At 44.8% G+C, this 288358-nt stretch overlaps 5 protein-coding genes across 27 annotated transcripts; 1 reads left to right on the top strand and 4 right to left on the bottom strand.

Moving 5' to 3' along the window:
* Nucleotides 1–7296: 7296 nt before the first annotated feature.
* TNK2 (tyrosine kinase non receptor 2) lies at nt 7297–46829 on the bottom strand. Of its 15 annotated transcripts, XM_086400927.1 has the most exons (17): nt 46689–46829; nt 34310–34448; nt 25823–26003; nt 24755–24825; nt 22539–22760; nt 21467–21619; nt 20740–21017; nt 19173–19299; nt 18624–18770; nt 18448–18542; nt 13507–13701; nt 12189–12280; nt 11516–11635; nt 9531–10876; nt 9334–9429; nt 9044–9171; nt 7297–8046 (listed from the first exon to the last, which is right to left on the bottom strand). In XM_086400927.1, exons 2-17 carry the CDS (start codon nt 34370–34372, stop codon nt 8040–8042), a joined length of 3321 nt encoding a protein of 1106 aa, XP_086257053.1. In that variant the 5' UTR covers nt 34373–34448; nt 46689–46829; the 3' UTR covers nt 7297–8039. The 15 variants fall into 15 exon arrangements, 12 of the variants coding, with proteins under 12 accessions (XP_086257053.1, XP_086257084.1, XP_086257064.1 ...); XM_086400958.1 differs by lacking the exon at nt 34310–34448 and having other exon boundaries at nt 46689–46828; XM_086400938.1 differs by lacking the exons at nt 34310–34448; nt 46689–46829 and adding an exon at nt 45893–46051.
* A 9994-nt stretch (nt 46830–56823) lies between these two features.
* TFRC (transferrin receptor) lies at nt 56824–205992 on the bottom strand. 7 transcript variants are annotated; one of them, XM_086401078.1, is made up of 20 exons: nt 86629–86788; nt 86150–86297; nt 80142–80200; nt 79392–79602; nt 78693–78900; nt 77255–77404; nt 76765–76873; nt 74170–74283; nt 70681–70779; nt 70172–70311; nt 68365–68522; nt 67539–67658; nt 65904–65989; nt 65494–65557; nt 64469–64536; nt 63645–63703; nt 63341–63422; nt 61590–61811; nt 60366–60506; nt 56824–59858 (listed from the first exon to the last, which is right to left on the bottom strand). In XM_086401078.1, the coding sequence occupies exons 3-20, from the start codon at nt 80175–80177 to the stop codon at nt 59616–59618; spliced, it is 2310 nt and encodes a 769-aa protein (XP_086257204.1). In that variant the 5' UTR covers nt 80178–80200; nt 86150–86297; nt 86629–86788; the 3' UTR covers nt 56824–59615. The 7 variants fall into 7 exon arrangements, with proteins under 7 accessions (XP_086257204.1, XP_086257187.1, XP_086257213.1 ...); XM_086401061.1 differs by having other exon boundaries at nt 86727–86788; XM_086401087.1 differs by lacking the exons at nt 65494–65557; nt 86150–86297; nt 86629–86788 and adding exons at nt 65618–65681; nt 205861–205992.
* ZDHHC19 (zDHHC palmitoyltransferase 19) lies at nt 195901–208552 on the bottom strand. The gene is made up of 8 exons (XM_086401105.1): nt 208407–208552; nt 207971–208092; nt 207285–207424; nt 206330–206502; nt 205861–205966; nt 197223–197308; nt 196675–196879; nt 195901–196122 (listed from the first exon to the last, which is right to left on the bottom strand). The coding sequence occupies exons 1-8, from the start codon at nt 208550–208552 to the stop codon at nt 196003–196005; spliced, it is 1098 nt and encodes a 365-aa protein (XP_086257231.1). The 3' UTR covers nt 195901–196002.
* A 7595-nt stretch (nt 208553–216147) lies between these two features.
* On the top strand, nt 216148–234130 carry SLC51A (solute carrier family 51 member A). 2 transcript variants are annotated; one of them, XM_086400894.1, is made up of 9 exons: nt 216148–216394; nt 216944–217038; nt 228409–228563; nt 229601–229674; nt 230087–230245; nt 230797–230908; nt 231171–231317; nt 233107–233212; nt 233755–234130. In XM_086400894.1, exons 1-9 carry the CDS (start codon nt 216357–216359, stop codon nt 233889–233891), a joined length of 1023 nt encoding a protein of 340 aa, XP_086257020.1. In that variant the 5' UTR covers nt 216148–216356; the 3' UTR covers nt 233892–234130. The 2 variants fall into 2 exon arrangements, with proteins under 2 accessions (XP_086257020.1, XP_086257029.1); XM_086400903.1 differs by lacking the exons at nt 216148–216394; nt 216944–217038 and adding an exon at nt 224325–224464.
* Nucleotides 231069–284642, bottom strand: PCYT1A (phosphate cytidylyltransferase 1A, choline). 2 transcript variants are annotated; one of them, XM_086400879.1, is made up of 9 exons: nt 284265–284642; nt 264321–264447; nt 255841–255940; nt 245556–245672; nt 244239–244390; nt 241788–241866; nt 241219–241361; nt 239588–239776; nt 231069–238708 (listed from the first exon to the last, which is right to left on the bottom strand). In XM_086400879.1, exons 2-9 carry the CDS (start codon nt 264435–264437, stop codon nt 238502–238504), a joined length of 1104 nt encoding a protein of 367 aa, XP_086257005.1. In that variant the 5' UTR covers nt 264438–264447; nt 284265–284642; the 3' UTR covers nt 231069–238501. The 2 variants fall into 2 exon arrangements, with proteins under 2 accessions (XP_086257005.1, XP_086256997.1); XM_086400871.1 differs by lacking the exon at nt 284265–284642 and adding an exon at nt 283972–284103.
* Nucleotides 284643–288358: the final 3716 nt, after the last annotated feature.

The following is a 288358-nucleotide window of genomic DNA, read 5'->3' as shown; positions in this document are numbered from 1 at the left end:
CATTTCCTCCAACCATCTGGACCATTCTCAACAGATTACCTCATTCAAAAGTATTTTAAAACAAAGCTCCAAAATAGAAATCCTTTCTTTTAAAGCATATAGGCTTTATTTCTATAATTCAAAAAGATATATGCACTCCTCTGTTCATAGCAGCACTATTAGCCATAGCTAAGACATGGAAACAAACTAAATGTCCATTTACAGATGAATGGATAAAGATGTGATATATACACACACAGTGGAATAAGAAAGGACACACAGCAAAGAATGAAATAATGCCATTTGTAGAAACGTGGAGGCAAGTAGAGGTTATCATACTAAGTAAGTCAGAAAAAGAGAGACAACCATATGATATCACTTATGTGTGGAATCTAAAATCGGACACAAATGAACCTCTCTATGAAACAGAAATAGACTCACAGACTCAGAGAACAGACTTGGGGGAGAGGGTCGGGGGAGGAATCAAATGGGTGTTTGAGGTTAGCAGATGCAAACTATTGTGTATAAAATGGATAAACAGCAAGGTTCTACTGAACAGTGCAGGAAACTATGTTCAATATCCTGGGATAAACCATACTGAAAATAATAGGAAAAAGAATGTATGTGTATATATATATAGATAGATAGATACACATATACATATAGCTGAATCACTTTGCTGTACAGCAGAAATTAAGACAACATTGTAAATCAACTATACTTCAATTTAAAAAGAAATGAAAAAACATACATTTTGTTTTAATAAGGGGAACAAATCTTTCTGAAAAGCCATTTAACAATATCAGTTAAAATAATTTGTTACAAAATAAAAATGTTGGCAAAATAATGTGTTAATAGAGAACGTCTATTTTCCACTTTCACAGAATGCAAAATATGCAGTGTTTAAATATCCTGTGAGAAGATGCATTTAAAGATACAGAAAACTGGTGGTGTCAAATGGCAGGTAAAAAACGTCAGGTACATAAGAATATAAGCCAGATAACCTTATTTTTATAAAACCACAATACAGACATATATGTGCACAGGAAAAAATATATCAAAATTTCAAGTGGTTCTGGGTAATTTTAATTTTTAAATTGTGCTTTTCTGAATGTTTCAATTCAACCGTAAGTACATATGACAATCATAAAAACAGTGTTAAAAAATACAATGATGGAAGAGATCATAGGCAAAATATTCTCTGATATAAATCATACCAATGTTTTCTTAGGTCACTCTTCCCAGGCAATAGAAGTAAAAACAAAAATAAACAAATGGGACCTAATCAAATCTTCAAGCTTTTGCGAAGGAAAAAGGAAATCATAAACAAACAAAAGGACAACCTACAGAATGGAAGAAAACATTTGCTATCTAACAAGGGCTTAATTTCCAAAATATACAAGCAACTCATTTAACTCAACAACAACAAAAAAACCCAGTTGAAAAATGGGCAGCAGATCTAAATAGACATTTCTCCAAAGAAAATATACAGATCCCCAATAGGCACGTGAAAAGATGCTCATAATCACTATTATTAGGGAAATGCAAATCAAAACTACAATGAGGTATCACCTCACATCCATCGGAATGGTCATCATTAAGAAGTTTACATATAACTAAATGCAAGAGAGGGTGTGAAGAAAAGGGAACCTTCTTACATCGTTGGTGGGAACCTAAGTTGGTATAGTCTCTATGGAGAACAGAATGGAGGTTCCTTAGAAAACTAAAAATAGAATTACCATATGATCCAACAGTACCACTCCTGGGCATATATCTGAGCAAAATTATAATTCAAAAAGATACTTGTACCCTTATGTTCATAGCAACACTATTCTCAATAGCCAAGACATGGAAACAAGCTAAATGTCCATCGACAGAAGACTGGATAAAGAAGATGTGGTACATATATACAATGGAATATTGCTCAGCCACAAAAATAGAATGAAATAATGCCATTTGCAGCAACATGGATGCAACTAGAGATTACCATACTAAATGGAGTATGTCAGAAAGAGAAAGACAAATACCGTATGATATCACTTACGTGTGGAATCTAAAATATGGCACAAATGAACTCTCTCTACAAAACAGAAACAGATTCACAGACATAGAGAAGAGACCTGTGGCTGCCAAGGGGGAGTGGCGGATGCGGGAAGGATGAACTGGGAGTTTGGGGTTGGCAGGTACACACTATTATGAATAAACAACAAGGTCCTACTTCACATAGGGAACTCTATTCAATATCCTGGGATAAATCATAATGGAAAAAATATTTTAAAATATAAATAAAAAAGAATGGATGTATATGTAAAACTGAGACGCTTTGCTGTACAGCAGAAATTAATACATTGTAAATCAACTATACTTCAATAAAAAATAAATAATACAGTGCTGGTATGGCTTCCCAAAGGGCACCTGTGTCCTCCCAGGACTTTTTCCTCAGCCCACAGCTTCCTCCCAGTTAGTCCAGTTTTCTGGGTTAGGGGTGGGCTCCTTCAAAGCCTCCCACTCAGTTCCTCTGCTTGGCATTAAATCCTAGCCGGCCCCGTTTGGCTCCAGATGATTGGCGAACCTGTTTCTTCCCCAGTAGCTTCCCTGGAATGTCCTTTTAAGCACCCATGGGGCTGGGCCTGGAGTTTCTGGACTTGATTTATTGGACAACGACCTCACACAATCTTAACCCTTCATCTTACATTTGGCCCAAGAGACTGCAGTGTCACATGTTGCCAATAGGTGGTGCTGCCTAACACAAAAGCACTCTTGTCCAGGCGTTCTGAAGATGGATTTCAGAGATCATGATGTAAAACTAACTGCTTGCGAGGTTGTGCATACATAGCATTGCTATGTAAAGGCACGAGGACAAATCTACCACCTACCACGACAACTACCATCACTGCACAAGAACAGCCACTTCAATACCAATGCAGGAAGACAAAAATCTCAGGATAAAGACAATCATTGTAATGGAGTACATTTTGAGAAAAAGTTGTTTGGTTCTTATTCTTAACATTGCACCTCAGGCCAGTGAAAACTTGGCCCTAGACCAGCACAGGCCCTGGACTGGGCTTTAGAACCCCTGTTCTAGCCAAGGATTTAAGGAATTGGTGGCCTCTTCATTTTCCAAGTTCAAATTTCTGTAAAAATCAATTTGCTTTAAGGACACCTTTATTCTCCTAGTGTGCAGTGAGACACCATGCATAGACCTGTGCTCCACTCATGGCCGCAGTGACGCGGCAAGTCACTTTAAAGCAGAGCCATCTCTCTCTTTTTAAAAAATTGTATTGAAATAAAGTACATTTACAGTGTTGTATTTAATTTCTGCTGTAGAGCAAAATGACTCAATTATACATACATATATACATAATTTTTAAGCATTTTTGAAGTGGACTATTTTTAAAGTTTTTATTGAATTTGTTGCAATATTGTTTCTATTGTCTATGTTTTGGTTTTATTTCATTTTATTTTTTGGCTTTGAGGCATGTGGGATCTTAGTTCCCCGGACAGGAATCGAGTCCATACCCTCTGCATGGGAAGGTGACGTCCTAACCACTGGACCAGCAGAGAAGTCCCCATATACATATTCTTTTTCATATTCTTTTCCATTATGGTTTATCATAGGTTATTAGATACAGTTCCCTGTGCTATACAGTAGGACCTTGTTGGTTATCCCATCTCTCTTAAAGACACAGGCCTGACCACATTATTCCTCTGCCACCTCCCTTTGTCTGTTAAGTTAGAGGACTCAGCATTTCACACCAGTGTCTTCATGTTCCAGCCCTAGGATCCACTCACTAGGATGACACAATGAAAGTCACTTCCAACTCACCCCAGAAACCTAACAAGAGGAGGAGTACTAGCCTCGCCACCTGTTGTCCTCAGGACAAGCCAGTTTGCATCCCCATAGGGTGTGCGTGCAGTTTCCCACACCTACAATGCTGTCACGTCCCTTCGCCTTCCTGGCATTTGTCTGTTCTTCCCTATCAAGTCAGCACAATGTCTCTTCCTCCAGGGAGCCACCTCCTCTCTCATTCCAAGGCATCAAGCATGTAAGAGTACGCATCATCTTGCTGCAATGTCACAGTCCCCCTGGGCACAGACTATGTCTCTTCAACTTGTATCCCCTCTTCAAGGCTTGACACAAAGAAGGTATCCAGTGAATCCTCACTGATTTGCTGATGCTCCGTATTGGCAAAAAAACTTGGGTCAGCTCTTTCAGTATCTTTCCTTAAGATCTTTTCAATAAACCCAAGAGATGCCGGCAGAAGCTGGCAGCCTGACCTGAAACAAGAAAAATGGCAGGAAAACCTAGAATTCAGGGAGCTGTGTCTCTGGCAAGAAAAGTACATTGGTTCTCCTGACCCCCTGAGGAAACTCCAGATGCTTTGGTATCCCCCTTATAAAATATAATTCTGAAATGTATTAGCTCTGCCATCATTCACCAAAAAACATTTTTTTTTTTAGAAGTTGCTCAGTTGCGTGTAACTCTTTGCAATCCCATGGACTGTAGTTTACCAGGCTCCTCCGTCCATGCAATTTTCCAGGGAAGACTTACTGGAGTGGGTTGCCATTTCCTTCTCCAAAAAATGATGTTTTTTAATGGAGCTAAAAGTGCCCATGATCTGTAACTAGAAGTGACTTGCTAACAAAAAACAAATTGTTTCCAAATAAGAGGGTAGGTGAAAGAAGAGATTTGTACACTTAAGAGTTGTTCAGTGTATAATGCAAGCTATCAATAGGCGGGAACATGAAGAAACAAAATGTGTTATGATTATGGTTTACTGGGTACTTCGCATGGCCAGTCACCTAGCAAAATGTTTCACCTACATGACCTCATTTAATCCTCACAACTGTTCTATAAAGTGGGAATTACACTCTTCCCCAGTTTACAGACTCAGAAAAGTTGTCATTTTTCCAAGATTCAACAACTGAGAATGAAATCCAGGTCTAGCAGCAAGGCCCAAATACTTTTTCCTTTCCTATGACAACATGCTTTTTCCTGGTGTGCTACAGTCCGTGGGGTCACAGAGTGGGACATGACTGAGCAACTGAACTGACCTGATAATATATTTGATTAATTTCTTTAAATTGCAGCTAAATATAATTTAATTCCTGCCTTTGTGAATCGCATACTCAGAATATATTTGCATCCGAAAGATGCAATATATATATATATATGCAATATATAAAGATCTCCTAGGGGGCCTACCCCACAGCCAACCTGGAGCCCCAGACACTAAGGAGAACAACTCAGGCACATCTTGAATTGCCTTTGTTTTTAATAAACCCAAGCCATCAGCTTACTTTATGACTTACCTCTTTTCCTTAAGTTCAGATGATAATATGATAAAGCTCAAAAGGCTAAATTTCTTCTTTCACTAAATTCCTTAAAACCAGTAAGAGATTAATAATCTAATTTTTAATGGGTCAAAGCTATTAATAAGTAGCTCATAGAAAAGAGATATAAATGGCCCAACTTAGAGGAGTGCATTTTAAAACACACCATTTTCCATGTGTCAGACCGTCTAAAGGTCAGAAAGCTCTGATACCACAAGGAAAGCTCTCACACACCGGTGACTGTGACACTGGGAAGACCCTCCTCTGTGGGGAGAAAGCTGGCAGGATCCCTCAGGAGCTGCATACACGCTAGCTCAGGAACACCGCTTCTGGGAACTCATCCTTCAGATTGCCTTTCAAGTGACGAATAACCCACATTCGCCATTTATTGCTGCAATGGCTGTAACTGAAGAGGACTGGTAACAACCAAATAACTCACCATCCAAAGGGGCCTGGTTAAACAGAGAATGGTTCAGCCATATCCACGCAACCCTAGACAAGACTGGGGAAGCTCTTTCAGTATGGCTAGGGAGCTCTTCAGAACACTTGAAGTGAAAAAAACAAGAAACACACAGAAAACTGAGGATAAAGGCAGCCTCTGAAGAGGGGAGGTGGCAGCTGGGGTGGGAAATCTCACTGTATACTCCTGAGTATCTTCTGAATTTTGAACCAAGTGATTATTAGCTATCCAGAAAAAGAAAATTAAAATGCTTACACATATTGAGGCCTTCCATGTTACAACAAACAAAAGGGCTTCCCAGATAGTGCTGGTGGTAAAGAACCCGCCTGCCAATGTAGGAGATACAAGAGACAAGAATTTGATCCCTGGATTGGGAAGATCCCCTGGAGAAAAGGACATGGCAACCCACTCCAATATTCTTTTTTTTTTTTTTTTTCAGTATTCTTGTCCAGAGAATCCCATGGATAGAGGACTTTGGTGGGCTATAGTCCATAGGTTTGCAAAGAGTCAGACATGACTGAAGTGACTTCAGTCAGTTCAGTTGCTCAGTTGTGTCCGACTCTTTGCAACCCCATGAATCACAGCACACCAGGCCTCCCTGTCCATCACCATCTCCCGGAGTTCGCTCAGACTCACGTCCATAGAGTCGGTGATGCCATCCAGCGGTCTCATCCTCTGTCATCCCCTTCTCCTCTTGCCCCCAATCCCTCCCAGCATCAGAGTCTTTTCCAATGAGTCAACTCTTCGCATGAGGTGGCCAAAGTACTGGAGTTTCAGCTTTAGCATCATTCCTTCCAAAGAAATCCCAGGGCTGATCTCCTTTAGAATGGACTGGTTGGATCTCCTTGCAGTCCAAGGAACTCTCAAGAGTCTTCTCCAACACCACAGTTCAAAAGCATCAACTCTTCGGCGCTCAGCTTTCTTCACAGTCCAACTCTCACATCCATACATGACCACAGGAAAAACCATAGCCTTGACTAGACGGACCTCTGTTGGCAAAGTAATGTCTCTGATTTTGAATATGCTATCTAGGTTGGTCATAATTTTTCTTCCAAGGAGTAAGCGTCTTTTAATTTTATGGCTGCAGTCACCATCTGCAGTGATTTTGGAGCCCCCCAAAAAAAGTCTGACACTGTTTCCACTGTTTCCCCATCTATTTGCCATGAAGTGATGGGACCAGATGCCATGATCTTAGTTTTCTGAATGTTGAGCTTAGCACGTGCTAAAAAAATTTCTGGCTTAAGTCCAGCTAATTGAGTTACTGTACTCTGTCCTACTGTCCTACAGTATATCCTGCCTCACAGAACTCCAGAGATAAAACTTAAGAGACACTGAATTAGGTGGGTTCTGTCCTCAGCCAGCTCAGGAAAGGGAGAGACTCCTTAGGGTCAAAGAGGCCTGTACTTCCTCTTTATCATCAACAGATGGCGCTACAGGGCCTGCTGCCTGGGATAGATGGCAGTGGCTTGGGGAGCCCTGGAACCTCAGGCAGCTGACAAAAGAAACAGGCAGACACAAATAAGTAACATAAAATAGAAACTAACTTTATTTCTCTGGAAGAAGCAGATATTCATAGCTGGGGCAGCAACTTTGGCAACAGAGACTGGTGGGAAAACACGGAACAGCACAGGGGAAGAGCTGGGTCAAAGAGGAAGCACTGGTGTCCCTCCAGGGCTGCTGCCCCCTTGGTCTCCTTCCAATCCTGGGCCCTAGGGCCCTGGTCCCTGCCAGAGAACGAACTGGCACCCTAGCTCTGCTACCTGAGCCACCTCAGGCTATTTTCAGGCACAAGATCCTAAGACCGGCCAAGTCCCATAATACGACCATGGTGAGGCCACATTCTGTTCGACAGGGCTCCCTGGAAAGGGCCTAGCCCTGTGAAGGGCCCCCACCCACTCCCTGGTCCACTTCTCTGTATGGCCAACACATCCTCCCTGCCCAAGGTCAAGTCTGGCTTTCCCGCAAGGCCTGGCCACACCCTTTAGCCACAGGCTCCACCAGGGACTGAAGCCCAGAGGCAGGTCCCTCCTGCACCTTGGCTGGGGCAGCACAGGCTCTGGAGCTGCAGGGTCAGCACTGGGGGAGCGAGGGACAGGCGGGGTGGGGGTCCCAGCGTCCCAGCTTCCTGCTGCCATGGCCTCGCTCTGCCACTGGGAGCCGTGGATGCAGCAGGTCCTCCAGGCCTGGCAGGGAGTCTCCCCGCCCTCCTCAGATGGACAAGCTTAAGTGATTCCTTCAGGGCAGATCCTCTGGCTCTTCAGGCATCTCAACGCCTAAAGGATGGGAAACAATCAGAAAGCCCTCCGTCAGCAGGGGTCAGTGCAAGAGGATGGAAGGTCCAGGCTAAGCAGGTACGAGAAGGCCTCTTGGTGCAGGCCAAAGGGGTTGAAAATGGGTGGTTCTAGGCAATAATTTTGGAATTTATCATCCTGGATGCCTTCTTTAACCGTGTATCAATAACTGATGCAAATGAGTAAGAATGACCACAAGGTAACGGTTAACATTCAGGGACAGCGTCCTGTGGGCCAGACACCTGCTGTGTGGTATGACAGAGGCATCCCTCATTAATTCTTCTAACCATTTCTATGAGGTTGGAACTAACACTGATACACATGTTACAGATGAGCACCCTGAGAGATCAGGAAAGGAGCATAAGCTGACACCATATGTGAGCAGGGCGTTGGGCTCCAATCAGGCTGTCCTGCCAGGGGACTCTTGACACCCCACACCCTGCCAGCACCTCCCAGGGAAGAAGTTCACTTTTGACTCAATAAAACTTTCATTGGTATTTATACTCTACATCAAGTTTGCTATTAATATACATCTATATATTTTGTCAGATTACATATAAATTTTTTACAGGAAAAGTAATGGATTTTTTTTTATTAGACATTCCTTTAAAAAGGCATTAAAACTTTAGGTGTTATTTTAAACACAAATAGGAAATGAGAAGGTGAGAAGTATTTGTCTAAATTATTGGATCCTAAACTGCTGCTCGCTAGAGCCTGCTTAGGAAGCAAGCTCCCTGCAACCAGAGTGGCTCTGATTCCTCTTACTCATTAGTTCATCTGAACAAAGAAGCTATGAAGTCAAGACAAACGTGCTTAGGAGAAACTGTTTTCCTTGAGAACTGCCTGTCTTGTGGGATTGGGACCCCCTCCCTCCTCCTGCCTGGAGCCCTGCGTCTGGCCGTGCAATGTTGGCTACTCCCAGGGGGGCTGCTCCAGGAAGCCCGGGGACAGGAAGACGGCAGATGCAGGGTTTGCTCACTTGTGGTGGGCAGGGCCGCAGGAGCCCAGCAGGTGGCAGCCGGCCTGTTCCAGGTTCCAGTCGAACATCTCCAGCACATTGTGGCACTCGCCTCGTGGCCGCAGACCCAGACCAAAGAGCTGCTCCACCTGGGGAGCAGAGGGCGGTGCCATGGGACACACTGGGGTGGGGTGCTGGACCAGGGCAGGGCAGAGGAGGGGGGTGGGGGGAGGGAGGGAGAGAGTGGGAGGAGAGCCGCAGAACAGTCTTCAGGGTCCCTGAAAGCCAGAGTGGGCAGGAGGTGGTGGTACCTTCAGATACTGGGCAGCCCTCTGCACGCTCCAGCTGTGGCTCTGCAGGGCCGCCTGGCACTCCTCTGTGGTCACCCCATGCACCATGGCCTGCAGCTGGGCACACCACCCCCACCCGTCAGCACCACTCAGGCCCCTTCCTCTGGGTCCCTTGGGCCCCCGCCCCTTCTCACCCTGCAGCCAGGCCCACTACTCACCATCTGGATCTTGTCTGCAGGCCGCCCAGCCTCTGGCCCGTCCCCGGGGTAGCCCCTCTGTGGCAGCCGAGCAGTGGCCCTCAGGGAGGATGGCCGGGCCCCTGGGTTGCTGTTGTTGCTGGAGAAGTTGGCCTTGGGGTCTGGGGCAGCCTGGGGCATTGGTCGAACAGTGGCAGTGGGGGCGGCTGGGGCTGGGGTGCTGGGAGGGGGCAGCAGCAGGGGTATGGGCATGGGGTCTGGCTCTTTGGGGCTCTGGGCCTCATGCAGGAAGCGCTGGTAGCGCTCCAGGTAGGGCGGGCGCTCGGGCAGCAGGTAGTAGTGGGTGCTGCTGACCTTCTTCCCATCTCGGACGATGGGCAAGATGCAGGGGCCGGCCCGCGGGCCAGGCGCCTGGATCACCTGGGGTGTGGCATACTTGGGGTCTGAGGCAAAGCTCTGGGTGGTGGGCATGGTCTTCCCAGGTGAGCTGGAGAGCCGGGGAGGCAGCGGGGAGCTGCCAGGTGGCACCAGGGGGCTGGGAGTCCTGGAGCCTTGTGGAGACAGGGGCTCCCGGGGAGGCACCCGGGGAGGGGAGGCAGGTCCGGGCCACCGGCCCATCTCCTCCTCACCTGGGGGGACTGGAGACAGCTCACCACGCGAGCGCGTGGGCCTCGGGGGGATGGGCACCCGGGGGGGCACCTGGGGCTTGTCGTCACCCCCAGGGCTGGGTGAGGGGACCAGAGAGCCAGGCGGGACCTGTAGCTGCCGCATGCATTCCTGCTGCAGCGCCTGGAAGATCTCTGCGGTTTGGGCCGAGTTGGGTGGCTTGCCCCCACTCTGGGGTGGGAGGAACAGGTTGTCCTCCAGCGGGGGGAGGAGCCTCGCCGGCTCAGGCACAAAGGCATAGTTGGTCTCGCCCTGGCTGGGCTCAGCAGAGACCCCGGCGCCCACGAGGGTGCTGTTGATGGAGCAGACCTCGAAGTCATCCTCATCCTGGGCCACGTCATCGTAGGCGGGAGGTGGGGGCAGCGGGCGTGCATCCCAGTCCACCACAGGCGTGGGATGCAGGGGCCGGGGCAGGGCCCGTGTAGGGCTCTGTGGCGGGGTCTTGTCCAGCAAGGAACAGGCGTCCATGGCCAGCTGCGCCAGTGATGGGGCACAGGGCCGTGGGGCCGGCACAACAGGCTCCTCGCCGAAATCAATGAGCGTGACCTCGCCACCACCGCGGCCGGCCTTGGTGCCTGGCACCCGGGCTGAGGGCTTCGCGAGCCACAGCCCACGGGGCAGTCCTGGCTTTCGCAGGCCCAGCCTCTTGAAGTCGCTGGACAGGGGGTCTTGGTCCTCACTCACGGGGTCGTAGGTTGGTTCTGTGATGGAAGGGAGAACCCCAACAGGGAGGCAGCGTCAGGCAGGTGGATGGGGAAGACAGTCAAGTATCTCTACCAGCTCCCAATTCCCCGGAAGGGCAGCCCTCAGCCACCAGAATTATCCGTGCACACAGACCCTTTCCAAACAGGAGGGGAGAACCTGCTCTGGGGGCTAGCAGCCCTCCACAGGGGCCAGTGAGCCCCTGCCTCCATTGCAGCTAGAGCAAGCAATACCCCACATCCGCCCGCTTCAATACCCTCTCTATTGACACAAGACCCCAAATCCCTGTGGGCCCTGGTTAGCAATCCCTACTCCGTTACAGCACACCATTAGTGCAGGCAGGGGCTATGGGCCATCTCCCACCGTCAAGGGCAACAGGAGCCATCCTTAGAGAGGACAGGGCTCCCGACAAACTGGCATGAAAGCCCAGACACAGCTTCTGCAGGTCCAGCAGGAAGTGAGGCAGGGCTGCACAATGGTGGGCAGAGGTGGCGGTGGGCACCAGGACCACACTCTTATTCCAGAAGCCCAGGCTTTGGGGGGTTGGGGGGAACGGCAGGCATGCTGGGCCAGGTCAGCCGCAGAAGCTCACAGCACACGCCCACCTCCCCTCCCCCCGGCCGGCCAGGGCTCTGTACCTTCCAGAAGGAGAGGAGTGAGAGGAGAGAGGGGGCGGGGGCGGGGGCCAAGGCACCGGGAGCAGCCCCACTTACTCTGAGTGAAGATGGCAGGCTGAGGAGGGCGAGGTGGAGGCTCCCCTGCAAGAAAGGCCATGCGGAGAGTAGAGGGGCAGAGCAGGAGAGGACAAGGGAGGGGAGACAGAGCCGGAGAGAAGGGCAGAGTGCGGGGGGGAGAGAGAGAGAGAGAAAGTGAATAGGGGGAGTGAACGCACACACCCAGCAGCGATGGGAAGCAATGGGGCGGCAGGATGGGAAAACTGTGTTCCAGACCCACGGGCCCAGGATCCGGGAGATGGATGAGGCTCCCAGCCAAGATGGAGCCTGGGGGGTGGCTTTGGCTCAGGAAAGGAGAGCAGGATTAGGGGGCAGTGAGGAGAGCCAGGATCTGAGCATGGAGGGGAGGAGGAGGGGGAGGAGGAAAGCAGAGAGGGCAGGCCAGCGCTGGCCAGACTGACGATGCCCACCTCGGCGGATACCACTGCCTCTCACCGCCCGCCCCACTCCCCGCCGGAGCCAGGGACACAGCTGTCCCCTGTGGCCCTGACCCAACCGGCTCAGGGTAGCCCGAGGAGGCAGCACCTCTTGCTCGGTAGCTGATGAGCTAGGGGACTGAGGGTTTGGGGACCCTTACTTTTCACCCTGCCCAGATGCTGGGTGGGCCTGGATGTGCTCAGTTCCACGCTCAGCAGGTCAGGAGGGTCCATGGGGTTTCCCAGATACAGTCTGTGGGGAGAAAAGCGGGTCAGAGATGGGTGCAGGTAGGATGGTGGCAGAGAGGGCACCCTGGGGGAGTTGCTGGGCCTGTGCCCAGGCCTCAGGCAGAGGACAGAAGAGTCCTGTCCAAGCCCCTGACGGACGTGGGTCTGGAGCACAGGACTTCTGGCTCCCAGGCGCTCCCTTCCAAAGATCCAGCAGTGACCAGGGGAGGGTGCCACGGAGAGGGGGCAGAGGAAGAACTCCTGAGTGTAGGCTGAAAAGCCTAGGATTGTATGGGCTCCAAGTACTCCCTGAAAGGGTAGAGCTGGCCCTCTGCAACCCCCGCGGCACCCCCACCCCCACCCCCACTCAGCAGCCACCTGCTGCCACTCTCTTCTCTGCTGCCAGGCCACACTGCCACGGCCGCCTCCTGCAGGGGGTCTGCAACCCCAGCTCTCTCAGGCCCTCCCCGGCTCTGGTGAGGCGAAAGCCCTGGCACCCTCCCTGGGCTCAGTGTCCTGGTGTGCAGAGCAGGGGGTGAAGGGCAGGCTGAACCTCGCCCCTTGGGACAAGGCCTGTCAGAAGATGGAGAAGAAAGCACTGCTCAGAAGCCCAGTGGGGTTGGCACAGAGGCTTGGAGTCCCAGTAGGAGGAGCTCCAGGTGGCTCCCTGGGGCAGGGCCCTCAGGAAGTGACTAATCCTCCTGTGTGTCTTCCCCAGATGCCCCTAGATGACCTCATCCTTTCGCTTAAAGGAAGCTGAACCCCCTCCCAGGTAGAGTAAGCAGGGTGGGGTGGGGTGGGGAGGGGCAGAGGGCTCCGAGCTGCTGCCTAAATGCCCTCTGGAGTGTCCCTGCAGGGAGTTTTTCTGCACCTTGCCTCTCAGGCCTGAGCCAGCAGCTTCCGTCTCTAGGACATGGGTGCTTCCAGCAGAAGAAGGGAAACTGCCACCAAGTACTGGGGATCAGGAGATGCTTCCTACTAACTGCTTCCAAAGGCTACTTCCAAGTCCATTTTCCTAAGGTCAGTTTTCAGGGAGAACTTAGAGGTGCAGGCCCTAGAGGCCCTTCCACAAAGGAAGACTTGGTCCAACCTTTGAAGCTGCAACCTCAGGCCTGCCTGCAAGGAAAGGCCTAGGACAGGAGACCCTTGGCCCAGGGCTGTAATGGGGACCTTGGAGGCCTGGAGAGCCTGAGTGCCCAGAGAAGGGCTGCTGGCCCTGGAGCCCCCATGTGGGACCCCACCAGTACTCACTCGTCAATCTTGTCAGGGAAGCCCCAGCAGTGGCGGGGGTCACTGTCGCCATGCCCCGTGTGGATGAAGCTATTCTGCAGCGGCTGGCTGATGTCCTGGGCCGACAGACCAGCCACGGAGGTCACCACGTTGCGAGGGAAGGGCCCCACGCACAGCGTCCGCGTGTTCTGCCCACGCCACCAGTAATTCTCAGCCCTGCCCAACAGAGGTGATGTGGTAAATGCCAGGGTGTGGTGGAAGGTCCCAAGGACGGGACCCTTTTCATACCAAACTCTCTGCACCATGGTATCTGACCACCTCAGCGGAAAAGAACATCAGGGTGAGGGCCCCAGGATCAGAGCAGCCCACCAGCAGCCCCCCAGGATCTGCCACTCACCCAGTACAGGGCCTGGCGTTAGCACAGAGCCTTACCCTAAGCGACTCAGATGGGCCAGACAGCTTTTCCTCCAGTTTAGAAATAAAGAAACACGTTCAAACAAGTAACACAACTTGCCTACAGTTACCAGAGTGCAGCAGATCCAGGATTCAAACCCAGCTGTCAGTCTGTGAAGCCAGCACTCTTCTCACCGTACCACCTCACCTCCCTTCTCCCCTGGCAAGGCCTAAGCCCCTGTCCTCCCCTGGCCACCCAATTTCACTCTTCAACCTGGTTCCAGGAGCTCTAAGCTGCAGGGGCCCAAAGGAGCACCACGGCCTTAGCGTTGGGCTTGGGGCCAAGCCCTCCAACCACATCCCTCCTGCAGGCAGGTAGTCCTTCAGAAGCTTGGAAGCACCTGGGGCAACCCAAGGTTTACGTATCTCCAGCGCCTTCCACCACCTCCTGCCAGGACTGTGGGACCCTCGCTCTCACTCCCACCCACCTCCTTGCCTTAAACAAGGGGTCCAGGAGGGACCCCAGCCTCCTAGTGTGGCTGGACTGTGGGACCACCAGCCCCTCACTCTGACTTCAGACAGACTCTGTTGGCACAGCCTAGGTCCGGGCCTGGGGTCGGCGGTGGAAGCCGGGCCAGGTGGGCAGGAAAGAACAAAATGCCCTCTTGGATGCTTCGAAAGCCAAAGAGTCAACAGCCCCGAGGCTCCTGCACCTGCTGCTGAGATCGCTCACACTGGGAACAGGCCCAGATTTTGGGCAACGGCAGAGGTGGGGAGGGCCTCCTGCAGCTGTAGGGGGGGTCCATGTGGCACCAAGCTGTGTCCCTTCACTGTCAGCCCCCAACCCGTACACTACCTGTCCACACCAGGGGCATAGAGCAAGGTTTCCTCCCATCTGCAGCCAGATCGGAGGGTTGGGGGAGGTGGAAGCAGGACGGAGGCAGTGAGGCCCATGAGCACAGTGATTCTGGGGGAGCTAGGAGGTGCAAGGGGAGGGCTGAGGGCCCAGCCTCCTTGCCAACAAGGCTGCTTGCCCAGCCGCCACAGACACAGCAACCCTGTGATTACCGCCGTGCCTCTCGGGGGTGAGGGCAGGAAGGGAAGGAAGAAGAGAGGACAACACCCGGGAAGGGACAAAGCCCATCCAAAAATAGCAGGGCCATTCCAAGGAGAGGAGCACATCCCCTCCCCACCCCACCTCCAGGCTGGCTGAGGCCAAAGAGGCATAGAGGGGAGGGCCTGGCACCCAGCCCCCGATGCTGCCCTCCCCCCAACACCCACAGGCCCCCGGGTCTCATGGGCCCCTCCGCGGAACAGCCTCAGACACCAAACCCAGCAGCTGGATGCTGGATTCTGCTCTGCACACCTCTCCAGAGATGCTCACTAACTGAGCTGGAGAAGCAGTGCAGAGTGGAACAGACTCACACCGGAATCACGACCACCCAGGGGGGCAGGTGGTCACTCCCTCCACTCCTTCCCTTTTGCTAACACAGCCCCTCACCTGGAAGCCTCCTCTGGACCCACTTCTGAGAGGGGAGAGCAGAACTAAGCCTACCTTCCTTGTTACCTGTATGGCCAAGACAAGAGCCAGGCCTAGAAGGAAGGGATCCTTTGTCACTGCTGGGAGTCCTGACACCAAGTCTCAAAAAAGGCTTTGCTACAGGTGGGGGCTGTGGGGAGTGCAGAGTATGTGTAGGAAACATACTTGGGAACCACATCCTAAGCACGGAAGCAGCATCCTCCCAGGGAGAGTCAAATATAACTCCCGAGGTGGCCAATGCTACGTTCCACTGCTCCCAGTCCCCTCCCCCGCCCTCCAAGGCTCTGTGGGATGGAGACACCATCAGCCCAGGAGAAGCAGGTCAGCCTTTCCCACCCAGATTGCTCTGGCCACACCTCCCTTCAGCCCAGAGTCTCCATGGCAACGGGAGGGCACAGTCCCTGAAGCAAACCAGCATCTCCAGCAGGATGGCCTCACAGCATCCTGGGACAGGCGAGATATGAAGCAGCAGCCAGGAACCGGGGCCTGGATTAGGAACCACTGAAGGCTGCCCCAGTCCTACTGGGGACCAGTCCCTGGAAACCTCAGTCCCAGCCTAGGTAGCCTAGAAATGGCTGACAAACGTGGCTTAAACAGTGCTCTAAACACCACCTGAGCGCTTCTCTCCGGGTGTCCCCAGCAGCCCCTGGCCTTGAGGGACAACACAGCCTTCGCTTCCTCCTCCCTCGCCTACCAGAGGAAGCAGAGGCTCCAGGCACCAGCCAGGCCAAGGACCAGCACAATGGATTTCAAAACCTCTGTTTCCCTTCTCTGGCTGGTGGAGACAGAACATCAGAGTTCTGTCAGCCATCCTAGCCTCCAAAGACGCACTGGAGAAGAGCGGTCTTCACCCATCCCTCTCAGTCTAGACAGAGCCTCGCGAGCTGGGCTCACAGAACATCTGGTGTCCTCTCTCGGTCCACTGCCTGATACCTCGAGAAGCACTGAGTCTAAAGAACTGGTCAGAGTCAGGGGCAAGGGTGCTCCCAGACTGTGGCTAAGAGACAGTTTCGGCAAGAAGGAATCCAAGTCTAACAGAAGAGCACAGATGTGAGAGAGCTGAGAGCCAGGCTGCTGGAGGATGGAGAAACAGACTGAGACCCACATGCACAAACCCAGACCCAAAGGGACACCCACAGACAGAGAGCCCATCCACCCGGAGACATGGAGACAGAGCCAGGCAAACACACACACTCGGGACCCAAGGACCCAAAGGGACACCCACAAACAGACAGCCCATCCACCCAGAGACATGGAGACAGAGCCAGGCAAACCAACGCACTTGGGACCCGAGGACCCAAAGGGACACCCACAGACAGCCCATCCACCCGAAGACATGGAGACAGAGCCAGGCAAACACGCACTTGGGACCCAAGGAAATGAGGCGGCAGCTCAAGCCCTGGCGCTACTGACACACGGCCCACTCCCCAAGCCTTGCCGGCTGCCATGCCTCCTGCCCTCACCTCCCACCTCCTGAGCGGCTCCAGGGACCCACGGCAGGCGCTGTGGTCCAAGTCGGACTGCTGGCCCCAGAGGAAGAGCCCAATGAGCCCACACTGGCAGGCGGCGGCAGCGGAGCCAGCAGCCCGGGACGGAAGGGCGGGGTGGGGGCGGGGCCCGCCCACTGGGGCCTCCCAGGAGGAGCGGCTCCCCTGAGCCTCCTGTCCCCCGCCTCGCTCCAGGGGTGACCCTGGGTGCCAGCTCCAGAGACACACGCCCCAGAGACACACCAAGCCCCTGAGTCACCTCCTGGGGAACACTGGGCCCTGGCACATGGGCCCTCACTGAGAGCAAGGGCCTAGGGGCCCTTTACTGAGAGTAAAGGCCTGGGATCTACAGGGCAGAGGAGAGTGCAGGCCCAGGGTTCTGGCATCTGGAGGAGGGAACGGCTGCAGGCTCAGGCTCTGGCCCAAGGTCCTGCCTGCACCTCCAGGAGGGCCCTCATCCTCATCTTCCTATTTCCAGAACCTTCCCCAGACTGCCAAGCCGGAATGCTGGCCTGGAGAGAAGATGCTGGGGGCCACAGGGGTGCAGGTCCCGCTCCTCCACAGACAGCCTGGGCTCTGGGGCCTGTGTCATCAGTCTGACTCAGACCCAGAAGCTCTCCCTTCTCAACAAACACCCATGAGGAACAAAGTTTCTCCAAAGGCCCCAAACCCCAAACCTGAAGTCCAGGTAGAAAGGGCTCCGTGGGAAGCCCCTGCCCCCATCCCTGCCCAGCTCTGAGTCAGAGGAGCTGGGGACTGGGGTGTGGGGTCCAGGGGATTTCCTCCCCTGCTCCTCCATACTCAGCCCCCACCCCAAAGGCACCTCTAGCCGGCCCCACCTCAATCAGTTCCTCAGACATCCCAGGGATCAGATAACAAAGGGTGGGGTGAGCGGTGGGTGGGGACTCCTCCAAGGCAGGCCCACTTGAACTGCGGGGGCTGCAAGTAGAAGATGTGACTCAGGGGATGCTGCCTGTGGGCAGACACGTGCTGCCAGGTGTGAGGGGGAGGGAGGAAAGAGACCCTGCGAGGGCAGCTAGGGACAAAAGGCCCAGCAGAGGATGGAGAGGAGCCCTCGGAGGGAGCTACGGGCTCAGTGGAGGGCAGAGGCTGCCAGGAAAAGGCGGGGCTGCTCTGGGCTACTGCAGGGTGCCCAGGTGAGAGTCCAGAGTCCTTATCCTGACAGGAGGGGAAGAGGAGGGTGGGGGAGGGTAAAAGGAGCCCCCGAGTCCCCAGTTGGGCCCCAGGCCCTGATGCTCCTTCCTACCCACAGTGGTAGCATGGCCCTGACTCACAGAGCCGCAGCTGAAGCCTAGTGGGCAAAGGGTGGAGGAGACTCCAGGAAGGGAAAGCCCTTTGTATGCCTTGGCACCTGCATACTTCACTCCTCACACTCAGGAGGGGACCCAAGCCTGCCCTCCATCTCGCTGCAGGAGCCAGGGTGTTGCCACAACAGCCTGAGGGGCAGAGGAGCTCTCGGGCCCCAGACGCCTCCTGGCTGAGTCCTTCAAGGCAGTGGGACGCAGACCCCAGGCTCCCTACCTCCCCTCGATGACGGTGATGACGTCATTCATCTGGATGTGCAGCTTGTCAGGTTCTTCGAAGTCCTGAAGGGCCCGCATGTCGGTGGGCTGAGCCTGGGGGAGACACCAGTCACTGCCCGCCCCAGGCTGATCTCTGCTTAGATACCCCTGCCCTTGTGGGCACACCTGCCTCACCTCCAGCAGGAAGTCCCGCAGGGCCACAAAGGTGGGTCTGTCCTCAGGCTTGTGAGCCCAGCACTGGACCATGACATTGTAGATGTCCTGGGGGCAGTCCTCCGGCCGGGGTAGACGCTCCCCCTCCTTGTCAATCTTATGCAGGATCTGGGGGTGGAGGGGCAGTTTAAGGACAAGCAGAGCACCTGGCTCTTCACCCCCATCTTCCATGTCCCCCAGTCATGGAACCACTGGAACCACAGTCTGCCATGCCTGCACCGCAAAGAAGACCTGTGCCTGATCCCCAGGCCTCAGACCCTGACCCCCAGGTCTGCGGCCTCCAAAGAGAGGGCCATGGCAGAGGAGGACCGCGAGCAAGCCAGGCTGGTCTGTTCCTCACCACTGGGGCCATGCTCCCCGCTCAGCTCTCTGAGGGGTTCGAGCAGACACAGGGCACTGGACACAGCGATTCCAACAGGTGAGAGCCAGTTCCAACTGGGCCAGGCAGAGAGCCAGGGATCAAATCAACCCCCGGCCACCCGGTGGGGAGCACCACCCCAGCCCCCTCACCTGACTGCCATTGAGGCCAATCCAGGGCTCCTGGCCATAGGTGAACATCTCCCACAGCGTGACCCCAAACATCCAGGTGTCGCTGGCGTGGGAGAAGGTGCGTGTCTTCAGGCTCTCTGGGGCACACCTGGCAGAGGCAGGGGTCAAACAGGTCTCTCAGAGAACCCTTGCCCCTGCAGCAGCCCCAGTGGACCCCAAATGCTCCTGCACAAGCCTGCTGTTGCTCTGAGAGCCCAGGCACACAGCAGGCACTGGGGGCACAGTGTGAAGTGGACAGGGCAGGCCTTCTAGACTACGGGGTGCACAGTCGTGGACCCAACCGTCTCTGCTCAGGTCTTTCGTCCACACGCAGCCTGGAGCAGGAAGAGGGGGGGCATTCCCACAGGGAAGCAGGGCAAGGAGGAGGGTCAGAGGCTCCAGGAGGGGCAAAAGGGGGCGGGGATAAGATCCCAGGCTGTTTTCTAATTGTGGTGGGAGGATGACAATTTCCAGATTTGGGGCAGGATCCTAGGATTTAGGCCATTTCAGCAGGAAGGTGTGGGTGGGAAATCTGGACAGGGCCTGAAGAAGAACCAAAAAGGGTGGGAAGAGGCACAGTGGTGTCCCCAGACGTCCCCACATGCCCTCCGGGGCGAGGAAGAAACATACCACTGCAGTGAAGCCAGCAAGGGGCAAGCACTCCAGGGTGGACTGCAGTGCCAGAAGTGAGGAGGAAGTGCCCTCGGGGGAGAATCATAGATGTCTTGTGGGACTCGAGAGCTGGCCCAGCCATTCAAAGACGGGGTAGAGGGTTGGGGGTGGGAGGGAGGGACACAGGTAAAATCATGTTCCTTAAGACCCACATTCCTCATCTATGAAATGGTAATAACAATAGTCTGCTCGCTTCATAGGGTTGTTTTAAGAGGGCTGCATAACAAAGTGACCTTATAATTTACCAGGGTGCCTGACTATGAAAAGAGGTGTTATTAATCACTGGAGGACATTAGGCAGGATCCAGGATGTGTGATCATCCTCGATATAAGGTCAGTAATTAATTAGGGTGATCGTATATCCTGGATTAGAAGGGTTTTCTGGCAAGCAGAACTGGACCGACTCCTCCCACCCCAAAGCTAGGAGACCACGCTCCTCCAGGTGCCTCTGATATCAGAGGCCCGTGACGGTCTCAGCGCAGGATAAGCTCACACAGGGGCCAGGGCAGGGCCAGATACCAGCCCAGTGTGCAGGTGAACATTTCTCATCAGTCTACAAGGCCCTGCCTGGAACACACCAGCCAGTCTCTGCCTGGCTGACTTCTGCTGTTTTAGGAGCTTAATACTGGGTCTTCCCCAAAGCCTTCCCGCATCCCCACAGCACTTAGCCCTGTGTGTTCCAGCACCCGCTACGAGGGCCCACAAGCATTTCTGGATGGATAAGTGAATGGATGGGCACACGAGAAAGGAAGCCAGGCTCAGAAGACACAATGCCTAGTGGAGGTGCAGAAGGCCCTGGAAGCGCCAAGGCCTGGGTGTGTAGGGACTAGGGCGGGGCTGGGTCCAGGGCCTGGGAGCCAGCAGCGCCTGCCCCTCACCAGGCAAAGGGCACCTTGCGATGTTCCTGCATGACGTAGTGGTCGTCATTCTGGGGCAGTGCTCGCATCAGCCCGAAGTCCCCTATCTTGACCAGGTCGCGGGTGGCCAACAGCAGATTTCGGGCGGCCAGGTCCCGGTGGATGAAGCGCTTGGCCTCCAGGTAGCCCATGCCCTCAGCCACCTGCACAGCGTAGCGGCTCAGGGTGCCCAGCAGGAAGTGGCCCTGGTGCTTGCGCAGCCGGTCCAACAATGATCCCAGAGGTGCCAGCTCTGTCACCTGAGGCCACGGGGGAGGAGGGAAGGAGGCATAAGCATGGCTGAGCCCTGCCCCTCCCCTCAAGGCCTGCCACTGCCATGCTCCTTCCTGACCTGTCCTCTGGGGCCCTCGCCCTCCAGGGAACATGGGAAACTGAGGCCCAGAGAAGCCACCCAAAGGGGCCCAGTTTTTAGCAATGCCAAAAACTAAACTCTGGGGCCAGGCCCGCCCATAGGTGCAACTCTTTGCCAGAGAACACAAGCACAATCCGGAGAGGGAAGAGAGGTCTGGCTGCACAGTCAGCAGGGCAGGCCTGGGAACCCCCCTGCCACTTGTGGGTGGAGGGACCAAAAGCAGGACCTTTGTCAGGAAGGAGTGACCGCAGCACTAGCAGGAGGTGAGGGGGGCCTGGGGGCCCAAGACCACAGGCCCCTCCCTGTCCCCAGCCCCCTTCTGCCCACGGTGTGCACCATCTTCATGGGCGGTGTGAGCACCACCCCGTAGAGGCGAATGAGGTTTCGGTGGTCAAGTGAGTGCATGGCGTTGACCTCCCGGATGAAGTCGTCCATGGCCTCCGGCTGGCTCAGCACGTCGGGCTTCAGGCACTTCACAGCCACGCTCACCTAGCCAGAGCAAGGGATTGCAGGGAGTCAGGACAGACCCCAGTCCCAACCCACTGGGCCAGCTTGCTCCTCCTCCTGCCTCAGGTCTGCTCATCTGGGTGAGCCTGTCCCAGGCGCCCGTGGCCTGGCATGGGGAGGGCAGCTGGCTGACGTCCAAAGGCCATGAGCTGGGCCTCCCCTTCGTGAGGGCATGCCCAGGTTAAGTGGCAATGATAAGGAAAGAGATGACTGGTATGATGATAGAATATTAAAATATTATAATAAAAAGATGTTTTTGGTGTGGAAAGTAAATGCTTTAAATATAATGCCATAAAACTAAGCTATGGTGACAGGAGTCAGACCAGTGGCTTTCTCTTGAAGGAAGAGGACGCCCAGTGGAAGAGGTGCAGGAGCCTCCTGGGGCAAGAGAGATGTCCCATACTATGATCTGGGCAATGGTCACACAGGCCCGTGCGTATGTGAAAATTCACTGAGCTGTACGCTCGAAAACTGTGTGCTTTACTGCACACGTACTATCTATCCCTCTGGGGAAATTTTTAAAGATACAATACTAAGACAAAAGGGCAAGAGTTAAAAAGCTGTGTTTGAAAGCTGTATCTTGAAGAAATTCAATAAAATGCCTGAGGGGGGGGGAAACAGGTGGAAACACTAACTCGGCTTCCTCTGAGTGGTGGGAAACAGATATTTTTTAATTTTAATTTTTAAAAGAGTTTTCAAACTTTTATGATAAGTAAAACAGTTTTATAACTGAAAAAGAAACCCTTGTGTCGAGTTAACCCTGAGCATGGACTCCAGGGTGAGCCACTCTGGATCTGTGCCCAGCCCCCTTCACATCCGAATGGAGGGGACCGATCCACCTTGGAGGGCAGAGCAGGGCCTCTGCCCCTCCACCACACCCCCAAGGACCCAGGGAGCTCACCGTCTTCCCCGAGGGGGCGTCCCACTCGCCCCTGCGCACCACACCAAAGGAGCCATCTCCCAGCTTCTCGAAGAGATGCAGGTCCTTCTCCCCAATGAGGCAGGTGAGGCTCTGCAGGGACCCCTCCCCAGCAGAGCCCCCTGGGGTGGGCGAGGTCTTCCGGAAGGTGCTCTGAGAGTGATGAGGGGGGAACTCAGCCTCCAGCCGCTTTCCACTGAACACCTGTTTGAAGGCAGTCGGGGGCCAGATGGAACCCTGAGGTCCCAGGGCCAGTCATTCCGTCCTGCCCCACTTGGTCCTCGGTGAGGCCTCCACACAGGTACTGGCTTTGCCAAACTTCCAGGAGACAGCCTGGCTGGAGGCCCATGTCCCCTCCTGACCACACCACCAAATGGGAGCCCACGGTCTCAGTGTGGCCTCAGGATATGTGCCAGAAATGGACTACAGGAGTGTAGCCCGTGGCTGCTGTGGCCCCACACCCAGCTGTGGGGTCAGGGACAGCTCAAAGGCAGCCCCCTCCACCCCACCTGTCCCTCTCTGCACCCCTGCCCAGCACAGACTCCAGCCCCTCACCCAAGCAGATGGGCTTTAGCCTCAGGGGCCCTCACAAACACCTCCCGTCCATTTTTAGCCCTGGCCCCTTCTCTGGGTTGCCCATTTGGCGCTGTCTGTCTCCACCCTCCCCAGGGAGTCGGCTGCCCTTCATCCTGCCAGGAGAGAGGATAATTTGAGCCTGAGGTTGGACCGTGAGAGAGAGAGAGAGAGAGAGAGAGAGAGAGAGAGAGAGAAGAGAGAGAGAGAGAGAGAGAGAGAGAGAGAGAGAGTGTGTGTGTGTGTGTGTAATGGGGTGGGGGTGGGGGAATGGGGAGAGGGGGTGAAGATGAAGCAAGGCCTTGCTGGGGAAGGGCCTGGGAAGACAGCTGGGCTTCTGGAGAGAGGCCCAGAGCTGAGAGCTCAGAAAGAAGGAAGGTTGGGGGACTCTGTAGCCTGAGCTTGGGAGGGAAGGGGCCAAAGGTCAGGGAACAAGAGGGAAGCCCTGAGAGTCAGAGCAGCTCTGACAGTTTAACATGGCCACCCTACCAGGGCATGCAAAGCCCTTGAGGTAGCACACTCTGCTCAGCTGGGCACCTGCCCCCAAGGCTGGCAGAGTCTCGTCTGTACAGGGTGAAGGGGTCTCCAATCTGAGGGCCTCTTCTCACCACTGCTCCATCTTTCCTCCCAGCAACTGGAATCTCTTCCATATCCAAGCCACGTTCAGCTGACAAGGCCCTTCACAGCCTTTTTCTCAAGGGGTCCTCCCTAAGGCTCTGAGGTGAGCTGGGCAGTGTGGCTGGCACTGTTTTACCGACCACATATCTCAAATCTGGAGAGGTCAACTGACTGGCCCAGAGACCTCCAGTCAGTCGGAGGTAGATCCAAGACCCCTGAGTCCTGCACACTGCACAACTCTTCTCTCCTGCCTTCACCCACCCCAACACACTCATCCTTCCTGAAAACCTGGGCAAGGGACCAGGACGGTGTCCCCAGAAAAGGCTACAAGATCCCAAGAGACAGCCCCTTTGCCAGATCACAGCCAGGAAATCTCTGCAGCCCAATCCCAGGTCCAGCTGCTTGGTACTGCCCACCCCCCACCCAACCCTGAGGCCAGAAGTGGGGCGGGAAGGCCGGCTGGTTCATTTCCTCTCGCATTGTCTTCCAGACAATGGGCAAAGTTCCACTGAGTCAGACCTGGGACTCACCACTCCACAGACCCAAATTAGAGAAAGGGGGGTGGGGGAGGCCTTGGGGAAGGAAGCTGTCAGGGAGGCCAGTAGACCAGAGAAACCCTCCACGGACTAGGAAGGTGGGGGAGGAGGGAAGCAAAGCCATCCTGGGTCCAGACAGTCCCACCGCCCCATACTGGACAGCGGCCCCAACACTCAGCGCAAGGGCTCAAGTTACAGAGCACTTGTCAACAAGCGCCTGCTCCATGCCCGGCACCACCACCCAGCAGGAGGGGACGTGAAGCCAAGGCTGCATACAGGCCACTCAGCACCGTCTCCAGCGGAGACAGACACTTAGCCAGGCAGCTCTACAAGTACCCTGCCTGATAAGACCCCAGAGGAGGAGGTCTGTACAAAGTGTGAGATTACACCGCGGGGAGAGGGAAGGCTCCCAGGTGACGTCAGAGGGGCCCCGATGAAACCCCACTCCCACCTCCTTCCCAGTCCACCCACCTTGCTCATCCAGGACTTGCGTTTGCACATGGCCTTCCTCCTCTTCACGGCCTCCCACAGCCGCCGCTGGCCTGCGGGGCAGGGGGGAAGGGGAACCCATGCTGTTAAAGCGCTCATCCCCCCACAGAGGCTGCTTCCTCGTCCTCCTGGGGGGAGGCCACCACTAGACAGTGCGCAGCGCAGCAACGCCAAGGAACAAGCCGTCCCCACCACCAGGGCCCGGCCGCCATTAACCAGATGGGCGCTGTGTCCCACTTCCAGGCAATTCTTCTCCAAGTGGACGGAGGTGTTTAACCACCAAAACTGAACAGCAGTACTCTTATGTCAACTCTCAAGAAAAAATAGTTAAGTCAAGGTGATGGATAGAATTTCTTCAATTTTGAGTTTTTCTCCCATAAGGCTGTATTATGTTCCTGGCATTAACTGTCAGTTCTCTAGGCTACAAGCAGCGTAAATCAGTATCTAAATTCTCACATTATCACTTATTTAGCTATTTTAGGCTGAATGCAGTAAAAAGTTGCTAACGTTCTACAAGGAACACCATGACTTCTAGAAGCTACAGTCAGTACTTTTAGGATAAACACATGGGGGGAGGGGAAGTTAGCCTATAGAACAGATCTTTGTAGGAGAGAGGAGAGAAAGGGACAAATCAGGAGAAAGGCAGCAACCCATCTGAGGGTTTTTATCTTTCCTTCTCCACAGACCTCCAGACACTAGCCCTCCGGGTGTTTGGCACAGGCTCAATTTACAAACGAGGAGGAGATGGAAGAAATACAGCCTACGTATGTCTGCACAAACAAAACTCAGTGTGTCGTTAATCCTGAGTAGCTAGAAATTTAAGTCAGACTCCTCCAACTGCAATTCACCTTCACCACTGCACACTCATTGTGCACAGCTTTAAGCCCCACCTGGGGAGATGGGGGGCGGATCTTGGACAGGCAGTGAGAGCTCTCAGCTCTGCCACTCAGAACAAAGCAAGGAGGGCTCTCCCACGAGGCCGGCAGTTCTGAGGACAGACAAGGTAACTGGTCTGTGGGTGACGATGGGCAAGGCCACACCCCCACCTACCGGGCCGGCCCATGCCGATCTTCTCCAGGTCCTCGTTCTTGACATACTCAAAGTGGGACAGGCGGGTGACGTTGAGGTCGTCGCGGAGGCGCAGGAAATACTGCTGGAGCTGCACCTCGGACAGCAGCTCTAGCAGCCAGCCCGTGCCCTCCTCTGGCTGCATGCTGCTGCTCCCCAGCCTCTGTGGGAACAGAAGAGCCGCTCAGGGACTGCAGAAGGAAGGGAGGTAACACGCGGCCCTGCTACTGGCCTGGGCTCACCCACATCCTACTGTGTGCTGCAGGGAAGGACTCAAACCCCCGTCCTGCTCCCCCAAACAGCTGCACGTCGTAAGAGCCTGCAGCCATGTCCTGCTTCCTATGGCAACAGGGGTAGAATCAGGGTACCTGGGACATGGCCCAGGCCCTGGAGTCAGGGTCTTACTCCCTAAATCTGTCACCTGTGGTCGAGTGACCTGAGATCAAACTCTGTCCTCTGGTTCCCCACTGGCTCTTCGACTCTCCTGGCATCACAAACTCTATAAAAATCTGATGAAAATATCGATTGGATCTCCAGGAAAATACATACATTCTTATTCATAATGTTACTTAAAAAAGTTGGGGGGGTGCAGTGTCCCTTGAGACCCATCCAAGAGCTCTGCAGATCTGAGGGACCCCACAGGGACTAGATGAGCTCCAGCATGTTCCTCCCAATGCCTGACACTGTAGGAGCTTCTCCTCTGGTCCAAAAACCACTCCCCAGGCACCACACAGAACCACAGGAGCTTGGAGGGAAAGAGGGGTGGAGGCCAGGGCGGGCTTGCAGCCGCAGCCCAGGGAGGCAGTGTGGCTCAGCTACAGTCAACAGTTGTCACAACAGGCTGTGGCCTAGTGGTGTCAAAGATTTTCAATTTTTAAAAGAAATACCAGAAATCGGAATCTGTGTGTAAAATCTCACCATTAAAGAAAGTTTGAGGGACTCTGCCAGTGGTCCAGTGGTTAAGAATCCACCTTCCAAGGCAGGGGACTCGGGGTCGAACCCTGATCAGGGAACTAAGATCCCACATGCCACGGGGCAGCTAAGTCATAACTAGAGAGAACCCTGTGCACTGCAACAAAAACCCCACATGCAGCAACTAACACTCGACACAGCCAAATAAATATCTTTAAAAAAATTTTTGAAAAGGTAATATAGGCACATGTAAAATACCAAAAGGCACAATGAAGCCATAATAAAGTCTCATCCCTGCCTGCTGCACGGCCCGTCCCCAAAGTCAGCTGCGTTAATGACTTTTACCCATTCTTCCAGACTTGTTTTCCCCCCACACACATACTCACCCATTACCCACACCATTCTGTTCCTTGTTTACACTTGACATTAGATCTTTCTCCTGACTTTTGAACTATGTCAACTAATTCAAGTTTGAAATATACACACGCAAGCACGTGTGTACACTGTGCTGGCCAAACAAAACTCCGTGCAGGTCACAGTCAGGCACGGGGCCACCAGGGAGTGGGCTCCTACCGACACTCCCTGGGGCCCAGAGAATGAGGCCAGTGGCACCCTCAAAGCTAGGCAGCTTGGCTCATCCGACACCAAACCCATCCTGGTCTGAGTAAGACCCCCTCGGAGCTGAGGGCTTGGCCTAGCCCTGACCTGTGTTCAATCCCCGCTGAAGACAGGGACCAGGGAAAAGGCCAGCTGCTCCGAGAACCCCTCCTCCCCACTGGGAGGCAGGCTTGTCCCCCCAGCTTTCCTCCCAGGTCGCTCTGGGAGAGCAGGCGCTCACAGCTTGGGCCCAGGGCGAGCCTCCTGCCCCCACAGTTCCCAGCGGAGCTGCCAGCCCAGTGCCAGAAGCTCAGACTTTCCCAGGCAGCCCTGGGCAGTACAAAGAGCCACGGACAGAAACGAGACACCCTCAGTTCAAACCCTGGCTCCTCCACTGAGGCGGCGGCCCAGAAGGGGGTTTCCAAACTTTAAGCCCTAACCGTTCACCCGCATGGTTCTCAGGAGGCCTGGGTAGCCCCCTAGAGAACATGTCTGGCTGTCAATATGTTGGGGACCGCTAGTGGCAGTGAGTGAGTGCTGGGATTCTCATACTGTCACAAATCCCATACAACTGAATTTATGCAGGTGAAAAATTTACTTATAGTCATCTGAACAGAGAATCAGATTCCATTTTATACACAAACAAGAAAGTATTTTTGCAATTTTAATATAGACTGAATTTTCCTAGAATGGAACTGCTGTGTAAACTGAGGAGAAACTGGCCTTTTGCTTTGTTCGGAGATGAGAAGTTGTCCACCATTCAGAAAGAGGTCACTGCAGACAGCCCACCCTTACTATTTCAAATGTCTCCTCTCAGTCAGCACTTGCCTGACAACATCTTTGCCTCCACGCTGGTTCTACCTGAGGTCTTAGGATCTGACTGCTTCATAACTGAAGCAGTAACTGATTTCCTTTCCATTTTCCTTTATATTACAGGAGGCATTATGTTAACTGACTACACACATAGGCACATGTGCATACACACAGAATAAACAGGTTGTATTTCTATTAACTTTATTTAAGAAAAATAAAAATAACTAACACTTCAACTACAGTTAACCAGATGCTGGGGACAGTTCTAAGCACTTGGCTGATTAACTCACTTATCCTCATACAAAGTCATCCATTACAAACAAGGGGGTATGGACTGAAGAGAGCAGGGCACCACCTCTTTCCAGAAGAAAGCCCCAAAGGACCCCTGTGAAAATCACTAACCCAGGCAGTGTCTCTCTATGGAGTGACCAGACGGGGCCAGCTCGCACCTCCATCATCACTACCTGGTCCCTGGAGCAGAGTGATCCCACCCCCTACACGGCTCAGCCTAAGATGAGGCTGGCCACCAGAGCAGGTGGTCTGAAGACCCCCACTGCGTCCTCCCCAGTCCTCAAGTCCCAGTGCTCCAGGCCCCTCAACCCTACGCTCCTGGGGGCAGGAGGCAGCCACTCCTGAGAACAGCTCAAAGAACTGCCCTGTGTGGTCAGGGCTGGGGGAGACCCAGGGGCCCCTCCCCTGAAGAAGTCTCTGAGAAAGCACAGTCTGGCCTGTTCCTTTTTCCTGAAACACCAGCTAACAAATCTCCCTGCTCCCCAACCCTGGGAACAGGCTGCTCTGCGTGGGGGGGGCATGTGTGGGAAGACGGGAGAGAACACTGGGATCCCGGGGAAAAGAAGGCGGCAGCCAGGGTCCCAGCCCTGTCTCTACCACCCAGCCCAGGGTGACCCTGGACAAGTCCGCTCCCCCACACCCCACCACCAGCCCGTGTCTTTGCTTCCCCCAGCACAGCCCAGTCTACACACCTGTGTCTGACACGTGTAGCTCTCGTGGCTGGCACACACACTTCCCACACAACACTTTGCCGACACACTCGTCACCAAGAACACAGCCACCAGGGCAGAGAGGCCCTGAGCCCCTGTCGAGCCCGCCCCGTCCTTCTCGCTGGCCCTCAGCGCAGGGCTGGCTCTGAAGAGCTGATTCAGGCCCGGCTGTCCACTCCCGCCCCCAGCCCCCCACTCACTGTGTACAGTCTCCGCCGGAGTCTGGCTAGAAGAGGGAACGAGAGCTCGAGGCCCGGGAACCGACGAGCTGCTGGCATCTCCACGGAGAAGGACCCACCCTGACCAGGTCACCGGGGCTCTGGCCCGAGAAGTGGGGGGGATGGGGGACAGTGGTCTCAGCTCCTGAACTGCAGGTACGGCCCAGAAGGGAGGTTAGCCAGAGGTCTGCCCCAGAGGCCCCCAGAGTCCACACCAGGAGCGGTGAATACAGTAGAAAAATAGGGTGGTTCCCTTTGCTCTACTCTACAGCTGTTTCCACAGCTGGCCAGCCTGGCAGGAACGAGCTAGTTCTTCTCTGGGGTGGCTGTAGCCTGGGTCCTCTGTCCTGTCTCTCTGTCTTCTCTTCAGTGCAGTGGTCACAGCTCAGCCCTACTCCCGGGCTCCCCCACCCGACTGCCCGCCCTCCCTCCGCCTCCCTCCCTCCCCAGCTGAGCAGCTCTGACACTGGCTGAAAAAGGACCTTTCTGAATCACTGCCAAGAAGGCGGCGGGAATGGGGGGACTCTTCCTCCCAGCCACCCGCGCTGCCCCCCCCACCTCCACATACACAAGGCCCCCTGTCTCTGGCTTCCACCCCAGCCCCCATAGTCGCAGACAACTCCTGGGATTTTAGGGTGGGGGCCATGTCAATCAAGCAGCAATATACAAAGAGGCCCCCATATGTGCTTGTGTGGGGGCTCTGAGGGCTAGTGAGGGGGCCTGGACACCAGAAAGTCAATCCTGGACCTTGCATGCAGACCCTTCAGAGACCCTCCCCCATCTCCCAGCCCCAGCCTTGGCTGGGCGTCTCCTGGCTCAGGCCCTAATGTGGCCCTGTTACCCTGGTGCCCGACGGAAATAAGAGTCTGGCAGCCTGCCCGAGTGGGGCAGTCCAGCCAAGGGTGGGTGGGGGTGAGGGGGACGGTGAGGAATCTCCACCCCCTCCCCTGGGGTTCCCTTGTCTGCTACGCACATCACCCAGGATGCCTCCTCCCCAGACCAGCTGGCCAAGATCCAAAGCCCCCTCAAAACAAACAAATAAGCCCCTAAACCCTGTGATGGCTCCACCCCAAAACTATAGGATTCCAGGCTATAAGATGTCTCCTGAACAGTACCTACATACAGGGACAACAGCCCCAGCTAGAGGGAACTGCATCACTCCATCAACCCCCCTGGGCCCCCCATGTTCCTAGAGCTGACAATTGATCCCTCTGGCCCTCCTCAAGGGTGCCAGCTGCTCTTACACCCCCCTCACTACAGCCCCCAGACACACCTGACAGCTGCAGGAAGTTCTCTCAGGCTCCCTCAGCCCCCACCCTCAGCCATGCCCAGGGAGCCCCTGTTTCTTGCACACTGCTCTCTTGTCCCTCTCCAGCTGGCTACCAGCTCTGGGAGCCCCAGCTGGCTGGTGGAATAGGCAGCTGGGGTGAGAGTTTTGGGGAGTCAGCATCCCAGGCTCTTTCTAGGGCCTCTCTCTCAGTGATTGACCTTCCTGGCAAGGAGGTGCTTGAAGGGACAGACATTTCCCGATCTGACCCAAGGTGGGAGGGGGGGGCATGGGACACCCCCAGGCAATCAGTCCCTCTTTCCCAGCCCCCTCTCATCCCCCACTACCCAATACTTATGATGCCAGCCAGGTGCAGCCTCTCCTGGGTCCCAGTGAATCACCAGTCTTAGAATGGAACCACAGCTAACGGACAAGAGGAGGTCAGGTCGCAGTCACACTAGAGCTAACTTTCCCCTAAACTCTGGCACACAATGCCCACAGCACAGAGAAACCTATTACCTACCTCCCACCAAGCACCACTCTGAAGGAAACCCAGGCACCTGACTTAAAGGGGACAATTTAAGCAGGATCACTCCCTCTGTCGAAAGTTGGGGGAACTACTGGATTGGAAGGGCCGAATTGAAAATTACAACCGCCCAGAAAGATGTGTCCCAAACTCACTGGAACCCCAGACCTGATTCTCCCCTTGCACGTCAGGTAAGAACAAGCCTCAACAGCTTGCTCAGCAATCCAGCTGTAGGAGGCTGTGAAGAAAAGTAAAGCGTGGTCAGGGGTCAGAGCTCCGACTAGCTCTGGACCCCTTTCTCCCAGCCTTGGAAAATAGCACCCTTCTTCCCCAGCTTTGTCCTGTCAGTGACTGCCCTCTATTGGCCAAGAGAGAAAGTGCTTGATCTCCAAGGGTAAGGGAGGCAGACCCGTAAACACCCTGATCATATTTTCCAAAGCAAACAAGGACATTTGGCTTAATATGCAGATTCATAAAGCCAGTAAGAGGGAATGTCCAGGCACACGGACTCTGTGTCCGTGAAAGACTAAATCCATATCCTGGCAGTGCTTCCAGTGCTCCCATGCAGCACTAAGGCAAGCCCAAAGGGCAGCTTAATTGGGTCCTAAGGACTCAGAGACACTGAAGCAGATGTCAGCAACAGAAATTCATCACCACTGACTTTCCCCATCCTAACCCACACACAAACACACCACCATTCTTCACCCAGCCTCCTAGCCCCCAGGATCTGTCCTGGGGCCCAGAAGCATAGATACCCCTCACTCCTGACAGGCTGTCCTCAGCTCACCAGCAGACCTCGGGGTCCAGGCTATCTGGCTGCCCCTTTACCTGCGATTCCTCCTCAGCCCCAGTCAGGCGCTGATATGCAGATCTCTCCCCCATGAAATCCAAACTCCCGGCTTTAGGGCCAGAGAGGGGAGCAGAGCCCTCCCGCAGCCCCCCACCGCTCCAGCGCACCGGCAGCGTCACTGCCCTGCGTCCTGAGGGGCCGGGCCTCTGACATCCTTCAGAAGGAGGGCAGGGGCTGTTATAGCGCCTCGGCCAGAGGAAGGCCAGGTCCTCTGCCCCACATGCACCCCACATCTGCCACCTGCAGCCCGACCAGAGCGGGTTGGTTAGCGGCCTCTCCCGCTGTGCCTGCGGCTGCCCTTCCCCCAATCCCATGCCCAGCCTCCATTCCAAGGAGCCACCTCTCCGCAGAGCAGCGCCACCAGCTGCCCTCCCGCCCCGACCCAGAGAGCCAGGTGTGGGTCCGCACCTTTACTGACCACAGACCCACAGCTCCCCTCAGCCCCTGGCCGCCTCCAGGACCTCAGAGCCACCGATCAGGTCCTGGGAATTCAAGAGCCCCCATACTCCATGATAAGGAGGGGGATCCATCCAAGAGCCCCTATTCTGACTCAACCCGAGACCCCTCCCTCTAGACCTTGGGGCCTGAAACCTCTCCTTCCAGCCCAGCTTCTACCTGGCTGCAAGAATGCGCCCACCTGGCAGGCTCCGCAGTGCACCGCCGTGGCTCCGCACTGCCGCTCCGCACTCCGAGCTAACCTGCCCAGCCCACTCCTCGCCGGCTATGGAAGCCACGCCCCCGGCATCCACACAGGGAAGGAGACCGCAGGCCACCGCAGCCCCCGCCTCCGTCTCTTGGCCTTGACTTCTCCCTGCCGCCGTCCCTCCCCCATCCCACCCCAAGACTGTGCTGGCCCAGTGCCAGGGAGCTCAGAGCCTTCAGGGCCGGGGAGAGTACTGGGGCTGACCTCTCTGGCCTCAGAAGAGTGCAAGTACCCACACTCCCTGCTGGAGGAGCTGCTCCAACATGAGTCCAACGAGCAGTCTCCCCAGTGCCGCGATGAGGACACTGCCAATGGAAGAAAGCCCACTGCAGAGGCTCTTCCTCTCCCTCTAGCCCGGAGGGCCCCAAGGTGCCACACGCACACCCTCTCATTACGATGGCATGTGAAGCATCCACTGACTCCTCAGCACCAGCTATTTAGGGCTGAGCTCAAGGCACCCTCACCCCTTTGGGGTTTGGGGCAGAGGAGGAGGGAAACGCTGAGACATCAACACACACCACTTCAAGACTGAGGAAGGAGACCCCAAGTGGGCACCAAGTGAGTTCCCATAAGGCTCACTGTCTTCAAAAGCTCCTTCTCCACCTTGAAGCACGCTGGTACAGGGGATGACCTTGCCAGGGTATGTGTTGTTACTCAGTCACGTCCAACTCTTTACGACCCCATGGATGGTAGCCCACCAGGCTCCTCTGTCCATGAGATTCTCCAAGCAAGAATACTGGAGTGGGTTGCCATTCCCTTCTCCAGGGGATCTTTCTGACCCAGAGATCGAACGGGAGTCTCCTGCATTGCAGGCAGATTCGTTACTGCTAAGCCACCAGGGAAGAGACCCTACCAGGCAGGGTGCTTATTCTAGGCAGAAGCTCCTCTGCTCCTACTGCAGGTCTCCAGAGCTCCAGAAGGCAGAAACTGGTTTTGGGAACAGCAGCAGGAACCCAAACTCAGGAGACTGTAGAGATAGAGAGGTTGAAAAAGATGCCCACACATCCTTTCTCCAGGTTGGATAAAGGGTTCGATCTAAACCATTCCCCCTTCCTGCTTTCTTCCTGCCTCCTCCCTTCCTAAATCTCTTGCCTCCTACTGCCATCCTGTTACAAGACATCCACAAGATCCAAACTGCCTCTCGGGTTTAGGGAATCTACCCCACAGGTACACCCCATGATCAACAACTTGGCCCCTTATCTCCAAAGGCAGCCGATAATGGCCAGGAACCAGCCTGCCTCTGCTGTCCCCTCCCCTCCCCCAGGCTCTCCTACAGCATCAGTGGAGTGACAAATCTACACTGAGGAGCAGACGTGACATGTAATTTCCGGCCAGAGGATTTTTCCAAAACAATCTACCGTATTCTCGAGAATATATGCCAACCCCACCTCCAGGCCAGCCCTCTCCCACCTCTGCCTTCCCTCTTCTCCAGGCCCTGGAGGGAAGATAACATATAGGAGAGGAGAAAGAGTGTGTGTTTGGGGAGAGGGGGGCGGGGGGTAGGTTATGGCTCTTCTTCCGACCTGAGGATTATCTTGCCTCCACATGCTAGCCCCACCAAACCCAGTCAACTTCAACTCACCCCTCTGTGTGCAGGGCCTAAGCTTCTGGACCAGGGCCAGGCTGGTTCCCCGTGGGACTTCATCCCAGAGGAACTGCATCAGGAAACCTCACTCCTTCAGGTCATCCCAGGTCTGAAATCACACTGGTCTGGGAGGAGGCTGGCCACAGGCCAAGGGAGAGAAGAGGGTGATTCAGACACACACCATGGCTGTCCACACCCTCTCCATCTCCAGGACACAGTGACCCACTCCCTTCCAGGGGAGCTTGGCAGCTGAGGTCCTGGGATAGACAGTCAAGGCTGAGGCATATTTGCCAGCACTGGGGGGCGCACAGGCCTTGAGTCTAACTAACCCTGAAGGTTCTTCACCCTTCTCCTTAACTGCTGGTATTTCTTAAGACTTTGAAACTCTCCCTTCCTTCTCTCTGTACCTGGGGGGTGGCAGTGGGGGGTCACCTCCTCTCCTCCTAGGGTTCCGATTAGCCCCATGTGCATTCCTGAGCTCCTGAAGCTCTAGACCTGTGTTTCCAGACATGTCCAGCTGGCTCCGCCAGGGGGATACAGGGGTACCACACGCGTCCACACTGAGCTCAGCCTCCCCGACCTTAAACCAAGCGTGTGCTCCTGTCTCCGGACTGAAAATGTCATAAGCCAATGCCAGCCACCTAGGCTGGAAACCTCACCCTGGGCTCCCCGACCATAACTCCCTACTCACTCCCCCATGGGGCAGACCATAAAATCTGCTCTCTGCCTCCTCATTCTCCCTCCCATCAATCTCACTGCGACGAGAGTCAGAAAGAACCTGAACTGAAATCTTGGTTGTATCACTCTCTAATCATTTGGGCAACTGACAACCTCTAAGCCTCAATTTCCTTATCTGTAAAATGGAGATAAACAATGCCTCCTGCATCAAGTGCAAACTCAGTGAGGTCACGAGTAGCACACCTGGCACAGCATCCGGTACACAGTCCCTACTGTTACACTCATCTGAACACAAGTCTCAAGTTCCTTTCCTGCTTGCATCCTTCTGTAACTCCTCACTGAGCCAATTACAAGGCCCTTCACAATCCACCTCTCGTATATTTGTCCACCTCCACCTCTTTTATCATTTCCTTCAAATGTCTCCATGTTCCAACCAAATCAAATAGCCTTTCCTGGAGCTTAATGTCTTTGTGCTATGCTTTGCGATTTACTGTCTACATCATGAACTCCTACACATCCCTCAAGACCCAGCTAAAACATCACTTCCTTTATGAATTCCTATTTCCTATTCCCAAATGGTTAATTTTTTTTTTTACAATGCTTCCTATGTTATCTTGTTAAAGTATATTTGAAACCAAAGTGGCATATCACATAATAGCACATGTGGAAAATAGTCAAGAGAATGAAAAAAAATGTTTAATTATCCATCATGTTCTGCTCCTTTAAGGGTCACTGTTTCTGTACCACTCTGTATTAATATAAAATTCTATTGAGGGAGCCCTACATACGTACCTCTCTTGTGGTTTATACATTGTAAAATAACCATCTGTTTATATCTGTCACCCTGAAGAAGAATCTGGCAAGGCACAGGTGGTCAACAGAGTTCGCTGAAAAGGACCTCAAGCCTTTGTGATGGACCTGTCTATATTCCAGTGAGCTGTGCCACCTACGTCCAGTGAATATCAGGAATAAACCTGGTTGCCCTCGTTGGCTCTGGCTTTGCTCCGCTTCCCCCACCAACCCCTACCCTCTGTCATTATTTCTAATCCAGAAAAGCAAGTACCTTTGTGTGGGCTACCAATCTCATTACAGTTACCCCTGTCCCAGAACTACTAAGCTACTTTGCTCCCACAAAGCTATTTCAGCCCCGGGGGACAGCAGAGCAGTCCCTCAAGACAGAGGGGGAGTTTTGACTGAAGGCTGCCTTCTCATCAGACTGGATGGAGATGCTGAGAGAGGGAGAGCTGGGGTACAAGACGCCACAGGGTTGACTGATGGGAAGGAGGTCTGGTTTGTCAGGCATCCCAGCCGCAAAGAGAGAGAAAGGACAGGGACAAGGCAGTGAGAGGGTGGGAAGGCAGGGCGTGGAAGCCGGCACAGACACACCAGGTCAGGGACCCTCCTATACCTCATCTCCTTTGACTCTAACAGAGAAGGAAGTGTAACTTTCAGAAAGCAAAGGGAAGAAGCTGACTAAACAGCACAACACAGACCCAGGCTGAGCCCAACACCTCACCATATCTATCAATTTGCTCTTGAACGTATTTTGTAGCTGTTTCACGCTCCACCAGTTGAAGACTGGTGTGCCAACCCTGACACCCAGAGAGAGGACACAGAGAGTCCTGACACATTCCTGAGGCATCCCTCCCCCGCATAGAAACACCACCCGCGTGTGTCAGTGGGTAAATTCCAGCAGCTGTCTGGGTCTCTTGCACACACGTACCACACACGCCTGAGTGCCAGGGCTGGGATGCAGGGCACTGCAGCAAGCTGCCTCTCGGCACCCTCTGGCCCAAGCATCATCACGGCACCAAGGCCCAGAAGTACAGGCTCCTGGGAAGAGATGAAGGATGGAGTCCGGCTTGCAGCAGCCAGCCACTCCCAGAGCTCTTCAGGGCTGGTCCCGCTCAGGCCTCACCCCACCCCCACCCCCTCAGCAAGAGCCTAGAGCTGAAGGGGCCTATTGTTGGGGCCTGGAGGTGGGGTGGGGAATGAAGCCAGAGCTGTGAACTGGAGAGCATTTACTCTGAGAGCGGGACTGCTCATCCCCCTGGGACCATGTCCACACCAGAATCCCAGGAGCTAGGAATATCCAGCGCAGGGTGGACTGCTGAACTGGGAGAGGAGGAGTCCGAAGGTGGGAGTGAGAGAAATGTCAGGGACTACAAAATATTTTAAGTTACCTTACATCCCACCCATTTTAGCCATAAAGAAACTGAGACCCTGAAAGGGAAGGACCACGCCAGGTCTCAGGCGCCTTAGAAGCTGTCACAAGGAATGGATGCCTACGAGTCAGGGGAGATCAACAGTTCAGAGCAACGGTGATTCCCTTCTAGCCATGAAGGGGCAGCCTTGCCAAGGTCAGGGGCCTGGGAAGAGAACTTGCCTCAGTGGGAGTCACAGCATCCAGGCGACAGGCAGAGACAGGAAGAACCCGGAGTTCTCACCTCCAACAGAAGCCTGTGGCTCCCAGAACCTAGAGGTGCTGAAGGAGGGCCCAGACCAAACTTCTCAACACCCGCCTCCTTCAGTCACTCACCACATACCCACTATGTGCTCACCCTGTGCTAGGTTTGGGGGAGTATGACAGAGAAGTCACAACCTGGGTTCTCAAAAAGACACTGTGTGCAAGTTCTTCACTAAAAGCTTTTATTTTTTTATTGCCTGAATAACCTTCCCCCTTACTACCCTACGTTATCCCAGTTTTACAGATGAGGAAACTGAGGCTCTGGAGACATGACCAGGGTCATGCAGGGAGTAACAGCTGAACCAGAATTCAGTCCATATACAACCGGACACGAAACAGCTTGGTTGGAGGGTTGGGGCTCATGGAGGGCAGGACTGGAATCCTATTTGTTTATATTTAACTGAATGAATTCATGGATCCTGGGAGGAAGTTTAAAGAGGGGACAGAGGTTTCAGGAAAAGACACATGCACATAATTCCACTTCTTCCCAAAACCCTCCTGAGGTGGCAACTGTCAAAAGAGGAACTTTCTGAATGGCACAAGTCCCTAAGGACAGGAAGAAGAGCAGAGGAGAAAAACCACAACAAAGCTTTAGAAGCCAGAAAGCAGATGGGCCAGTGGCTACGGAGAGCAGACCTGAGAAAATCCCCAGTCTCAGGGTGAAAAGTCCTTGACTGCCCCCCACAGAATCCTCAGAAGACCTGGGAACTAGCAGCCCCAGAAACCTCTAGAAGAAGAACAGGAGACAGAGAGAAGTGCTAAAAATACACAGGATTAGTTAAAAGCTGTTTAAGAAGCAGTAAGACCCCTCTGGACTCCCTCCCCAATACAAAGCCACTGGGTGGCTGCCCTGGTACCACCCAGCAAAGTCGGGACTTTCCTTCAGAGGTAAACTGCCGGTCTCTGACTGGCACAGCAGGCTTGGCTGAGAACCGGATGCCATGGCCCTAAAAAGGAAGGCACACATAGACATGGCGATTCTAGTTCCCCTTCTGCATTCCCTCCAGCAACGTGGAGCCAGGCCTCCATCTCCTAGCAGAAGACAGGGGTATCCTTTCGGAGGACTCTGAACAGGCAAGAAAGATACAAAGAAACCAACCCTGGGAGTCCCCCTCAAACCGTCCAGCCAGGTCACCATATGAAGAGGCTCAGTCAACAAGACCACCCAGTGCTTGCAGTCAAGAGCAGATGACAAAAAAATTTTCAGACACCCAAGCAAAGCCTCTAACATGGAAGAAAGTAAAACACAGAAAAAAAGAACTGAGAATAAACAAGACTACACAAGAGAAGAAACTTTCTGACAGAAAATGCTCATTAATATCCTGAGAGAGACAAGATGTTTCATCTTGTCTTATACAAAACAAGAAGAGGATATATATATATATATATATATATATATATTTTTTTTTTTTTTTAAACAAGGGGAATAAAAAATTACAAACAGGCAGAAGACATAAAAAATTCAATAGACCCATCACCACCTCTCCCAGCAGTCTTGCCCTGGCAGTAGGTGCTTATAAATTTGTTCAACAGATATATTTGCAAATCTATTTGCTGAATAAATAATGAGGTACTATTTCAAACTTTAATGCAGATCACCTGAGGATTCTTGTTAAAATGCAGATTTAGATTCCACACATATGGGGTAGGGCCTAAGTTCTGCATTTCTAACAAGCTCCTGTCCTTAGCCTACACTCTGAGAAGCAAGGGTCTCTGCTAAACTCTGGAGCAGTGGTTCTCTGCACTAGCTGTGTATTAAAAAATCACCTGGTGGGTAGGAATGTGTCAATGTATGGGTCCCACCCACTGAGATTCTAAACTTGGTCTAAGTGAGATTTAGGCACCATATCGTTAAGTCTCTTCAGATGAATCCAGACTGGGGTTAAGAACTGCTGCTCTAGAGAGAAAGCCTGTAATTGTGCTAATCATTGGTCCTGGCCAGAACAGTCGTGTTTTCAAATATTCTCCGCCACTGACCCTGACCACTCTCAGAAGGCTCTTCTCATCATGGCCATGAGCACCAGTTTACGGGACTACTTACTATACAGATGATAATTCTTAACACTAAATCCTATTAATGTCAGTGGATGGAAAAATCATTCTACTAAATTTCTAAGAAATTCATTCTGAAAATTTCTTCTTCAGATTCACACACTTCTCTTAATTTTTCTAATTTAAAAAAATCTGAGTCTTAGAATGTTAGAAATTAAGTCCTTAAAAAAAAAAAAAGGTGTTTTTTGTTTTTTAGTGAAATATGGATACTTCCCTAGCCAAAAATCCTAACCCATTCTTCCAATATGTCTATTAAAACTTAAGGTGAATTTAGTAGTTTTCTGTCTATTTCATCCATGCCATGGGATAAAAGAACATCAACAGACATTTTCTGCTATCAAAATTGCTAAAATCACAACAGAAGGGATGGAGGGAAAAGTACAGGGAATTGCCACAATGGAGAGCAAAAGTCCACACCAAAGCTACATAATTAAAGAATATTGGAGATGAAGAAAAGACGCTATAAACTTCTGGGCAAGGGGACAAAACAAGGATTGGGAATGACTATAGACATTAATGTTAACTCTGGAACTTAACAGCAATGTTTTTTAGATTCCAGAGCAACTGCCAGCCTGAAAGTGAAAACTGCTCAGTCGTGTCCAACTCTTTGCGACCCCATGGACTGTATGCGACCCCATGGACTATACAGTCCATGGAATTCTTCAGGCCAGAATACTGGAGTGGGTAGCCTTTCCGTTCTCCAGGGGATCTTCCCAACCCAGGGATCGAACCCAGGTCTCCCAAATTGCAGGCAGATTCTTTACCAGCTGAGCACAGGGGAAGCCCAAGAATACTGGAGTGGGTAGCCTATCCCTTCTTCAGCAGATCTTCCCAACCCAGGAATCGAACCAGGGTCTCCTGCACTGCAGGCAGATTCTTTACCAACTGAGCTATCAGGGAAGCCCATTTCCAGCCTAGATCTCTATATTCAGTAATTAAGTGACTTGATTATCAGACTGGCAAGGTCTCAGAATAATCTACCATTCTTTCACCCTCCTCTTGGGAAGCTATTGAACGATGTGCTATCCCAAACTAGAGAATAAACGGAACAAAGGGGAAGATAGGAAATGGGAAATGCAACACGGGAAGGCAGTGATGGAAATGCCCAGGATACTGAAAGGGAGAGCCCAGGAGGACAGCTAAGCATCAGTGATAGAGAGCAATTAATCCATGCCATCAGAGCACAAGGTCTGAAAGAGCCTTCTTCAGAAAGGTGAATCTGATAGAATTCTTAACAGAATTGACATCCTGAGAAATTCAGACAGCTAGTGTGGGGTCTAACTGAAAGGTACATAGAAAACTAAGCAAACAAGAAAAGTCAACTCCAGAAAAAACAAAAAAGTGTGCAGGAAAGGAGAAGTCATGGTTTACTACATCATACCATAAACAATGAATAGCAGACTGATGAAAAAATGAGATACATCCAGAGTGGATGGACTGGAAGATGGGAAGAGTAAAGGTGGTAGTGAGAGAATTAAAGTAAAATCCCCAGCTCTGGCCAAGACAGAACAATATAGATCAGACTTATCCTCCTGACAGAAACAACAGAAACATGGACAAAATACACAAAATGGTTTTGAAGACACCGTATATCAAGATACAAAGACCAGTGATACCTAGGAGACAGGAAATAGAGGAAGTCAGCCCTATAGTTGAGTTTCCAGGCTACAGAACAGGGAACTAAAAGCCCACAGATTCAAGAAGCTCAATGACTCAAACACAAGACACAAGAAGAAAAGTATATCATTGCACATCATAACCCAATTGCTCAAAGTCAGTGATAACATCTCAAGAAGTAGTTGGGAAAGGCAAGGGAGACATGCTACATACAGGGAACAAAGATGACAACAAATTTCTTGCAGAAAACAATGGAAATGAGAGGACAGAGGCACTGTATCATTAAAACTAGTGATTTACAATTCTATTCCACTGAAAATATCTTTTTAAAATAAAGACTAAATAAACCGTTTAAACATATAAAAGCTGAAAGAATTCAATACCAGCAGACCTGCACTATAATAAATGTTAAAAGAAATCCTTCAGACAGAAGAAAAATAATACCATATAGAAATGTGTGTGTGAGTGAAAGTTGCTCAGTCGTGTCCAACTCTGTGCAACCCTATGGACTGTTGCCCACCAGGCTCCTCTATCCACGGGATTTCCCAGGCAAGAATACTAGATTGGGTTGCCACTTCCTTCTCCAGTATAGAAACATAGATTTATGCAAAGAAATGAATAGCACTGGAAATGGCAACTACATGGTTAAATAGTTAACATATTTTTCTTACTGTTCAAAATACTTTAAAAGATAAATTAACTGTTTAAATAAAAATCTTACCATTGCTGCATGGGGGTTGTCATGTACATAAATAAAATTTCTGATAATGATTGCATAAAGGAAAGAAAAGATGAAAATGTACTATTTTACGGTTCTTACATCACTTGAAGGCAGACTATAATACATTAAAGATGTATATCATGAATCCTGCAGACATTACAAGGAAAGAAAACTATCCTCATAAAAATAGATGCAAAAAATCTTAACAAATTTTTTAGAAAACAGCATTCAACAATAGAAAGAATAATCATCATGACCCAATGGAGCTTGTCTCAGGAATGCAAGGTTGATCTAGCATTTGAAAAAAATTAATGCATGACAATTCCACACATTAACTAAAAAAGAAAATCCTATGATCATTTTGAGAAACACAGAAAAAGACATTTGACAAAATCCAACATCCATTTCTATAGATTTTCTATTAAAAATCCCAGTAAAATAAGAATAGAAGGGAGCTTATTCAAACTGATAAAGATCATACATGAAAAAAAATTATTCATAATGGTGAAATACTGAAGACTTTCCCCTGAAGATCAGGAACAATATATCTAATCTTCCACTTAATATTATGCCAGAGGATTAGCCAGTGCAATCAGGCAAGAAAAAGAAATAACAGATATAAAGATCAGAAAGGAAGAAGTAAAACTGCCTGTGCTAGCAGATGACATGACAGTCTATGTATAAAACCCAATGGAAGCCACAGAAAAGCTACTAGAACAAGTCTGTTCAGCAAGGTGGGAGGATATGAGTATATAATACTCAGAAGTAAAAAATTGGAAATTGAAATTTAACAAACAACACCATCTTACACCAACATTGTTGGCAATAGCAAAAGGTCATAGCAATCATTGATGAATAAATGAAATGTAATATAGTCATACGATGGATGACTATTCAGCCTTAAAAGAAAAAAATTCTGACACATGCTACAACATGGATTAACCTTGAATACATTATGATAAGTCAAAAAAGCCAGTCACAAAAGGACAAACACTGTATGATGTCAAATTCATAGAGACAGAAAGTAGAATGCGACTGCCAGGGGCTGAGGTAGAAGGAGGAATACAGAGGTTGATTAATAGGTACAGAGTTTCAGTTCTGCAAGATAAAAAAAAGTTCTGGAGATGGATGACAGCAATGGTTGCACAACATAAATACACCTAACCTGGAGAATCCCAGGGACAGAGAAGCCTGGTGGGCTGCAGTCCATGGGGTCGAAGAGTCGGACATGACTGAAGCGACTTAGCAGCAGCAGCAACCCTACTGAACTACACACTTAAAAATGGTTAACATGGTAAGTTTTCTGTTGTGTATATTTTACCACAGTTAAGGTAGATAAATTTTTAAACAAAATGCTGAATTCCATTAAAAATGCCATTTATAACAACACCAAAAATTTGCAATACTTAAGGATACATCTGACGAAAGATTTAAAAGGTTTGTACACTGTAAACTACAAAACATTGGTGAAACTCATAAATATAAATAAATACAGAGGTGCACATTGTGCATGGGTCAGGTTCAATATTCTAAGATATCAATTCTCCCCAAATTGGTCTATAGAGTCAATGCAATTCCAGCAGGCTATTTTGTAGAAATTAACAAATGGCTCTAAAATACAAATGTGCAACAAACCCAGAATAACTACAGCAATTCTGAAAAGGAAGAACAAAGTTCAAGATCTTTCCGTGATTTCAAGACTTACAATAAAATCTAGTGATCAAGATAATGTGGTCCTGGGATAAAGATAGAAAAGTTAGACCAATGGAACAAAACAAAATTCACAATCAGATCTACACATATACAACTGATTTTCAATAAAGGTACAAAGACAACTCCATGGAGAAACAAGTCTATTCAAAAAATTCTGGTGAACAACTGGACCTCCACATGCAAAAAACTGAACACCCTGCACCATATACTAACCCAAGAATTAAACCCAAATAGACCATAGACCTAAATGTAAAATCCATAACTATAAAAGTTATAGGAGGAAACCATCGTGCTTTCAGTCAGGCAGAGAGTTCTTAAGACACCAAAAGCGAAATCCATAAGAGAACACATTGGTAAATTGAAGTTCATTAAAATCTAAAACTTTGGCTCTTTGAAAGACACAGTTAGGAGAATCAAAATGCAAACCAAAGCCTGGAAGAAAATATTTTCAAATCACATATCCCATAAAAGGCTTGAATCCAGAATACAAAAGAACGCCCAAAACTTAGAATGGAAAAAAAAAACCCACACAATTAAAAAATGGGTAAACAATTTGAACAGACACATCACCAAAGATAAACAGATGGCAAATAAGCACATGAAAAGATGCTCAACATTAGTCATTACATAAACGCAAATTAAAACCAAAATGAGATAGCATTACAGACCTATTAGGGTGTCTAAATTTAAAGAGACTGACAAATGCTGACAAAGTAGCAAACTAGAACTTTCATACACAGTTGGTGGGGATGTAAATTGGTACAACCACTGTGGAAAGCAGTCTGGCACTTTGTTAAAAAATGAAATGTACATCTACCATATGCTCCAACTATTCCAGTCCTAAGGATCTCTCCAAGAGAAATAAAAGTATATGTCCATACAAATAATTATACAAATGTTCTTAATAGTTTTACTGTAATAACCAAAAACTGAAAACAACCCATCAGGAGGTTAATGGATAAAGAGACTGTGGTATGCACATACAAAGGAATACTACTCAGCAATAAAAAGGAATAAGCAATTGATACACACAAGAACATGGATGCATCTCAAAATAATTATGCTGACTTAAAGAAAGCCAAGCCAAAACAAACAAACAAAAATACTGTATGATTCCATTTCCTTAAATATAGGTAATGTGAACTAATGTGTAGTGACAGAAAGCAGACCACTGTTACCTAGGGAAGGGGGATGGCAAAGGAGGGACAGGACGAATGAATTACAAAAGGGCACAAAAGAACTTTTATGGGGGAGTCTGAAAATAATGGGTGTGTTCATTATCTTGATTGTGGTGGTAGTTTTCCAGGTATATACAAATGTTAAAACTTATTAAATTATGTTTTAAATATGTTCCAATAAATATATTCCAATATGTTCCTCAATAAAGCTGTTAATAAAAACAAAAAAAGCACTTCATCTTCCAGAATAAAACACAGGGCAGGGTAATAATCATGGACTTCGGGGACACAGGAAAAGGTCTGGGAGCACCAACCCCTCCTACCTAATGTCCACTCCCATGGCTCCTAGGAAGGTGGATGCTAGGCTGGTAAAGGGTCTGAGCCCTCTGCACTGAGGACACTGTCGGGAAAACAGCAGCCCACCTCATAGAGGAGGAAACTGAAGCCCAGAGACATTATCTTGCCTCAGAGGGTTACACAGCTAGTAAATGGTTTAAACCCAGACCTGCCAAAGTCCTTTCTCTTCATCTACCACAAATTCAAGAATCAACCTGAAAAAGGGTAAAGGTGTGCGCTTGTGTGTCTGTATTCAGAACAATTCTCTCCACTGAAACCAGAGAGCCAGAACCAGTCTGGCCATCCCAAGAGCCAGACTCCTTGGACACAGAAGCTGAACTTCCGGTGCCTGAGTGTTTGTGGTGGCAGGATGACAGGCAGGCGTGGGATGAAGCTGACAGTCAAGTCTGGGTTTGCATGGGGAGCAGGCTAACCGGCTCCTCCAGCGGAGTCCCAGCAGCTGCCTGCCGAGGATGCCACCACCACTCTCCATGCCTGACAGAAAAGGACCATCTCCACCCAGTCCGGTTGGGACAGGGGTTCTGGGGGCCATCTGACTCAGAGCCACTCCCTGGGCTGGGGCAGAGATGGGTCTTGGCGACGGTCCTGAGACAGGCAGCAATTTGCACCCACCTCCACCTGAGGGCTAGAGAAGCAAGAACCCACACAGTGCCAGGTAAGAGATGAACATCCCTAAGAGGACGAGGCCCATAGATGAACCACCAAGTCCCTATGGGGCAGGAATGAACAGCCTGGCACCCAGACCATGAGGGAGTCAAAAGGAAGCCATATTTAGCCCCCACCTCTGCAAGCCCTACCTCCAAGCTGGGCTGGAAGCTGGCCCTGGCTGGTACAGAACTCATGATGCCGCAGCTCAGCTGCTCATCTGTCCACCTCCTTGGGGTGGGGCAGAGGTCTGGGCCACACAGGATGCCCCGAGTCCAGCGATGCAGATACACCTCCTCTCCCTCATTTTCAGACTGGGGTCCTGAGAGCCCACACGGAGACAAGGCCTCACCAGTGGCTCTCCACCCTCCTGCCCACTATTTATCCTTGGCTCTGGGCCCTCACTATTAATCAAATGTGACAAGAAGGTGTGGCGGGAGCAGGTCAGGCTCGTGCCCAAGTCACTGATTGCCACACTCATCTCAGCTCATGTGGCTACAGTTACAAGATAAGGTCCTGTCCTTGCAATGTTGCCCCTTCCCTTTTTTGGAATGTGATTTGAGGACGTGAGGCAGCCTGTGCTGACTGCACCACCCCAGCTAGGGCATGAAGCACCTCCACTGGTAGTTGGCTGGGGGGTGGGGGGGAGGCGATTACTTCCTCTGCAACCTCACCCTAGGGCTACCCCTCTCTTCCTTCTGCCTAGGCCTGGCAGTCACCCAGACAGTCTCACCGCCAGTCTAGACTCTAAGGAAATGTCCCATCACTCCAGTTGGCACAAACAGTGCTGGGGGGAGGGGCCCTGCCTTGCCGTTGAAAACTGCACTGCTTGGGTCCTCTCCAGGTTTAAACACGGGGAAGGAAAAAAAAGGCAGTTCGGAGACCACGCTCTCCTGAGGTAACTACAGCCCCCTCCTTCCAATTGAGAACAGAACTGGCCTTCCTTACCTGCTGCCTTCCACTGGCTCACTGCAGACACTGCTTCTATGATGTCCCAGCCGAGGTGGCAGAAAAGGACCCAGCAGGGCACTGCTTGCTACCGGGCAGTGGTTTCCAACGCCCCCAGGTTCGCGGTGCTCTTCTGCTCCCCTCTCCCCAAACCCCTACATTCTGCGCTCACCTCGACCCCGGCCCGGCCCCGCCCGGCCCTGGTGCCGAGCAGCCGGCCCGTGGGTTACCACCTCCTCCTCCGCCTGCGCCTCCGGATCCTGTGCCCCTCAGGGGGACCCTCCGCCTCCTGGGACCCCTTCCCGTCCAGGTATGTTTCCTGGACAGCCCGCACCACCTGTCCCTCCTGTACCCCAGGCAGCCAATTCGCTTCCTGCACCCCCAGACGTCCCTCTCCCTCAGGCCCCCGGGGCCCCACTGGCCGGGCCCTCCCCAGCAGTTCGAGTCTCTTGCGACGGGCCGGGACCTCTCCCAGGACCACCGCCTCCCGTCTGAGGTGCCCGCAGCTCTCCCAGTACTGCTCCCCGGAACTTTCGAGCTCGTCTCTGCGCTCCCAAGAGCCCTCCCCGAACTCGGACAGCTGCTCGGGCTGCTGCAGCAGCCGACGTGGGCTCCCCTCCCCCCGTTCCTGCACCCCGGTGCGGGCCTCCCCCCGCTCCTGCACTGCGGGGCTGCTTTCCCCTTTCTCCTGGTGCTGCTTGCGGGGCCCCAGCCCCTCCTCCTGCACCACCGGCCAGCCCGCGGAGCCAGTCCACGGCGGCGGGCGCCTCCAGTCCGCGCCGTCCGGCGGCCCCCACACCACCCCCAGACTGGGCTCGTGGCCTCGGCCGCCCCGCTCCTGCACCCCCGGGCCCACCCCGCCCTCCTCCTGCACCGCCGGACCCACGCCCCCCTGCTCCTCCACGCCGAGCTTCAGCCCGCGGAGCTGCTGCGGGCCCCAGCTGAGAACCCCGACCAGCTGCGGCTGCTGCTCCGGCAGCCCTGGGCTGAGCCCGCCGCGCTCTTCCTGCACAACTCCCCGCCTGGGGCCCCCAGCCGGCACTGCCCAACGCACTCGCCTGCCCCCCAGAGGCCGCGCGGTCCCGCCCCTCCAGATGGTGCTGTCCTCGGCGTCCGCTCACACCTCCCCGCGCCCGACTGCTTCCGCCCCGTCCCCCGGGGGAGGGGGCTGCGGGGTAGCGTCCCCTCCCGCTCCGCCCCCCGTCCCGGTCCCGGCTCCCTGCCCTCGCTCCTGGGCGTCGAGGTCCGCCCGCCGGGCGCCGCGCCCTGCGCCGGCCCCCGCAGGTGCTGCGGCCCAGCGCGCCGGCCCAAGAGCCAGGAGCGCCCGCCCTCCCGCCGGAGTTCCTGGAGCCCGCCTGCGCCTGCGCCGCCCCAGGGGGCGGGGCCCGGCGGGATTGACCCGCCCCTTTAAGGGGCCCTGTCCTACTTACTCCTCCCTCTCCCCCTTCCTTCAAACCGGCTACCACTCCCCCTTCTTCATCCCGCCAGAGGAGCTGCTTGCGCCTTCTGGTGGAGCCAAAGGGAGAAGACGTGAAGCAGAAGGTAGAGAGTTCACATTGAGCCGGTGTAGTCAATAGGGCCCAGTGGAGGAGCATTGAAATAGGAGCCTCGAATTCTAAGCAGCAGTTCAGCCGCTCCCCCTACTTACCATGTAGCGTTGAAAAAAAAAAAAATCATCACTTCCCCCTGGCCTCAGTTCCTTCGTTTCTAAAATGAAGAGACTGAATTGGGAAGTTTCCAAGGTCCCAATCCAGTGAGTGAGTGACTGCAGAGAAGGAGTCTAATCCTAATCTCTCAGCAGCAGCCCAGAGGCCAAACTGGACCGCCTTGACCCTTTCCCTGGGTCTAAGGGGGAGCTGGGCTCAGGCCTGTGACACTTCTTGCTAGGGGAGTACAAGCAGAAAGAGCTCCAGGCAAAGAGGGCCTTCCTCCCTCCTCCACTGCTCCCTCTTGGGCCTGCACCTCGGAAGAAGGAGAAAATTCAGAGCTCTTCTCCCAGTGTCGGTGCAGCCTGCCTAACCCAGCCCCAGGCAGCCTTGTGTGTGTGTGGGGGGGGGGGGGGGGGGAGGGGGCGGCTTATAACCCGAAGACTTAGGGCAATTGGCCCTGTTACTGACTGTACTTCATCTGTAAAATGTGTATAGTAATCAAACAACTCCAGACAGAACTGTCCCAAGGATCAGACAGCAGAGAACTCTGTAAAGGTGTCTTCTCTGCGCGCCTATTCTCCCGCGTTGGGCCCAAGGGCTCTGGTCTGAGGACAGTGGGGCAATGAGAAGGGGTGGGTTCTAGACGGCTATGGGGGGCTGGACTGGGTGGATTTGGGTCATGGCGTCTTGCCCTGTGAGGTGAGCAGGACAACTTCCTACTAAATCATTCGCTACCAGTGTCTGTAAGGTTTGCCCTTTGTCATGGAGCAGGGGCCACAGAGCAGGAAGGTGAATGCACCCAACCTGGGCCGAGACAGGGTGTAGGGCGCCACAGGTGATAGAAATGAGGCTGTACACAATTAAGCAACAGCTGGTAGAGTGAAGCCAGGATTCAAATCCAGTTTTCTGACTCCCAAGTCTGCTCTGAACCACTAAGACACAACAAAGCAACACCAAACCCAGGAACTTTGGGAAGCATCAGGTCTGCCTAGGTTTTGGGGATCAGTAGATGCAAACAACAATTTGGAGCAAGTTTTTCTGCTAATAAATCAAGCTCAAAATTAAACAAGGCAAGAGGTCAAAGCACCTACGTGCTGGATGGTCCTGCTGATTCTCTTAGGGGAGCCCGACTCCCCATCCTCCCATCTCCCCTCCAGTTGCTCTCAGGGGCCAGACCCATGCCTCTGGTCCCTAGTGCAGGGTTACCTGGACCGTTAGGCTCACAGAAAAGAGGCCTCCTGCTCCCCACACCCATCCTGCCCAGTCCCAACTCCTGGACTGTCCCCACCACCACGTTGAGCAGTGGGAGCTGTGATGGGAATTGTCTCAGAGGATGGCTCCTTCTCTGCATTGTCTGATGACTCTGGTACTAGTAGCCAGGGAGTCTCATCTCCCCCAAGGGGACTGACACCATAATGGAGTAAATGAGACAGGCTAGAAGCACAAGGTTCAGGAGATTCAGGAGGTGGCTGCAGAAATAACCCCAGCCCTCCTGTATGCCTGTGCCAGTCTCTTCCCAGAACTGGAACCTGAAGAGAGCTGCCCACAGCAGAGTGACTCTGCAGGGAGAAGGGCTTGTCGGGTCTAGTTCTAAGTAGAGGTGGCCCGAGCTGCTTGAGGGAGGCTTGTGGCGCTGCCCTTAAGAAGGCTTGAGACGGTTGCACGCAGGGTAAGCAGGAGGGCAAGGAAGGCAGCCTGTCTCATACCTGTAAGCAGGTGTTCAGCCAAGAGTGGTGGATGCTGCGGAGTTATTGGGCTGAAGGTTTTTCTTTGGTTCTGTTTTGTTTTTAAAAAGAGAGAAATGTTTTTAAACTCCTGTTACAACCTAATAGTAGCTGAACTGAATTTAGTGTTTTAATTGGCTTTTTTTTTAATGAAAAGACAATAATAGAAAATATCAGAATATAATCTTTTTGAACTTTTCACTGAGTCATAACATGCATCCAGAGAAATGCAAAGACTTGGGTTTTACAAAGTGTGTATACCCAGGACTGAAATCAAGAAACACCACAATCAGGATTCATATATAAGTTTTAAAAGAAACTTTATTATATTAATCTTCAAGCATGCCCTTCATATTCATGATTTACTTTTAACTTTCTGACAACCCCATCCTGCCACCACCCCCAACATAAACTCCATAATAACAGGAAGTTTTGCCTGGGAACAGACTGGCACAGGCACCTAGAACAATGCCAGGTATACAGTAGGTGCCAGGAATACTTATTGAACGGATTAGAGTCCATCACAGATAGTGTAACCAACCAGATAATGTAACTCTATGGGGCCTTCCCAGGATAGACCGCCCCCCTACCCACCCCACCATGTCTTCCACCTGCCTCTTTTCTGTAGAAAAACTTTAGCCTCTTAGGCCTTCCCCAAGTTCCAATAAAAAATAAATTTAATCAGAGAGGTAAGAAAATGCAGAAATAAAGCATAACAGCCAAGCAAGACGAAACAATAATACTTTAGCCGTTAAACAAAGTCAAGAACCTTTAGTTCCTCCTCAAGGGCTATAGATAATATCCTAAGCCATGTCCTTTGAGCTGTTTGGCAGGTACTGAAACCCCCGCCAGGTGGAATAAGTTAACTGTGTGCCGCCCACAAGCATGTAGACCCCGGACCAATTGGAACCAGCAGGTTGGTGATGTTGACTCCCAGTTACATCACCACCAGCCAATCAGAAGGAGATCCATGAGCTGATTATGCATCCTTCAATCTCCCCTCCCTCACTCTGTCCTTAAAAGTTTTTCCTGGACCCATCAGGGAATTGGGTCTTTGGAACTCTAGCTGCCTGGACTCATTGCAATGAATGGTGCACTTTTCTTGATCACAAGAAAGTGGATTAGCTGTGCACAAGTGAACGAATCCAAGTTTGCTTCAGTAAGAATAATAGAAGTATTTTTATGATATTTTAATTTCATTATTTACAAATGTATGTGCTGTACATCCTGCTATAAAATGTGTTTCCCTCTGTAGGTCAGAGGCAAAAACTTCTGAAGGCAAGTGCTCTAACTTGAGAAAGTTGGGGAGGCTGTGGTTCTGGCCAGGGCGATGAGTATGGATGAAGTGGAACAGTATGCTGGCTTGACCAGTGCTTCTCAATCAGGTTCGTATTCAGCAAGCTGGGAAGGGGATGCTGAGATTCTGTATTTCTTTCAGGCTCCTACACTTGAGTAGTGCCTTGAACCCAGAGATTCTCCATAAGGCTGCACATAAGAATCACGTGGGAAGGGCTTTTAAAAACTCTGCTGCCTAAGTTCCACCCCAGAACAATTAAATTTGAATTTCTAGGATGGGGCTCAGCAGCCATTGGTTTTAAAAGTTCACCATGTGCAAACAGAAACAGTGGGTGCTGGTTCCCTGGAGTACCTCCAGTGCCTGAGCTGAGGTGGGAGGAAAGTGAGGTGTGGGGTTAGGACAGATATCTGAGCAAACGATGCAGTATGACAAAGGACCATCTGCCCCTTAGTGGAGCTTTTAGAGAGGGATTTCGAAAGGAATTATTTGGCATGGGGCTATCTGTTAACCCAGGTCACGTCTTCCCAGGACCGAGAACGGACAGTGCCTTCATCCTATCGAGCAAGTCGGAGCTCCCCAGAGCTGCTCGGGCAGCTGGGCTCACACGCTTCCAAACAGTTCAGACAGTTACTAGAGCAGTGGGAGGAGATTCTGCCAGCTGCTCCCACGTGCCTGCGCCTTCTGCCGTGCTAGAGAAAAAGCCAGATGAACCCAGAGTTTACAAGCCCTGGATCAACATAGACTATTCAGAATGAAGCGCCATAGTCCTGGGTTCTGACGCCCCCTGGTGGACACTTTGAGTTGAAGTTGGTAACCGACAAACGGACTAAGGTACTCTTTTACTTATAATTTAACTTTTAATATAATTTTTAAAGGTTACTTTTCACTTAAAATTAAATTACAAAATATTGGCTGTATTCCCCATGTTGTACAATACATCCTTGAGCCTGTCTTTACACCCAATACTTGCTACCTCCCACTCCACCACCCCTATATTGCCCCCCCATAACAACTACTTTGTTCTTTGTATCTGAGTCTGCTTTTTTGTTTTATTCACGTTTGTTGTTTTTATTTTAGATTCCACATATAAACAATATCATACAGTATTTCTCTTTTAATTAATTTATTTTAATTGAAGGATAATTACAATATTGTGATGGCTTTTGCCATATATCAACCAACATGTATCAACCACAGGTATACATGTGTTCCCTCATCCTGAACACCCCCTCCCACCTCCCTTCCCACCCTATCCCTCTGGGTTGTCCCAGAGCACTGGCTTTGGGTGCCCTGCTTCATGCATCAAACTTACACTGGTTATCTGTTTTACACATGGTAATATACATGTTTCAATGCTATTCTCTCAAATCCTCCCACCCTTGCCTTCTCCTACTGGGTCCAAAAGTCTGTTCTTTACACCTGTGTCCCCTTTGCTGCCCTGCATGTAGGATTGTCATTACTGTATTTCTAAATTCCATATATCTATGCATTAATATATGGTATTTGTCTTCCTCTTTCTTATTTCACTCTGTATAATAGGATCCAGTTTCATCCACCTCATTAGGACTGACTCAAATACGTTCCTTTTTATAGCTAAGTAATATTCCATTGTGCATATGTACCACAACTTCCTTACCCATTTGTCTGCCGATGGACATCTAGGTTGCTCCCATGTCCTAGCTATTGCAACAATGAACATTGGGTACACGTGTCTCTTTCAGTTCTGGTTTCCTCAGTGTGTATGCCCAGCAGTGGGATTGTTGGGTCATATGACAGTTCTATTCCCAGTTTTTTAAGGAATCTCCACATTGTTCTCCATAGTGGCTGTAACCAATTTGCATTCCCACCAACAGTGTAAGAGGGTTTTCTTTTCTCCACATCCTCTCCAGCATTTGTTTATAGACTTTTGATAATAACCATTCTGACCAATGTGAGATGATACTATTTATTATGGTTTTGATTTGCATTTCTCTAATAATGAGTGATGTTGAGCATCTTTTCATGTGTTTATTAGCCATTCTTATGTCTTCTTTGAAGAAATGTCTGTTTAGTTCTTTTGCCCACTTTTTGATTGGGTTTATTTTACTTCACATAATGCCTTTAAGTCCATCTATGTGGCACAAATGGCAAAATTTCATTCTTTTTGTGGCTGAGTAGTACTCCATTGTGTGTATGTACCACATCTTTACCCATTCGTCTGCTGATGAACATTTAGATTGTTTTGCTGTATTGGCAATTGTAACTTGTGTTGCTGTGAACATTGGAGTGCATGTATCTTTCAAATAAGTGTTTTGGGTTATTTTCATGCATACCCAGGAGTGGAACTGCTGGGGCATATAGCAGTTCCATTTTTTGTTTTTTGGAGAAACCTCCAGTTGTCCACAGTGTTGACATCAATTTACATTCCCATCAGCAGTGTACAGGTTCCCTTCTCTCTACATCTTTGCCAACATTTCTTATTTGTGTTCTTTTTAATGATGGCCATTCTGACAGGTGTGAGGTGGTATTTCATTGTGGTTTTGATTTGCATTTCCCTGATGATTAGCAACAATGATTATTGCCAATTACCTTATAATTTGGTTATGCTTTTTTTGCTATGCAACAATTGGTATGAAATCAGGTTTTTTTTTTCCATGTAACAATTCATATGAAATCATTTTATCAATCTTTTCCCACATGGCACCTCTAATTTTCATTTCACATTATAGTTTATTTACTGTGTTGCTAGTTTCAGGTATATAACAAAGTGATTGTTGTACATTAAATCCACTCTTTCAAAGCTTGACTGCAGAAATAAACTTATCAGTCCTTGCAAAAAAAAAAATCCACTCTTTCTCAGATTCTTTTCCCTTATAGGTTATTATAGAGTGGACTTCCCTGTGCTCTACAGTAGGTCTCTGTTGATTATCTATTTTATATATAGTTGTGTGTATTAATTCCAAACTCCTGATTTATCCCTCCCCCATCTTTCCCCCATGGATACTGTAAATTTGTTTTCTATGTCTGTGAGTCTATTTGTTCTGTAAATAAGTTCATTTGTATCCTTTTTTTGATTCCATGTATAAGTGATATCATATATTTGTCTTTCTGATTTACTTCACTTAGTATGATAATCTCCAGGTTCATCCATGTTGCTGGCATTCTTTTTAATGGGTGAATAATATTCCATTGTATGTATGTGTGTGTGTGTGTGTGTGTATATGCACACACATACCACATCTTTATCCATTCATGTTGATGGACATGTAGGTTGCTTCCATGTCTTGGCTACTGTAATTAGTGTGGCTATGAACATTGGGGTGCATATATCATTTTGAATTGTATTTTTTTTCTGGATATATGACCAGGAGTGGAATTGCTGGATCATATGGTAGCTGTTTTTAGTTTTTAAAAGAACCTCGGTAGTAGTCTCCACAGTGGCTGCACCAACTTACATTCCCACCAACAGTCTAAGAGGGTTCCCTTTTCTTCATACCCTCTCCAGTATTTATTATTTGTAGACTTTTTGATGATGACCATTCTGACTGATGTGAGGTGATACCCCATTGTAGTTTTGATTTGCATTTCTCTAATAATCAGCGACGTTGACCATCATTTCATGTGCCTTTTGGCCATCTGTATGTCTTATTCAGAGAAATGTCTATTTAGATCTTCTGTGCATTTTTTTGATTGGGTTGTTTGTTTGATTTTGATTTGTATGAGTTGTTTGTATATATTTGAAAATTAATCTAAAACAAAAAGACAACCTACAGAATGGGAAAAAATACTTGCAAATGATGTGACCTGTTAGAGTGTTCTTAATGAAAACCAATGACCAAATGGACATCCACATGCATCCACATGCAAAAAAATGAATAAACCATATATTCTTTACAAAAATCCTTTATATGGAAAACTATAAAACTCCTAGAAGATAACATAGGGGAAAATCTAGATGGGTTTGGTGATACATGAAAGAAATAATTGATAAGCTGGATGTCATTAAAATTAAAAACTTTTGCTCTGCAAAGATAAAAAAGACAACCACAAACTGGGGGGAAAATATTTGTAGAACTCATATCTAATAAAGGACTGTTATCTAAAATACACCAAAAGAAAAAAAATCTTAAAACTCAACAATAAGAGAATAAACAACCTGCTTAAATCAGGAGCAAAAGATCTGAACAGACACTTCACCGAAGATATACACTTGGTAAATAAAAACATGAAAAGATGCCCAACATCTTGTCATTAGGGAAATACAAATTAAAATGAAACACCACTACAAACCTACTAGAATGGCCAAAATCCAAAACACTTGACACCACCAAATGCTGCCTAGGATGTGGCGTAACAGGAGCTCTCATTCTCTGCTAGTGGGAATGCAAAATGGCACAGTAACTTTGGAAGACATTTTAGAAGTTTCTTACAAAAAGATAACTCTTAACATATGATCCAACAATTGCATTCCTTGGTATTTACCCAAATGAACTGAAAACCCAACGTCCACATAAACACCTGTACATGTCTTTATTCATAATTGCCAAAATTTAGAAGCAACAAAGATGTTCTTTGATAGGTGAATGGAGAAATAAACTGTTACATCAGATAATGGAATATTATTCAGCACTAAAAATAAACAAGCTATCAATCTATGAAAAGACATAGAGGAAACTTAAATGCATATTACTAACTGAAATAAGCCAATCTGAAAAAGTTACATTGAATGACCTGTATGATTCCCTAAGATGTAATGGAAAAACCTGAATGAACTTTTTGGCCAACCCAATACACGCCATTCTGGAAGAGGCAAAACTATGGAAACACTAAAAATTATCAGTGGTTGCCAGAGGTTACTGGGAAGGGAAGCTGAAGAGGCAGAACAGGATATTAAGGGCAGTAACATTACCCTGTCGGAGAAGGCAGTGGCACCCCACTCCAGTACTCTTGCCTGGAAAATCTCATGGGAGGAGGAGCCTGGTGGGCTGCAGTCCATGGGGTCGATAAGAGTCAGACATGACTGAGTGACTTCACTTTCACTTTTCACTTTCATGCATTGCAGAAGGAAATGTCAACCCACTCCAGTGTTCTTGCCTGGAGAATCCCAGGGACGGGGGAGCCTGGTGGGCTGCCGTCTATGGGGTCGCACAGAGTCGGACACGACTGAAGCAACTTAGCAGCAGCAGCAGCAACGTTATCCTGTATTGTACTATAATGGTAAATACATCATTATACATTTGTCCAAACCCATAGAATGTAAACCACCAAGAGTGAATCTTAATGTAAACTATGGACTTTGGAGGATAATGATGTGTCAAGATAGAGTCACTGATTGTAACAAATGTACTTGGGGGTGGGGCACTCTCAGGATATTGATGGTCAAAGAAACTGGGATGGGGGTGGTGTGCAGGCAGGGAGTATATGGGAACTATACTTTCCGCTCAGTTTTACTGGGAACCTAAGTGAAATCTATTAACAATGACAACTCAGTGTTCAAGCATTTTATTAAATCATTTGAGGAATCTCCACATTGTTGCACATACCAGATTGTATACAATGTAAGGGCATATCACTTGTTCACAAACACAGCTGAGCAGTAAGTTGGCAAGTCTAATACGCTATCTTTAGTAAACTAAAATTTCAAGAACATTCCAGAGGAAACACAATAAAGGTCATGCAAGTTCTAGATAGTGAATCATGACAAAGCTCACTCATTTTATCCTTTTACTTTCAAAATACATGTGACATCTAAAACCAGAAAAAATCTGACCAGCTGGTTGACATTAGTCAGATATCCATTTCCTTCAGGAATATTAAGCCCCTTACCACATAATGACTTGTTTGATTGTAAATAACTTAATCCTAACTACAGAAATATTTTCTGAAGAAATTTACTGCTGTAAAATGTATACCCGTTATTCATAAAATGCCTTGAAGTCACTGTACTTTCATTAAAATGACAAAGCATGATACTCAAACCAGGAATCCCAACTCTGACCTTTTCACTTACACTAAGTATCAGTTCAAGATAAAACACTAGAAGACTGAAACAGACTGAACAGTCAAACAAATCAGTGAGGCTGTATTCATCTACATCTATTTTAATTTACATAAATGACACTAAGTTTAAGAATCTTAAGATTACCCTATGAACTTTTTTTTTGGTGACAGTATTGAACTGCCTTAGAACAAACAACTGATTATCAGGTTTATAATAAAAATGGGTGAGTAGAAAATAAAGTCCTAACTGATGTGGTCTCAAACTTACTTGTTCATGTCTACATTTAACTTATAACCACCACATACTAATGGTTGGGGAGACATGATCAAAGACCCTTTAGCAAACTTTACCTCCCCCCACCCTACAGTTGCCCCTCCCCCTAAACTCTGGTACAAGTTTCTACTGCTTTAAGCTAAAAGGTTAATTCTGGATTCAAACTTGTGTGAACTAAGTTTATAGGAGATAACATGCAAATAAGGGGATAAAGTTAAATTTACTTGACAACAGCAAACATTATAAATGTATGCCACTATCCTGCCTAACAGAAGACCCGGAGAAACCACAAATAACACAGCATTAGGTTTAAAAACAAAGAACCTTGAAGGAAGTAATTTTATTTTACAGTGGTTGAAGTTATCCACCAAATGCTTAATGACCACGAAATGTTTCTGCAACTAAAACTAAAAGATAGAGAATTATAGGGAGCTGGGAATACATGTTAGATACTAACGATCTTCAAGCTTTGCAGATGTCATTGCATGAAGAAAATTATGGGAAACACTGTTCCCGATAATTACGTACACCCTTAGTGTAACATATGGAGATCACTGTCTCCGATATAGACACTGTGGTAGGCAAAAACTACCATGTTCTTTATACATTATGGAAGACACTGCTCCCGATAATGTGAGTTACGTTTGTGACAAAGGTACTGGAAATTTTGCAAAATTCAAATTGAAGTTACATCTTGGATAAATTGAACTGTAAAATTTTGCATGTATGAATACAATCACAGCTTTTAAGTGACATTAATTTATAACTTGGTCACAATTCACTGCATTTAGAAGAACTGCCATTTTTATCTGGTTAGCTAAATAGAAGTTTAACTTGATTAGCAACCACTAATTAAATTTAATTCTCAAGACTGAGCTTTATAATTTTATTTGGCTTGTGGTTGTTTTCTAACACCCTTAAGTGTTGACCACAAGTGCAAAACTTCCAGTATCTGTTGGGTTTTATTAGCAGATGCTGCTTTTATTTAAAAAAAAACCAAAACGACAGTATAACTGTCATAATTATGGAAGGCACTGCTTCCGATAATTATCTTCTATTAAAAAAAAACAAACCACCATTTATAGTGAACTCTGTCACTGATAAATAAACAATAAATATCTCAGTGCCAAAATGACAGGAAGCTTTTCCAAAAAATTAACACTTTGGCCAAAATTTGGCACTGTGTTCTCTAAAGTCTGACAAACTGAGTTTGAAATTAAACACCTAAAACCTGGTTCTCTTTCAAAATACCTTGGAATAAGTGAAAACAAAAAACTAACAAAGGTTTATGGGACAAGAGATAGAGGAAAAGAAAATATACTAGGTCTTTGGCTTTCTGGTCTCCTCTTTTCATAGACAATCTTGAGGTTGCCACATTAAGGCCTTACTCCTGTGAACCTCATTTTATGCAGCTGAAGTTCTTCTATTTCAGACCTCAATGGCAAGAAAACATGTCCCATCTCTTCTGAAAGTGAACTGTTCCACTTTCAGAGGTAGAAACCAGCTAAATCCTTACAGAAGGCAGAGACCCCATGTGGAGAGTAAAGCCTTACAGTCTGGTGTCTGTCTAGCATCAGATGAAGATGGAAGACCACTCTAAGCCACCACCTTCCACCTTCAGCAGGTATCACCTTCCTCCTCCAGCTCAAAAGATAACCAGCTCATGTCCTTAGGATTTAGACCAATAGTTCACATAACTGGTTCTGACTTTTTCAGAACTATGACAGGAAAGAGGCAGTTACCATTACAAAGCACTAAAAATTCTAGAGATAATCACAGAAAATATTCTATTGTGAACATTTTAAAAAATTATTTAATTTAACTAGAAATGCAAGTACCTACCCTGTATTAAAAGCTGCTGTCTAAAGACCAACATCTAGTAGTACCAAGATTGGGTAGAATTTTAATATTAGTTTTTTAGCCCTACTGAAAATTTAGCATAACCAATACAAGTCTAGAAACCACACTACCCTGATGTTTTAGCATAAGTTATGGGTGTCACATTTAAAATTCGTTGTCAATGTCCCAAATGTCCCCAGAGAGGGCATTTGCGGCTCCCTGAATAGTCCAAGTTGCCAGAGCCAACTGGTTTTCCAACAGTGTTTGATTAAAAGCACCATTATTTTTCTTACGCAGCTTCAAGTGCTCCAGTAAAGCTGACAGAGTGTGAGAGCCAGAGCCCCAGAAGATGTGTCGGAAAGGAGACTCTCTTGGAGATACATAGGGTGAGAGGAGGTGATATTCCACCTGCAAAAATAAAACACAGACCTTACACAATGCTCAGCTTTTGTCGTGAGAAAATGACCTGATATAGTAAAACAACCATCATTCTCTCGCTTCAATGTTTAAATTTCCCTGAATTTTAAGAATGTTGAGAACCGAGCTACTAATCTTCTAATGTTAAAACTGTAAGGAAAGCTGTCAATCCCTTTGTAAACTCTAACTGCACTGGGTTGTTTTTTGTTTCTTTTTTGGTTGGCGTCTACATACGGAAGTTTTACAAGTTTCCACTATAATAAAACAGCTAAGGGCTGACTTAAACAGAAATACAGAGAAAATGACAGATGAAAATCATTACTGATCCTTTCTTTAAAATGATTTCAGAGCCTAAAAAAACTAATACTAGGTCAAATGTCTTCTGTATTTTCAGTTTAGATATACTAGCTTTAGATCTTTTTTAAAATTTGTGCTGAATTCTAAAGCGGGAAAGGATTCCAGGCTCCTAGAATTCCTCCTTTTCTAAGGATTACGTACTTTCATGATACGGTCATTGATTTCCCTCATCACAGATCTGTCTGTTTTCTCAGCATTCTTATAATCCGTAGTTAGTCTAGACGTAGCACGGAAGAAGTCTCCACGAGCAGAATACAGCCACTGCATATTCAGACCCATATCCTGAAACAGAAAGACATGAAAGTCACTATTAGACGTTATATTTCTAAGGGTGTTATTCCACATACCTTTCTAAATTTAGGTGTAGTAACTGAAACGATCCTGATAAAAGGGGGTGAGACTCACAAACAAGCTCAAGTCAGCAAAAGCTGCTGCTGCTGCTGCTGCTAAGTCGCTTCAGTCGTGTCCAACTCTGTGCGACCCCATAGACAGCAGCCCACCAGGCTCTGCCATCCCTGGGATTCTCCAGGCAAGAACACTGGAGTGGGTTGCCATTTCCTTCTCCATTGCGTGAAAGTGAAGTCACTCAGTCGCTACCGACTCGTAGCGACCCCATGAAATGCAGCCTCCATCCATGGGATTTTCTAGGCAAGAGTACTGGAGTAGCTTGCCATTGCCTTCTCCGCAGCAAAAGCTAGATATAAGCATATTGTACACAAGGTTCCAGGCTCTATATGCTAAGTAACGTACTCATATTTAAGCTCAGCAAATAGTACTATTATCCATTCTTACGTCCCAGTTTCTGATCAGTTACAATTAGTTTCAAGAAAGCCAATCCTTATAATTAAGATTAGGTTATCGGTGATTTACTTTATTTAAGGGATCTGTTGAATTGACTTCTGGTACTATAAAAGCCACTCATTAATATTAATTTGGTTTTATCAAAACTTTGAATATTTGACACAAAGGATCAACACTAAATAAACCCACTGGCTAAGTGCCTCTCTCCACCCATGTGATCTCTGAAAAGTATTTGTGGCACAAACTCAAAAGTTCATAGTTGAGATCTTCATATGGTTTACATCCAGCCTCTTTATGGGGTGCTAGGAATACATGAATGAGAGAACTGTCTCAGATGAATGAGGTAACACTGTTGTAGATTCTGAAACACTGCTGTGGTCTGTCCTATGTACTGCAGTCTCTGGGCTTCCTCTCAAGTGAGTTGTGGATTCTATGCAAAATTATACTTCAGTGCACTTTAAAACATACTTTGTCTACCTGTCCTGCTCCCCAGGAATAGCTAAACAGTATTCTTCAAACTGTTTGATACTTTACCAGTAGGAACCTGATTTAATTAGTGCTTACCCTTATGTCTGCTCTGAATAGGTTCATTTCCTTCACAAACCGAAGTATTTCATCATTATACATCTCGTAGTTCAGGTTCAGCTCAACCCCATGGGTAAGTTTAATCACAAGCTGACCGGCCACTTCTGCTGCTGCACGTGCCACTCTGTTCAACTGAGGAACTTCTCTGTTCAGTGTCTCATAGGTGTCCATGGGAGTGCCTAAATAAGGGTAATCTGTGTCCTGGGAAACAAAGGTGGGTTATAAGACTAGGAGTTTCACATTCTAGTTTCCCCCATCAAGGTAACAGTAACTATAATTCTTCCTTTGCTTCTAATATATTCCTACTCCAACTTTATCTCCTACCCACTACTTTAAGAAGATACTGCTTTTGCTTGTTCCTCTGAACCTTACCTACTCCTGGAATGATTTTACTTTCTTCTAAGCTGTACTGAATCCCTGTTCTATCACATCACAGACCCTGAACGGATTTGTAGCCAGAGCAGGTTGTATCCTTGTTCTTGTCTCCCTGTGAAGTTTGGCATGAGGGAAGAGGAGAACATGCCTGAAATGTACTTTCAATATAAAGTGTTACTTTTAGCCAAAAATTTACCTTCTTTCTCATCATGCAGCTTTCATCCATTCATGCTACCTTTCTGACGAGACAGTCACAAGAACTCTCTCCTTTCACTGGACAACTTTAGTAACTATTTCTTCAACACTACCACTGTCCTTGGTGACAGTCTCATTGGCAATCCTTTGGTTTGACCTCAGTCCTTAACTTTCAGACTGTACATGCTTATCTGTATGTGTCACACACATATCTGTATAGGTATGTATGTTATTTGTATAGGTATTACCTATACCTCTGAACAGCTTTTAAAAAAAAGACTCCTGAAGGTCAACAGAAATCATCCATAAATTTCCTCAACCCTAGGACCTGATACTCAGTTCTTCCTAGGGTACTAAATAGACATCATGACCTAATATTTCAATACCATTCATACTGCTGATCTAGCAGAAAGTTAGGGGAATTCCAGCTATGTTAATCTCTAAATCCACATCTTTCATCACTTCCTCACTTTTTCTGTCCTAATCCCAGGCTAAAACACCCAGTGGGAAGAAGTCTAGTAAGGACCTGGCCTCTACTGGGTCAACAATTTGATGCCAAAGTTTCTACCCTGAACCCCTGTACGAACTCTGGGATCTCTTCACACCTTGGAAGAGCCTGCTACAGAGCTGGTTTTTCAACTCCAACACAGAGGCCTTCATCATTTTCAGTCTGCCTGGATTTCAGTGTCTTCTAATTGGCTCTTGTACCAAGCCAATCTTGGTTTTCCAACAACTTGGTCAGTTCAAAGTTCTGTCCCTTAAAAAGCTTGCCTTTTTTGTGTGTGTGCTTTTATCTATAATCCCTGCCTAAAAAACTAACTAACATCTTGGGATAAACATCTACAATCATATTTCAACAGGCATCAAGATCAGCATTATCCAGTAGAACTTTGTTTGAAGGAAATATTCTATACTTGCACTCTCCAATAGACAGCCTTGTTACTGAAAGTCATCATATATAACTGAAGAAGTTTTAGCAAATAAACTCAAACGCTAACTAAGCTGAGATTAAAATTCTATGTTAAGACTGACAATAAGAAAGATTACAGTAACTGCACATGTATAATTTCTCAATACATACTAAGCATTCTAGGAAACTTGGTCTCAAAACTGACCAAAGAAGATCTAAGATACAGTGCTGTAGCATTCTTCAGACTTACCTCACAAAAACAGAAAGAGACCGCTGGGATTCCAGAATATGCAAGGAAAGGGAAAGCAGCATTATCCAAAGAAAGTTTTTGCCTACAAGAAGAGCCAAAAAGCATCTTTAGAAAGTTTTCCAAAGAACAGACTATGCTACATGCACCCCTATCCTACCCTCAGGTAAATTCTTAAACTGAATCTTTCCAGGTACAGGTAAACTCAATGCTAGGTTATTTTTAAACCTCTAATGGACATAGTAGGTGCTATTTATTGAGTGACCCTGCTTTCCTGTTAGCTATTCATTGACCTTTCTCAACTTACACTTTGCTGATCCAGTTGCTGTCCCGATACAGAGACAGCCCATTAAGTGGATGCTTCACCTGTAAAATAAATTATGATTAAAATGAATTTTAATCATAAAATTCTGGATTTTAATAAAATATTAAATTTATTTAATATAAATAAATATAATATAAATTTATTTATTCTGGATTTATTCATTCAGACTAGTCACTAACATTTTTCTCTATAAACATTTATTTAAAACATTACATTTTTTATTATATCATCTTGAAAAAAATTTCTTTAAACAGTTACAATCCATAATTTCTGAAGTTATTCCTTCTAGGCTTGTGCTGTTAGTTCTTTTAGTTATGAGAAAGAAAGTTTTCATTTTTAACATTTTAAAGGGGGCTTCACCCAGTTTTAGCAGTGCTTTCTAGACTTTATGTTCTGCCTACTATCTTCTTTCTAGTTTCTTCCTTCCAGCACATTTTATACTACTGCAACCTAACCTGCAAACACATTACTGCCCTGTTGGGAGACCCTACAGTAACTCCCCAGTTTCCCATGGGATCGAGGTCAAGTTCCCTGACCCTTTTTCATCTCCAGCTTTAATCACTCCAATATGTTTTTTCCCTGCTCATTCAAAACTATAGTCATTCATATGTCTGTTTTTATTCAGTGAGTATTTCATCTGGCTTTCTTATTTAAGTCTCAGGTATGGTTTAAGTTCATTTAACCCTTCCTTAACATTCTGCGGCAGACAACCCTCATAGACACCTACAGTAGTTCAATATAAATGTCTGTCATCCTAATATTTTGTCCAACTTTCATTACACTTTGATGATTAAGGATATACTCACATCTTTCATGATTTTCTCAATAAGTGAATACAACAGTGGGCTGGCAGAAACTTTGAAATTGGTAGTACCTGCAAAGAGATTAACATTGCTCCTCCTTTAGTCAAGCAGTTTGCACGCTACTACTTCTACAGCTATAACTACTTGGCAAACAGGAGGACAATAACCTAATCGATGGCATATACAACAACTCTCCCTCTTTACGAAGTAGACAAAAAAGTGGTTGAGGAGTCAAGCTCTTTAGTGACTGCTAAACACCAAATTTTACTCAACTGAAGCTCTTAGTCCTTGAGTTTGCATATTTAATGTTAACGACTTGTATTTTTGTAACTTTTTGGTTCACCCATGTTAGGGCAGTCATCTATTAGCAATAGCAAGCTTGTTATATTCAATACATTTTGTGGCAAAGGTAAAATAGCAATAATGACTAATAAAATTTAGTTTAATTGTAACTCCTTCCTTTTTCTTCCCCAAATAGACATGTCATTACTCTCCACTTCATCCACTGGCTACATCTGTATTTTTACTAACACCAGACTCTTTTAGAAGTTTGATTATCTTATATTTCTATCCATGAAGCCACAATCTAGCAAGTTGTGAATTAGTCTCCAGAAGTACCATTCTATTGGCATGGTTTATTTCCTCCTGGTCCAGAGTAGATAACTAGTGGTTCTCAAACTTTAGTGCATCATAAGCACTGGTTACAACAGTTTGCTAGATGGTACGGTCCAGATTCTGGTTCAAAAGGTCTAGGGTAGGGCCTGAAATTTTGCATTTCTCACAGTTCCCAGGTGATCCTGATGGTGCTGATCTGGGACCACGTAAAGAACCACTGCTCTAGGCAAGGCAATCCACACCCATATAAATTTATGCATTATTTAAGAGAAAACTATGTCAATCTTTTGATCTGGCTATGTCCAGTGTAGACTGTAAAAAATAACAAGTGCTGCTTTAGAAAGCTTTCTTCTTCTTTTTTATAAGTAGTTTATAAATTTATCATGAAAAGATACTAAAGAAAAGACACTTACCAACAACAGCTTTATCCAGATTAATGTAAGTGAAAGCCTTTAAATGCAATGAGGAAAGGTATCCCTGGAAATAAGTAGTTTATAAATTTATCATGAAAAAAGATACTAAAGAAAAGACACTTACCAACAACAGCTTTATCCAGATTAATGTAAGTGAAAGCCTTTAAATGCAATGAGGAAAGGTATCCCTGGAAAAGGAAAAATATGAATGTACTAGAATGTATTAATCCAATTATCACCTACAGAGCTATTATTAGGGATTTCTGTTTAAGTTTGGATTTTATTGAAACTAAATATACAAAGTTAAAAAATCATATAAACAAATCTAAAAGAGCATGGTGTTTGGAAGACAGCTTAAGCAATTACAAGTGGGAGGCCCATTCTGGGTATGGATGAGATATAGATAATACCTCTAGCCATTCAGTGGCACCAACAGCTCCAAAGTCTCCACCACTCCAGCTGGCAAAGACAATGCTTCTGCTGGGTTTAAACTGACCTAAGAGACAACAAACAGTTAGTTCTATCTTGGAAAAGGTTACAGGTTGGTAACTGACTTAAGATGCATCAGAAATTTCAGATTACAGACTACAGATTCAAAACTATTTCTTTTCCTTTTGAGGCCCCAAGTGAAAAGAACCAAAAGAAATAGAAATAAATTTTAAAAGTAATAGGAGATCATTTGCAAATAAGACCTGAAGTACACAGTAAGGACCAGCTTACTAGACCTCACTCCTACATTCCATTCTTTGAGTCCCATAACTTCCAGACCAAGAGCTATTTGAAATCACAACCGAAGTATATTCTTTGAAAACGATTTGCCTAGAAGTCACTTAAAATACCAGATTACTTTAAAAACAAATGTTTGAGATAGAATTAAAACTCACAAATTTAAGTTTAGGAAAGAGTGAGTTTTCAGAGAAATTAATGATAGTTCCTTTGGGGCTTTTATGGGCCACTACCCTCCACTCCACTCCTCCCCCTCCCCTGGGTACATCCTTTTCTGCATTAATTTACTTTTGTTTATGACTTAAGCACTGCAACTTGCCCTAGGACCCAAAGATTCAAGATTTGTGATGGGGGTTTGCATGTGCGGGTGGATCGATATAAAAGAGTGGCAAGTACCATGTGACAGTCTTGAAAGTGAGCCTTTCTTACATAAACATATTATATACTATATAATATACTTATAAACCAAATAGTCTATATTTTACTTATAAAGTTCTATATTATCATTCTATAATCAAACTATAGAACATAGTGCAGAGGTATGACACTGCTTGCTTTCACACAGATTCCTTAGGGACCATGTTAGATTTGCTGTATCATTCTGGTTATGTCAAAGAGAATTTAGGGCCCAAGACAATGCTTTTCAGTGTCTCAAAGAAACTCATGATTCCCAGCACGATGAAGACACTGCACAGAAAACTGTTTCAAAGTCAAAGGCAAATACAACAAAAGACAACGTACTTTGTACTTAAGAATTCAGGGTCTAGGGATTCCCTGGTGGTCAGTGGTAAAGAATCCGCCTAACAATGCAGGAGATTCGGGTTCAATCTCTGGTCTAGGAAGCTCCCACATGCTGCAGAGCAGCTAAGCTCGTGTGCCACAACTATTGAGCCCGCAATCTAGAGCCCAGGAGCCGCAACTACTGAGCTCATGTGCTGTGGCTACTGAAGCCCCAGGTCCTAGGGCCTGTGCTTTCCAACAAGAGAAGCCACGGCAATAAGAAGCCTACACACCTCAACTTGTCTCAAATAGAGAAAGCCTGTGCAGCAATGAAGACCCAGCACAGCCAAAAATAAATAAATAAACTTTAAGGAATGTTTATGTAACAAAGGCTTACTTTTAAGCCTTTCTCCCGTGGTACTTGCCACTCTTATACCCACCCACCCACACATACAAACCCCCATCACATTCTTGAATCTTTGGGTCCGAGGGCCCAGCACAAGCAAACCATAAGAACATAGGCAAAAGTGAGCAAAGCATATTATAACATTTAGAAGCACAGTACATAGATGCTCAAGTTCTCAAAATTTGTACTCTACCTTTTAAGACCATATCGGAAAGTATCCGGGCAAGTGTCAATAGCAGACTTGTTCCTACACTGGACTTTGCAGCTCCAGGACCCCAGGCATCCCTCTGGGCCCCTACTATAACATAGCGATCTTAAAAAAAAAAAAAAAAAAAGATAAATTATTCAAACAGCTTTTAAACTGTTTTCTAATAGTGAAGTCTAGAATAAGCACATTAGTAGAAGGGTAAAAAATGTAGTATATGTAGTAAGGGTAAGAGATACTTACTTCAGACCTGACTTAGGACTCCAGGGATTAAACATTCATACGACAATACTAATCTCTTTTTTCTACATTACTAATTAAGGTTACTCACTGCCTACTTATTTGTGCTCGCTAATTGTCTAGTAAGCACTGAAGTCCAAGGGCTTTCCTTACCAAATGGTATGACTATTTGATAGCAAACAGATATAGTGGCAAACTCCAGCCTGCGTGCCCATTCATTAATATTGTCCATGGCTGTGTTCATGCTGCAGTGGCAGAGTTGAAGAGTTGCAATGGAGACTATTTGGCCTACAACATGTTTATTATTTGCCCCCTTAAGAAGAAATTTGCTTACCTCTGGTCTACTTAATAACTTAAAAAGAGATTTCCTAGGCACAATGGTCAGTTCAACAAGTTAACTTTCTAGGTTGTTATTACCTCCTACTAAAGCTGACACTTGAACAGTTAGTTCACTTTAGGACAGATATGGTTTAGCATTTCAAGAAACCAAGCCCAGTCAGTGCTCCTGCCCTCTCTCCCTCTAGCCACTTCTTTAGTGAGGAAAACCAAACAAAAAGTCCCCAAGGATCTTTACCTGGTTCTTCAAAGCCCTTAATAACTCCAAAGACGTTAAGAATTCTTATCTCCTTCAGCACATTGTTCACGCTAAGTTTCACATTCTTATCCTGTGAGGATACCAGCTTACATGAAGAGTCTGTTCCCCAAATACGAGGACAGTCTCCTTCCATATTTCTAGAAGCAGAAAGTAGAGATCAGAGTTCTGAGTTACTGTTAACTTCCTCACGGTTTACAAAATCAGTGACTTTCGAGGTCAAGAGGACAAATAGAACACACAAAATTACTCACTAGTGACCAAATACTTGTGTTTTACTCTGATCTGTAGGCAGTCATTTGAAAAGTATGAGTTGCTTCCTAGTTTAATGAATTTTTTAAAAAATTACCTATCCCACCTGATGTATGTGTTTCTGCCAGAGAATAGCTATAATTTACATTTTAAATAGACTCCAAGATGGATTAAAAATGAAGTCCGTATCTATAAAGGTGCATCAATACATTCTCATGTTTCCTAACTCTCCACTAACAAGGCAAGTGAAAGTGAGAGCCGCTCAGTCGTGTCCAAGTCTTTGAGACCCCATGGACTATATATATACAGTCCATAGAACTCTCTAGGACAGAACACTGGAGTGGGTAGCCTTTCCCTTTCCAGGGGATCTTCCCAACCCAGGGATCAAACCCAGGTCTCCCGCATTGCAGGCAGATTCTTTACCAGCTGAGTCACAAGGAAAGCCCAACAAGGCAAGTATGCATTCTTATTTCAGTTACGAAAAAATACTCTCATGCTGCTATAGTTAGGTTAGATAGCTTCCCCCTTCTGATTCCGCATGTGTTATCCAAATGACTGCTCAAAAGGGCTTACTTACATAAATAAGTCAAAACATTATTAACCCCCCAGTATGCAAGAACAAGATAAGGGGCTGGCTTCACAGATTAGGAAAGGCTTGTAGGTAGTAGGAAGAAGTAGCTGATTCTAAGTCTGATTTTAGTCAAAAAGAATCACCTATTAAAAAAACCTATTAGACACATTATTAATAGTCATATATTAAGTCCTTGCATGTAGATGGCTCTTCATTTGATATCAGTAATCCTGCTAAGTAGAATACACTTCAGCTATACAATTATGTCAAACATCACCAGTGTGGTTAGAGTAACTTATTCTATGTCACATAGCAAATAAATACTCACGTGAATGTTTGAAAATAGACTAACATCCCCTGCCAATACGAAGGGATATATCCAGATCAAGATAAAAATTAACGACATGTACTCTAAGCAGCCTGGTTTCTATTTTTAAACAGAAATACTAGTACACTAGGGAGGATATCCAGAAGGGCTAATTATGACTATAAAGCATCTGGGAAGCTCATGAGAACTGAGGATATTCAATCTATAGACAAAGAAACAAATCATTCTGCTGCTAAAAAAGAAAGTCCAGAACTAATGGATATTCCAGGGAATAAGATTTCAGCCCAATACAAATTCTAACAGATCTTCTCCAATAACTGAATGTTGCCGTAGGTAACAAAATGCTTTAACCACAGGAAGTACTCAAGCAGAAGGTACGCCAACAATATTACACAAGAAATTCACTGGGTGGACTGAACAAGGTCTCTTCAAGTTTAACGAATCGAATGTCTATTAAGATCAGTTTATAGAGGAAAAATTTCATTTTTATATACATCAAGTTAACAGCTAACCATCCCCCAAACACCCAACATGTGTTTTAAGCCAATTGTTTTAAGATTTTATCAAATCAACAGATTATTATTTCTCCCTAATCATAAAACTTGACCCTGCAAGATGGCTTTCAAATAAGAACTTACTGAAATAGCTTTTCTGCACCGGCTCTGGTAATTGTTTGGACAGGTATGTTGGGCAATCCTGATGACTGAGATGGTGGAAATTGAGTGTGATTAAAAGAAGGGAATCCAGGTGTGTAAGGGTCACCTGTTCCCAGATGAGCCTAGTGAAACAAAAGAGTAATTAGCTCACACATTTATTCAGGAAATCCCTATAAGATTCAAATTCTGTATGAGGTTATAACCTACATTTATAGTCTGAAAGTCTCAGTGGCTCTATAATATATGACTTTTGTTTTTATATGGCATATGTCAAATTCTTAATTCAAGGTACTATTGGTAAAGTATTTTTAGCAATAAGTAATAATTAGGTTTCAAAGTCATGTAATTCATCTTCTCACTTATTGCTAAAATTCTCCAAGGGCAAAAAAAGTATTTGAGGAAGGCATAGTTCTATTGCTATTAATGTAGATGGAACCCAGCATCAATTTGTAGAACCCAGTAACTTATTTAGTCAAGAAATAAAAACTCACATGTCCAAAAACTGGAAGATTTGCATTAACAATGGGATATTTACTGTAGTCCATGTATATCAAGACACCAATTGCATTTAAACTTTCAGCATTTGCCACCTAAAGAAAAACACATAAAGCTCAGAAAATGAAGATCTAATCAACAAAAATTAAAAGAATACATACTGAACATATACTGAAAGACAAAGGGCTACAGCAGACTACACCAATACTTCCAACATTTCAATAGCTAACATGGATAGGAAAAAATACTTGCCTTAAAATTTAACTTTTTTAAAGAAATTAACTGAAAATTTTACAAGATAATTGTAGATTCATTTGTAGCTTTAAGAAATAAGAGATCCACTGTAAACTTTGCCCAGTTTTCTTTCAAAGTCTGCAGAACTAACAGCCTGAATACTAACATTGATACAATACAATCTACATATATTATTCAGACTTCTCCAGTTTTACTTGCACTCATTCATGTGTTTGTACATATTAAGTTCTAAACAATCAATCAAAATACCAAACAATTAGTTTTAACACCACAAAGATTCTTCAGTTGCCATTTGTTTTCACCCTCAACTTTTGGCAACCACTAATCTCTCTTCCATTTCTAAAACGTTGTCATTTCAAAAATGTTATATACTCCGAAAGCTAAACATAGAGTTACCATATGACCCAGCAATCTCACTCCTAGGTAGACACACAAGATAATCAGAAATATCTATTCACCTAAAATATATAAATGAATGTTTATTGTAGCACTCTTCATAAAACCAGAAAGTAGACACAGCCTAAATGTCTGTCAACTGACAAGTAAACAAGCAAAATGTGGTATATCCTTACATCAAATACTATTCAGTCAGAAAAAGAAATGAAGCACTGATTAATGGTACAGCGTGGATGAACCTTGAAAACATTATGCACGTGAAAAGAAGCCAGTCAAAAGAGGCAGAATATTGTATGATTCTGGTCATATAAAATGTCCAGAAGAGGCAAATCCATAGCAACAGAGTAGATTAGTGATTGCCAGGGACTAGAAGGAGGGAAGAATGGGGAGTAACTGAAAATGGTATAGGGTTATCTTTAGGATATAATGAAAATATTCTGGAATTAGATCATGATGGTAGTTGCACAACCTGTGTATATACTAAAAACTGAATAGTATACTTTAAAGAGTGAATTTTATGGTATATTGATTATATATCAATTTAAAAAGTAAAAAACACTTCCACTCCAATGTGGTTGCACAATAAAGCTTAACTAACTCTTAAAGACTAGAGATCTCTTCAAGAAAATTAGAGATACCAAGGGAACATTTCATGCAAAGATGGGCTCGATAAAGGACAGAAATGGTATGGACCTAACAGAAGCAGAAGATATTAAGAAGAGGTGGCAAGAATACACAGAAGAACTGTACAAAAAATATCTTCATGACCCAGATAATCACGATGGTGTGATCACTGACCTAGAGCCAGACATCCTGGAGTGTGAAGTCAAGTGGGCCTTAGAAAGCATCACTACGAACAAAGCTAGTGGAGGTGATGGAATTCCAGTGGAGCTATTTCAAATCCTCAAAGATGATGCTGTGAAAGTGCTGCACTCAATATGCTAGCAAATTTGAAAAACTCAGCAGTGGCCACAGGACTGGAAAAGGTCAGTTTTCATTCCAATCCCAAAGAAAGGCAATGCCAAAGAATGCTCAAACTACCGCACAATTGCACTCATCTCACACGCTAGTAAAGTAATGCTCAAAATTCTCCAAGCCAGGCTTCAGCAATACGTGAACCGTGAACTTCCTGATGTTCAAGCTGGTTTTAGAAAAGGCAGAGGAACCAGAGATCAAATTGCCAACATTCGCTGGATCATGGGAAAAGCAAGAGAGTTCCAGAAAAACATCTATTTCTGCTTTATTGACTATGCCAAAGCCTTTGACTGTGTGGATCACAATAGACTATGGAAAATTCTAAAAGAGATGGGAATACCAGACCACCTGACCTGCCTCTTGAGAAACCTATATGCAGGTCAGGAAGCAACAGTTAGAACTGGACATGGAACAACGACTGGTTCCAAATAGGAAAAGGAGTACGTCAAGGCTGTATATTGTCACACTGCTTATTTAACTTCTATGCAGAGTATATCAGGAGAAACGCTGGGCTGGAAGAAGCACAAGCTGGAATCAAGATTTCCAGGAGAAATATCAATAACCTCAGATATGCAGATGACACCACCCTTATGGCAGAAAGTGAAGAGGAACTAAAAAGCCTCTTGATGAAAGTGAAAGAGGAGAGTGAAAAAGTTGGCTTAAAGCTCAACATTCAGAAAACCAAGATCATGGCATGGCATCTGGTCCCATCACTTCATGGGAAATAGATGGGGAAACAGTGGAAACAGGGTCAGATTTTACTTTTTTGGGCTCCAAAATCACTGTAGATGGTGATTGCAGCCATGAAATTAAAAGACGCTTACTCCTTGGAAGAAAACTTATGACCAACCTAGATAGCATATTGAAAAGCAGAGACATTACTTTGCCAACAAAGGTCCATCTAGTCAAAGCTATGGTTTTTCCAGTGGTCATGTATGGATATAAGAGTTGGACTGTGAAGAAAGCTGAGCGCCGAAAAATTGATGCTTTTGAAATGTGGTATTGGAGAAGACTCTTGAGAGTCCCTTGGACTGCAAGGAGATCCAACCAGTCCATTCTAAAGGAGATCAGTCCTGGTGCTCTTTGGAAGGAATGATGCTAAAGCTGAAAGTCCAGTACTTTGGCCACCTGATACGAAGAGTTGACTCACTGGAAAAGACTCTGATGCTGGGAGGGATTGGGGGCAGGAGGAGAAGGGGACGACAGAGGATGAGATGGCTGGATGGCATCACTGACTTGATGGACGTGAGTCTCAGTGAACTCCAGGAGTTGGTGATGGACAGGGAGGCCTGGCGTGCTGTGATTCATGGGGTCGCAAAGAGTCAGACACGACTGAGCGACTGAACTGACTGAACTGAACTCTTACAGAGAATTCAAAATATAAATAATAAAAACCCTTCCAAGACAACCACTGTCTTTCCATTCTAAGCCCTTGTATAGGTGACTTTTTATTTTCCTTTTTATAAAACACAGTTTTAACTGAATCATATACATTAATATATATATATATAGAGAGAAAGAATGTATGTGTGTGTGTGTATATATACACATAAACCTTGGTTTTATATATATATATAACTTGGTTACACAAACACAATTTAAATGTCTTTCACTTAAGCATTTCTCATAACTCCTTTTTTACTGGAGAACAATTATTGCAAAGTACTCCAAGTAGATATGCCAGTTTCAGAAGTATCCTATAACTTTAGATAACAGGAACTTATTTGATTTGTAGAGTACTTTAATAAATTATATTATCAGGTATGAGAGTTTAACACTGATGGTTTTCAGAATGTAAGAAAATTAACAATACCATTTAGCTATAGAATGATTTTATATATTTAATAACTCATACTCACCTTTTCAGCAAAACTGATTTTTCCAGCTCTTACAATCACTAAAGATCCATTCACAGGCATATTTAAATCCTCAAAGTCTTGTTTAGTGCCAAAATTAGCATGGACCAGTTTGCCCTAGGATAAGACATTAGATTCAATGAGCATTATGGTATTAGAACAATGACAGAGTCTGCTGAAAACTGAGCGCCGAAGAATTGATGCTTTTGAACTGTGGTGTTGGAGAAGACTCTTGAGAGTCCCTTAGACTGCAAGGAGATCCAACCAGTCCATCCTGAAGGAGATCAGTCCTGGGTGTTCTTTGGAAGGAATGATGCTAAAGCTGAAACTCTAATACTTTGGCCACCTGATGTGAAGAGCTGACTCATCTGAAAAGACCCTGATGCTGGGAGAGATTGAGGGCAGGAAGAGAAGGGGACGACAGAGGATGAGACGGTTGGATGGCATCACCGACTCAATGGCCATGGGTTTGGGTGAACTCCGGGATTTGGTGATGGACAGGGAGGCCTGGCATGCTGTGGTTCACGGGGTCGCAAAGAGTCAGACACAACTGACCGACTGAACTGAACTAAATATTCATATCTTTCATTACCTTACGATACCTTTCATTTAATTAACATTGACTATTTATGTTAATTTACATTGCTTCAGATATTTGGGGGAAAGAGAAAGGATAATTAAAATATGCTTAAGCAAAGAGGTATCTGTCATTAAAAACACTGTAGACTAGCCAAGGCAGAACCAATTACATAATGTTCCTATACTTGAACTGCAGATAACCAAGGACATAAGAATTAACTGAAAGCTGTGATAATAAATCCATCCAAAAGTTGTTTTAGAATAAACTAAACTTGCAGAGATCAACTTTTAGATGTTTATGTAAGTTGTCATCATAATGCTCCTAAACTCTATCAGAGTTCAGATGAATGGCTATAAACTGACATTAGCAACTAAATATCTAAACACAGATAGCATTCAGGTGAACTAATCCTCTCCACATTCTTTAACAGAACAACCTACTGAGAGAGTTAATTCTTAGGTAGGTTGATAAGACGTCCAGGGCCCCCAAGGAGGAGAAAGGGGTCTCTTGAGGAGGAGAAAAGGACAAACATTTTTTTCTACATTCCTTAGTCTTAGTCACAGAAAATGTTTTTCCCAGAACTAATGATTACACGTTAGGGGACGACAGAGGATGAGATGGCTGGATGGCATCACTGACTCGATGGTGATGGACAGGGAGGCCTGGCGTGCTGTGATTCATGGGGTCGCAAAGAGTTGGACAGGACTGAGCGACTGAACTGAATGATTACACAACAAAGCTCATCTTGCTCAAGGGTATATTTTTCCTTAAGCTCTGTACCTTGGTTATCTTGTTATATTAAGACTTATGTTATGGGAATGGGTCTGGTAAGACCTTTCTATTGTTCGTTCTAACTTTGTTAATTTAAGATGTATGTTGTGGGAGTGGGTCAGGCAAACACATATAAGGCCTTGATACACTAGTGAGTGGGGGCGCTCTGTCCTCTTCTGATGTCTATGTCAGTAGCTTTGTCTGTCCTTTTTCACTGTCATAAAACTTCTGCCACACAAAAGGTCTTGAGTGATCAAGCCTGGTCCCTGGTCCCGAAGCTAAATCTTCTTCAGAGATCACGAATCCAAAATTGTTGACTATAAACTATTACTACCTACCTCCAAAACACTGGCTTGTGGGTGGCCAGTGAAAGTGATACAGCACAGGCAACCAGGAAGACAGAGAAGAACCATAAAACTTCATTTGGCTCAGAAGACAATCTTCAGATAAGACTCTGGCATATAAATATGTGGATTTTAATCTAAAAAACCTAGATAGATCTAGCTAGCTATTTTTCAACTTCTATAGTAGTTTGGCCAAAGTTGCCTAAATTTTAAAAGATCAAGCAGTAAAGCATCAAATTAACATTAGACTCTAGCCAAGATGGTTATTTACATCTGCCTCCACATAAGGGTGAATCTGATACATGAATTCATTCAGTAAATCCTAGCATGTGTCAGGCACTGTCCGAGGCTCTGTGACATAGCAGAAAATGAAACTAACTCCTAGCCCTTTGTGTAGCTTACATGCTAGTGTGGAAACAAGTGAATAATGTCAGGCTCTGTACTTACAGGGTAAGGAGAAGGGACTGGAGGAAGGCCATTTTTGATAAGATAATCAAAGAAGACTTCCCTAGGGAGGTAATGCTGGAGAAGAGACTCCAGTGCAATGGGAGGGAAGAAGCCATGCTGATATTTAAGGGAGGAGTGGGACAGACAAAGAGAAAGGCGATCTAGAAAGGCCTTGAGGTGGGAGCATGTTTGAGTTAGAGTGTTTGAGGAACAGCAGGGAGGCGAGAGTGGCCACAGCAGAGTGAGTGAAGAGCAGAGCAGCAGAATCACTTAGGGCCTTGCCAACCAAGCTGAGGACTCGGGATTTTAACTGTGGCATAGGAGGGATGAGAACAAAAATATCCCATGACCAGCTACATTTTACAAGTAAACTTATACTAAGAACAGGAAAAGACAATGAGTTTTCGAGCTATTCAACAGGGGAATAAGAATCATGCATGGCTTTGCCTTACTCACAGTAACAGTCGCAGCCTTACTATATGCCACGTAACCCTCAGGACTCTCCACTGGGTATGCCTGACTGCCGTTACCGCTTGTACTCACTATAGACACCGAGTTTTGAGAACTGTGGGGGGAAAAAAAAAGGTTAAGGGAAAATGAAGTGAAGGCATCTTTGAGAAAAAAATTAAATGGATTTAATACATTTAGCATTTGACATACATTATTTATTTTGAAGGTCTTTGCTATAATTAGGGCTTCCCTGGTGGCTCAGATGGTAAAGAGTCCACCTGGAATGCAGGGACCCAGGTTCGATCCCTAGGTCAGGAAGATCCTATCAGGCAAGATGGTAGGAGTGAGGTTACCCATTCCAGTAATCTTGCCTGGAGAATTCCATGGACAGAGGAACCTGGTGGGCTACAATCCATGGGGTCACAGAGTCAGACAATAATTAGCACACCTGAGAATAGCTAATTCTATAAAATGAGGTTACCATCTTTCAACATACCTGCCTTTGACCTGAATCTTAATAAAATGTTCATCATGCCAGACTTTGCTGAGTTTACAGTCCTGTAATTGATTTTCAATGAAAAAAGCCAAACTGGTATCTTTTTCAGATCCAGCTTCACGTGGGACATAAGAATTTTCATTCAGCATCCTGGAGGGGAAAAAACTCACTGTTAAATGAACTAAAGTTTAACTTAAACACTGAACTCAAATATCAAGCAAGTTGTCTTAAAAGCATAACTCAATAAAATAACTGTAACCCAAAATTCTGGATTAACCAGAAAGAGACAAGCTTAGAAGGAAAAGGAAAAAAAAAGCATCTATATTTGCAGGAATTAAACCTCTTTATCTACTGTAAAGCCTCATCCCTATATATCTGCTTAGGGTAATTTTAGGGGAAAAGAGTATCCATAAGATCTGCTCTAAGCGAAATGAAAGACAGTGTTACTGTTGGTGTATTCAAGACATACAGCTTCAATTTCACTTCTTGAAGCATTCTGAATATCCCAGAAGCAAAACTCCTCTTCGTTTTGATATCTCATGACTCTTTGTAAATATACACATCACATGAGTTATATAATCTTTTTTGAGACTATAGCCTCACCCTCACTTTATCCATAATGCCTAGTGTACAGTACACACAAAAATATTCACCAGAAGAAGTAAAAATGCCAAGATTTCTCATTTAAGACCAAAAGAATTATTGTCCCATTGAAACTATTCGGGGTTAACAAAAGGTAAAAGATGAGCACCCCATGCTTACTGCAACTAAACAAAGCCCGTGCACGCAGCAATGAAGACCCAGTGCAGCCAAAAAAAGAAAAGTCTAAAGACAGAAACCTGAAGGATACTTCTTAGGGTATGGGTTGAGTAAGAACCAGAAGAAATCAAGAAATACTTGAGACTTGGGCTGTTGGTTAGTCCTGAGCTAGAGGATGAAAAAAGCTGCTGATTCCTTTATGGATAGTAGCAGGGCTCAGCATGACTTACAGGGGAATGAGATGGAAAATCAGAGAAGAACAAAGTCTGACAGCAAGCAACAGGCTACAAAGAACCATATGACAAAAGACCAAAAGCCTATGAATTTTCTTTAAAAAAAAGGGGGTGGGGTGGGGAGAGAATCTGCCTGCAATGCGGGAGACCCGAGTTCGATCCCTGGGTTGGAAAGATCCCCTGGAGAAGGGAATGGCTACCCACTCTAGTATTCTTGCCTCGAGAACTCCACGGACAGAGAAGCCTGGTGGGCTACAATCCCTGAGGTCGCAAAGAGTGGACACAACTGAGCAACTGACGCTTTCACTTTCACTACCCTTGACTGAAAATGTCTCGCCTGTTCTAACCAGCTTTTCCTCCAGACTGTCACCCTTGTTTTATTCCATTGCACCTAATAGTATTTGTTTAGGCACTGAGGTTGGACTTGTGAAGCAGCTCAGGCTTACTTGATGGCCCTGGCAAAGTCTACGGCATCCAGTTTTCCTGACAACGTTGATTTGAGGTCTGCCCAGAATATGCGAGGTACTCCAGGGAGTTGCTCTTCTGATTCGAAAGTTTCTGTCTCCTCTGGGCACGAAGGCTGTGTTCCTGCCTCTTTCCCACAATCTTGTGATTCCACACGTCTACAATAGCCCAAGTAGCCAATCATAAATCCTAAGGATAAAGAGTTTCAGAGGTGAATTCAAAGAATTTCATTTATACTCCGTTCCTGTAAGAATTGTTAATATTTTCAAATGCTGGCATTAAATTAAACTGTAAGGCATCTGAAAGTAAATGACACATCTCAGCTTTGTCTATTTAAACCATTCAATCTATTATATAATAATTTCATTTTAAACAGTTAGCTTTTCAAAGCAAAGGTAACTTTTCTTCCCAGAAGCCTTCTGTGAGTCCTCAGGGCCAGCATCTATGCTACAAATACCCTGTGCAAATTTCTAGTGTAACATTTGCACATTACACTGAAATGATCCCTGCGTTGCTCTTCTCCCACCAGGCTAACCTCAAAGGCAGGTGTAAAATCTTAGGCATCACTGTATTCCTGGTATCTTGCACAATGCACTACATAAATGTTTGCTGAGCTGGATGAACAAACTTCCTAGAGTTGACAACAAGGAATTTTTAAAGTTTTGAATGGCTGTTCTTACCAATCAAGAAAAAGACGATTACAGCAATGATCCCGTAGCAGACATATCCATTTAACCTTTTCGGTTTTGCGATACTGGTTTGGTTGCCCCTCATGTTACTGTCAACATTTTCCTCTTCATCTGCAGCTAATTTCATCTCCACATGACTGTTATCACCATCTACTTGCCGAGCCAGACTAAACCTGGTATATGACAATGGTTCTCCACCAAACTGAGATTTAAAAAAAAAAAGAAAAGAAAGCATTATGAAGGAGAAGAAAGGGAACTGGGACATTTAAAGGAAGCTTGATCAGGTGCTACTGGGCTATTACTATGACTTGCTGTACATTCTCAAGGAAAAAGTTCCCTTTTCAAGCTAGCACACTTCCTTGTGCCCAGTTCTGTCAATAGCATAAGAGGGCTGGTTCATACACTGGCCTTTATCTCATTCAGCCTTTTCATTCAGTTTCTGTTATCATGTCTACTGATAGACATTTTGACCAGTGCTTTCTTTAGTTTATCTGAACTATCTGACTATCTCTTCACTATGCCCTGAAACTTCTTACATGATTTTCCATAATTAACTCTACTCAAGACTGAATATAACCTTCCTTTGTGAGATCTAGTACACCTCAAGACCACCACTTCAAACATAAATGAGTAACTGATGATAGCTTTGGTTATTTTTTCTTGCTTACTGGGTGAAAAGCATCTTCATATGCTTCAGACTCTTGCAAACTGGTGACAGAGAAATACATCTTAAAATCATACCAAGTTAGAGAATGCTGATCTGGCTTGATCCATCATTCTGAGCTGCCACACAGAAGAGCCTAGACACAAAACAGAGAATTAGCATAATGAGATATCTAAGAGTCAGATGCGATTGAGTGACTTCACTATCACTTTTCACTTTCATGCACTGGAGAAGGAAATGGCAACCCACTCTGGTGTTCTTGCCTGGAGAATCCCAGGGACGGCGGAGCCTGGTGGCTGCTGTCTATGGGGTTGCACAGAGTTGGACACGACTGAAGCGACTTAGCAGCAGCAGCAGCAGCAACACAGATACCACTGTATTAGACTAGTGAGGACTTTCCATTAAGTATTATATATCGTTTACTTTTAAATATATTATCACCTTTCTAGAAAGGATCTTTAACCAAGATAGTTTAACATGACAACTAAATTTAGGGTGACCCTTGACTAGCTACTGAATTGAGGGGGGGATGAGGTGAGTTGAGGACAGCCTGAAGGATATTATTGGGAGAAGTAAGAAATTTGAATACAGACTATATCCTAGACAACAGTATTGTATCAATATTAGATTTAGAATTGTGATATGGTACTGCATTTTCTGGAGGACTATGTCCTTGTTAGGAGATTAATGCCAATGGTTTTAAGCATGAAGTATCGTGATGTCTGTCACTTACTTTCAAATAGTTCACTTTAACTGAATTTACTAGACAAAGAAAAGGGACAAATACAAAAGACAATAGACTGGCACCTGAAAAAAAAAAAAAACTAACAAAAGTAAAATTAAGCCAAAGACTGGTTATGCTACACAAATCGGTAACAAATCAAGCCAACAGAAAAGGAGAGAAAACCCGATCTTTCTGATTAAATGAACAATTTCTAACAAATGATTTGATAGATCTTTGATGCAAAAAGAATAGATAAAAGAAAAGCATAGAGTATGCTATTTTACAGATGAAAAGGCCAATTATTTGAGACCTTAAGTGACTTGTTCAAGGTTGAAAACTGATCACCTAAAAATGAGGTCCAACAGCTTTCTATGAAACTGGTTTTACAGAGAGCATGTTCTCATCTCCAGAAATTTAAGAAATTACTTTTAACTTTTTTCAAAGCAAACTATGCCTCTGTAACTAAGAGTCTTAAAAGTTAAAGCACAGGTATTAATTGAAATCTAGATTTTTCTAGTTAATTTGGTTTGAGTGCATCTAGATGCTTGAAAGTATGTTGAGATGTATATAAAAAGACATTTATTTCACACTGTTTTAAAGCTTTTCCTCTAAAAGTATACTCATAGCACATTTAACACCCACACAGCAAAAAGCAAGATGTGATATATATGTAGATTGTAAAACAAAGAAACTATACAAACTGGCATTAGAAAAGTCTCCTATCAAACTCTATTAACAAAAGAAAAAAAAAAATTTTTTTTTAATCCTCAAGCTTTAAAGACCAGAGCCAACAAGCAAAAGTTCATACTCTTAGAAGCACAATCTCACCCCATCTGGTACAAAAAGCTTATCACTATCACTGCACTCAACTGTATAAACCCAATCACTAGAGCCAGAACTGGAAGGCCCCACCCTGAACCAATTTTAATCACCCTTTTCTAGGAAAAAAGGGCTTACCAGCTTAATATGCATCTGACTCAGCCACTCCTCAAGGTTTCTAGTTTTAAATGAATTTTAAGACTAAAGTGACAATACATTCAAATAAGTGATCTAAATAAAAGGTATAAATAAACAATGAGGAGATTGAGTGCACGTCTAAAGAAACAGATATTAATAGCACGTCATGATTTTGCATAGTTAAAATATATTTTTTACTGAGCAAACAGACACACTATTTCTATTTCAATCCCCAGACACAAAATTAAGACTGTAACATAAAAGAAATCAAGTCAGAGGAGGAAAAAAAGTGTGACCTAGGTAATTCTCATTTTTTTAAATTAACTTATTTTTTATTGAAGGATAATTGCTGTACAGAATTTTGCTGTTTTCTGTCAAACCTCAACATCAATCAGCCATAGGTATACATATACCCCCTCCCTTTTGAAACTCCCTCCCATCTCCCTCCCCATCCCACCCTTCTAGGTTGATACAGAGCCCCTGTTTGAGTTTCCTGAGCCATACAGCAAATTCCGGTTGCCTATCTATTTTACATATTACCATATGTAAGTTTCCATGGTACTCTTTCCATACATCTCACCCTCTCCTCCCCTCTCCCCATGTCCATAAGTCTGTTCTCTATGTCTGTTTCTCCATCATTGCCCTGTAAATAAATTCTTCAGTACCATTCTTCTAGATTCCATATATATGTGTTAGAATACGATATTTATCTTTCTCTTTCTGATTCACTTCACTCTATATAATAGGTTCTAGGTTCATCCACCTCATTAGAACTGACTCAAATGCATTCCTTTTTATGGCTGAGTAATATTCCATCATGTGTGTGTACTACAACTTTTTTATCCATTCATCTATCCATGGACCTCTAGGTTGCTTCCATGTTCTAGCTACTGTAAAGAGTGCTGCAATGAACAATGGGACACTTGTGTCTTTTTCAATTTTAGGGGTGGAACTGCTGGGTCACATGGTGGTTTTATTCCTAATTTTTTAAGGAATATCCATACTGTCTTCCATAGTGGCTGTATCAATTTACATTCTCACCAACAGTGCAAGAGTGTTCCCTTTTCTCCACACCCTCGGTAATTCTCATTTTAACTCCATCATTTAAGCCCACATCTGTGAAGAACACAATTCTATCCACATTTTCATTCTATCTAAAATGATATCCACAAAGGCTCTTCCTAAAGTTTTACCCATAACAAAATTGAGTCATTTTTTCAAAATAATTTCACCCATTAGTAAAGCTTTCTATTTAAAAGAATCCCTTAATGTTTTTTCTAACTGAAATGTGCTCTAAAAGCATGGGAGAAAAACTTTTCATACCAACCTATAAACAAGTAGTTCACAAGACTACATATATAAGCCAAACAACTCTTACTTAGCTTATTTCAAGATGTCACCATCAGTGCTAACAATCTATTACAAAAGACAACCCAAAATCACCTTGATTTTTATTTATATTAGCTTCTTGTGTATCCTTGGTGTTCTCAATGATAACTGGGAAAAATATTCAGTTTCTCACACTAATGAAAATTCAGGTAAGCAAAATCAGAGCCCCACATGTTTTGAACATGAAATGGAAGAAATGTTTTAAACTGAGCCATGGGATGGAAGACAGAAGGCAGACAAAGGTAATAGCTAGACAACAGTCCCAAGCTTCTTTCAAATTCAAATCATCTTATTCCTACTTTCTTGATATGTGGCATTAATTTTCTATTTAATTTTTTAATATGGTAATTATCTTGAGGTCTTATGCTACTTTGGGATGTCTTAAAAATCATAGGTCTGTACAAAATATATATAGCTAATGAGATTAGGTACCAAAATACACTTTCACCTACATAGAAAACATATTCAAAGCCACTACTCCACTTTACCTGAAATAAAAATAGGACACATGTTTTTTAATACAACCCCATTTCAATTTAGAAAACAAGCCACAGTTTCAAGTCCTTGGAGCTCACATAAATGAAGTTTCTCTGTCTGCTTCTCTGTTCTAGAGACCTTCACCACCTAATAACTTCACTGCCCTCTACCTTCTCCAGAATGAGACAAAATCCAGCCCCGACCTCTACCCACTAACATTCTTCCTTTGTTCTTAAAGTCCTACCCATTTCTTCCCGGATCAGCTCAAGGGCCATCTCTATGAAGCCTTCTCTGACTGATTTCTCTATCCCACAAAATTTGATGTGGAATTATGTGGTAATCAACAAAGTAAAGACAACTTTATTTTTTAACAGTACCAAGGCATGCTAAATGTACATGAGGTTCACATTTCATATAATTTAGAAATTATATGAAAAGGAGTATAATGAAAACCTTGGATGTAGACTCTTCCCATCCTTGCTACTCACTGGGCAAAGCTTGGGTAGGTAAGAAATTTTTAAAAGTAGAAAAACCTTAACCTTTACCTGGCAGAGCTCCAAGATGTCAAGTAATTGGTTACAGAAACCCATTTTGTAAACAGTTTCCCAAGACACTTATGCATTTGCAGGTGAAAATGAAAAGATTACAGGGACTTACAAAACTGCATGGCCCTTAGAACACATAGCTTGGGTATACCCAGAATGACTTATAAAGAGACGGCTGGTCAAGGTTTTTACTAGCTTTAAGAGTCTAACTTTATGAGCCTAAAATGAAAAAGTAGTGGAAGGAATCAAAGAAAACAAAGCAAAATGTTCATTCTTATTTAGCTTTCTGAGAAAATGATTGCTCAAGTTGAAGGTCAGGACCACTTGAAGTCCCTGCAGTCTATCTGTGTAGTGGTCATCTGAGAGAGCAGACAGAGGGGGCACACACACAAGAGTTCTAAAAGACCTCAGAGAGTCATTTTTAAGAGCTTTCAATTGTTGTCGGATTCAAGGTGAACTGGGAGCTTTCTTCATTACAAATAGCTACGTAATCAAAGGCAAGTAAATACCACTCCTTAGGGCAGAGTTAGCTGAGTTGTTTGCTATCCAACAGTCTTCCGCACAGGCTAGGTTCACCACCACCATTCCTTAACAAGAACATTCCATCAAAGACAAGTTGAAGGGTACTATGCTACATACAGACTTTTGGAAAACATTTCCTATCAATGACAAAATTTTTAATTCTGGATTTTGTGTAACATATTGAGTCTATTACAGTCCCAAATTGAGAAAAACAACAACAAAAACAGTCAATCCTAAAGGAAGTCAATCCTGAACGTTCATTGGAAAGACTGACGCTGAAGCTTCAATACTTTGGCCACCCAATGCGAAGAGCCAACTTGGAAAAGACCCTGATGCTGGGAAAGACTGAGGGCAGGAGAAGGGGGTGACAGAGGATGAGATGGTTGGGTGGCATCACCGACTCAATGGACATGGGTTTGCGTAAACTCCAGGAGATGGTGAAGGAAGGACAGGGAAGCCTGGGGTCCTGCAGTCCATGGAGTGGCAAAGAGTCAGACATGACTTAGCAACTGTCTGAACAACAATAATCCAAAACTGAGGAAAAAACCAAAGCAAAACAAAAAACCTCACAGGACCAGTCAGTATTTTAGGGAGCCTAACCTTAATTTTCAAAGCAGAAAAAATCAGGGAGGGAATTCCCTGGCAGTCCAGTGGTTAAGATTCTGGACTCCCACCGCAAGGGGCACAGGTTTCAGCCCTGGCCTGGGGAACTAAGATCCCAACCACTTCTGGAAATCACCTTAAATGTCTTGGTCAATAAGGTCAAATTCCCCAGCTCAGCAATGGAATCAGCATCTAGTATTCCAAACTCCTATCTAAGCCTCGAATAAAGGTTATCAGGTGTCCAAATACTTCTGTAACAGGATAACTATCTCCTCGTTCAACCTTCTTAGCAGAAAAAGCACTAGCAATCAATTTCCTTGGCATACCCAGTCACCACAATCTGGCCTATGGCAAAATGTTAACCTGGGTCAAGTCACAACTGGCCCACCCGCCCCATTACTAGCTTACAAAGCTGTCCACTACCAACAGTGATACAATGGGCTTCCAAGGCGTTTTATATCGTCAAGCACAGCCCTTTGATACCACATCGCTAATTTCCTGATGGCAAAAGCAGATTCCAATCCAAATAGCTTTTACTTGGCCCCTAGACCATAGCTTTCACAAAATAGAAGTCTTATTCCTACGGTCTCCCATCTGTTAGTGAGAAGAGTCTAGCAATCCAAATACCTGCGGGATTCAGTCGGCTTAGAAAAACTGAGAACCCACACACAAGGCCAACAGGCAGCGCCGAAAGATCAGGTTGTACTAGAGTTCAGATATACAGCTTACAGAAACCCTTGTCTACATGCCCAGGACACAGTCGTAATGCAGTCTACTGAGGACAGCTTTGTCCCTTTCAACAATGAGACCACGGCCCCGGCAGGCCCCGAGGAATCCAAGGGCTACGAGCTCAAGGTCATCCACGCACCCCGACCGCCGTTCGCTGGGAATACTTCCTGAAAGGGCCACGTGCTCCCCGCAGAGTGGCTCAGCGCTGCGGCAGCGTGGCTGACGCCTCGCTCCCGGGCCTGCAGCCTACGGCTGTCCCAAGAGTGCCTGCATCTTCTCAGGGCGAGCTAGTGAGGAAAAGGGATCCGGGTGACCTGGGAAGCCGGGAGCAAAATAGCAGGGCGTAGAACGACAGTGGAACACCCCTCATATCGCCCTCAGGACCCTAACAGAACCTATTCGCAGGATTGGGGGCCGAGGGGCGGAGGGCACCGGTAAGGGAAAGGTCGGGCAGCCCGCCCCGCAGCGCCGCTGCACCCCGCTTGCACCTGCAGCCTGGCTCCGCTCCCCGCCACAGCCCCTTTCCCGCCGCCACGCGGGCTACGTTCCCGCCCGCCAACCCGGAGGCGCTGCAGCCTCCGGGCGCCCCTCGCGGCTCCCCAGGCTGCTGGACCGCACCGAGGAGGGTCGCACCCAAGCCCGCTCCGAGCAGCCCCCCGCAAGCTGAGGGGAGGGTAGGAGAGTCGGCGGGATTCTAGCAGCCGCGTGTCACTCACAGAAGGACCTCCCCGTCCGCTGCTTCCCGGCCCGCCACCAGTCTTTGCCGACACCCTCTGGTGGGATAACCACCCCCAACCTGCAGTTTATAGTTTGGTCCCGCCCTCTCCCTTGCGTCACTTCCTATATCACGTACACCTTCAGAGGCGCTCGGGAAAAAGACAGCCTGGGGCTAGGAGTGGACAGGCAGTCGGATGGAGTCCCTCCGCTGGAGCGCGGGACCGAGGTCGGAGGGAAAAGGCGCGAGACTGCAAGTGCAGGAGGGGTTGGGCGAGCGGTGTACTAACTTCCTCCTCGCGTCCTTAGCTGGCGCGCAGCCGCAGCCCTGCCTCCCGGAGCCCTCAGTCTAACCTTGACCGATCTTCTGGCTGTGCAGTGCAAGGTCAAATGGTGTTAGCGTTTACTCGTAAATGCTGGATACTTAAACTGAAATATTTATTTTAAAGTGTCTGTCGTTGATGGAATATTAAGTAGGCACTAAAGCCATGTTGTGAATATATGTTTTGCAGCTTCAGAAATAGGATAAGCAAAGCAGAATTAAAAGCAAAATGTAATTGTATAGCACAGGGAACTATATTCAATATTTTGTAATAATATTTAATGGAAAAGAATCGAAAAATAGAGATATGTATTTGTATAACCAAATCACTTCGCTGTACATCTGAAACTCACAATATTGTAAAGCAACTATAATTTTTTTAAAAGGGAAAATGCAAATTTGTATTTCGGATGTATAAAACCCGCCCTTGAATCACTAAGACTGGCATAGAACTTGGCAGAATATTTTAATGCATGAGGGAATGGAAGAGAAAATAGAAACAAGCGATTTATTAGGGTGATAGAATTGTAGAACTTTGATGTTCCTTGCCATTGTTGTTATTATAGGATTGTGCAATGCGTAATAAATAAATAAAATGGACTGTTAATCACTTTCTAAACTCTGCTAGCAAACTTCTCACCGTTTCCCTCCCTTTGGTCGGTAATATACAGTGAGCGAGATTAGACACGTTTACAAATAGCCCCTAAGCGAGAATATTCTTGGGCCATAAAAAGGGTTACAGATAAAGCGCTCTCCAGGTCAGAGCCTAGAGGGAAACAACAACAGTCCTCTGAAATGCAAATCTCTTTCCCGACCTTGAGATTCTGCTCTTCCCCTTACTACCCGCAGGGATGTCTGTCCACCGCCCTTCTCTATACTCCGGTTACCTAAAGTCTCTCGCTAAGGAGAAGTATTTTAAAATCTCGTATGTAGTAATATCGCTGCACCTTAGTGGATCTACACAGAAAAAAAGCAGGGAATGGAACAGATTCGTTTTGATGGGGCCAACTTGAAATTCTGACAGCAGGTCGACTGAGTCCCTTCTCCTTCCCAGGCCGGTGGGACTTTAAAAGAAAAGAAACAGTGCTGATATCCAGGTGAAAATCTTATAACCACGTGGAGAAAATTTAATTAGGAGATTGCAGGTCAGGATATAATCTATAAAAATCCAAATTAAAATGTTTACATTGACTAGAATGAAACCACAAAGAAGACACTAAATAGCATGTCAATTATATGTTTATTTTCATGCTTTTATTAGTAACAAGGGATACAATGCAATTACATTCCTTTCACTATCCCTTTCTCCCTAGAAGCTCTGCGGGATCTCCCTCCTCTGTTATTTCAAGTAGATCAAAATTAATTTGTCATGCTTTGTTGTGGAACCTATACGGAGAGGCAACTCTGCTTTATCTGATATTGCATACATATGTTCAAAGATTTTACTTTTTTAAATCAGAGTTTCGTTGTTGTTGCCATTATTGCATAGCATTAGCTCCCACTTCTGGAGACCAATAACTTGGATGTTTGCAATGAAATAAATTTTTGGCAACTTTATTTAAATTATTCATCATAACTGAAATGGATATTATTCAGTTTCCAGCCTTCCATGGACTTGCATAAGACTTACCTAAAATCCATGCAGTTCTTCCAAAAGGCACACAAAAATTGTTTTAAAATCATGTATACTAGAAGTTTGCATAAGGGAAATTGGAGACTAGAGAGGGGTGTACAATGTGCTTAAATAATAAACAAGCAAGTAAATAAATAAAAGCCCTGGAGATCTGGGGAAAGAGCACAAAAACTGAAGTTAAGCAACTAGAGTTCTCAACTTTCTTGAGCCTGGGTTGTATCAGCTCTTAAATGAGAATAAAAAATACTTGCTTCACAGATTTTCTGTGTGTTTAAATGAGATAAGGCAGGTGCAGTCTCCTAAAACCACAGTCTACTCTGGCACAGAGAAGATGCTTGGTTGAGTCTGTCTGGGTGGAATAGAGCGGGATCAGGCAGGAAAAGTAACATGGAAGATGTCTTCAGGCCAGACTTAGACTGATGAGGAGACCGGCTTCCTGTGGTGTGTATTAAAAATCCTACTCTATGTAAATACCTCAGGGAAACCAGTGGTGGAAGAGAGTTACAGGAATCATAAGCTGCAAAATTCTCCCTCCCTCCCTTTTCTTCACCTTGAGATGAAAGCAGGAATCTTCCTATTTTCAGTGAGAGAGGAATAACAGGAAAAAGTAAAGCAGAGAAGTCACTGATGAAGTGAAAAGGGCCCCAGCCTCAAAGTTACCAACTAATCCAGAGCTGTCCCAACTGTGCTGCAGAACGATGGGTTTAATGGCGCTCTATGCCTCAGTTTTCCCATTGGCCACATAGAGATAACATGCTTTTATTTCCTTCACCAGGAAAATAACTTTTTCCCCCCTAAAAAGTAGGAAAGCTCCTTAAACTACACAGTTATACAAATACAAGGTCCTGCTAGTTCAGAGCCCAAGCCAAATGAGTAAATGTGGCCTGGAAACTGAAAAGTTCTAAGCAACTAGCAATGAGGCTATTTGTCCAGAAAAGGAAAGTTGTCTTTGATAGCTTCTGGTGAATAGTGTCAGATTCTTGATCTCTGAAGAAGCAGATTTAGCTTTGGGACCAGGGACCAGGCTTGATCACTCAAGAGCTTTTGTGTAGCAGTTTTATAAAAGTATGAAAAGGGACTGAGAAAGCTTCTGACATAGACATCAGAAGGGAGACGGAGGGTGCCCCCTTTGCTAGTCTTAGTAAGGGAATTAAATACTTTTTCATTAGTTACTACAATAAATCAAAAGAATATCTCAAGATTGTAAAAATTTTCCCAGACCCACTCCCACAATCTATAAAGACCCACTCCCACAATCTATCAAAAAAGCTGAGTGCCGAAGAATTGATGCTTTTAAACTGTGGTGTTGGAAAAGACTCTTGAGAGTCCCTTGGACTGCAAGGAGATCCAACCTGTCCATCCTAAAGGAAATCAGTCCTGAATATTCATTGGAAGGACTGATGCTGAAGCTGAAACTCCAATACTTTGGCCACCTGGTAGAAAGAACTGACTCACTGGAAAAGACCCTGATGCTGGGAAAGATTGAAGGCGGGAGGAGAAAGGGTCAACAGAGGATGAGATAGTTGGATGGCATCACTGACTCAATGGACATGAGTTTGAGTAAACTCCAGGAATTGGTGATGGACAGGGAGGCCTGGCGTGCTGCAGTCCATGGGGTCACAAAGAGTCTGACAGGCTGAGCGATTGAACTGAACTCCCACAATTTACATTTTAAGATGACAGGATTATAGTTAACAATAGAAAGATCTTACCAGACCCACTCCCATAATATACATTCTAAAATACCAGGATTAGTCAGGAAGGAGAAACAAGCAAGATACATTGTTGTTATATAATCCTTACTAAGGAATGTAGGGGGAAAAGTTTGTCCTTTCCTTCTCTTTGAGAATTCCAGACCCCTATCTCCTCTTCCAGAGCCTCAGACCCCTTTCTCCTCCTCAGGGACCCCAGACTTCTTATCAACCTGCCTAGGAATTGACTCTCTCATCTTCAGTGGCACTTGACTGCCCTGATTCCAGTAAAAATGACTCCGTTATTGATAATGGCTAAGAGGAAAAGGTAATCAATTACCATTTATTGCATTTATACAATAATGCTCATTGAGTAGTATTGTGGGCTTCTCTGGTGGCTCAGATGGTAAAGAATCTGCCTGCAATGTGGGAGACCTGGGTTCAATCCTTGGGTTGCGAAGATCCCCTGGAGGAGGGCATGGCAGTCCACTCCAGTATTCTTGCCTGGAGAATCCCCATGGACAGAGGAGCCTGGAGGGCTACAGCCCATGGGCTCACAAAGAGTGGGACATGACTGAGTGACTAAGCACAGCATAGAACAGCATTGTGTGTCCAGCAAAGATACCTATAGAGATAGGAAAGGAATCTGTACCCCTGAAAATGCAAACAACGTGGCTGGGGAAATAGAATTTATACTTAAAGAACAAATAATAAGGATCCAAATATGAAATACAAGCAAAAATAAGTGAATCAAGGTCTGCGACAGCCAACTGCCGAGATCTGAAAAGGAAAGTAAGATTTTAGTGTGTTTATTAAGGGAGACTGTACTTCTGTACTCTAAATCTTGTTCCAAATTATACTCCTGTTCGTGCTCAGTCATGTCTAGCTCTTTGTGACCCCATGGACTCCTCTGTCCATGGGATTTTCCAGGCAAGAATACTGGAGTGGGTTGCATACGGGATCTTCCTGACCCAGGGATCGAACCTGAGTCTCCTATGGCTCCTGCACTGGCAGGCGGATTCTTTGCCACTGAGCCACCTGGGAACCCATGTATGCTTATTTATTAACACATTCTAGTTAGCTACCTGTTTTTTAATAATCTATTTTGTAATGTAAAAGTACAATTGAATATAAACACTCTCATCTCTAACTCAGGCACAAGTACAAGAGGGAACTTTTGCTACTTGCCCCACAACATCAAAATCAAACCATACACCCCTTCCAGGGGATAGAGATCAAGAACCTGGAGGAAAAACCAAGGAGGATGGGAGAGAGGGACAGCACTATAAATCCAAGCCTCTAAGATGATGCAGGTTGGGGGTGGGAGGTTTTTAGTTTTTAGACAAAGGCATTTAGTGCTTTTTCCCTTACCTTGTAAGACGTGAATTTGTTTATATTATGTATATTTTATCACAATTTATAAAATACATTAATCTGTCAACTCAGAAACTGGGGATTCAAAATCATTTGCCTTTTCTGGGGTCCTCTCTGTGGCCCAGATGTTAAATGAGTTCTCTGACATCGGCATTTCTCAAATATGTTTGACTGCGCTCCACGGCTCCATGGTAAAATGTTCACTTGACTGAACAATCCAGTATCGGTTGAGCTCAGTTCAGTCACTCAGTCGTGTCCGACTCTTTGCGACCCCATGGACTGCATCCAGTATATTTGTGTATATATGTGTATATATATCCAGTATATATGTGTATGTATGTATTTTTGTGTATATATTCACATGAAACAAGTAAACGTTTCATTAAATAATACCCTTGCTGTGTGCAAAGCAGTCTGGAATTTTCTATTTAATTTTTTAAAATGCTGATTTCAACCTATTAAATTAATTTCTCAGGGGGCTATGACCTGTGTTTGAAAACCATAGTCCTAATCCATCTCCTTTCTCAAAGCATAAATCTTTCTAGTGAACAGGACAAACAACTTGCTCAAAGTTAAACATCAACTTGAAAGGATTCTCCCTGTTACTTTGCCCACTGTTTCAACTTTCTATCATCCTGCACTTGAGCAAATATTGATTGAGGTTTTTTGAGTGGGAAGGCACTGTTAGAGAACACAGATCAAGTCCTTTCCAATGCTTTCCAACACAGTTTGGCCAGTGATGCAGAACTCTGCTGGACACACAGGATAGGTCCTCCCAGTTACTACTACAGATGCCACTCCAACCTACATTGGCTCTGACCACAGCTCCTATTTGACAACCTGTATCCACTTTCTTTACTTTGGAATCCTAGGCTCAGGGCAATCACCTTAGACTAGAATCATAAAATAAAAATGTGGAGTTCTGCACACTGGAACAGGATTGTCCCAGAGAATGAAGGAGGATTGTCAACTAATATATTTGAGGGTTGATATTTTCCACTTTATTTTTCATTTTTTCCCTTTTAAAATGTACTTGAAAACCTTCAGTTTCCTGTCCTAATACTCCTGACTAAATTATTCTGTGCTAAGAGGAAGCTCACGTGGGAGAGCATGGAGCAGGAGCAATCCAGATTAATATGGTGGAATTTGCCCCTACTTTATAGCAAGTGGTAAAAGTTATTCAGGGCGGGAAAGCAGAATACAAATTAATTTTAAAATTAATTAGAAGACTATTTATGCCAATGAATACAGTGCTCAAAGTCGGAGTTTTGAGCAGGATATAATGTCCTATTGAGCCCTTCTAGTTTCATAACAGAATTTCAAATCTGGAAGGAACTTTAACTCATGTACCATACACAGCCTATAACAGATGTCCACTAAACATATGAAGATTTCATCTAACAAAATTTCTCTACTTCACCCCATCAAGTGGTTGTGTAGCTTCTACTCAACCGTTCCAATGAGAGCAAATTTATCACTTCCAAAACCTTGATAGGTTTGGGACAGCCTTGGGAAGTTCAGACTGTTACAAAGTTTTTACCTAGTTAATTCCCTAGCGGTCCAGTGGTTAGGACTCAGCTTTCACTGCCAACTGGGTTTAATCCCTGGTCAGGGAAGACCCTGCAAGCCATGCAGTGTGGCCAAAAAAAAAAAAAGTTTTCACTCATATTATACTGAATTCTCTTTCCCTTCTACTTTTGATAAATTGGTTATTGTTTGAAGACTGTTCTTATGTCCATAGCTATCATCTTTCCTTCAGGTGAAATATCCTGATCCCTTCTAAGGGCCACCATAGGACACGATTCTACGTTTCTCCACTCACTCGTCAGTATTGGAAGCATGGTTTGACCAATCCACATGGTCAAACAGAAGAATGGAGCGGGACTACCATTCCTCTGTTCCAGGCCTTTACAGATGCCATCTGCCAGCCACCTCAGTCCCTACCTTAACAGCCACTGCACATTGCAACCTCATGCTGAGCTCTCAGCGAGAGTTCAAAGGGGACAGGCGGGCCTTTGGAGCAGAGAAACCTGGGTTCAAAATCTAGTTTTGCATGTACTAGCTAATTGTGCTACTATTCCATGTTTCTCTCTTTTCCGAGGATAATGTAATATCCACATACTGTTGCAGTCTGATACACTATACATAGATTCTCTTCCCCAGTTTATTGCTACTCTAGTTAGCAAATGATGCAGAAGAATCTAGTCTTTGGCTGGGAACATCCTTGATATTACAGCTGAATGACAGATAACAGCTAAGATTTATTAAGCATCTACTGTGTGCTAAAAGGCTTCCCTGGTGGTTCAGACGATAAAGCGTCTACCTACAATGTGGAGGACCCTGCTTCAATCCCTGGGTGGGGAAGATCCTCTGGAGAAGGAAATGGCAACCCACTCCAGTACTCTTGCCTGGAAAATCCCATGGACAGAGGAGCCTGGTAGGCTCTAGTCCATAGGGGAGCAAAGAGTCAGACATGGCTGAGCGACTTCACTTCACTTCACTTCAAAGCCAAGCCAAGAGTACATGTGAAGAAAAGGTAAACCTAGAAAAACCTAAACCTGGTGTGCTAAAAATGATGCTAGTCGTTTATCTAGTCGTTTATCTCACACAGGGCCCTGAGATCCAGCAGGGCCCTGTGTGACTCCTGGGCACAAAGCTTTTCTGTGTCCCCCGTTTCTTTGATTATCGGAAATAGCCTTCATTCAGCCTCCAAAGGGTCTTCCATCATGGCTCAGTCGGTAAAGAATCTGCCTGCGATGCAGGAGACCTGGGTTCGATTCCCGGGTCGAGAAGATCCCTGGAGAAGGAAATGGCAACCCACTCCAGTATTCCTGCCTGGAGAATCCCATGGACAAAGGAGCCTGGCAGGCTACAGTCCATGGGGTCTCAAGAGTCGGACCCAACATAGTGACTAAGCCACCACCACCACCACAGCCTCCATGACCTTCCCTGAGTTCCAATGGACAGATTTAAGCAGTTGTTAACTAGGGAAAGGGCTTCCCTTGTAGCTCAGTCAGTAAAAAATCTGCCTGCAGTGCAGGAAACCAGGGTTCGTTTCCCAGGCCAGGAAGATGCCCTGGAGAAGGAAATGGCAACCCACTCCAGTATTCTTGCCTGGAAAATCCTATGAATAGAGGAGCCTGGAAAGGGAGAGAACGTGAGACAAAGGGAAACGGTCAAGAGAAATAATAGTCTAGCTTTGGGGCAGAGTCCTGGTTCGCATCAATGGATTGTTGTTGTCCAGTTGCTCAGTCGTGTCCAACTCTGCAACTCCATGGACTGTAGCATGCCAGGTTTCCCTGTCCTTCACTATCTCCACACAGGAAAAATAGCTTTGAGCTGTTTTGTAGATACTGAAGTCCCCTCGAGGTGGGAGAAATTAATGATTCCCACAAGCATGTAGACTGCAGACCAGGCAGAACCTGAAGGTTGATGATGCTGACTCCTACTTATCTCACCACCAACCCATCAGAGAAATCTAAGTACAGGTTTAATAGAATTGCGATGCATTCATATTATCTCTACAAGACAAGCTGATTTATTAAATTCTCAGTATGTGTACTTATCCATGATAAGGAGGTTCCTTTTTTTTTTTTTATCATGCCATGCACATGTGGGATCTTAGATCCCCATGCATGCATGTGTATGTACTCAGTCATGTCTGACTCTTTGTGACCCCCATGGACTGCAGCTCGCCAGGCTCCTCTGTTCAAGGGCTTTTTCCAGGTAAGAATACTGAAACAGGTTGCCATTCCCTGCTCCTGGGGATCTTCCTGACCCAGGGATTGAATCCAGGTCTCCCACATTGCAGGCGGATTCTTTACCATCTAAGCCACCAGGGAAGCCCAAAAATACTGGAGTGGATTGCCATTCCCTTCTCCAAAGGATCTTCCCAACCCAGGGATCAAACCCACGTCTCCTGTGTCTCCTCCATTGGCAGGATTCTTTACCACTGAGACACCTGGGAATCCCCCTTAGTTTCCCAACCAGGAATCAAACCCATGTCTTAACTATTGGACTACCAGGGGAAGTCCCATGGAGAGCAACTGAATTAAAATAAATATATTAACTTTGTTTCAAAATATCAGTAAATCAGTTTCATCTTCCTCCTTTTGACATCTGTAGTTTCAGTTCAGTTCAGTTGCTCAGCCGTGTCTGACTCTTTGCACCACATGAATCTCAGCACACCAGGCCTCTCTGTCCATCACCAACTCCCAGAGTTTACCCAAACTCATGTCCATTGAGTTGGTGATGCCCCAGCCATCTCATTGGGATTCTCCAGGCAAGAACACTGGAGTGGGTTGCCATTTCCTTCTCCAATGCATGAAAGTGAAGTCGCTCAGTCGTGTCCGACCCTCAGTGACCCCATGGACTGCAGCCCTCCAGGCTCCTCCGTCCATGGGATTTTCCAGGCAAGAGTCCTGGAGTGGGGTGCCATTTAGCCTCCTAACAATTCTCTCAAGTAGGGACCATATTCATTTTATTGACAAATATGTGAGAGTGCAAAGAACACAGAGTAATTAATTTCAAGGGACACAGTTTTTAAATGGCACAGTTGAGCTTCAGATCTTTGAGATCTTTGATCTTATAGCCACCCTTCACTGCATCACAGGTACTGAAACACTGGAATACTAACCAGCAGGCAGATGGCTGAAGCCCTGGGCCCAGAACAGAATGCTTACTTCCAGGTTCCAGCCTGGACCTAGTAACCACAGCCATCTTAGGAGGGTTTGAGTCCAGTTTATAATGGAATTCGATGCCACAGGCACAAAATTAAAGATCCCAAAATATAAAGCCAAGGTCACGACATGCAATGTGCCTGGGATAATGATCTCTCAAAATGTGTCCTAGAAGTAACCTGTGCCAAAGTGAGATTTGAAACTTGCTTAACTGATGACATGAAAGCTCACAGCCCCCATCTAGGTAATCAGAAAGCAGCTAATCATGATAAACCATCTCTAAACGTTGTAAGATGAGTGCTTTTGAGACTGGATTCAAACAGAGAAGCATTTGAAGAGACCTACTCCTATAATAAAATCCATGCCAGGACTCAAAAGTAGGCAATAGGAGCCAAGAGCTGCAGAGAGAAAGAGAATCCAGAATAGAAGGCAGCCCTGCGGAGCCCAGTGCTCTCCCCATTTCAGGCAGGAGACCTTGGGTCCAGCCTTGAGGGACGCTATGGACAGGAAAGATTCCCTGTGGGTGTTGAGATGAATCAGGATAAAGTGGATTTTGAGATCCACATGGAGCCTAGATACCAAGGTGAGCTCCCTGTGCTATACAGCAGGCTCCCACTAGCCATCCATTCTGCACGTGGTGCTGCTCTCTCAATTCGTCTCCCATTTCCTTCCCTCACTATGTCCATAAGTCCATTCTCTGCGTCTGCATCTGTATTCCTGCCCTGCAAATAGGTCTTGTCAGTACCATTTTTATAGATTTCATATAAATGAGTTAATATATGATATTTGTTTTTCTGACTTACTTCACTCTGTAAAACTGGCTCTAGGTTCATCCACCTCACTTCAACTGACTCAAATTTGTTCCTTTTTTACAGCCCAGGGCTTCTTAAACTATAAAGAGCATGAGTGTTGTGGGGTCTGTTAAAATGCAGATTCTAACAGGGGCCCATGACTCTGCATTTCTTCTGTTTTTTTCAATTTTTATTTATTTCTTTATTTTTTGGCCATGCTGGGTCTTCGTTACTGTGCAGGCTTTTCTCTAGTTGTGTGGGACAAGGGCTACTCTCTAGCTGCGAGTAGAGAGCAGCTCCTGTTGCAGTGGTGGCTTCTCTTGCTCGGAGCACAGGCTCTGGGCACTCAGGCTTCAGTAGTTTCAGCTCCAGGGCTCTAGAGTACAGGCTCAACACTTGTGGCACCCAGACTTAGTTGCTCCAAGGCATGTGGGATCTTCCCCACCCAAGGATCAAACCCATGTCTCCTGCATTGGCAGGCAGACTCTTTACCACTGAGCCACCAGGGAAGCCCCATGACTCTGCATTTCTAACAAGCTCACTGGTCATGCCAGGCAGCTGATCTTCCGAGCACACTTGAGTAGGTTTTAGAGGGAGGAGGGTTTCTATTAGCAGTACTCCCACAGACAGGACACTCTGTGCCAGCTGGCATTGGAGTGGTTTCTGCAGGGCAGCTGCCTTTCTGTGGCTGTAGTGGCCTCTTCTCCCACCAAGCGTTTCAGTGGACAAGGGCAATTACCAGGGCCATTGCAGCTTAAGTAAACAACCCTGGAGACCACTCCACTTCTTTGCTGGCAATCCACAAATTCCAAACCACCCACTCATCCCAAGTTCTGAGAGGATTTCGCCCCCTGAGCAGCCCCTGGACCTTGATGTGAAGATCTGTCCCAGATGGCAGTTCTCTTGCTCCACACAAATGAATCAGGCCTTGTGAATCAGTGTTGTGTCCCTGGGTAGCAGATTACCTAATGACTGGGTGAACTGAAAAAAGTATCTCTGAAACTAAATGGAGAAACAACCCAGGTGCTGTGAACTTCACCCAGGACTCTGGTGTCAGCAGACTCTGCTCTGCAGCTTCTCCTGAGACAGGGCTGGGGCAGGAACAAGCACCGTTGCTGTTGTTTACTCGCTCAGTCGTGTCCAACTCTTTTTTGACCCCATGGACTGTAGCCCACCAGGCTCCTCTGCCATGGGATTCTCCGGGCAAGAATACTGGAGTGGGTTGCCATTTCCTTCTCCAAGGGATCTTCCTGATGCAGAGATTGAACCTATGTCTCCTGCATTGGCAGGTGGATTCTTTACCACTGAGCCACCAGGGAAGCCTAGAACAAATGTAGACATTTTCAAAAACAAACACCATGACCAATTTTCTCTACCCCTACCCCCACCCCAAACAAACAAACCCACAAAAATTCTTATTGAGGACCCAAAGAGTTACAGAAAAACCTGAATGAAAATTTTGTCCAACACAATACTAAATCACTATTTTGCCTCTTCCCTCAACCCACTCACACATTCATAGTATATGAAACAGATCACATCTGGAAGGCTAGTTTTGGAGCCAAGTTAAAGGTCGATTTGAGTGGGGCACCAGCCTTAACTTGTTTCCTTTTCTTCTCTCTGAGTTGGAGAGGGAGTGGCTTCTGGGCAAGGACATTCATGCTTGGAGCTGGGGAGGGTTGGTGCTGGCACAGCGTGGGTGGCATGGTTGACTCTTGCCCAGGAATGTGCTCTCAAGGTTATCCTACCCCTCCCCTGCCCTTCCCCATACCATGGGGATTGCCCTGACCTAAAGTATCCCTGGCTACCCAGGACCTCCCCTAGAAGCTGAGCTCCAGGTGACCCTCTGGTCCCTCCCCTGAGGCCCTGCCCCTCTTCACCTGCAGACACCACTCCAGCCTGTTTGGGTAGCTCTATGTGCTTAGCTCCTGGAAGGCAAGCCCTTGCCCTGACATATTTCTTTCAGTCACTGAGCTGGGTCATGAATGGCCCTACACCAGCCTCCAGCCTGAGTGGCAGTGGGCACCTGCCCTGTACTTGTCTGCATGGCACCAGCTGCCTCTGCCAGAGACACTGCATTATCTCATCCTGTTCCTAAGCCTGAGCTTGCTCTGGGGCCATTGTTCAAGTCCCCTCTCCCTGTCTGAGGGATACCTCTGATGTTGCACATGTTCAGAGAATAGAGAATATCTGTTCCCATTCTTGTCACCTTATCCACTGTGTAGTGGATGATCTACCAAGGCTCCACTGTGTGTCAGGTACTGTGCTGAACCTGGTGATAAAGAGCTTCCCAGAATGCTTCCCTTGGGATCTCTCTGATGACTTACTTCCAGAAGCCCACCATTCTACTTCTATAGTATAAGAAGCCTTTGAAATATTGAGAGAAGCTTCCTTGTTTCATACTGAGACACCACTTAAAACAGACAAATGACAAGCACACAGTGCTCATAGAAGCACTTCACTGTTCTCTACTTTCACGAATTTTTGTAAAAACAATCTAGGCAACAGATGTGCAAATGCCATGAGTTATCAGAAAGAAGGTAAGTGATGAGTTGAAGTTCAGGTACCCACAGGCTCCCATCTGCACCTCTCCATTGGGATTCCTTCTCCTCACTATACAAATACCAATTTGTGTTCTCTCTTTCTAAATGCCAGATCTCTATTCCCAGGTTCTTGCTGGATGTCCCACCTGGATGACCCGCTCAAATTCAATCTGTCCTGAAGGGAAGCTGACACTTTGCCCCACGTCTGGTGCTCCTCCTTCCTGTCTGCCCTGCTCCCTGACACTGCACTTTACAGATTCAGAGGACAGTCCTGATAGTCTGGGGGACTCTCCCCACAGCCACCTGCTCAACCAATGTTTACTGAACGGAGCTCCTCAGGCATTGGTTTGCTTCTGGGCTCACATGGAACTGGTCATTTATTGGATAACTTCCCCCAACTGACTGCCCTGAGTTAGAGGTCATCACAAAGGTGAGTGATGGCTTCTCTGCAGAGTACTGGGCTTAGCTCCAGGAGGCAGAGACACGCCAAAATGAACTGCATTTGCCAAAGTACATCAGTGGGTACGTGACTGCACAGAAAATAATTGAATGGGAGACACACCACACTAACGGATAATAATAAGGGAAATAGTGTGGGGGATATGCAGGAACTCTGTACTATCTTCACAATTTTCTGTAAACCTAAAGGTGTTCTAAGAATTAAAATCTACTTAAAGGGAAAAAAGACGGACTTCTCTGGTGGTCCAGTGGCTAGGACTCCGTGCTCCCAGAACAGGAGGCCTGGGTTTGATCCCTGGTCAAGGAGCTATATCCCGAATGCCACAGCAAAGATCAAGGATCCTGTGTGCTGTGGCTGAGACCCAGCATAGGCAAATAAATAAATAAAGATTTTAAAGATTTTAAAATAAAGGGAAAAAGGAGTAGGGAAAAAAACGAAAAGGTATGTTGTTAAAAGTTCAGGAATTGCAATATAAATGCAAAAGCTGAAACTCAAGGCAAGATGTGGCTCAGCTCAGTTCAGTTCAGTAGCTCAGTCATGTCCGACTCTTTGCGACCCCGTGGACTGCAGCATTCCAAGCCTCCCTGTCCATCACCAACTCCCAGAGTTTACTCAAACTCATGTTCATTGAGTCGAAGATGTGTCTGGGGACTCACTAAACAAGAATGTCTGGGAGTTCAAGGGAGGGAAGACTGTGACCAAGGCTCTTGGGGAGGCTTCTGGAAGAAACAGACCTGGGGAGTCTTGGGCAGGCTGTGAGCACTTTGCTACCCCAACGCTGGGGCATGGAAGGTGTTTAAAACTTTGCTCATAGACACAAAGAAGGCAGCTTTGAACCAGACAAGCTGAAGTGGAAATCTCAACTTAAGCTCTCTAAGTATCTTACAGATACTCATCTCTAAGTACCTTAAACTCTCTAAATCTCTATGATCTCTAATCTTCAAAATGAGAATAATAATGCTCACCTCAAAAGTTTAAGTGAGAAAATACATAAAGGGCTTAGCATAGCATGGGCCCCTCAGAAAGGTCAAAAAATGTTAACTGTTGCATATGCTGTGTCCAAGTCAATACTGTATGGTATTGGTTACATGTGGAATCTACAAAACATGACAAACTAGCAAATATAATAATAAAAGCAGCAGATTCACAAATACAGAGAACAAACTAGTGGTTACCAGTGGGGAGTAGGGGTAATATAGTGGTAGAGAAGTAAGAAGTACAAATTATTAGATATCAAATAAGCCCACAAGGATATTTATCCAATGGAGGGAATATAGTCAATATTTTATAAAGAGTATAAGTGGAGTATAAACTTTAAAAATTATGAATCACTACATCAGTCCAGCTGTAGCTCAGCCGTGTCCAACTCTTTGCAACCCCATGAACTGCAGAACACCAGGCCTCCCTCTCCATCACCAACTCCTGGAGCTTGCTCAAACTCATGTCCAGTTGAGTCGGTGATACCATCCAACTATCTCATCCTCTATCATCCCCTTCTCCTCCTACCTTCAATTTTTCCCAGCATCAGGGTCTTTTCCAATGAGTCAACTCTTCTCATGAGGTGGCCAAAGTATTGGAGTTTCAGCTTCAGCATCAGTCCTTCCAATGAACACCCAGGACTGATCTCCTTTAGGATGGACTGGTTGGATCTCCTTGCAGTCCAAGGGACTCTCAAGAGTATTCTCCAACATCACAGTTCAAAAGCATCAATTCTTCGGCGCTCAGCTTTTTTTATAGTGCAACTCTCACATCCATACATGACTACTGGAAAAACCATAGCTTTGACTAGATGGACCTTTGTTGGCAAAGGAATGTCTCTGCTTTTTAAAATGCTGTCTAGGTTGGTCATAGCTTTTCTTCCAAGGAGCAAGCAGCTTTTAATTTCATGCCTGCAGTCACCACCTGCAATGATTTTGGAGTCCAAAAAAATAAAGTCTGTCACTGTTTCCACTGTTTCCCCATCTATTTGCCATGTACACCTATAATTTATATAATATTGTACAGCAGCTATACTTCAATTTAAAAAAAAGTGAAAATTTGCCATATTGGAATCCACATTTAAACATACTTCAGTTTTGGAAAAACAAAAATCAAAAACCAACCAAACAAACATACAAAAACTTCAGGTCAGAGTGACTCCTAAACTAAGTTCATTACCTCCCTGCTTCTTCTCCGTAAGCCTCTCGCTCTCAGCTCCCATTCAGATCAGACTGCATTTGCCCCCCATCCTGACCTTATAGGCTGGTTTCTTGCATCTTTCTTTCTCTCTGCCTCCTCCATTCAGGTCCATGGGGTTCTCTGCCACAGGGATTGTCCACTTCTGCCACGGATCCCTTTCCTCTTTCACAAATGGGTTCTTACTCTTTTTTGACTCTCCCCATCACTGATGTGGCTTCCTCACTCCATTTCCCCACACTTGTCCTCTTCTGGGTCTTCTTGTAGCCAGCACTCCCAATGCCATATTTATTTGTCCCATTATAGCTCTATCTCAAGGTCCATCTTTAATTGGAATTCAAATTTAATAAGAAAAAGACCATCTTGGAGACTTCCATGGTGGTCCAGTGACTAAGAATCCTCCTTCCAATGCAGGGGACATGGGTTCGATCCCTGGTTGGGGAACTAAGATTCCACATGCCATGGGACAACTAAGCCCATGCACAACTACCGAGAACCTGGGCCCCTCAACTAGAGAGAAGCCTGAGGGCTGCAGTGAAAGATCCCATGTGCTGCAGCAGGTCTCGCATGCCACAACTAAGACCTGATGCAGCCAAAAACAAACAAACAAATAAATATTTTTTAATAAGAAAAGGACCATCTTATCCTATAACACTTCAACCCAAATACATACATTTCTTACCATAAAAGACAAAATCAAGAGGGAGCAGTAAAGCGTTTTCTGAGAAATATAACATCTGGAGTACCCAATAACATGGTAGCATCTGGTTTACTGGGAGGGGTGCAAAATATATGAATATATGGCCTGAGGTTGACATTATCAGTTTAGTGAAGAAAGAATCCTTTCTCTCTGTAACTATTAGCAGAATGAGACCTCCTTGGACATCCAGTGTTTATAAGATTAACCATTGACCAGGAGACTGATAAAATTAATCAAAGGGTCCATATCTCCCTTCTAGGCACTCCCTTACTTTTCTGCAGTTTCCCACGGCCTTGAATCCATCCAAGCGGTAACAGCAAAATTAGCAGAGGGCCATAAATTTAGATCCTGGGTCATTTTAGCTGAAAAATCCTCTATCATAGTGTATAAGAACCCTCATTCATTGCTAGTGAGTATGCAAAATGGTAGAGCCACTCTGAAAGAGAAGTTGGCAGTTTATCATAAAGTTAAACACAGTTTTACAAAACAATCCAACAATTACACTCCTAGGCACTCATTCAGTGAATATGAAAACTTAGGTCCACACAAAAGTCCTCACAAGAATGTTTAGAGCAGTTTATTCACAATCCGACCCCCCAAATTGGGAGTAACCAAGATAGTCTTCAATAGGTGAATGGATAAATACACTTTGGTACATTCATACAATGAAATACTATTCAGCAATAAAAAAAAGAATTAGCTGTCAATTCATGCAAGAACATGGAAAATATTGCTAAGTGAAATGCACATTGTTAAGTGAAAGAAGTTGATCTTAAAAGACTACATACTAAAAAAAAAAAAAAAAGACTACATACTATATGATTCCATTTATATGACATTTTGGACAAAGGCAAAATTATAGAGACTGAAAATATATCAGTGGTTGCCAGGGGCTTGGGGAGTGGGGAGGACTTAATAAATGAACTATATTTTAGGGCAGTAAAACTATTCTGTGTGATGCATGACACTGCATTTGTCAAAATCCATAGAACTTTACAGCAAAAAGACTCAACCTTAATGTATACAAATTTAAAAAATTAATTAGTAGGGCAGGGAAATCTCAGAGTGGAATACAGACTGTGATTTTTAAAAGTACTATTAAAATGTACTATATAACCTCACTTAAGACAGTGGAGGGTAAGTACTGACTTAAGTGACTTTGGAAATGAGTAGAGGCTATAAGATTAAAGGAAATGTACATAAGCACTGTGCTCTAATTGATGAAGTTGATGCCCACAGGTGTATGGGTTAACAACTCTGAGACCACTATACATGTATACTGTGATTGAACAAATAAATAAATGGATGGCAGACAGTGGGAGGTAGACTTCTCATTCTTGGAGTGTGAAATTACAGATAAGCAAGAGGGAAGTCTAGAATGAATCAAGCAATACTAGATAGTTGCAGACATCAGTATATATGTCTGCACACACATACAAAATATATGTGTGTGTGTTTAGCCTAATGTGTATAGATATAATAGTAATAATCATGATGTGTGTATATACAGAGATTAGTATACATGTATAAAAAAAGAAAGTCAACAAGGCCAAAGTTGGTCCTTTGAAAAGATTAAGAAAACTAACAAACCTTTAGTTAAACTGACTGAATTTAAAAAGAGAAAAAATTCACTCAAAATATGAAAATCAGGAATGAAAGAGAGGAAATCATTACCAAACCTACAGAAACTTTAAAAGACTATAAAGTAAAACTATGAACAATTGTATGACAATAATTTAGAAAACATAAGATGAAACTGACAAATTCCTAGAAAGACACAAATTGCTAAAATGGACTCAAGAAGAAACAGAAAATCTACATAAACCTAGTAAAGAGATTTAATTAGTATTTAAAATTTCCCACAATTTAAAGCCCAGGCCCAGATTGCTTTACAGGTGAATTTTAACAAATGTTTAAGAGGAATGAATAAAAATCTTCAACAACTCTTCCAAAACATTAAAGTGTAGGGAAAACTTTCCAAATCATCCTGAGTATCTCCCTGATACCAAAGACTTTACCAAAAAAAAAAAAAAGAGCAATATCTCTTCTGAATACAGATGGGAAAATTCTCAACAAGATACTAACAAACTGAAATCAATAACATATAAAAAGGATTATACACTAGTGATCAAGCAGGATTTATCCCAGAAATGCAAGGTTGGTTTAACATCTGAAAGTCAATTAACATAATATACCACACCAATAGGATAAAAGATCAAAACCACATGATCATCTCAACAGACAGCAGAATAAGCATTTGACAAACTCCAACATCTTTCATATAAAAACACTCAACAAATGGAAAGGAATTACCTCAACCTGATAAAGGGCATTTGCAAAAATGGCACCCCACTCCAGTACTCTTGCCTAGAAAATCCCATGGACGGAGGAGCCTGGTAAGCTGCAGTCCATGGGGTCCCTAGAGTCCGACACGACTGAGTGACTTCACTTTCACTTTTCACTTTCATGCATTGGAGAAGGAAATGGCAACCCACTCCAACGTTCTTGCCTGGGGAATCCCAGGGGCGGGGAAGCCTGGTGGGCTGCCGTCTATGGGGTCCCACAGAGTCGGACACGACTAAAGCGACACAGCAGCAGCAGCAGCATAGCTAATATCATACTTAAGGGTGAAACACTGAATGCATTGTCCTAAGATGAAGAAAACAACCATGTCTACTCTCACCACTTCTATTCAACATTTTGCTAGAGGTTCTAGCCAAAGCAGTAAAGGAAAAAAAAAAAAAAAATCCAGATAGAAAGGAAGAAGCAAAACTATATTTTGTAAATAATATGATTTTGCTTATAGAAAGTCTTAATAAATCCACTAAAAAAACTGTTAGTTTACACATGTATATTTCCTAACTCTGCTACAGAGAGGGCACAGAAGCAGCAACATTTAGGTAAAATGAGCACATCTGGTACCCAGATCTTGGTTTCTTACATCATTCTTCGACAAAAATAAACCAGATTCCTTGGAGAAATGGCTGGGCAGGGAATATACAAGATGAATCTGGAGCATCCTCTGGTGCCAAAAGTAAGGATGTGCTCAAGGAACAAATTGATGGAGATGTGTCTCATAGCATAGGAGCCAACTGAAGGAGTGCCCCGTGGCCAAAGTTAGAACAATTAGAGAAACAAAATACATAGCCTAATACGAGATTATTATCCAAAATATAAAATAAATATTGATGAGATCCTACTAATATAAATAAATGATTGACTAACTGGGAAAGATAGACAAATCTTCTGTACAGAAGAATTCCTATACAAATAATATATAGCGATATGGTTCCATTAAGAAGATGGAGCCAAACCCCTTACTTTTCAAGTGTGGACTGTGAATAGTGACTTCTTTCCAAAGAGTACAGTATAAAAATGGGAGATAAAAGAAAACTTTACAAGCAGTAGTACCTCAACTAGGTAATCAAAGTCAACATCAACAGAGATGAGTAATGTTGATAGGACCTTTGTTACAACGTGATGAAAATACCATTTCCGTGGTTTTGCTTCCACACATGGTAACTCCAATGTAATCAGAAAGACACATTAGACAAACCCCAATTGAAGGACATCCTACAAAATATTTGACCAGCATACCTTAAAATTGTGAAGTTCACCAAAAAAGAAAAGTGTAAGAAATATTTACTTTCTGGAGACGACTAAGGAAACACAACTACAGGTAATAAGGTATCCTGGATGAAATCTTATTATGAAAAAAAAAAGTTTATTTAAAATATATATATATGAGTGAAAGAGGTCAAAAGCTACAAACTTCCTCTTATAAAGTCATAAATTAGCAATGGGGATGTAATGTACAACATGGTGACTATATAATACTGTACTGCATATTTGAAAGTTGCTTGAAAGTTAGACATACCTTATACAATACATATAACCTCAAGATGGTGGACTAGAAGGACGTGAGCTCATCTTTTCCTTCGAGAAGACCGAAACTGCAACTAGCTGCTGAACAACTATCGACCAGAGAATGTTGGAACCCAACAAAGAAAGAAAAGATACCCCACAACCAAGGACAAAGGAGAAACCGCAACAGGCGGTAGGAGGGGCACGATCACATTTAAAATCAAACCTCATACCCACCAGAGACACTTGGAGGGCACAAACAAAACCTGTGCACACCAGGACTGGGGGAAAGGAGCAGTGACCCCACAAGAGACTGAGCCAGACCTGCCTTTGAGTGTTTGAGTGTCTCCTGAGGAGGTATGAGTCAGCAGTGGTCTGCAACGGGGACAGAGCCTCTGGCAACAGCAGTCCTGGGAGGTGCAGTGTGTGGCATAATTTCTCTTTTTCTTAAATTAATTTATTTTAACTGGAGGATAATTTCTTCACACTATTGTGGTGGTTTTTGCCATTCATTGACATGAATCACCCACAGGTGTACATGTGTCTCCCCATCCTGAACCCCACTTCCACCTCCCACCTCTCTGGTTGTCCCAGAGCACTGGCTTTGAGTGCCTGTTCAAGGCATAAGTCCTCTTGAAGAAAGTCGTCATTAGCCCCACTATAGAGTCACCAGGTGGGCGACTCACAAACTGGAGAACAATTATACCAAAGAAATTCTCACACTGCTGCAAAAGTTCTAGGCCCCAAAACAGACTTTCCAACCTGGGGATCTGGCAAAGAACTGAGTATCCCCAGGGAATCTGACTTTTAAGGTCAGTGGGATTTGATTACAGAACTTCCACAGGACTGGAGAAACAGAGACTCATGGAGGGCACAAACAAAACCTTGTGTGCGCCAGAACCCAGGAGAAAGGAGCAGTGATCCCACAAGAGACCAAGCCAGACTTCCTGTGTGTGTTTGGGAGTCTCAGGCAGAGGTATTGGTCGACAATGGCCTGCTGCGGGATCAGGGGCACTGACTACAGCAGTCCTGGGAGGACTTCCTTCTTTTTGAAGGAGGTCACAACTACGCGTACTGTAGTTTGACCTCAGGCCAAACTACAAGGAGGGGACACAGCCCCATCCATCAGGAGAAATTTGGATTAAAGACTTCCTGAGCAGGGCCTTGCTTCCTTTGTACTCCAAGGCCAAGTTTGCCTGTTACTCCAGGTATATCTTGACTTCCTACTTTTGCACATGGTCAAGAAACAACAGTTAGACCTTGTCCTAAAAGACAAGGAAGGGAAAAGCCCGTGAAAATAGAACAAAGGGAGGTCAAAGGAAGGTCCGAGGACCAGAGTGAAGACTTCAGGTAGAACAAACAGCACTCCTGGCTAAGCCGAATTTACATAGGGCAGGCCCAGGTGGAGGAAAAAACATATAAAAGGAGGAGCCAAAGCGCTTTCTTTCTCTCCCTCTCCCGCATGAGTGTGCTCTTTCTCTCCCTCTCTCACTCTCACTCTCTCTCTCTCCCTCCTCCAAGTGCTCCTCCACTCTCTTCTCTTCGAGTCTTTGGGTTGGCATGCCCTCACACTTCGAGGATGGATTCTCCTGCTATCTTCTAAATAAAATAGAGCTGTAACACTGATTTGCCTAAGAGCTATAACATGGTTTGTCCAAGACCCGAGAGCTGTGACGCGCCGAGGGCTTTAACGTCCTTCGCTCCAAATCTTTGTTGTGATGAGACAAAGAACCAAGGAACATACACTCGCGTGACATCTATGGTGCCGTGACTTGGGTTTAATCTGGCTGAAACAGCCTCTGCGCGGAAGAGGCCAAGCACAGCAGGAGCCCAACTCAGAGAAGCTCCCGTGCTAGAAGGAGAGCAAAGGGCGCAGGGGAACGCCCATTGTGCTGGAAACCGGGACAGCGAAAAACGAACTCAGCAGAAAGCTCATGTGGCCCACTCTCAGATTCCAGAAGACCTTGGGTTAAGGTAAGAGGTCCTTGCTCCTATGGCTGGAGGGACCTTTACAATCTCTCATTTCTTGTTTCCTCAAACAGGCGGGCGGCAGGGGGCACAAGTGAGGGACTCTGGAGAGGCTACTCCTCAACATGTCCCAAAGGCGCTATCTGCTGAGCCCCAATAGCTGTTACCCAAATAAGGAAAACAACAGAATGGGAAAGACTAGGGATCTCTTCAAGAAAATTAGAGATACCAAAGGAACATTTCATACAAAGATGGGCTCGATAAAGGACAGAAATGGTATGGACCTAACAGAAGCAGAAGATACTAAGAAGAGATGGCAAGAATACACAGAAGAACTGTACAAAAAAGATCTTCACGACCCAGATAATCACGATGGTGTGATCACTGACCTAGAGCCAGACATCCTCCAATGTGAAGTCAAGTGGGCCTTAGAAAGCTTCACTACGAACAAAGCTAGTGGAGGTGATGGAATTCCAGTGGAGCTATTCCAAATCCTGAAAGATGATGCTGTGAAAGTGCTGCACTCAATATGCCAGCAAATTTGGAAAACTCAGCAGTGGCCACAGGACTGGAAAAGGTCAGTTTTCATTCCAATCCTAAAGAAAGGCAATGCCAAAGAATGCTCAAACTTCCACACAATTGCACTCATCTCACACACTAGTAAAGTAATGCTCAAAATTCTCCAAGCCAGGCTTCAGCAATATGTGAACTGTGAACTTCCTGATGTTCAAGCTGGTTTTAGAAAAGGCAGAGGAACCAGAGATCAAATAGCCAACATCCACTGGATCATGGAAAAAGCAAGAGAGTTCCAGAAAAACATCTATTTCTGCTTTATTGACTATGCCAAAGCCTTTGACTATGTGGATCACAATAGACTATGGAAAATTCTGAAAGAGATGGGAATACCAGACCACCTGATCTGTCTCTTGAGAAATTTGTATGCGGGTCAGGAAGCAACAGTTAGAACTGGACATGGAACAACAGACTGGTTCCAAATAGGAAAAGGAGTACGTCAAGGCTGTATATTGTCACCCTGCTTATTTACCTTATATGCAGAGTACATCATGAGAAATGCTGGACTGGAAGAAGCACAAGCTGGAATCAAGATTGCTGGGAGAAATATCAATAACCTCAGATATGTAGATGACACCACCCTTATGGCAGAAAGTAAAGAGGAACTAAAGAGCCTCTTGATGAAAGTGAAAGTGGAGAGTGAAAAAGTTGGCTTAAAGCTCAACATTCAGAAAACGAAGATCATGGCATCTGGTCCCATCACTTCATGGCAAATAGATGGGGAAACAGTGTCAGGCTTTATTTTTCTGGGCTCCAAAATCACTGCAGATGGTGACTGCAGCCATGAAATTAAAAGACGCTTGCTCCTTGGAAGGAAAGTTATGACCAACCTAGATAGCATATTGAAAAGCAGAGACATTACTTTGCCAACAAAGGTCTGTCTAGTCAAGGCTATGGTTTTTCCTGTGGTCATGTATGAATGTGAGAGTTGGGCTGTGAAGAAGGCTGAGTGCCAAAGAATTGATGGTTTTGAACTGTGGTGTTGGAGAAGACTCTTGAGAGTCCCTTGGACTGCAAGGAGATCCAACCAGTCCATTCTGAAGGAGATCAGCCCTGGGATTTCTTTGGAAGGAATGATGCTAAAGCTGAAACTCCAGTACTTTGGCTACCTCACGCAAAGAGTTGACTCATTGGAAAAGACTCTGATGCTGGGAGGGATTGGAAGCAGGAGGAGAAGGGGATGACAGAGGATGAGATGGCTGGATGGCATCACTGACTTGATGGACGTGAGTCTCAGTGAACTCCAGGAGTTGGTGATGGACAAGCAGGCATGGCGTGCTGCGATTCATGGGATCGCAAAGAGTCAGACATGACTGAGCGACTGATCTGATCTGATCTGATCTGAAGCTGGTGGGGGTCTTCTGTTCTTTCTCTTCTCTGTGCCAAGGATCAGACCAATGAAACTGTGAGCACCAGTCAGATATTTAGCAAATTTTCTGGCAGGCTATGAAGGGGATTCCTTGGCACGTTTTTCCCATTGCTTTTTCCTCCTGTCCTTCAGCTCTCTCCCAGGATTCAAGCCCGGCCAAAACTAATGAAACTCAGGCTCTGATGTCTCATTGCAAAAATTCATTGAGAGGCAAAGCGATAAGAGGTGGATTTGTTAGGATCCAGAAAGAAGCCACTCTTCTGGGTGTGAACCATTTTCAAGGGCAAGGGATGGGGCCATGGAATTAGGCCTGGCTAGGTTTTGTGAGGTTTTGTGCTAGGTGGAATTCATATGCTCATGAGTGAGAGGATCATCCCAGCCATTGGGGAACCACTCACTCCTCCATCTTTTGACAGTGCCTTGGAGCTGTCTTGCCACCTCTGGGTGTGTCTGTTGGCTTATAGATTGGGGGTTAAGGTTCACTTAAATTTGACTTGTCATCTTGGACCCAATTGATTTTAATTGGTTTACATTATACCCTTTTGCTATGTCATTCTTTCAAAGGTTGTGCTCTGCCCCCTACCCTCCTGTTTCTATGCTCTTTTCCTGAGCCCCATCCGGGCCCACAATGTTGCCTCTACAATCTTCTGGAGAGACAACCAGAAAATAGCTGGCCTCGGGAGGGAAATACTGTATAATATCTATCCAACCCCCTAATCCTACCCAGTACTGGTCACACTGGAGATCTTGGGGATGCCCAACTCCAGTCCGGGGGTTCCAGGAGGTCATCACGCCTTGACCTGCCTAGGGATCTGGTCCTTGAAAGGTTGTCACGCCTCAACCTGCTCGGGGATCCGCTAGTCCTAGGGGTCCCAGGAAGTCGTCACGCCTCGACCTGCCCAGGGACCCAATTCTCAGGAGGCCGGCACACCTCGACCTGCCCAGTGATTCGATCTCTAGGAGGCTGTCATGCCTCAGCCTGCCTGGGGATCTGCACCCTGACCCGGGGACGCCTGGCTCTCTGTTGCAACAGTTCTGGGTAGGATAAGCTTCAGAAAGACTCACCCCTAAGGAAGTCCACCCATGAAACAAAGGAAGCCTATTACTTGTGGGACTGTGCCCAGTCTCAGCAATAACTCAGGAGCCCAATGAGAACCCCATTGCCTTTCTGGAGAGGCTAAAAGAGGCACTCCAAAAGTTTACCAACCTGGACTTAGACTCTTACGAGGGACGGGTGATTTTAAAGGACAAATTCCTGTCCCAATGTGCATCAGATATCAGAATTAAGTTACACAGCTACCACAGCAGGACCCTGCTGCCTCTTTAGATGAGATGGTCCAGACAGCCACCAATACCTTTTATAACAGAGAACAGGAGAAGGAGGCCAAGGCCCAGGAGGAGGAGAGGAAAGAGACAAGGCATGCCCAGATGCTGGCCACCCTCCAGAGAAGCCCTATGGCAAACCCCAAGTCCTTGAAGGACAAGGCACGAGACAAATGCCTGATCTGTAGACAGGCGGGGCATTGGGCCAAAGAGTGTCCAAACTGTGACAAGTCTCCTAGAACCACTTGCCACAAATGCCATAAACTGGGACATTGGGCGGCACTCTGCCCTCGGGACCCAAGAGCCTCAAGGTCAAGAGCCAAGCCTACCCTTACGATGGTTCAAGAGGACTGAAGCGGCTCGCTCCAGCCAGCCCGCCTGTCACAGATAACCATCACAGGGCTGGAGCCAAGGGTGCAACTGGATGTGGCAGGTAGGTCCGAAAATTTGTTGGTTGACACAGGGGCTACCTACTCTGTCTTGATCTCCTACTCTGGAGCTTCTCCTCCCAAACCTGTATTTTGGGTGCTACAGGAAAAACAACTACTAAAAGATTCACCCGAGCACTTCTTTGTTGCTGGGATGGACAAATATTTTCCCACCAGTTTCTTGTGGTCCCTGAGTGTCCTACTCCCTTATTGGGAAGAGATATACTCATTAAACTGGGGACCACCCTTGTGATGGGAAGTTTTTCAGCCCCTAGAGTTCTACAGCTCCTGGTTACTACTGAAGAGCCCATTACACCTTCTTCAATAGAGGGACCAAAAACTATGGGAAGACAAAATTAACCCCCAGGTGTGGGACCAGGGGATTCCTGGACGAGGCCACCAAGCTGAACCAGTCATCATTGTCCTCCGAGATCCCACTCGGTTTCTTAACCGGAAACAATACCCTCTCAAAAGAGAGGCTCGAGAGGAACTACAGCCTTTAATAAATAAATTCCTTGCTTGTGGACTATTGGTCCCCACCAGTTCGCCATGTAACACCCCAATCTCAGGAAAGAAAAAAGACAGAACCTGGCGAATGGTTCAAGATCTCAGGATCATAAATGAAGCTGTAGTCCCCCTCCATCCCACAGTACCCAATCCCTATGTGATCTTGGGAGAAATCCACCCAATGCCAAGTGGTTTACAGTCTTGGATCTCAAAGGTGCATTTTTTTTGCATACCACTGACTAAAGAATCCCAATATCTTTTTGCCTTTGAGTGGGAGGCCCCAGGAGAAAAACACCAACAGATGACTTGGACAGTATTACTTCAGGGGTTCAGAGATAGCCCCCACCTGTTTGGACAGGCCCTCAGGCGGGATCTCCTAGATCTGGACCTGGGACCTAATGGGAACATATTACAATACATAGATGACCTACTAATCTGCTCTCCAGATGAAAAAAGTGCCCAACAACATGCAATTCAGGTTCTAAACTTCTTGGCAAAAAGGGGATATAAAGTTTCCCGTGCTAAGGCACAGATGGTCGAGCCAAAGTCACTTACCTGAGAGTTCAGATTACACATGGTCCAGGAGGCTGTCCTCTGATCGGGTACAAGAAATCCTCCAGTTGCCCTCCCCCACGTCTCGAAAACAATTGCGAGCTTTCCTGGGGCTAACTGGTTATTGTAAAATCTGGATACCCCACTATGGTCTAACTGCCCAGCCCTTATATGAAAGCTTAAAGGGACGAGATGATTCAATCGCAATGATGTGGGGAACTCCTCAAAAGAAAGCCGAGGCTACACTAAAACAGGCCTTAACTCAGGCACCTGCCTTGAGGTTGCCAGACCCAGAAAAAGCATTCCAACTTTATGTCCATGAAAGAGAGGGAATAGCCTTGGGAGTGTTAACTCAAAGGTTGGGATCTGAACCCCAGCTTGTAGCTTACTTATCCAAGAGGCTCAATCCAACTGCCCGAGGCTGGTCCCCCTGCCTTCGAAATCTTGCAGCTATTGCAATCATGATAGAAGATGCTTTAAAACTCTCCTTTGGGGGCAAACTAACTATTTTTACCAGCCACCAAGTAAAACACTCCTAAATGGGAGAGGCCATTTATGGATGTCTGATCAAAGAATCCTCAGATTTCAAGTAATGCTGATGGAAAATCCAGGCCTCACTATACACCCTTGTGAGGTTCTTAACCCAGCCACCCTCCTCCCTACCCCCGAGGGCTCTCTCCCCTTTCACTCTTGTCTAGAAACCTTGGACCACTGGACAAAATCCCGAGAGGGATTGTCAGAAGATCCTCTGACCAATCCTGAGGAAATCTGGTACACTGATGGAAGCAGCTTTGTCTTGGATGGAAAAAGAAGAGCTGGGTATGCAGATCAGATTAGATCAGATCAGTTGCTCAGTTGTGTCTGACTCTTTGCAACCCCATGAATCGCAGCATGCCAAGCCTCCCTGTCCATCACCAACTCCTGGAGTTCACGGAGACTCACGTCCATCGAGTCAGTGATACCATCCAGCCATCTCATCCTCTGTCATCCCCTTCTCCTCTTGTCCCCAATCCCTCCCAGCATCAAAGTCTTTTCCAATGAGTCAACTCTTCGCATGAGGTGGCCAAAGTACTGGAGTTTCAGCTTTAGCATCATTCCTTCTAAAGAAATCCCAGGGCTGATCTCCTTCAGAATGGACTGGTTGGATCTCCTTGCAGTCCAAGGGACTCTCAAGAGTCTTCTCCAACACCACAGTTCAAAAGCATCAATTCTTCGGCACTCAGCCTTCTTCACAGTCCAACTCTCCCATACATGACCACAGGAAAAACCATAGCCTTAACTAGACAGACCTTTGTTGGCAAAGTAATGTCTCTGCTTTTCAATATGTTATCTAGGTTGGTCATAACTTTCCTTCCAAGGAGTAAGCGTCTTTTAATTTCATGGCTGCAATCACCATCTGCCGTGATTTTGGAGCCCAGAAAAATAAAGCCTGACACTGTTTCCACTGTTTCCCCATCTATTTCCCATGAAGTGATGGGACCGGATGCCATGATCTTCATTTTCTGAATGTTGAGCTTTAAGCCAACTTTTTCACTCTCCACTTTCACTTTCATCAAGAGGCTTTTGAGTTCCTCTTCACTTTCTGCCGTAAGGGTGGTGTCATCTGCATATCTGAGGTTATTGATATTTCTCCCAGCAATCTTGATTCCAGCTTGTGTTTCTTCCAGTCCAGCATTTCTCATGATGTACTCTGCATATAAGGTAAATAAGCAGGGTGACAATATACAGCCTTGACGTACTCCTTTTCCTATTTGAAACCAGTCTGTTGTTCCATGTCCAGTTCTAACTGTTGCTTCCTGACCTGCATACAAATTTCTCAAGAGGCAGGTCAGGTGGTCTGGTATTCCCATCTCTTTCAGAATTTTCAACAGTTTGTTATGATCCACACAATCAAAGGCTTTGGCATAGCCAATAAAGCAAAAATAGATGTTTTTCTGGAACTCTGTCGCTTTTTCCATGATCCAGCAGATGTTAGCAATTTGATCTCTGGTTCCTTTGCCTTTTCTAAAACCAGCTTGAACATCAGGAAGTTCACGGTTCACGTATTGCTGAAGCCTGGGTTGGAGAATTTTGAGCATTACTTTACTAGCGTGTGAGATGAGTGCAATTGTGTGGTAGTTTGAGCATTCTTTGGTATTGCCTTTCTTTGGGATTGGAATGAAAACTGACCTTTTCCAGTCCTGTGGCCACTGCTGAGTTTTCCAAATTTGCTGGCATATTGAGTGCAGCACTTTCACAGCATCATCTTTCAGGATTTGGAGTAGCTCCACTGGAATTCCATCACCTCCACTAGCTTTGTTCGTAGTGATGCTTTCTAAGGCCCACTTGACTTCACATTCCAGGATGTCTGGCTCTAGGTCAGTGATCACACCATCGTGATTATCTGGGTCGTGAAGATCTTTTTTGTACAGTTCTTCTGTGTATTCTTGCCATCTCTTCTTAGTATCTTCTGCTTCTGTTAGGTCCATACCATTTCTGTCCCATACCATTTATCTAGCCCATCTTTGCATGAAATGTTCCTTTGGTATCTCTGATTTTCTTGAAGAGATCCCTAGTCTTTCCCATTCTATTGTTTTCCTCTATTTCTTTGCATTGATTGCTGAAGAAGACTTTCTTATCTCTTCTTGCTATTCTTTGGAACTCTGCATTCAGATGTTTATATCTTTCCTTTTCTCCTTTGCTTTTCGCTTCTCTTCTTTTCACAGCTATTTGTAAGGCCTCCCCAGACAGCCATTTTGCTTTTTTGCATTTCTTTTCCATGGGGATGGTCTTGATCCCTGTCTCCTGTACAATGTCATGAACCTCCATCTACAGTTCATCAGGCACTCTATCTATTAGATCTAGGCCCTTAAATCTATTTCTCACTTCCATTGTATAATCATAAGGGATTTGATTTAGGCCATACCTGAATGGTCTAGTGGTTTCCCTACTTTCTTCAATTTCAGTCTGAATTTGGCAATAAGGAGTTCATGGAGTGAGCCACAGTCAGCTCCTGGTCTTGTTTTTGCTGACTGTATAGAGCTTCTCCATCTTTGGCTGCAAAGAATATAATCAATCTGATTTCAGTGTTGACCATCTGGTGATGTCCATGTGTAGAGTCTGCTCTTGTGTTGTTGGAAGAGGGTGTTTGTTATGACCAGTGCATTTTCTTGGCAAAACTCTATTATTCTTTGCCCTGCTTCATTCCGTATTCCAAGGCCAAATTTGCCTGTTACTCCAGGTGTTTCTTGACTTCCTACTTTTGCATTCCAGTCCCCTATAATGAAAAGGACATCTTTTTTGGGTGTTAGTTCTAAAAGGTCTTGTAGGTCTTCATAGAACCGTTCAACTCAGCTTCTTCAGCGTTACTGGTTGGGGCATAGACTTGGATTACCGTGATATTGAATGATACTGCCGGGTATGCAGTAGTCTCCAATTTTGAGACCATAGAGGCTAAGCCTCTGCCACCAGGTACTTCAGCCCAATTAGCTGAGCTCATAGCCCTGACTCGAGCTTTAGAGCTGTGAAAAGGAAAAAGAATAGCCATTTACACTGACTCCAAGTATGCCTTTCTGGTGCTACATGCACATGCGGCTATTTGGAAAGAAAGGGGCCACTTGACCACCTGAGGGTCCCCAATCAAATATGGTGATGAGATTCTTCGACTCTTGGAGGCAGTCCATCTGCCCACTGAGGTTTCAGTCTCCCATTGTAAAGGACACCAAAAAGGGAGCACAGAAGTGGCACGAGGGAACCAAGCAGCTGATCAGGCAGCTAGGAGAGCAGCATTACAGAACCATGACCTAATAGGGATTGCCACCTTAGTTCCACAGACTAATTTGCCAGAAACTCCTTCATATACTGAAGGTGAGACTCTTAAAGCTAAGAGCGAGGGCTTTCAAGATCATATGGGGTGGTTCCAAAAGGAGGGACTCCTTTTTCTGCCTGGGAACCTCCAATGGAAGTTGGTTAACTCCTTACATGCCACTACTCATTTAGGAGAAAAGGCCCTCCAAAGATTACTAGAAAGGTCCTTCAGAGGAACAGGCTTCCAAACAACTATAAGACAGGCGGTCTCCTCTTGTCCTACTTGCCAATTAAACAACGCCCAAGGAGCTCGAAGACCCCAGCTGGCCCAGCCTGTCCAACGACGTGGGGCCTACCCAGGAGAGGACTGGCAGATGGACTTCACCCAGATGCCAGTTTCTTGAGGGTATAAATACCTATTAGTTATGATAGATACATTCACAGGATGGATTGAAGGCTTTCCCACCCGGACTGAGAAGGCTGAAGAGGTGGTAAAAAAACTGCTCCATGAAATCATTCCAAGATTTGGTCTGCCCAGGTCATTACAAAGTGACCGTGGGACATCATTTACTTCTAAGGTCACCCAAGGGGTCTCGAAAGCATTGGGCATTACTTATTATCTCCATTGTGCCTGGAGGCCTCAATCTTCAGGAAAAGTAGAAAGAGCCAATCAGCGATAAAAAAGATAACCCAGGAGACCTCCCTGGGATGGAAGGAGGCTTTACCAATAGCTCTCCTCCACACCCGCATTGCCCCTAAGGAACAGGTTGGTCTTAGTCCTTATGAGATGCTATATGGGAGACCTTTTGTTTATGTCAATGACCTCTTCCTAGATCCAGAGGTTCAGACCCTCCAGTCTTATACCATGGCCATTGGGCAATTCCAACAGGATATATGCTTGTGGGGTATGAACCAGGCCCCAAAAGATTCTAAAGAATCACCACTATATGCTCCAGGGACTCAAGTCCTAATTGAAGTCTGGAAAGATGGGTCCCCAAAGGCTCAACTCCAGCCCACATGGAAGGACCCCTACCCTGTAATACTTTCTACCCCCACAGCAGTCAAGGTACCAGGACATGACTCCTAGATTCACTACTCATGAGTCAAGCTGTGGAAGAAAACAGAAGAGGACACTCAATACACCTGTAAGCCCTGGGAAATCTCAGATACCTATTCAGGACTACCAGTGAGTGTCATTCTAATGAACATCCCCAAAATCTGGTTTCTGGAGATAAGATTTCTCAGGATAACTCTAAAGAGCTAACACAGCTTGACAGAGACTGTACTCCAAAACAGACAGGAGATAGATCTTCTGATCCCTGAACAAGGAGGGACTTGAGAGAGCCATCCTGGTGATGTGAATTTAAAATTGACTAATGCCCCTACTAGTCCTTGTTATGCTATATTGATGATGCCTATGATTATTCCATGTACTGTCAATTGTCTAACCTGTTTGTCTCTGCCCAGGTCAACCAGCTACAACATGCAGTGCCAGTTCAACAAAGATATAAAACTACAGCCGACCACGGAAAATATCACACACCCTTAGATGGACACTGCTATAAGGATTCTGAGGCTTGAGACTAGCAAGAGGGGGAGGCCCAATACCCCTCGCCGTCCCTGTTCAGCAGGAAGTAGCCAGAAAGACCTCAATGCCCCTATTCCCAAAGAATTGGGCCTCCCATCTCTTGAGGGGGGAATGTTAGGTAGGTAGAATAGGGAAAAGGAGTCCAAAATGGCGGTGGCTAAAAGACAAGAAAGGGAAAAGCCCTGAAAATAGAACAAAGGGAGGTCAAAGGAAGGTCCGAGGACCAGAGTGAAGACTTCAGGTAGAACAAACAGCACTCGTGGCTAAGCCCAATTTACATAGGGCAGGCCCAGGTGGAGGAAAAAAACATAAAAGGAGGAGCCAAAGCGCTTTCTTTCTCTCTCTCTCCCACATGTGTGTGCTCTCTCTCTCTCTCCCTCTCTCACTCTCTCTCCCTCCCTCCCCCACGCACTCCTCTACTCTCTTCTCTTCGAGTCTTTGGGTTGGCATGCCCTCACACTTCGAGGATGGATTCTCCTGCTATCCTCTAAATAAAATAGAGCTGTAACACTGATTTGCCAAAGAGCTATAAAACGGTTTGTCCAAGACCCGAGAGCTGTGACGTGCCGAGGGCTTTAATGTCCATCGCTCCAAATCTTTGTTGTGATGAGACAAAGAACCAAGGAACATATACTCGCGTGACAGCATATTCAAAAGCAGAGACATTACTTTACCAACAAAAGTCCATCTAGTCAAAGCTATGGTTTTTCCAGTAGTCATGTATGGATGTGAGAGTTGCACTATAAAGAAAGCTGAGTGCCGAAGAATTGATGCTTCTGAACTGTGGTGTTGGAGAAGACTCTTGAGAGTCCCTTGGACTGCAAGGAGATCCAACCAGTCCATCCTAAAGGAAATCAGTCCTGAATATTCATTGGAAGGACTGATGTTGAAGCTGAAACTCCAACACTTTGGCTATCTGATGCAAAGAACTGACTAACTGGACAAGACCCTGATGCTGGGAAGGATTGAAGGCAGGAGGAGAAGGGGACAACAGAGGATGAGATAGTTGATGGCATCACCGACTCAATGGACATGAGTTTGAGTAAGCTCCAGGAGTTGGTGGTGGACAGGGAAGCCTGGTATGCTGCAGTCCATGGGGTCGCAAAGAGTGGGACATGACTGAGGGACTGAACTGAACTGAGCAGGACTTTGCCAGAAGACCCAGTTTCCTGACAGTCATTCCCTCCCACCAGGAAGTTTGCACAAGCCTCTTATCCCCATCCATCAGAGGGCAGAAAGAATGAAACCACAGTCCCAGAAAACTAATCAAACTGATCACATGGGCCACAGTGGATCACATGGAGCATACATTTCATTTAATTCAATGAAACTATGAGCCATACTATGTAGGGCCATGCAAGAATGATGGGTCATGGTGAAGAGTTCTGACAAAATGTGGTCCATGGGAAAACGGAATGGCAAACGACTTTAGCATTCTTGCCTTAAGAACCTAATGAACAGTATAAAAAGGCAAAAAGATGTGACACTGAAAAATGAACCACCCAGGTCAGTAGGTGTCCATATTTTACTGGAGAAGAGTGGAGAAATAGCTCCAGAAGGAATGAAGAGGCTGAGCCAAAGCAGAAACAATGCCCACCTGTGGATGTGTCTGATGGTGAAAGTAAAGAACAATATTGCACAGGAACTTGAAATGCTAGGTCCATGAATCAAGGTAAATTGGAAGTGGTCAAACAGGAGATGGCAATAGTGAATGACATTTTAGGAATCAGTGAACTAAAATGGACCAGAATGGGTGAGTTTAATTCAGATGACCATTATATCTACTACTGTGGGCAAGAATTCTTTAGAAGAAATGGAGTAGCCCTCATAGTCAACAAAAGAGTCTGAAATGAACTACTTGGTTGCAATCTCAAAAACAACAGAATGGTTTCAGTTCACTTCCAAGGCAAACCATTCAGTATCACAGTAATTCAAGTCTATGCCCCAAACCACTAATGCCAAAGAAGCTGAAGTTGAATGGTTCTATGAAGACCTACAAGACCTTCTAGAACTAACACCAAAAAAAGATATCCTTTTCTTCATAGGGGACTGGAATGCAAAAGTAGGAAGTCAAGAGATACCTGGAGTAACGGGCAAATTTGGCCTTGGAGTACAAAATGAAGCAAGACAAAGGCTAACAGAGTTTTGCCAAGAGAATGCACTGGTCACAGCAAATGCCCTCTTCCAACAACACAGGAGATGACTCTACACATGGACATCACCAGAGGGTCTATAATGAAATTAGATTGACTATATTCTTTGTAGCCGAAGATGGAGAAGCTCTATACAGTCATCTGAAATAAGACAAGAGCTAACTGTGGCTCAGATCAGGAACTCCTTATTGCAAAAGCATTGTTTTCACTTTGGTGCCATCTCTTCATTCTGGAGTTATTTCTCCACTGTTCTTCAGTAGCATGTTGGGCACCTACCGACCTGGGGAGTTCATCTTTCAGTGTCCTATCCTTTTGCCTTTTCATACTGTTCATGGGGTTCTCAAGGCAAGAATACTGAAGTGGTTTGCCATTCCCTTCTCCAGTCCTCATATCTAGAGAAGTACTAAATCCTTTCATGGTGACATCAGATCCTCATGACTAACAAAAACCTTTTGTAAAATGACTGCTTAATGGTATTGAACTCCCCCTTCATCAAAACCTTATATATTGACCTTCCCCCACTGCCTCTTTGGAGCAGTCTCTCAGAGTTATATGAGATGCTGCCTCCTGGGCTGCAGTCCTCATTTTGCCCCAAATAAAACTTAACTCACAACTCTCAAGTTGTGCGGTTTTTTTAGCCAACACTATCATTTGTTGAGCACTAATATAGGCTGTGTATTGGGCTAATTGTTTTACACAAGTAATTTTATTAATTCTCAGAACAACTCTGTCAGGTAGGTGTTATTATCTTGTAGATAAGAACACAGGCTCAAAGAGGTTAAGTATTTTGCCTAAGATCACACAATTGATGCCCAAGGTGGGACTGACTCCAAGTCTGTAGTTTCATCCATTGGGTCCTACTGAGAATGACAGGAGAAAAGATGAAACCAGGCAGGCTGGGCCCCTGTCTAAAAAATACACATTCTGAAGTCTTGCACAGTTGTTGGAATAGGGCCCCAGAATGGATTCTGACTATAGCAGAGAAAGAAACACCTTAGGAACAAGATTCACAGCAGCATTTCTGTTTTGATCAGGAGAAGGAGAAGCTCAGCCTTTTTTGTACTAAAACCCTAGAAAAATTCCTAGAACCTCATAAGAGAGACCCTGGGTGTGATGTGGTATTGGCCACCTTTCTTAATGGCCCCTACAATAAGCTCAGTAGTGAGTTTCCTATGACTTTTCATGACAAAATCCCTTAATGAAAGCAGTTAGCATGATGCTAAAGAAGAATTTAGTGAAGGCTTGACATGTCAGCAGCATGGCCCCAAGTCAGAGCGCTGTGTTCTTTCTCATTATTGCTAAATTAGAGTTCATGGTACTAATGACAGTTCCTGAGAGGGACCACTCTCTCAGAGGTGGCTCTGTGTCTCCGGCTCGGACTTGTTACCACAGGGAAGCTATTGGGGCATATGCACTTGGGGCACAGGGCGATTCGCTGAGAAATCTGGGTTCACTTGTCCTGCCCGAGCCTAGGTTGTGCAAGATTGTAGCCCTTTCTGCTCCCTCACTTGGGACCTCTCTGATCTCACAGACTATACCACTAGCTATCAACCCTCTGCATTGAAGCTCCAGGGAGCTTCATGCAATATACCATGTTAACGATGGCCTTATTACCCCTCACTGTCTCCCGGGAAGAAGTGGGCTTCCTGTTGAGGAAGGAAGGACAGACTCCATCTCATCCCCATGGCTCCACAGTAGTTGGGCTCTGGAGAGAACCAAGAAGCCCCAAGGGGATCATGATCTGGGTGTCTGCCAAGTGGAGATGCCTACCTACTCTTCTGCCATCACTCTGAACCCTGGATATTAACCAACACCAGTCAGCTCTCAGGCTGCAGGTTTCATGGTAGCACAGGCCAACATGGGCTCTGGAGTCAGTTGACCTAGATTCAAATTCTGACTGTACTCCTTACTAGTTGGGCAAGTTCCTAACCACTCTAAGTTTTCCCAACTGGAAAATGGATATGATGATCACATCAGTACCCACCTCACTGGGTTGTTATGAGAAAATTTTTATTATTCACTTTTTGGTATTTTTTCCTCTATTCATTTTCTATAACTATGTGTATCTGTGTTGTATGTTGTTGTTCAGTCACTCAGTCATGTCCAGCTGAACTAGATATAAGGAGATGCAAGGATTGAGATCATAAAATTTGTTCCTAAAAACTCCCAACTATCTAAAGACCTGTCCCATCAGATTCCCTGGAGCACAGAGTGCCTCACTACACCCTGAACTCCCCCAGGGGTTGTTGAAGGTCAACAGCTATAGCAGCATGGGGTTCAATCTCCATAGAGGCAGGTGGCAAATGCCTTTGTTGTTCAGTCATTGGCAATGCTCTTGGTAAGTACCAATTTGTAGTTGAAAATACCTAATATAATAATTTTAAAGTTTTATTTATTCTCCATTGCCACCTCAAATCTTTTTTTAAAAATTTATTTTATCTTTGGCTGTACTGGATCTTTGCTGCTTTGTGAGGGCTTTCTCTAATTGCAGTGATCGGGGGCCTAGTCTTTGTTGCGGTGTGTGGGCTTCTTATTGCGGTGGCTTCTCTTGTTGCAGGGCACAGGCTCTAGGTGGGTGAACTTCAGTAGCTGCAGCACTCAGGCTTGGTAGCTGTGGCTCAAGAGCTTAGTTGCTCCACAGCACGTGGAATCTTCCCAGACCAGGGATCAAACCCATTTCCCCTGCATTGGCTGGCAGATTTCCTACCCACTGCACCACCAGGGAAGTTCTCAAATTTTCTTCTGGAATGATAGATGAGTAACAATGGGCTTCCCTGGTGGCTCAGACGGTAAAGAATCTGCCTGCAGTGCAGGAGACCAGGGGTCATTAAACAAACACAGAGGAAACCATAATGTAATCAGAAGGGTGGTTGGTAGAATGGAATTAGGACAAGGGAAGTATCTCTCTGGAGAGTAGCCAAAGCTGAAGAGACCTACTTCCCCAAGGTCATTGCCTTCCGATGGAAAAGGTTATCTCAGCTCCGAACTTCCTGTTTTAGGATCAGCTGAGGCCTTGGTCACACCCGCAACCCATGCCAACCTCTCCCAATCCTGCTGCATCCCCCCTTCTGTGGATGTTAATCCTGAGGGCATCTTTAGTAAACTTCCTGTGGGTTAAGCTCCCTCTTGGTCTATTTCCCTGACACCTTACCTGTGACAGTTGTAAGGTTTGAGTATTAAACCATCCCATCTCTGACAGTCTACTGTGTTTATCTCCACAATGGGCATGGACCCTCCTAGTTCCCCTGATGAGGCACTGTCCCCTCAGGGATGCCTCTTGGTAATCTATAGAAGGTGATCAAAACTGGAGACTGGGAGAAAATGCTGGAATCCGAATGCTTCTCACATACATGAAAAAGAAAAAATTTTAATAATCCCACAAACCACTAAAGAGGAACAATTCAAATTATACTTCTCAGAAGTACTTGGCATTGAAGTTGCTTCACTTTGAAAGGCTCATTAGAAACAACTGAGTTTTTTGCCCCTGCCGCCCCCACCACCCCAGCTCAAATTAAGCAAAATGGGAAAATTCATTGTTTGCTCCAGAAAGAAACTGTGCAAGAATCTGAAAGACTCATCAAGAGTTTAAATTTTAATAAAATAATGAGCTCCTTGATGGAGCTCTGACTTCCTAGGTTTGAGCAGAGAGGGAGCATACACAGAGATGTCAAATTCCAGTTTGCAAGATGAAGCTTCACCCCTGAAAACACTATATTAACTAATGCCTATTCTCCTGGGTACCTTGCAGGTCACTGATTCAACTACAGATACTAAAAATAATGTAACTGTATACACACTACTATATTTAAAATAGATAACAAACACAGGCCTACTGTACAGCACAGGGAACTCTGCTCAATACTCTGTAATAACCTAAATGGGGAATGAATTTGAAAAAGAATAAATACTTGTATATGTATAACTGAATCACTTTGCTGTACACATGAAACTAACACAACACTGTTAGTCAACGGTACTCTAATAAAATAAAAAAATTTTTTAATGCATCTGTAATGGTTTGGTTGAGAAGGGTGTGTGTGCGTGCTAAGTCGCTTCGGTCATGTCTGACTCTTTGCATGGCTATGGGCCATAGTCTGCCAGGCTCCTCTGTCCATGGGATTCTCCAGGCAAGAATACTGGAGTGGGTTGCCATGCCCTCCTCCAGGGGATCTTCCCAACCCAGGAATTAAACCCGCCTCTCTTACGTCTCTTGCGTTGGCAGGTGGGTTCTTTACTACTAGTGCCACCTGGGAAGCCCTGAGAGGGGTGATAGTGAAAGCTCAGTCGTGTCCGACTCTTTGCAACCCCGTGGATACCAGGCTCCTCCGACCATGGGATTTTCTAGGCAAGTGTACTGGATTGGGTTGCCATTTCCAGGTAGTAGTAAATCTTATGGAACTTAGGGGCAGCTATTCTAAATTTCTAAAGAAATTTTTGTGTCATTGACACAGTTTAAAGTTGTATACCCATTAAGTGTGAACATGTTAATTTTGTGTGTGAACATGTTTTTACATGTGTATTTTACTTTTTTTGGGGGGGGGCATCATCCTAATGATAATTATTTACCTGGGAAAAAATTTCTCCAGTATATTATTGGAACAATAATACCTAAAGAGGAACAATTCAAATTATACTTCTCAGAAGTACTTGGCATTGCAGTTGCTTCACTTTGAAAGGCTCATTAGAAACAACTGAGTTTTTTGCCCCTGCCACCCCCACCACCCCAGCTCAAATTAAGCAAAACGGGAAAATCCATTGTTTGCTCCAGAAAGAAACTGTGCAAGAATCTGAAAGACTCATCAAGAGTTTAAATTTTAATAAAATAATGAGCTCCTTGATGGAGCTCTGACTTCCTAGGTTTGAGCCAGAGTGTAACTGCCAGAGTGGGTGCTGGCAAGTGGATGAATTGCTGAAAGAAAACGGCTCAGAGTCCTTTGGTCCACGCAGCTAAGTTTAGCTTTATTTCTTTTTAGAGTAATCTGGTCTTGGGTCAGTTGACCAAGCTCCTAATGATAACCTATTATCAGTTGAGATACATTCTGGATTTCCAACTGACACAATGCTTAACAGACACTGAGTTTCACACATAAAATTTTAATTATCAAGATCACATTGTAGACTTCCCTGGTGGTACAGTAGATAAGAATCTGCCTGCCAGTGCAGGGGACACATATTCGATCCCTGGTCCGAGAGGATTCCACACGCTGCAGAGCAAATAAGCCCATGTGCCTCGACTGCTGAGCCAGCGCTCTAGAGCCTGAGAGCTGCAGCCACTGAAGACGGAGCGCTCTAGAGCCCATGCTCTGCGACAACAGAAGCCCAGGCAACACAACAAGGTTCACCCCTGTTCCTGCAACTAGAGGAAAGCCTGCATGGCCACAAAGACCCAGTGCAGCCAAAAATAAATATTTAATACATAAAAAAGCTCACACCGGCTTTATTTTGATATAACTTGATTTTATTATTTCCTTGGTTCACACCAGAATCACAGATTTGTTCACTTTGTTAAAGTATGCTTTAGAACTTGCTTACTACTTAACTGCAGCTGCTGCTAAGTCGCTTCAGTCGTGTCCGACTCTGTGCGACCCCATAGACGGCAGCCCACCAGGCTCCCCCATCCCTGGGATTCTCCGGGCAAGAACACTGGAGTGGGTTGCCATTTCCTTCTCCAATGCATGAAAGTGAAAAGTGAAAGCAGGTATCATAATAGTCATTTCTTCTCTGCACTATATACTTTATTAAATATCGAAGTATTTGATTCCTAAGATCTTAAAATCACCCTCCACTTTTTCATAAGTAGGATAGATATTTACAAACAGGTATGGTACCTATATGGCTATAATCATGGTTAAAACTAATGGGGCCACATTTGGTTCATCAGGTCAAAACAGTTGGCTCTTATCTTTCTTTTTCAAGTATTTATTGATCTGTAGTGCCTTCGTTCCTTTTTTTTGTCCTCATTACATGACATGCAGGATTCCTTTGACCGGGGATCGACCCACAAACCCTGCAGTAGAAGCATGGAGTTAACCACTGCACCACCAAGGAAATTCCTACCTCAGTTCCTTTTTGTTGGTTATTTTTAAAAATATTTTAAATGTATGCCCATAATGATATTTATTCACCCACTTAGGTCCCTTGAGCATCAGAGCCTGGAAAAAAATATCTTTAGTGGCCTTCTCAGCCCTCTCCACAGTGTACAGATGCACAAACTGAAGTCCAGTGAGCTCCTTTAAAGAGGAATAGTTTCTGATAAATTATATCAGAGATATTGTATTTGTTGGTAAGATTAACGGTGTGATTCCATTTGTGTTATAAAAGAGGAGGTTTTTTTTGCTTATATATATTTTAAAATAATTTCTGAAAGGACACATAAGATGTTATTGATTATGATTAACCCTAGAGAGTGGGCCAGGGAAAAAATTGTTTCCTATTTTATAGCCGTCTGTCGTTATTTAAGATGTTTTCTTCCCCTTTGTTCATATATCATATACATAATATATCATATATATTTGTGTGTGTATGTGTGCCATTTTTGCTGCATTAGTAATCTGGCTGTAAAGGCCTTCCAGAAGCCTCTGCTTAAACATACAAATTAGTGACTGAAAGATAAAAGGAATAAGATGTGTGTGTTTATGTGTGTGTATTTTGTTTTGGCTGAGCCATGCAGCTTACGGAATCTTAATTCTCTGACCAGGGATCAAACCAGGGCCCTGGCAATGAGGGCACCAAGTCTTAACCGCTGGACTGCCAGGGAATTCCCAGGAGTTTTTTATATTGAATGAGAAAGAACTCCCCTAAAACCTCTGTTCTAAAAATGCAAACATGTAGGCCCACACTAGATACTAGATAAAATCCTATAGAATCAAAATGTATAGCTCCTGTGTGAGTTTAGAAAGCACACACATTGTCTATAATTAATGTAAACAACAAGACCTCTATCTTACATCCCTCTCAAAAAAATTCTGGTCAGTTTAAAATGCAAACATGCATTTTTTGCATTCTAAAAATGCAAACATGACAGACCATCTGCTTTGAGTGGTTTTTCTACGGTAGCAGTAGTAGTAGGCTCATGGAGAGCCAACTGTTTTGACCTGATGAACCAAATGTGGCCCCATTGGTTTTAACCATGATTATAGCCATATAGGTACCATACCTGTTTGTAAATATCTATCCTACTTATGAAAAAGTAGAGGGTGATTTTAAGATCTTAGGAAAAATTTCTGGACTACAGCACATCTCTGTAGAGGAAGATAAGTAAAACAGAAGGTGAACAAAATCACGGACTCACCATGACATAGCAGAGTTTCCCAGATACATCCCAAAGAACATGAATTTGGGAATCCCCAACAGCCCACGGAACCTCTATAAACCTCTATATGTGAAAACAATGAATCAGGAAGCTAGAAAATATGTGATATTCTCCTTACCAGTAAATTCCTAATTAATGTTTCAAAATTTTAGCAATCTATAGTTTCCCTTTTTGTTTCTATACAAAACCTACTTCTAGAGAGGCCCACAGTAGATACTAGATAAAATCCTATAGAATCAAAATGTATATAGCTCCTGTGTGAGTTTAGAAAGCACACGCATTGTCTATAATTAATGTAAACAACAAGACCTCTATCTTACATCCCTCTCAAAAAAATTCTGGTCAGTTTAAACACATAAATGTGAAAGAACAAACTCAAAATATAATACAGAAAATCCTAACAATATTTTTTTGGATCCATCTCCTAAAGCAAAGGAAATACAAGCAAAAATAAACAACTGAAACCTAAGTAAGGAGCACAGCAAAGGAGATCATTGATAAAACTAAAAGACAACCTACTGAATGGGAGAAAAGATTTGCAAATGATATGACTGATAAGGGATTAATATCAAATAACTCGATTTTAAAATAGGCAGAAGAAATGAACAGATATTTTTCCAAAGAGGACATGCAGATGGCCAACAGACACCTAAGATACTCAACATCAATAATCATGCGGGAACTGCAAATCAAAACCAGAATAAGAAACCACCTCACACCTGTCAGAATGTCCATCACCAAAAAGAACACAAATAACAAATATTGGCAAGGATGTGGAGAAAAAGGAACCTGTACTCACTATTGGTGGGAATGAAAACTGGTGCAGCCACTGTAGAAAACAAAATGACGCTTTCTCAAAAAAACCCTGCAAATAGAATACCACTTGCCCCAGGAATTCCACTCCTGGGTATACATCCAAAAAAAGGAAATACTTTTGAAAAGATGCATGTACCCCGATATTCATAGCAGCATCATTTACAGTTGTCAAGACATGGAAGCAATCTAAGTGCATATCAACAGATAAATGGATAAAGAAGACGTGATAGACACACACACAATGGAATGCTACTCAATCATTAAAAAGAGTGAAATTTTGCATTTTCAGCAATATGGATGGACTTGAAGGACATTATGCTAAGTTAAATAAGTCAGAGAAAGACCAATACTATATGATATCATTCATATGTGGAATCTAAAAACCACAACAGACTAGTGAATAAAACAAAAAAGAAGCAGACTCACAGATACAGAGAACAAGCCAGTGATTCCCAGTAGGGGAAGGGAAGGAGAAACATCAATATAGGGGTGGGGGATTAAGAGCTACAAACTAAGGTATAAAATAAGCTACAAGAATATATTGTAGAACATATAAGAACATAGCCCATATTTTACAATAAATAGAGGCAGAGAATAACCTTTAAATTGTGAATCACTGTATATCTGTAACTTATATAATATTGTACATCAACTACACTTCAAAAAAAGTAAAAATACAGAAAACATCTTTATAGGTGGTTTGGAATAGGAAATAGCTTTAAAAATAAGGTACAAAAGTACAAATGGGCTTTCCCGGTGGCATAGTTTTAAAGAATCTCCCTGCCAATGCAGAAGAGACAAGAGACACAGGTTCCATTCCTGGGTCGGGAAGATCCCCTGGAGTAGGAAATGGCAACCCACTCCAGTGTTCTTGCCTGGAAAATTCCATGACAGAGGAGCCTGACAAGCTCTAGTCCACCGGGTTGCAAACAGTCAGACATGACTGAGCACACACACATACATAAAACTATAAACCATAAAAGAAAATACTGATAAATTCTAGTCCATTAAAATTAAGAATTTGGTTTTATTAAAAGATTATATCTATATTTGAGAGAAATTTGTAATATGAAAACTTATCAAATAAAAAGTTGAAAAAATTTTAAGAGGTTATATAAAGCAAGAAACTACAAACATTTCTAACATACATAACCAATAAATTATCTGCATATAAAATATATTACAATTTGTTAAACCACTTAGATATGCCATCTATACTATTTTGAGAATATATTTTATAGTAAAGAAAAAGAATGACAACCTGCTGATCTGGAGCTGGAGTGAACTTGGCTCTGTAACTGTTAATAATTGACTGAATCTCTCCAACCTCAGTTTTGTTCTAAGCGACTGTAATAATAGTTACTTCCCTGTAGGGCTCTCAGAGCCAAGTATCTGTAAGCAAACACCTAATACACGGCAAGATGATTATAACCATAAATAAATAATAATGTCAGAGCAAGGTCCAAGTAAAATTCACCTCCTTAAACCCTCCTAATCTAAAATAGGACTATTTCCAGAATATGTGGTTGGAGTTAAATGGCCTTGGCTGTGGAGGGATAGAACCTGTCCACTGGTCTGCCTCTTACGTAGCCAATGGCGTTAAGTTCCTTTCTTCCCATTCACCGGCTCTGAGGCAAGAGCAATTTACAACAAACGTCACCTTCCACAAGGAGTCACTACAGACAGCCAGCAGCCAGCGTGCCTGGGGGTCAGGGTGGAGGAGCAGGGTGCGGGCTGGATTCTTGGGCAGGACACCTGGGAGGAGAAACCGTTCTGATTAAGATCGGATCCAGAGAAAAGACAATCTCTTTAACAAGTGGTGCTGGGAAAACTGGTCAACCACTTGTAAAAGAATGAAACTAGAATACTTTCTAACACCATACACAAAAATAAACTCAAAATGGGTTAAAGATCTAAACATAAGACCAGAAACTATAAAACTCCTAGAGGAGAACATAGGCAAAACACTCTTCGACATAAATCACAGCAGGATCTTCTATGACCCACCTCCCAGAATATTGGAAATAAAAGCAAAAATAAACAATTAAAATTAAAAGCTTCTGCACAACAAAGGAAACTATAAGCAAGGTGAAAAGACAGCCTTCAGAATGGGAGAATAGCAAATGAAGCAACTGACAAAGAATTAATCTCAAAAATATACAAGCAACTCCTGCAGCTCAATTCCAGAAAAATAAACGACCCAATCAAAAAGTGGGCCAAAGAACTAAACAGACATTTCTCCAAAGAAGACATACAGATGGCTAACAAACACATGAAAAGACGCTCAACATCACTCATTATCAGAGAAATGCAAATCAAAACCACGAGGTACCATTTTACGCCAGTCAGAATGGCTGCTATCCAGAAGTCTATGCTATCTATGCTATGCTAAGTCACTTCAGTCGTGTCTGACTCTGTGTGACCCCATAGACGGCAGCCCACCAGGCTCCCCCGTCCCTGGGATTCTCCAGGCAAGAACACTGGAGTGGGCTGCCATTTCCTTCTCCAGTGCATGAAGGTGAAAAGTGAAAGTGAAGTCGATCAGTCGTGTCTGACTCTTAGCGACCCCATGGATTGCAGCCTAACAGGCTCCTCCATCCATGGGATTTTCCAAGCAAGAGTACTGGAGTGGGGTGCCATTGCCTTCTCTGATCCAGAAGTCTACAAGCAATAAATTCTGGAGAGGGTGTGGAGAAAAGGGAACCCTCTTACACTGTTCGTGGGAATGCAAACTAGTACAGCCACTATGGAGAACAGTGTGGAGATTCCTTAAAAAACTGGAAATAGAACTGCCATATGACCCAGCAATCCCACTGCTGGGCATACACACCAAGGAAACCAGAATTGAAAGAGACACGTGTACCCCAATGTTCATCGCAGCATTGTTTATAATAGCCAGGACATGGAAGCAACCTAGATGTCCATCAGCAGATGAATGGATAAGAAAGCTGTGGTACATATACACAATGGAGTATTACTCAGCCATTAAAAAGAATACATTTGAATCAGTTCTAATGAGGTGGATGAAACTGGAGCCTATTATAGAGAGTGAAGTAAGCCAGAAAGAAAAACACCAATACAGTATACTAATGCATATATATGGAATTTAAAAAGATGGTAACGATAACCCTGTATGCGAGACAGCAAAAGAGTCACAGATGTATAGAACAGTCTTTTGGACTCTGTGGGAGAGGGAGGTGGGGGATTATTTGGGAGAATGGCATTGAAACATGTATAATATCATATAAGAAATGAATCACCAGTCCAGGTTCAATGCATGATACAGGATGCTTGGAGCTGGTGCACTGGGATGACCCAGAGGGATGGAATGGGGAGGGAGGTAGGAGGGGGTTTCAGGATGGGGAACACGTGTATACCCATGGCAGATTCATGTTGATGTATGGCAAAAGCAATACAATATTGTAAGGTAATTAGCCTCTAATTAAAATAAATAAATTTATATTAAAAAAAAAGACCAGATCCGGGAAAGAATTTCCATCCCAAGGCTCTCTGTTCACCAAAAATACACATTAGGGGCAAATAATCATCTTACATTTTTAAATAGAAGAAACCAACTTCTAAAACTCAATATAGCCCAGATTCTGCAGCACTGAAGGGCTTCCTTATTTTAAAAGCCATTTCCTGGGATTCCCTGGTGGCTCAGTGGTAAAGAATCCACCTGCCAATGCAAGAGATACAGGTTCAATCCCTGGGTTGGGAAGATCCCCTGCAGGAGGAAATGGCAACCCATTCTTGTCTGGGAAATCACATGGACAGAGGAGCCTGGTGGGCTACAAGAGTCAGACACGACTAGCGACTAAACCACAACAATGGCACCACTGAAATTAAGAATTCTTACTCTGAACAGGTTTAGCTTCTGAGAGAAATTCCTCCAAATTCTGGGTGCATTTTTAAATTGTCTATCTTGTTCATCATCACACTTAGAAATGTCAAGTAAGAAAAAAAAAAAAATGGTGTGACTAAGGCTGGCTTCAATCCTGATAGCAGAGACCATCGGGGCCAGGTCAGTTGAGAAGGCCCAGGACTCCGGGGGGTATGTCTACAAGGAAAGACGGGCTGATCTCCTTCAGAATGGACTGGTTGGATCTCCTTGCAGTCCAAGGGACTCTCAAGAGTCTTCTCCAATACCACAGTTCAAAAGCATCAATTCTTCGGCGCTCAGCCTTCTTCACAGTCCAACTCTCACATCCATACATGACCACTGGAAAAACCATAGCCTTGACTAGACGAACCTTTGTTGGCAAAGTAATGTCTCTGCTTTTCAATATGCTATCTAGGTTGGTCATAACTTTCCTTCCAAGGAGTAAGCGTCTTTTAATTTCATGGCTGCAATCACCATCTGCCGTGATTTTGGAGCCCAGAAAAATAAAGTCTGACACTGTTTCCACTGTTTCCCCATCTATTTCCCATGAAGTGATGGGACCGGATGCCAAGTTCTTCGTTTTCTGAATGTTGAGCTTTAAGCCAACTTTTTCACTCTCCACTTTCACTCTCATCAAGAGGCTTTTGAGTTCCTCTTCACTTTCTGCCATAAGGGTGGTGTCATCTGCATATCTGAGGTTATTGATATTTCTCCCAGCAATCTTGATTCCAGCTTGTGTTTCTTCCAGCCCAGCGTTTCTCATGATGTAGTCTGCATGTAAGTTACATAAGGAGGGTGACAATATACAGCCTTGACGTACTCCTTTTCCTATTTGGAACCAGTCTGTTGTTCCATGTCCATTTCTAACTGTTGCTTCCTGACCTGTATTCAGGTTTCTCAAGAGGCAGGTCAGGTGGTCTGATATTCCCATCTCTTTCAGAATTTTCCACAGTTTATTGTGATCCACACAAAGGCTTTGGCATAGTCAATAAAGCAGAAATAGATGTTTTTCTGGAACTCTCTTGCTTTTTCCATGATCCAACGGATGTTGGCAATTTGATCTCTGGTTCCTCTGCCTTTTCTAAAACCAGCTTGAACATCAGGAAGTTCACGATTCACATATTGCTGAAGCCTGGCTTGGAGAATTTTGAGCATTACTTTACTAGCGTGTGAGATGAGTGCAATTGTGCGGTAGTTTGAGCATTCTTTGGCATTGCCTTTCTTTGGGATTGGAATGAAAACTGACCTTTTCCAGTCCTGTGGCCACTGCTGAGTTTTCCAAATTTGCTGGCATATTGAGTGCAGCACTTTCACAGCATCATCTTTCAGGATTTGGAATAGCTCCACTGGAATTCCATCACCTCCACTAGCTTTGTTCGTAGTGATGCTTTCTAAGGCCCACTTGACTTCACATTCCAGGATGTCTGGCTCTAGGTCAGTGATCACACCATCGTGACTATCTGGGTCGTGAAGATCTTTTTTGTACAGTTCTTCTGTGTATTCTTGCCATCTCTTCTTAGTATCTTCTGCTTCTGTTAGGTCCATACCATTTCTGTCCTTTATCGAGCCCATCTTTGCATGAAATGTTCCTTTGGTATCTCTGATTTTCTTTTCTTTTTTTTTTTTCTAATTTTATTTTATTTTTAAACTTTACATAATTGTATTAGTTTTGCCAAATATCAAAATGAATCCGCCAGTCTCTGATTTTCTTGAAGAGATCCCTAGTCTTTCCCATTCTGTTGTTTTCCTCTATTTCTTTGCATTGATTGCTGAAGAAGGCTTTCTTATCTCTTCTTGCTATTCTTTGGAACTCTGCATTCAGATGTTTATATCTTTCCTTTTCTCCTTTGCTTTTCGCTTCTCTTCTTTTCACAGCTATATGTAAGGCCTCCCCAGACAGCCATTTTGCTTTTTTGCATTTCTTTTCCATGGGGATGGTCTTGATCCCTGTCTCCTGTACAATGTCATGAACCTCATTCCATAGTTCATCAGGCACTCTATCTATCAGATCTAGGCCCTTAAATCTATTTCTCACTTCCACTGTATAATCATAAGGGATTTGATTTAGGTCATACCTGAATGGTCTAGTGGTGTTCCCTACTTTCTTCAATTTCAGACCAGCGCGCTCAGCGCAGGCGGCTGCAGCCAGCACGCTCAGCACGGCCTAGAGAAGCCACCCCACGTCCAAGGTCAGGGGCAGAAGCCGGGAGGACCCCATGCCCGAAGGGCAGTGGCCAAGAGGAGCTACCCCGCGTCCGAGGCCAGGGGCGGTGGCCGGGAGGACCAACCCCACGTCCAAGGAGCCGTGGCTGTGCCGGTGCAGGAGGGCCTAGAGGAGCTATCCCACGTTGAAGGTCAGGAAGGGTGGCGGTGAGGAGATACCCCTTGTCCAAGGTAAGGAGCAATGGCTGTGCTTTGCTGGAGCAGCCGTGAAGAGATACCCCACGCCCAAGGTAAGAGAAACCCAAGTAAGACAGTAGGTGTTGCAAGAGGGCATCAGAGGGCAAACACACTGAAACCATACTCACAGAAAACTAGTCAATCTAATCACACTAGGACCACAGCCTTGTCTAACTCAATGAAACTAAGCCATGCCCGAGGGGCAACCCAAGATGGGCGGGTCATGGTGGAGAGATCTGACAGAATGTGGTCCACTGGAGAAGGGAATGGCAAACCACTTCAGTATTCTTGCCTTGAGAACCCCATGAACAGTATGAAAAGGCAAAATGATAGGATACTGAAAGAGAAACTCCCCAGGTCAGTAGGTGCCCAATATGCTACTGGAGATCAATGGAGAAATAACTCCAGAAAGAATGAAAGGATGGAGCCAAAGCAAAAAGAATACCCAGCTGTGGATGTGACTGGTGATAGAAGCAAGGTCCGATGCTGCAAAGAGCAATATTGCATAGGAACCTGGAATGTCAGGTCCATGAATCAAGGCAAATTGGAAGTGGTCAAACAAGAGATGGCAAGAGTGAATGTCGGCATTCTAGGGATCAGCGAACTCAAATGGACTGGAATGGGTGAATTTAACTCAGATGACCATTACATCTACTACTGCAGGCAGGAATCCCTCAGAAGAAATGGAGTGGCCATCATGGTCAACAAAAGAGTCCAAAATGCAGTACTTGGATGCAATCTCAAAAACAACAGAATGATCTCTGTTCGTTTCCATGGCAAACCATTCAATATCAAGTCTATGCAATATCAAGTCTATTCAATCCAAGTCTATGCCCCAACCAGTAACACTGAAGAAGCTGAAGTTGAACGGTTCTATGAAGACCTACAAGACCTTTTAGAACTAACACCCAAAAAAGATGTCCTTTTCATTATAGGGGACTGGAATGCAAAAGTAGGAAGTCAAGAAACACCTGGAGTAATAGGCAAATTTGGCCTTGGAATACGGAATGAAGCAGGGCAAAGACTAATAGAGTTTTGCCAAGAAAATGCACTGGTCATAACAAACACCCTCTTCCAATAACACAAGAGAAGACTCTACACATGGACATCACCAGATGGTCAACACTGAAATCAGATTGATTATATTCTTTGCAGCCAAAGATGGAGAAGCTCTATACAGTCAGCAAAAACAAGACCAGGAGCTGACTGTGGCTCAGACCATGAACTCCTTATTGCCAAATTTAGACTGAAATTGAAGAAATGGAATATTACCTAGCCACAAAAAAAGAGTAAAATAATGCCATTTGGAGCAACATGGATGGATCTAGAGACTGTCATACTGAGTGAAGTAAGTCAGACAAAGAAAGCCAAATATATGATATTGCTTATAGTTGAATCTAAAAAAATGGTACAGATGAACTTATTTACAAAACACTTATTTACAAAAACAAACTTATGGTTATTAAAGGAGAAACGGGTAGGGAGGGATAAATTAGGAGACTGGGACTGACACATACACACTACTATATATAAAATGGATAACTCATAAGGACCTTCTGTATAACAGAGGGAGCTCTACACAATACTCTGTAATGATCTGTATCAGAAAATAATCTAGAAAAGAGTGATTCACTTTACTGTACACCTGGAACTAATACAACATTGTAAATTAACTATAATCCAATGAAAAATATTTTTAAAGGAAAAAATACAACCTATAAAAAATTGTGAAAGTTGCTCAGTTGTGTCCAACTCTTTGTAACCCCATGGACTGTAGCCCACCAGGCTCCTTTGTCCATTGGATTCTCCAGGCAAGAATACTGGAGTGGGTTGCCATTTCCTTCTCCAGGGATCTTCACAACCTAGGTGTCGAACACTAGGATTCTTTACCACTGAGCCACCAGGGAAGCCAATAATAATAGCTATTATTAAATATGGAAGTAGTTTATAGCTGACAAAAGCCAGTCCTCTTCAGAGGTCACTTGGATTTGCCTTGCCCTCGAGAAAGTTCTGATGAGATCAGTGTAACAGTGCAGAAACAAATGTCAAGTGGCAACGATGAAGATGGTAATGCTATTTCAAGAATCTTGGGGAACAGAAGATGCAGACAGGACATGTGACCCCATCACTTTTCTTTCCCCTTCTCCAGTTTTGGTAACAGAGTCAAGAACACAAACACTGGCTCCAAAAATGGAATCAAAGCATCCCAGACAAAGAGAGCTCGACAGGACCGGGGAGTGAGGACCACCCCATCACTCCACAGAAGCCCCTGCCCACTCTTCTTCTGTAGAAGCCACAAACTCTCCAGAGTCCTGGGCCTCCTACCACCCCCACACTGCCACCCCTGCCCACAGGGCTCACAGCAAGACTCTCAGACTTGGGTTAATTTTCTTTTATTTATGCATTTACATATTCATCATCTCCCCCACTGACTTGGATATTTGAATAGTTCATAGACAGAGTTTCACAGTTTCTGGGCCTAGAGCAGATCTTGGCGGCACATACTGCAACTTTAGCATGGAGGCCATGAAGAAAAGAACCAAAGAAAGAATGTTAGTGGAGAGAATTAATGGATGATGGTGTCTTCTCTGCTCTGCTGAAGGTTTTCAGTTGACCCCGAGTTCTCACAATTAGTCATCCCACAGCCAGCCCCATGACTGTCTCAATAGTAGGGTGCGCTGACATTTGGATGACTATTGGGAAAGCTGCCTCAAGCTCTGCATGCTGCAGGGATTTGTATACAATCCTCCTTGGGAAGCTAGAGGCTCCATGGAAGATGCATAGCCTGCTCCCTGCTCCAGGTAACTCAAGGCAGGGTCTCCTAAGGTCTCCCACACCCCCACCTATTAGACCCAAACCAGAGAAAGGGAAAGGGAAGTGACATCAAGTCTTGCAGAAAGGAATAGTCAGGAGGGCCAGTAGGTGCCAGGCTACAAAGGGGCCGAGGCCCCTCCACTTGGAGGTGTCTTTAGTTCTCATTTCACTGACGGATCCCAGTGCTGACCTGACTCTCCTGGGGATCTTGTAAGAATGATTCTGCCTCAGTAGGTTTGGAGTAGGGCCTCAGATTCAGCCTTCCTAACCATCTCCCATATGAAGGTTACCACTGGTCCAAGGACCACACTTACTAGCAGGAGCCTATCCCCTCTACCTGCAGGCGAGTCTGTGACTAAGGAGGGCCAGCCAGGCTGGCTGCAACTGGGCTCTTTCTCTTAACCCAGCCTTTGGAACTCATAATGATAGCTACCACCAACAGGGTACAACCACCACTTTTCACCCTTAACGCTAACTCAGCAAAACTTCACAACAGCACTATCAGCTGGTGACTAGTTACAGATGAGGAACCCAAAACAAGAGAGGTTAGGTGACTTCCCTACAGCTGGTAAATAATGAAACTGGGGTGTGAACCCAGGCGCTCTGGGTAGTTCTACACACTGGGACTACGTCACGTGCAGTCTCAAAGACCCAGGCTACTGTGTGCTGCCCAGCTGGGTGGTGACAGGCACATCTGCTGTCTGCTAACAAGATACCTTTCAAACTGTCGTGAACCCTCCAAAGTTTGTTTCAAAATACCTGCAAGCCTTCCCTTCAGCAGCTTTGGGCCATAACATAGTTTGTTTGTTTGTTTTAATCTTCAAACAAGTTCAAAGCTTGTTTGTAATTTTTTGGATAAATGTTTAGTTTCTTAGGAATTTTGAAAAGGTATTAAAAGTAATTAGTGTGGGCTGAAGGAACTGTATCTTCAACTTCCTCACTCTGGGGGACAGGTCCTATTAATATGCTTCAAACATTGTTGATCCGTCTTGTTTGTTGAGTCATCCTGTAGGGCCCAGGGTTTTCTCCTTTGTTCTCTTTTGATCCATGGCCATGGGCAGTTAGGAGAGGAACTGAGGGGTGCAGGGGTGAGAGCCAGTCCAAAGAGCAGGCCTGCTCTGCCTCCAGCTAGCTGTGTGGCCTGCTCAGTTGCCAACCCTGCTCAGGGGTCAGGCTCCTCATTCGTGCCGTGAAGGTTCTGGCCAGATGCTCTGAAATGCTAGCATGTGGCAGATTCTCTTTGAAGGTTCCTGATCTTTGTCAGACTTTTGCTAGCAGCTGCTGATTTTTTCTGTGATTGACTGTCTGTCCCCAACCTCAGGGTGATTGGTTCCTGCAAAACAGAGTCCCTAGTGAAGGTCTGAGACAAAGGTGAGAATTTCTTTGACAAAAAAGTCTTGGCAGTGATTCTGCCTCCCTCTCAGTGGTCTCGACTGTTCCTGACACTCACCCTTCCTCATGGAGCCCAGTCACCTGGATATTTTGTGATCTGCTTGACTTCCTCCAGCTCCTACTTCTAGCCTCTTGCTTAAATCCCCTCACTGGCTTCCTACTCCCCACTCAACCAGCAACAAACTACTTATCCTGGCTCCAGATCCCTCGTGTTCTGCTTAGGTTCCTCCAGAGGCCTTCGCTAACCTGCATCCTCCTCCTTCCCTCCATGCCTTTTCACGTGCTATCCCACTGCCTGGCTCACCAGTCTTTCCCCTACTTGCCTGGCAAACTCCTATTTATCCTTCAAGACTTTCCTCAGGGGTATTTTCTGAGAAGCTTTTTAAGATCCATCTGGATAAAACAAGCCAGCCATTCTACTGTTTGTGCTTCTACTGCAGGGGTCCCCAACCTTTTTGGCATCAGGGACTGGTTTTCTGGAAGACAAATTTTTCCACGGACAAGGGGGTGGGAGGCGGTGGTTTCGAGATGATTCAAGCCCGTTACACTTATTGCGCACTTTATTTCTATTATTATTACATCAGCTTCACCCCAGATCCTCAGGGATTAGATGGTTCCACAGGGAACCCCTATTCTACTGTATCCCATGCTGATCACAATGAGCTTTCACTTTATCAGTTTGAATACATTCAGCTGCAAGTAACAGAATACCTGACTAATAGCAACATAAACAATAGAAACATTTCATTATCTCTCAGACGAGTGATGGTAGACTCTGCAGGGTTGATTCAGCAGCTCACCTCTGTCATCAAGGACCCAGGCCCCTTCCCTTCCGTCATCCTCAGCCTGTTGGGTGTATTTTGCCTCATGGCCACAAGATAGTGGCAAGTATCACTTCATCACACCTCAGCATCCAAGAAGGAAGAAGGAGGGTAGGAAAAAAATGGACTTTTTACTCCTACACTCCCTCTTGGCCTACTGATAGCCGTCCTTGCCTATCCCTGGTCCCCGCACTCTATTAGATGCTCCAATTTTAACTACTCAAATTAACCAAACATCTTAAAATGTTCACACTCAAGACCTGACTCTCAAGTACCTGAGGTCAAATACTTCTTTTGTTCTTAAAAAAAAATCAGTCTCAGCCTGAAAATCTTGAAAGGTTTGACTGAACATTTATTCACTTTTGAATAGTTTTGTAGTACATGTGGCTTTTATTCTGAGCCATCTTAAATGTGTTTCAGAAGTGGGTGTGGTATAAATAATAAATAAATGAATGAATATCTGGAAGTGTGGCTGTTTTTATTTAATCTTGGGAAAATGTGGTTACCACTGTGATAAGCCCCTTTGGCTAATAGTAAACAGGATGGCCTGCCCTCTGTCTTGAATATAAAAGCTGCAAGCTAATATAAGGTAAGAAAGCCAGTAGTGGGTGGAGGTGGGGGCATTTGAGATTTGACTTGGCTTTCTGGTACAGCCTGTTGGATGCACAGGGTATGAACCCTGAGGGATAAGGTCTGAGGCCTCATCACTGACTTCATAGCAACAGCCTGTGTAATGGAAGCATCCTTGTCTCTGGGTCTCAGATTTCTAAGCATAGGATAAGGAGTTGGGGCTAGAAGGCCTCAAAGGGCTTCTCTAACTTGGCTGCTATATATGTATTGCAGGGCGGGGGATGGGGGGTGGCGGTTATGAGGTGCCTCCCAGGGGGTAGAATTGTCCATTGGGGAGCAGTGGGAACAGGCAGTGGGGTCCCTGACCACTTTGTCTCTCTCAACCACAGTAGCTTTAACTTCCCACAAGAGCTAGGAAGAGGGTTCGCTGCCTCCTACCTGCTTTGGAAGGATAGGGTTCCCACTTTTTTTTTTTTTTTCTTTAATTATTTACTTGGCTTCATCAGGTCTTAGTGGCAGCATGTAGGATCTAGTTCGCTGACCAGGCTCCCAGCATCGGGACCTCAGAGTCTCAACCACTGGACCATCAGGGAAGTCCCAGGATTTCTACTCTTGAGGCTACTCTCCGGCTGGCAACAGAGTCTACAACACTCCTTTCTATACTCAGCTTGGAGACTGCCCCCTCAGGCTCCAAGCAGCTCAGGGGTCACCCCTACCCCTACCACCACCTCCATCTTCAACTGGGACAGGGCAGGTGGAGAGACAAGGAAAGGGAGCAAAAGGGGGGTTCCAGGGGTGCTCTCAGATGCTTGAGGGGTGAGAGGGGACTCCTGCCTTCAGAGAGCAGGACCGGAGCCCAGGGAGGCAGGGAGGGACTCACATTTCCCTGAATCACCATCTTTGCCTCTGCCTCAGGCACAGCTGAGCTGAAGCAGGAAGAGAAGGGAAGGACTGAGAGCATAAGGTTCCACCTCCTCACCTAATGCGCCTTGCCTCACTTCAACTTCTGCGTGCCACTCAGCAGCACAGCTTTTCAAGACAGATGGCAGGGCAGCTGGCTCCTCATGGCCTTTGACCCAGGGCACTTCCCTTCCCTGCAGCTCTAACTGCAGCCAGAGGAGGAACCACACCTCAGACTGACCTCCAGGAATCAGAGCCCTTCACCACTAGTCTTGGGCGGCCCTAGTGGCTCAGATGGTAAAGAATCTGCCTGCAATGTGGGAGACCTGGGTTTGACCCCTGGGTTGGGAAGATCCCCTGGAGAAGGAAATGGCAACACACTTTGGTATTCTTGTCTGGAGAATCCCATGGACAGAGGAGCCTGGTGGGCTACAGTCCATGGGGTCACGAAGAGTCAGACATGACTGAACAACTAACATCATCTCATCACCTCATCTCACCACTGGTCTTGAACTTACCTACAATTCTGATCTATAGCAAGTAACAGGCTGAGTTTTCCTCTTTTTGCCTCTCTGGGCTGAGAGATGAGCTTGTGACTCCGACAGGGTGGAGTACTCACTTGTAGAATAACTTCCTGTCTTCTGCTGTAGAGTCCTTTCCAGTTTACACAGAATCTATCTACTTACTTCATTTAGTCGCTAAAGTAAGTCGGCAAGATGGATACCCTGAAGCATTGTCTCCATTTTACAGCTCAGAAAATGAAGGCTTAAAGAGAACACCCATTTTCTGTTCTTGCTATGACAAATAAACACAAATTTAGCAGCTTCAGTCAGTTCAGTCGCTTAGTCGTGTCCGATTCTTTGTGACCCCATGAACCGCAGCACACCAGGCCTCCCTGTCCATCACCAACTCCCGGAGTTTACCCAAACCCATGTCCATTGTGTCGGTGATGCCATCCAACCATCTCATCCTCTATCGTCCCCTTCTCCTCCTGCCCCTAATCTTTCCCAGCATCAGGGTCTTTTCAAATGAGTCAGGTGTCCACATCAGGTGGCCAAAGTATTGGAGTTTCAGCTTCAACATCAGTCCTTCCAATGAACAACCAGGACTGATCTCCTTCAGGATGGACTGGTTGGATCTCCTTGCAGTTCAAGGGACTCTCAAGAGTCTTCTCCAACACCAAAGTTCAAAAGCATCAACTCTTCGGTGCTCAGCTTTCTTTATAGTCCAACTCTCACATCCATACATGACCACTGGAAAAACCATAGCCTTGACTAGATGGACCTTTGTTGGCAAAGTAATGTCTCTGCTTTTGAATATGCTATCTAGGTTGGTCATAACTTTTCTTCCAAGGAGCAAGTGTCTTTTAATTTCATGGCTGCAATCACCATCTGCAGTGATTTTGGAGCCCAGAAAAATAAAGTCTGACACTGTTTCCACTGTTTCCCCATCTATTTCCCATGAAGTGATGGGACCAGATGCCATTGTTGAGCTTTAAGCCAACTTTTCCACTCTCCTCTTTCACTTTCATCAAGAGGCTCTTTAGTTCTTCTTCACTTTCTGCCACAAAGGTGGTATCATCTGCATATCTGAGGTTATTGATATTTCTCCTGGCAATCTTGATTCCAGCTTGTGCTTCTTCCAGCCCAGTGTTTCTCATGATGTACTCTGCATATAAGTTAAATAAGCAGAGTGACAATATACAGCCTTGAAGTACTCCTTTTCCTATTTGGAACCAGTCTGTTGTTCCATGTCCAGTTCTAACTGTTACTTCCTGACCTGTATTCAGGTTTCTCAAGAGGCAGGTCAGGTGGTCTGATATTCCCATCTCTTTCAGAATTTTCCATAGTCTATTGTGATCCACACAGTCAAAGGCTTTGGCATAGTCAATAAAGCAGAAATAGATGTTTTTCTGGAACTCTCTTGCTTTTTCGATGATCCAGTGGATGTTGGCAATTTGATCTCTGGTTCCTCTGCCTTTTCTAAAACCAGCTTGAACATCTGGAAGTTCACGGTTCACATATTGCTGAAGCCTGGCTTGGAGAATTTTGAGCATTACTTTACTAGCATGTGCTGCTGCTGCTGCTAAGTCACGTCAGTCATGTCTGACTCTGAGCAACCCCATAGATGGCAGCCCATCAGGCTCCCATCCCTGGGATTCTCCAGGCAAGAATACTGGAATGGGTTGCCATTTCCTTCTCCAGTGCATGAAAGTGAAAAGTGAAAGTGAAGTCGCTCAGTCATGTCCGACTCTTTGCGACCCCATGGACTGCACCCCACCAGCTCCTCCGTCCATGGGATTTTCCAGGTAAGAGTACTGGAGTGGGGTGCCATTGTGAGATGAATGCAATTGTTCGGTAGTTTGAGCATTCTTTGACATTGCCTTTCTTTGGGATCAGAATGAAAACTGACCTTTTCCAGTCCTGTGGCCACTGCTGAGTTTTCCAAATTTGCTGACATATTGAGTACAGCACTTTCACAGCATCATCTTTCAGGATTTGGAATAGCTCAACTGGAATCCCATCACCTCCACTAGCTTTGTTCGTAGTGATGCTTCCTAAGGCCCACCTGACTTCACATTCCAGGATGTTCAGCTCTAGGTGAGTGGGAGTGATCACACCTTTGTGATTATCTGGGTTGTGAAGATCTTTTTTGTACAGTTCTTCTGTGTATTCTTGCCACCCCTTCTTAATATCTTCTGCTTCTGTTAGGTCCATGTCATTTCTGTCCTTTATTGAGCCTATCTTTGCATGAAATGTTCCCTTGGAATCTTTAATTTTCTTGAAGAGATCTCTAGTCTTTCCCATTCTATTGTTTTCTTCTATTTCTTTGCACTGATTGCTGAGGAAGGCTTTCTTATCTCTCCTTGCTATTCTTTGGAACTCTGCATTCAAATGGATATATCTTTCCTTTAGCAGCTTAAAAACACACAAATGCATCATCTCACCACTCTGTAGGTCAGAAGCCTGGGCACAACCAGGCACAGCGTGGCTCAGCTGGTTCTCTGCTTTGCTTCACTGTATCACAATCAAGGTGTCAGCAGGGCTGTGTTCTTTCTGGAGATTTTGAAGATGAACCTGTGTTTAAGTTCATGCAGGTGGTTGACAGAACTGAATTTCAGGTAGTGTAGGATGAGGTACCAGCTGGCTGTCATCTGAGAGCCATTCTCAGCTTCTAAAGACTGCCTGCACTCCTTGGCTTGTAGTTCCCTTCTTCCATCTTCAAAGCCAGCAATGGTGGTTGACTCCTTTCCATGCTTTGAGTCTCTGAAACCTTCCCTCGTGCCTCATCTCTCTCATCTCTCTTTTGTCTCCAGCCAGAGAAAGCTCTCTGCTATTGAGGACCCATGGGATTAGACTGGGCTTGTGGGGACAATGCAGGACAATCTCCCCACCCCAGGTCTTTAAACTTAATCCTGTCTGCCAATTCACCTTTGCCATGGCCATGTTATATAACACCTTCACAGCTCTGTACTTCACAGGGCAGGTAGCCTCAGAGACCATTATTCTGCCTACCACAGAGAGGTGTCAAAACCTATCACTTTGCTGGGAAGTGGCAGAGGTAGAACCTGGATCCACATCCACCAGTATATGCACAATATACACTTTTTCCACATCTCAGTTGGGCTTCCCTGGTGGCTCAGGTGGTAAAGAATCCGCCTGCAATGCAGAAGACCCAGGTTTGATCCCTGGGTCAGAAAGATGCCCTGGAGAAGGGAATGGCTACCCACTCCAGTATTCTTGCCTGGAGAATCCCAGGGACAGAGAAGTCTCGCAGGCTACAGTCCATGGGGTCGCACAGAGTCAGACACGAATGGGTGACTAACACTTTCACTTTCGTGTCTCAGCTGACTCAGGAACTTTCAGGGTATCGTTTAATTCATCCCATTTCTTTCTGGCAAACCAGAGGTTGGAGCAGAGGTTCATCTTTGCATAATGGAACCTTGGGAGAAATGTGGGAAACTGAGGCAGGTGGGCCCTGGCCTCGAGCCAGCTCAGTGGGGTGAGGGGTGGGTTCTTGGGCCTGTGTAGACTAGGCTGGTGGGGCCCCTGGAAGCACTGGGCTATCTCAGGAAGACTGGATGGGGAGGACGGACATGGGGCCTCTTCAGGGTCCCACAAGCTGACTGAGTCACATGAATGGCCAACATCCAAGCCAGGAGGTGGGGACAGCCTTCTCCCAAGTCAGAGACTCAGCGATAGTTAAGTTCTGGAAGCCAGTCGGAACCTTGAGCTTTCTCTGTGAGAGCTACCAGCAGCAAAAGCAAGCAAAAGCAAGTGGCCTTGTTGGGCCTGTGAGGGAGACCTTAAATCTGTGTAGAGCCAGAACCGGACAATGGAAAGGACGTGATGCCTGTCCTGTGAAACAAAGGACACGGTCGTGTTATTGGCGTTCCTTTGTGCGGGGTGCTGTCTTTATTTTGTTAAGAAACAAAAACACACTGTAATAGGGCCTTTCATAGTCTTAATTCCAACTGGTTGTCCTTCCCCTCCAAGTGTCCTTCCCCATGAGAATTTGGTTCACAGCCAAGGAAGTCTCCTTCTTTGCAGGGTTTCAGGACAGCACACACGGAGCGGAAGAGGCACCTGCGTCTCCAGTCAGCGGCCCACCAGCTCCGGCCAAGCCCTGCCAGGGAGCTGAGCCTGATGGTGAGGCTCCGAGGCCCTTTCCCAGGAACCTGGGGAGATTGCATGCTTATGACCCCAAAAGGGAACACAGGGTGATGCCAATTATGCCTATGTCTACAGACTGAAGTGGAAAAAGAAATCTACTAAAAAACAAAACAAGTGGTTATATTTCAGGGCATTGGTTTATCAGTGATATCTTTTTTCCTGATAATTCACATGTATTCCAAGTATAAGCATTTTGATATCTTTTAAGGATTCTACAATGAGAATGCTGCTACTGCTGCTAAGTCACTTCAGTCGTGTCCGACTCTGTGCGACCCATAGACGGCAGCCCACCAGGCTTCCCGTCCCTGGGATTCTCCAGGCAAGAACACTGGAGTGGGTTGCCATTTCCTTCTCCAATGCATGAAAGTGAAAAGTGAAAGTGAAGTCGCTCAGTCGTGTCCGACTCTAGAGACCCCATGGACTGCAGCCTACCAGGCTCCTCTGTCCATGGGATTTTCTAGGCAAAAGTACTGGAGTGGGATGCCATTGCCTTCTCCGACAATGAGAATAAAACAATGAAAATGTTATATTTGTAATCATAATGGCATAAAACTCAATTTGGTGCGTGGAAGAATTCCCTGAGTGGGATTGACAGAAAAGGGGTCCCCAGGGAGGAGGCTCTGCCACCTCTCCATTGGTGTGAGGGTCAGATACCCAGTGCCTAGAAGGACTGGCACTTGCTTGGGGCCCTGAGATGGAGCCGGTGACCTCTACTCCACGCTAGACCCGGACCCTGTGGTCCTGAAATCAATTTTGCATCCTAGCCACATAGTCCCTGCACCTGGCAGCCTAAGCTTTGCGTGTAGTGAACAGTAAGCTGATTAGAGTTAATTGATTAGGTTTCAATACCTTCTATGTTCAGCGAGGATTTTCTTTCCTCTGAAGCTGGATGAGGACTGAAGTTCCTCCCCTGGGGATACTGCACCCTAGGATTACATGTGCTTTTCCCTTCATTCAACTCATAACTGTCAGGTCATATTTCCTGATCCCTACCTCCAGAGTATAGCCTAGAGGGGATTTAGCTTTATTTTCTTTTCATTTTTATTATCCGAGTATTTATATTTATTGCAGAAATTCTAAGAAAAAATAAGCAAAAATGTACTAAAACCACTTGCAGGCCCACCAACCAGAAATAACCACCCTATGTTTGTCTCATGAAAAGAAGTGAAACTGTTAGTCGCTCAGTCGTGTCAACTCTTTGCAACCCCATGGAGCCCACCAGGCTCTCTGTCCATAGAATTCTCCAGGCAAGAATATTGGAGTGGGAAGCTATTCCCTTCCCCAGGGGATCTATTTGACCCATGAATCAAACCCAGATCTCCTGCAGGCAGATTCTTTAACATCTGAGCCACTAGTTAAAATAAAATATCAAACATACCGTTTGGGAACATGGTTCTTCATGACATATACATCTTGAATACTTGGCAGTATTGTATATATGCAGGCCTACACATATGTTTTAATGAGTATGTACTATTCCATCACATGACCCAATCACTACTGGGTCATTCCCAATACAGTTGGACATTCCTCTACAGTTGGACAATGCTTTTCCAACTTTTTGCCATTATAAACAATGTGGTGATGAGTATCTTTGTACTCATCTTTGCCTTCATCTTGTCATTATTTGATTAAGTCAAATTATAGGAAATACACTGCTAGTTTGAAGGAAATGAAATCTTTTAAAACACCTCTTTAAAACACGTGAAATCTAAAGCCCTGAGTCTTTTTTTTTCCCCTACAAAGTGCAAAAACTGGAGATGTTAAGTATTGACTCAGATGAGCTCTGGGGCACCTCTGGCTCAGACCCTCTGATTGTCATTGCATAGCCTCAATCACCTCTCTCTGGCCTGGTAAATACAGAGGTGGACAAGGGAGGTACCTGACCTCATGGAAGTTATAAACAGAGAATTTCAGACAGTGGTAAATTATATGAAGAAACACCAGAACGATGGGAGAATGAATGGCCACAGAGAGACACTTTTAATCACATGGTCTGGTATATCTTCTCAGAGCAGGTGGTATTTGAATGGAGAGAGTATTTCATTATACTTCTCTGTTGATGTATCCTGCTTTCTCTATTAGATAGGGACCAAGTTCTGTTCCAGAACTAGCACAGTGTCTGGTTCAGGGAGAGCGCTTGGTAGCCGTACATAGAATGAATGAATGAATGCACAGGCAAGTTAGTGGAGGTGATGGTCCCACCACCCTGGAGTCCACATACACTTTCCAGATGCATGTGGACCTCTAAGCCCAGATCCAGGGAGGTGGGGCCCTCCTTGAGGTGGGTCTCATTACCTACAAGTGAAAGATCAGAGAGGCTAAGGAGCTCACTCCACTGCACAACAAGCCATGCGGCAGAGCCGCCCAAAGAACTGAGCACAGCAGAGCAGCACAGAAGCTAACAGCAGCAGCTTGAATGTGGCTCTGCTCCATACCCTGTGACCTCAGGCAAGTCGTCAAATGCTCTATAGGTCTAGGCTTCAATCTAGAAAGTGGAGAAAGCAGCACCTACCTCACAGAGCAGTTGTGAGTAGTAAACTGAGATAAAGAGTATCAAGAGTTTGGCAGGCAGGTGGGCTCAGCACTTGGGAGTAGCAGCCTGGCTGGCCCTATAGTGCCCTGGGTGCCAGTGTGGGCTGGAGGCTGAGATGGAGTTTACCTGACTGGCTCCCTTTAGGACTCTCCCAGGGTGTGAGCGGTGAGGGCAAGACTTCCACAGAGGAAGAGATATCATGGGAGCATATTTTCCACGTCACCCCACATTTTTACCCACATCTTGACCTCTCTTTAAAAAAGAATTATTTGGAGAAGGAAATGGCAACCCACTCCAGCATTCTTGCCTGGAGAATCCCATGGACCGAGGAGCCTGGCAGGCTACACTCCATGGGGTCGCAAGAGTTGGATATAACTTAACGACTACCTGCTCACTGAAACTTGAGAAAAAGCCTGCCCAGCAACAAAGACCAAGCATAGCCAAAAATAAAATTAAAATTATATTAAAAAATTATTGTAAAAACAATACAAACACTTTAAAGGAAAAATAAATCACCTAGGATCTCAGCATTCTAACCCAGTAATGTTATTTTTTTTCTGTCTAGTCTTTCTTGTTTGTCCAAATACATACATTTGGTATCATTGCACTTACTGTAATCTATTTTATATTTTGCGTGTCACTTAAAACTTCATCATAACTGTTCCTTCATAATTCTACACTCTTCACACAAAATGTTTAATGGCAGGCTGATCATCCATCAAGTTGATGAGCCGTCATTAATTTGTTTATTTTCTTATTGCTGAATATTTAGTTTGCTTCATTTGCAGTTAAAGATAAATATATGTTCAATTATAGCCTTTTCGTTTTGTTTTAAATTTTTTTGCAGTATAGTTGATTCACAATGTTGTGTTAGTTTTAGGTATAGAGCAAAGTGACTCAGTTATATCCCCTCTTTTTTGGATTCTTCTCCCATATAGGATTACAGAGTACTGAGTAGCGTGCCCTGTGCTATAGAGTAGGTTCTTACTTGTTATCTATTTTATTCAATATATATGGCAGTGTCTATATGTCAATCCCGGTCTCCCAATTTATCCCTCTCTTGTTTATAGCCTTCTAATCCCTTACGGCTATGGTGTTTCCCCAGTGTAACAATATTCACTTTTCCAGCAGCCTGTGAGCCAGTCCTCATCAACTCCGCAGAGAGCTTGGTATTGGTGTTAATATGTCTGAATATGGTTAATTAAATCTGGTACAGCATGGTTTTATTTACCATTAAGTTCCTCTTGGAAGAAATTTAATTCATGTTCTTTGTTTATTATCAGTCTTGATGCTATTTAGGAACCTAATTTTTGTCTTATTTGCTGCAAGATTTTTCTCATTTGTCATCTATTCCTTTTTTTTTTTTCCAAAATTATGTTTTAAAGAAATTATAAAAGCAATATATGCTCATGGTTGAAAATCTGAAAAATACAGTCTTAAAATATATGTCACCACTTAGAATTAAACTTTATTATCCTCTTTCAAAACCAACTGTAAAAAGATATTATTGAATCTACTGGGAAGTGAGAATATGGACTGGATATTAGATGACATTAGGGGATTATTTCTAATTTTGGGGGGTGTGTAAAAGCAGGATAAATATGTAATTTTTAGAATGAACTTATCAGTTAAGATGCTTGTGTGTGTGCTGTGCTAAGTCACTTCAGCTGTGTCCGATTCTTTGTGACCCTGTGGACTGTAGTTTGCCAGGTTCCTCTACCCATGGGATTCTCCAGGCAAGAATACTGGAGTGGGTTGCCATGCCTTTCTCCAAGGGATCTTCCGGATCCAGGGATTGAACATGCGGCTCCTGCGGCTCCTGCACTGGCAGGCAGATTCTTGACAGCTGAGCCAGTGGGGAAGCCCTAAGATGCTTACTGGAGCATTAATAAGAAAACCAATGTGAAATCTCAGAGTTGCTTTTAAAAAGCCCCTGGCAAAAAAAAAAAGGAGGGGGGCAAAAAAATAAACAAAAATTGGGGAAAATTAGATAAAACCAAGTTAGCAAAATTAAATATTTGCTGAAATTGAGTAATGGATGTATCAGTTCAGTTCAGTCGCTTAGTTGTGTCCAACTCTTTGCGACCCCATGGACTGCAGCACACCAGGCTTCCCTGTCCATTGCCAACTCCCAGAGTTTACTCAAACTCACATCCATTGAGTTGGTGATGCCATCCAACAATCTCATCCTCTGTTGTCCCCTTCTCCTCCCGTCTTCAGTCTTTCCCAGCATCAGGGTCTTTTACAATTAGTCAGTTTTTCACATTAGGTGGCCAAAGTATTGGAGTTTCAGCTTCAGCATCAGTCTTTCCAATGAATATTCAGGACTGATCTCCTTTAGGATGGACTGGTTGGATCTCCTTGCAGTCCAAGGGACTCTCAAGAGTCTTATCCAACACCACAGTTCAAAAGCATCAATTCTTCAGTGCTCAGCTTTCTTTATAGTTCAGCTCTCACATGACTACTGGAAAAACCATAGCTTTGACTAGATGGACCTTTGTTGGCAAAGTAACGTGTCTGCTTTTCAATAAGCTGTCTAGGTTGGTAGGTATTCGTTTTATCATTCTAATTTTGCAAACATCTGAAATGCTCTGCAATGAAAAGTTTCAAACGCTATCTTCTCAGGAGGTCTTCCAGGGTGTCTTAACTAAAACTCAAACTCATCTCCTTGATTCTCATTTTGTATTTCTCATCCCTGATTTTTGTTTTTTTCTTCTTTGCATTATTATCTACCATACTAACCTTGCTCTTATTTCATCTGGTTAATTTGGCTTATTATCCCTCCCCAACTGGACCACAACTCTCCCAGAATTGTCATCTGTTTTGTTCACTGCTCCTACCATCAACAATGCCTGGCTACTCAGATAATCATCGAACAAAGTCATTGTTAACATTTAAAAATTATAGATTTTCATTTTAACTTTAAATTTAACAGGGAAAAAAAAAGAAACTGTAGTAGAATGAAGGAATTGCTGAACATCAGATTATGGTTCCTAGAAGATCCTTCTAAAGTTTTTTTTTAAGTATATGAAATCATCAAGGTTGGAGGCATTAGATTTTTATGTTTTGTTTTTTTTTTTTTTAACTGTTCATTTCTTAATGGGCAGAAGTTTAAATTCCCAGGCAACAAAATCTAGTAACATCTTCATGAACATCAGAATAAATATTGCCAATATTTAAAGAAACAAATCTTATTTTTTTATTTATAAGCACACAAGAAGAAAAAAGTAGAAAACGTGCCCCGACTTTTAGAATGATCCTCTAGACAAAACAAAGAGGGGAAGGCAGATCTGTGAGCAAAATATCCTATAAAATATTCAGAGGAGAGAAAGCCACCCATCATGAAGAACTTACTAGAACTACTGTATCTCCCTTGTGGCTCAGGCAGTAAAGAATCTGCCTACAATGTAGGAGACCCGGGTTCAATCCCTGGGTCATGAAGATCCACTGGAGAAGGGAATGGCAACCCACTCCAGTATTCCTGCCTGGAAGATCCCATGGACAGAGGAGCCTGGTGGGCTACAGTCCATGGGGCCATAAAGAGTCGAACATGACAAAGCAACTAACACTCTTTTCATTTCTTTTTGAAAGAATCCATCATAGGCATTTAATTGCTGGCCAGTCTGGCAACAGATGTACATGGGTAAACCTAGTCACGAGGCAGGAGAAAACGCCCTCTTGGTGGTCTATCACCTGTTTCTTCTACATTCTTCCTTCACCATCCTCATTCTGGCCCATCTAAGTCTTCCCAACCTGGGTTCTGGCTTTGTCCTTCCTCCTCCCAGCCCACCCCACCCTCAGCTCCTCCCCTCACCAGCGCACTGGTTTCCAGGCCTGAGTGTTGGGCTCACGTAAGAAGTTGTAAAAACAAAGACTCTACCCCTGCCTCCTTGGGCCCCATCTCAGCAGACCCTGACCTGTAGGTCAGGGTGGAGGTGGGGAGTTCATCTTTTCTGCAGCTCTGCATGTTATTTTAATGAGCAGGTTCAGGGCCCACTCCATCAGTGTCTTTCCTTACATATTCCAGAACTTACCACAATGCCTGGCAATTCAAATGTGCTAAATAAATTTGTGACAAATGAACTGAAGGGAAGGAAATGTAAGCCCTTGTATATGGGTACAGAAGTCAAGGTCACCTCTTTTGATTTTCACAACCACTTTGAGAAGCAGTGAATAAGGGGTATATTTTGTCCCCACTTCACAGAGGCCCAGAGAGGAGAAGGGAGTTTCCCAGTGTCACAGCTGGAGGAACCAGAGGCTGCCTCCCTCTACCAGGACAATCTCCAGGGACTTAGGAAGGGCACAAAGTTTGAGGAGCGGGGAAAGGGATTCCCATCTTCATTACATAGTGGGTTTAGGGGAGTGGAGGAGGGAGAAAAAGAAAAAGAAAGAAGGAAAGGGACCAGAAAAGAAGCAGAGGGAGGCTGGAGGTGCTAAAAAGCATGAAAAGGGAAAAAGACATCAGAAAAAAACAAAAAGCAAGACCCCAAAGCACACACAGACAGAGACTGGAAGGGATTATTGAGGAGGTGGGACCAGAGCGGCTTCTCACAGGAAGAGGCAGAGGGTGACACTGTAGGCTCTAAAGAAAACTCAGGAACTTCCTTGGCAGCCCAGTGGCTAAGACTCTGCACTTCCACTGCAGGGGGCACGGGTTCCATCTCAGTCGGGTACTAGGATCCCACATGCCGCATGGCATGGCCAAGAGAGAGAACCGCTCAGAGGGTGTCAAGCCACAAAATCTATCTCTGGGGAGCAGGCATGCACCACTGGTCCCCAAGTTTGATGCTTCTCTTGGTGTCAGAGCACTGGGCCCAAAGTCCCCATGGAAAATACATCTTTCTGCAGACTGGGGCCTCTGCCCGCCAGCCTCCTCCTCCAGGGCTGTGTGTTTAGGCAGCTGCGTTGCATTTTTAGAACAATTTTTAACTTGCAGGCTGTACCTGCCGAACCAGAATGTCTGGCCAAGAGCAGTTACATAAGATCCTCAGGCCCTCTGAGTGCCAAAGGCAACAACAGCTCTGGGCCAAGGCAGGTGTGGGCTGGGTCTAATCAGAGAGTGAAGGAGGGAAAAGAGGGGTCCCCTGCCTACCAGGAGCCCTGGTAGGAAAGCCTCCCTCTGGAGAGGGGACGGTGAGTGGGGCAGGACCCAGTCTGAGTCTTCTCTCCAGGAGCCCTTAGAGGGCAGTTCTATTCTCTTCTAGGGCTTCCCTGGTGGCTCAGAGGGTAAAGAATTTGCCTGCAATCCGGGAGACTCAGGTTCAGTCCCTGGGTTGGGAAGATCCCCTGGAGAAGGGAATGGCTACCCACTGTAGTATTCTTGCCTGGAGAATGCCATGGACAGAGGAGCCTGGCGGGCTACAGTCCATGGGGTCGCAAAGAATTGAACACGACTGAGTGACCACACTACTACTATTATGGCTCCCTGAAGAATTTCAGCTATCTCCATCAAAAAACCTCACACTGAAGATCTGTAAAATATGAATGTGTTACCATGAAGGTATGGATTTTTCTTTTGTATCTATTTAAAAATTATCTTTAGTAAATAAAGTACTTTAGCCTGGAGCAGGGGATGGACTATATGACTTCTGGATGACTCTGCCAGGCTGACGGTTCAGGGTGTACTGGGCAGATTCTAGGCAGAACATCCTGGTCTTAGCATGCAAGTGCTCCAACACCAAACCTTAGAAAATGTTTGCAGAAGGAAGAGAAACGGAGTTCATTGCAGCCTCTCTGGGCTCCTCAGGGCAGGCCCGAGCAGAAGGAAGGAGGGAAGGAGGCAGCCATGAGGGTAGTGGAATGCATGTTGCAGAAGCAACCTGGAGCCCATGGAACCCAGAGAGGTGGGTGAGGGAGGGGGCCCAGCAAGTCAGTGCGGGCAGGAATGATGGGGAGCAGCTTGGTCCAACCCCCGCACTTTATAGACAGAAGACTGAAACATGACTCACTTGCCCACAGTCATGTAGGGAAAGCGGAGGTGATAAGGCTGTTAGTTCAAAGCCTCAAGGTCTTCCATGAACTTCAGAAGGGCAAAGGTAGCCCTAGCTCTGAAGGCTGCTGGGCAGTCTGGAGTGCCAAGCCATGGGTGGGCAGCCTTCCAAGAGGTGTGGAGAAGGAGGCATCAGCAGGACTTAAGGTGGACCTCCTGGAGCCAAACCAGGGACCCTAAATGGCACTGACATCTCCATCCTGACCTTTCTTCCCAGCCTCCCAAGGCTATCACCCCACCCTGCCAACTTTCCTACAATGCAGGAGCAAAGACCCTGACTGCTCACTGTCTGCCTACCAGTCAACTGGCTTCAGACTGGGCAACAACTCCCTCCATCTACACCTGCTTCCTCCTCTTTCCACCCCCTCCATTCATCTGGCTCACAGACAGCCTGAATCCCTTTTCACTGACACTGTAGAAGTCCCATTGGTCACATTTACCTCACCCCAGATCATCATCCCCACACTCACCTGGACACCTGCCACAGCCTCCTCACTGGTGCCCTGCCTCCCACCTCTGTTCCTCCAGCCCTCCCACTCAGTCAGCACCTAGAGAGTGTCCTAAAACACAAACCTGCTCCTCTCACACCCTGGAAAGCTCGTCATGGTTTCCCCAACCTCTAAGATAAAGCACGGACTCCTTGGGAAAGCCTTGCATCTCAGCTCTCTGCTCCAAGCTTTGCCGTGTTGCTCCCAGAACCCATCAAGCCTTTTCACACCTCTGATTTTTGCACATGTTTTTTTCTTTGCCTGCGATGCCCTTCTGCCCCCTGGTCTACCAAGGATATCTCCTATTCATCTGTCACATTTCAACCAACAGCTTCTTTCTCTGGGAAGCCTCCTTGATCTCCTCCAGCACTCACCTCTCTAGGCACTTGTCACACGTGCTCTGACCACCCATTTGCCTGGGTGGAAGGTGGCTGCTCACAGGACGGCTCTCAGTGACCTCTGCCGCTTGGCATTTCTCCTTATGCAACACTCTCCCCTTGAGTGTGGACTGGGCTCACGGGCTCCCTTCTAAGGATAAGAATATGGCAAAAGTCAGTCTCAGAAGGGTAACTTCAGAAATTGGATATGAAAAGAATGTTTGATTTGGGCCATGGATTATCTTTCACTCTCTCTCTCTCTCTGTCAAAGCCCTCGCCCTGGAGGAAGCATGCTGCCTTTCTGGAGTGGTCCTGTTGTTGTTGTTCAGTCGCTCAGTGGTGTCCAACTCTTTGCAACCCCATGGACTGCAGCACGCCAGGCTTCCCTGTCCGTCACCATCTCCCGGAGTTGGCTCAAACATGTCCACTGAGTCTGTGATGCCATCCAACCATCTCATCCTGTGTCACCCCCTTCTCCTCCTGCCCTCAGTCTTTCCTAGCATGGAGTGGTCCTATGGACAGGCATATGTGACAAGGAATGGATGTCTCTGGAAAACTGTCAATAATGACTTGAGGTGGGGCTACTGCTACATGAATGGGCTGGAAGCAGATTCCCCCCTTAGTCAGGCCTCTGAGATGACAGCCACCCTAGTTGTCACTTGACTGTTTTCATTTTTAATCTGGCTGCACCACATGGCATTCAGGATCCTAGGTTCTCGACCAAAAATTGAACCCAAGCCCACTGCGGTGAAAGTGCAGACTCTGAACTACTGGACTGCCAGGGAATCCCCACTTGGGTGGTTCTGGAATGGAGATTCTGAGTTAAAGACACCCAGCTAAGCTGGGCCCAGATTCCTGATCCACTGAAACCATGAGATAACAAATATTTATGGTTTTAAGCCTCTAACTTTGGGGGCAATTTGTTACACAGTAATAGATAACCAATGCACCTGTGTTTTCCATTGGCCTTGGAGCTCCTTGGGAACTCCTTTATCTTCAGATCTGCTGGGGCAGCTCACTGGAGACAATGAGAAGATCCTTCAAGCTTTGAGGAAGCAAAACCAAACCAAACCAACGGGTTTCATACAAAGGATCCAGAATCAGAATGGCATCACCTTCTCAATACTTAACTCTGGAAAGCCAGAACACAAGAGAACAAGATCTCAAAATTCTGGGGAGGGGACTTCCCTGGTGGTCCAGTGGCTAAGACTCTATGCTCCCAATGCAGGGGCTTCCCAGGTGGTACTAGTGGTAAAGAATCCCCCTGCCAGTGCAGGAGACATAACAGATGTGGGTTTGATCCCTGGGTCAGGAAGATCCCCTGGACGGCACAGCAACTCAGTCCAGTATTCTTGCCTGAAGAATCCCATGGACAGAGAAGCCTGGAGGGCTATAGTCCATAGGGTCGCAAAGAGTCGAACACGACTGAAGCAACTTAGCACACACACATGCTCCCAATGCAGGGGCCCAAGTTTGATTCCTGGTCAGGGAACCGGTCCCACATGCTGCACCTAAGAGTTGAAAGTGAAAGGGAAGTCGCTCAGTTCTATCTGACTCTTTGCGACCCCATGGACTGTAGGCTACCAGGCTCCTCCGTCCATGGGATTTCCCAGGCAAGAATACTGGAGTGGGCTGCCATTTCCTTCTCCAGGGGATCTTCCCGACACAGGGATTGAACCAGGTCTCCCGCATTGCAAGCAGATGCTTTTACCATCTGAGTCACCAGGGAAGCTGCGTCTAAGAGTTGGAATGCCACAACTAAACATCCTCGTGCTGCAGCCAAGACCCAGCACAACCAAATAAATAAAAACATTTAAATGAAAAAAAAAAAGACTTTTTATTGAAAGTAAAAGCATGGACAAGACATACCATATAAATAGTAACTAATAGAGAGCTGGAGTAATTATAGTAAGATTAGAAGACAAATTAGACTTAAAAAAATTCTGAGGGAAATGATACTTAAGCTACACCAATTAAATGTGAGCGTGAAACATTTCCCAAGAAGATCCCAAATCTTTAACTCCCATGAACCCCATTTCTCAGGAGACTACTTGAGGGTGTGCTCTGCCAAAAAGAGAGAGTAAACTAAGGCTGTGGCTAAAGAGGGCAACCGGTCCAGACTGGAGCCCAGCTAGAAAGGCGACCAAGGAATATGCCACTGATTGACTACCTAGCATTCTGAACATATCGACTACAGATTTGCACATATGGGTGTTTGGGGTTGAATCAGTAACAAGTATACAGACAACTAAGCAAACGAAAAATGTAAGACAACTGTTAACTCTAGCAAAAACAAAACAGTGTGCAAGAAAAAGTAATCATAGTATACTAATAGGCTGTGAAGAGCGTTTACAAAGTCGAAATATAAACAGTGAATACTGATCAAAACACAACAACAGACCTAAATGGAAAGGAAGGAAGGAGAAATGGGAAGTGTGCTGTGTGGTGGGGGTAGAAAGAACAAAAATAAGCTAAATCTCATCTTTCATCGTGAAAAGTCAATAGATAAAGAATTAGCTGAAAAGTTGAAAGTGATTGCCTCTGAAGAGTCGGAAATTGGGTCTGAGCTGCAAGAGACAATGGCTTTTCAAAAGTCTCACAGAGCTATTTAAAACTGCTAAACTATGTGCAAGTATTAACATAACTCTATTCAAAGTTAAACTTGAAATAAAAATCAACCACAATTTCTACACGTGGAAGATCCTCAATAAATGTCAACCATTACAATTCCTTCTATACGATATCAGACAGCTTGCTATTCTTGCAGCTCACTTGTGATATGTTAGGACACTTGGTTGCAAATTACCAAACCTCAACTCAAACTGATGAAAGCATAAAGGGGATTGTACTGTGTCATGTCACAAACAAGCTTCAGGCCTCACAAACGTGGATCCAGGCATGCACACGGTACCAGCAGAAATCTTTCTGTCTCCATTTCTTGGCTTTGTTTCCTGTATTGACTTCATGATCAGGCAGGCTCCTTTCCCACCTTGGCAAGCTGGCCTCCAGTACCTCCAGGTTTCTATCCTACCAGCTTCACTATCCTAATGAAAGGAGAGGCTCTCTCCCCAGTCGTTGCACCAGTATGCCTGGGATAGACACTCAGTGATGCGGCTTGGGTCACATGACCAACCCTAAGCAGGCTGGTGTGGCCAACGGATTGAGCACTCAGATTGGCTAAGCCTGAGTCATATGCCCACCGGGGAACCATGGACAAATGGGGTAGAATGGTCTCACAAAGGAAATCTGGGTGCTGTTACAGGAGAAAGAGAGGACAAATGCTGCAAAACCAACAGTTGTGCCTGTGCCTGAAAACTGGGATAGCTTCTTTTCATTGCATAAGCCACTGCTTAGGAAGCTTCTCCTAGAACACTACCCAATTGACCTATTTCCTCTGTTTCACAAGAGCAATTAGCATTTAAAGACAAGTCCCACGTCCCTACATCTTCTCATCTCCAGAGAAAGCAAGCCTAGATCCCCTGGTTATCCTTGCATGACAGTCTCTGGTCCCCTCAGTTTCCTGGCTCTCCTTCTCTGGGTGCTGAGAAGTGTCAAAATGCTGAAACATGGTACCGAGAGCTGAATGAAGTTCTAGGTGTAGTCTAACCAGTCCAGAGGCCCATACAGTGCTCATCTCATTTTTCCTTGGCACCTTAAAGATGCATTAACTTTTTTAATGACCACTGTGCTACACATTGTTGGCTCATACTCAGCTGTAGCCAACACCTTTTTATTACATGAGCTGTCATTAAGCCAGAAGTTCCTCAGTTTACATTAACACAGTTAGTTCTTTGAACCTAAATAAAGGACTTTTTCCTTGTTAAATTTCAACTTATACAATTTGGCCCAGGAACTTCCCTGGTGGTCCAACGGCTACGACTCCAGGTCCCCAATGCAGGGGGCCTGGTTCAATCCCTAATCAGGGAATTAGGTACCATATGCCACACCTAAGACCCTGTGCAGCCAAATAAATAACTATTTTTTAAGGACTGGTTCATTACTGCAGTTCACTGAGGTGTTTATGAATGGATATCCTCACTTCAATACTAACCACCTCTCCAGGTTTTGCATAATCCACCTATTTGATAGGCAGATACTTTATTTTCATCCAAGAGGACAATAAAAGAAAATAGAGTAAAGGAAAAAGCCCTTTGTCCCATTATCCAAGTCCACATGGCATGTTGTGATTGCCCAACCTGCTATGGAGCAAGGTTGTTTGAATTTCCCAAGGCTGCCAGAACACATGACCACAGGCTGAATGGCTCGGACACCAGAAATCCATTCTCTTGCAGTTCTAGAGGCTAGAATGCCAAGGTATCAGTAGGGCCATATCCCCTCCAAAGACTCCACAGAAAAACCCTTCCTTGCCTCTTCCTAACTTCTGTTGGCTACTGGCAATTCTTGACATTCCTTGACTGTGGCTGCATCACTCCACATCTGCCTCCATCTCCACATGGCCTTCTTTCCTCTACGTGTTTCTTCTTTGTATCTCTATGTCCAAATTTCCCTCTTCTCAAAAGGACATCCAGTCATTGGATTTAACACTCACCCAAGTCCACTATGAATTCATCTAACTAGATGACATCTGCAAGGATCCTAGCTCCAAACAAGGTCATGTTCACAGGTACCAGGGTAAAGATTTCAACATATCTTTTTAGGAGACACAATTCAACCCACTAACCAAGCAGTATCAGATTTCACCTCCCATGTTTCTTGCATGTCCTCTCATGTCTGGATATCTTCTCTATCAGAAGTTCTTGCTGCAATCCAGGTGGCCAGGGGATTCCATGCATCCGCCCGCATCAACCAGTCAACCTGATCCACTAACCCAGTCTAGAGTGGTGGCTGCCAGCAGAATGTGTATGTGGCTGCCCTCTCCCTTTCCACTTTTTAGAGACTTTTATAGCATCTCTCTGGAGGAAAGGCCAGACTCTCCTCTGGGTAGGGAGAGGGTAGGTACAGAAGGGAGGCCATAAAGTTGCCTGGTTAAGAGCTTGGACTTTGGCGTGAGACAGACCTATGAATCTGGGCTGGCTTACTCCACCTTTTTTACATCTCATTTTCTTCCCTTGTAACTTTTCTTTATGATAATTAAATGACATCACAGCGTATCAGTGGCTGTTGCCACTTTTGCTGCTATTGCTCCTGCTGTTAGCTGTTCAGGATCTGGGGGAATCTAGATCTGAATCCAAATCTTTGACATCCCCCTGAGGCGAGATTCTCAACATCGTCAAACATGGTTCAGGGTCCACATCTGTAAAATGAGCTCTGACTACACCCAGCACAGAGCCTGGAACATAGAAAAGCCATCAGAAATGTTTGCTTCTTTTCCTTTGCTTCTTCTGGGAGTAAAGGAGAAGAGACGGGAAGGGGAAAAAGTAATGTTAGTCTCACAAGACCTATTCTTAGGAAAATCGAGTGACTCCTTCCTGATCACTCTCTTTTCCCTGTCCTTGGGGACAGAACTTGGATGCATTTTGAGCCTGTCTTTACAGAGACTCTAAACTGTTGTTGTTTTTTAAGCTAATTATAACTAGCACACATATATCGTTTTCTCCACTGGTCCACTGAGTTCTTTAGACAACCTTCTTGAGTCACTTTTTTTATTCTGCCCACTTCACCTTTGCAGCAACTGAGGCAGGTGGTTCAGTAACAGCCCCACAGGCACAGAGTGACAAGCGGTGGAGAAGGGTGTCAGCCCACACCCTCCAATTCCAGACCCTACACTTTGTCTTTTTGCTGTTTTTGTTCAGTTGCTCAGTCATGTGCAACTCTTTGCAACCCAATGGACTACAGCATGACAGGCCTCCCTGTCCCTCACCATCTCCCAGAGTTTGCCCAAGGTCATGTCCATTGAGTCAGTGATGCCATCCAACCATCTCATCCTCTGCCGCCCTCTTCTCCTTCTGTCTTCAGTCTTTCCAAGCAGCACTTTGTCTTTACACAAAGAAACTTAGATTTTTTAAAAACTAGGTTTAATTACATACATAAATGAGTTTTCTTTTAAAAAGTAGAAGCTTACTGATAAATATAAAGTGTCTTTGTCCATCCCTTTCAATCTCTGTTCTCCTATTCACCTCTCCAGGGGAACTACTGTTTATGGGTTTAAGAAATATGCTCCAGAATTTTAAAAAACAGACATTTCCATTCCTTTACATACAAACCTATACAAAGTATGGGCTTCCCTGATGGCTCAGTTTGAGCAAGCTCCAGAAGTTGATGATAGACAGACAAGCCTGGCATGCTGCAGTCCATGGGATCACAAAGAGTTGGACACAACTGAGTGACTGAACTGACTGATGGTTCAGTGGTAAAGCTGCTGCTGCTGCTAAGTCGCTTCAGTCGTGTCCAACTCTGTGCAACCCAGAGACAGCAGCCCACCAGGTTCCTCCATCCCTGGGACTCTCCAGGCAAGAACACTGGAGTGGGTTGCCATTTCCTTCTCCAATGCATGAAAGTGAAAAGTGAAAGTGAAGTTGCTCAGTTGTGCCGACTCTCAGCGACCCCATGGACTGCAGCCCACCAAGCTCCTCAGTCCATGGGATTTTCCAGGCAAGAGTACTGGATTGTGTTGCCATTGCCTTCTCCATCAGTGGTAAAGAATCCACCTCAATGCAGGACAGAGGAGACCCAAGTTTGACCATTGGGTCGTGAAGATCCCCTGAAGAAGGAAAGGGCAACCTGCTCCAGTATTCTTGCCTGAAGAATCTCATGGGCAGAGGAGGCTGGCAGGCTACAGTCCATCGGGTTGCAAAGAGTCAGGCACAACTGAGTACACACTTGTACAAAATATACTGTGTGTGTGGCCGTGTTTTCACACAGACAGCACACCACCTGTGGTTTGGCAACTTGCATTTTTTGCTCCATAGCACACATGAATCTGGTTTGTCCCTTTGGTCAGCTCTACTTCACCTCTGAATGTTGACGCTGCCTCTATTGACAACCCCAAGCTCCTACCCCAGGTTCCCACTCTTTCTGAGTTCTGGGGGCTCTGTGGGGCAGGTCCTAAGCAGCTATGAGGAAGCCTCCTGGGCTCAGACTTCCTTGACCTGGAGGGACAGAATCACAGGGAGTCTACTTTGAAAGCAGAGCCACTGGCAGACCCTAAGTATCTGGGTTCAAGATCAAGGACTTCCCCCAGGCCACCTGCCGCAGGAGCAGGAAGCCCCAGCAAAGCTCTTAGAAGCTTTCTGAGGCCCTCAGTTCCTCTCTGCTGGGCCAGGTCTCCTCACCTCTACTCACTGCTAACAGTGAAAAGATAAAAGAGAAGTAAAATAAACACAATAAATAGGCTGAAAGATAGTGAAGCAAATGGCAGCAGCAAACAATAAAAACAAAACAACTGACTACAGGGCAAAACAGAAACAGTGATTAAACCCTTTTTGACTAGACTTTGATCTAAATTAGGCTCACCAAGAACAAAGCCTAAGGATGGGGTGGGAGGGGGAGCATTTCCCTAAGGGAGCTCTCTCTTCCCTGCAGGGATTCATTCTTCCTGGTGGAACTGAAGAGAGTCCCCTTGAGCCAGTCCCCATCTCAGTGGCCTCCCACACCTGAACTTCTTCCAGAGCAGGGGCTACACATTCGAATCACTCAGAAAGATTTAAAACAATTTCCCAGTGGTTGGGAGTAAATCAGCTACGAATTCACACTACGCTGATTTCTAGTGTTTGACAGTTTCCATGGTGTAAATGCCCCCACCAAGTGCTAATGGTTTACTAACTGGCTTGCAAATTAACTCACTCAGAGTTTAAGACAATGGCACTGCCTTTAGAACTCTGTAGCTTTTCTCACTTTCTAAGAATTTCCAGTATACACCATGATCACTGAAAAACCAGCCAGTCAAAACTCAGTAAGTCATTTATAGCCAAATAATGCATAAAACAACTTTTAAAAAACTCTTTCCAAAAGTTGACAGCAAAAAATATTTAATGTGGGCTGGGGGCTTGTTTTGGGGGCTTTCCAGGTGGCGCTAGTAGTAAAGAACCTGCCTGCCAATGCAGGAGACTGAGAAACACGGGTTTGATCCCTGAGCCGGGAAGATCCCCCAGAGGAGGGCATGGCAACCCCATAGACAGAAGAGCATCGTGGGTTACAGTCCATGGGGTCCCAAAGAGTTAGACACGACTGAGCAACTTAGCATGCATGCATGCATGGGAGCTTGTTTTACTGTTTGATATGACCTGTGTGAAGCTTTCACAAGGAAGCAAGTCCAGGACATACCAAGGGAATATAAGAGGAGGGAGTCCCCACTGTGTGGAGGTGGACAAGAGAGGCCCCCGCTGACTACAGAAGTCCTTCTCTGCCAGCCCTGTGGTTCATGGAGAGCTTCCACTCAGAAGGAAGCTGAGATTCCAAGAGGAAAAGCAATAAGGACACATGGTCAGTTCTTGACTCGATTCTGATATTAGAACCAGGCCTCTTTCCAAAATATACTGGAGCCCCCCTGGTGGAGTCTGAGACCCTGCTTAGGCCTGTGACCTTTAACGGTGGAGTGCTCTTCCCTTCTCTTTCCTGACCTTCAGCTATGCTCTGCAGACCACAGGCTCAGTCTGCCTAAGCCAGTAGTGCCCAAAAGGAGAGACTGGAAGCCTACAGCCTCCTGACACCCAGGAGAAAGCCTTGATCGCCCACCCGCAACCACCTCAGCAAGGCTCCCCAGGATGGGAGAAATGCCTGCAGGAAGCTTTCAGACCGTCTGCTGAGTGTCAGTGTTAGGGGAAGCACATTGACTGAAACCATCCATCCTAGTCAGGCACCATAGTAACTATTTGCATGAGTTATTTTAAGACAGGTGCTCTTGGTTAGAAACAGGAAACTAACAAGCAACCACCAACCGGAAGAGTTCAGGAGAGGTTAAAAGGAGACACCACGTGTCCAACCACCTCTTAGAATCCCTGTCGCTGGCATCCATCTTGGGTGAGCAATGCCAGGAAGGACCCTCAGTCAGAACTACTGCCCAAAGACAACCCAGAAATTACATCACCAGAAAACCCAAGACTGTGAGCCATGTGGCAATCAGTCCTCCTGGTTTCCCTGACCCTCCTGTTTTCTGCCCAGGAGCCCCTTCCCAATAAAGTCTCTTGCCTTGTCAGCACTTGTGTCTCCTCAGACAATTCACTCCTGAGTGTTGGACAAGAGCCCCCTTTCGGGCCCTGGAAGGGGTCCCCCTTCTTAAAACATCAGGAGGCACTGTGGTGTGGATAAGGAGCCAGAGCTTGTGGTCCCAAGGGCAGGCCCACACAGCAGGAGCTGCTCCCTGCAGCCTGGGTTACACAACTCAGGAGATCAGCCAGGCAGGGTGGCAGTTCCCATTGAGAAAGCATTCCTACAAGACAAGGGGCCATTCCCTCATCCAATGTGGTGAGCCACCCCCAGGGGCTCCTTATAGCTCATACTGTCAGTGACAAAGCTACAGTCCCCTCTTTCCCACATGGGAGAGGGCTGAGGACTGGAACGAGTCAGGACTTTCTCAGCCAGAAGCGCAGCAAACCTAGGCAGAAGAAAATAGTTGATTCCCTCAAGCACCAACCACTCTGGCCAGCTCTGGGCCTGCTTGAGTCGGGGTGGGACCTGGGTAGGTAGTCCCCACATAGCTCTCAGGGTGGCCCTGGAGTCCTGCCCTCCAAGGTCAGCACTCCACTGAGAATCCTGGAGAGGCTCTGTTCTCAGACCCTCCTCGGTACGTCCCCCGGGCTACGCCAGCAGGGCACAGCTGGGGGCAGAGGAGAAAGGACAGGCTCTCTGTGTGCCAGTGAGGGTGTCTGGTCTCCGTGGCAGCCTCTCCTGTATCTAAAATTATATGCGGATTAAGAGCACTCCATCTGGCAAGAGCAGATGGAATTGGGTGGAAACATAATCAGGGCACTGCATTTCAGATCTGTGGCTTTCCATTTATCAAGAAGACAAAAAGTCCAGGGGAGAGGTGTATGTGGAGTGTGTGTGTGTATGTGTGCATGTGTTTTGTGTACCACATGATGTAGGGAGTAGACACTCACTTAGTATGTGTGACAGGAAGATGATTTAGGGGAGAAGGGATTAGCCAAAGGAAATGGAAAATTGACGTCAGAATAGATGAGGGAGATGGGCAAACTGGGTGGTCAGAGAAAGACCAGGATGCCCTCAAGGCTCCAAGAGCACAAAAAGGTCTGACAAAAGTCTGAATAAAAACAGGAGAGAAACCCTGCAGGATTGGGAGTTCCTCGAGGACCTTAGGCCATCTCTCCCATGGCACACAGGAGTAAAAGCAGAAAGAAGTACCTCACTGTCAGTCAAGTATAAATATGGCTATAAGCAACAGAAACCCACCTTGCAGGCACTTGAACAAATAATGGCTTCTTTGTCTCACAAAATAAAATATCTGAAAGTGGGTGGGGGCTGGTGCTTAAGGGTATCAGGGCTGGCATCTTTGTGATTCTCTTGGCCTTTTTCTATGGAAATATAGTTACTGCTGTTTCCAATATCAGAAATCTTTTCAACCTAGGAAGAAAGACTAGAAAGAACCTTTTCCTCCTAGAAAGAACTGTGCCAGGCAGCCTGTCCCACTTCAATCCCATTGGCCAGAGTTGGTCACATGGTCTTTCTCAGCTGCAAGGCAGGTTGGGAAAGCAAAGCACAAGGTTGCCATGACCATGGCCTAGGCTTGTTGGCCATTCTGTTGCACCAAACAAAACGAGAGCTCTTTTAGTAAGGAAGAAAGGGGAAATGGATATTGGGAAGGCAACCAAGTCCAGAGGTGATACCCTCAGTGGTGAACATTTTCAGTAAAGACTAAATTAATATACCAAAGTGGAGCTGAAACAGTCTCCAGAAAAACTATGAGGCCTCACTCTGAAAAGGCAATAATCCAAGACACCAAAGTCTGCTTCATTGATACAATCATCTCAGTCATCACTGTCTCAATTGATCTTCAGGGCAACCCCATGAGATAAATGTTATTATATCTCAGCTCCTATAGGTAGGAAAGGTGTGTTTCACAACCTGCACATCACATTTTGCAGGAATACATCTTTAAGATATTACAGGCATTACTCCAGATATTACTCTGCTATTTGGTCCTAAAGTGACTGCTCCTTATAGGAAGCCACCCCCTCCTCCTTCACTCAATTACTGTCTCTTGCCCTTCCCCAGGATCAAAATACCAGTAAGGAGGCCTCTGAAGTCAGGCAGACCTACATACATTCATATCCCCATTCTTCTTCTGGTCAATGTTTGGCCTTGGACAAGCTGCTCAGCTCTCTGGGCCTAGTAGACCTAGAGAGGTTGTAGGAATTAAATAGGAAATGATGCATTAGAGCACCCAGCACAGTGCCCAGAAACAGCAGGTATTTAATAGTATCAGTGCTTTTCCAGAGATGCAGCAATGTGGAAATACAGCCATGGCCCAGCTGTGGTTTTGCATAAACCAAGATCACATTATTTCCCATATACTTTCCTTACAAAATCTAACTTTTCATAATCAGGGATCATCTGTTTTGTTCTTAGCCACTGAAAAGCTGACTTGGCTTGAAGTCATCAGAAGTTACTTCAACTGGCATTTATTGAGTATCAAGTGCCAGCTGCTTGGAGGCCTGGCCCTCACCCCAGGAGGGTACAGTCTAGTTGCAGAATGGAACATGCAGGCAAATAAATCTAAAATGGGGCAGGGCATAGTGACAATTATGTGTTGTGCTAATTCAAAATGCTGGGACTTCAGAGGTAGCACAGGCTGTGTAGGTGTGGCGTGATCTTGTCCTTCCTGCCCTTGAGAGCAGTCCTCCAGAGCTGCCATGGAAGAGGTGCCACCAGGACCAGCTTAATTTATTAAAAATTAATTTCAGTGACAGCAGAGCCTTAAACTGAGGGTGGAGCCCTTCTGAGCACAGAGTCCTGTGTGACGGCAGAGGTCTCATGCTTGTGCAGCTGGCCCTGGGTGCCGCCACAGCAGCCCCTCAGCAGCCCCTTAGGTCCTGCTGCCTCTGGGTGAGTCAGGACAGGACAGACCCATGGGAAATGGGTCAGCAGGCTTTCCCAAGCCAGTGACCATGTGTCATACTCCCTACTTCTGCTTGAGGAAGGTCGTTTCTGTCTGATGAAAGTCACCAGGGGGACTATGGGTTTCCACAGACCACAACGGACGCGAATTTCCCCAGCATGAGACAGAGCTGCCCCACAGTGGGGCCTGTGACAATGGCCTGTCCCTCACTGTGCCTTTTGCCACACCTCAGACCACCAGCAGAAGGTCCAGGGGCCAGGAGAAGGGATGGGAGCCACTGATTCTAACAATCCCAAATAAAAAAAGTTCCAGGGAGCCTCCGGGTCTCAGAGACAGAAACCGAAATAGGACACATAATAAACTGTACTGCGGGGACCTCCTTGGTAGTCCAGTGGCTGAGACGTCGAGCTCCCAATGCAGGGGGCTGGGGTTCGATCCCTGGTTGGGGAACTAGATCCCGCCTGCCACACTAAGAGTTTGCATGCTGCAACTAAAAGATTCGTGCCACAATGAAAACTGGGTACAGCCCCCCAAAAAGGTTTAAAAAATGTATTGCACACATAAATATTTATGATAGGCATCAGTACGGGAGTGAGATATCAAGTGACATCCTTGGGCTGGTTGGGCCCTCCAGAGGTCAGCAAGGCCATCCTTCTGCCTCCAGCAATTTCAAGGCAAAAGTTCTGTGATATGGAGCATCTGGGCACCCACCATCTTGGAGCCATCTTGCAGGCCTGTCTGGAGATACAAGGGCTGACATGGCTGCTTCCCGCCTACTGTTCAGCTGCCCACTAATGACTTATTCTGACCCTCCCCAGAGCCCAAGAACAGGTCCCCATCAATGACCAGGTTTGCCCAGGGACCTCCATTTCTCTGCACTGTCTTTGGGAGCAGCTCTGACTGGGGGCAATCCAGCCCCACCCTGCTTCAGCCCGAGACCAGGAAGACCTAAGGACAGGCTGGCAGTGATGCCAGAAGCAAGGAAGCCATAAGTGTGCCATGGCTCAGCCTGCTGCACTTGCCAGGCCAGGCCTGGATGCCCCTGTACAGCCACAGTCACAGGGTGGGTTACAAACCTCCCCTGCAGCTCTGGCACAAGGTCCGCCTGAATGGCTCTGCTTTGAAACGAGTTTAGGGCATGTGGCCAGATCCCTCCAGCGAGGTCCTAAGTGATGAGTGATAGCCAGAACAAGCTCCTGGCTGGCCCACAAGCTCCAGGAAGGCTGGGACTTTGTAATAAACCTCTGTGTACATACACTCTTTGCACTCAGCCCAGGAGTCATTACCTGGCACTCAGAGGGTATAGGCAATATTTCAGCTCAGACTGTCCTCTTTTTAAAATGACTTTTTGGAGGCAGCTACTATCAAAATAAAACAGAAAGTAACAATATTGGTCAGGAACCCTTGCGCACAGTAAAAAAAAAAAAAACTACCATATGACTCAGTAACTCCACTTCTGAATATACACCCAAAAGAACTGAGTAGGGTCTTGAAGGGAATTTGTACATCCATGTATAGCAGCAATATTCACAATAGCCAAAAGGTGGAAGCAACCCAAGTATACACTGACAAACAAATGTATAAAAAAAAGTGGTATAAACATGCAACAGAATACTATTTAGCCTTAAAAAGGAAGGAAATTCTGGCACATGTTACTACACGAATGAACCTTAATGACATCATGTTAAGCGAAATAAGCCAATCACAAAAAGACAAAGACACGAGGTACCTGGGGTGATCAGTACGTGGAGACAGACAGTAGGAAAGTGCTGCAGGTGTGGGTGTGGAGAGCTGTTATTCAACGGGTAGGGTTTCCGCTTTGTAGGATGAAGAGAGTCCTGGAGTTTGGTTACACAACAATGTGAATGTACTTAACACTACCAAATGTACGCTTAAAAATGGTAAACTGTATATTATGCGTCTTTTACAACTGTTAAAAATATTTACCTCTATTAAAAATAAAAATCCTAATAATATTTTGTGGTTTTTCTGCATATGAAAGAAACATTTATTAAAAATCTTGTACTTACAAAGAAGTCTAAAGAAGAAAAGCTGTAATATATCTCAGATATTACATACAAAAACTCATAAAGAAATAAAAGCTACCCATAGCCCTACTATCCAGAGACAATTGCTGCTGACAGTATGATATACATCCTTCTGTATTTTGAAAATATACATGTGTGTACACCTATCTATCCATCTGCAATTTATATCATTCAATAGATACAATTATACATATTACTTTTTCACTTAATGTATTAGAAGTATCTCCAAAATCTCCCCTAACATGAGTTTAATTCATTTCTTTATTTCTGGCTGTGCTGGGTCTTCGTTGCTGTGTGTGGGTTCTCTCTTGTTGCAGAGAGCAGGGGCTACTCTCATTGCAGCTCAGGGGCTCTAGAGCGCACAACTTCAGTAGCTGTGATGCCCAGGGTTAGTACTCAGAGGTATGAGGAATCTTCCCAAAGCAGGGATCGAACATGATTTTTAATAGCTTCCTGGTACGTGATGATATGGACACAAAATGTATTCAACTAGTCACCAATTTCTGAACACTTGAGTTGTTTATAAAGTTTTTCAATATTTTTCAACAGTACTGTGATAACACACTTATGTATATACTGTTACCTACATATCTGACAGTTTCTTTAGAAAAATTCTCCAGAAGTGAAGACACTGAGTCCGAGTATCTTGAGGCCGACCGGGCTCTCCTAACACTTGTTTCTGGCCACAGGGCACAGCTGGCTGGTGCTCTGTGCTCTGTCCCTGCTGGTGCTCAGAAGACCCCAGACCTTCCCTCCTCGGACTTCTGCTGGATTTGACTCCTTCAGGTGCTGGGGAACTGAATTCTCTGGCACTTCAGCAAAATAAAAAAGAGCCCCTGTGTCTCTATGAGCTAACTTTGTAGGTTCAAATGACATCGTACAAAACATCAAGAATCTCTGTGGCTGGAAGCGACTTAGAGATGGCCCCATCTGACTCCATCCTTTTACAGGAGAACACAAGGCACACAAAGGGGAACACCGTTCCCTTTTCTTGATGGATGGACTGAGCTAAAGCTGAGCTTGCCCCATCATGCCAGGGACAGCTGGGGTCACAGCAGAGCACAAATGCTCCAGCCCACTGGACCAAGCGCCAGTTTCCAGAAGAGTTGAGGGGTCATTTGGGGCTCTCTTTTGACAGCCTCAGTGCTAATGGCCTCATGACTACATTCTGGCTCTCAGGAAGAACCAGGAAAACCCTCCAGGACGGTATCTCAGACCCTGCTTCTACTGTAAACTCGGCAAAGCTGGTCTTAGGTTCACAGCGCAGAGGCAGGCGTGTGGGTGGGTGGTCTGCTCTTGACCAGAGAGAAGAGCCAGGCACATGTCTGGAGCTGGTTTCATGTCACAATAAGAGACAAGTGAGAGAGAAGACCAGTCAAGTCAAGAGGCAGCGCTGGTCCCTCCAGCTCCAAGGCTCTGGGTCCTGGAATTCCCATAGGAGTAGGGGGACCACCCTGAGGCCCAGTATCCAAGGACCCTCATAATGACCACAGAAAGAGGCAGCAGCTGTAGGGCTGGAGGGGGCACTGTGTTGGGGGCCAGGAGCTGGGAGCCACTCCCCGCTGACCCAGGGCAGCTGTGTGAGCCTCAGTGAGACACTTCATCTCTCTGAACTTAGCTCTTTGCATATAAAACAAGAAAATTTCCCTCATCCCCCCAGCCCCAGCCATCACCCCATTTCACTCCTCCCCTTAATAGCAAAACTCCTCCAAAGTGTTGTGGATACTTGCCTCCAAGTCTTTTCTTCTGATTCTGTTTTTAAAAGTTTATACTTTTTATGAATTGCTTCTTGCATAAAAGTAACACATATATTATAAAGGATATGAAAACAAACCAATTCCTCTGCCAGTCAGTTTAAGCAACAGGAAATCCCAAGGCATCTGAAATTCCAAGGCATCTGAAATTTCAAGGCATCACAAAGAGTTGGACACGACTAATCAACTGAACAACGACAACAAAAGGCATCTGAAGTCCCTAATCACGCCCTTCTCTCCTCTGCTCAGGAATACCCACTATTCCAGATTTGTCATCTATCATTCCCTTTCTTTTCACTAAAATTGTTTTTTTTTTTAATTGAAGTATAATTTACCTAAACACTATGTTAGCTCCAGGTATACAACATAGTGATTTGATATTTCTATATATTACAAAACAATCATCACAACTGAGCCTAGTTACCATCTGTAACCATACAAAGTTATTACAATATTATTGCCTATATTCCCCATGCTGCACATTTCACCCCTGTGACTCTTTTATTTTGTAACTGGAAGTTTGTACCTCTTAATCTCCCTCAACTATTTCCCTCTTCCCCCACTCCCCTCCCCTCTGGCAATCACCTATTTGTTCTCTGTATCAATGAGTCTGTTTCTACTTTGTAATGCATGTTCATTTGTTTTGGTTTTTAGATTCCACATATAAGTGAAATCATATATTTGTCTTCATCTAACTTATTTCATTTAGTGTAATACTTTCAAGGTCCACAACAGGGGCTTAATTTCCAAAATAAACAAATATTTCATACAACCCAACAACAAAAAAATAAACAACCCAGTAGAAAAACGAGCAGGAGACTTAAATAGACATTTCTCCAAAGAAGACACACAGATGGACAAGAGGCATGTGAAAATATGCTCAACATCACTAATTATTAGAGAAATGCAAATCAAAACTACAATGAGATATCACTGCACACCAGTCAGAATGGCCATTATGAGAAAGTATACAAACAGCAAATGCTGGAGAGGGTGTGGCACAAAGGGGCCCCTCCTACACTGTTGACGGGAACATAAGCTGGTGCAGCCCCTATGAAAAACAGTATGGAAACTCCACAAAAAACTGAAAATAGAATTACCATATGATCCAGCAGTCCCACTCCTAACAAAACTATAATTCAAAAAAATGCATGCACCCTATGTTCATAGCAGCACTGTTCACGATAGCCAAGACATGATGACAACAACATGAACGTCCACTGACAGATGAATGCACAAAGAAGATGAGGTACATACACACAATGGAAGACTACTCAGCCAGAAAAAAGAATGAAATAATGCCATTTGCAGCAACATGGGTGGAATTAAAGATTATCGTGCTATGTGAAGTAAGTCAGAAAGAAAAGGACAGGGACTTCTCCGGTGGTCCAGTGGCTAAGACTCTGCGCTCCCAATGCAGGGGGCCTGGGTTTGATCCCTAGTCGGGGAACGAGATCCCATATGCTGCAACTACAGCCAAGTAAATAAATAATAAAAATGAGTATTAAAAAAAAGAAAGAAAAGGACAAATACTGTATGATATCCCTTATATGTGGAATCCAAAATATGACAGAAACGAATCTATCTGTGAACCAGAAACAGACTCACAGGCTCAGAGAACAGGCTTGTGGTTGCCAAGGGGACGGGGACGGGGAGAGGGGATGGTCTGGGGGTTAACAGGCTTGTGGTTGCCAAGGGGACGGGAGAGGGGGGTGGTCTGGGGGTTTGGGTTAGCAGATGCAAACCATTAATATTACATATAGAATGGATAAACAACAAGGTCCTACTGTATAGCACAGAGAACTATATTCACTATCCTGAGATAAATAGTAAAGGAAAATAATATAAAAAGGGATATATATGTATATGTATAACTGAATCACTTTGCTGTACAAAAGAAATTAAAAGAACATTGTAAGTCAACTATACTTCAATAACAAATTTTTAAAAATTAAATAAAAATAATCAATAGTATTATACAGTTAAAAAACACTTTCAAGGCCCATCGTGTTCACAAATGACAAGATTTCATTTTTATGGCTGAGTAGTATTCTATTGTATATACATCATATCTTCTTTATTAATTCATCTACTAATGGACACTTAGGTTGCTTCCATATCTTGGCTACTGAAAATAGCACTGGAATGAACATAAGGGTACATTTATCTTTCCAAACTAGTGTTTTGCTTTCTTTGGGAAAACACCCAGAAGTGAAATTGCTGAATCAAATGGTATTTTTAATCTTTGAGGAACCTCCAAACTGTTTTTCATGGAGACTGCACAAATATACACTCCGAGCAACAGTGTACAAGGGTTCCCCTTCACCACATCCTTGACAACACTTACTATATTTTTGTTGATAACAGCCACTCTGACAGGTATGAGGGGATATCTCTTTGTGGTTTTGATTGGCATTTTCTTGGTGACTGGTGATGCTGAGCATCTTCTCATGTGTCTGTTGGTCATGTGTGTCTTCTTGGGAAAATATCTATTCAGGTCTTACAGGTTAGAGAACTTTTCAGCTATTGTCTATTCAAGTAAGTTCTCTGCCTCTTTCTCTCTTCTCCTTCTGGGACCCCTATAATGTGAATATTAGTATCCCTGATCTTGCCCCAGAGGTCTCTTTATCATCATTTTGAAAATTCTTTTTTCTGTTAAGTTTGGGTAGTTACCACTACTCTGTCTTCCGTTGATTGACATGTTCCTCTGTATCATCTAATTTTGATTCCTACTAGTGTATTTTTTTTATTTCAGTTATGTATTCTTCAGCTCTGTTTGGCTCTTCTCTATATTTTCTAATTCTTCATTAAACTTCTCACTGTGTTTATCCATTCTTCTCCCGAATATCTACGTGATCAAAGAATTACTTTGAATTCTTTTTAAGGTAGATTATCTCCACTTTGCTTAGCTCTTCTTATGGGATTTTATCTTGTTTGTTCGTTTGGAACATATTCCTCTGTTGCCTCATTCTCACCAATTCTGTTTTTATTTCCATGTATTATGGAGGTTGGTTATGTTTCTCTTGGAGAAGTGGCCGTAGGTAGGAGACACCCTATGGGGCCAAGCAGCACATTCCCCTCTGGTCACCAGAGAGATATGCTCTTGGGGGGTCCCACTCTGTGAGCTGTGTGAACCTTCTGCTGTGGCAGGGCTGACCACTGTGGGTGCACTGGTAGGCAGGGCTGGCCCCTTGCCCATGGGGCAGCCCCAGGCCCTGCCCCGAGCAGAGGCTGCCAGCTGTGGGCAGGCAGGGCTGCATCCCAACGTGGTTGGCCATGCAGCCTGAAGTGTCCCAGGGCTAATGCCAGCTCATTGGTTGGCAGGGCCAGGTCTCCAGGGGTCTGGCTACAGGACCTGGGGGCCTGGGGCTGGTGCTGGCTCACTGGCTGGCGGGTAAGCCCCTGGTGTCAACAGGCTAAGGAGAGAATGTCACCAGCTCCAGTGTCCCTGAGGTAGAGCAAGCTCCCCAAAATGGCTGCTGCCCACATCCACTGGGACCCATAAAGAGTCCCAGTTACCTCCTGCCTATCCAAGAGGCTCTCCAAGATCAGCAAGTGGGTCTGACTCAGTCTCCTAACAAATTACTGCCTCTGCACAGGGTCTTTGGAGTGTGTGAAATTTTGCATGAGCCCTTTAAGAGTAGAGTCTCTGTTTCAAACTTCAGCTGTCTTGAATGCAAGCCCGGCTGCCTTTCAAAGGCAGACGTTCTGGGGGTTCAATTCCAGGTGCAAGACCCCTAGGCTGGGGAGCCTGATATTGGGCTCAGACCCCTCACTCTTTGGGGAGACCCTCTGCAATTATAATTATCCACTGTTTGTAGATTACCCACCCAGTTGTGTGGGTCTTTACTATATCACATCTCCCCTTCTCCTACCCATCTCATAGGTTCCTTCTTTCTGTCTTTAGTTGTGGAAAATCTCTTCTGCCAGTCTTCAGGTTGTTCTCATAGACAGTTTCTCTATAAGGAGCTGTAGCCTGGGGGTACCTGTAGGAGGAGGTAAGTTCTGCATCTTCCTACTCAGCCATCTTGATCACTCCTCTCTCATTAAACTTTCAAGCATTTATGTATCCCTAAGCTTTATGGGCTTCTTTGGTGGCTCAGACGTTAAAGCGTCTGCCTGCAATGCGGGATACCTGGGTTCGATCCCTGGGTGGGAAAGATCGCCTGGAGAAGGAAATGGCAACCCACTCCAGTATTCTTGCCTGGAGAATCCCATGGATGGAGGAGCTTGGTGGGCTACAGTCCATGGGGTCACAAAGAGTCGGACACGACTGAGCAACTTCACTTCACTTCACTTCAAGCTTTATGTGGAGAAGGCAATGGCACCCCACTCCAGTACTCTTGCCTGGAAAATCCCATGGATGGAGGAGCCTGGTAGGCTGCAGTCCATGGGGTCAGGAAGAGTCGGACACGACTGAGTGACTTTACTTTCACTTTTCACTTACATGCATTGGAGAAGGAAATGGCAACCCACTCCAGTGTTCTTGCCTGGAGAATCCCAGGGACGGGGGAGCCTGGTGGGCTGCTGTCTATGGGGTCGAAGAGAGTCGGACACAACTGAATCGACTTAGCAGCAGCAGCAGCAAGCTTTATGTAAATGGTATCTCATTAAATGTATTCTGCCACTTTTTAAAATTTGTTTTGGATTGAATTGTGTCCCTCTCAGAGAATATGGTCCATGAGCCTTAACCTTTAGCATTACATAATGTGACCTCTTTTAGATAGAGGATCTTCATAGAAGTAATAAGGTCATTAGAGTGGGACTCAGACATAAAAAAGAATGAAATAAGGCCATTTGCAGCAACATGGATGGACCTAGAGATTGTCACACTGGGTGAAGTAAGTCAGGCAGAGAAAGATAAATATCATACAATGTCACGTATATGTGGAATCTGTTTTTAATAGACACAAACAAACTTTACAAAATAAAAACAGACACAAATGTTGAAAACAAACGTATTGTTACCAAAGAGGAAATGTAGTTGCTGCTGCTGCTACTGCTGCTAAGTCACTTCAGTCGTGTCTGACTCTGTGTGACCCCATGGACGGCAGCCCACGAGGCTCCCCCGTCCCTGGGATTCTCCAGGCAAGAACACTGGAGTGGGGTGCCATTGCCTTCTCTGAGGAAACGTAGTGGGGAGGGATAAATCAGGAGAGGAGCTTGAGATGAACATACACACACTACTATGTATAAGATCAATAACCAACAAGGACCTACTGCATAGCACAGGGAACTCTACTCAATATTCTGTGATAACCTATATGAGAAAAGAATCTAAAAAAGAATGAATAGGGAATTCCCTGGTAGCCCAGCGGTTAAGAATTCACCTCCCGATGCAGGGGACACGGGTTCAAACCCTGGTCAGGGAACTAAGATTTCACATGCCTTGGAGCAACTAAGCCTGCATGCTGCAACCAGAGAAAAGCCCAAGAGCCCACAAGACATAACCGGAAAAAAAAAAAAAAAAAAACACCCCACAATAAAATAAAGAAATAAAATAAAAACTAAAAAGAATGAATACATGTATCAGTTCAGTTCAGTTGCTCAGTTGCGACCCCATGAATCGCAGCATGCCAGGCCTCCCTGTCCATCACCAACTCCTGGAGTTCACTCAGACTCACGTCCATCCAGTCAGTGATGCCATCCAGCCATCTCATCCTCTGTCGTCCCCTTCTCCTCCTGCCCCCAATCCCTCCCAGCATCAGAGTCTTTTCCAATGAGTCAGCTCTTCGCATGAGGTGGCCAAAGTACTGGAGTTTCAGCTTTAGCATCATTCCTTCCAAAGAAATCCCAGGCTGATCTCCTTCAGAATGGACTGGTTGGATCTCCTTGCAGTACATGTATATATGTATATGTATATATATATTTGAATCACCCTGCTGTACATCTGAAACTAATACAACATTGTAAATCAACTATATTCTAATAAAATTTTAAAAAGTTTTTTTTAATTGTAATCTCTTTCTTTTCAATGCAATGTCTACTCTAACCCTGGCTCTTATCAATACCCTCTGAACTAAAAGCAACTGTATCTTTGCTGGCAAAGAAGCAAAATATAGTGTTTTTTTTGTTTTTTTTTTTACTGTGCTGCAGTACGCAGGATCTTTAGTTGCAGCATGCGGACTCTTACTAGTGGCATGTGGAATCTAGTTCCCTAACCAAGAATGGAACACAAGCCCCCTGCATTGGGAGCACAGAGTCTTAGCCACTGGACCACCAGGCGAGTCCCAAATATGGTGGTTTTGAGAGCAGAGCCTGGTGCTTGGAGTCAGACAGACATGAAAACAAATTTCAGTTCTGCCACTTAAGTGATCTTCATTTAAACCTCTGTATCCCTGAATTTCCTCCATTGTCAAATAGTGATAATATCTATCTCAATCCCTGGTTGAGGAACTAAGATTCTGCAAACTGCAAGGCATGGCAAATCAAAGTCTTATTAGAGTGGGTATAACTATAAAGAGGGGGAAATTTGGACACAGAGCCACACACACCAGAAGACTGCAGGAAGACTGGAGTTCTGTTGCCATCAGTCTGGTCAGTCAAAGAACAACCAGATGCTCAGAGAAAGGCCTGTAACAGATCCATCCCCCAGCAGCTTCATAGGGAGCATGGCCCTGCCAACACCTTGATCTTGAACTTCTAGCCTCCAAACTGTGAAAGAATTTATTTGTTGTTTAAGCCACCCTATCTGTGGTACTTTGTTATGGCAGCCCCAGGAAATGAATATGTCATTCAACAATATATTCTTGAAATTTACTTGTTAATGAATGAAGCTGAGGTTTATTCATTTCTCTGCCATGTTCTGTTACATGACATAACACCATTTATCCATTTTACTTTGAAAAGCTAAAATACTGGCAACCCACTCCAGTATTCTTGCCTTGAGAACCCCATGGACAGCTGGCAGGCTACAGTCCATAGGGTGGCACAGAGTCAGACCCGACTGACTGAAGTGACTTAGCACACACACACATGGCTCACTTACAGGTTTTTTGATTCGATAAATGCTGCTGCCCTGAAGCTCCTGCACGTTGGACCCTTCAGGGAAGTGCTCTTTGGGTCTAGAGGGCAGATGCAAGTCTTGATTGGGTAGCAACAATCAGAGCAACAATATACTCAGCAAGATAATCCTAATTGCTATCCCCTGTGTCAATATGATAGACGTAAAATGGTACTTCCTGGTGTCTTCAACTTGCATTTTCCTGATTCCTAACAAAGTTGGGCATCTTTCTGTGTTTACTAACAAGGTCTCTCGCAAAACACCTGGTAGTACTTTGTCTTTTTCTTATTTATTTCTAGGAGCTTTTGATGTACTCTGGACTCTAACCCCATACTGAATTGGCTGTGTGCTCCCAGTATCTTCACTTTTTCACTTTATTTATAGCATCTTTTTTTTTTTTTATAGCATCTTTTAAGGAAGAGAAAGTTTCCTTCCTTCTTAAGAAGACTTAATCTTTTAGGGCAGTTTTAGGCTCACAGCAAAATTACAGAACAGAAAATACAGAGAATTTCCCATGCACTGCCGGACCCCACACAGGCACAGCTACCTACTGCCAACATCTCCTGCCAGAACGGTACATTTGTTACAACTGATGTACCTATGCTGACATGTCAGCTTTTCATGTTAATGTAGTGGAATTTATTGATCTTTTTCTTAACAGTTAGTGCTTTCAAGAAATTCTTTGTACCCCCAAGGTCACAGAGACAGACTCTGATATACCCTTCTTGAAGGTGTATATTCTCCCTGTCATGTCGTGAATGGACCTGGAATTAATTTTTGAGGCTGCTGTGTAGCAGGAATCTTGAGTGGGCAGCAGCGCCTGCCCAGCTATTCTCACAGAGTTATTGTGAAGATCAGAGGAGAAAATATGTGCGAAAGGGCACAGAGAACCGTCCAACAAGGTACAGATCTGGGTGCCTTGGATGCTTATTTTGATACAGGATGAGAAAGCCATTTAAGAGAAGCTTGTTTCAGCTTTCGATTTGCTAATAAATTTGGTTGCATGTTAGGCTGCAGATAGACCAGGCAGAAACAAAACCTCCTCTCCTCTTCTGAGGCTAAAGGCCATGTGTGGGCTTTCCAAGAAAGTAAGTTCCAGTAAAACCGCAGAGGTTGGTCCCCCATCCCCCCACCCACACTACACACTCCCTCAGTTACCTGACATTAACAAATGTGATTGCCAAGGCAGCCCTGAGTCATAGAGAGAAGATTAAATTATACCAGAAATCTGCTCAACAAAGTGCATGAGTAATGAGATTCAGAAAGATGTCTATCTAAAGCAGCAAAAAAAGTGTGGGTGCTTTCCAGAGAGCTTGCTGTACCCCCTCAAAGATGACTCCATCAGAGCTCCTGCTCCACTTGAATGGCAAAAATTGCTAAGAAAGCACCTGTGACATCTGAGACCAGGGACCTCAGCAACTTTCCCGGACAGGAGATAACTGAGCTCCAGGAGGAGGTGGGCCAACTTCAGGGAACTGGGAGATTCAGATCCAAGGAGGCAGGTCTGCAGGGCTGGTTAGAGGCGGAGGGCTAAGAGCCCAGGGAGGAGGGGAGTGGACCCAGTAGGAGGCCACGCTGCTGGAGGAAGCTCACAAAATCAAAAGCGCCCTTTGACCTCAGAAGGTAGCATTGTTCGTGCTCCTTGAAGCACACCACGACTGAGAGCCAGGGTTTAGGCAAACCTGGGCCAGGCGCCTGCTACCCAGGCCTGTGACACTGGCCTTGTCACAGGGAAGAAAAAATCTGACTCCATAGTGGATCCTTTAATCTTTGTATTTGTCTGCTTTTGCTACAAGTTAAGAGAATGTTGCCTATAGCCTGAAAGATACAGAAAAGCCCATTCTCAAGGCTCTGATCTTTAAAAGTATAACACATTCCATTCCATTGATCTCCTATAGAGATCAAAAGATGGAGAACAGAGGATAACTTCTGTCTTGTTGAAGGTTTATAGGAACACTGTGACCAGACCTGCCTGGACAGCTGCAAGAACAAAGGATTCCTTCACCAAGAAGTTTGCAACAACCAGTCACATCCCCTCTGCTTTTTAGTAAAAACAGGAGGCCTGAATTCTAACTCATGGAGGATGGGTCTTTGAGACACTAGTCCACTGTCTCCTCTGTCTGCTGGCTTTTTGAATAAAGTTGCTATTCCTTGCCCCAGCAACTCATCTGTTTATCGGCTTGTTGTGCGGCAAGCAGTACAGCTTTGACAAAGTAACAGCCTCACAGGGAGGGGACTGGAGGAAGGAGAGATATAAAAAGGCCTCGGGGAATTGTTTGACAAGTGTAGCTCAGTATCTTGATTGTGGTGGCATTTCACAGACGTACACGTCAAACTCATCAGACTGTACACTTTAAACACGTGCAGTCTGTGTGTGCTTAGTCCCTCAGTCTTGTCCAACTCTTTGCGACCTTTTGGACGGTAGCCCGCCACGTTCCTCTGTCCATCAGCTTTCCCAGGCAAGAACACTGGAGTGGGTTGCCATTCCTTCTCCAGAGGATATTCCCAACCCACGGATCAAACCTGTGTCTCAGGTGTCTCCTGCATTTCAGGCAGATTCTTTACCTGCTGAACCACAGGGGAAGCTATGTCCAGTTTAGTCATTTATATCTCCATAAAGCTGTTAAAAATGACCAAAGAGCATGTTGGAGATTTTTGTTACATTGGTATGTTGATAGAAGAAAGACTGGAGTGGTGTTTCCCCCATATGTTAACAGGGTTCCAGGATGAGAGATAATTTCAATTTTCTTCTTTATGTTTTTCTATATGTTAAAAAAATATCCAAACTAGATATGTTTCACTCTTGTAGTCAGGGGGAAAAAGTGTTTACTTCAAAATAAGGACAATCTTTGGGACTCCCCTAGTGGTCCAGTAGCTGAGACTCTGAGCTCCTGATGAAGGGGGCCCAGGTTCGATCCCTGGTCAGGGAACTAGATCCCATGTGCTGCAACCAAGAGTTCTTATGCCACAACTGAAAGATCCTGCATGCTGCAACTACGACCCAGCACAGCCAAGTAAATAAATAAATATATATTAAAAAAAAAAAACAACCAGCAATCTCGAAGTCACTGGGATCTTGTGAAGACAGGCAGCAGTGGAGCCAGGGTATCAGGTACTCCGAGCTCTGAAGCTGCAGTACCTGAGGGAACTAGCTTCGGACAGAACAAGCCAACCTTGGGTCATATCTCAGCTCTGCCACTTGTTGGCTGAGTGGCCTTGAGCTAGGTACCTCACCGTTTGGTGCTTCAGTTTCCCCAATTACAACATGGGGGTGATTGTAGAAGCCTCTGAAGGTGGTTGAGAGGTTCAGTGAGGTCACAGCCGTATTCCTACAGGACGGTAGAGACTAGACAACAAGTAGCTGCTATTCCCTCCCTGTCTTAGCTCAAGGTATTAACCAGAATTGACTTAAGAAAAGGTTTATTTAAAAAAATTAAAAGAGAATTGTGTAATCTCTGAAACAGATATTCAGTTCTGGAATTGAAAGTTTTTTGAGGTTTCTCTTAGCCGGTACCAGAAATATTTCTCTCTCCACCAACGGTAACCACCACTTGTGCCCGCCTCCCATCACCGCCAACAAGCGAGCACCCTCCCGATGTCTCTGCACATGCCCCTCCCCGCCTCCCTCTCTTTCCTGATGAATCACCTGAGCCTGCTTCTCCAGCAGCTGCTCTTGGTGCGCAGAGACCACACTTTAGCCTTCTCTTCTCTCATGCATCCTTTTTCTGCAGACCTGGGAGCAGCCACCTGTGCCCCCACCCCGTCCCCCATGCCCAGCCCAATTTTTGACTTGGCCTTCCCTTCAGTTGTCTGGATGTGTCCTTAACTGCCTTAGTCTGGTTCCCTGGGCAGCTGCCTCCGCTCCCCTGAACCTCCGTTTCCTCATCTGTCTGCTGGCACTGATTATGCCTCCCTCACCTGGCTTGCAAGGGAACGTGTTTTGTGACTTGTGCATGAAGCCTCACACAACACACGTGAGACCAAATTTTCTTCAGTTGCCACCATTCCCAGGGAAGAGGAAACCCCTTCTGACATCCCACCCTCCTCCCAAGGGTGGGCTCCAGCCCCTGAGGACGTCACATACTTCACTGTGACCACCCTTCTATGGTGTCATCTTCAAGTGGCTGACAAAAAGCGTTGCCTGCCATTTCTGTTAACAACCAGTGCTGCCCACCATGAAGCCATCAGTCACGGCAGCCTCTCCACCAGTATGCTCCGAGGAAAATTTAGCATGGAGACAAAAGAATACAGGCCCTAGATAGATAAGATACATATCAAAGGAATAATTTCAATGAGCCCAGATTCTTGCATCTTCCTACACACAGAAACGCACTAAAATCATTAACTCAAGGTGTCTGCTTTTCATGATTAGCAGCAATTATTTGATGTTTCAAAGTGAAAAGAAAATGAAGTCGCTCAGTCGTGTCTGACTCTGTGACCCCATGGACTGTAGCCTACCAGGCTCCTCCGTCCATGGGATTTTTCAGGCAAGAATACTGGAGTGGGTTGCCATTTCCTTCTCCAGGGGATCTTCCCAACCCAGGGATCGAACCCGGGTCTCCTGCATTGTAGGCAGATGCTTATATATCCTGGCACCTTCCTTACCTCTTTGGAGCAGTTCCTCAGAGGGATCTGAGAGGCTGTATCCTGGGCTATAGCCTTCAGCAAGGTCCCTGCATAAAACACAACTCATAACTTTCAGGTTGTGTGTTCTTCTTCAGTTGACAAGTCTTACTGGAATCTTCTGCCGGCTGGTCACTTAAGCTTCAGGCAATCTCCCTTCTCTTCCCCCTTGGGGTCTCAAAGGCCCTTCAGGCCAAGACCACCTCATTCATCTTTCACCTCCCCACCTTTGCTTTTCACCCAAGAAATCCACCCCTTGCATAGAGCTCACCTTGTGAGCTCCTTGTCTGCTAGTTCTATTTGAACCACTGTTTGCATCTCTGAGAATCGCAGCCAGAGACTTCTAAGCCATTAAACTCTATGGGGACAACAGAACAAAGGCAGAGAGAGATAGATCAGCAATCATCATTCCAAAGGGGAAAATACTCCTTAAGAGTTTTACAGAAGTCACCAGGACAAAAGGCCTGCTATCATGTTCCAATAGGAAGGGCCCCTGACCTCACTCATGGTGTATGTGTGTGTGTGCTGGAGAACGGGACTGACTGTGGCACACACGGGTGTGTGTTTGTTGGAGAAGCAGGGGTGACTGGGAGGGACAGGGGCTGTGTGTCTGTGTGTCACTCATGGTGTGTGTGTGTGTGTGTGTGTGTGAGTGTGTGTGTGTGGTGGAGAAGGGGGACGGCTGTTGCAGGGACCGTTTCTGTGTGTCTGCGTGGGTGGGGATGCACTTGCAGAGTTTACACCTTTCCTCTGCCTTAAACCCTACCACTGGGTCGTGGGTTACGGGCCCACTGGAAGGCAGTTCCAGCCTGACCAGTGGTTAAGAGAACTTCAGGAGGTGAGTCACTTAGCTCCTCCTCCATGTGCTGGGTCCCTCTGGGGCCCAGCCTGGCATGCTTCTGCCTGCCTTTTGTCTCTGCCAGGTTCTCCTTCTCACCATCCTCTCCCCTACCCCCAATCAGTCTCACTACCTGCCCCGCCACAGGCGTGAGGTCAGCCAGTCTGAAGCAACCGTCTCTGGTCCAAGGACAGGCCCCTTCCTGGCACAGTTCACCATCGGAGAGGAGAGTGCTGAATCGCCTTCCCAGGGCTCCACTGCCCCCTGCCTCAGTGGTCTGGTGGGGACCCCTCTCTCCAGGCCCCACCTCCCCACTGAGGATTGGCCATGGTCATTGTTTAGCTCCTCCACTCCCTCACTGAGGGACCTTGGGCAACTCGCCTCACCTCTCTGTGACTGTTTCCGCCCTCTGGAAAACAAGACAATAACACCTACTCACAGGATTGCCGGGAGCACTGAATGGGAAAACAGTGTTTCCCAAACTTCAGTCATTCAACTTCCAGTCACAACTTTTACCATATCTGCCCATCACCTGCTCTATTTTTTACTTGGTGCCTGTCACTAAATCAACTTTAAATCATCTCACTTTGTAAAAATTATACTTTGCTAAAGAACACAGAGCCCATGCAATACGTTAATAAATGCAGCCTCTCTTGTTCCTTCGATCCATTTTAAAAACTCCTATCTCCAATCCTTCAATTACTGGTCAGCTTTTGAGCTAGCTATATTCTTTTCTAATATTCACTGTCATAAATGCTTCACTACCCTTTAAAGTTTTTATTTATTATTTTTGACTGGGCTGGGTTTTGGTTGCTCTGCCTCCTGCCAGCGGAGAAGGCAATGGCACCCCACTCCAGTACTCTTGCCTGGAGAATCCCATGGATGGAGGAGCCTGGTGGGCTGCAGTCTATGGGGTCGCTAAGAGTTGGACCTGACTGAGCGACTTCACTTTCACTTTTCATGCATTGGAGAAGGAAATGGCAACCCACTCCAGTGTTCTTGCCTGGAGAATCCCAGGGACGGGGGAGCCTGGTGGGCTGCCGTCTATGGGGTCGCACAGAGTCGGACACGACTGAAGCGACTTAGCAGCAGCAGCAGCAGCCTCCTGCCAGTTGGTGGCTTCCTGACAGAGGCTATTCTCTAGTTGCGGTGTGCGGGCTTCTTATTGCAGTGGCTTCTCTTGCTGCAGAGCACAGGCTCTAGGCATGTTGTCTTCAGTAGCTGGGGCTCATGGACTTAGTTGCCCCTCGGCATATAGGATCTTCCTGAACCAAGGATCCAACCCGTGTCCCTGCATTGCAAGGTGAATTCTTAACCACCAAACCACCAAGTCCTGTATTGTTCCAATTTTTAATGCTGCTGAAGTGAGCACAATGTTTATTAATATACAAAGTCCCCTGGGGAAGGCACATGTAGGCTGTTCCAGCATACTTTAAGAGACCCCAAGGTAACACACAGCAGCCCTGAGTCCATACCCCAGGCAGGGTGCAGCAACTGTGGGCAGGGGGAAACTTCTGCCTGGGGGAGTTGCCAGCCACCTGGAGAACCAGGACCAGGGCCCTCCATGCCCCAGGCGGGCAGTCAGAGGGGCACAGGGAACAAGGAGACATCCTGGGAGTCCCAACTGCAGGCCACTGTCAGAGTACATGCCTCCTGCCAGTCGGTGCCTGAGGACCAAGTGCCAGGATGGCAGAGACCAGGCAAGGGGACGAGGGCAGATGTGGCCTTATTAAGCTCAGGTCTCTTGAGCTGTGTGGGCAGGCAGGGCCTGATTCCATGAGCTCACAGTGACCCGTCCCAGTGAGGAGTTAAGAGTGTGGGGACTTCAAAAACAAGCCAATTAAGTGGTGCACAGGGCCTGCATATAACAGCCCTGTGACTGTGCTCTGCGCCATCAGTTTAAAGCACTTTCACATGCTTTTCTTGGTACGTCACCCTATGAGGCAGTCAGGACAACTCCAGGACTGTTACTCCACAGATGTGGAAATCAGGGTTCAGAGAGGCTGAGATGTGAACTCTCAAGACAGTAAAAAAGGGAAGGCAATGTGGGATATTTACTGGCGCCTCTTATGTTTCCATATCTGACCTCATCTAACCTCCGGGATGGTGCTAGAGGTATGAGCTAGAAGCCAAATAAGCAAAGTTAAGAATCCTACCCAATAGAAAGATGGTAATGACGACTCTACATGCAAGACATCAAAAGAGACACAGATACAGAGAACAGACTTTGGACTCTGTGGGAGAAGGCGAGGGTGGGATGATTTGAGAGAATAGCATTGAAACACGTATAATTACCATATGTGAAATAGATGACCAGTCCAAATTTGATGCATGAAACAGGGCACTCAAAGCTGGTGCATCAACCCAGAGGGATGGGATGAGGAGGGAGATGGGAGGGGGGTTTGGGACAGGGGGACACTTGTACACCTGTGGTTGATTCATGTCAATGTATGGCAAAAACCACCACAATATTATAAAGAAATTAGCCTCCAATTAAAATTAAAAAAAAAAAGAATCCTACCCAAGATGTGGCAGGTTTGAATTTGTTAATTACAGGCAGCCCCCAACTTTATCTAAGTGTGGTCAAGAGATATTCTCCCAGTGAAATAGGGCTTTTAAGGTATTTAGGTACTCAGGCTAGTCTAAGGAGGGCCAGTTAACCCACAATACTACAGAATTCTTGAACATGTATAGTGAACACTAGAAAAACATTACTGTAACACCAGTAATTGAAACAGAAAAGCAATAGCATTTGATTTAAAAAAACAAACAAACAATTATTCTTTATCTTGAATGGTTGTCTGAAAATCTGAGGCCAGATAGAAAAATGGACATAATTTCCCCTGCCCTCCTATTTTAGAACTTAAAGAAAAAGAAGAAAAAACCAGGACTCAATGGACATGAACCTGAGCAAACTCCGTGAGATTGTGAAGGACAGGGAGGCCTGGCTTACCACAGTCCATGGGGTCACAAAGAGTTGGACACAACTGAGCGACTGAACAACAACATGTGGGAGTGGGGCAGGGAGCACGCAGCAGCCCGTGGGGAGCAGGCTGGAGCGAAAAGGACAGAGTCAGCTGACCCAGTAAGGATGTTATGAAAGGAAGAAGTAGGTGCCCGGGAGCTAGCTCCACGGGAAGGGGCCGGCGGGACGGCCAGAGACCCTGAATTCTCTTCTGCTCAACAGGCTGCTTCCCACGGGAACCAGACGTCCGGCCTCCATAGAAGGATGACAGAGAATCTGCCGACTGCTGGGGAGCCAGTGATTCAGAGGCCTGAGAACAAAGCGCAAGAGCAGTTCTGTTTTCTAGGAAAGAGGAATGTGTTTCCAATGGGTAGAACCAGAAGTGGATTTAAACGCCTGCCTCCACATACAAAAGTCTGGAAGTAGGGGCAGGAGCGGCGTCTAGCAGCAGCTGGATAACCCCTTCTGTCCTGGGAAGTGCGGCCCAAGGCTCTGGCTACTCTCAGCTCTGAGGCTGAGGCAGCAGGTCCCAGTCTCGGAGCCACACTCACCAGCTGTGCGACCCAGCAGGCGTGTCACTTCTCTGAGCCTCACCTCCTCCTGCCCAGGCAATAAACTTGCCCCTCAGGCCACTTCAGAGAAGAACACCTACACACAGAGAAGAACAACTCACACACAGAGTCAGGCATACAGCGGCAGGGGCGCAGACAACATGTATTCAACACATGTCACCTCCCATCCTGGCTGGCTCCCTCACTTCCTTCCCAGCCTACTTTGATCCAAGTCATGAGGCTGCAACTCAAGGGTTGTTGTTCAGTTGCTCAGTCGTGTACAACTCTTTGCGACCCCATGGACTACAGCTTGCCGGGCTTCCCTGTCCTTCACTATCTCCTAGAGTTTGCTCAAACTCATGTCCATTGAGTCGATGATGCCATCCAACCATCTGATCCTCTGGTTGCCCCCTTCCCCTTCTGCCTTCAATCTTTCCCAGCAACTGAAGGGTGGAAGAGGTCTTTCATGATTCAAAGCGGATATAAAGGGATAAGAGGCGTGATTCTAATTTGAGATCAGAGGCTGACAGCAGATCAGGCTGTGGAGGCCACCACCTCCCATTCATGGAGCCCTGCAGCAAACGGGTTTGCAGTGGGCATGCACCCAGCTCCCGGGTCAAAGCAGAGCAGCCGGCCAAGCCAATGAAAGCGTCTATTGCCCCCTAGTCCCCAGTGTTCTCAGGTATCGTCAGAGCTGGAAAGAGCTCTGATTCCACATTCTCATTGGTTCCACATTCTCATTGCACAGATGAGGGAACAGGTCCAGAGACGGGAAGGGCTTTTCCCAGTCACACAGCCCAGCAGAGGAAGTGCTGGGCTTAGGAATCAGATGTGTCAAAACCCAGACTGGCAGCCAGAATCCCCTTTGTTAGGAAACACTTGCTCATTTACCACAAGTATCTGATGAATTTGCTTCCAGTCTTTTAAAAATACATCTGCGCTCAGTTGCTAAGTCATGTCCGACTCTTTGCAACACCATGGACTATAGCTGGCCAGGTTCCTCTGTCCATGGGATTTCCCAGGCAAGAATACAGGAGTGGGTTGCCATTTTCTTCTTCGGGGATCTTTCCGATGCAGGGATAAACCCTGCATCTCCGGCATTGGGAGGCAGGTTCTTTACCACTGAGCCACCAGGAAAGCTCCTTTTAAAAATATATAAACACAATTTAAGATTATATTTAAATATAGCATGATATACAATAGTATACTTTTAAATTAAATTATACATGAACACATTTAAAAAAAAATGAATTTCATTGCCTCCTGGGTATGCTGTGATTATTCAGTGTTTATTGAATGAATGGATGGATTTTTATCTCCACTATCCCAGCCCAAGCCTCAGCCTTCTTATCAGCTTCTTCCTGAATGACAGGAATAGGCCTTCAATTGGTCCCCTCCTCTGGATACCCCTTCACCCAGAGCCCTTCCTCCCTGTACCCACCCAGTCCTACCATGGCCTCCACAGAAGGGCCCCCAGGGGGCAAGGAGGGCAAATGAGGCTGCTCAGAGAAGTCCCCTAATCCTGCTCCTCTCACCATCAAGGCTGACCTTGGGACACCCTTTGGACTAGTCTTGGGACAGGTCTGGGACTCCAGACACCCTCTCCCCTGGATCCACCCCCCAGCGCCCCCAGCTGCTCCTTCACACTAATGGTGCTCCTCTCACTCAACAGCTGGGTCTGCCTTTGCTTTTACTCTTCTTTCCCCCTGGTACTGGGACTCAGAAAGACCTTGAGCCTCTGGTGGGACTTCAGGGGAATAATTCAATCATAGACAATTAGGGCTAGGGACTTCCCTGGTGGCCCAGTGGCTACGAATCTGTGCTCCCAGTGCAGGGGAGCAGATCAATCCCAGGTTTGATCCCTTATCAGGGAACTAGATCCCACGTGCCGCAACTGAGAGTTCCCACTGTGCCGCAACTAGAGATCCCACATGCTGCAACTAAGACCTGGTACAAACAAATTTTTTAAAAAGAAAATAAAATTAAGGCTAGTTTGATAGGGGAACCCTTTCATAATGTACACAGATAACAAATCATCATGTTGTATACTTTAAAAGTCTTACACTTTTACTTGTCAATTATGCCCCAATAAAACATTAAAATAATATTAAGGCCAGAGCCTGGGAAACTGGCAGGACCTGAGAAGACAGAGGCTCAGCCAGGCCCAGCACTGCTGAGGCCAGGGAAGGAGTGAGTTCTCCACAGTGGGGCACACCCCAGGCATAGGACCTGGGAGATACCCTGACAGGAGGTGAGAGAGTCATGGGCAGAGTATCCCTGACTAGGAGGAGAGTCCAGAGTGTGTCTGACCCCCCAGATCAAGGGTAGAGAGAGCTCAAGAATGAGTGTGTGGCCAGCAGGGGAAAGGCAGCTGCAGACAGACGGGCGGCGCCTTCCCTCCCTGAGACGGCTGTGCGCCGCCCCCCGGGGAGCACCCTGGGGGCCTGGCTGTGACCAGAGGCCCTCTGGCTGGAGCTGGTGCTGAGGAGCTCCGGGTGAGACAGGACGGTGAGCCTGGAAGGGCGTGGACCCTCCACCAAGCCCCAGGGCCCAGTGCCCGAGACCCCACTGAGCATAAACCGGGTGGGACGGAAACCAAACAAACTGCTCCTTTAAAGCCACCTGAAATTCATGTTTCAGGAATGTTTGATTTGGGGCTTCTCGTTCCTGCAGCAGGATATTTAAACAAAACAAATCTTTAAAAGCTTCAACTCCAAAGCTCAGAGCCCTCTGTGTGCCTACTTCTGGTCTCCGCTTCAGGAACAAACCTCCTTTACTTTTTGGTCTGGATTGTATCCAAGGCAGATGGAGCCCCTGGACCAAGGCAGAGGCAGCACACGTCGCTGCCAAGGGTTCAAACAACCAGACTTTTTGGCCTTCCAGAGGCTTCCTCGCCAGGGGCTCAGTGAGGCTGGCAGTTGGGGGTGCCAGCTAGGAGCAGAAAGGGCCGCATCCCTGCCCCAAACCCAAATCTGGCCAGTTATTCCCTAGGGAAGAAACTTGGTGGGGAAGAGAGCGAGCTGAGAAGTCATCCAGGGAACATGAACCAGGCTGGGTCTGTCTGAGATTGAAAGAGAGGTGGCCCATCCTCAGTCCTGGCCACTTCCAAATGATCCAAACCCAGAGCCTGCAGAACCAGCAGAGGAAGTAGAGACAGAGGGCCGGAGGCAGGTGAGGGTTACTCCTGCCAGGCTCCCCAAGCCCAGGCCTAGCCCTCACAAGGCTCCCTTTACTGTAGCCCCACACCTGCGGGGCTGTGGCGGGTGTGAAGAAGTGAAAGTTCAGCGCGTCTTTCAAGCACTGGAGGCAGCCGGGCTTCTGCAGATGCTGTAACAGCGGTGACGATGAGAGGCCAGCGGCTTTTCTGTGGCCTTATCACTAGGAAGCACAGGGCCTGCCTTCCAACCCCACTCTCCTGCTGTCCCATCCTGGCATCGCACTGCCTGGCCAGGCAAAGAGCAGGCGGGAGTGTTCTTTCCATGCTGTGTCTGCAGGGGCTGCAGAACAGATACCTAGGGACAACTGGGCAGAAGACTTTCCAGCCCAGATAGGGTCCTGCCCAGGGATCGGTACTCCTGTTTGGTGACCTAATGCTCCCCCGTTCCCCCGACTAGGGGACAGAGGAGGTTCAGGCGAAGGACCCTAATGGGTCATCGAAAAAGCCCTGCCTAGGGCCCAGTCTGCCTCGGGGCTTGTACCCAGACCGAGGACACTCGTGCCTAGCCACTAAGTCAAAGACTCCCAGGAGGGCAGGGCAGGAATAGCCCCAGGGATCCTCCAGAAAGCTCTATCCTTGTAGACAGGAGAGGGAGGCCCAAGGACTGTCCAGGGTCACGCCCACAAAAGTAACTGCAGCATCTTCTCCACAAATCATTTTGAGGATTAAATGAGATAATATAAGCCAAGCACTAAGCCTTCGGTTAGCATCGAACTGATAGTTATCACTGTCGTCACTTTTGTGATTTTTGCCTGTGGGAGCCAAGTTATTATACCAGACCTCCAGAAGATGAGTGCCCTTCCTGTTTACAGTCCAGGCCTCTGACCCACGGGGAGTGGTGGGAAGCAGGAGACAGGGACCCAGTCTTGCCTGGCCTCTACTTAGCTCTATCATCCCAGGACAAGCCCTGCTGAGCCTCTCTCCCAGTGCCAGTGTCTTGGTTTTCTTTTCACTGAGAAATAAGCTGGATATTCAGTGTGGGGATATCCCTCCTAGTGTGGGAATCTCCAATTTCTGCAGCAAAACAGTCCCAGAAGCAGCAGAAGCAGCTGAAGCAGCTGGGGGAGCATGTACCTGGCTTGGAAGAGGAAGCCCCGGTCAGAGACAAAGGTGCCCTGTGCAGGCCCTGTCTCTGGCCTGGCCCAGAGTTCTAGAGGTTTCCATACCCAGGCCCAAGGGCTTCCAAGAATCACATTTGAAAATTATTACTTGAAAGCCGTCAGACAGTTTGCTTTCTGTTCCCAGAAGCAGTCGTCCAAGAAAGGTGGTGAGGGGTGGAGAGAGACAGGCAGAGTCATTGTAGGGAGCGCGTGCAAGACAGTGAAAGGAGGAAGAGGGCAGAGAGAGAGGACACAGAGTGGAAAGGTGAGAGGAGGTGAGGCAGAGACAGACACGGAGTGGAAAGGTGAGAGGAGGTGAGGCGGAGACAGACACGGAGTGACAGACCAGGGGGCTACAGGGAGAGCCAGCGGGGGCGGCGGGCGGCAGCTCTGAGCGAGGCCGGGGGAATAGCGTTTAGAGGACTACCGCCTTGACTTCCTTCAACCCAAGACACCCCCTGGCCTCGAAATAGATGTAACAAGTGCTTTCTTAACAGGAAACCCCTCAGCCTGCGGGAGAGCACAGCCGTTGGGGGTGGGGGTGGGGTGATCTTGCTGTTCCCTTGAACATGCTCAGCCCACACCTCCATTCCCCTTTGGCTGGGGGATACAAACATGCCTTGACTTTCTGTAACACAAGACCACAAACCTCCTCTCCCGACACGCTTCTCTTTTGCTGCCTGACCACCAGGAAACCCACACCCAACGGCAGCCCCAGTGTTGGTATCCCCAAGGCCCCAGCAGGTCATAAAGTCCTAACTCAGGCATCACCTGGACCCTATTGTTGGGATGATTGCTACCCTGATTAAGCACCTCCCACGTGCCAGCGCCAGGGTCAAGCTCTCCACATGCACTGCACAATGAACCCTCACAAAGGCACAACAGCAGCAATGATTCATCCCATCATAGGTGGGCCGCCCAGCTTCAGAGCCCATGCCTTAGCCACTACTCTGAACTGAAATAAAGTAAAACTGCCTAGGAAGCACAGTGTCATGACAAAGACTAAATAAGGAGCTTTGGCCCCGCCACTTAGCAGCTGTGTGACCTCGGGGAAGTGATTTGTTTGCTCAATCAGTTCTAGTTTCTTCAAGTCCACGGTGAGAATAACAACTCCAGAGGGTTGTTGTGAGGATTAAAGGAGATCATGTGAACCAGCTCGCCCAGGTCCTGGCCCAGTGAGGCTCAGTAAAGGCTTGTTTCCCAGGACAGGTCTGGCAAACCGTCAGCCCAGCCCCTTCCCTCCACTGCGCTCCGTGTGCAGGAACTGGAAGAGGATGTGGGCATGGCTGGAGAGTCACCTGGGTGCCCAGGAGCCCAGGAGGCTCAGCCAGCAAGGGGCACGCTCTCTGGGAGGTATGAGGACTCTGGCTCCCCAATTCCAGGCTTCGGCCACCTCCTCTGCCCTGTCTCTCCCTGCCCTGCCTCACCCTCAGCCACTGGCAGGGCCCCCTTGGGTGGGGTGGGCAGGGCAGGGCGAAGGCAAGGCAGCAGGGTATCATTATCGCTCCCAGCAGAACTGGAGTCAGAGTTAGGCCTGCCTTCTTATCCTGTCCCCAGGCCCTGCGCTGACATGTCCTGCTGTCTTTGTGGGACTGCCCAAGTCCCTCCTCCTCCAAGGTGGTGCCCGGAGCAGGAACAGGAGAGGCAGCCCAAGAAACGAACACGTTTGGACACTGAGTCATCCCATCCCTTCTCTCTCTAGTGAAAATGTGTGAGATTGAGGGTGCAGGGGCACCTGGATGAAGTAACCCCTAAAGCCCTTCCAGCTCTAACGAGTTAGGACTCTGACCACTGTGAGCTAGCCATGATGGTCCTCCCTGTTTACAGACAAGGGCCCCGAGGCCAAGCAGGGGAAAGAGGCTCACTCCCATAGCACCCTAGTTGGTAGCAGAGCTGAGTGACACCCAGGTCTCCCAACTGCTGGCCCAGGGCTCTTCCCACCCCACATGCCCTGACCTTCTAGAAGGTCATGGAGGAAAGGTGTAAAGCTGAAAAAGGGGTGTCTACTTCCAGGCTCCCCCTCCTTCCTTTTGTTCTAGGAGTGGCCTGGGGACCCCACAGAGTGGCTCCAGACATGTGGGCAGCTGACAGCCCTGCAGGGGTGGGGGTCACTCCTTGGTTCCTGTCCAAGGGGCGGTAGGGACTGCAGGGCTTCTGGGCTGTGTGTGGAGAGCTGGCCCTGTTTTCAATCCTGATAACACCCCTCCCCATATCAGTGGGCCAAAGACTGCGAGGGGTGTGTCTGGGAGTCAAGGGCAGGCTCAGCAGAAATGTGGAGAAGGCAGGAAGGGAAGGTGGGCATAGTTCAATGGAAGCCCCCAGCCTGGCAGGAAAGAATTTTTGAGGGTGCCCAAGGCTTGGGGGAGAGAATGTAAGGGAATCAGAAGAAGGGGTGAGCCAGCTCCATGAACACCCCCCATCCAGGCCTTGGCCCAGGTTCCTGAATCCTCTTCCTCTCTGGTGGAGGCTAGGACCACCCTGAGGACTCCCATCTGGGAGGAGGACTGAGAGCCTCTCCTCACTGCTCAGCAGCCTGGGCAGAGCTGTGCTCTCAAAACGCATACAAACAAGCCCCTCACACAGATCTGTGAGTCACATACACCCCTGGGGTCCAGGGCTCAAAGAGTCTCATGTCCTCGTCCCCACACATGCGACCATGCATTGTGGGCTTTCCAGACAGGGATGGCTGCTTCAGCTTTACTTGTAAACATGGCCCCTGAGGATTTTTAATGTGGCCGCTGAGGCCTTTTACAACAAGGTTAAAACGGGGCTGCCTTTTTGTAAGGTGGAGAGTACCTTGCATCCCTCCCCAGAACCTAAGGTTAATTCTGAAAGCTGAGAAAACAAGGGGGTTTAGGACAGGGGAGACCCTGGGACCAAGGCAAATGGGGTGAGATAGAACTGGAGTCTCTGGGTTGAAGGAAGCTGGCCAGGAGCCCAAGAGCTAGAGCCAGAGGGGTGGGTGAGGCTGGGCCTGGGGCGGAGGAAGAGGGAAGGGCAGCCTCAAAGAGGACCCAGCTTAGGGAGAACTGGAGCCAAGTCCTGTATCATCACTCACCTCCCCAGGCTGGGCCCCCAACACACAAACAGGCATGCACACACAAGCGCATACCTTCACGGGGCCCTGGGATGCTCATCCAACTCTTCCCTCGCATCTTCACCACACCCCCTTCACCTGGATACACGGGTGGTAGGAAGCAGCGTGGTTAGTGCCCATCCTGAGGGTAACAGAGAACCCTCTCACCCCTTTACCTCCCGAGAAGAGGCAGGGGGAGGGCCCACTCCCAATCGGAGGGCCAGCCCAGCCCTCACAGTAGGCTCCAGCGTGCCGGCTGAATCAGGTCCAGCTTGGCGAATTCCCAGGCGACGGGCGCCCCCTGCAGTCAGACAGGGGTGCAACAGGGCAGAGGCTGGGACTTGGGCGGACACTCCTGCATCGCTGCGTTTTCTCTTCCATCATCTTCAGCCTTCTCTGTGGTTGCTATAGTTGCCCCATTTGAAGGATGACAGCAATGTTGGGTGTCTTGCCCAAGGTCGCAGAGCCAGTCAGTACTGGACCTCGGCTCTTCCCTCCGGGGGGCTTTGTCCCAGCCCTTCAGAGCCCGCCCCCTTCACACTCCCTCGCACCTAGGACAGAGTGCAGCAGGCAGTTGTAAAACGTAGGCAAAGGGTATTTAATGCGCTTGGGGTCTCAGTACTCCCGCCAGGGAAGAGGGCAAGGGCAGGCGGCAGGGCACAGGGTCTTCCCGAGAGGCTCAAGAGGTGAGGTTCGGGTGCAGGGACTCCTGGCATCTCCCGGGGCGAAAGGGCAAGAAGTAGACGGAGCCTCGTCTGGGGTCCTCCCGCAGACGGGGCAGCACTGGGCTGGCGTGGAGCTGAGCAGAGTCGGGGGTATGAGGGCTGTCCTCGAGCCCCGCCCCACAGCCCACCCACTGCGGAGCAAGACACTGCCCAGGCCACCGCAAAAGGAGGGGGCGGCAGGGTCCCTAGGGGGCTGTGGGTTACCCACCCCCACTTCTTCCCTAATGCTCCGCTTCCACATGATTCATAGACCCGGTTTCACAGTAAAAGGTGCCTTTAAATAATGGAATCCCACACCACCAGCCCCCACAATGGTAAACCACTGGACTAGTCTCAATTCTCTTGAAGAGCTGAGGCCCAGAAAGGATAAGTGACTGGCCCAAGGCCACCCAGCAAGTGAGTGGTTTGGCCTTTTCCTTTGGGAGTCCAGGGACCCCTGGGGTATTCTGGAGGTCTGTGACTCTACTGCCAACACTCTTCAGGCCTAAAATCCCCCTCCCTCCAGCTGAGTGTTCCAGCTTCAGGGCCAGCCCAACACCGGGGGGGGGGGGGGGGGGGGTGCTTCTCCCCACACCCACAATCTGCAGACGCCCTCTCCCAACACCCACGCACACACACAAACTCACCTCCTGGAGGACTGCAGCCTCACCGCTCCCTGGGGGACCCTTCCCTGGTTTGTAGAGACCCGGAGGTTGAGGCTGGGGGACAGACCCAGGCTCAGGGAAGGCGGGGGGACTGAGCACGGAGGTGCACGTTGGGAAGCGCGGGGTCTGTATGGGCACCCAGTCAGACCCCACCACTCTCTGCAGCCAGACAGCTTCGGCCATATACCTGGGGAGCGACAAGCCAGATGCAGGTGGTCATGGCCTCCTGGCCTGGTCCCTCTCAGTCTGGGGGGCACACAGCCTGGGCCTGGCCCTGCAGGGAGCTGGCACCTGTCTTCTCCAGGCTGCAGTGCCCCTTTTAACCCCTCTTCTTGGGGCCAGAACCCACAGAGGCAAGGAAGGGGAGGTTTCAGGGGCTCCCACTAGGCCCTGGAGAAAACTCCGAAAGAAGAGGAACAGTGAGCATATGGGGCCAGGAGCTATGCTAAGGGGCCAGGGGAAACCATCCAGCTTCACCCCACCCCAACAGCCCCAGGGGCCACCACCAGGCCTCTGCTTTGCCAACTCACTTGGGTCCCAGCGGTGCACAAATTGTTAAATACCAGTTGCTGGCACAGCCGTGGTCGAAGGGGTTGTATCCCTGCAGGTATCGGCACTGGAGTGGGTGAGGACAGGAAGAAGAGCTCAGATCCAGCAGGACGGGGCAGGCCACCCATACCAGCCCTCCGAGTGCTGGTCAGCTCAGCCCAGCCTGGGGCTGCGGCCAGACTCCAAGGACAAAGGAGCCGGAGGGTCAAGTAAAGCGTCCCACAACCCACTGGTGAGTAGCTCTGGCACCACACCCGCATCTCCTGCCTGCACAGGGGTCCTCCCCCATCACCTGTAGCCACTTTTGCAGTCTCCTGCCCTTCTGTCTCCCCTGGCCACACTTCCTTCTGCTACTCCTTCCAGATACACTTTTGGATCTTCCTTTTGCTGTTAAACTGCTCCAAAGACAGTTCCATCCTTGCTCCTTCAACTTCTCTACTTTCCCACATCTCATTTTTTGCTTTTTTTCCCCTAAAATTGTGCCTTCACTGAATTTCACTATCTGAAAGGGTGGTTTATTAATCCAGACTGCTCCCTTTTACAGATGGGGATACTGAGGCACCAGATGGCTAAGTAACACAGCCAAGATCTCCTTGCTGGGATGTTGTGGAACTGTGATTTGAATTTATGCAGTCTGGCTCCAGAGCCCTTGTGATATAAGCAAGTGGCCCAGCAGAAGTTGGAGGTAAAAACGGAATGAAGTTGAGGTGTTTGAAGAATGCCTGAAATTGGGTTCTGGTATTGGGAAAGAGGGCTTCCCAGGTGTCACTAGTGGTAAAGAACCTGCCTGCCAATGCAGGAGACGTAAGAGACTCAGGTTTGATCCCTGGGTCAGGAAGATCCTGTGGAGGAGAAAACGGCAATCCACTCCAGTATTCTTGCCTGGAGAATCCCATGAACAGAGGAGCCTGGCGGGCTACAGTCCATAGTGTCACACAGAGTGGCACATGACTGAAGTGACTTAGCACACATGCACAGTGGAAAAGAGCCCTGTCTGGTGAATCAGGGTGCAGACCACATTTAGGTTTCTAAAGGTTGGAGATCATGGATTGAGACAGCCCCATCTGAGCAGCGGAGGGAGGGCAGGCCTATGGCCTGACTTGGGCTGTAAGAACCACAGGATGTGGGAAGGGAGAATGCTGCCCAGGAGAGGCTGAAATGAGGGACTGAGGCTAGAGAGAGAAGACATGAAGACCACAGGGGGCTGATGAGTAAGGGCTGTGCAGAGGAGTCACACATGAGCTGAGAACCAAAAATGGGTGGGGTGGGGTGATTAAGTCTTGACTGGAAAGATGGGAAACGGTGCGTAAAGAGGTCGCCTCTGTCCTTTCAGCTGTCTCAGTGTCTCCACCTACTCCCCCTCAGTGATGCAGCCAACTACAGGCTTCCTAAAACAGGTTTTAATAAAAAACTATTGCCAAGTGGAAGGAATCCCATGGTAAGGGATGTTCACTTTACCACTCCGAGTAAACACAGTACTGAAAGTCCAAGGTAATGCAGGAAAAGAAAAAGAAATAAACCCATACATTGTGGAAAGGAAGAAATGAATCATGACATGATTTTCTATGTAAAATCAACAAAAAAGCTATTAGAACTAATAAATGAGTCTAGAAAAATTGTAAGACTCCAGACTAATACACAAAAATCCATTGTATTTTCTTATAGTAATAAACAAATGGAGGGATTTCCCTTGGTCCAGTGGCTAAGACTCTGCTTTCCCAATGCAGGGGGCCCAGGTTCAATGCCTTGTCAGGGAACTAGATCCCACATGCCCAAACTAAGAGTTTGCATGTCGATACTAAAGATCCCATATGCTGCAGCTAAGGCCCAGTATAGCTTAATTAATTATTTTAAAATACAAATAAAAAAATAAATAAATAAAATAAAATACAAATGAAAATGAAATTTTAAAAATTATAACACAAAAAATGAAATGTTTAGAAAAAGGTCTAACACAATGGAGTCAAGATCTATATGCTAAAAATTGACACTAATGAAATAAATCAAAGAAGCTCTAAATAAATGGAGAGATATACCATGTTCATGGATTCAAAAACTCAGTATTATTAAAATGTCAGTTTTCAAAACTGATCTATAGGTTCAAACAAAAGACAAATGAAAATCCCAGCAAATGCTCTTATAGAAATCGACAACTTGATTCTAAAATTTATATAAATTTAGGTAAGATAAGTCAAGGTAACTAGAATAACCAACAAAACTTTGTAAAATAACAAAATAGGAGAACGCACATTGTATGATTTCAAGACAATATAAAGCTGCTAAGCAAGACAGGTGGTATTGATTTAAAAAAAAAAAAAGACTCCAGAAATACATCTTCACCTGTATAGTCCATTGTTTTTTGACAGATATTCAAAGGCAACTCAATGGAAGGATAATCTTTTCCAAAAATGGTGCTGAAATAACCCATAAGCAAAAAAAAAAAATCTTGACCCATACCTTATATCATATACACAATTTAACCTCAAATGAATCACAGTCCTAAATATAAAACCTAAAACTATAAAATATCTAGAATAAAATATATAAGAAAATCTTTGTGACTTTGGGTTGGGCAAAGATTTCTTAGTTACATACCAAAAGCACAATCCATAAAAGAAAATACTGCTAACATAATTCATCAAAACTTAAAACTTCTGATCTTTGGAAGATACTGTTGAGAAAATGAGATGACAAGCCACAGATGTGGAGAAAATATTTGCAAAACACATATCTGAATCTTGAATATAGAAATCGTGAAGTGAAAGTCACTCAGTCAAGTCCAATTCTTTGTGACCCCATGGACTATACAGTCCATGGAGTTCCACAGGCCAGAATACTGGAGTAGGTAACCATTCCCTTCTCCAGGGAATCTTCCCAACCCAGGGACTAAACCCAGGTTTCCCACATTGCAGGCGGATTCTTTATCACCTGAGCCATAGAAATCTTAACACTCAATATTAAGAAGGCAAACCAACTTTTAATGGTCAAATGACTGGAAAAGAATTTTAATCAAAGATATAATGGTGGCAGGACTTCCTTAGTGGTCCAGGGCTAAGACTCTGAGCTCCCAGTGCAGAGGGCCCTACCAACATTACAAAGACTCATCCCTGGTCAGGGAACTGGATCCCACATGCCACAACCAAGAGTTCGAATGCCGTGCAGCTAAAAGATCCCACAAGCCAAAAGGAAGATCAAATATCTCACAAACCGCAGTTAAGACCCGGCACAGTTACATAAATAAATACTTTTTTAAAAAGATAAACTGATGACAAACAAGAACATGAAAAGATGTTCAAAGTCATTAGTCATTAGGAAAATGCAAATTAAAACCACAATGAGATATCACTATACATTTCTTAGATCAGCTTAATTTTTTTAAAAATGACAATGCCAAATGTTAATGATTCAGAGCAACTGGAATTCCTATACATTGCTTACGGAAATTGAAGTGGTACAGCCATTTTGGAAGACAATTTGGCAGTTTCTTATAAAATTAGACATACAGTTACTATATGACACAGCAACACCACTCTTAAGTACATATCCCTTCCCCCAAAAAATGAAAACTTGTATTCACATGCCTGTACACCAACATTTATAATGGCCTCATTTCAGTTCACTTCAGTCACTCAGTCATGTCTGACTCTTTGTGACCCCATGGACTGCAGCACGCCAGGCCTCCCTGTCCATTATCAACTCCTGGAGTTTACTCAAACTCATGTCCATTGAGTCAGTGATGCCATCCAACCATCTCATCCTCTGTCATCCCTTTCTCCTCCCGCCTTCAGTCTTTCCCAGCATCAGGGTCTTTTCCAATGAGTCAGTTCTTTGCATCAGGTGGCCAAAGTATTGGAGTTTCAGCTTCAGCATCAATCTTTCCAATGAATATTCAGGACTGATTTCCTTTAGGGTGGACTGGTTGGATCTCCTTGCAGTCCAAGGGACTCTCAAGAGTCTTCTCCAACACCACAGTTCAAAAGCATCACTTCTTCGGCACTCAGCTTTCTTTATAGTCCAACTCTCATCCATACATAACTGCTGAAAAAACCACAGCTTTGACTAGACAGACCTTTGTTGGCAAAGTAATGTCTCTGCTTTTTAATATGCTGTCTAGGTTTGTCATAACTTTTCTTCCAAGGAGCCAGCGTCTTTTAATTTCATGGCTGCAGTCACCATCTGCAGTGATTTTGGAGCCCCCCAAAATAAAGTACGTCACTGTTTCCACTGTTTCCCCACCTATTTGCCATGAAGTGATGGGACCAGATGCCATGATCTTAGTTTTCTGAATGTTGAGTTTTAAGCCAACTTTTTCACTCTCCTCTTTCACTTTCATCAAGAGGCTCTTTAGTTCTTCACTTTCTGCCATAAGGGTGGTGTCATCTGCATATGTGAGGCTATTGATATTTCTCCCGGCAATCTTAACTCCAGCTTGTGCTTCATCCAACCTAGCGTTTCTCACGATGTACTCTGCATACAAGTTAAATAAGCAGGGTGACAGTATACCGCCTTGACATACTCCTTTTCCTATTTGGAACCAGTCTGTTGTTCCACATCCAGTTCTAACTGTTGCTTCTTGACCTGCATACAGATTTCTCAGGAGGCAGGTAAGGTGGTGTGGTATTCTCACCTCTTTAAGAATTTTCCATAGTTTGTTGTGATCCACACAGTCAAAGGCCTTGGCATAGTCAATAAAGCAGAAGTAGATGTTTTTCTGCAACTCTCGTGCTTTTTCGATGATCCAACAGATGTTGGCAATTTGATCTCTGGTTCCTCTGCCTTTTCTAAATCCAGCTTGAACATCTGGAAGTTCATGGTTCATGTACTGTTGAAGCCTGGTTTGGAGAATTTTGAGCATTACTTTGCTAGCATGTGAGATGAGTGCAATCGTGTGGTAGTTTGAACATTCTTTGGCATTGCCTTTCTTTGGGACTGGAATAAAAACTGACCTTTTCCAGTCCTGTGGCCACTGCTAAGTTTTCCAAATTTGCTGGTATATTGAGTGCAGCACTTTCACAGCATCATCTTTCAGGTTTTAAAATAGCTCAACTGGAATTTTATCACCTCCACTAGCTTTGTTTGTAGTGATGCTTCCTAAGGCCCACTTGACTTTGCATTCCAAGATATCTGGCTCTAGGTGAGTGATCACACCACCATGGTTATCTGAGTAATGAAGATCTTTTTTGTACAGTTCTTCTGTGTATTCTTGCCACCTCTTCTTAATATCTTCTGCTTCTGTTAGGTCCATACCATTTCTGTCTCTGATTGTGCCTGAAATGTTCCCTTGGTATCTCTGATTTTCTTGAAGAGATCTCTAGTCTCTCCCATTCTATTGTCTTCCTTTATTTCTTTGCATTGGTCACTGAGAAAGGCTTATCTCTCCTTGCTATTCTATGGAACTCTGCATTCAAATTGGTATATCTTTCCTTTTCTCCTTTGCCTTTTCCTTCTCTTCTTTTCTCAGCCATTTGTAAGGCCTTCTCAGACAATCATTTTGCCTTTTTGGATTTTTCTTGAGGATGGTCTTGATACCTGCCTCCGGTACAATGTCACAAACCTCCATCCATAGTTCTTCAGGCACTCTATCTCTCAGATCTAATCCCTTGAATCTATTTGTCACTTCCACTGTATAATTGTAAGGGATTTGATTTAGGTCATACCTGAACGGTCTAGTGGTTTCTTCAATTTAAGTCTGAATTTAGCAATAAGGAGTTCATGATCTGAGCCACAGTCAGCTCCCAGTCTTGTTTTTGCTAACTATATAGAGCTCTATCGGAGAAGGTGATGGCACCCCACTCCAGTACTCTTGCCTGGAAAATCTCACGGACAGAGGAGCCTGGTAGGCTGCAGTCCATGGGGTCACTAGGAGTCGGACACAACTGAGCGACTTCACTTTCACTTTTCACTTTCATGCATTGGAGAAGGAAATGGCAACCCACTCCAGTGTTCTTGCCTGGAGAATCCCAAGGACGGCGGAGCCTGGTGGGCTGCCATCTCTGGGGTCGCAGAGAGTCGGACATGACTGAAGTGACTTAGCAGACTTAGCATAGAGCTGTATATTGTCACCCTGCTTATTTAACTTATATGCAGAGTACATCATGAGAAACGCTGGGCTGGATGAAGCACAAGCTGGAATTAAGATTACCGGGAGAAACATCTATAACCTCACATATGCAGATGACACCACCCTTATGGCAGAAAGTGAAGAACTAAAGAGCCTCTTGATGAAAGTGAAAGAGGAGAGTGAAAAAGTTGGCTTAAAACTCAACATTCAGAAAACTAAGATCATGGCATCTGGTCCCATCACTTCATGGCAAATAGGTGGGGAAACAGTGGAAACAGTGACGTACTTTATTTTGGGGGGCTCCAAAATCACTGCAGATGGTGACTGCAGCCATGAAATTAAAAGACGCTGGCTCCTTGGAAGAAAAGTTATGACAAACCTAGACAGCATATTAAAAAGCAGAGACATTACTTTGCCAACAAAGGTCTGTCTAGTCAAAGCTGTGGTTTTTTCAGCAGTTATGTATGGATGAGAGTTGGACTATAAAGAAAGCTGAGTGCCGAAGAAGTGATGCTTTTGAACTGTGGTGTTGGAGAAGACTCTTGAGAGTCCCTTGGACTGCAAGGAGATCCAACCAGTCCACCCTAAAGGAAATCAGTCCTGAATATTCATTGGAAAGATTGATGCTGAAGCTGAAACTCCAATACTTTGGCCACCTGATGCAAAGAACTGACTCATTGGAAAAGACCCTGATGCTGGGAAAGACTGAAGGCGGGAGGAGAAAGGGATGACAGAGGATGAGATGGTTGGATGGCATCACTGACTCAATGGACATGAGTTTGAGTAAACTCCAGGAGTTGGTGATGGACAGAGAGGCCTGGCGTGCTGCAGTTCATGGGATCGCAAAGAGTTGGACACGACTGGGCAACTGAACTGAACTGAATGAGGATAATGGCGACCTCCATTAAAAGGTCCCATGCATGCACTGCTGCACTGAGTGCCCCCGACCCTGCAGCAGGCCACCGCTGACCCATGCCTCTGCCGGAGACTCCTGGACACTCACGGGCAAGTCTGGGTCAGTCTCTTGTGGGGTCACTGCTCCTTTCTCCTGGGTCCTGGTATGCACAAGGTTTTGTCTGTGTTCTCCAAGAGTTGTTTCCCCAGTCCTGTGTAAGTTCTGGCAGCTCTATGCTGGGGTTAATTGCAACTCCTCCAGGAGGGCTTATGCCATACCCAGATCTACTGTACTCAGAGCCCCTGTGCTTGTGGCAGGCCACTGCTGACCCGTACCTCAGCAGGAGACACTCAAACACAGTTCTGGCTCAGCCTCTGTGAGGTCTCTGGGTCCTGGTGCGCACAAGGTTTGTTTGAGCCCTCCAAGTGTCTCTGGTGAGTATGGGGTTTGATTCTATACGTGATTTTGCCCCTCCTACCATCTTGCTGGGGCTTCTCCTTTGCCCTTGGACATGGGGTATCTTTTTTTGGTGAGATCCAACATTCTCCTGTTCTGCCTCATTTATAATCACCAAAACCCAAAAACAATGCAGATATCCTTCAACTGGCACAAATGAGTAAACAAGCTGTGACACACCTGTATGATGAAATACTACACAAATAAAGAGAAGGAAACTCCTGATACGGGAAACAACCTGGATGAATCTCAAATGGATTATGCTGAGTAAATGAAACCAGACTCAGAAGGCTATGATTATATGAAATTCTGAAAATGGAGAAACTGTTGGGCTAGAAAACAATTCTGTAATTGCCAGGGGCTGCAAGTTGGGAGAGAAATGGACTACAAAAGTCCATGAGGGAATTTGGGGAGTGAGGGGAGGGTGGATGGAGCTATTCTAAATCTTGGTTATGGCAGTGATTACAGAACTGTATGTTTGTCAAAACTCATACAACTGTGCACTAAAAAGGGTGAATTTTACTGTGTGTAAAGAAAAAAGTCCTATCAAGGTTTCCAAGTTTCCACTGCACCAAGATTAAAGTATCTATCTGACTTCTTTGCCTTTTAAATCTGGTCAATCCCAGGCAGATCACTTGATTGCGCAATGCACACCTGCTGCGATTAGAAGTGTTCCCTCATCCTCCTACCAACATTCCACAGACTTTTAGGCTTCCGTGGTTTTTTGCAATCTTTGCCCCTCACAGCAATGCCTCGCCTTCTGCCGTCCAAAACCGCTAAGTGGCACGTCCAACTCCACACCGCGGTCCTCACTGAACTCTCAGTGCTCTGAGTTTGTGCTACACAATGTCGGCAGACCCCTCTCAGCGCGTTCGCTGGTGTCCGGTGAGTTACTCTGATTTCCGGTTCCTTGTCAACACACGCGCAGGATACAGCCTTACTCGCTTCCACGCCCATGGCTCAAAATAATGCGCACGCGGCCTAGCACTCACTAGTGCACCTTCCACGCAAGAAGAGCGACTACCGAGCTCCGGAAGGAGGTGAGATCTGAGCTGAATCTGCGTCTGGAAGGGCTCACGAGGCACCTTCGAGAGAGCTCAGGCCATCAAAGATCAGGGCGAAGGAGAAAGCGCAAGGTGCGGAAGCCCGGGAGGGGTGACCACCCACAGCCCAATACCATCATGGCGCCCCGCTCGTCCTCACGTACCTTGCCCTCGTAGGAGCGCTCCGCCGCGCTCACCGACATGGCCTGGATCAGCAGCAACAGGAAGAGGGGCACCAGGAAGCCGGCGGCGGGTACAGCAACCAAGATGCTGCACAGCAGCTAAGGAGCAGCGCCTCCGGGCAGACCTCCTTGGCCCCGCCCCTCGCCTAACCCCGCCCACATCAAGCCCCGCCCACCCGCTCCCTGCTTACCCTGCTGCCTTGGGCCCGTGCCACCTCTAGCATTCTCCATCCTTGACTCTGCTTTCTCACCCCTTCGCAGTTCCTCCTATCCCCACCCATCTCTCTGACCCTACCTACCCTCACCTCGTCCCAAACCGGTCCTCTCAGGCGGCTTCACCGTCTAACCCTGCTCACCATTAGCTCTGCCCGCCCCGTGACCCCGCCCCCTCTGTTGACAGCTCCTCGCACCCTCACTGTTTGGTCGTGGGTCCCCACAGCCCAGCGGATACGCGATGGCCTTGTCCATGGAGAAGGATAGGTGGGTCGTGCGCACCAGGAATATCAGGCAGGTGACCAGCATGGCCCCCGAGTACAGGCATAAGGACAGGACAAGCAGCATGAAGAAGCGGAAGTTGCGGTGACCGATGCAGTTATTGACCCACTTGCAGTGGTGGTCAAAGTCCTAGGCAAGAGGGAGAAGGCTCAGGCCTTGATCCAGGCTCCATCGCCCCCAAATCTTATGCGCTCCCTCTAAACCACCTGCCCTTGACCTCACGAATTGGCTCCCATTCCTAGGGAGAATCTGAGCCTCAAAGTCCTTAACCCTGCTGGCATTCCCCCAGTTAGAGCACCGCAGGGCTCACAGAGCTGCACGTCATGTCAAGAGGCTTTGGAGACAGGACCTGCCTGGTCTTCTCTGGGATAAATCCTGGTGTAACTTCAGACAGGACGTAGAATATCTCTCGGCATCTGTTTTCTCATCCACTGGGTGAGCCTAATAATAACACCCTTGCCCAGACAGTCTCCCAGGGTTGTAAGGACCAGTTAAGACAGCACATTGCTGAACTGTTGCAGACTGTGCACTCAGAACCCAGGAGACCAGGAGACCCTTGGCCTAGACATTCAGAAGAGGCAGGATGTTCCCCTGGCTGGTCCTGCAGCTTGCCAAGGGCATTTGGACATCCAGTGTCATTGAGCCCTGGGAAGAACAGCAGTGTCTGACCAGGCCCAGCATAGATGTGGATGCCCCTCTACAGTGTCAGAACCAGTGAAGGAAGGGGCCAGCCTCCCGGAAAAGAGGCAGTGACCTGCCTGAGTGATCAAGAGTGGCTAGGAATTACTGCCACCTTTGGTCTTTAGCAGTCCCAGAAGTAGTTTCACACCCACCACCGGCCCCCATGTGAGTAGGCCTCCTGGTCCCAGACAGGTGCCGGGAGAGTAGGTGGGCAGGAGAGGGGCACTTACCTCCACGCAGATGTTGCACCAGGGACAGTGGTAGGTCCGGGGCGGGCGGTGGAAGCAGCACTTTTGGCACCACTGCAGGCGGAAGGCCCTGTGGTTCACCCATACCACGTGTACCATCAGGGGGCCCTGTTCATTGGATCCTGGCATGGGAAAAGGATTGAGCAGCAGCTGGAGGCCCTTCCATCAGTCTGCTGCAGCAAAAGGGTGGAGGCGGGCAGCCCCACGGCATCCCTGGGCTCAGGAAGCATGGAGACCAGGTGGCAGGGGAATCCTTAGTCCCCACTGAGCAAGCTGGCCAAGCTTAGAGAGGCTGGCAGTCACAGGGAAAGTGGGTTTCCAGCCCGAGGAGTTCTTTGTGAACTCAGGCCTTCGGTACTGTGACCGATGCTTTACGGAATTTGTGTGGTAGGGAGGAGGAAGAGAAAACTCAGTGGTTGTGAAGAGCTGGCTTCTCTCCCAGGAAACTTCTGCCCTGGCCCCACCCTCCAAGGAAACTGGAAAACCTCCAAGATTCTGTTTTTTTCACACCTCCATGGTTCAAGAAATGAAATGGCAGATGCGGGGCCTGAACAAATGAGGACGTAGGGTGAAGGAGCCCTGAGGCCCCAGTGGTGGTGGGGGGAGATGGGAGGAGCACTTTAGGGATCACCCCTGCAGGCAGGCGCCCCAGGGGGCCAATATCTCACCTTGATGCAAGATGCCCGGGTCTGAGAAGTTGAGTGAAATGAGACTGAAGAAGGTGAGGATAAAGAGGAGGCCTGTGATGACGGGAAAGGCCCATTCCCCATTCTGGGCCAGCCACCTGCAACTGAAACAAGAGCAGGACTCAGCCCTGAAGCTCCAGTTCATCTAGTCAGCACCCACAGACCATAAACCCTGCTCTAAATATCCAGGCTTGTGACAGATCCATAGAGACTCCACCAGTCACCCTGTATTACCAACCACCTGCAGCTCCCAAATGCACCAAGCCCTCTATACCTCTAATAGCATTCAGTTCCCTTTGCCTAGAACATCCGGCCCTCCTGACCCCTCTTCTGCACTCCCCCTGCCTCCGTACTATCATTATCTGCTTTCCTTTCTGTTGCTCTGTAAGAAACCTGATAGCTTGTGTGGGAGACTTACGGAAATGCGAAGAAGAGGCCACTGAAAATGACCAGCAGCACCACGTTGAAGGCGGCAAATAAGCTTGGGAGGACCCAGGGGAGCGGGACCTGAGGTGGGGGGTGGGGCTCCTTCATGAGCGGCATGGCATCCTTCAAGAGCGGCATGGCTGGACCTCCCGTGTCCCCAGAGGAGACGAGAGTCACCAGGCTCCCTTCCCACTGCTGGGTCCGGGAGCCCCATGGCCACAGCAGCCTTGGAAGCCACAGCCCAGTGTAGAAGGAAAGGAGTCCCAGTGTGACATCACAGAGGCTGAGGAGAACGGGGCTAGCGGCTCTCCAGCACAACTGTCTGCAGCCTGACAACAAACCACATACCTGCTTCTGCTGCGGACTGAGGGGTCCTTTCCCTGGCAGATTGGCTTCAAGACCACGTGCGATTAGAGAAACGTGGGGAGAAGATGGGTGATGCTGCTCACCCTTTCAGGATCAGTGCTCATCAGAGGAAACAGTGTTCATCGTTCTATCTCCATCTGTTCCTTTTTTGTTATTACAAAATCGCACTTTGGGAGAGGAGGCAGCTAAATCTTCCCTTGTTTCCAGGGTTGGCTTCATGACACAATTCTGGTCAATGAGACAGAGTAGATGTTGCAGGGTTTCTGGAAAGGCTTTTGCTTCCCTGATTAAAGGGGGGAAAGACACGGTGCAGTTTTGAACCTAGATGTGCTGGCTGGGTCCACCTCAACCCATTAGGCAATAAGTCAACACGGGGCACAGACAGAGTGACAGTGATGACACTGAGTCACTGCCCCAAGCCTTGAACTACCTCCCTCTGAGCTGCTTATTATGGGAGAAAATGACTGGGTTTTCTGTTACATACAACTGATACTTGCCATTTGCTTTAGCCACTGAGCATCAGAACCTCCCTGTGTTTGGAGGATTCCCTGAGCTATAAGTCTTGATGAAGGCAAAGACTTTCTCCAGCCCAGCTGCACCTGAAAATGCCAGACACCCACATTCGAAACCTCTCTTGCAGCTAGCACACAGGCCTGCGGCTTGGGTGCCTCAGATTAGCCTCAGAACTGAGGCTACCACCCACCAACTGAGGAGGCCACTGAGAAGAAGTAACTGTCTTTTTAAAACTTAGACCACGGCCTCTGCTTAGAACCCTCCAATTGTTCCCAGCCCCCTCAGAGTAAAGTCCAAAGTTCTTGCCATGGCTTTCAAGGCCCTTTCTGATCTTTCCCCACTGACTCTGACCTCATTTCCCAACACTCAGCCCCTTACTCACTCCACACCAGCCAGGCACGCAGCACTCTTTGCTGTTCCTCAAACACACCTGGTATGTTCCAGTCCTGGGTTCTTCACACTAGCTCTTCTCTTGCCCTGGAATTCTCTGCCACATATATTCTCAGGGCTTGCTCCCACACTTCATTGTGTTCTTTGCTCTACTGGTGCCCTCTGCGGTTATCCAGACGCCAGCATCTCCAGCTGTTTCTGTAGAAACATTGGACTTGGGGCCAATTAATGTGAATATTTAAAACATATTTTGCATAATTTACAAATGCTTTCTAGAGAGTTTGTACACATTTATACTCTGTTATGAGCATACCGATATCATAATACCTACACTATAGTTAGATATTAAAGTAAAATTGTTTCTCCAATCTTATAGATGACAAATGATAACTTGATCTTTTATATCTCCTTAAATTACTTATGAAATTAAATATTTTATACATCCATAGGTCATTTTATTGTAGTTCTGTGAATTGCCTTTGTACATCTTTTTCTTGTTCACATTTCAAATGTGGAAGTATTTTTCTCTGTTTTTTTATTGTGGTAAATATATATAACATAAAGTTTATGTTATGTATGAACCATCAGTACTATCCACTCCAGAACTTTTTCATCATCCCAAGAGGAAACTCTATACCATTAAACAATAACTCCTCACTCCACCTCCCCCCAGTTCATGGTAAACACTGTTTTACTTTCTGTCTCTATGAATTTGACTATTTCTCACAAAAGTGGAATCATACATCTGTCCTTTTGAATCTTCCTTATTCCACTTAGCATAAGGTCCTCAAGATTCATCCTTGAGCTTTAGCAGTCCTGGAAGTTGGTCTGTTGTAACATGTATTGGAATTTTTTTGCTTTTTTAAGACTGAACAATATTTAATTGTATGCATATGCCACATTTTGTTTATTCATTCATCTGTTGATAGACATTTAGACTGTTTCCACCTTCTGGCCACTGTGAATAATGTTGCTATGAACATGAGTGCACAAATGTTTATTCAAGTTCCTGCTTTTCAGTCTTTTGGGTCTATATCCAGAAGTGGAATTTCCAGGTCATAGGAACTGCAGTAGTATTTTCTATTACAGCTACATTATTTTACATTCCTGCTAACAATGGACAAGGACTCCAATTTTTTCACATCCGTGTAACACTTTTTGTTTTCTTCTATATTTGTTTGTCTTTTATAATATCCTAATTGGTATAAAATGATATCTCACTGTGATTTGGATGGAAGTGTTGGGTTTTTCTTTCAGATTTGCAGGAGCTCTTTTATCTTAAAAATTCTAGCTGTTTATTACAAATATGTTCCCAATTTATTGTTTGTCTTTTAATTTTGCATGCAATATTTAGTGTAAAGTTTTTGTTGTTTTTATGTAATCAGATCTATGGATAATTTCCTTAGCATCATCTTACCTTATTTTCCCTTCTTCTATCTGATATTTATATTTCTTGTTTTCTTTTTCATTTAACTCTTAAGCCCATCTGAAATTAATGTCCGGGTAAGATACTAGGTGAAGGTCTAATCGTGTTTTTCCCCACATCATTATAATCAATTATTCCAGCATCATTTATGGAATAAATGTTCCTTTCCCTCTTATGACATAGTTAAGTTCTTCATACATACTAAGATGTGCAGGTGACTCTGTGATGTGCCTCCCAGAACCCTCTCAGGAATGAAGAGCTTACCCCTCCAGCAGCTAGAAAACTGCCTCAGCTTTGGAGATTGCCTCCCCTAAAGAAAATTGCCTCACCCAGGGTCCCACCTCTTTTCAGGGACAGCTTGCATCCAAGGAGTGGTCCAACATGAGGATATAAAGGTCCAGATGCTTTTCCAATGGAAGACAATTCTGAGAAGCCATCCTAGCCCCCATGTGACCTTGGAGGAGGCTGAGGCCCTTAGCTCAGATCAACATCTCCCCCTGCTCAGCCTTGCTTCCTTCCCTTCCTTCTTTCCCTCTTCTTTCACAGGTGTTGGTCCCCAAATCATTCCCTAATAAACAACCTATGTCTAATCTCTAGAGTTTGTTTGTGGACTTTTTGTTTCATTGATTTACTGAAATCAGCACCATGTATTTTGATGTTTGTAGTTTTACGATCCAGGAGTCTTTTTGCATTCTTAGTTGTCATCATTTGACTCTCTAAACTTATAAGCTGTGTAGTAAATGAAAACATCAGAACACAAAAATATTCACTAATGAATGAGAAATGAGGCCCCACTCAAACATCACCTTTCATTTAATACTAGCATCTTCCTTTTCCATCTCAAATGTAATGCGAAACAATGCCAAGTTCAAGTACAATGATAACTTATTGCAAAGTGACATTTAAAATCTTGCAAAAGAAGTAGCATTTTATTATGTTGATTGAAGTTATATTAGAATACAATTTTTAAATTTTTAATTAAAAAATTCATTTTATTGTGGTAACATCGGTTTTAACATTATATAGGTTTAATGGGTAGGACATTGTATTTCCACTTCTGTATACACTACAACAGGCTTCCCAGGTGGCTCAGTGGTAAAGGATCCACCTGCCAATACAGGAGACGTGTTCAATCCCTGGGTTGGGAAGATCCCCTGGAGAAGGAAATGGCAACCCACTCCAGTATTTTTGCCTGGGAAATCCCATGCATAGAGGAGCCTGGCAGGCTATATAGTCCAATGGGGTTGCAAAAGAATTGGACACCACTTAGCAACTAAACAGCACTTACAACTAGCACAATATTATAAATAACTGTACTTCAATAAAAATATACTAATTTTAAAAAGAAAAAGCGTTTGGCAAAATCCTTCCATGATTCCTTGACAGATTAGGAATAGAAGGGAACTTCGTCAATCTGAGGAAGGACTTTTTTGAAAAACCCACAGCTAGGGTCATAATCCCATTCCAGTATTCATGCCTGGAGAATCCCCATGGACAGAGGAGCCTGGTGGGCTACATTCCATGGGGTCGCAAACAGTTGGACACGACTGAGCGACTAAGCACAGCATCATAATAGTGAAAGATTGAAAACGTTCTCTGTCAGATTAGGAAGGAGACAAGCACACCTGCTTTTGCCACTTCTGTTTAACCCTGTACTGGAAGTTCTATAGAGCTATTAGTCGAGAAAAAGAAAGAAAAGCATCTGCGTCGGAAAGAAAGAAGTAAAACTATCTCCATTTGCAGATGACACAATATTGTATATGGAAATCCCTGAAGAACACATACACATACACACACATTCATTAGAGCTAATAAATGAGTTTAGCAAAGTAGCAATTTTCATAATAGCCAAATATGGAAGCAAACCAAATGTCCATTAGCTGATGAATAAATGCCATTACCTGATTTTTAAAATCTGGTATATATCCATACAATGGAATATTGCTGCTGCTGCTAAGTCGCTTCAGTCGTGTCCGACTCTGTGCGACCCCAGAGACGGCAGCCCACCAGGCTCCCCCGTCCCTGGGATTCTCCAGGCAAGAACACTGGAGTGGGTTGCCATTTCCTTCTCAAATGCATGAAAGTGGAAAGTGAAAGTGAAGTCGCTCAGTCGTGTCCGACTCTTAGCTACCCCATGGACTTCAGCCTACCAGGCTCCTCCATCCATGGGATTCTCCAGGCAAGAGTACTAGAGTGGGGCGCCATCGCCTTCCCCAACGGTGGAATATTATTCAGCCATTAAAAGGAATGAGCACTGATACATGCTACAATATGGATAAAGCGTGAAAACATTATGTTAGATGAAAGAATTCAAATACAGAAAGCCACACATTGCATGATTTTATTTGGATGAAACGTCAAGAACTGGCAAATTCATAGAGAGAAAGTAGACAAATGGTTGCCAAAGGGTGAGAGGAAAGAATAATTGAGAAGCATGAGGTTTCTTTGGGGGATAAAAATATGCTGCAGTTAGATTAATGGTGATGGGTGCACAACATGATAAATATATACTACAATGCACTGAACTACTTTAAAATGACTGAGGTAGTGAATATTATGTGAATTTTATCTCAATAAGAAGTACTGTAAAAGAGAAAGACTGGCCTTTGAATATCAAATGATTTAAGAGCCCTAGGGAAAAACTGATAAAATTTATAATCAGTTTGTATTTTTCAAAAATGACCGTTACACTGAGAAAGCCAGAACTGAAGTAATAGATGTCTTATGTTACCCTATGATTAATTAAACAAAAATAAATAAATAAAGACTTCATTCTTCTTGATTCTAAAAATCAAGGTTCCACAGGTAGCAGTCCTAAATTAGCAAGAGAAGAATCTGATTGGCTGGCCCACCTCATCTTCTAGCCACACCGTATCTATGGACAGACCGGCCTTAACTAATCCATGGATCCCACTGTATAAAGATAGTCACTTAGGGACTCCCACTTGAGAGCTAAAGCCTTCCCTCTCCCCCACCACCTGCCCTTCTTCCTTGCGTCACCATCCATCCTGAGGATTAGCCGATCTCCCTGGGCCTCCCAGCCCCTGCTCAGCGGCCTTCCTTCCTGCTCTTCAGACCTCCTCTCCTGCCTCCCTGACCTCTGCCCCACAGTTCTGTCCCAAAGAAGTTTCAGAGAACATCCTCAGCATCCTGTGTTCTGCTCTGTTGTTTTTGTTGCTCAGTTGCTTCAGTCGTGTTTGACCCTTTGCCACCCCATGGATTACAGCACGCCAGGCTCCTCTGTCCATGGGATTTTCTAGGCAAGAATATTGGGGTGCGTAGCCACTTCCTTCTCCAGGGGGTCTCCTCGACCCAGGGATCAAACTTGGGTCTTCTGCATTGGCCAGGGGATTCTTTACTACCGAGCTACTGGGGAAGCCCTGTGTTCTGCTCTAAGGAAGTCTAAAGTTCAGGGCTTTGGATGATTAAGCTCAAGGCTTCTCACCAGGGTAGGGATGAATGACCCAGGGAGCGGGGAGCATTCCTGTGGAAATGGTTTGAGGAAGCTGAGTCAGCCTGCGTCTTTGCTAGGGCAGGCCCAGGCGACTGACCCTCTGGAGGTCAGTGCCCTTGTCTTACGGGTTGTGCACTTGTGTCCACTCAGGAGGTCATTGGCCCCTGAGACTCCTGGATCACTGCACTGTCCTGTCCAGAGAACTGTGCTTTAGGAAAAGGGTAATGAAGAGAGAGGACTCTTCTTGATCCTCAGGAGATATTTTGAGGCACTATGTTGGGACAGAAGTAGGGAGTCTTCTTGGTACTGCATCGGTAACTGCTTCCTCGGACCACATCTACCCACCAACCCAGAGCAGGGGGACTTTTCTGCCTTCCCAAAACTGACTCTCTTGACCCTCTACTGGGCTTTTGTTGCTGCTGTTGTTGTTTTACTATCAAGAACTTCATCTAAGCCTCAACAGAGCCCCTAACCCAGGTCCCTTCTGCCTCTCTCCATATCACCATGTATCCAGCTTAGCGTAGTGTCATAACCCCTCTGATCCTCAGTTTCCTTATCTGTAACATGAGAATAAAGATAACGTTTACCTTTAATGAACTGAGAAAGTAGCATTGGCATATATACACTATCATGTGTAATGGGAAGCTTCTGTATAACACAGGCAGCCTAGCCTGGTGTTCTGAGGACCTAGAGGGGTGGGATGGGAGAGGGGAGGGATGCTCAAGAGGGAGTGGAGAGATATAACACTGGCTCTCTTTGTTGTACAGCAGAAACCAACACATTGCAAAGCAATTATCCTCCAATTAAAAAAAAATTTAAAGCATTTACCTTATAAGAGTACTTGTAAAGTTTAAATGAGATAAGGAATATGCAGCAATTCCTATACCACGTGTTGCATAAACACTCCACAGGCGTTAGCTACTGTTGCTGTGATTTCATTATTCTATCTGTCATGCAACTGATTCTAAGGAGCACTTAAGTATGTGTGAGGCCCTGTGCTGGAAACTTAGGGGTACTATGTTTGGCCTTAAATAGGTTTAAGGAGAGAGCAAGAGGAGACATCACCAATCAATAAAATAGTTCATAAGCATACTATTTGGCAGGTTTTCAAAATCTGTCAAAATGCCCAGAGATTCCACTCCGTAACTGCCTCTTAAATACTCCCCTCCACCCATTTGCTGCACCTTCAGGGCTGTTTGGCTGGATGAGCCTGTCATCAGGATGCTCTAGGCTGGGCCTCATCTGTATTTCCCAGCTGCCCTCCCTTCTGCACACCCAACCAATAGCACCAATACAGTCAAAGCCTCGTCCCTGACTTCCATCTTCAGGGGGACAGAGCCTGAGTTCCTGCCGGGTTCTGACTGGGAGGGGGTTGCTCAGCAGGGGAGGTTGTGGGGGCGGATCAAGGATTTTGTCTCTAAAGGGCCCTGGGAGTCTCCTCAGGAGGGATGGAGAGTGAAGGTGGACTGGGGTCAAGGGGTGGCCAGAGGCATTCATGGGAGGGAAGAAGGAAGCACCACACCTACGGACAAGGAGGAGTCAGGAACCAGGGAACTCAGCCAGCTGAGGGGTTCAAATTCCTCTGAGGTGAACTCTGAGAAAGGAACCTGTGGGCACAGGAGGCCTGAGGAGGGAGAGAGCCAGAGGGGAAGACCCAGCCATTCTGCCAACTCACAGCCAGTCTTGGAAGCTGCAGTCAGCTGAAGCTGCCTCCCCTCAGGGTCCCGACTTGCCTGTCTCTCCTTGGCCCCCAGTGCCTGCCGGGAAGGAAAGCCGGATAGAGCAAGAAGACGATGGAGCCAGACAGGACTCAGATAAGGCTCGATCCCAGGTGAGTGAGGGAGGCAGGCCCCAAGCCAGGAGCCAGTTGCTAAGCAGCAGGGGGCCCTCTCACTCTGGCCTGTCCCTACCTCCCTCTGAGCCCAAGAATGAGACAGGACTGACAATGGTCTGGTCATTCTGGAAGGTCCTCAGAGACACTGGGGAAGGGTGAGTGTATGACCCTCAGAACCTTAGCTTTGGCCCCCAACCAGGTAGAGGAAAATCCCAGAGGTGGAGGGGGCATGAGGGACATGCATAGAGCTCTGACCAGCTGGGGACCCACTCCTGGTGCTAAGGGTCCATTCTTTCTCTGGGACCCTGCTTTTTCTCCCTAGCCAACCCCTGGGCTGCTGCCCCTGTGAAGTGGAGGGAATGGACTGTGGGCTTTTTGAGCACTGCAGCCAGACCTGCAGACTGTCACCTGGGCCTTGAGGGGAAATGGAGACGCTCTGTGAACCTAGGAGTGTTCGAGGGAGTGTCAAGTTGCTGGAGTCCCTTCTGCTACCCACCCGCCCACCCCCAGTCCCCATATTCTGAACACAGGTTGGTGTCTCTCCAGGTACACGGCAGATCTTCTGGAGATCCTGAAAACCAATTACAGCGTTCCCTCTGCCTGCTTCTCTTATCCTCCCACTGCAGCCCAGCTTTTGAGAGGTAAGTCAGGGACCCTCCCCAGAGGAACTGAAAGAAGGAAAAATGAGCATCCCAAGGAGGAAGTCAAAACAGCTGAGAGGAGCTGAGGGAAGGTGGTCCTGAGCTGGCCAGCATAGAGTGAGTACCTGGGAGGATGGCTGACCCAGTGTCAATCTTGGTAAAAACCTTTTAGGGAACTTCCCTAGTGCTACAGAGGTTATTCAGGGGGTGCAGATTTGATCCCTGGTTAGGGAAGTAAGATCCTACATGCTGGGTAGTACAGTCAAAAATTTTTTAAAATTTGTAAAAGCTGGGGAAAGTAAAACTCTGGAGGAGCCAAAAAGTCAAAAGAAGGGCACGGCTATGTGGCCTGGAGAAAAACCTGCATGTTGGGACTCCCCAATTCATAAGGGGGACACTGACCTGGAGCATTTTTCAGACCCCAGGGCCACCCAGGGACTCACATGGATGCCCAAAGCCCACAGAATCCCTTTGAGGCCTGCACAACATCCTTCTTAAAAGGAGTCTATACCACTCTGGAGAGTGGTTTTTATGAATAATATTCTTAAAACTTAGGTGAACCTGTAAAAGTATTCGGACAGTGTTGGCCAACTAGCTCCTATTACCGAATTGGTTTTGAAAGTGAAAGGCATAGGCTGGGACTCTGTTTATTCCCTGGACACCTAAAACATGACAATCAAATGACCCTAGCATCTTGATAGCAAACGTGGCTCCCATCCATACTGTATTTTGTTTTCTTACTGCATGATCAGCCACTTCTTAGACGTTGATGAGTAGGAATCTGTGTCTCTATCCTTAATGTTTGTTCCTTCCTGATGTTCTCACCTCAAGGAGGAGACTCTTCCTAAACAGTAGGGTGTGGTCAGGGTGTACTAGGAGGCAGATATGGGCACGTCTCTGTTTCAGATGCTCTGAACTGGAGTGAATACCAACGGCCAGAGGCAGTCCAGGGGTGCCTTGTAGCTGCTCTGTGGTTCATGAAAGTAGGCAGATGCTACATCTGACTCCAGGGATATCTTGTTCAGAGAGTGCAGATGGTGGCACAAGTCTTCTCACACACCAGTGTTGTCAACCAGAGGCAACTTTGTCTCACAGGGTACTTTTGGCAATGTCTGGAGGCAATTCCAGTCACCACAAGTAGAGGGTGCTACTGGCATCTAGTGGGGCAGAGGTCAGGGAGTTTGCCCTGGAAACAAAGGAAAGTCCCCACAACCAAGGAATTAGCTGGGGCAAGGGGTCAATAGTGCTGAGATTGAGAAACCCTATCTTACACAGTGAAAATGGATCACACATTGCTTTGCTGCAAAATGTGCAAATAGAAGCACCAAGGATATTCAAAGTAGGTAGATTATTCTGGGTCTGGTAGTCTGGGGAGCTACCTTGTTCCCCCATTGAACTGTTGGAATGAGTAACAGTTGGAAAGTAGGGAGCTGGAGTGGAGAAAGAATGAGTAGGCAGGTTCTCCAGGCACTGGGGAGATTCAAGGTTACTGGTGAGGAAGCAGGGGACAGTTGAGAGGGCTGGGCAGGTAAGGTGGGGCCTGCTGAGTCTCAGGCAGAGGAGTTGTACTTTATCCTGCAGGCAGTAGATGAGGGCTCTGAGATTGGGAGGAGCTGGGTGGTATTTCAGGACCATTAATTAGTAATCAAGATAGACTTTGGGGAGTAAGGGCCTTAAGAAGCACGGGTATAAATTGGAGGTCAGTGCCCCAGCCTAACAGGAAGGGCAAGAGCCTGTGCCAGGGCAGTGTCAGGGAAAGGAAGGACAGATTGGAAAATACAGGCAATCCAAAGAAAGAGCAGGCAATCTGGTAAATATTTAGACAAGGTAAGTGAAAGAAAAAGAAACTCTAATGATGACTCCGAGAACATGAACAGTGGTGATGACACTGACAGAAATAGAGTCAGGAAGAGGTGCCCATTGGACACGTGGTGAAACCCTTTCCTCCTTCATTTATAAACTCTCTGTGTCTTAAATGCTCTTTAAGAAAGAACTATTCTTGAAGAACTATTGAAACTTTCAATAATTTGTTTTTGAAATGCCTGTGATATGACTGCAATTATAATCCCTAGAGGATTTTCTTATTAATGGACTGATCCAAACTTCTATTTGGGGGGAGTGAAGGGCCAAGAAAAACCAAGACAATTTTGAAAAAGAGTAAGGAGGATATGTGCCCTGCTGCTGCTGCTGCTGCTAAGTCGCTCAGTCGTGTCCGACTCTGTGCGACCCCATACACAGCAGCCCACCAGGCTCCCCCGTCCCTAGGATTCTCCAGGCAAGAACACTGGAGTGGCTTGCCATTTCCTTCTCCAATGCATGAGAGTGAAAAGTGAAAGTGAAGTCGCTCAGTCGTGTCCAACTCTTATTGACCCCATGGACTGCAGCCTACCAGGCTCCTCCATCCATGGGATTCTCCAGGCAAGAGTACTGGAGTGGGGTGCCATTGCCTTCTCTACCAGATATTAAAGGTTATATAAGACTAGAGTAAATGAAGCAATAATATAATAAACTGCAACCATACAACCTAGACTGGGACTTAAACCCACTGTTTGTGGGTTTTTTTTTTCTTTTTGGCCATACCACATGGCTTGCAGGATCTTAGACTGGGAGGAATAGAGGAATTCTCCTACACATGCCGAGGAGACACGTCTAAGAATGCTTACAGTAGCATTTGTTTGTCACAAAGAAAATAATAACAACCATGAAAACAATGTTGAGTGGAAAACATTTATATAGATTTTTTTAATGCAAAGCAATATAATTATGTTGAGCATGTACATATGTTGTAAAAAAATTAAAACATACAGGAAAAGATACACACCAACTTCAGAATAGCAGTTAGCCCTGGGAGGAGAAGTGAAGGGAAAAAGACACTTGGAGATATATACAGGGCCTTCAAGTATACCTGTGATGTTTTTTTTTCCTAAGAATAACTTTTGAAGTAAAACTGGTAATATCATAACTCTTCAAAATGGATTATGGATATATTAATGCAGCTCTATTATTCCCTTTATTTTAACAACCTTTATAATTGTAAAATAATTGTAAAAATAATTTTTCACAGACTGTGATGAAATGTTAGGTGGAAAAAGCAGAATGCAAAATTTTACAGTATGATTGCAGTAATATAATATGTATACACTTTAACCAGGATGTTTTTTAAAGCTACTTTTTATTGAGCAAACACTAGCATTGAATCATGCTAAGAGGTTTAATTGGAGGATAATAATCTACCCACGATTATAGAGCAAGAAGTAAATGGAATTTTACTTTGAAGTTGGAGCCTATGCTCTTCACCTCCATGGAAATACGTGCAAAAAGGAGAATAATTTTTGGTTAGGAACTAGCTTGGATTATGGGTAAAACTTTTTTTTCAAAGTTTTAATTTTCTTATATTGTTTTCATTATTTAAAAGAGTAATCTTCATTGTTACAGATGCAATGGGAATTTGCTAGTTGCTCAAGTATAGTTGTATTCAACAGGTCAGTTAGACAAGTATTTCCCAAAGTGTGTTCCTTGGAATAGTAATCCCAAGGAGTACTTCATGAAAACAGAGCCTGTATAAAAATCAGTTCTGTAAAAGCTATATTCTGTAACCTCCTTTGGAAATTAACAATATAAATCAGATTTAAAATTTATACCCTGCAGGAAAGAAACATGTTTAACCTTGTTTAAAGTGTTTCCAAAAATCCTTGAGCTATCAGAAACTTTTGTTTCACAGTATCTGTTAAGATACAGAAAAATAAGATAGAGGAAGATCTTCTAAGGAGATAAATGAGTTTGAGGTAGAGTAGTGGTGTTGCCCTTCCCGCCCCGCCCCCCCCCCCTACTTCAGTACTCTTGCCTGGCAAATCCCATGGATGGAGGAGCCTGGTAGGCTGCAGTCCATGGGGTCGATAAGAGTCGGACATGACTGAGTGGCTTCACTTTCACTTTTCACTTTCATGCATTGGAGAGGGAAAGGCAACCCACTCCAGTGTTCTTGCCTGGAGAATCCCAGGGACGGGGGAGCCTGGTGGGCTGCCGTCTCTGGGGTCGCACAGAGTCGGACACGACTGAAGCGACTTAGCAGCAGCAGCAGTGGTGTTGGCTGTGGATGCTAAGGAAGTTCTCTCTCCTAGCTTCTGCCCTGTGGAAGTGAATGTGAGAGCCTGCAGACACTGCAAGCACGAGAAAGAACAGAGCACAAAAGGCAGCAGATACAAGAAACTGCAAAAGCACTTCCATACTGAATAGCTGGAATATGCCTCACCTCCACCTTCACCAACTTAAGCAACTTTTGATGGTTAATATTATTCCACATTTCTTCCCATAGTTATGTGAACACACAGCAAGAGTCAGCATGTGTAATGGTGAAGAGAATGGGCTTAGTTAGGATCAGGAACCCTTGGGTTTAAATCCCAGCTCTGTCACTTTCAGGTTGTGTGATCATGGGTGAGGTGCTCAACTCTAAGCCTAGTTTCCTGGAAAAGCATGTAAATGGAGATGACAGTAAGAATCCTCATGTGGTCATTTCTTTCATTGAACAAATAGTCACAGTTACTGTTTCATGCACTTGGAGATAGAACAGAAAACAAGCCTGACAAAGTCCCTGCCTTTGTGGAGTTCACACTACCATCACTCTATGGGGACAAGCAATAAATATGTAAATAACCTCACTGTGAGGGCAACTTGGGAGGGAGAGATAACACCACACTGGACATTCAAGGGTTGCTGACTGAGGAGGGGCATTTGAGCAGAGAGCTCAGTGAGGAGAATAAGCCAGACACGGGGAGCTCAAGGAGAAAAACTGAACAGGCAGCGGCCAAGCACTCTAAGGTCCTGGAGGTAGAAATGGCTCAGGTGGTGGTTAGGCGGCTGAGGGGTGGTCAGATCAAATCAGATCAGTTGCTCAGTCGTGTCCAACTCTTTGAGACCCCATGAATCGAAGCACGCCAGGCCTCCCTGTCCATCACCAGCTCCTGGAGTTCACTCAGACTCACGTCCATCGAGTCAGTGATGCCATCTAGCCATCTCATCCTCTGTCGTCCCCTTCTCCTCCTGCCCCCAATCCCTCCCAGCATCAGAGTCTTTTCCAATAAGTCAACTCTTCACATGAGGTGGCCAAAGTACTGGAGTTTCAGCTTTAGCATCATTCCTTCCAAAGAAATCCCAGGGCTGATCTCCTTCAGGATGGACTAGTTGGATCTCCGTGCAGTCCAAGGGACTCTCAAGAGTCTTCTCCAACACCACAGTTCCAAAGCATCAATTCTTCGGTGCTCAGCCTTCTTCACAGTCCAACTCTCACATCCATACATGACCACAGGAAAAACCATAGCCTTGACTAGACGAACTAGGTTGGTCATAACTTTCCTTCCAAGGAGTAAGCGTCTTTTAATTTCATGGCTGCAGTCACCATCTGTAGTGATTTTGGAGCCCAGAAAAATAAAGTCTGACACTGTTTCCACTGTTTCCCCATCTATTTCCCATGAAGTGATGGGACCAGATGCCATGATCTTCGTTTTCTGAATGTTGAGCTTTAAGCCAACTTTTTCACTCTCCACTTTCACTCTCATCAAGAGGCTTTTGAGTTCCTCTTCACTTTCTGCCATAAGGGTGGTGTCATCTGCATATCTGAGGTTACTGATATTTCTCCCAGCAATCTTGATTCCAGCTTGTGTTTCTTCCAGTCCAGCGTTTCTCATGATGTACTCTGCATATAAGTTAAGTAAACAGGGTGACAACTGAGGGGTGGTAGGGAAATCCTAAACCTCAATAAACAGAAGAGGTGAGATGCAATGGTCGAGTCTGGAACACAGGGTGTAGGAGAGGATGAGGGATCAGTATCGGAGACCCAGGGTCTCCAGGAGAGGAGCCAGAACTGTGGTTACAGGAGTCAAGCGGGATGGGAGAGATTTTCAAGGAGGAGGGAATAGTCAAGGACAGTGAAGATTGAGAAAGGCTTTGACATGATGGCTTCTGGAGGGGCTGTTTCCACTCTCAGCTCTCAGTGAGCTGATGAGGACGAGAGTCAAGCAGGGGCTGGGGGAGTCCCTCAAGGAGGGACCTCCATCGATATTCCCCTTCCCAACAAAGGACATTGGTTTTTAGAAATCTACTGAATTAAATTTGCTTTCTGCCTATCTGGACTTTATATTTTGTCTGTTTTTTTTTTTAACTAAACATTTCCATTGTAAAAAATAATTCAGTAAAGTCAATATGAAAATAGAGAAAAGTATGAAGAAGAAAGTCGCGTATGGTCCCACCACTCAAGACCAGCACTGCAAGTATCATAGTACAAGCTCTGTTTTCTGTGCTTTTATTTAACAGTAGTGGAAATCCTACTATGCTACAATTTTATATACTGTTTTTATAAGCATGACATCATATGAATTTTTTCACATTACTACATATTTGGCAAAGTATGTCTTTAAAAAAACTTATTTGTTGTAAAATGTATATTTGTTATAGAATAATTGGAAAAGGAGGAAGACAAAGACCACCCACAGTCTCATCACCCAAAGATGGCATTGCTCATTTATTCCTAGGCAATCATTTTTAATGTTTTTATCTTAACCCACATGAACATAGTGTAAAATTTTAAATAGTACAAAAGGGCTACTAATGAAAATTAACACTCCCCTGCCCTATTTATTCTCATTTTTAATCTTCATCCTACTTTTTTAGCTGATGATTTTTTAATAGTTACTTTCAAATTACCATTATTTCATGTGGTATCAGTTTTGTATATTATCTGTGGCTGCCTCTGTAATACATAAAGATTTAACTCACTTAGTACCAAACTTCTACTCATTCCACATGGTTTCATCATTATTTTTAGTTGGTTATCTTTATAGCTGTATATACTATACCTATAGTTTATTTCTTATTTTGCCAACTGCGGATAGTACTTCTTCATTTTCCATTTTGTATGATAAAGATATTAGGGCCCCACTCTTTCCTTCAATTCTTTTCTATCCTTCTCTTCAGCCAAATCCTTTACATAGCTATAGTTTTACTATACTATTTATTTTTATTTCTTTCTGGTCACACCATGTGGCTTTTGGGATCTCAGTTCCCTACCCAGGGATCAAACCCTGGCTGCCAGGAGTGAACATACCAGGTCCTAACCACCAGCTGCTGCTGCTGCTGCTAAGTCGCTTCAGTTGTGTCCGACTCTGTGCGACCCCAGAGACAGTAGCCCACCAGGCTCCCCCGTCCCTGGGATTCTCCAGGCAAGAACACTGGAGTGGGTTGCCTTTCCTTCTCCAATGCATGAAAGTGAAAAGTGAAAGTGAAGTCTCTCAGTCATGTCCGACTCTTATCGACCCCATGGACTGCAGCCTACCAGGCTCCTCCATCCATGGGATTTTCCAGGCAAGAGTACTGAAGTGGGTTGCCATTGCCTTCTCCGCCTAACCACCAGAGAGCCAGGGAATTTCCTGTGGTAATTTTGCTTTCTGTTTTGTTCATATTAAGGTTTGTTTGTTTCAGTTATAAATTATGTTCAGTAAAGGGCAATGATTTTATGTATATAATTTGATGGATTTTTACCCAAGTGTGCATCTGTGAAATCACCACTTTACTGCTTATACTTTTTTTTTAACATTCAGAAGTTTAAACTCTTTGTATCAAATTTGACCATCCTTCTCTTTGTGATTTCTTGGATTACACCTAAGCTTAGGAAGGTCTTCCCTCAAGTTTTGATGAAAATACAAATCTCTCTTTTTTTCCCTTCTCTCAATTTTCCCTGTTTTATTTTTAAATATATACCGCTTTTTTAAAATCTCTTTTTTAAAACACTTTTTTTTGTTGTATTGAGGTATAGCGGATTAACAATGTTGTGATAATTTCAAGTGAACAGAGAGAGGACTCAGCCATACATACATATGAATCCATTCTCCCCGAAGCCCCTACCTGCTCCCATCCAGGCTGGCACATAATATTGAACAGAGTTCCATTGGCTATACAGTAGATCATTGTTGTTTATTAAAGATTTATCTTTTTAATCTATCTGGAATTATTTTGATACATGGAAGGCTTTATGTGTATATCATGATAAAACCAGAGCAACTGTTTTAAACCCACATTTTTATTGTATAAGGATAAAATTGTGTCAGAAAAAAGATCCTCTGTTATGTTTATATCTTTAAAATTTCAAGGAAGGGAGGTAGTCTTTTTTTAATTAAGGATTGCAGCCAGGTGGATTTTTGCTTGTTTTATTTTGTTAATGTTTAAAACCTGCCAGGCCTACTAGAGCAATATCTGTAGAGGTAATTGAGAATGAGGCAACAGAACTAAACAGCAACACTAAGCCGGTAATTTGGTCACACAGTGGGCTGCATCCTAATTAAGTGGAAGCAGGTGGAGACAGGAATGGGGAGGAGGGAAGAACAACACAGTCCTATCTTTTGAGGCCTGTAACAGAAAGGAAAAGCTTACCACTGACTTCAGAAGTGTAGGCTGGCAGATTGTCCAAGGACTGCCTTCCCTGCAGCAGGTCCTCTGGATTAATCACAGACCTAACTGTGGTCAGAGATAAAGGGCCTCTTGGAGAAAGCAAACAAAAAGAAAAACATGTACCCTGAAATAAGAACAACCAGGATCAAAGTTCAGTTCAGTTCAGTCGCTCAGTCGTGTCCAACTCCATGGACTGCGACCCCATGAACTGCAGCACACCAGGCTTCCCTGTCCATCACCAGCTCCCGGAGCTTACTCAAACTCATGTCCGTCGAGTTAGTGATGCCATCCAACCATCCCATCCTCTGTCGTCCCTTTCTTCTCCCATCTTAAACCTTTCCCAGCATCTGAGTCTTTTCAAATGAGTCAGTTCTTTGCATCAGGTAGCCAAAGTATTGGAGTTTCAGCTTCAGCATCAGTCTTTCCAATGAATATTCAGGACTGATTTCCTTTAGGATGGACTGGTTGGATCTCCTTGCAGTCCAAGGGACTCTCAAGAGTCTTCTCCAACACCACAGTTCAAAAGCATCAAAGTAGTTTTTGAGAAATTCACCTTTGTCCTGGTTGCTCCTTGTGATGTCACCAAGTATGACTGACCCAGATGACAACTCAAGTCTTCACTGGGATGTGGTCTCCTTCTTCCTTGTTTTGGTGTCAGCAGCTCTGAGCTGCCCTCAGTCACCAAAACATAGGGCAGACCAGCCAATATCCTCTCATTGTTCAGTCACCCAGTCATGTCAGACTCTTTGCGACCCCATGGACTGCAGCATGCCAGGCCTCCCTGTCCCTCACCATCTCCTGGAGTTTGTCCAAGTTCATGTCCACTGCATCAGTGATACCATCCAGCCATCTCGTCCTCTGTCACCCTTTTCTTCTGCCTTCAATCTTTCCCAGCTTCAGGGTCTCTTCCAATGAGTCAGCTGATTGCATCAGGTGACCAAAGTATTTGAGTTTCAGCATCAATCCTTCCAATAAGTATTCAGGGTTGATTTCCTTTACTCCCAATGCAATACGACAGTGGCTGGACTCTGCCAGTCTTCCCCTTCTTCTTCTGTCATCTAGCCAGTTGGGAGACTAAAAGCAAAGAGTCTGTCAAGGAGGGAAGAGACTTAGATAAATGAGGGTCCAGGCTTAGTCACTGAGGATATGGAACTAACTTTGTTTAAAACATTGTTGCACTAATTAGAACATGCTCAGAAACAAATATTGTGACTATATTAGTGTTTTCCTGTTAGCAAGGGTGAGGCCAGAGGAGCTTCATTGGTGTTGTTAAAATGTTTGTTATCTTCTATTATCAGGTGAGCTTGTTTAAAATGTAGATTACATCCCAGATGTATGGGAACAACATCTATGTAGCAGGGAGTATAGGGAGTGGGGATCTGGACAGCTACTTTTTAACAACTCCTCAAATGATTTCAATAAATACTAAAGACAGCTACTGGATTACATTTAATGTGAGAATAAGTGTACTTGGGGCCAACATAGGTCAAATATCCTTGGAGTCTTTACTTGGGTCCACTTCTTTTGTTAAAGTCCTGTTGTGTGTCCTAGTAAAGTGATAAAATTTTTGAAATCAAATTTAAACATCTCTAGGCTCCAAAATCACTGCAGATGGTGACTGCAGCCATGAAATTAAAAGACGCTTACTCCTTGGAAGGAAAGTTATGACCAACCTTGACAGCATATTGAAAAGCAGAGACATTACTTTGCCAACAAAGGTCCGTCTAGTCAAGGCTATGGTTTTTCCTGTGGTCATGTATGGATGTGAGAGTTGGACTGTGAAGAAAGCTGAGCACTGAAGAATTGATGCTTTGAACTGTGGTGTTGGAGAAGACTCTTGAGAGTCCCTTGGACTGAAAGGAGATCCAACCAGTCCATTCTAAAGGAGATCAGCCCTGGGATTTCTTTGGAAGGAATGATGCTAAAGCTGAAACTCCAGTACTTTGGCCACCTCATACGAAGAGTTGACTCATTGGAAAAGACTCTGATGCTGGGAGGGAGTGGGGACAGTAGGAAAAGGGGATGACAGAGGATGAGATGGCTGGATGGCATCACAGACTCAATGGACGTGAGTTTGAGTGAACTCCGGGAGATGGTGATGGACAGGGAGGCCTGGCGTGCTGCGATTCATGGGGTCACAAAGAGTCAGACACGACTGAGCAACTGAACTGAATTGAACTGAAGTATATCAAGTTCATACTGTTCATGGGGTTCTCAAGGCAAGAATACTGGTTTGCCATTGCCTTCTCCATTGGAAGGACCGGTGCCGAACTGAAACTCAATACTTTGGCCACCTGATGCGAAGAGCTGACTCATTTGAAAAGACCCTGATGCTGGGAAAGATTGAAGGCAGGAGGAGAAGGGGATGACAGAGGATGAGATGATTGGATGGCATCACCAACTCAATGGACATGAGTCTGAGCGAGCTTCGAGAGTTGGTGATGGACAGGGAAGCCTGGTATGCTGCAGTCCATGGGGTCACAAAGAGTTGGACACAACTGAGCGACTTAAGTATATCAGTATATATTCTGATGTATATCAGAAGTATATATTTTGCTTTAATTATGTTAACTGGTCCCTGTCTGCTAGTATAACCCCTGACACTGAGAAAAGTGAATAGGCCCTGTTGACCTCCGAACTTAGAATTTTTGTTATGTACAAACTTGTTAGGTGTCTATATCCTGATTCAAGTAAGCCTTACCATACTTAGATTGATCTGGTCTCCCATGCATGCAGAAGAATGACTATTTCCTAGTCACATGTTGGAAATTCTAGGTCTAAGAAAAAGCCCATCTTCTGCATGATAGGAAGCCTAGACCAGGTAATTCTAGATGTGGTAAAGCAATTAGATGCATGTGAGGAAGCCCACATCTTCTGCTCCTCAGCCCTGGTCTTCAGCTCACTGGAGCCTGTCCTCTCTTTCCATTCTAGCATTGGGCCCTGTGGATATTTCCCTCATGGTCATCATGACCTTGTTTGTCCTGGGCTCAATAGCCATCTTCCTGGAGGCTGCTGTCTACCTGCACAAGAACACCCGCTGCCCTATCAAGAGGAAGACCCTGATCTGGTGCAGCTCTTCACCCACGGTGAGGGTCCTGCAGCTGCCTTTGGGAAGGGGCTGAAGAGGAAGATTCCTTTCAACTCAATAATTCAAGTTGCCTTCCTCTACTACTTTAGGGTGGGGGTTTTAGTCTGCTATCTGCAGTCAGGATCCCATGCTTAGAAGGTCACAGACAGTGAGATGGAGTGTTTGAAATCTTAGAGCCACAGAAACAGCTCTAAGAACAGCTGAAGAACTGTCTGAGCCCACCAGCTATCCCACTCACTACTCCCCTGCTACTGTGTTGCTTTAAAATAAGCTTGTTTCCTGCACAGACCAGCAGTGGTTCCTCAGAGGGTAGGAGGAGAGTAATTTTTTGCCATGGGGTCATGTTCACTCTACCCTTACATTGTAAGTCCTTCTAACTCACTCTTACAGCCATTTGATAGCTCTTTGGCATGCTCGCAGGCCACATGATGGGGTTTCTCTTTCCGTGTGGTGAGCTCTGTGTCTGTTTTGGGTGAAGAACAAAGCCCTTGAGGTCCTTTTCTGCCAGATGACACCTGCCTGGGCCATCTCAAGACATCAGAGGTGCTCTAATAACATGGGATATTGAAAAGGAAGGGTTGGATCTTGATCTACGTACTCTTAAAGATGAATTGACCTATTCCTACTCCAGTGACATATGTTGAGAGATAGTCTTCAAAAGAGCCTCTGACTCAAGGTGACTTGCTGTCTCTAACACTAGACAAGGAATAAACTGACAGCTGAATTTAAAAAATATTTTAATTAGTTGATTTAACTAGCTCTTTTTCCAACTGGTCACTTTTTTTTTTTTAATATTTATTTGGCTGTGCCAAGTGTTAGTGGGATCTAGTTCCCTGAGCAGGGAACGAACCCAGGCCACTTGCACTGGGAGCTCAGAGTCTTGGCCACTGGACCACGAGGAAAGTCCCCAGTTAGTCACTTTTAAGTAATGGTGCCTCAGCTGTTTAGCTTTTGCTTCCTTGAGCCCTTGCCACAAAAGGTGAGCATGCAGTCTCCTTCCTTACCCTAACCAGCTCCTGGTTCTTCTCCAAGCAGATAGTGTCTGCATTCTCCTGCTTTGGTCTCTGGATTCCTCGTGCCCTGACACTCGTGGAAATGGCCATAACTACGTGAGTGTCCTGCCCTGCCCCCAGCTGAACTTGATACCCCTCTGAGGTCCCCCTTCTGCTCCTCTCAACCCTGGGAATCCAGAGTTTGTGTCCTTTTTTTTTTTTTTTTAAATCCCCTGTCCCTTCCATAAGTCCATGCAAACAAACTGATCACAAATCAGGCCCTTTCCAACTTGTCTCTTGAACTTCTAGTGCATCTCAGGCATTATTTTGTTCTCACAGCCTGCCCTCTTCCACCTGTCCTCTCTCAGTTCTCAAAATGCCTAGACCCTACCTGACCCCTTCAGGAAGCCCCCGTCTCCCTGTCCTTTTGCAGTCTGTTTTTCTTTGGCAGCAGGTGGTATCCCGCCAGCTGCTGCCACCTCCCTTCTGTGTGCTCTTAGGCCCACCTCCCACCTCTCCCCAACTCCAGGTTTTACTCGATGTGCTTTTACCTGCTGATGCAGGCCATGGTGGAAGGCTTTGGTGGGAAGGAGGCGGTGTTGAGGACACTGAAGGACACCCCGGTGATGATCCATACAGGCCCCTGCTGCTGCTGTTGCCCCTGCTGCCCCCGAATCAAGATCACCAGGTGAGGCGGGAGGGAGAGGCTGCCTGGAGAGCAGACTGGCCTCTTCTGCACTCTCTCAAGAGCTTCTGCTGGCTCTCTCAGTCCTGCTTCAAGCCTCATGGAATTTGGCTTGTATGGAACAAAGCCAGTGATGAAAGGGTGGGCATCCCACAGCCAGGACCCACACACTGGGCACCCAAACAGGGGTAGGAGGAACAGAGGAAGGAGAACTCCAGAGTTCCCATCACTTACGCTCACTGTCCCCTACAAACTTTATCACAGAGAACAAACTGCACTTTGGACTATTTACTTTCCCCTTCCATCCGTTTCAGTTAATGAGGTTGGGGTCAATCCTCAGATAGTTCTTGCTCAAAAGGCATCATTCTGGTCTGAGGGTGAGTGGGAGGCAATAAAGATGGTTCCCAACGCTCTTCCTCAGTCCCCACCCACTTGACTATGTTGGTGTCTATGATGGTGGCCAAGCCTTGCCAGGAACCCAATGAGAGAGCTGGAAGTTCTGGTTGGGGTGGGTGATTTGTAGGCCTATGTTCCTAATCCTCTTCCTACTTCAGGAAGAGACTTCAGCTGCTGCTGTTGGGCCCCATCCAGTACGCCTTCTTCAAGATATCATTGACCCTGGTGGGCCTGTTTCTCATCCCTGATGGCATCTTTGACCCATCAGACGTAAGTCCAGAGTAAGGGGCAGCAGAGGCCAAGATGAGTTTAATTCCTTTGAGCTCTAGAAGGAATAGCTGGAACCAGTATCCCGATTCAGGGCTCCAGGGTTGGGATAGCCCCAGGTACAGGGCGACTGTGGAAAAGCAGAGGCTCAGGGACTCTAACGGGGAGAGAAGAAGCTTTTTTATTTCCCCCACCATTGGGAGAAGGGAAAAAAAAGGAGAAAGGGGCTTGCTTCCTCACTGACTGCTTTCTGGCCTGCCACCAGATTTCTGAGGGGAGCACAGCTCTATGGATCAACACTTTCCTCGGTGTGTCCACCCTGTCGGCTCTGTGGACCATAGGCATCATTTTTCGTCAAGCCAGGCTGCACCTGGGCGAGCAGAACATAGGAGCCAAATTTGTTCTGTTCCAGGTAACTATACCCTGGGAGAGAAAAGATGGTTAATAATGAGCCACAAATTGTAGGGGTTAGAAGCTGAGACTAATAAAGGCTAGAAGTGGGTCTGGGAATCTTCTTAAGCCTTAGGTTTCCTGTGAGATTTGGGAAAGAATCCCTGCCCTTCCCCAGTTGTTGCTTTTCTGTGCTGTAAGTTTCCTAAGGTTGCTGGAGCAAAATAGCACAAAGCAGGTGGCTTAAAACAGAAATGCATTGCCTCACAGTTCTAGAGGTTGGAAGTCCAAAACCAAGCTGTCAGCGGCCCACATGCCCACTGAACACTGTTGGGGCGAACCCTTCCTTGACTATTCCTGGCTTCTGATTGTTTGCAGCAATCTTTGGCATCCTTGGCTTATCACAGGGCATTCTCCCCTTATGTGTCTGTGTCTCTTTTTCTGATAAGGACGTCGGTCATATTGGAATAAGGACCCACCCTACTTCAGTATGACCTCGTCTTAACTAATTACATCTAATCAGTTACCAAGACAATGATGGTCACATTCTGAGGTCCTGGGGGTGAGGACTTCAATGCATCTTTTAGGGGGACACAATGACGCCCATAACACATGAATTTTTAAACCTTAAATTCTTATACCTTTGCTGTTTTCTTTTCTTCACTACCCATTAATTCTAAAAATCTTGCAATTCATCACCACTAGAAATATCAGCAATGGCAACCCACTCCAGTACTCTTGTCTGGAAAATCCCATGGATGGAGGAGCCTGGTAGGCTGCAGTCCATGGGGTCGCTAAGAGTCGGGCACGACTGAGCAACTTCGCTTTCACTTTTCACTTTCATGCATTGGAGAAGGAAATGGCAACCCACTCCAGTATTCTGGAGTGGGATTCTGGAGAATCCCAGGGACAGAGGAGCCTAGTGGGCTGCCGTCTATGGGGTATCACAGAGTCGGACACGACTGAAGCGAATTAGCAGCAGTAGCAGAAACATCAGCATTATCACAGTTACAACTATATATGACCAGTACTACATATTAGGCGCTTTTCATACATTAATTACATTTAAGTTCACTATAATCTTCAGAATCATTGTTTTTTCTCTTTTACAAATGAGAAACTGAGGTGTTTTGGGGTTTGCTCAAAGGTACATAAGGGATGGGACTGGAATTTAAACATACAACTATCTACTCCCAAACCCACATCCCTTCTCATCTGACTCTGCATCATCACCTCTTCCCCGAGAATTTTCCCAAAGGCACATTTGTTCACTTTTTACACTTTCCATTCTCTAAGCCCAGAGATAACCTTTCCACCAAATGCAATGACTTCTAGCTCCATATTGTTTCTCTTCTCTCTCCATTCTTTCTGTCTTCTTGCTGGGCCCTTCTCCTATTCCCAAGGCATAGTGATTCCTTTATAGTTAACAGATTGATTTCACATAAATTCTCATTTGACCTAAGCAGGTGCTGCTTACAGGCACATGGCAGGCAGAAGTGGAGGGTCTATAGGAAGACAGAGGACAGAAGAGCCTACCACGGAGTAAGGGACTGACAGGGCACAGAAAGGATCTAGGCTACAGAAGCACTTAGAGGTCAGGCCACAGAATAAAAGCCTTGTGATTAATTAACCTGCCCATGATTATTGGAGGGAACCCTGGACAAGCCAAGTCTACCCTGAGAAGCTGTGCATCAGAAAAGTGTACTCAGAGAGGGCAAGCACTAAGACACATTTCAAACACAGCAGTGGGCCGGCCAGCCTGTGCCAGGGATGCTGAGCCCCCATCCTCATTCCTCTTTTCTGTTCTGCAGGCACTCCTTATTCTGTCTGCTCTGCAGCCATCCATCTTCTCAGTCTTGGCCAGTGGTGGGCAGATTGCTTGTTCACCTCCCTTTTCTTCTAAAATCAGGTCTCAAGGTAAGCACATGGGGTTTCCTAGTCTATTCCAGGATGGGCAGGAGGGGGAGGTCCGAGAAGAGAGGATCTTAGATTGGAAGTAGGGCTAACCACTCTCAGAATATTCAGTGTTCTGCTTAGAGTATTGAGAAAGAGACCTCCAAGAAATCTAGCAGAGGCTCTGAGTCTATGACCTCTCTGATCACACAGACAGCTGCAATCCCACAGCTTGAGGCCCAGCCCTGATGATCAACCCAGGAAGCCATGGGTTCAATCCTCAGCTCCTGAAAGAAGAATAGGTGTGGTTAGGAAGCAGAGGGTCATGATGATAAAACATGCAAAAGAAATGTTTAATGCTAGCCTCAAAGTTCAGGAGGTAGAGAGCCAAGTTCTGGTTCTGGCTCTATTGTCAACTTGCCATGTTACTTGTGACAACTTAATATCTCTAGGTCCTGGTTTGAGGATAAATTAAGAGAAACTGCTGTCCAACTCATATGCCAGGGCTGGTATGGGATACCACCTCTGTTAAGTTAGAATAACCTATATTTTGTCCCATGCTGCAGTGATGAACTGCCACCTCCTCATCCTCGAGAGTTTTCTGATCACTGTGCTGACACGAATATACTACCGAAGGAAAGATGACAAGCTTGGATATGAACCTTTCTCTTCTCCAGACCAGGATCTGAACCTCAAAGCCTGAGGTGAATGGCTTGGACAATGAAAGAGACACTATATTCATTAGATGGGCACAGATTTCTTTACTGTTCTTCAACCTTGACCAAATGGGGATTGATTCTATTGTCAGCGCAAGCTGGCAAATGATGTGTGCTTGACTGTAGAGATGAATCAGAACTATGCGATAGGATGAAATTGTTTTGGATCTTGCCTGAGGAAGGTATTTTAAGCTTAATAAACAGGATGGAGTTTGATTTTCTACAATTGGGCACATTGCCTCCGTGGGTGCCACTATTAGCCCATCAAGATTGTATATTAAAAGGTTACTCTGAGCTTTCCCAAAGCAAATCAAAGGGGGAAGAGTGTATGATAGTTTTCTTGGTATAATAACAGGAATAGAACTCAGCCAGGCAAAACAGTAGGATCCCAAAGTCTCAAAGAAACAAGGCTTCTGAAGAACAGATGGAAGGTGTTTTCTTCCCTTACAGATGTGTCAGTAGGGCGCTGATGACATTAGACCTGGGAGATCTAGATCAGCCTCCCTTTGTGGGCCAATGGCTTTTTGAGTCTTCTGTGCCAAGCTGCAAAAGGAATTGCAATGATATGGGCATGCAATGATTCTGAGGAGACAAATTAGGATGCAAAAGTAAAGGAACTGATCATACAGGTAAAAGTCTCAAATACATAAAATATATAATACACATGTATACCAAGTCAAAACATATAAAATGAAACATTAGGTAAAATCACTTTGCCTTTATTTGGCTAATGACAAAAGCCAAAATAACTGAACAATAACAATTTAATAACACTCAGACAGGAAAAAAAAATACTGAACACCGATTAAGGAAAACGTCCTTGTGGACACCAGCACTGGTGATGGGGCCAACGTTTACACCAAGGCCAGTATTTCTTTCCAACACTCTTCTCAGGATCCACAATACAAAACAACTCAACCAATCAAATCTTTGTGTTCAAAACAGTCAGTGTCTCCCTAAGAATAGTGGGAAAGCCCACTTGAAAGCTAAGAAAACAGAACTGCAGTCATTTTAATGTTAAACCAACTACTTTTGTTTTCTACCCCAATCTAAGTACTAACATCAAACTTTGGCAGACAGAGTATCTTTCTTCTTTCTTTTAAAGAAAATTAACATTTAATAGTATAATCCCCAAAACATGTTCTACTTATTTGCAAAAATAATAGCTAGGGACCAGTCTTTATCCCATGACAATCTATTCCATGAGAGAAAACAAGAACAATCATTGTATGACCTTGAAAAATATAACTTTAAAAATACTTATATTGATAAGCTTGAAAAAAATACCATTAGTTAAAAACATTGTTAAGGGAGCTTTTCTCCTACCTGCATTGGTTCAACTTCTGCTGATAGTTTGCTGACAGAACATGTAAAAGCTATGGCTTTTAGGAAATTAAACAAAAGCAGCAAAATAGACTTGATTTGGAAAGATTTTAGATATAGGGTTTGAAACAGGATTAATAAGGCAATGAGCTCCAGAAAGACAAAAGCTGCCCATAAGTCAAGAAAGAATAAAAAGCACTGTGAAGAATCATTGTGGATGGAATATTCAAAGACTTCCTGGACAGCTGTGTGGTCACAAATAAGAAAAATGTAACTCAGGTGCTGCCTGCGATGTTATCAGTGATCAGAAAAGGTCAAAAGCTCTCTTGACCTCCCTCAAATTTTTTCTCTTATTCGGGACTTTCGACCTCTTCACATCCCCAACCTTCTTACCCAAGCCTCATCAAAATAATGGTCTTTGGCTCTAGTGGTCAGAAGCAGCTGGAGCAGTACAAATGACCCATTTCTACTCCTCTAAAATTTCAACCTCTACCCTTCAGTGCTATGGAGTCTAGTGTATGAAAAAAACAAACTTTCTGCCCAGCTCATCTCAAGGTAACTGATGAAATGGCACATCCTCACCACTGGCTACAAGGCTTCTGTCTCCCTTCTCCTTCTATTACAGAGAGAGGCTATAAGGCCAACCAACTTCTAAGGCTCTCCCATTTCTGCCACATTTGGCCTATTCAGGCTGACAGCTTTGCTTGTGCAATTTAGGGTTTAAGTAATATTAAAATTAATGTTAAAAATTAATATTAACAACACTAATATTTAAAGATTTACAGATCACACACACGGTTGTGGAATGCGAATCTCTAACCTCATTTAATTAGGCACAAATGATCAAATAATGCATCATCCCAACAACTTCCTCCACCCACCCACCGTTGTCCAGCACGTAGGATCACATTTATCCCAAAGTACCTAGCATGCCATGCCATAAAGTTTTTTGTTTTCAGTCAAAATTTCACGGAGATATACTGTGTTAGGAGACTGAGGCCACAGAGGCTCACCAGAAGGGGTGAGAGTTTTCCGACAACACGTGCACATGCCAGTGCTGGCAGTCTCATGGAGCTTGTTGGCCTAGACGTCATACTCCAAGGACAGGATGTGCCCAAAGCAGCCCATCTACAGAGCAGAGAAGGCAGGCCAAACATTTGGGACCCAGACAATACCTGTGAGGAGTGACTGCAGGGAGGAAAATCACATTTGGATTGCCTCCCTTTCCAAATATACTTGGACATGTATTTTGAGAGAAAATGTAGGTGGGTTTCAGTGGTGATTTCACCATTTTTCTATCAACAGAAATGGGCAGAATTCCCAAAAAGGGAAGACTGAAGCAGAAAAGTTAAAATATATGATCCTACAAAGCTGGTATTGTAGGAAAACATTAACTTCAACAGTTTCAAAAAAAGGACTTCAAGCCAAAGCCTGTGTAAACTAGATTTGATAGTAAAAATAGCACTTCATGAGAAGAGTTAGAAATGTAATTTTCATGGGCCATCAGGACAGCAAGAGGTTCACTCTGTTTATTCCTCTACTCTGCTGCATTCTGCTTCTCTGGATGATCTGAGTTTTAAGAACCTAGGTAGTCCTGCTGTGCAGGCAGGCAGTAACTCTAGCCACTGGCCCTCAGGCATAAGAGCAAGTTTTACCAGAAAGTGTTCAGGAAAGGGATTATGAGATGCTCACAACCTTAGCAGAGGGGCAAAGATAAAATGTGGTTTTCTCAGCTGAAAACACTAAAACTCCACCCCCACAAGGGGTATTTATGAGTGATGAGATGGCCCTGGACAGAAGCAAATTTCCCCTGAACCTTATGATATGATAAGGATTAGGATTATGATAGATAATGATCTGCTAGGTCATGTGCTGTAGGATGCTACAAGCTGAAAAGGAGCTCATGCTCAACAGCAAGTGCTTAAGCTTCAGCATTCTCTGATGTGAAATTTAAGTGGTGAATCCCCTGGGCAACGTAACAGGGAGATGGGGGCAGGCAGAGGGAGAGGGAGGGAATCTACCACACTCTTATAATGTGAGCCACTGGAGACTTGCTAGAGGGGCAGTGATGTGAGTCCCTGCCAGATGCCAACTCCCTGGGGAAAAGAAACACCTCATGGAGCACTGGTTCCAGTCAAGGATACTATTACAAGGGGAAGAGGTCAAGATAGGGCTTTAAAAAGGGGTGTGTTTCCTTATGCTTTTGCACCTATGTTCTCTGCAAACCTCTCTCAATATTCAATATGGTTATGAGCAACATGGATTAACAGATCATGTTGAAACTGCAGACATTTACAAAGTATCCTTTGTAAAAAGCTAGGAAATGAGTATTAAGACAGGAGTAGTAGGGCTAGGGACTTACTCCCAGAGGAAAATTAAACTGACTTTGTATAGGTTTGAGTATTGTCCAACTCCCCTCCTCAATCAGAGTAAACCTGAAAGTGTTCCTCCCTTTAAAGGCAGGAAGAATTTAAAGATTACAAAAAAGAGATTGACAAGAGCTCCCAAATAACTGGGCAACAGAATTTTCTGAGAGATGAACACAGCATAGAAACCGCAGCTGATGCCATGTGGTCTGGTTCCATCCCCATCAGTGTCTTCATGGACCCCATTGGGTCCAACAAGAAACTCCTCAGGGAGTAAGAAAAGTCAGACTCAGATCTCCTTCTTCCCACAGCCACACGGACACACGTGCCAGCAGTATACATTGGGGATTTGTGGCCGTTACTCAGCTTTTAGCTTTTTAAAAAAAGGAAACCAAGATTATGGTATTTCCCCTCCAAATCGCCCATCAGCATGGCTCACTGCCTGAAGGAGTTGGCAAGACAGTTTGCCTGAGAATAGAAGGCAAACACTACGGTGTATCAAGAAGAAAAGGCCTCTGGGTATTACACCACTTCCTTCTGCCCACTCCTCGGGGGCAAAAAATTAGTTCTACTTACTACGTTTGAAAGACTAATTTTTAAAAAATTAATAAAAATGACAATTTCCCTGTCAAGAGCACATGAACATAAACAGTAAAGCAAAGTCCATGGGGAGGGGATATGAATGCAGAACAGGCTTCTAAGATGTAGTTAGCCTCCTTCTTGGTGGGGATGCGTGATGTCTCTCCGAGGACAGGCTGTCTGGTCCCCCCATCCTAAGTCCTCTTGCCCCAACTGTCTTTCCTTTGTAGCTGTCCTTAGGATTAGTGTTGGGATCACAATCTGGAATTCAACAGAGAGCTTCTGAAGGTTGGGACAGAGGGAAGGGAGGAGAAAGGAGAGATGAAAATTTAGTCTTCTTCATCCTCACTGATATCATAGGCTGCAGACTTGTGTCTGGAGAGGTTTGTTGGGGAGGAAGGCGGGGAAGTCTTGCCAGAGAAGGGCCACCGGAAAGAGGGAGAGGGGGAACGTTCACGAGTGGGGCTGTTGCTGGGACTCTGCCTTGGACTGATGGCCTGCAGCATCCGGCCTTTCCCCTCTTTCAGCATATGTTTCTGGGGAGACCAAAAGGAAGAGTTAGAAGAAACCTATGGATCCTACTAACCAATGGAGGAGATCTGAGACTTCAAATTATCGTGAGTGCCCTCTGTAATGTCAAAAGTGACCAAGTAAGCCACAGATACAATTCTAAGCAATTTCTCAGTCAAAGTGGTTATGCTAGACTACATGTCTAAGGGGTCCCACCTGTTATCCACTATCACCCAATCTTTGACTTCTATGTCAAAGGAATTCTTAAAAAGCTACTTGGTCTGTAGTCTAGGTTCTAGGCAAAAACAAAGGAATTAACTCAGACAAAAGGGTATCTACCTTAGTTTTGGGGATTTTCTGAAAATTCTATATTCTCCATGAATAATCTATTCTGGCATCCAAGCACCCCCACAGCCAGATCATCTCTGATATCCTAGGGCTCATCTGCTAATAGCTACACATGCACCTCTTATCTAGCTCAAAAAGACCTTGCCTATTCCTCAAGGACAGAACTCCCACCTTACCCAGCAATCCTGCAGTGGCTGCTTGTAGTCGAGGCAGTGGTTTGTTTTTTTTTTTTAAACTGTTCTTTGCTCTTTCCTTTCTTTCTATCCAAAACTGTAATGTAGAAGCAAGCTAGGCAAGGTTACTCACTTGTCACCATATTTGGAGGTTTATAGAGAGCTGGCAAAATTAGGCGAATGTATAACCACGTTCTGTAAAGATTTTTAAAACCTTTCTGGGGATAGTTGAAATATAGTTCTGCCCAATAAAGGGAACATATTAGATAACTTCTTATTGTCAATGTCCCTTTCTGCTCAAGGATTCTGTAGTTCCTTTCACAGCATAAGAATTCCCTAGATTTTCCTGAATTTCCCTAAATAGCCCAGCAGGAAGGGACATACCAGCGCTCCTTCTGGACCAAACATTTCCAGGAAACTTCCAATGAATTCTCGGGATTTCTCTTCCCATTTCTGAATGAGGTCAATGCTTTTTTCTTCCACCTTCTGAACAAATTCCTTTGACTTTTCCTCCACATCTTTCACTTTCTTCTTTACTTTGTCAACTCGCTCCTGTAAGTGGTATTTCTTCTCCTGGATAAAGAAATAACTGTTTTGAGAAATAATACTCACTCTGACCTTCCATACCAAGGGGAAGGAAAAGACTTGGTTTGGTACTCTATTTAGACACTCCTTTTGGTCTTGAGAATTTCACTTTACTTTAATATATCCCATATTTCCCTACCATGGTAACAGAAAAGATATGCTCTGGATGGTCATCCTAAGTAAAAGTGTAATAATTCTAAGATTGTAGAGCCCAGGACTAAACTAAATGCACAGGGTAAGCCCAGTAACAGACTGGCATATACCAAACAAACTCAGATTTTTAAGACAAAACATTAACTTGGAAGATAAACATGCCCAACAAAACCCAAAACCCCATTCTAGACAGAGATGTATATGTATAGGGAGGGAGCACCAAGATCACTGTACAGTACTGCCAACAACAAGTCAACTCTAACAGGTTGAAAAAGAAAGTAGTAGACCTTTTACTTAATTCATTTATTGTGCTAAAATTTTCCCTCCATCACTGGCTTATTCTATGACTACAGAGAAGTTGTTTTTTTTTTTTAACATCTGGAGGTCTGTTTGCTCATTCGCAAAGTAAGGATGATACTCATTGGTCCTGTCAGCTGCCCTAAAAATAAGGGAAAATTGTATGAACCCTCCCAAAGGGAGGGAAGGAGTCTTCAGCCAAATGAAAAGTGTTCTCATTTTCAGATCATAAAGGGGAAGGGGAGTATGTTTAGGATTCTTAAATACCTGAAAATAAATTCTGCAGTGTAACAACAGTGTAACAGTAGCCAGCATTTATCTGCACAGATAAATCAATTTAGATGAAACCATTTTACCCATTCATAATTCACAGAGCTGGGAACAAATGAGGGAGCATGGTAAATTACTCACGTATAGAAGACACAGCAGCTTTCTTCTTTTTAAATCAAGTTTACTGAGGTATAATTTATACACAAAATGTACAGCAGTTTGTTTCTAAGGGCAATATTAAGCTAAGATAAACTTGCTTTCATAATCAAATTTTAAAAGTTAGTTCCATGTGCCTTGAGAAGTTGCATGCAAAATGCTGTGTGTTACTATCCACACAGGGAGAAGATCCATAGTTTGCATCAGATTTATAAAGACCATACAATTAAAAAAAAGTTAAGAACTACTGTTTTAAATGTATTCAATATAAACACTGTACTTTGTAAGTTATACATTCTTATTTAATTGGCTGTATGTCCTATATCAATGTTGTGATACTAGACCATAAAGGCAGATAATGCTTCTTTTTATAGAACAGATACATCCAAATGCTCTTTGTAAAAAGCCTGGCATAGTACTATGTGCAAACAGGTATCCACTGAGCTTTTGGAGGTGATAATAAGAGCAGATTGAAGAGCAAGTTTAACTTAGACAAAGTGAGAGGCCACATGTCCTATAGGGCCAGGGAACTCTGGGATGAGGTTAGAACTTACATTGATAAAGCTGACATTGAGTTCCTTTGCTGTGTAGCCCCTCTGGAGGTTCCTCCTGGCATACACATCATAGTCACGGACAATTCGAGTGATGATGTCTGATGTGGAGATACCTTCTGTCCTCTGTGTTGGAGCAAACATGCCTAACCCAAAAACACAAATACTGTGATACTCTGAATAGCTCAGGCAGTAGGACTAGATGGAAACTGGGAGCCACAGTCCTTTCCTATCCTCAAAAAGCAGAGTCTGCTATTACTAAGTACAGTCTGAGATACTGACATACAGAAGGAAGACTGAATGAAGGGTTAGGAGTAAGGAAATGTCCTAATATTAAGAAAATAATGGGGCTGGAGAAGGGTTTCTTGAAATTAAAAAGACAACAAAAGTAGATGTTTAGACTGAGAACTGATGGATATGATGCTATGCTCACTTTAACCTCTTATCCAAAGTGTGACCTAAAAGTGGATGTTGAATTTCTCACTGTATAAATTTTCCTCTGTAGTGATGTGATTGAATATGTCATTATTCCGGAGACTCCATAAAATGAGGATGCACATCACCGTACTCACCTGCTTCCTTGATGTGCTTATAAACATCATCACTCCCAGCAGAAGAATAAGGGATGTCATCATGAGCCACAAAATCAATCTGAAAATAAGGAAACATCATTAAAACTCAGGATAACTGCTACTTAGAAAGAACCAGGCAACACTCTGTGGCCCAGAAAAAGGGCCACAAGGTGAAGCCAGGCCTCAAATGAACTTTTCTCTTTGTCTCTCCTTGCTCGGCTCATAAATTTCACAATTCTTTTACAAGTGATCCAACCTAACTGTTTATGGATCATAAACATGAAGTTAGCCAGTTTCTCTTCTAGTTGCTCCTCCTGGTTCCTGGAAGTGCTACCCTCACACTGAATACCAGTCACCACGGTGTGGGAAATAGGCCTGGAGGATTTTGTGGTATGCTAGCTAGTAGATGGAGTCAAGAAAAGAAGAAAAGAAACCTCCCTATCCTCCTGGCTCTACAAGCACTGGTCAAACACAGTTTCTAAAAATATGAGAAAGAAGTCACTTCTTTGTTAACTAGTTTCTCTCTAAGTCTGTGAGGTAAATGGGAATATAAAAATAGCAACCAAGAGCCCCATAAAAGACCTTTAGGTCTCAGATTTATCACTTTACTACTGTCAATATCTCTTGCACTGGGATCAACAATCTTTCTAAACCTCAATTACTCCTTCTTGAATAGGCCGTATCTCCTTTGTTAATATAATTGCTAATACCACTATACAGCTCCAAGAAGCCATTGTAATGTTGCGCTCATCAGGACTATGTCAGGAACTCTCAGCTAACATATCAATTACCCATGAACAATTTGTCAGGGACACAAAGGAAGCAAAGTGAAAATAAGAACGGTGAGCAAGCCAGACTCGTGACTGACGATATACTACAAACAAGGAGAGAAAAGGGAATCTGGGAGTCCCTCTAACCTCTTCTGCCTGGGCCTGCCTGGCCATGTTGCTGAGAATAATCTTGCTCTTCACCTTTGGTACCACTGGCTGCTAAATGTTGATGCAGAAAAGCTACAGAACTATAAAAGGTCTGTCCAAATCCTAAATAGTTGTAACAAATATCCCTTAGCTTCAGGCTTACCCAAATACTGCTTTTGAAGCACTTTGGCTACTTTTTATTTCCTGTCTCACTGGACAATTTACTTTCAACATTCTACACACCACTGTAGAGAACTGACAACATGCTTGCTGGTTCCTCAAGCTTGAGGGCCTCCAACCGGACCTGGTAAGTTCTTCTCAGCTATAAACCTGGTAAGTTCTTCTCAGCTATAAACCCATCTTTTGTAGGAAATCTGCTTTTTTAATGTGGGAAAATAAAAAGGAGATAAGGATTTTTATAATACCAATTCACTGAGACAAAGTGAGAAACATCCCTGGTTTCTGACCCCACATAATTTCTAGACTGAAATTAAAAGTCTTGAAACTAAATTTAAGCCAATACAAGATAAGTCCATGTTTCTATATCTTATTTCCTGGAATGTGAGCTCCTTGAGAGCATGGAAAAAAAGCTATGACCAACCTAGACAGCATATTAAAAAGCAGAGACATTGCTTTTCCAACAAAGGTCCATCTACTCAAAGCTATGGTTTTTCCAGTGGTCATGTATAGATGTGAGAGTTAGACTATAAAGAAAGCTGAGTGCTGAAGAATTTATGCTTTTGAACTGTGGTGCTGGAGAACTCTTGAAAGTCCCTTGGACTGCAAGGAGATCCAACCAGTCTATCCTAAAGGATATCAGTCCTGAATATTCATTGGAAGGACTGATGCTGAAGGTGAAAGTCCAATACTTTGGCCACCTGATGGGAAGAACTGACTTATTTGAAAAGACCTTGATGCTGGGAAAGATTGAAGGCGGGAGGAGAAGGGTACGACAGAGGATGAGATGGTTGGATAGCATCACCGACTCAATGGACATGAGCCTGAGTAAACTCCGGGAGTTGGTGATGGACAGGGAAGCCTGGTGTGTTGCAGCCCATGGGGTCGCGAAGAGTCAGACACAACTGAGCTACCGAACTGAACCAAGAGCATGGCTGGGGCTAGGTATACTCTAAAGAGGCTGGTACACTACGAGGATGTACACATCTATGGGGGAAAGAGTCGGGGTGCATAGAGGTTAAATTTCTAGCCCTGCTAGAGTGTAACCTGGTTATTTGGCCTCTCTGGCCCTGTTCTCATATGTAAAGTGGAAATAACTAATAACTACCCAACAGGACTTTCATGGGGAACAAATGAAATATAATGGATGTAAAAGCGCCTCTAAACCATCAAATCCAATAAAAATGTCAGGGATGACTATTATTAGAAGTAATAACATCATCATCTCTTTTATATTAAATTTACAGAGAAGGTAGAAATAAAATAAAGCTAGTGGAAAACTAGCCCAAGTACCAGAAGCCTTCAAAATTGAGGGAATTACAAAACAGGGAATGGGAACATGTACTCAGTTTCTTACCCGGTGTTCTGCCAGGAACTCTGGTGTCAGGGTCCAGGGGGCATTCCTCACCACCTCATCCACATAGCGGCAGTGCTGCACTGCATCATAGCGCTCATTTTCATTCATCACAGTGAAGCCTTTGAAGTTGTGTGTTAGCTCATCACTGCAAACTGAGTTCACCACATCATAAGGTTATAAGTCAAAGTCCCCTCTGCTTGCTTAACCACACCTCGGTCACTAACCTCTACCATTTCCTAGGATTGTAACCAAGCACCCCACTTGGATAACAATACTCTAAATGTACCTCAGTCTGGATAACAATGCTTTCTAATCCAAGATACACCTTCGGGAGCAATACTCACTATGTTCACACTTTGGAAAGGAGAGGATACAACAGAAGACTATGATCTTTGGCTTTGAAATGAACCTACTGTACATTTCTGCATCAATGAACAGTTTAAAAAAAAATGTTTTCCTATCAGACTGGAAAGTATCAGTTGCTCAGTCATGTCCGACTCATTGTGACCCCATGGACTGTAGCCCACCAGGCTGCTCCTCTGTCCATGGGATTCTTCAATCAAGAATACTGGCATGAGTTGTCATTCCCTTCTCCAAGGGATCTCCCCAATCCAGGGAGCAAAGCTGGGTCTCCCACATTGAGGGCAGCTTCTTTACTATCTGAGCCACCAGTTAAGCCCTATTAGCCTGGACTGGACCACATAACATTTGCTTAGCAGACTTTTGTACTTCAGCTGATTCAGAATGATAAACTGAGAGGCTTCCCAGGTGGTAGAGTGGTAAAGAATCTGTCTGCCAATGCCAGGAGATGCAAGAGATGTGGGTTTGATCCCTGGGTTGGGAAGATCCCCTGGAGAAGGGCATGGCAACCCACTCCAGTACTCTTGCCTGGAAAATACCATGGACAGAGGAGCCTGGTGGGCTAGAGTCCACGGGGTCACAAAGTCACACACCTGAGCATGCACAGTACACATACAAACATACAGAGTCATGTTAGGGTGATAAACTGAAATCTAAAGTAAATGCTATTTTAAAGTAGGCGATAGGGGATCAGACTGCAGAAACCAGCCAAAACCAGTGAGATAAATCCTGGACATCTCAAGTCAATGAGCTTAGAGCATCTCTCTCCAGGTTTATACAGTTCAGATTTTAGATACTTCATGTTCTTCATATGCTTCACATTTTAAAAAGGCTACACTATATCCTTCATTTAAAAACCAAAATAAGAGTGAATGTACTCAGGTTATAAAGACAGGAGAAAAAGGGCTACTATAATTTTTTTCTGGACAGCACCTAAGTCAGTAGGTGTTTTCTTACCTCCCACAATGAGGTATGTATTAGGGAAAAGGTTCTTTGCTTGCATCAGAGCCCGGGCATGACCAGAATGAAATAAGTCAAATATTCCATCTGCATAAACTCTCACAGGCCGTTCACCTAAACCCAAAGGAAAGAATTTATCAGACAAACACACTGACTCAATACGTCATATTTAACAAATGGAAATGGCACTGTGTGACTGTTCAATTCTTGCACAACTCCCTTTTAAGGTGTTCTCTGGCTACTCACCTTAATTTGGGGTGTTTGGGGATTGTAAGGAATAACATCACGGAATTCCACAGACTCTCTTGGCATTATAGCCACGAACTCTCTTTGTCAGCCTGGGTTTACCAAATTGATCAGGTAATTAAGTTTCTTGATTATGTTTTCTTGAAGTTTTTTAAGAAGTGAAGGGAAGAGTTATACAAGAACTATATCTAAAACTTTAAAATCATCATTTTTGGTTTATATTTAAACTTCAGTTATGTTTAAACAGACTATAATTAAACTATAGTCTTGGCTGCTGGCTCTCATTTTCAAGCTGCTGTGATTACTAATGACTAACATTTTGCTTGAAAATAAAATACTTTGCTTTGAAAGTAAAGAGTGATCCAGAGGAGTGAGACTGAAAAAGAAGGAAGGTAAGCACCAGTTGTCGATCTATTGCTTCTCAGTCCCAGATTCACCCTCACTATCTGCTCTGTGGTAACAGATGGAATTTCTTCAAGCATTTCTCCTTGATAGTGAATATGTTACACCTTCTCAGTATACGGTGATTTAGAAAATACTTGAAAATCATATATAAATACTTTAGGACTTTATATTAGAGCTTTTCCTCTTTTCCTGTCCATTAGTGAAAATAGTAAATGACTATCAACTTATTTTTAGTGGTAGTGGACTGTGAAAGAAAACGCAGGAAATGATTTCCTGGGGTACAAGACTAATTCTAAAGTCAAGTAAACACACTGAGAAAGAAATTGATACAGTTGTTCATCATGCTTCAAATGATAAATCTAATGAGTCCTAGGCAACCTATTTCCACTACATGAATAAAAGAAGAGTTGTTTTACTGTAGCAGCAAAAAAGAACAGTAGGAACATCTGCATTATTTTTGGAAAGAAGTGTCAGAGCCTTATCAAATACACCATACTGAAGGTAGGGATAAGATACATCTCCTTCCTGCCTTGAGGACAATGAATCAAGAGAGAGGAAGCTGGTTCTCGGGACGCTTATGGACTTTTCTTTATAGATAGCTTTATCCATAAATGAATAGTTTTTAAATTGAGAAATCATACACTGCTGATAGAAATATAAACTGGTAAAACTTTTAAGAAATGAAATTAGGCAATATCTGTCAAAAGACAAAGGACAATGTTTATACCCTTTAGCCCAGCTATTCCAATTCTAGGAATTTATCTCATGGATATGTTTGTAAATATGTATGCAGATTGCATTATTCACTGCAGCACTCTTTGTAATAGCAAGACTTTGGAAACAACCTAAACTTCATTGGAAGACTATGACATGATCCACCCACTAAAACTGTGGGAAGACTTTGCTTATATTATTTGCTTAGATATCCATAGGAAATTGGCAATACTGGTTGCCTGCAAAAGGGATACTAGGTGGATGTGAGATAGTAGTGAGAGGAAGACATTTCACTCTGTGTCCTTTTTCAATGTTAGGTCATGGGAACGCATCGATTTTATAGGAAGTAAAATTTTTAAATAAATACACCAATACAACAAAAAACGGAGAAATAATATGATGGATTTAGGAGTCAGAAAAAGTTATAGCTTAAGCTTGCCAACAAGCTACATTCCTATGTAATCTTAATCTCTTTAAGTATCAGTTTCCTCACCTACAAAACAAAGCAGCCCCCGCCAATCTAAGTAGTATAGTCTCTCTTCAACATCCTAGAAATCATGACCATGAAGCAACTAACATACTTCTATCTTTCCTAAACAAGTCCAGAGTAGTTATGATCTCACTTTATTTAATCCTAAAAGACAACAGATAGAATATAAAACTTGAGAATATTGTGCTGGTGTTTCTTTCCATTAGTATATAACAAGGGCAAAGTGAGATGAGGAGATTTAGCTCAGTAAACACACTTCCTGGAGAGTGCCAGTAGGACAGAATGCTGTTAACACTGAGTGGCTATTTGCCAGCAGTTAAACATCCACATCAGGAAGTTCACGGTTCACATATTGCTTGAAGCCTGGCTTGGAGAATTTTGAGCATTACTTTACTAGCGTGTGAGATGAATGCAATTGTGTGGTAGTTTGAGCATTCTTTGGAATTGCCTTTCTTTGGGATTGGAATGAAAACTGACCTTTTCCAGTCCTGTGGCCACTGCTGAGTTTTCCAAATTTGCTGGCATATTGAGTGCAGCACTTTCACAGCAGCATCTTTCAGGATTTGGAATAGCTCCACTGGAATTCTATCACCTCCACTAGATTTGTTCGTAGTGATGCTTTCTAAGGCCCACTTGACTTCACATTCCAGGATGTCTGGCTCTAGGTCAGTGATCACACCATCGTGATTATCTGGGTCGTGAAGATCTTTTTTGTACAGTTCTTCTGTGTATTCTTGCCACCTCTTCTTAATCTCTTCTGCTTCTGTTAGGTCCATACCATTTCTGTCCTTTATCGAGCCCATCTTTGCATGAAATGTTCCTTTGGTATCTCTGATTTTCTTGAAGAGATCCCTAGTCTTTCCCATTCTGTTGTTTTCCTCTATTTCTTTGCACTGATCGCTGAGGAAGGCTTTCTTATCTCTTCTTGCTATTCTTTGGAACTCTGCATTCAGATGTTTATATCTTTCCTTTTCTCCTTTGCTTTTCGCTTCTCTTCTTTTCACAGCTATTTGTAAGGCCTCCCCAGACAGCCATTTTGCTTTTTTGCATTTCTTTTCTATGGGAATGGTCTTGATCCCTGTGTCCTGTACAATGTCACGAACCTCATTCCATAGTTCATCAGGCACTCTATCAGATCTAGGCCCTTAAATCTATTTCTCACTTCCACTGTCTAATCATAAGGGATTTGATTTAGGTCATACCTGAATGGTCTAGTGGTTTTCCCTACTTTCTTCAATTTAAGTCTGAATTTGGCAATAAGGAGTTCATGGTCTGAGCCACAGTCAGCTCCTGGTCTTGTTTTTGCTGACAGTATAGAGCTTCTCCATCTTTGGCTGCAAAGAATATAATCAATCTGATTTCGGTGTTGACCATCTGGTGATGTCCATGTATAGAGTCTTCTCTTGTGTTGTTGGAAGAGGGTGTTTGTTATGACCAGTGCATTTTCTTGGCAAAACTCTATTAGTCTTTGCCCTGCTTTATTCCGTATTCCAAGGCCAAATTTGCCTGTTCCTCCAGGTGTTTCTTGACTTCCTACTTTTGCATTCCAGTCCCCTATAATGAAAAGGACATCTGTTCAAGCTGGTTTTAGAAAAGGCAGAGGAACCAGAGATCAAATTGCCAACATCCGCTGGATCATAGAAAAAGCAAGAGAGTTCCAGAAAAACATCTATTTCTGCTTTATTGACTATGCCAAAGCCTTTGACTGTGTGGATCACAATAAACTGTGGAAAATTCTGAAAGAGATGGGAATACTAGACCACCTGATTTGCCTCTTGAGAAATCTGTATGCAGGTCAGGAAGCAACAGTTAGAACTGGACATGGAACAACAGACTGGTTCCAAATAGGAAAAGGAGTACGTCAAGACTGTATATTGTCACCCTGCTTATTTAACTTATATGCAGAGTACATCATGAGAAACGCTGGACTGGAAGAAACACAAACTGGAATCAAGATTGCCGGGAGAAATATCAATAACCTCAGATATGCAGATGACACCACCCTATGGCAGAAAGTGAAGAGGAACTCAAAAGCCTCTTGATGAAAGTGAAAGTGGAGAGTGAAAAAGTTGGCTTAAAGCTCAACATTCAGAAAACAAAGATCATGGCATCCGGTCCCACCACTTCATGGGAAATAGATGGGGAAACAGTGGAAACAGTGTCAGACTTTATTTTGAGGGGCTCCAAAATCACTACAGATGGTGACTGCAGCCATGAAATTAAAAGATGCTTACTCCTTGGAAGGAAAGTTATGACCAACCTAGATAGCATATTCAAAAGCAGAAACATTACTTTGCCAACAAAGGTTCGTCTAGTCAAGGCTATGGTTTTTCCTGTGGTCATGTACGGATGTGAGAGTTGGACTGTGAAGAAGGCTGAGCGCCGAAGAATTGATGCTTTTGAACTGCGGTGTTGGAGAAGACTCTTGAGAGTCCCTTGGACTGCAAGGAGATCCAACCAGTCCATTCTGAAGGAGATCAGCCCTGGGATTTCTTTGGAAGGAATGATGCTAAAGCTGAAACTCCAGTACTTTGGCCACCTCATGCGAAGAGTTGACTCATTGGAAAAGACTCTGATGCTGGGAGGGATTGGGGGCAGGAGGAGAAGGGGACGACAGAGGATGAGATGGCTGGATGGCATCTCTGAGTCGATGGACGTGAGTCTCCGTGAACTCCGGGAGTTGGTGATGGACAGGGAGGCCTGGCGTGCTGTGATTTATGGGGTCACAAAGAGTCGGACACGACTGAGCGACTGATCTGATCTGAAACATCCACATTAGGCCAAATCACGCTGAACTTTCTTGGATCAGCCCCAGATGTGCCTCTTGCTCTCTTCAGCCTTTTCCCCAGCACCCCAACCTCTCAATTCTCTATGTCTTAACCCAAGTCTTTGGAAAATCCAGGCTGGTGTATTAATCAACTGACCAGAAGGGGCCACTGTTGAACTAAAAATCTAGGGAGAAAGAACGCGTTTTGCATTCTTTTATCAAGTGGCTATGGGCCAGGATGACTATACCCTTTGACCTATATCTGCTGTTTCAGCACATTATCAAGAGCAACTGCTTTCACTTTCAAAAATGGTCTTGATTTGGATTATAAATTATAGTCTTTGCACTACTTCTAGACTAAGTAACTAGATGTTCTCCTTTAAACAGAAAAGACCTGGGTTTAAATTTATTATTTCTTTTAATATATTCTCTCAAATAGCTACCACTGAAACATTTCATCTTTAACAGATTTCCATTGCCCTTCAGACTCTTGCCTTTTTATTCTTTTCTAAAAGTGAAAAAAGTCCTTTTGTCTTCTAAAAGAGACAAGAATAGGAAGTCAAGAGATACGTAGAGTAACAGGCAAATTTGGCCCTGGAATAAAAATGAAGCAGGGCAAAGGTTAACAGAGTTTTGCCAAGAGAATGCACCGGTCATAGTAAACACCCTCTTCCAACAACACAAGAGATGACTCTACATATGGACATCACCAAATGGTCAATACTGCAATCAGAATGATTATATTCTTTGCAGTCAAAGATGGAAAAGTTCTATACCATCAGCAAAAACAAGATCAGGAGCTGACTGTGACTCCTTACTGAAAATTCAGACTTAAACTGAAGAAAGTAGGAAAAACCCTAGACCATGCAGGTAGACCTAAATCAAATCCTTTACGATTATACAGTGCAAGTGACAAATAGATTCAAGGGATTAGATCTGACAGACAGAGTGCCTGAAGAACTGTGGATGAAGGTTTGTGACACTGTACAGGAGGAGATGGTCAAAACCATCCCCAAGAAAAAGAAACACAAAAAGGCAAAATGGTTGTCTGAGGAGGCCTTACAAATAGCTGAGAAAAGAAGAGAACAACTTCCAGATGTTCAAAAGGTAAAGGAGAAAAGGAAAGAGATACCCATCCGAATGCAGAGTTCCAGAGAATAGCAAGGAGAGATAAGAAAGCCTTCCTAAGTGATCAATGCAAAGAAACAGAGGAAAACAAAAGAATGGGAAAGACTAGGGATCTCTTCAAGAAAATTAGAGATACCAAGGGAACATATCATGCACAGATGGGCACAATAAAGGACGGAAATGGTACGGACCTAACAGAAGCAGACAATATTAAGAAGAGGTGGCAAGAATACACAGAGGCAATATACAGAGGAAGACTTTAATGATCTAGATAACCACACAATGGTGTGATCACTGACCTAGAGCCAGACATCTTGGAATGTGAAGTCAAGTGGGCCTTAGAAAGCATCACTAGGAACAAAGCTAGTGGAGGTGATGGAATTCCAGCTGAGCTATTTCAAATCCTAAAAGATGATGCTGTGAAAGTGCTACACTCAATATGCCAGCAAATTTGGACAACTAGCAGTGGCCACAGGACTGGAAAAGGTCAGTTTTCATTCCAATCCCAAAGAAAGGCAATGCCAAAGAATGTTGAAACAACCACGCAACTGCACTCATCTCACACACTAGCAAAGTAATGCTCAAAATTCTCCAAGCCAGGCTTCAACAGTACATGAACTTCCAGATGTTCAAGTTGGATTTAGAAAAGGCAGAGGAACCAGAGATCAAATTGCCAATATCCACTGGATCATCGAAAAAGCAAGAAAATTCCAGAAAAACACCTACTTCTGCTTTATTGATGATGCCAAAGCCTTTGACTGTATGGATCATAACAAACTGGGAAATTCTTAAAGAGACTGGAATACCAGACCACGTGACCTGCGTCCTGAGAAATCTGTATGCAGGTCAAGAAGCAACAGTTAGCACTGGACATGGAATGGACTGGTTCCAAATTAGGAAAGGAGTATATCAAGGCTGTATATTGTCATCCTGCTTATTTAACTTATATGCAGACTACATCATGGGAAATGCCGAGCTGGATGAAGCACAAGCTGGAATCAAGATTGCCGGGAGAAATACCAGTAACCTCAGATATGCAGATGACATCTCCCTTATGGCAGAAACCCAAGAGGAACTAACGAGCCTCTTGATGAAAGTGAAAGAGGAGAGTGAAAAAGCTGGCTTAAAACTCAACATTCAGAAAACTAAGATCAAGGCATCCAGTCCCATCACTTCATAGCAAATAGATGAGAAACAATGGAAACAGTGAGAGACTTTATTTTCTTCGGCTCCAAAATCACTGCAGATAGTGACTGCAGCCATGACATTAAAAGACGCTTGCTCCTTGGAAGAAAAGCTATGACCAACCTAGACAGCATATTAAAAAGCAGAGACATTACTTTGCCAACCAAGGTCCATCTAGTCAAAGCTATGGTTTTTCCAGTAGTCATGTATGGATGTGAGAGTTGAACCATAAAGAAAGTTGAGCATCGAAGAATTGATGCTTTTGAACTGTGGTGTTGGAGAAGACTCTTGAGAGTCCCTTGGACTGCAAGGAGATCCAACCAGTCAATTCTAAAGGAAATTAGTCCTGAATATTCATTGGAAGGACTGATGCTGAAGCTGAAACTCTAATCCTTTGGCCCCCTCGATGTGAAGAACTGACTCATTAGAAAAGATCCTGAGGCTGGGAAAGATTGAAGGCAGGAGAAGAGTATGACAGAGGATAAGATGGCTGGATGGCATCACTGACTCGATGGACATGAGGTCTGAGCTATCTTCAGGAGTTGCTGATGGATGGAGAAGCCTGGTGTGCTGCAGTCCATGGGGTCTCAAAGAGTCAGACACAACTGAGCAACAGAACTGAACTGAAAAGAGACAATCTTCTCATCTCTCAAGCCATACTCCTTTTATTTCTATGTAGTGCATTTGCTCCAAGATTACACAAACTTCCCTCTTATACTCTCCCTTAACCTCCCTAAGTGAAAACTTAGGGGCAGGGGAGGGATGCCTCTTGAACCAGTTATTGGTTTAAAATTCATTAATGATGGCATGTGTAGATTCTTTATTGGTTTATTCCTTATCTGGTACCTGCATGAAGACAATCAATTACTTGGTTATTTAACATAATACTGAACAGAGAGAATAAGATAAAGGAAAAACCAGAGGTCAAATTGGCAAACTTTATAGGCCAATTTGGGACTATTTGTTCTACCCAAGATATAATCAGTTTGCTGATGGTCTTCTATTATTTATAACTGATGTCTACAAAGAATAACAACACTCCAGGGTGAAAGGAACACAAAGATGGAAAAACTTAGGTTTTAGCTCCAATTCTATCACTAATTATTTGTTTTACTGTAGGGGAAACTTCACTTCTTAATTTCTATGGACCTTTATTCATGTATATAAAATGAAGAGACTATTAAGTATATAATCTCAAAAATGACTTACCTGTAAAATTCCACTATTGTAAAATTTTTAGAAATTAGATTTACTATTTAGCATTTGTTAATTACAAGTGTCAAAACTTGGAAACAGGATACCTATATATACATACAGTTTTATCTTCCACAAATGGTATGTGGCTAGATTAGCAACAAGGTGGTTAATGTAACTAATACGATCAGATCTGGTGAGGTACTGCATTCTCAATGTGTGTCATTAGCATATGAAAAGTCCTTGCCTTCAACAGGCTCTACGATCACATCGGAATGTGATCCCTGAACTGTCCAGCGGCATTCTTAAGTAGAACCTGCCACCACTACTCTGTCACATACAGCCTGTCTTTACTTGGTGTCATTTTACTCTGCCTCATTAGCCTAGTTATTACTGAAGTAAGAGGAGCCAAACCCAAAACAAATCATGTCATAAATCAGAAGGGTTGTGATAAACATGAGCTGTATCTAAACATTCTTCCAAAAGGACCACATTCTCTGGAATTTTGAGGACCTCAAAACCATACTATATACGGATAAGATACAGCCAAGGGGTATTAGGATCCTAGCCTGACACTGCTCAGCATTCATTTCAGTACTTCTAAGTTACAACAGAGAGTAAAGATACTAACACAAATAGTAAGAAGTAACCATAAATATCTTCTATATACTGAAAATATATATAGATTTGTGGCTATAACTACCTCTTATTCCTGAGAGCTTGCCTAGGTTGAGTCCAGCCCTACATTTACAGAATAAAAACCATAGTAATCAAGAAAGAAATGAAAAAGGATTGGGGAAAAAAGGAGAATTGGAGAACTTAAAGAGAAGTAAGGACAGATGCCAACAGGACTTTGTATTCATAAAAAATGCTCATGCAGTTTCTGTTTTATTCTTTTTAATGTTCATTGAAGGACAGTTGCTTTACAATGTTGTTAGTTTCTGCTATATAGCAAAGTCAATCAGTTATACATATATCCCCTCTTTTTTTAAGATTTCCTTCCCATTTAGGTCACCAGAGAGCACTGAGTAGGGTTTTCTGTGCTATACAACAGGTTTTCGTGAATTATCTGTTTTATACATAGTAGTATATATAAATCAATCCCAATCTCCCCATTCATTCCACTCTCTCCTCCCCACCAAGTATTCATAGAGTTTGTTCTCTACATCTGTATCTCTATTTCTGCTTTGCAAATAAGTTCATCTGTAACATTTTTCTTGGTTCCACATATAAGCAATACTATACGATGTTTGTTTTTCTCTTTCTGATTTACTTCACACTGTATGACAATCTCTAGGTCTATATCCATGTCTCTGCAAATGGTACTATTTCATTCCTTTTTATGGCTGAGTAATACTCCACTGTATTGATGTACCACATCTTCTTTATCTATTCCTCTGGCGATGGACATTTAAATTGCTTCCAAGTCCTACTACTGTAAACAGTGCTGCAATGAAAACTAGGATTTGATGATCTCCAAAACCAACTGCCCAAAACAGGGAAAGTGTCTAGGATACATATTAATAATTTATGAGGCCAAAAACTGCTAACTAATGATGTAAACTAAGTATACAAATAAAGAGTATGGGCTTGGAAAATAATACAGAAAAGTCTTCTTTGGAAAAACTTGGAAAACTATCAATATCAATAAAGATAAAATTAAGTGAAGAGCATCTCCCAACTTTGGATATTTTTGTTGTATATCAATCAGTAGTATCATAGGTAGTGTACAGACTGATAGAAAGGAAAACTTGGGGGAAATTCTGAAGACTATTAAAAATGTGACAGTCTGACATTATCTGGGCCTCTGAAAAAACAGACAGGATTATAAACCAGCTCAAGTTAATATTTTATCCTCTTTGTTCCTCTGTATCTCCAGCTATGATGATAACAGCCCAAAATGTGTATCACTATTTCTCCTAGCTATGACAAAAATACTGGGAAATAAGTATACAATAAGAAGAAACAAATGAAATTTTATGGGGTACATTATCCTCTCAAATAGAATAGCAAGGGAGATGGAAGGAAAACCTCTCTCAACTAGCTTTTCCAGGTAAACCAAGGGAAGAATATAAAGTAGGTGGGTATTTCATAAATACAACTGAATGTTAAAAACAATAGTCAAACAAAAACATAATTCATTATTTACTTACAAGGAGTTCCTCTGCTGGCTTCTTCCATAGTTACCCTGACATAGGGCTTACTAAAGTCTACTTCAATTTCATCAGAAAAAGGCGCTGGCTGCCGTAAACCCTTAAGAGGAAAATGAAGGAAAAGATAAATTCAATAAAATGCTCAAAAAAAATGGTAGCTTGACAGAACAGTTATTAAACATGCTATGATTAAAATTTTTCCTAAATCTTGGTAACTTTAAAAAGGAAAAAGATATAAGCATTCCAAAATGACAAGTGAAAGTACAACCTTTTACCAGATGGGCAAATCATGGCATGAAAAATAAATGTCTTGATGGTGATTTCAGCCACCATGGTGGACGGTGGCTGGGAAGCTACACATAGTCCCAACCAACTGGGTCCAGAATGACAGCTCCTCTACCAGATGGTAGAAGAGCCAACCCTGAACTATGTGATGAAATTGCCAAAGTTCACAAGTGCATTTTCTTACCACTTAGTTGAAGTGGTACGGAACTGGGAAGGCAAACAGCTGCCATATTCTTTAAGTAGAATCATCACTGTGTAATGCTTTACACTGTAAATATGTTCTAATTCTCATTTACAGCCCTGTGAGGCAGGTAGTATGATAGTTAATACCCTCAATTTAAAGATGAGGAAAATGAGGTTCAGAGAAGTTATATGAATTGCATGTAATTACTCAGAGGCAAAGCTGAAATATGAATACAGGTATGCTCTTTTCCTCTTTGGAGGAAAGTCTTACTTAGGAGTTTTTGTTACATTTATTTCTAAGTATTTTATTCTATTTGATGCTTTTGTAACTGTTTTCTTAATTTTATTTTTGGGTTGTTCCTTGCCAGTATAGAGAAATGCAATTGATTTGTTAAGTGTGTATGTATCGGTATGAGTAATTTCAGTTGATTCTCATCTCCTGTGGCTTTGTTAAACTCAATTATCAGTTCGAGCAGTTTGTTTGATAGATTCCTTAGGACTGTCTACATATGAGACCATGTTGTATGTGAATAAAGACAGTTTTACTTATTCCTTTCCAACCTGAATGTCTTTAATTTCCTTTCGTTATCCCTTATTGCACTAGTTGAAACCTCTAGTACAATGGTGAATAGAGATTGCAAGGACAAACATTCTGGCCTTACTCCCAGTCTGAGGGGAGAAGCATGCAGTCTTTCAACATCAAGTATTAAGTTAGCTGTAGGTTTTTCTTAGATGTCCTTCATCAGATTGAGCGATCTCTCTTCCTTTTGTAGTTTATTGAGAGGTGTTTTGGGTTTTGTTTTTTTGGCCATGTCAAGCAGTTTGCAGGATTTTAGTTTGCTAACAAGGGATAGAACCAGGGACACAGCAATGAAAGTACTAAGTCCTAATCACTGGGCCACCAGTGAATTAATTCCTTGTTGAAAGTTTTTTAATGAACAAATGTTGGATTTTGTCACATGCCTTTTATACAATATAGGGACAATCATATTTTGGTTTTTTAAATTAATTATGGTGTATGAGATGCATTGATTTTAGAATGCTAAGCCAATCTTTCATTCTTGAGTGAGATTCTTCTTGATCACACTGTATAAATCTTTTCATATGTTCTGGGATTCAATTTGTTAATATATTATTAGGAATCTTTGCATCTAAGTTTATGAGGGATTTTGAACTATGATTTCTTTTCTTGTTCTATTTTTGCCTGGCTTTGATATCTGGTCTCATAAAATGGATTAGGAAATGTTATCTCCTCTATTTTCTGAAAGTGTATAGGGTTGGTATTACTTCTTCCTCTAATGTTTGATAGAATTCACCAGTGAAGTCATCTGTGTCCAGCTTTGTTTTTGTGGGAAGATTTTCTTAAAGACAATGCAATATTTTTAATTGGGACAGGTCTATTCACATTTTATTTTTTCCTTGGGTCAGTTTTGGCAATTTGGCTCTTTCTAGGAATAAGTCTGTTTCACCTGAATTGTCACATTTTTTGGCATGGAGTTGTTCATAATATTCCCTTACAATTTTTTAAATTTCTGTTGGGTTATAGTGATGTTCACTTAGAATTTTAAATTCTACACAGATCACATCATGACTGGGATAAATTCAGAAACTTGGAAGACACTTTTAATTTCAGATAAGGATATATTTTTAAAATAAGGTTTTAAAATGAAAATATATTTCTTTTAAAGATCACTTATATAAGCTTAGTTTAAAATATGCTAAAGCTATAAGAAAAAGTCATTTTTAGGAAATTTGTGTGTGTTATCTTTTTTTAGATGTTTTTAAAAAGAGGTTAAGAAAAGACCAGGGAGGGCTTCTCTGGTGGTCCAATGGTTAAGAATCCGCCTTGCAATGCAGGGGACACCAGTTCAATCCCTAGTCCCAGAAGATCCCACATGCTGTGGGGCAACTAAGCCCATGTGTCACAACTACTGAAGCCCACGCACCTCAAGCCTATGCTCCACAACAAGAGAAGCCACCACAATGAAAGGCCCAAGCACCACAACTAGAGACTGAGCCCCCACTCAACACAACCAGGCCCACACACAGCAACTAAGACCCAGCACAGCCAAAAATAGAATAAAATTTTTAAAAAAGAGTAAAAAGACAAAGATCATAAGAAAAAAAAAGAACAGACCAAAATGTGCGATTTTCTGAAGTAATTAAGAGATTTACTTACAGATTAAATTGAAAAAAACAATTTATCCTCTAAAAGTTAGTACTCAAAGAGATATCTGACAGTAATTTGTGTTTCTAAAAGGATATGCTAGTCACAAAATAAGATATATTCTATGATTCCACCTATATAAAGGTCAAAAACAGGCAAAACTAATCTATGGTGAATAGAAACCACAGAACAAAAAAAAAAATCTTGGAAAAGCAGATACTGACTAGCAGGGGTGTGAGGGGGTCTTCTGGATGTACTAGTTATTACATGAATATGTACACATATAAACATTTATTGAGCTGTACATCTAAGGTTTATGCATTCTACTGTATATAAGTATAACTCAAAAAACAAATGCCATTCAGACATAAAAAGGAATGCAATACTGATACCTGCTACAACATGGATGAACCTTGAAAAAATCATGCTAAGTGAAAGAACCAGCCACAAAAGACAACTTATTATATGATTCCATTTATCTGCAATGTTCAGAATTGGAAAGTTCATGGATAGAAAATAGATTACTGGTAACAGTGGGCTGGAAGGGTTGGGGAGAAATGGAGAGTGACAGCTAACAGGTACAGGGTTTCTCTCTGGAGTAATGAAAATGTACTAAAATGTATTATGATGATGGCTACACAGCTCTGTGAACATTTTAAAAAGCTTTGAATTGCACACTCAAAATGTGTGTGTGAATTATAATGGTGTAAGAATTATCACAATGAAGTTTATATAAATAAATGCTTATATATAAAATATATGAAATAGAAAAAATTATGCTTATTAACATTAGTACGTGTAGATGAAAGACAGCCTTACTGTGTTCTCTGAAATAATTCAAATGTCCAACAACTGATGAATGGATAAACATAGTAGTATGTCTATACGGATTCACTTTTAAAAAGGAATGAAGTACTGATAAGCACTATCACCTGGATAGACCTTGAAAACATTGTGCTAAATAAAAGAAGCCAGACATAAAAAAGGCCACATATTATGTGATTATACCAAATGTCTATAATAGGCAAATCCCTAGAGAGAGAAAGTAGATTAGTGGTTGCCAGGGTATAGAGGGAGGGGAGAATGAGGGAATGATTGCTAATGGGTATGGGATTTCTTTCCGTGGTAATAAAAATATTCTGGAATTAGACAGTGGTGATTTAGTGTTAAAACCACTGTGAATTTTTAGTGTTAAAAACCACTGAATTGTACACTTTAAAATGATTAAAACAGTGAACTTTGGGCTTCCCTGATGTCTCAGTGGGTAAGAATCTGCCTACAATCAGGAGACATGGGTTTGATCCCTGGGTTGGGAAGATTCCCGAAGGAGAAAATAGCAACCCACTCCAGTATTGTTGCCTGAAAAATCCCATGGACAGAGCAGCCTGGTGGGCTACAATCCAAAGGATGGCAAAGAGGTGGACACAACTGAGCGACTAAGCACAGCACAAAATGGTGAACTTTATGCTATGTGAATTTTACCTTAATTTTAAAAGATACATTAAGTATTCTATCTTTAATAACTCTGTTTCTTCAATCTTCCTTGTAGAAGGCAAATGCAGCTGTCCCTTCTGGCTAGAGTTTGTGCTGAATTGATTCCTCCTAAGTATAGAGAATGAAACCTAAGGTTCTTCAGCTATGGCAGATCAGCAAAACCTTTAACTGTCTAGAGCTGCCTCCAGTTAGAATGAGTAGTATTTAAAAAAACAAAACAAAACAAAAAAACCACCCTATTATTATCTTCTCAGAGAAAAGTGTCACTAAAAGCTGAAATTTATAAAAGTAGGACCAAGTATTTCTTTGTACCTATGTTCTCCTAAAACAAATCTCCTTTATTTTAACCTCAAATGAATCCTATGGAATATTATAGCTTTCAAGTCTTCTGATTCTCTGGTAGCAAAGTACAAATGAAAGGGCAAGCCTTTAGGACCCGAAAATCGTTAGATCTAAATTCCAGCCCTATCACTTAATAGCAGTGAAATCATGGCAAGCTTCTAAAGCTTTCATCTTCTATAAAATGGAAGGCAGTAAAACCTGCTCCATAAGTTTGTTATGAGGATTAAATAAAATAACATATGCAAAGTAACTAGTACAGTGTTTCACATACAAGTAGTCACTCAACAAATCTACAACATTAGCTCATTCTCTCTTCCATGTTATAGAACACAGGTTTATTTATGCCAACAAAATTAACTAATTTGTATTAATCTAAGAGGTTAGCTTCTAAATGTTATATAAAATTTCTAAGTTTATGCAAATTATAACTAACAGTGCGTGCTAAGTCTCTTCAGTCATGTCCAACTCTTTGTGACCCTGTGGACTGTAGCCCACCAGGCTCCTCTGTCCATGGGATTCTCCAGGCAAGAATACTGGACTGAGTTGCATGCCCTCTTCCAGGGGATCTTCCTGACCTAGGAATCAAACCCATGTCTCTTATGTCTTCTGCACTGGGAGACGGATTCTTAACCACTAGCCCCACCTGGGAAGTCCATAACTAATAGTATATACTGCATGCATGCAAGCTGAGTCACTTCAGTTGTGTCCGACTCTTTTCAACCCTATGGACCATAGCCCACCAGGCTCCTCTGTCTAAGGGATTCTCCAAGCAAGAATACTGGAGGGGGTTCCCATTTTCTCCTCCAAGGTATCTTCCCAACTCAGGGATCAAACCCGCGTCTCATGTCTCCTGCATTGTCAAGCGGATTCTTTGCCAGTAGTGCTACCTGGGAAGCCCAGCAGTATATACTACTATAGTATAATACTATAACTAATAGTATTATAACTAAAAATTAAAACTTAAAATGATCATCATTATCCTCCAAATTATGAAAGAACTTCTAAATGCAATATTGCTTTCATAAAAACTTTCTCCTGACTGTTGTTGTTGTTTAGTGACTAAGCCATGTCCAACTCTTTTGCAATCCCACGGACTGTAGCCCACCAGGCTCCTTTGTCCATGGATTTCCCAGGCAAGAATACTGGAGCGGGTTGCCATTTCCTTCTCCAGGGAATCTTCTGACCCAGGGATCAAACCCACGTCTCCTGCTTGGCAGGCGGATTCTTTATCACTGAGCCACCCAGAAGCACAAATTCTTTATACTTTAAGACAAACTAGCCATAAAGTTATCCTTTAATTTTTCCTCCTTAATTCTTTTCTCTCCTTTATATCCATTCTATCATGACCTACAAACCCAGCTACCAAATACTTGGTGACACATCCTATTCCTTGCCCTGCTCTCAAGGAAAGCACTTTTTTTAAAAACTAGAGATCTGAGTTACAGAGCTCTATATTATGTTCACATCTCTCCTCCCAGTAACCACTGCCATGCAGGCACAATGTAAGTATGTCATAAAATCTTGTTTGTTCAACCCAAATATCAACTAATGAGAGGATAAATAAAATGTAGTATGTGATTTACAATGGAATGTTACTTGTCAATAAAAACAAATTAAGTACTGAATATGCCACATTAATGAATCGTGAAAACACATTCAGTAAAATAAGCCAGCCACAAAAGACCAGCTATTGTGTATTGCCATTTATCTGCAATGTCCAGAATAGGCAAATCTATAGGAATAATGTAGATTAGTGGTTTCTAGAGGTGAGAGCTTGGGAGGAAATGGGAAGTGACTGTTAATGGGTATGGGGCTTATTTTAGGGATAAGAATATTCTAAAATTGGTTGTGGTGATGGTAGCACAACTCTATGAATATATTAAAAACCATTGAGTTGTACAGTTTAAATGGGTAGATTTGTGATCTCAGTAAAGAAAAAAAATCTTGTTTTTTCTACAGAGTTGAAAGAGATTCAGAGATAGAAAGCATATGTGTACAGCAGAGATTACACACAAGTTTATTTAGCAGATACTCCTCATTAGAGTCAGTCCAGCCTCTTGGGTGAGTGAATCTTTGCTCATCAGCCCTTGATAAATAGCCAGTGTATACAAGAGAGGAACGTGAAATAGGTAGCAAGCCATTACTGATTTGTGACATGAATATATGAAGCAGAGTAACTAAAAACACTGAGATTCTTCAGATTCTAAAAACCAAGAGATTTAACTCTTCTCAGAGCCCATTCCACTAAGATTCATCTTCTTAGGTCTATTCCTGGCTACGGTGATCAGCTCAGAGTATTACCTTCTTGGTTATAGCTTGTCCCTACTACAAGTGAGAATGCTGAATTTGTGCCTACCACCATCTCCTAAACCTGAATTCTCTAAGAAACATTCAGAAATTAACAATGCTCTGTTTTGTTGACTGCTGAGTCATTTTCTGAGTTTAGCTGCTGTGGTATAAAGAATAATGTTCTCCTAAGGATGTGTACATCTTATGTTCTCGAACCTGTGACTATGCTATCTTACATGGCAACATGGGCTTTGCAAATGTGATTAAAGGATTTTGAGATAGATTGTCCTGGAATAGCTAAGTATGTTCATCCAATGTAATTACAAGTCTTTACAAGTGAAAGAAAGAGGCAGGAGATTCAGAAGGAGATGTGATGACAAAAGCAGTGGTCAGAGTGTTGTGACTGCTAGCTGGTCCCCTGAGCAAAGCAATATGGGCAACCTCTAGAAGCTGGAAAATATAAGGAAACAGTTCTCCCCTAGAACCTCCAGCCCTACCAACACTTGACTTTGGCTTTCTGAGACCCATTTCAAACTTCTAATCCCCAAAACTATAAGATAATATATCTGTATTGTTTTACACCATTGATTAAATTTGTGGTTATTTGTTACAGAGAAACAGGAAATGAACACACTTGCCCTTAGCATCATCATTAACATCAGTCCTGGAGCATAAACCTCCCATTTGTGAAGTCCAGTTGCTTTTACTGCTCAAGATAGTATATTGGCTTGGAACAACTGTTACTTATGTCAGAGTAGAAATGTTTTTCCTTCTGGGTTATGAAGCTCCAAAAGTAACCAGTGGAAACTGCAGTTTGATCAATGGCTAGTGGTTAATATAGGTACAAAAATACAGAAACATGTGATTCTGTTACTGGGATTTTATTTTTTTTTATTTTTTTATTTTTTGACACTTTTTTTTTTTCTTTAATAGAAAATTATTTAATTAGTATACATGTGTTCCCCATCCTGAACCCTCCTCCCTCCTCCCTCCCCACACCATCCCTCTGGGTCGTCCCAGTGCACCAGCCCCAAGCATCCAGCATCGTGCATTGAACCTGGACTGGCATCTCGTTTCATAAAACATGGATTTCATAACATTGTGTACCAATAATAACTCCAATTATCTATAAATATTCTTTGATATGCTTTCCAGGGGAAGTTTCAGGAAGGGTACCAACCTGAGACAGGATCAAGAGTTTGGAAAGCAGTCTTTCATCAAATGTTTGTAAGTGGTTAGGAAATACAAAGATAACACTTCAGAGATAAAGGAACATAAGGTAGGCAGTAGTAGAAAAAGGTTCTTATCTAAGATATAATTAGTAATGGAGTGGAGCAGTGATATAACAGAAAAGACAGTAAGACACAGAAAACTAAACAAGAGATGATACCAAGATCAGATCACTGCCTGGGGCTACAATTTCTCTATTTCATTACTTTGAATTTTATCATTTTTTTGCCTAATATACATACAAACTCCAAGTTTTCCTAAAATTCTTTTTTCAATTTCAGTGTAAAGTTCTTACAACTGAACTCTGAATTATAATCTGCATATGATTTCCAACAACTGTCGGAAAGTCACTATTCACACTTACTGTTCATTCTTTCCATTATTTAAGAAGACCTGATAAGAAGTAATATTGATATCATCAGTGTTATATCACTTTCTACCTTCCCCCTGCAAGGTTAAGAGTTCAAAAAGAAATCTCTTCCTTACTTACAATTGCACAGCGTGGCATTTTTGAAGGAATTCCATCTTCTTCTGTTGCCCCATTGGGTCCAGGTGTCTCTTTCCTCCTCTTCCTTGTGTTGACTTTGGCTGAATTCTGTGTATCCATCTTCTTTTAGCTGGTCATAAAAAGTGAAAAGAATTTTTTTCTCACTGGGGAGAAAATTTCTCAATGACAGGGAAAAGCACACACTTCACAAAGATGAACCAAACGCATCTGATAAAAAAGAGCAAAGCGTCACAAAAACCAGGCTCTAGTAGAAACACTGAAATGCCTCTCTGTGGAACAATGGCCACAATTAATCATCTGGAGCTTGGAAATTACAGCACAAACAATACTAACTATTTATTTCATACCCTGACTGCATGCAAAACACTGGAAGAACTTGGCTGAGAAGGTTAGTTATACAGACTTTCACTACTCTTGCATCACATCCCTAGGACACCTAGAGGTCTTACAGGTGCAAGGAAATGTGAAAGGTATGTCTTTGGTACAGATGGAGAAAGAGTCTTTTTTAAAAAAGAAAAAAAGATGGCCATCAGCAATTACTGGTTAACAAAGTCTGGATTTCTTAATTCTAAATGCTCTGTATATTTCAAAGACCACTTGTCCAGAGTTAGAGGTATGAAAATTGTAGAGTAAGTATACTTGTGAGCTTCTCTGGTAGCTCAGCAGTAAATAATCTGCCTGCTAATGCAGGAGACTCAGGTTTGATCCTTGGTTTGGGAAGATGCCTAGAGAAGGAAATGGCAACCCACCCCAGTATTCCTGACTGGGGAATCCCACGGATAGCGATAGGGGAGCTTGGCAAGCTGTTACAGCCCAGGGGGGTCTCAGAGTCAGACACAACTTAGAAACTAAACAACAAACATACTTTATCTTTTAAATGTCTTTCCTTTTCCTTTTTCAATACTCATTTCCCCGTCCTCTTTGAGAGCCTTAGCACCTTAAACTTGTTCACAATCCCCAACTACTAAAACCCCACCCAGGCTTCTTCCCCCAAGGAAAATTTATTTATTGTTGTCTCATTTAAAAGAAAACATTTAGCAACTATTACAGAAAAGTTCTGAATATTTGATGTTTTATGTTTGCTGCTGCTGCTGCTAAGTCGCTTCAGTCATGTCCGACTTTGTACGACCCCATAGACAGCAGCCCACCAGGCTCCCCCGTCCCTGGGATTCTCCAAGCAAGAATATTGGAGTGGGTTGCCATTGTTTTATGTTTAGGTGACATAATTTTTACAATTAAATTTATTCTTGATAATGATAAAATTTTAGGTATCAGCCAGGAATTAGAGAGAGAGAGGAACTTCAATGATCAACTGCCACCTCTGTCCAAGATATAATGACAGATGGAAAAAAGATCCTCAGAACACAAGTGGTAAACAAAACAAAATACTAGACAGAATGAGGACTTTCTACTCTGTCTCTCTGCCTCTAATAAGCCCTCCTGAATAAGATATTTATTTAAACAATTGCAATCGTGCCTTATTTTCTTTCCTCTGGCTAAATTCCAAAGAGCAATGTGACAAGATCTACAAGAAACCTGACCTAATTCTTAGAGACTGAAGGAGACACCTCATGAGTCATGGCTAAGTATTAGCCTGATATGAAAAAAATGTCAGAGTCTAAAGTGAAAGATGAATACCACCCAGAAACTTCCTTTCATCACATATTCAAATTCAAATGTCCTTTCATCACAAATTAAAATAAAAAGGAAGAAGAGAATTATATACTTAGTAAGTTTTTCCAGTGATGATGATGAGTGATTTTCATGATTGTTATTAATTATTCTTTTGAAATACCGAGAATTCAGATTTACTACTCTCATCTCACTGATCTGAGTGGTCTGCTAAGAATGCCTGATCAGTCCAATTAATGACCGTTTCTAATTTGCAAACAAGATTTTGCTGCAAATATCTGTTAAATTCTCAGAGTAGGCAGACAAAATCCATTATGAGAAATATAATCAGCAAATGGTGTCAGGTAGCTCAAAGATCAGGCAGTCAATAATACTGAGTATGTATTGTGTACAATGTATTATAATTTTTACAGTAAAAGCTATTTTCTCAAGCAGACTTCTTCAATCAATGTGAGGAAACCACATTTATGATATAAAAATGCTCCTTAAGATTCTAAAACCACTGGGGGAAATTTTGTTTGGGAACAGGAGTTTACACAGTTTCAAACTCTCTCTCCATCAATGACTTATTAATTACAAAGTAAAGCGAGTTACCTTTAAAGTGAAAAAAAAAAAAAAACTCTTACCTAAATAATTAAAGCTAATTAACATCACCAATAATGCTTCCTGATACAAGGCACTGGGGTCATATTATCTGCCAAAAACACATAACCTATGTACTTATGAGGAACAATTAGACAAACCTCAACAATTAGACAAACCTCTACAAAACAAGCCTGTATTCTTCAAAAAAAATGTCAATCATGAAAAACAATGAAAGGCTGAAGGACTGTTTCAGGTTAAAAGACCAAAGAAATGACAACTAAATGTAATGCATAATTCTAGACTGGGGGAGAAATCGTTATAAAAGATAGTTATTAGGACAACCAGTAAAATTAAAATATTGGTTGTATCAGATAATAGTATGTATCAATGTTAAAATAAACTTCCTGAAGTTGATAATTACACTGTTACGTAAAAGACTGTCCTTTTTTTTAATGCTGAAGTATCTAGGGACAAAGGGTTATGATCTCTGATCATTGCAACTTATCCTTGGCAAAAAAAGAAAAGAAAAGAAATTTATATTACATACAAAAAGGTAAAGCACATATGGCAAAATTTCATCAATGTATGAAGCTGTGTGAGTGCATGCTCAGTCGCTTCAGTTATGTCCGACTCTTTGCAATCCTATGGACTGTAGCCCACCAAGTTCCTCTGTCCATGGGATTCTCCAGGCAAGAATACTGGAGTGGGTTACCATGCCCTCCTCCAGGGGATCTTCCCCACCCAGGGATCTTCCCCATGTCTCCTGCGTCTCTTGCACTGCAGGTGGATTCTTATGCTGAGCCAAGGAAGCCCAAATGAAACTTAGTGGGTCATAAAGGGCTTCATTTTAATATTCCTTTTTTGAAAGTTTTACTTTTTTTTTTCAAGGTAAAAAGTTTACTTTTAAACATGCTTGGGGACTTGCCTAGTGGTCCAGTGCTTAAGAATCCGCCTTCCAATGGAGGGGAAGAGTGTTTGATCCCTGGTTGGGGAATTAAGATCGCACATGCCACAGGGCAACTAAGCTGGAGCAGCCAACTACTAAGGCCAAGGGCCTCAACAAGAGAAGCCCACGGACTGCAACAAAGACCCCACATGCCACAACTAAGACCTAATATAAGCCTAATAAATGTATTTTTTTTTAATGTCCAATAATCATTTTCTAAACAGACAGGTCCTCATCAAAGGTGGTCTTTTGGGATCTCTAAAAATAGATTCTCTCTCCTTCCTAACTCTGAATCAGTGTAGATGATACATATATTCTAAGAAGTATGTGTTAGCAATCTAAATGTGTTGCAAGGAGGTAAGATAGTAACAGTAACAATCATAATAATGACTATTTTTCTTCAATATTACCAGTGACAGGCACTGTGCTGGGTACTTTATATACATTAGTCGCATTTAACCCATATAACCTGAGAAGCAGGTATTTTTAGTTCCAATATACAAGTGAGAAAACTAAGGATCAGGGAGGTTAAGCAACCTATTCAGAGGTCACACAGCTAGTAAGTGGGAAAACCAGAATGCTGTCTCCCAGAAATCCACAAATTGTTAGTAACAGAAACTGTCTCATCATTACTGCTGCTGCTTCTTTCAATTAAGAACATTTTTTCCATAGCATAGGTTCCTTAAGTTTTTGCAAGCTTAAGTCAGACCAGCCTAAATGAACAGTGAAATAAAAAGGTCAGATACTGAAAGTAGCAAGGTCCAAGGACCAATCAAATAGAACTAACATGGTTATTGGCCTGATTCCAAAGCTGCCTGATTTGCCAGCTGTACAGATCTTTCCTGTCGGAAAAGTTTTACTAGGATTTCCTGACAAGCTTTCAACTTAAGCAATAAAAAATTTTTTTATTTCTCTGTTCCTCTCTCTTCTGACATTACAAATAGGTGGCATTTAAGTCACCTGTACATTTCCTTCATGTTACAAAGTAGAGTTTTAAGGATGCCATAATAAATCAAGGGGATAAATGTCATGCCATATTCTCACCAGTTACTTTCCATGACTTCAAGTTAAAATCTCTTAAAGTTTAATAGAAAAATACTTAACACATCCAAAGACATGTTTATCGGAACTTCTCAGAAGTCTTTGCTCTGTGTGTGCAGGGGTTGGGGGTGGAGGGGATATGTGGGCTATATTTTTTCAGCTTTACTGAATGATGTATAATTGACATACAATAAATGTATACTTAAAGCGTATAATTTAATGAGTTTCAACATTATACCCTTGTGAAATCATCAAAATTAAGATAAACATATCATTCACTCTCATTTCTTCATACCACTTTATAATCCATCTCTCCCTCCCCACTCTGATTTTGCTTTGCTTTTTGTTTGTTTTGTTTACATTGTGGTAAAATATACATAACAGAAATTCTGCTTTGCTTTTAACTGCTTAATTCTTGAAGTACTGAATCATGTTGTATGATTAAGTTGTATGATTCAACTTAACCAGCCAAACACATGGTAGATATCACCACATTAGAAAGAAGCAAAGGAGGTAAATACCGCCATTGTGATTTTAAAGTATTTAAAAATTTCTGTTGTTTAAGACATCCAGTCTTTTTTTTGGTTTCCTTTTGATTGTGCTGGGTTTTTGTTGCTGTGCAAGGGCTTTCTCTAGTTGTGGTACACAGGCTTCTCATTGTGGTGGCTTCTCTTGTTGCAGAGCAAGGGCTCTAGAGCATGTGGGCTCAGCGATTGTGGCACACAGGCTTAGTTGTCCTGAGTGCGGCACGTGGAATCTTCGTGGACCAGGGATCGAACCCATGTCCCCTGCACTGACAGGTGGATTCATAACCAATGCACTAGGGAAGTTCTAAAGATATTTTAAAGTCAAACTGATATCTGAGGTCACTACGTACTGTGACACTGAATCTATTCCACTAGATTTAAAAAATCACACAAAAAATATCAGAGAGAGAACTTGAAGCAGGAGAAAGGATACCTGACTAGTTATTTAAAGCTAATGTAAAATTTATGAACAAAGTAAGAATGAAGGCAACCATTAGTATTAGTATGGACACATTACAAAGCCCATTGGTAAATAATAGTAATACTAACATATTTTACCTGTATTTCAGTTGAGCAAATACATTCAATAAAATCTCTCCATCTGCCTTATATAAACACCTCTAACCAAATGTCTAAGGCAGTGTTTCTCAATAGTTTTTTATTCATGTTCCATTTTGAGAAAAGTAAAAATCTTTAACCTTACACTGTTTGCATACTGCAGTAATTAAAAAGAGATGAGACACTAAAATCATATTATGTAAGTATGAAGTCCATTTCTATCACTAGCCATGAAAATTTTGCCAAATTCTTTATGTCTCCAAGTCTTAGTTTCATCATCTAACAGATTAGGTTTAAAAGGAATAATCTATGTAAAGCCTTAGCTCAATGTCTGTGTACACAGTATGTGCTTGTAAACATCAGTTCAGTTCAGTCGCTCAGTCGTGTCTGATTCTTTGCGACCCCATGAACCTCAGCACTCCAGGCCTCCCTGTCCATCACCAACTCCCAGAGTCCACCCAAACCCATGTCCACTGAGTCGGTGAAACCATCCAACCATCTCATCCTCTGTCGTTCCCTTCTCCTCCTGCCCTCAATCTTTCCCAGCATCAGGGTCTTTTCCAATGAGTCAGTTCTTCACATCATGTGGTCAAAGTATTGGAGTTACAGCTTCAACATCAGTCCTTCCAATGAACACCCAGGACTGATCTTTAGGATGGACTGGCTGGATCTCCTTGCAGCCCAAGGGACCCTCAAGAATCTTCTCCAACACCACAGTTCAAAAGCATCAATTCTTCAGCGCTCAGCTTTCTTTATAGTCCAACTCTCACATCCATACAAGACCACTGGAAAAACCATAGCCTTGACTAGACAGATCTTTGTTGGCAAAGTAATGTCTCTGCTTTTGAATATGCTGTCTAGGTTGGTCATAACTTTCCTTTAAGGAGTAAGCGTCTTTTAATTTCACGGCTGCAATCACCATCTGCAGTGATTTTGGAGCCCAGAAAAATAAAGTCAGCCACTGTTTCCACTGTTTCCCCATCCACTTGCCAGGAAGTGATGGGACCAGATGCCATGATCTTCATTTTCTAAATGTTGAGCTTTAAGCCAACTTTTTCACTCTCTACTTTCACTTTCATCAAGAGGCTCTTTAGTTCTTCTTTACTTTCTGCCATAAGGGTGGTGTCATCTGCGTATCTGAGGTTATTGATATTTCTCCCAGCAGTCTTGATTCCAGCTTGTGCTTCATCCAGCTCAGCATTTCTCATGATGTACTCTGTATATAAGTTAAATAAGTAGGGTGACAATATACAGCCTTGATGTACTCCTTTTCCTATTTGGAACCAGTCTGTTGTTCCATGTCCAGTTCTAACTGTTGCTTCCTGACCTGCACACAGGTTTCTCAAGAGGCAGGTCAGGTGGTCTGGTATTCCCATCTCTTTCAGAATTTTCCTCAGTTTATTGTGATCTACACAGTCAAAGGCTTTGGCATAGTCAATAAAGCAGAAAGAGATGTTTTTCTGGAACTCTCTTGCTTTTTCCATGATCCAGCAGATGTTGGCAATTTGATCTCTGGTTCCTCTGCCTTTTCTAAAACCAGCTTGAACATTTGGAAGTTCATGGTTCACATATTGCTGAAGCCTGGCTTGGAGAATTTTGAGCATTACTTTGTAAACATCAGCTACTATTATTATTTCATAGTAGTAGTAGTTGCCATCATCTGCCTTTGTCTATTTCCTACATATCCTCTATAGTCAAAAGATTTTGTCAAGTTTTTCTCCATGATTACAACTGTGAAAAGTGTACTTTTCATGTAAAATTATGATAAAACGAGGTATGCTCACTGCATCTTCCCCATTCTATCCCTACCCCATTAAAGAATCATTGTTGTAGCAAGAACTCTTCTAGAGTCTGATGTAAAGCAATGATGAAGAAAAAAATATTATTACTACTACTGTCAGCATTTATGTAACACCTGTATGTCAAAAATTTCTTAAAATATTAAAACTCTCTTAACATTCACAACCCTCTGACATACATGTATTATTTTTATCACTATTGAATTTGAGGTACAGAAAATAAAAGTCACACAACTAGTAAGTGGTGCTAGGAATCAAATTCAGTCAGCCTGGCTGCAGACTACATATTCTTAACCACTATAGTATATGGTAAAATATGACACTGTACTTACTATACAAGAAGGTACCTAATACCTGTCTCTAAATATCTGAATGCCTGTCATGTTGAATAGGGCAGACACTTACTCTGTGACACTCTAGATAATAGAAAATGAATCACTAGTTGGAAGATGCAGAGACACAAATTTTAACTAAACATAATAAAATACTTTTGAGGAATGAGAGTATCTGAAAAGGGACTAGGTGACCTTAGGAGGCATTTCATTTTAGCATACCAGGTCATTCAAGCAAAGAATGTACAGAAATATGCTTATTCATTTTATTGGTCATAATCCTGTTAAAGTCTATCTTTAAAAAAATTTTTTTATTGAAGGATAATTGCTTTACAAAAGTCCATCTTGATTGATCTGTTTGTTCTAATCTGTTAAAATAATTTCAAATTGTGACTGCCATCTATCACTTTGCAGTCACAATTTTATGTAATCTATAAACTTGAAAAGCATGGTTTTTATGTCTCCATCCACATTAGTACCGAAAATACTGATCAGAATAGATGTCACCATATACCAATGTAACATACCACTAGAACCCTTTCTCACTGAGATTCACTCATAATACTCTACATTAGTACAATATAAAATACACAAGAGTTTACCTTCAGAAAACAGAATAAAAAATATATTTAGAATTCTTAGTGATTACAGTAATAGACTGTAATGATTACAGTAATGATTACAGTATTCGATCAGACGTAAACCTGTTTCATTGTACTATCACATAATCCACATTTCTCTATCACTGTCCCAAAGATTATGATGATAATAGTGATGATAAAAATTATAGCTAATGCGGACTTCCCAGGTGGCGTTAGTTGTAAAGAACTCGCCTGCCAATGTAGGAGACCTAAGAGACATGGGTTCGATCCCTGGGTTGGGGAAATCCCCTGGAGAAGGGAATGCCAACACACTCCAGTATTCTTGCTTGGAGAATCCCATGGACTGAGGAGCCTGGAGGGATACGGTCCATAGGTCACAAAGAGTAGGATATGATGGAAGTGACTTAGCACGCATGCATTCAAAACTAACACAGAGTACTTTCTATGTGCCAGAAAGTTATAAACCTTTTGCATATATTATATATCTTTAAAATATTTTTTATTTATTTAGTTGCAGTACATAGTTGCAGTACATTCTATGTACTGCAGCACATGGGATCTCTTAGTTGTGGCTTATGAACTCTTGCAGCATGTGGGACCTATAGTTCCCTTACCATGGATTGAACCTGGGCTCCCTCCATTAGGAGCATGAAGTCTAAGCCAGTGGACCACCAGGGAACTCCCTAAACCTTTTGTATATATCAAATAACAACAATCTTATGAGGTAGATAATATTATTAACTCTATTTTGCAGATGAAGAAATTGAGGCACAGCTGGGTTAAATGACTTGACTGAGATGACGCGTCTGGGACAGGGCAAAAACAGGATTTGAATGAAGGCATTCTGGCTCTAGATCTGTGCACTTAATGACAACATTATGTTACCTAGTGTACAAAATGGTCATACCTGAATTTAAGCAAAAACACTTCTTCCACCTTGGCCATGCACTACACTGTGCCAGGCAGGAATTTAATTTCACCTTTCATAAAGACTGAACTCCTTCTTACTGGGCATATCACTGACAAACTACTTAGGTTTTGGTTTGGGCTAGAGTATAACAGTAGAGGATGCACTACAGGAATCATAACACCTGTAAGGGGAGTTCATTCTAGCTGCTCCCACGGACTTCCTGGCGGTTCAGTGGTTAGGATTCATGCGTCTGCTGCAGGGAGCACAGGTTCGATCCCTGGTCAAGAAACTAAAATCCCACAAATCACGTGGCCTAGCCAAAAAAAAAAAAACTTTGGCCAAAAAAATATTTTTTAGCTCCTCCTTGTACCTTAACTCTAAGTTAAGGTGAATGCATTGACCCTAAGAGATTCTTCATGAGATTAAGGAACTTTCTAATAAAACGTACTTAATTTCTAAGTTATGGTAAAGATCAAATGAGAGATTAGAAAACAAACTCCCAAATGTTGTTTGTCTTTCCACTGTGCAATCTCCTGCTCTGGACAGGGACCATTTTCATTTGGAGAGTCAGTATCATTTGGCCTGTGTGATCTTCACCCTTCAACCACCCTTCATACCACATGCCATCAGATACCACATGCCTAACCTGAACCAATTAGCACATCACTCTCCCAGGCCACAGACTGGGGAAGACGCAGGTGGGAAAGGAAGTGAAAGGTGACCTAAGATAGTCCAATCAGAGTGAATCCCAGGTCTTGTCAGATGGGAATGGTTGGACAAAGATTTGTGAATTTAAACCTGGAGACACAACTCTAGGAACCATCTATGACAATCTAGCGGTCATCCTATAACCAGGAAGAGTCTTTCTCAAAGTAGACAACACAGAGAAAGCAATGATGATGATGGAGAGAAGCCAGATCCTGAATTGCCTAATTCTGCCATCCAATGAACTTCCCTTTTTGCTGAAACTCAGGTAAGCTGGGTTTCTTATCACTTAGAACCACAAAATCATAATTGATGCATCCAATACCTGGCAATAAGCCCTAGCACACAGCAGATGCTCAATAACTATTTGAATAAATTAAAAAAAAAAAAACTCCTTTGAAATTTTGAAAAACACTACACAGTATTTTGTTTTGATGGAAAGATGTCAAACACTTGTCAATTTAGAAGTGTATCAAAGATGGTAAAATAAAGCTCTCATCCTGTCAAAAGTATTTTTCCTTATCTGTTTACACATAATTCTTTTATTTCCCAAAGATGACTTTTGTGTCCTATCCTGTATTCTACACTATACTTTAAACTGAAGATGATGCATCAGACAAACTGAAGGCTAAAGATCCTTTGGATTTAGAACAAATACAACTAATATTTTTTGTTTTATAATGTAAAATACTTCTATATCTTTCCACTTTTTTAGGAGGTAGAAAACACCAAGACCCCAGACATTCCATAACAATTAGCCTAAAAGAATTTAGAAATTATAAAGAGATTAATTGTCATGCCTTTCCTCTAGAACTATTACTAAAACTATTTTTAAACTTTGACTTTATAGGTTGCCATGTTTTTCATTTTTCACTGGCTCTCTTAGATCATCTCCATGTTCCTCATATCTACTAACTTACACACCTTGAAAGTATATAGAAAAATTTAATAACTAGTGCCTAAACTGATGAAAAAAATTACCCCCAGTTTCCCTAAAGTTCCAATAGACTTTATTGGAACTTTATTGGAACAATAGAACATATTGAATTTGCCAGAACATATCGAGAAAAGGTATGTGGAGGATGAGAGTGTACTGAGGGTAGCAAATACATGCTGGCTTTTTAATTCATTATACTGAAACTTAGCTTTACCTAAAACTATACCACCTTTATTATACTCACAACTGCCCAGTAATCACTGAATATCTCCAACAATGAGGAACAATACTTCCCAAACTCTCTGTTTATGATAACTGCCCCTTTGTAATCAAATGGCACCCCACTCCAGTACTCTTGCCTGGAAAATCCCATGGACGGAGGAGCCTGGTGGGCTGCAGTCCATGGGGTTGCGAAGAGTGGGACACGACTGAGCGGCTTCCCTTTCACTTTTCACTTTCATGCACTGGAGAAGGAAATGGCAACTCACTCCAGTGTTCTTGCCTGGAGAATCCCAGGGACGGGGGAGCCTGGAGGGCTGCCGTCTATGGGGTCACACAGAGTTGGATACGACTGAAGTGACTTAGCAGCAGCAATGCTATTCAAGTAAAAGTGAGTGATGTCCCCGGAAAAGGAGACTTTAAATATCTACATTCCAGAGTGAAAGCACACACACACAGTGGCTGCCTTAGTATCTACTTGACAGTGGGTAGTAGGGCTGGGGGAACACGGCACCTCCTCAGAGCCAATGCAGTACAAGAGCAAAATGAGGATGGGGAGCAGGAGATTGCCTAATAATTTGCAGGTAGATCCTGGTTTCCAGCCACACCACCCGTATTAATTCATCTAAGTCAGAATGAAAACAGCTGGAGACAAAATACAGTGCCTCCCTCTTGAGCCCAAGAGGGTAGGCCAAAACCTATTTCCTTAGCTGTTTATCCTTCCCAAAAGCTTCTATGTCAAAAGAAGCTGTAACAAAAAAGAGGAAAATAGAGCTAGCATTTAAAATGCAGCATTTGTAATTTTTCCAACACTGCTACATATTCAGTCCTTAGATAAGTCACTTCATCTTAGTCACTCAAATTCCCCATTCAAACACAGAATCTAAATATGGACATAAATACCCACACTACCACCACCCTGGCTAGTAAGTGCCTTAGTGTCTCCAAACTGCTTTCAAGATACAGGATGTAGTATCTGCTCCTGTGATTTTTACCCAGATTCACAAAATCTGGCTCCATTTCTGCTGACTCACCTCCCAGTACACACTGCTAGCCTTGTTCCTCAGTGTTCCAGTAGATGCCTGCTTGGACAGATCAACTCTGCTATTAAGGAAGCACACAAAAGAAGTGGAAATGTGTGTCAGCGGGAAGGGGTGGCAGGACGGAGATATGGAGGATAAGTCTAATCAAGTGTTTTTCCAACATGAATGTCTTGAAGGAGACAATATCTGGGTGCTGGTATGCATGTGCTAGTGTTTTAAAGATGAAAGTCTCCTGGAAGTGTAGTTTTAGAAACTCCTACTCAATCCCCTTCTATTCTACTTCCTTATTGCTGGTAGATTTACTAAGCATCCCAGGGTGAAAGAGGAGATGGACACTGCTTCTTAAGCTATGCAACAACCTAAGTAGTAAAAGCTGCAATCATATATACTCTTCAAGTTTCAAAAATCTAACTCAAATTTGACTGAGTACTATAGGAACTATCTGATTTAAAAAAAAAAGGAGACAAGAATTTTTCCTTTGCCTTCTATTCCTGCTTCCCCTCATCCCCTGGGCCTACAATAATTTCCCTCAATACAACCCTATACTCAGGATGAGATGGTTGGATGGCATCATCGACTTAATGGACATGAGTTCGAGCAAACTCTGGGAAATAGTGAAGGACAGGGAAGGCTGGCACACTGCAGCCCATGGGGTCACAAAGAGTCAGACACAACTGAGTGACTGAACAATAACAGCAATTTTCTACTGGCATACCAATGCCCAGTTCCAAAGCTAAATGAGCAAGCATACTTCATATTTGTTATCTTTATCTGCTTCTACCACTGTGGAATTTAATAAAGTAGTGCTCTAAGAGGCAAGCTCTATGAACTTCTAGGTTAAAGTGCATCAAACACTGCTGGCATTAATCATGTCATTTGCTGTACACTCAGGCCTTCCCACAGATAACAGTGCAGCCACATCACCCTTTGTGTAAAGATCTTTGAAGCTTGAGGGAGGATATATCTAGCCCACAGTGGGAGGAAGGGCTGGATTCAAGAACTAGCAGAATTCCTACAGCAAGGGTCAGCAAACTACAGCTTACAAGTCAAAAATAGCCCACAGTCTGTTTTTATAATTAAAGTTTTACTGAAACACAGCCATGCTCATTCACTTATGTACTGCCTATGGCTATTTTTGTGCTACAACTGCAGAGTTGAGTAGTTGCAACAGAGACTGTATGATCCACAGAGCTGAATATTTACTATCAGGCCCTTTACCTAAGAAGTTTGCCAACTCTATTCTAAATGAAAACAAGATCAGTTTTATTAATAATTTGGTAGCAAACTCTACCTAGATTATGTAAACAGTTCTAATGTGGAGGACAGTGCTAGAAATACAATTATTTCAAGAAACTGTACCATACCTTTCTTTAAAAACAAACAAACAAACAACAAACTATTTATTTGGCTGCACCAGATCTTAGTTGCAGTATGTGGGATCTAGTTTCCTGATCAGGGATCAAACCTGGGACCCTTGAATTAGGGAGCTTGGAGTCTTAGCCAAGGAAGTCCTCGCATACCATAACTTTCTGATGCAGGATTACTGCAATTTATGTCACTAACCATAAAATTAGTAGATGCTTGCTCCTTGGAAGAAAAGCTAACTTAAAGTACTAAAAGGCTTTTTCCAGTAATCCTGTACAAATGTGAGAATTGTATCATAAAGAAGGCTGAGCATTGAAAAACACATTCTTTTGAATTGTGGTGCTGGAGAAGACTCTTGAGAGTCCGTTTAGACTGCAGGGAGATCAAACCAGTCAATCCTAAAAGAAATCAACCCTGAATAGTCATTGGAAGGACTGATGATGAAGCTGAAGCTCCAATACTTTGGCCACCTGACATGAGGAGCTAACTCACTGGAAAAGACCCTGATGCTGGGAAAGACTGAAGGCAGGGGCAGAAGGGGGCAATAGTGGATGAGATGCTAGATAGCATCACTGACTCCACAGATATAAATCTGAGGAAACTCCAGGAGACAGGGGAAGACAAAGGAGCCTGGCATGCTAAAACATCCATGGGATTGCAAAGAGTCGGACATCACTCAGCAACTACAATGTAACGACGTCACTAACCAGTATATATCACTACACCATATGCTGCTGCTGCTGCTAAGTCGCTTCAGTCATGTCCGACCTGTGCGACCCCATAGATGGCAGCTCACCGGGCTCCCCCGTCCCTGGGATTCTCCAGGCAAGAACACTGGAGTGGGTTGCCATTTCCTTCTCCAATGCATGAAAGTGAAAAGTGAAAGGGAAGTCGCTCAGTCGTGTCCAACTCTTCGTGACTCCATTGACTGCAGCCCACCAGGCTCCTCCATCCGTGGGATTTTCCAGGCAAGAGTACTGGCATGGGTGCCATTGCCTTCTCCAACTACACAATATAGAATAAGTCAAAAGAATGCCTGCTTTGGGAAATTCTAAATGTAAAGGTGATTTCACAACATTATCTGCACAGACAGATTAGTTATAAGTTAGGGCTCAATGTTATTCCTCAATATTTAGGATCAGTAAATGGCCACAATCTAAGATCTAAGCTTTGAACTTGATCTCTTCCCTCTAATTTCTCCAAAGAAACACTTATTCAACAAACACTGAGTGGGCACTTACTCTGTGTCAGACTCTGGGTTAGTCATGGACCAAAATAAAGTTTGTGCTTGGGCCTGACCACAGAGGGTTGGATTTCAGGACAGAGACTATCCTAAAAAAACAGAAACTTGTAAAAAAAAAAAACAAAAAACAAAAACCAGAAACTTGTAATAGCTCTTACAGTTGAACAATGTGCTCTGCCACTATCCTACTGAAAGAATCAGTGTGTAAACCCTGTGTTTAGATTTTGTTCTCCCTAGACTGGGTTACATCTCTAAGGCAGGGTCTATGACAGATTCAGGGAATCTGGGATTTAGACTAAAAAAAGTATATCTTTATTTTCACTGCTGCTGCTGCTGCTAAGTCGCTTCAGACGTGTCCGACTCTGTGTGACCCCATAGACGGCAGCTCACCAGGCTCCCCTGTCCCTGGGATTCTCCAGGCAAGAACACTAGAGTGGGTTGCCATTTCCTTCTCCAATGCATGAAAGTGAAAAGTGGAAGGGAAGTCCCTCAGTTGTTTTCGACTCTTAGCGACCCCATGGACTGCAGCCCACCAGGCTCCTCCGTCCATGGGATTTTCACTAGCCTCTGGAAAATCCACCATCCTTCAGTTATGAATGTAAGCCACAACAGTAATAGTAGACTTAGTAAAATAGACTTTGTCACCAATAGAAATCATAGATATTTTCATATGATATTACACTTGTTACAAATATCTTGAAATACTATTTAAACACATGATCATTTAAAAATTATCATAGTTATAAGACCCACTGATAGACAGAAAGTTTATTTACTGTGTTAATAAAACCTACATGTGCTATTTCACACATTTAAAAATATTTTGATTACATATCAACACAATTTGTTTTCTTTATAATTTATGTACTTTTTTGCATATAAAAACATTAATCAAAAAAAGGAGTCCACAAGGTTTCACCATAATGCCAAAGTGTTCCATGGAACAAAAAAGATTAAGACTAGGGGCCAAACAAACAAACAAACCAGAATCACCCAGTTTCTATTAAGTGCCATAACACTCATTCTGTTCTCTAATATAGAGCAAAGATTATAAATCACTATTTTTAGGAGCCTTCACTTCAAACTGGCTTGCAAATAGCTGTGAATGTGATATAACAGCCTAACAAATCCATGGGTTCCCCTGACAGACATTCTATTCCAAATGCAGAAAGCTTCAAACTAAACTTTCAACAAGAGAGTTACCAACAGAAAGGGAGGGGAAAAAAGACAGAAAAACAAACAAATCTCCCTCTAATCCTGCTATATATCTATCTACTTACATGATCTGCAAATAGGAAAATATAGGAAATTAACTTATTTATATTAATAAAGTATGTAAACAAACCTAACAGTGCCAAATATGTATGAGAGACTCACTGTTGCTTTGTTGTTGTTTTTTTTTTCCCTTCTAGAATGATGCCCTGGTATATACTGCAAAATAAAGTATGTAAAAATGTATATTCCCTGAATTTACTGATTAAATTATAGAGGAAGGGAGTTAGGATTTAAGTTTTGTCACAAACCATTCATAAACAATTAACAAATCACATGTCATACATGAGTTCAGGTACCCATTTGACAGGAATATTGTGAAAAGAGAAGTTTAGGACTAGAAACAGAAAGGTTTAAACTTAGGAAAGAGGAAGTGCTAGAAGTTACTCTCTAGGCAGATAAGCAAGAAAGTTGAGCCCTGTTCACACTCTCTTCTTCCTATTATTTTCTAATGTGACTTATGTAGACATAAGTAAAAGATGTAGAATCAGCCACAATCTTGAATAAAAAGGAGCTCTCACAGTCCAGTGATGATTGGGAAGTAGCCTGACTTTAGGATTTCTCTAACTGAAAAAAACTCCCCCTAAATCATGACTTTTACAAAAATTTATTCTTTCTAATCTATTTCAGGAGAACATAAATGTTAGTGTAAGAACTTCTGTTTGATTCAGTAGGAGGAATTATCTCTATTAGGAAAGTCAGAAGATCTGGCTTCAGATGAGAGTTACGCAAATATTGTGAAAGGAAAACATAAGAGAATTACAATTATTATTAGATATTTTGTCCTTATCCATCATTATTGTGCTTGCTTTTTCTATGACTATTTCATAAATTAATCAGAGTTTATAACATGAAGAGGCTATTCAGCTCCCAAGGGGAATCATGTCTAACCTGCAGATTAGATAGCTCCACAGGAAAATCATGAATGAGGGCAGATGGTTAACAAACTCCATGAGATTGTATACTAAATGTGGTTAGTATGCATATTTTTCAGATTATTAAAGGGCTATTTAACCGGAAGAACAGCTTTCTCTACCACAGTAAGGAAATCTAAAGCAAGAGAAAGCAATAATTCTTCCCATAGTCACAGAGTAAGTCAGTGTTAACATCAGATAAAGACACCAGGAATCCAAGGCTCTGACTAGATTCCCCTTAAAGAGTCGCATATCCAAAGAGGAGATCCCCAAGAAAAATAAAACCTCACCTGTTTATGAGAGAAGACATCATAGGCTGAGGAAGGAATAATGTTCCTTCTTAATCAATTAGGCCATTATATTGATTTCCAAAAGGAATTTACAAAGCAGGTCAAATCAAAAAGAATCATTTCATTCAGCAAACACAAATAACCCCAGAGGCAGTGCTGCAGTCCCCAAGCCTAAACGTCTTCCCTTTGGTGATGAGTAACCTTTAAGTAGTATATTCTGTTCTACGAACAAATTCTTGAGTAGCTCCTTTTAGTTATATAGAATGTAAGCCTCGTAAACATATAATATTCTAGAAACAGCCATTTTTTAGCTAAACAAAGGCTCTCCCTGGGACTTCCCTGGTGGTCCAGTGGCTAAGACTCCACACTCCCAGTGCAGTTGGCTGGATCAGGGCACTAGATCACAAAAGCCAAAACTAAAGATCCTACAGGAAGACTGAAGATCCCTTGTGCTGCAACTAAGACTGGTGCTGCCAAAAAAAGGCTATCCCTCACCATTTCCAACTGATTTCCATTTAAGTATCTTTCTGAAATCTCTTCCGCTATGACACAGTATATATGTGTATAAAGGGTGGAAGTGACTATCAGGTTATCAGATAAATACAGTGTCTGGTAAGTCAAAACTGTCTCAAGCTTCTTCTATTACATATATTTTTAAAAAACACTAAGTGACACAATCAACAAGTAGCACCTTCTACAAAGGGCTGTAAAAGAGGAAGAAGTAGTGAAACTCCTTCAATTTCATCTGCATCACTAATAGACCTCATGAAAGGGAATCAGTAGGAAATAAACCCAAGCTAGAACTGTGGTGTTGGAGAAGACTCTTGAGAGTAGTCCCTTGGACTGCAAGGAGATCCAACCAGTCCATTCTAAAGGAGATCAGCCCTGGTGCTCTTTGGAAGGAATAATGCTAAAGCTGAAACTCCAGTACTTTGGCAACCTCATGCAAAGAGTTGACTCCATTGGAAAAGACTCTGATGCTGGGGAGGGATTGGGGGCAGGAGGAAAAGGGGATGACAGAGGATGAGATGGCTGGATGGCATCACTGACTCGATGGACGTGAGTTTGAATGAACTCCAGGAGATGGTGATAGACAAGGAGGCCTGGCATGCTGCGATTCATGGGGTCACAAAGAGTCGGACACAATTGAGCGACTGAACTGAACTGAAAACATCAGTTGAATTATCCACAGCATGGTATCATTCCCAGTAGGCCAGTCTTGGCCTCCAATGTACAAAAACCATTGAGCTGGATAGCTAAATACATTAAAGCTTCTCCTCTGTGACATTCTAGTCACCACTGTTGACCTCTCCAGGTCATCCCGTCTTCTCCATGATGATCATCTGTTCACCACAGATTAGTGCACCAAATTTCATTGTCAACCAGTACCTTTTTACTAACAATTTTCTGTATTTACAGAAACATTAAATATTAAGATTGAAAAGGACCCTGAAGGTCACTTTATTCTCAGAATCTTTTCTGTCTCTATCTTCAGTTCCCCTTCTAAGCCTTGTTTCTACCCTCTTCAAAGCTTCCCCCTTACTCAGTGTCTATTCCTAAGTTTTTTCCCATCACAAACCCCTATATCCTCACTGCCTTTCTAAATATCACTGTCCCTATTTCAATATATAAGTATTGGTTCTCCCAACTGAGGACCTGAGTTTCAGTCTTCAGTTAAAACTACTCCAATTTTATTTGGGAAGCCTTCTTCAGTTAAGTCAATCTGATAGAGGATGTGCTCCAGCCCCAGATCCTCCTAATTGCATCTTGGTATTTCCAAATAGTCCCCTCACTGTAGAATCATGGCATTTTAGACCAGAAGGAAAACTCAGAAATAATCTGGTCCAATGTTTTTCCAACTTTTTAACTACATTTTAAGATACATGAAATTCAGTTTGCATCATAACTTCACACACTCATAACTGAAACAAGTTTCATGAATAATACTATTATTACGTGAAAATTTCAGGTCTGTTTCTTTTCTTTTTTTTTTTTGGTAAATTTCAGGTTCCCTCCACTAAATGGACTACACAACCCAATAACAGGACAGAACCCACAGTTTAGGAAACATTCATCTAATCCAAACTTTCCACTCACGGCGGAAGAAACAGTAGCTCGATGGTGAAGTAAGCTTCCCAGCCACAAGAAGTCTGTCCATCAAATTAAACTCGGGTCTGTCTAACCTTCTCCACCCAGTCACCACACCCCTACTCAAACAAAACGCTACAGTACCCTGTCCAGTCACTGATCCCACAGTCTTCTCCAACTCAGCCCCCTCAAAGTTACGGCTCCTTGGTTAGAGTCCCCTCGCAGCTGCTGCTTCATATTCCCTTAGGTCAGAGTCCCCTCATAGTTCCTATCCATCGATCAGTCTCCTCCGAGTCGATGGCCCTTGGTCACAGTTCCCCGCTGTCACTGCTTCATACTTTCTCGGTCATAGTCCCCACGCAGCCTCTGCCTCGTGTTCTCCGAGGTCAGAGCCCCTTAGTATTCACTGCTGCTGGGTCACAGATCCCTCGCAAGCAGCTACGTCTCAGCCACAGTCCCCTCGTTGTCAACGCCCCTGGGTCACAGTAGCCTCGCAGTCGTAGCCTCACACTCCCCTCGCTGTCACTGACCCACTCTTCTTTCAGTCACTCCTCCAGGCAGTCCCAGCACCACAGTTTCTCCTCTCAAACACAGCCGCAAGGATATACACACACCCGGTCCTTACCTGCAGCTCACGTTTCCCTGGCCCCTGGTGACTGTCCCGTCGAATTTCTCCAGAGCGCCGCGTCACGGACAAGGGAAATTGAGGAGGTTGCGGGGAGACGCCCGGGAAAGGCAGCTGACGGAAGCGCGGACCGGAAATCCCGCCTATTGCCCTCCCTCTTATCACTCCGACCACGACTTCTCTTCGAAAACCACTTCTGATACAGTGGTTCCGCCTCCATAGAGGCCCCGTGGGGCGGAGTGACTGAGCAGAACTCACCAAGAGAGAAGATAAAAAGGCAAAGGGTCACTTACCTTGCGGAATTGGACTATGCGGTGAAGAAACGGATGTACCTTGTAATAAGACACGGCTGTGACTTGTCACTCTTGCTCGCTGGCCGTCCGTCAAGGAGCGTTAACGTGGTGGCTCGCCTTTTGCCCAGCTCCGGGTTCAGTCCCTTCCAGGCGGACCTACCTGTCCGTTTTAGTCCTTCCTGCTCTACCCCAGCGGCTGACGCCGTGCCAGGCACCCATATACCAGCACATTCATAATGCAGATGGCCGCGACACCTTCCAACCTTGACACCCCCGACCTCCACACCATGGTCTGCAACTACTTCACACAGCACCTTTCCCTACTGGGTGATGTGAAGAGATGCACGTCCGCCAACCAAGTCCTATGAAAAGCCCTCTGTGTTCCAGTTGTTTCTAACACTTGTTGGCTCACCAAGAGATGATCCCTGGGTATCAACTGGGGGCCATCTAAGCAGGAACAATTCTTGACTTGGTGGCCACTGGTAGGAAATCACACAGCAGGGTGACTGGTGAAAAGAAATGTTTTCCTTTGCTAGGAAGAAACTAGCAAACCCCTTTGGAGGAGTCCCTTGTAGATGGGCTTCCCTGGTGGCTGAGACAATAAAGAATCTGCCTGCAATGCAAGAGACCTAGGTTCCATCAATGGGTGGGGAAGATCCCCTGGAGTAGGGAATGGCAACCCACTCCAGTACTCTTGCCTGGACAATTCCATGGACAGAGGAGCCTGGTTGGCTACACTCAATGGGGTCGCAAAGTGGACAGGACTGAGTGACTAACACTTTCACTTTCAACAAGGCCAGTAAATAGCCAATGTTATGGAATAAGTAGGGCTTCCCTGGTGGCTCAGACAGTAAAGCATCTGTCTGCAATGCAGGAGACCTGGGTTCAATCCCTAGGTCGGGAGGATCCCCTGGAGAAGGAAATCAGATCAGATCAGTCGCTCAGTCGTGTCCGACTCTTTGCGACCCCATGAATCGCAGCACGCCAGGCCTCCCTGTCCATCACCAACTCCCGGAGTTCACTCAGACTCACATCCATCGAGTCAGTGATGCCATCCAGCCATCTCATCCTCTGTCGTCCCCTTCTCCTGCCCCTAATCCCTCCCCAGCATCAGAGTCTTTTCCAATGGAGTCAACTCTTCGCATGAGGTGGCCAAAGTACTGGAGTTTCAGCTTTAGCATCATTCCTTCCAAAGAAATCCCAGGGCTGATCTCCTTTAGAATGGACTGGTTGGATCTCCTTGCAGTCCAAGGGACTCTCAAGAGTCTTCTCCAACACAACAATTCAAAAGCATCAATTCTTCGGCGCTCAGCCTTCTTCACAGTCCAACTCTCACATCCATACATGACCACAGGAAAAACCATAGCCTTGACTAGACAGACCTTTGTTGGCAAAGTAATGTCTCTGCTTTTGAATATGCTATCTAGGTTGGTCATAACTTTCCTTCCAAGGAGTAAGCATCTTTTAATTTCATGGCTGCAGTCACCATCTGCACTGATTGTGGAGCCCAGAAAAATAAAGTCTGACACTGTTTCCACTGTTTCTCCAGCTATTTCCCATGAAGTGATGGGACCGGATGCCATGATCTTCGTTTTCTGAATGTTGAGCTTTAAGCCAACTTTTTCACTCTCCGCTTTCACTTTCATCAAGAGGCTCTTTAGTTCCTCTTCACTTTCTGCCATAAGGGTGGTGTCATCTGCATATCTGAGGTTATTGATATTTCTCCCAGCAGTCTTGATTCCAGCTTGTGTTTCTTCCAGCTCAGCGTTTCTCATGATGTACTCTGCATATAAGTTAAATAAACAGGGTGACAATATACAGCCTTGATGTACTCCTTTCCCTATTTGGAACCAGTCTGTTGTTCCATGTCCAGTTCTAACTGTTGCTTCCTGACCTGCATTTAGGTTTCTCAAGAGGCAGATCAGGTGGTCTGGTATTCCCATCTCTTTCAGAATTTTCCACAGTTTGTTGTGATCCACACAGTCAAAGGCTTTGGCATAGTCAATAAAGCAGAAAGAGATGTTTTTCTGGAACTCTCTTGCTTTTTCCATGATCCAGCAGATGTTGGCAATTTGATCTCTGGTTCTTCTGCCTTTTCTAAAACCAGCTTGAACATCAGGAAGTTCACGGTTCACATACTGCTGAAGCCTGGTTTGGAGAATTTTGAGCATTACTTTACTAGCATGTGAGATGAGTGCAATTGTGCGGTAGTTTGAGCATTCTTTGGCATTGCCTTTCTTTGGGATTGGAATGAAAACTGACCTTTTCCAGTCCTGTGGCCACTGCTGAGTTTTCCAAATTTGCTGGCATATTGAGTGCAGCACTTTCACAGCATCATCTTTCAGGATTTGGAATAGCTTAACTGGAATTCTATCACCTCCACTAGCGTTGTTTGTAGTGATGCTTTCTAAGGCCCACTTGACTTCACATTCCAGGATGTCTGGCTCTAGGTTAGTGATCACACCATCGTGATTATCTGAGTCATGAAGATCTTTTTTGTACAGTTCTTCTGTGTATTCTTGCCATCTCTTCTTAATATCTTCTGCTTCTGTTAGGTCCATACCATTTCTGTCCTTTATCGAGCCCATCTTTGCATGAAATGTTCCTTTGGTATCTCTGATTTTCTTGAGGAGATCTCCAGTCTCTTAGAGAAGGAATTGGCTACTGTAAAAGAATTTTTCCATGTATTTACTTATTTTTGTTTACATGCTTATCTTGAAAGCAGCTGAGAAGAAATATGGTGGGTAAGCAGCTGCTGAGGAGTTACAGGGGAAAATAAAGGATTTATATTGTGACCCTTCCCTTTTGAGTTTTGTTGGGAAGCGTAGTACAAAATAGCCGTAAAAGGAGAAAGTCCTTGGGAAAATGGCGAAGGGCCAGAAGTACCCGGCTTTGTACTGCAACAGGAAAACATCTCCTGCCTTTGGTTATGCTTGGCGCCAAGATTTAATAATAAATAGGGATGTTACTTGAGAAAACGGGTTGTGGGATAAGCACATGAGTCATTTAGAGCGTGCTGTCCTTGAAATGTTTTTACTGATTATGTGTTAACCCCATATGCGCTCTGCTGGCCCTATACTTTAAGCTCTTTGTTTCTACTTCTATAAAAAGGCTTGACTGCAGAAATAAACTTGTCAGTCTTTGCAAGAGACTGTCCGAGTGTCATTCTTTCAGGTTCATCGCTTCCAAGTCCCGGGGAGAAAATCCCCAACAAGTTTCAAACACTTATTTGAACAGGGCAGATAGATTCAGTTCAGTTCAGTCCAGTCACTAAGTCGTGTCCGACTCTTTACAACCCCATGAAATGCAGCACGCCAGGCCTCCCTGTCCATCACCAACTCCTGGAGTTCACTCAGACTCACGTCCATCGAGTCAGTGATGCCATCCAGCCATCTCATCCTCTGTTGTCCCCTTCTCCTCCTGCCCCCAATCCCTCCCAGCATCAGGGTCTTTTCAAATGAGTCAACTCTTCACATGAGGTGGCCAAAGTATTGGAGTTTCAGCCTGAGGCAGATAGATTAAGGCACTTGAAATAAGGACAGCTAGCTGGAGCAGACATCTAAGGGGAAGATTACTACAAAGACAGTGGAAGTTGGGATAGTACCATCATAACCTCTGAGAATCTTAAGGGAAGCTAATTTCATATACAGCCTAGAAACTCTTCAATCGTGACACTGGGCAAACCCTGGATAAAACAAATACAGGTTTAAACTAACAAGGTGTGTAAAGTGTAGAGTGGCAAGAGCTGAGTAAAAATACTAGGTGAAAGGTAAAGGCAATAATTTAAAATGCAGGAAAAAAACTTACAAGCAAGCTGATCTCAGAGTTAGTTACAGTGAAAAATTATAATCAATCCCACAATAAGGACATGGCAAAAATAACCAATGGTGTATAACCTAATGGAACTGCAGCTATTAATGTAGGCTTCCCTGGTGGCTCAGAGGTTAAAGTGTCTGCCTCCAATGTGGGAGACCTGGGTTCGATCCCTGGGTCGGGAAGATCCCCTGGAGAAGGAAATGGTAACCCACTCCAGTATTCTTGCCTGGAGAATCCCATGGACAGAGAAGCCTGGTAGGCTACAGTCCACAGGGTTG

The sequence above is a fragment of the Bos grunniens genome, chromosome 1 (genome assembly GCF_055505025.1).
Source record: "Bos grunniens cultivar Pamir isolate PY7600 chromosome 1, Bosgru_T2T1.0, whole genome shotgun sequence".
Taxonomy (NCBI): Eukaryota; Metazoa; Chordata; class Mammalia; order Artiodactyla; family Bovidae; genus Bos; species Bos grunniens.
Note: the sequence above shows the minus strand (reverse complement) of the source record. Positions and strands in the feature narration are given on the sequence as shown.

Excerpts from the sequence above, each read along its gene's own strand:
- TFRC (XM_086401087.1), bottom strand. The coding sequence starts at position 80,177 with ATGATGGATCAAGCCAGATCAGCATTCTCTAACTTG. Across the intron at positions 70,312-70,680 it reads ATCTTCCAGTTTTTGGACAT|GCTCATCTGGGAACAGGTGA; the intron begins GTGAGTTTTTAT and ends TTGTTTCACTAG. Across the intron at positions 63,423-63,644 it reads AGCAACTGGATCAGCAAAGT|GCAAAAACTTTCTTTGGATA; the intron begins GTAAGTTGAGAA and ends CTCTTCTTGTAG.
- ZDHHC19 (XM_086401105.1), bottom strand. The coding sequence starts at position 208,552 with ATGCCGCTCTTGAAGGATGCCATGCCGCTCATGAAGGAGCCCCACCCC. Across the intron at positions 197,309-205,860 it reads AGCGCTCCTACGAGGGCAAG|TGCCGATACCTGCAGGGATA; the intron begins GTACGTGAGGAC and ends CACCCACTCCAG. Across the intron at positions 196,880-197,222 it reads TGTGCACCGCTGGGACCCAA|GTATATGGCCGAAGCTGTCT; the intron begins GTGAGTTGGCAA and ends GTCGCTCCCCAG.
- TNK2 (XM_086400916.1), bottom strand. The coding sequence starts at position 29,441 with ATGCCAGCAGCTCGTCGGTTCCCGGGCCTCGAGCTCTCGTTCCCTCTT. Across the intron at positions 13,702-18,447 it reads ATCACCGTCATCGAGGGGAG|GGCTGAGAATTACTGGTGGC; the intron begins GTAGGGAGCCTG and ends TCTGTTGGGCAG. Across the intron at positions 9,430-9,530 it reads CTGCAGACAAGATCCAGATG|CTGCAGGCCATGGTGCATGG; the intron begins GTGAGTAGTGGG and ends TGGTGTGCCCAG.
- SLC51A (XM_086400894.1), top strand. The coding sequence starts at position 216,357 with ATGGAGCCAGACAGGACTCAGATAAGGCTCGATCCCAG. Across the intron at positions 216,395-216,943 it reads CAGATAAGGCTCGATCCCAG|GTACACGGCAGATCTTCTGG; the intron begins GTGAGTGAGGGA and ends GTGTCTCTCCAG. Across the intron at positions 230,909-231,170 it reads GCATCTTTGACCCATCAGAC|ATTTCTGAGGGGAGCACAGC; the intron begins GTAAGTCCAGAG and ends GCCTGCCACCAG.
- PCYT1A (XM_086400879.1), bottom strand. The coding sequence starts at position 264,437 with ATGGATACACAGAATTCAGCCAAAGTCAACACAAGGAAGAGGAGGAAA. Across the intron at positions 244,391-245,555 it reads TACATACCTCATTGTGGGAG|TTTGCAGTGATGAGCTAACA; the intron begins GTAAGAAAACAC and ends TGGTGAACTCAG. Across the intron at positions 239,777-241,218 it reads TCAATGTCAGCTTTATCAAT|GAGAAGAAATACCACTTACA; the intron begins GTAAGTTCTAAC and ends TTCTTTATCCAG.